Source organism: Mauremys reevesii, linkage group 19, assembly GCF_016161935.1.
Source record: "Mauremys reevesii isolate NIE-2019 linkage group 19, ASM1616193v1, whole genome shotgun sequence".
Classification (NCBI taxonomy): Eukaryota; Metazoa; Chordata; order Testudines; family Geoemydidae; genus Mauremys; species Mauremys reevesii.
In genome coordinates, this window is record NC_052641.1 from 3,538,873 (window position 1) to 3,823,996 (window position 285,124).

Below are 285,124 nucleotides of genomic sequence, written 5' to 3' on the forward strand. Positions count from 1 at the left end.
TAGCCTCATTTGGTTGACCTGTAGAACCTGTACATGCATCTGTTAGGGGATAATTGGATATGCAGGATACATATATCATTTTGTGGGGGCTACAAGATACATCTGTTGAGGATACATTTGTCATTATGAAGGGGACACAAGATACATCCGTTGACCCTTTGTACTAGATACTTTGGATGCATACATGTGAACGCAGCTGCATACACTTGGGGAGCCAACATATACTTGGGGAGCCAAACAAAACTGATAAGCGAAATAGCTGACTTAGGTAGATACACGGCCTTCAGTCTAATGAGTTCTGTAAGCTTTCCAACACAGTTTGGACAAGCATAACATAACTTTGTTTTACTCAGGCCTAATACGGAAAGGCTTCATTAGCACTATGATTTTTCCAACATATGGAAGGAGAAGTCGCTGGAGGGGCACCTGGGTCCAGCTGAGGGGGCTGCAGAAAGTCCCTCTGCTGTCTGCGCTGGCCCATTGTTGTAGGCATACATGTGCTAGTGTACCTGTAACCAGGGAGCCAGGGTTCTAGGACCATGCTTGGTCGACAAGAAACCTGGCCAAGGGCCTTTGCCACCGAACCAAGTTTGTGGTCTTTGTAGGTAGTGCTATCGAGGTTTTCTGGGCCAGCTACCTGTGCGGGGCTGGGACAGCACATGGAGAGAACACACATGCACCCAACTGCCACCACTGAGAACCCAGTGATGCATGACTGAGTCACAAAGATCTTCCTGATGTCACAGTACAAGGACAATAGAAAAGCAGATTCCAAAGGCAGATCTCTCTTCTGCTCAGCGGCTGGCGGGAGGAGAGGGCTAGAAGTGTCTCTGAGCAGCGACCCAAAGTCTGAGTGACTGTGACAGGATACTCTCCTTGTTCTGCCACCATGAAGTTCCAGAGGAAGAAGGATATCAAGCAGCAGATCCGGGAGCTGCGTGCCATAATCTCACTGCAAGGTGATGCTCTCTCTCTTGGCCGGGCTGTGACAGGCTGGAGTGAAAAGCCTTCCTGAGCTCCCTGAGCTGCCGGGACCCAGGAGCCAAGTGCAATCCTAGGCGGCAGGGCTGATGAGATTGTAGCTGGGTTTGCAGCAGGCTTCAGAGAGGGCTCAGATGAGATGGGGGAGAAGGAAACCCCACTGATACTGATGGGCTGGGAGAGGGGGGTGGGCATGGAGGTCTAATGACCAACAACCCTCAACAATGTTTCCCTAGGATTATCATATCCAGAAGGGGCGGGGGGTAAATGTGGAGCCAGATCCTCAGCTGGTCACCTCAGTGACGTGCCATGGGCACCAATGATGTGACGGTGAGTTCCACCCACTCGCAGCAGAGCGAGCAGTGCCAGGCCTGCCCTGTCAGAGCCTGGAGCATCGCGGGGAGGGACCTGGTTCTGCCCTTTGACTGAAATCCCCTGTTTACCTCTAGAACAAGGGAAGAAGCTTTTTGCACATTCGACAGAGGAGAAGCTCACTCAGAACAAAGGGCTCATCAGCTTCCTGCGCGGGAATGTGCACGACGAGATGTGCACCTTGGGCGTGGCTCAGAAGGTACCCGCGCCCCCGCTGGGGCACTGCTCTGCTAGCGCCTGGCTCTGCCCTCACACCAAGGGGCAAGTTTGCTAACCCTAACCTGGAGAGCCACCAGGGTGTGCGCAATCCCTGAGCCCCAGCACCCACAACCACGCCCAGCTGAGGCTCTCCAACGCTGGGCAGCTCTGAGGGGATTCACCTGCCGCTCCCAGGGCCAGCAGTACTGGTACAGCTGCCTGGATCCCCTTCCACCCCCTTGGTCCCTGTTCTCCTGCCCCACGGCCCAGCTTTTCTGCCCCTAGGGCCCCCTGCCCATCCCAGCCTGCCTCTCTGTTCTCCATCCCCCCCAACCCTGCTCCCCTGGACTCCCTCAGCTGCCTCTCTGCTCTCCATCCCCCCAACCCTGCTCCCCTGGACTCCCTCAGCTGCCTCGCTGCCCAGCCAGGGCTGCTATTAACCCCCATTCTGCCCAGGTCACTCACTTCCCCAGCTCCAGGCACTGCCCCCACTGGGCCCCCCAGCAGAGGCAGGCTGCTCCTTCCAGGGAGGCCCAGCCCAGCTCCCTCCTCGCCCCCTTTGGATCCTTCTCCCCATCACCCTTGTGCTGCCTTCCAGGCCCCCTGCCCCCAGGCTGACCTCCCCCAGCAGTGCTCCTTGTGTTCTCCCACTGGCTCTGCAGTGCAGTGTGAGCTCCGTGGGGCAGGGCTGTTTCCTCCTGGACCAGAGGCCCTGAGCGCTGAGAGCACCCACGCTAGTCAGCCCCGCTGCAAGGCAGGTTCTAGATGGCTCAGGAAGGGAAGCCAAAATTGGAGGCTGCCAAAATGTGTAGACACCTTCGCCTCACCCTGCCTTGCTTTCAGCCATCCGTAGCTGGGAGCGGGTCAGCCCTTGACTGGGAATAATGCACTAACAATTACTGTGTGCAGATGCACTCACAGATTAGTAGTAGTAGAACTTCGATCCCAAGTTTCTCTCTGCTCCTCTCCTGCCCACAGTACGACCAGGTGACGATTTCCCAGGCATGCTGGGATCAAAAGCACTTGAAGATGCATTTAGCCAGGAGCACCGTGGAGGTAATTGGCAAAGCAGACACCCAATCTCTGGCATTTACTGCCCAGCGACAGAGCAGAGAAAATGAGTGTGGGAGGGAGGGGGGCGGGGGCTGGAGGAGGCTCTAAAGGAAATTGCCTCTCTTGGTGATATGTCGGTGCTCCTCTGCTCCGGGGCTCTGTACTGTACTGTAGTGTGTGTGTGTGTCCCACCACCCTGTGCTGGATGGAATCAGAACTGCTCAGCTGTGTGTCATAGATCCTATACTGCTAATAGTTACTGGAGAGTCTCCTCTAGCTCAGCTGGCAGGGCCTTTGTTTCTGGAGTAGGAGGGTCTGTGCTGTTGTTACAGAGAAGATCTGAACAGTGGCAGTGTGCAGCAGAGACCTCAGAGAAGGTTCATGTGGCTCCCTTCCTGCCAGTCACACCAGCTACTAGCAGTTCAGAGTCTCCTCACTGGGAAGTGCTGCCCAGTCCTGTCCTCACCCTAGCCAGGGACCTTCCCTTCCTGCTGGATTCAGGACATGCCAGAGGTTAGCATGGGAGCAGCAGGGGCTACAGCATCAGCTCAGCTGGCCCCTCGGCCCTGTTGTCCTTTGGCAGGAGCAGCACCAGGGAAAGGAGGGGGGCTCTGTGGGCACAGGGATGTGCTACTGATGTCCAGGCTTTCGTGGGATTAGAGCAGCAGACTCTTTTATTGACTTTATGCGGGAGGGATAGCTCACTGGTTTGAGTGTTGGCTTGCTAAACCTGGGGTCATGAGTTCAAGCCTTGAGGGGGCCTGTAGCGGGGTGACTACCCGCTCCTGCCCTGAGGGGTTTAAAAGCGGCCTGGCAGGGCTTGAGCACGGCTGCTCTCAAGGCTAGGCTGATTGGGGAAATGGCTGCAGCTGGGGGCCACGCCCCAAACTGAGCCCAGGGCCTTATAAAAGGCCAGGGAAGCCAGAAGCCCAGACAGTCTCTCTCTGCTTTCAGAGGGAGAAGGGCCTGGCTGCAGGGAACTGAGCCAAGGTGCCTAGGGTGAAGCAGGGCTGGGGAAAGGCTGAGGAGCTGGGGAAGCTCCAGCCTAGAAAGCCCCAGGCTACGGCCTAGCACAGGGCAAAAGGTACTGGGGGTTGCAGGGGGCAGCCCAGGGGTAGGCCAAGGCAGCAGGTCCAAACCCCTTTGCCTGTGATGAGTGGCTGACACTGCAGTCTGCCCCAGAGTGTGGGGCTAGACAATGACTGGCAGTAGCCAATACTGAGGCAAGGTGGGGATAGAGGGTGGGGGTTCCCTGAGGAGGGGAGACCCTGAGAGAAAGGGGTTACTGCCAGGGGGCAGCACCCCATGTAAAAGGGCACCAGGTCCAGGGAGGGACATGGGGGCCAGAGGACAGGCGGATCACCAGCCTGCAGAGGGCGCTCCAGTGCTGGAAAAGAGCTAATTCCCCAGAGCAACCAGTAGGAGGCGCCGCAGGGGTGAGTCGACCCGTTTACAGGGCCACTTAGGGATGTGGGGCAAAAAAAAAAAGGTTGGGGGTTGGTCCTTCTTTGAGCAGGGGGTTGGACTAGAGACGTCCTGAGGTCCCTTCCAACCCTGATATTCTATGACTTTCAGACCCAGATCTGCATTCTGCAAAGAGCCCCTGTATGGTGTGTCAGCACAGCTTGCATGGACTCCAGTGACAGGTCCCACTCTTTACACCGGGCCGAGCCCCGATCTCCCAGCCTGCACCCCACAGGACTCCAGCTCAAGGCTCTGTCTGACGTCTATCTTAGGGCTTATCCTGCTGCCTGTCACTGTGGTATCCATGCACCATCAGCTGCTATCCTGGCCATCGTCTCTGCCTTTGGGCTGGCTGAGCGTGAGGTGGTTCAGAAACTCACTTGGGGCAGAACCCTCTGCAGGCTGCTTGTGGGTGAGCCCACCCAGTACCACTGTGTCTCTTTCAGGCCGCCCGAGAGAAGCTGCAAAACTTCATCTTTAACAGGATGAACGTGTACAATGTGCTGCTGTACGAGGTGAAGAGGCGGGGCGGGATGCTGGAGGGGCTGCAGAGGAAGCTGCAACACCTGGCAGACATGGAAGGAGCAGACCGACAGGGCCAGATACAGCTGCAGGTGACAAGGGCTCAGCTCCAGCAGAAGACTGTGCATGCCAGAAATCCGTGGCCATAGTCCTGGGAAGGGCTGAGAACTTGCTGGTCCAACTGACTTCAGCTGGACCTGCAGGGGCCTGGGCATCTCTGGAACCAGCCCAAGATGTGGCTTGTTTTGGATGAGGGTTAGCTCTGGACTGTCCCCATGTCCTCCCCAGTTTGCATGGGCACTCACGCCCATGCATGTGCATACTTGGCCCGTACATGCACCTGTGTGCTCACTTGCACTTCTGCCCCCTGAAGGCCCAGATCACAGGGACCTTGTTCCAGCTGCAGAGGCCTGGATGAGGAACCCCCTGAGGAGTCCATCTTCAATTCTAGTTCAGCCAGAGAGGTGGCCACAGAGTGATCCCAGACCTTCCCTGCCGGCAGAGACTGACCCCACTCCTTCCACTGCCCCCCTAGTACCCAAACATCTGCAGCGGAAGAGAACCTGGGCCCAGTACAAACCAAACTACTAAAGCTACTGGGCAGGAGCAGCAAAGAGAGCAGATGAGAGGCAGGTCTGAAACCCCATTTCCTGGGCTCATGGACCCAGGAGTTCCCAGGTTGGCTGCCCTGCTCTGTGCACCAGCAGCACATGGCCTTCCCGCCACCCCCCCCAGCTGGAATCCATTAGCAGCATCCCTCCCGTCCCCTGTACCCGCCAGAAGAAAGGAGCTCACGCAGTCAGTGGCCTATCATGGGGAGGATGCTGGGCTTCAAATCCGTGGCTAAGGGCAATATAACTTGGAAGAATCCTGTCCTATCCAAGGAGAGTCCTGCCTGTGTCACAAAGAGATTTTAAATGAATATAAGGCCACTGGAGCACCAAACCAATTCACCCTCCCCATTCCCGAGGGCTCTGGAGCTCTAGCCAGCCAGCCCCGGGGCTCTGAGTCAGCCCGTCCGGTCCCCAGGAGCATTCTCATGTCTCAGGCAGCCCAGTGAAGTGACACAAGATCCTTCTCTGTTGCAGGTGATTCGTCAGCTGGAGAATAACATAGAGAAAATGCTGATGAAAATCAGGACTGGTGAAAAGATTTATTATCTGTATCTGAAGATGGTGGATTTCCTGAAGGATGTGAGTCTCCTCCCCCCAACAGGGGTATAATGCCAGTTTAGGGCCCCACCCTTTCCCACTGGTGTGGGCAGGACCAGGCTCTAATTCATTAATTTAGAGCAAAAGAGTTGTGGGATGGGACTAGACCCCAACTCACAGCCCATGGAGTAGACAAAGGAGCAGCTCCAGGCATTGGCCAGAGGGGATGACTCAAGGCGACCCCTTGTCCATCTGGAAATGGGGTGCTAGGTGCATTGTTAACAAGCCGATGGCACGAATGAGCGTGTTGTGCTGGGTCTGCTTTGGGGCTAGAGATAAACCAGTCACAGTGTTCAGCTGTAAATTGCAACTTCCCCACAGCTCCTGGGGGTTTGGATCCAGAGTCATGGCTCAAGCCAGTCTCTGCCTGGAATCGTCTCACTGAGCAGGGCCGGCTCCAGGGTTTTTGCCGCCCCAAGCAGCAAAAAAAAACCCCCCCTGCAATCGCGATCTGCAGCTCTGCCGCCGCTGCTTCAGTCTTCGGTGGCAATTCAGCGGCTGGTCCTTCCCTCCGAGAGGGACCGAGGGATCCGCCGCCGAAGACCTGGATGTGCCGCCCCTCACCGTTGGCCACCCCAAGCAGCTGCTTGCTGGGCTGGTGCCTGGAGCCAGCCCTGGCACTGAGAGCAGCTCTGTCTCCTGGACACAGCCTTATCCCTGGGAGCTGGCTCTGGGAGATATGTGAGATGGCTTCCCTTCCCAAGCCCCACCCTGGCCCTCTTTGGAGGGTTGCCACCTTTCTAATGGCTGGTAACCAGAGACACAACCAGACCACGCCTGCACGGCTCCACTAATGAGGTGGGTGGCCCTTCATTCTGTCATGTGCTGCCGTCCAGGCGCACACCTTGCAGGGAACCCCACCTGAATGGAGCTCGTCCACGGACCACAGTCTGAGAACCTCTGCTGTAGTGTATGTTATTGCAAAGCCTGGGCTGGGCAATGCTGCAGTGAGAAAGCCAGGGGCTGTTGAGGGTGTGATTTGCAGTCGGGCATTGAGAAGCCAGAAGCAGATGGTGTACAGCATGGCGGGGGGTAACGCTTCAAGGGGAAGACAACAGAGCATGCTGTATGGAGCTGTTTGGAAAACACAGCTGTATGCTGAAGCTCCAGAGTCTCAGCTCCAGTTCTGCACCATCTGCAGGGGTAGAGACAGCTTATTTATTTGCAGGGAGAAGGGAAGAGGGGGAGAATGAAAAAATAATCAAATAACAGCTGCAGATTCTCATTCTGCCATGATGTAATTATTGTAGTAGGCGCAGTCCACTGATAACTGTCTCTTCTCTTGAGTCCAGGGGGGACTCTGAGGGTTGCTTCATGTCCCTTGGTATTAGCTGGCTCTTGGTCATCAGGGATGGGGAAGGTCTCTCCTGTCCCAGGCTCTGGCTCCTTTCTTCCCTGGCTGGGAAATGGCTCAGCAAGCAGGGCCTCTTCTTCTTGTGAGGGGAAATTCTGAGTGCCTGGGTGAGACCCCCATCTGTGCTTCTCCCCCTCTTCCTGCAGCTCTCTTCTCTCTTCTTCGGCGCACAAGGACTTGGGAATCCAGATGCTTTCTCATGAAGGAGACCTGAGACAGGTCCATCCAGTGGCCATTCCCCTGGGGCTGGCTCCCAGAGCCACCTGACTGGCTCTTCTCTTTTTCCTGCCCTGTGCTGAGTTGCATGTGCTCTTTTCACAAAGGGATAGGGGAGGCCAGGCCAGACGTCTGAGTGCTAGGATCCTTCGCCTGTCCTTGTGCAGCCTCTGGCCCAGTGCCATCATGCCCGGGGGGCAAAGGGCGCCAGCTGCCCTTTTCTTGTCAGAGTTGCTGGCTGAGGAGGCACCCAAGGACCACGTAAAGAGAACAGAAAAGTGGCTTCGCAGCGTAAGACAGCCCCCAACTAAGGGCAGAGGAGTGGGGGAGCAGTATTGGGCCAAGAAGGCCTTGCCCCCCACAGCTGTTGGGCATGGAGCCCTGGCAGTCTGGCGGGCGGGAGGGAGCGGGGGGGGGAACGTGCATGGAGGAAAGACTGGCTGCACGATGGCAGACAGAGCAATGGATCGGGGAAGGTTGGGGACTGGGAGTCAAACTCACCTGGAATCCCCTTCCTGTGACTAAGGGGGGACACCTGGACTTTGTGGGTGAGTGGGAAGCACCCCCCCCCACACCTCAACTGAAGCTAAGGTGACCAGATGTCCCGATTTTATAGGGACAGTCCTGATATTTGGGGCTTTTTTTTATATGGGCTCCTATTACCCCCCACCCCCGTCCTGATTTTTCACAATTGCTGATTGGTCACCCTAACTGAAGCCCTCAACTGTTTAGACCTAAGGCTGGAGCCATGCCCCAAACTGAAGGGAAACAGGGAAGGTAGGAAGTGGCCCAGGGAAGACTGAGCTGCCGTGGCAGCCAGAAGGGACTGTCACCCCCTTGCCTTTCTCTCCTTGGGCTTGGGGCCGGACCTGGGGAACAGGGAGGGGCTGGGTCCTCCTATGCTTCCATCTCTCTTCCCCTGGCCTCCTGGGTGGCAGGTGACAAACTGTGGGTTGGCTGCTGGGCCCCCCAAGTGCCTGGAAGAGCTGCCTCCAGGCTCGGAGAGGCTGCCTGAAGACTGACCACTGAGTGAAGCCCGCTACATGTAAGCGGGGGAATGGTCCCACTAGTGTGGGGAACTTTCCTGGCTTATACACGACCCCGGTGAAATGGACTAGTGAAAGGATCGGAGTCCTCGCTCCCACTCCCTTTACCCAGAGGCTGCCTGACATTGAGGGCTCCCCTTCCACGTTTCTGTGTGGCAGAGTCCTAGGCTGGGCCTAGGATTTCTGGGAAGCTCGACCCCCCACCTTGTCATGGTCACTTAGGGGAGGGGTTAGGGTGTCCCCACTCTGGGATGCTCTCTCTGCTCTGGATGCTTCAGTGACGCACTGATCATCCCATACAGTTCAAACAAATACAATTTATTAAACAGCAACTAAGTAAAAAAATCAGGAAAAAATGGGGAAGGTGAAAGGAAAACCCGTCACCCTGCTCTGTGGCCCGGGGACATCACAATCAGCATCTCTGGAACATCAGGGCAGTTCACAGTCTGTCCCTCACATGGCCAAAGCCCCTGCCAAGGCCCTGGCTGTGCTGCAGGGACGCTGTGGGTCTGACACTTGCTCTGGTGGTGGCTGCACATCCTCAGGCTGTAGGTAGCAGGACCCCTCTTGCCAGCATCACCCCCCTCGTGGGGGTTACAATCTCCCTCAGCTGGCCTGCAAAGCCTCTTGGTGGGGGTGTCTCCCTGCACTGGGCCCCCTGCCCAGGGTCCCCCATCACTCTTCCCATCTGCTCACCGCACCTGGCTCCAGCTCCAGCCCAGCTCCACTGTGCCACAGCACGGCGGCTCCTCTGCCTCCAGTGCAGCTTCCTGGGCTGCTCCTCTGTCCCCTCTGGCTCTGGTTGCTGCAGCTCTGCTCCCAGCACAGGTCTGCTCTCGGGGCTGCTTCTGTGGCTCTGCTCCCAGCACTGACCTGCTCCCTGGGGTGCTCCTTACCTGAGGGGGTTGTGAAGGCTAGGACTATAACAACGTTTAAAAGAGAACTGGATAAATTCATGGTGGTCAAGTCCATTAATGGCTATTAGCCAGGATGGGTAAGAATGGTGTCCCTAGCCTCTGCTTGTCAGAGGATGGAGATGGATGGCAGGAGAGAGATCACTTGATCATTGCCTGTTAGGTTCACTCCCTCTGGGGCACCTGGTATTGGCCACTGTTGGTAGACAGATACTGGGCTAGATGGACCTTTGGTCTGACCCGGTACGGCCGTTCTTATGTGCTTCTCTGGTTCTCTCTGGCTGGCCCAGCCCTGCTCCCCAGCTCAGCTCAGCCCCCTGCTCTCTCCTTAGCTCAGCCCCACTGTCTGACCCAGGCAATTCCAGCTCACCCAGAAAACAGGACCCCCCCTGGTCTCCTGACTCCCTCATTAGCCTGCCCTCCCTGTCAATCAGGCTGACCTGGAGCATTGGCCTCTCCCCTTTGCTCCTAGGGACTGTCAGTCTCAGGGTCCTGATTTCCCATCGACCTGTCCCTTTTCCTTTTGGTACTGGGAGCTAGCCAACCAAAAAAACCCAGGAGTTTTGGTAAGGGACCAACAGTCCCCTTATATGCAGTAACCAACAGCTCAGTTGTAGGCTGTTCCCTTTCTTCCTTCTGCCTCCTTCTAGACGGATCTCTAAAGTACACAGTGACTCTGAAACCAAGAGGCCAGCTAAATGTTTCAATTTATCCGGAGAGATTGTGTGTGTGTGTGTTTCAATTCTGCAATCCTTTGTCATTCTCACTAAGTGAGCAGTGACTGCATGAAATACAGAAACAAAGTGGATATTTTCAAGGCTGAAATGAAATAATTTAAAACAGGAGGAAACAACGCTTCCAACCAAAGAGTGGATCAGTCCCTGCTGGTTATAAAACTAAGCTGTCTCTATCGTCTGTAACAGAAACCAAATGTCCGTTAGCATTTCTGAGACACCTTGTCAGCCATGACATAAGTCTTTCCCTGCAGATCCCTTTGGGGAAAAAGGCTGTTCTCTCTGTTCATCCTGGTTTCATGGCTTTCAGTGGCTCAGTGGTTGATGTTCTTCAAAAGACCCCTGAGAATGTCGGGATCATGCTAAGTTCTCAGTACTCTCAGAAGAAAGAATAAACCAGGAAGATTCTAATGGAAATACTCAGTCATACATAATATCTTGCCAGACAGGGACTTGCACTGGAAGACCATTATACTGAACAAGCTGAAAATGGGCCTTACCTGGAGAATTCAGTTGCAGTTGTATTCAGCTGCTTTGCTTGCAGACTGAATTTCAAAGGGGCTGAAAAAGAGTCAAGACAAATTCCCAAGCCAAGTTATTCAAAATGAGATAATGGACATTGTGGCTCTTAAAGTGGGGAGGGAGATTTCTGAGAGGGTTTCTGGGCAGTGGTATACAGTGGTGATGGATGAAACAACAGATTTCTCCAACAGAGAGCAAGTGGTTTTTATGCCTACAATATGTGGGTGATGAGCCGACTGTGCATGAAGAGTTCATTGGATTGTACAATGTGGCCTCCACATTGACAGAGGTAATGGTATCACTTATTAAAGGTATTAGTGTGCCTAAATCTGAGGATCAACAAATGTCATGGACAATGCTGTGATGGTGCCATTAATATGGCAGATTATATCAGGTGCAGCAACCAGATTGCAACAGGAGGAATCACGAGCATGTCTGGATGCTATTAAAAATAATACTTGTTGCAATTTCAGGAGTAACTGCACCTATATTCCCCCTTGAGGGCATGCACTTAAAGTTTCAGGCTTCCAGCCATCATCTGTCTCTGGGCAGGGGCCTTTGTCCCACTCCCTTCTGCTGGGGGGTGGGGGTTTAATGCTGCACAGCTCCCTGCCTTACACTGTGATATCCCCAGCAAGCCAGTCTGCCTGCAGGCCAGTGCCTGTGCTTTGCTTTGTCTCTGAAGGTGATGACCAGTGTATTGCCAACACTTACAAGCTATAACCCAGTTCTTGCTAGGCAAGCACCTTTATTCTTGAGGTAAAAGCATCACAGAGAAAACGTATAAAAACAATAAACAGATGTAAACACGCACTAAACATACCAGGAGTCACCCTCAGTCTTATGGGGCCAAGGTCAAGGCCCTCCCAACCCTTCAGCAGGATTGGGGCCCCTTGGACAAAAATTCACATCCATTTGCTGGATTGGAGAGAAGGCCCTGGATCAGTTCAAGCTCATCCTTTTACACCGAAAGCCATTTCTTTGTTTTCTAATCTGTGGGAAACCCAGCTTGAGCCAGTATGTGCAAATCACCCCGGGGTGGTGCTTCTCTGGGGTTGTTTCCAATCCCCAGGAGTAACCACCTCCGCTGTTTTTAGTTCCTGGAGGCGCTTTGGTAACCCTCCCTGGGAAATAACACAATCGTATAGAAACCATTCATACGTTTAATACAATGGTCCCCAAAGCTACTGCATGGGGTTGCAATGTCTGTCACAATTCTATCCTGCAAGATACTCTTGAAACCATTTAGGAAATTACAGAATGAAGTAAAAAACTCACCCAAACAAGATGCTGTACTTCAGGACATAAAATATGAAGTGTTCAGTACACCACCAAACATCGATGTCCTCTGTCCAGCAATGGACTCTCTGTGCAGAAGCATTTGAGAGCTACCTTTCACCATGGGCAACTTGAGAGGTTGCAAAGGATGCAATGAAAGATCCTGAAATTAGAGCTCAGAATTTAAATGGAAAAGTTAAACTTCCTCTTGGTATCTGTGATGTTCTGTACCTCGGGGGAACACCCAGCACCCCCATGTTCATCCTTGTAAAATAATTGTGTGGTATCCAATGCAAAGTTTGTCATGTCGAGTGTCTTCGGAAGGCTCATGATGCACTGAGCATTGTTGGTATAGTCATTGTTACAGTAATGTTATAGGCTGTAATTTCATGTATATAGTTATGAGGCTGAAAATGTGTCTTCAAGTCTTAAAATAAGCCCAGGCAAAAACTCTCCAAGAGCAGAGAGGCAGTTCACACCTCATCAGGGCAGGTATGGGACAAACCCAGCCCAGCCTCACTGGAACAAAGGACACTGGCCTAGGCAGCAACAAAAGAATCTTTTGGACTTCGAGTGAGTCACCCCCTTCCTTTGGCCAGTTTGGGATGGCGATGAGGTGATGCTCACCTGACTCTCAAGGGGAGGAGACAAAGCAAAGAAGGAAGAAAGACCATGACAAAAGGGAGAGACATTTGCCATGCTTGCTCTATCTTCCACCTACATCTACAGACACTACACCAAGCGACTGAAGCGCTGATCAAAGGGGAGAGCCTGGCTGAAGGGCAACCAGTCAGTCTGTGCTGAGAAGCATCTAAGTTTGTAAGGGCATCGAAAGTGTTAAGATCAGTTTAGAATGCGTTTTGCTTTTATTTAATTTGAGCAAATCTGACTTGTTTTGCTTTGACTTATAGTCACGTAAAATCTATCTTTATAGTTAATTAATCTGTTTGTTTATTCTACCTGAAGCAGCGCATTTGGTTTGAAGTGTGTCAGAGATACTTGGGATAAGAAGCCTGGGGCATATCAATTTCTTTGTTAAACTGACGAACTCTATAAGCTTGCAGCATCCAGCGGGCATAACTGGACCCTGCAAGACAGAGGTTCCTAGGGTTGTGTCTGGGACTGGAGATATTGGCTAGTGTCATTCAGTTGCAAGTAGCTGGGAGCAGCTTACATGCTAGAGCAGGGGTAGGCAACCTATGGCACGTGTGCCAAAGGCAGCACACAAGCTGATTTTCAGTAGCACTCACACCGCCAGGGTCCTGGCCACCAGTCCGAGGGGCTCTGCATTTTAATTTAATTTTAAATGAAGCATCTTAAACATTTTAAAAACCTTATTTGCTTTACATACAACAATAGTTTAGTTATATATTATAGACTTATAGAAAGAGACCTTCTAAAAACGTTAAAATGTACGACCGGCAGGCGAAACCTTAAATTAGAGTGAATAAATGAAGACTCGGCACAGCACTTCTGAAAGGTTGCCGACCCCTGGGCTAGAGGCTGTGCATGAACAGCCCAGGAGTGGGGGTTCTTACAGCAGAGCAGGGTAAGGCTGGCTCCCAGAGTCAAGGATTGGAGTGACCTAGCACATCACCAGTCCGGATAACACCAGAGAAACGTCACAGTATTGAACTAGGTTGAGAAGTCCTAAAAACAGTAGACAACGTGTCATATTCTGCAAGGGTCAGACCTTTCAGCCATAGAAGGTCAATCTCTTATGAAAATGACACTGAATTCACTTCATTCCGTCCAATCGGATGAAAACTACAACTTACTCTGGGAACAAATCTGCCAGAGAAGTTTGAAATTGAAGATAGAAGGCATGAGCTTCCAAGAAAGAGAAAAGTTCCTAAGGAAATGCAAATAGGAACAGGTGAACTCAGCTACCCAAATACAGCATAGGAATTTGGTAAGTACATCTACTTCAAAGTAATTTATTTTACAATGTCTAGTGTTCAATCAAGATTTGAACAGAGAGGCTACAAATTATTAAAAATAATACACTCATAACACAAAATGTAACAGGAATGCGATTTCAAGATGTGCTACAGGTGTATGGTTTCGATTTCAACCATGATCAACTGGTTACTCTGCCTCATCTATTTCAAGCCAGCTGTCAGCTTACAGAAAGATCAGTGAAAGCTGTTCATAAATATCTCAGCTTGCTCTGCCAAACCAAACAGTGGCTGTTTTCCAAAGTGGTGAAGTTGATATACCTGATTTTGATGGAACAGCAACCAATAGTGAAGTGAAGGCTGTTTCTGCACTCTTCAGTGTATTAAACCATGGCTTTGATCCACAATGGGACAATCATAGCTCAGCTGGTGTGTGATTTTTCACATGTACACAAAGACAAAGCTGATAACTTACAGATGTTGCAGAAGAATTCATTGCAAGCAACGCAGGGCAAAGATCATTGTTTGCAACTTTTTCACATTTGTAAATTGTTCTTTTTATTCCTGTTTTATGTTTTCGTGAGCAGTTTTGTGCCATGACTAAATTTGTAAAAGCAGCAAAGAATCCTGTGGCACCTTATAGACTAACAGACGTTTTGCAGCATGAGCTTTCGTGGGTGAATACCCACTTCTTCGGATGCAAGTGCATGGGTATTCACCCATGAAAGCTCATGCTGCAAAACGTCTGTTAGTCTATAAGGTGCCACAGGATTCTTTGCTGCTTTTACAGATCCAGACTAACACGGCTGCCCCTCTGATACATGACTAAATTTGTGAGCTAAACGAGCATGGTTCCAAACTCGGTGCCTCCTTGATTTATTAATGTAAGCCCTAAATTCTGGGGAGCTAAAAGCACCCCAAGCCCCTATTCTCTACACCCATGACATGAGTGGTACTAGGTGGAGTATGATCTGGCCAGTTGGGAATTTCTTTGGAGCCGGCTCTGCCCCACCAACATAAGGGCTGTGTCAGGAGAGAGAGGAGATGTAATGGGAGTGGGGGGAGGCAGAATTGGATGGGGTAAACTTTGCTCCCCTACAGTTGTTCTTAGTTGGCCTATGGTCCCTTAGCATCCAATGCCCCCTCCCCGTACCCGTATTGTGCAGGAGATAATCTGGCCCAGGATCTTTGCCGTTGAGTTCCTTGTTGATTCCAGAGGTGGTTCCCCCATTCTCCATTATGCTGAATCTCACTGGGGAGGGTGGGGCACAGAGTTGTATTGCACCAGCATGCATGTCCTATAGGTGTGAGAATTGCTGTCTGTGTCTCTGTGCCCTAGGAATTAGCCCAGCTCCCTTTGCAGCTGAACGTCCTTCAGCACATGGTAGAAGTCTACCAGGTGGAGCTGAAGGGCATGAGACTGATGGCTGTGGATGCCACCGAAGCAACAGAAGCAGCCAAGGTGAGAACTCTGCTTGGGAATCAGGTACTGGGTATGTTGGGAGAGGCCCTGGTTCAAGGGCTGCAGCGTCTGTTGCATGCAGTGACCTTTCCAGGGATGACTTAGGCTCCTTCTCTGGTTAATTTTCTTGCCATAAAGAGCAGAACTGCAGATCCCAGTGCCCACCAGGCTCCTCCTGCCCCTAGAGCCATCCCACACCTGGGTGCTGGGGACAGCTTGCTGAAAGCACTAGGTATGAAATACCCAGACAGGTTCAAACCCTGGCTGCTCCAGCATCCCAGGCAGTTTATTTTGTGGAGAGTCTTTTGGAAAAGACCTTAAAAGCTGAGGCCCTGCCTGCTCTGCACAGGCACTAAAGATCCCAGGGAACATTTCATATGATGTAGGGGCTTGCCGAGGCATCCTTGGCCAAAATTACCCCCCAACCCCGCACCCCGCTGTGCAGTGTGCTATGGGCCAGTTGTCTGCCACCCTCTGCCCCAGAGGTGGCTGCATTGCAGCAGTGCTGTGGGGATGCAGTTTGTGCAGTACTTTGGCATGGAAGGGGCTTTATTGATTTCATGATTGTTATTCCCTTCCCTGGCTGTGCCATGCTCCAGACGGACATGACCAATATGGAAACTGAGTTCATTGCAGAGAGAAGGTTCAGGGAGAATTCCCTAAACTTCCAAAAGAAGCAGATTGACAGGATCCGGGTGAAGGAGGCGAGCGAGCGGCACAGGAGAGTGGTGAGTCCACATGAGCTCTGGGCGCAGAAGGGCGAGTGAGCTCACCCTGTGGGCCTGGCTTGGGGATGATGACTGGGAAGTTCGCCCCAGCAGGGGAATGTTGACAGCCTTCTCGACCCTGACAGCCGCTAGCACGGGATGCTTTGGGGGTGAGCTGCAGCTGCCCAGTGATCATCAGCTCCTGTGGCTTGACTTATGGAATCCAATGTGAAGTGCAGCCCTGGGCTGGGGTCTCCTTGGCTCCCAGAAGCTAAGCACAGCCAGTGCTTGGGTGGGAGAGGGATCTCCATGAGCAGCAGTGTGGGTGATGGAGCCCTTGCCCTGACTCCAGCTGCTGCAGATGGACCTGTCCTAGGCGATTCTCTCCTTTAAGTCAGCAGGGCCACTGCTGGAAATGGCTCTTTGGATGAGCCAGAAACCCAAGGCCTGGCTCTTGGTTACAATCGTCCTTTGCCCCCATCACTCCTTCCAGCCATGGGTCTTCAAACAGAAAGAATGAAGTCTCTCAACCTCCCGTGAGGTAGATCAGTACCATTATCCCCACTTTACAGGTGTGGAAACTGAGGCACAGAGTGGGGCAGTGACTTCTGCCAGGTCACAAAATGAGCCTGTGGCAGAGCTGGGACTAGGACCCAGGAGTCCTAGCGCTGTACTATAACTGCAGAACCATCCTCTTCCTCAGACAAGAAAAGAGTTGTTATCCCCAGTGCCAGCCAGGCCCCAGCTTGGGTAATGACATCCACCTACTTAAGGCTCCCCCTTCAGGGTCACTTGGAGAAATTGTCCTTCTTTCCCTAGCCAGAGAGCAGTAGGAGGTCGCTGGTGCAGGATGGGTGCTATATCCCACCCCAGAGGTGGCCACATGGCAGCATTGGCTCAATGAGTGATGACCACGTGTGCTGGGCCTGATCCCTGTGACCCTACACTTGTGTCATGGCTGACACCTTGGCAGAGTGGGTGTGAAACACAACTGTGGTGTTTTACAGTTTCTCCTCCCTGGAGTCTGCGACAATGCAAGGTACACAGCCCGGGGCCTCAGGCCGGGAGGCGTCAGTGGACTTACTCTGGAGTTACACTGGTGGACACGAGATCAGAGGAGAGGGATTGTCCAGTGGTTCAGGTGCTGACCTAGGACTTGTAAGACCTGCATTCACCTGCCTGCTCCTCCACAGATGCCCTGGGTGACCGTAGGCAAGTCCCTGGGCCTCAGCTCCCCATCTGTACAATGGGGCTAATACCACTGCACTGCTGTACAGGATAAAGACATTAGAGATTGGGAGGCAGCCAGACCTGGTGGTGATGGGGGCCAGATAAACACCTAATCTAGCCAGAACCTGGCCCCTGTGTATAAAGTGCTTTGGGATCCCCTGGTTGAGAGAAGCTCCATCTCCGGATCATTACCAGGGACCCGACCTCTTGGGTTGACTCTGCCCTGAGGCCAGTTTGGCTTGGTGTGGTCCAGGTGCCTCATTTCCTCCCATGCTTTTTTATGACTCATTGGGTTGCTTCTAATTCCCTTGCAGCAGGCCAGGCGAGACCTCAATGTGGATTTCCCAGTGCTGATATCACGTGAGTCGCTGAAAGGTGAGGGTGCATTTCGGCCAGGCCCGCTACTGGAAGCTTCCTGTGCTGTGCACATGCTGATGGAGAGGAGGGACTGGAGCCCAGTACCCTGAGGGGTTAGAGTTTGTAACTCCAGGAGCTGCTCCAGGGTGTAGCGTTTGTAACACCTGGAGCTGCTCCAGGGTGTAGCGTTTGTAACACCTGGAGCTGCTCCAGGGTGTAGCGTTTGTAACACCTGGAGCTGCTCCAGGGTGTAGCGTTCGTAACACTGGGAGCTGCTCCACGATGCAGCGTTCGTAACGCCGGGAGCTGCTCCAGGGTGTAGCGTTCGTAACACTGGGAGCTGCTCCACGATGCAGCGTTCGTAACGCCGGGAGCTGTTCCAGGGTGTAGCGTTCATAACCCCAGGAGCTGCCCGGGAGCTGCTCCAGGGTGTAGCGTTCATAACGCCAGGAGCTGCCCGGGAGCTGCTCCAGGGTGCAGCGTTCATAACGCCGGGAGCTGCTCCAGGGTGTAGCCTGGTGAAGGCTCAGGCAGCATCCCAAGTCCACTGAAAATAGGTGTTGGCCACGGCCTGAGGCAGGGTATCAGGCGGTGGGGTATGAATATCCAGTCTGGAGATGGACAATCCTGGTTTCTGGGAGTGGCTGTTTCTCTTCTGCCTGGGGTCTTTTCCCAGAGAACACACTCAATGGGTATTCATCACTGGCAGCTCCGGGTGGGAGACATCTGGTCCCATGCGACCTCATCCTGCTCTTGTTGAGGTCAATGGGGACAGCACTGACCCCAAGCCTGGGTAAAATTCAGCCCAACCCAAGGCTCCCTGCACCACTTAAGCCTCTTAGTGGGGCACCACTGTGTGGGCAGTGTTATGTTCATGGAACACAAGTTAGATAAAAAACATAAATATTCTTGCTAGAAGTTGTAACATCAAACAACTTTATTTCTTAGATTCCAGAACAATAACACACAAGAACCAAAACCAGAGAGAGACAAAGCAGGCTGCTTCCTACAGCAGAGAGACGCAACTTACTCCACCTCACTCTAGGCTGGCTGGCTGCAGACTGGCCACTCAAGGGCCAGATTGCACACTTCCCTTGCACAGAGCCTCCTTACCTAGCTAGCCTGCAAGCAGAACCAGGAAACCCTGTACAAATTTAATAGTGATACTCGGTCCTTTTGACACGGTTGTCAATACAACTCGGGGAGCTGCCTCTGGGCCCCTGCATACCAGGAAGGGTTTTTCTTCTTTGGCCCTGCATGGGAACGGACAGAGGGACCTGGCTTAAGGGTGGCATTAATGTGGGAGACAGACCTTGCTAGGAGCAGGGCATGATTAGCTAATGAGAGCCTGGCTTTTATTCGAATGCTTAACCTAGTGTTTCATTGGTCAAGTGGGTTGTCCCTGGCCATGTTGCTGTAGATTTGCGTGTGGGAGTTCGGGGAGGTTTTAGGGAATGTCTCTCTAGCTCTTATCTGAACTCAGTTGTTATTTTATGCCTTGCCCATAGACTCTTCATTCCTGCTGCTCCAACCCCTGACCGTCATTCAGATGTCATTCCGTGACCCCCCTGCACGCCTGCCCTGTTCCACCCCCTCCTCTGGCCACCAAGCCTGCCCCAGACTGGGGGATATAACTGGTCTTCTCTCTGCTACTTCCTCCCCACGCCTAGGTGCAAAGCTGGAGGCCTCCAAAGCCCAGATTGAGTATCAGGCCCAAGTGACGTCTGAGGTAGACAAGATAAAGTGTGCAGTGCAGTGCTCACACCTCTGGGTAAGGCACTCAGGGCTACGTGGCTTGGGCGCTTTGCTTCAAGGGTGGTAATGCCAGATTGTCAGCCCTGGAGGCTGAAAGCTCCTGTCCTGTGTGGACATAGGTGCTGGAACTAGGGGTGCAGGGTTTGCTGCTGCACCCCCTGGCTTGAAGTGGTTTCCATCATATACAGCGTTTACCATTTGGTTCAATGGGTCTCAGCACCTCCACTCTACAAATTGTTCCAGCACCCTGGGGTGTGGATAGCTTCCCCCATGCCATGCCCATGTCCTTGGCCTGGCCTGGCCGCCAGGCCAGGGATCAGCTAAGAGCATGGATGTGCCTTTGCTAAGGAGATGTAATATTCATACCAGGGTGACTATGCTTATGCCCTTGTTGACCCTCTGAAGTGTCTAGGGAGTGGTATCCCCAGAAGCCTGAGCAGACTCGCCCAGAGCTGAGTGCTTGTCTCTCTCAACAGCCCTGACTGCTGAGAGCATCCTGGCGACTCTCTCAGGGCATCCTGTGTGCTGGGAGCTGCTGTCTGAGCCTGCTTCTGCCTTGGCACAGAGTGGCTGGACAGTGTGCTGCTCCTTTCCTTCCCCGTTTGCTCCAGCTTACCAGAGCAGATTGATTTGCAGAGCTAAGGAAGCAGCAGACACTGTGTCGTGAGGGGACGAGATCCTTGGGACATGCGCCAAGAGAAAAGAGGCATCAGAGAGTCAGATCCAAGCTCCTGACTCAGCTCTGAATTGGAACTGTTGCCTGATTAAGGACTGAGGAGTGAGTCCAGTGCTCAGGATCTGGCCCACTGATGCCAGGCCCCAGTAGGCCAGGATGGCCTTAGACAAGGGCTAAGAAGCCACCTGCAACATCTAAGGGGCTTTGCTGGGGTCTAATGTGGGACCCCAAGGCCACAGCCTGTTGCTGCGCTGCTGCTACTGAGAAGTCCCTCCAATGAGCCCCCAAAATAGCGATAATATACCTGTAACTGGGCAGTGCTGAATGCTGATCTCACATACTCCAGGGTGTGGCCTGCATGGCTGGCTGTGGCTGGTGTAAGCTCCCCGCACTCCGAAAGTGGAGCTGGGATCTCATAGGTCCTGTATTCTTCCTGGTCTGATGCATTTTATTTTGATGCCTACTGCTCCTCCTCCCTCCTGGCCAGGACATTGCAGGGAGGTTCCTGGCCCAGCAGAAGACTGGGGAGAACCTGCAACAGCAGATAGTGGAATGTGAGCAGAAGCGTGAGGAGCTGGAGGCCAAGCTGAAGGAGCTGGAACTGGAACGTGCTGAGCTGAAATTCCACCAGACCCCAAGCTCCATAAGGTACGTATTTACCCCTGCACGTTGGGTCTTCACCCCTGCTCCTGGGTCTTCACCCTGATGACTTAGCTTCTGACAGGACACATGTTGTAATTCAGGCTCATAGAGTGCATTTTCTACCATGGTTGGTGCCAGCCCCATATTTACTGGTGCTCTGGGTGTGAGGATGGGATCTAATGTCCTCTAAATACTCACAGCCTGCTCCCTTCCCCCCACCAACGCACTTGGTCCTCTGCATTTCTGCAGGGCCCATCTTTAATTCCCCTGGAATCCTATGCACTGTTTGCAGCAGTGCTTCAAAAAAGATGACATGGCATCTGGGGCAAAGGATTCTGGTATGTGTCCGAGACCCACAAGTGCTACTGCACATAGCTGTGCAGAACCAAGGTCCCTCTTGGAGGGAGCAGGGCATTCTCAGCAGCAGGCCTTCACTTCCAGAATTTGCCCCCCCTGGAAACACATGAAAGCCAGGCCTTGTAAGATGCACTTCACAGCCCAGGCTGCCACCAGCTGTAGGCTCCAGAATCCCAGGCAAGGGGCCCACTGGTTAGATTTCCTCCATGCCTGCCCTTTAACGTTGCTGTGGTGCAGGATTTGTGGCGTGTGTGCTCCTGTACAGTGTCTGATAGCGCTTATCTAAGCCATGTAAAGAGCATCCAGATGCTGTGTGGATGGGGCTCCATAAGTATAATCCGAATGAATAACAGCCTCCCTTGGCCCTGTGTGTGTGTGTGTGTGTATGTGTGTATATGTGTGTGTGTGTGTGTGTGTATACGTGTGTGTATGTGTGTGGGTGTGCCTGTGTGTGTGTGGGTGTGTGTGTGTGTGCGCCTATGTGTGTGCACCCTCTAGCTCTAGGAAACTGGCGGAAGAACTGAAGAAGAATTTGGAGGCAGAAGAGGTCCGGCTACACCAAGTGCACACCCAAATGCTGAAGAATCAGGAGCTTCTGCTCAGCTTTGAAAATGGCATTGACAACCTCCTAATTCGCCTGTACGGGATCACTGTGCCTGGCCATGTATGTGCCCTAAATCCCCCCCCTCCTGCCCTTCCTGTCACTGTGCAGAGCTGGGCTGGGCCGGAGAGGGCTCTCTGCTCCTACCTCTTCAGCATCATGTCATTTGCTTTGGGAGCTTGTAACTAGGCTCACCCCCAAACCCACTACATCATCATCGCCACCTTGTCATTCCCACAGAGAAGCGGTTCTCTCCCTCACTCGTGGGCAGTGTATTGCATGCTCGCTCTCCGTGCTGCTACAGCAGCCTTCACAAAGCTGTTGCCACTGCTGGTACAGCTCTCAGCATCAGCCTGGTGTGCCCGCCCCTGTGTGTCCCCGCTTTTCTGGGCTACCAGTGTTCCTCCACTGGGAATGTGCCCTGCACCTGCCTCGTCCAGCATTGCTCTGCTCTCAGACCCGGTTCAGTGTGGGGCCTGTAGACCCCATCACACGCTCAGACACAGCGGATTGCATGCTCTTTCCATTTCCAAAGGCCAAACCTATAGCAGGGTTCAAAAAAGAATTAGCTAAGTTCAGGGGGAGAGGTCCATCAGTGGCTAATAGCCAGGATGGGCAGGGATTCAACCCCATGCTCTGGGTGCAGGGGTGACAGATTCTTCCTAAAAGTGTGTGTGTGGCAGGGAGGGGCATAGCTGTCCATGCAGCTCTTACTCCAACCTGACTCCGGCTTCAGGCCTGGCCTGAGGGTGGGGCCCTGGGGGCCAAAGAGCTGCAGCTGGGTCATAGTAAGAGCCGTCTGTGCTGCTGTGGGGAGCTGCAGGCCTCCATCTGCCTGGCGTGGGGGGCCTGGGACACAGGCTGGAAGCTGCACTCGGGCCTCCCCACCCCGGGTAGATGGATGGTCCGCAGCTCCCCACAGCTGCCCAAGCCGGGTTTCAGCTGGCTGGGGGACGGGGCCTCGTGGAGAAGAGAAGGTGTAGGGGACCAGGGCCATGGCGAAAAGTGGACGGACCATGGCCTCTTGGCCTCCCCTGTTCCGGCACCCCAATCTGGGTGTTCCTAGCCTCTGACAGCTTGGATTGGACGGCAGGGGATGGATCACTTGATGATTGCCTGTGCAGTTCATTCCCTCTGAAGCACCTGGCATTGACTTAGCCACTGCTACGTAGCTATTTGTACGTGAACTAGCTCGATGAGAGAATGGGTTTGCAAGCAATGCAGACGTCACCTGAAAGGGCTCTCGTCCTCGCCACTCAAATAGAAAGTCCCTTCCTAAAGATTAATGGGGCAGTTCACTCCACTCAGAGCACCTGCTTCATGCTGGCTGGCTGCAGACTCAGGCAGACCTCCCTGCATCAGTTTATGTCTGGGTCATATTTTGAAGGGTTTTGTTAGACCTGCAATAAAGGTCTGCCTACGGGATGGGGAGCAGGCAGATACTGGACGCAGCGTCGGTATATAATACTCTAAATGCTCTTTATTGATTATAAAACAAACCTTACTCACTCCACATTCACACCCCAAACATACTATACTAGAGTCCAAAGGTCAGAATGGTCCCGATGGCCAGTCGAGATTCCTTCTGATCATAAGATGCGGGGAGCCAGCGAAAACCACATCTATATCCACACAGGACTCTGGATCAATAAACGACCCTGATTTGCAGAAATCATAGGCACCATTTATAGTCCGTTACGTCGTGTCCTTGGTTGTTTGCCTTTGTTTACTAGGCCTTCTACCCACACAATTCCAAAGATACTGTATATGCTCGTTCATAAGCTGAATTTTTTTAGTAGAAAAGGGAAGCACCAGAGAAGGGGGTCGGCTCATGAACGGGTATAGAGAGGGAGAGGTGGGACACAGCCCCTCCCCCCAACAGAGGGAGCAAGGAGAGGCAGCACAGCCAGCAGAGCCAGAAGGGAAGAGGCAGGGCCAGAGTCTCGCCGCTTCTGGCCCCGCTGCTCCCCCTCCAGTCTCCGAAGCAGCTGCAGCTCCAGGGCTGGCAGGCTGCAGCCGTGCCGCTCGGCCCCGCCCCCCAGAGCAGGCTGTGGCCACACCGCCGGAGCACTCTGCACCGTGCCACCTGGCCCAGCCCACTGGAACGTGCTGTCCAGCCTGCCGGAGCAGCTCCAGCCAGGCCAGAGACATCCTCCCCTGGCCCTCCCCAGATAAAGTGGGAAGGGATGGGATGGGGAGAGCGTGGGGGTCCTGGGCTAGGGGTGGGGTCATGTGGGGGGTGGTCACAGGGGTTACTCCCCTAACCCCCAGCTTCCCCCCCCCCCGCCAAATTTCCCCACCAGTTGCTGTCCCGGCCCATCAGGGTAAGCCGCTGGCGCGCTGGGACACTTTGTCTACTTAGGTTTACCTCCAGGCCTGCGGACGCTCGAGGTAAAGAAACCATCTCGGCCCACCAGCAGCTTATCCTGATGGCCTGGGAGACAAAGTTTCCCAACCCCTGAATTATACGGTCGGCTTATGAATGGGTCATACAAAATTTCCATTTTTACTTATCCATCTTGAGGGGGTCAGCTTATAAACGAACGGCTTATGATCGAGTATATACGGTATATTTATATCTATATCATCTATATATCTATCTATATCTTCGCAATCGTTTGGGTAGAAGGCCTAGTGTGTGTGTGTGTATATATATATATATATATATATATATATATATATATTAGCGCTGTCAAGTGATTAAAAAAATCACGATTAATCATGAGATTAATCGCACTGTTAAACAATAATAGAATACCATTTATTTAAATATTTTTGGGTGTTTTCTACATTTTCAAACAGATTGATTTGAATTACAACACAGAATACAAAGTGTACAGTGCTCACTTTATTTTTGACAAGTATTTGCTCTGTATAAAAACAAAATAAATAGTATTTTTCAATTCACCTCATACAAGTACTGTAGGGCAATCTCTTTATCGTGAAAGTTGAACTTACAAATGTAGAATTACGTAAAAAAAAACTGCATTAAAAATAAAACAATGTAAAATTTTAGAGCCTGCTGGTCCAGTCAGTTCTACTTCTTGTTCAGCCAATTGCTCAGACCAACAAGTTTGTTTGCATTTGCAGGTGATAATGCTGCCTGCTTCTTGTTTACAATGTCACCTGAAAGTGAGAACAGACATTCTCATGGCACTGTTGTAGCAGGCATCACAAGATATTTACGTGCCAGATGCACTAAAGATTCACGTGTTCCTTCATCAGAGACTGCTATAACATGAAATATATGGCAGAATGCAGGTAAAACAGAGTAGGGGACATAATTCTCCCCCAAGGAGTTCAGTCACAAATGTAATTAATGCATTATTTTTTTAAAAAGTGTCAGCAGCATGGAAGCATGTCCTCTGGAATGGTGGCCAAAACATGAAAGGGCATATGAATGTTTAGCATATCTGGCACGTAAATACCTTGCAATGCCAGCTACAAAAGTCCCATGCAAGCGCCTATTCTCACTTTTTGGTGACATTGTAAATAAGAAGAGGGCACCATTATCTCCTATAAAAGTAAACAAAGTTGTGTGATAAACTCAGGACAGACAGTTGCAAGAGGGGGGGAGGAGTCAGTCCCAGAGGGTTAAAAGGCCCTCCTCCTTATCAACTGAGAGGCAACTACAGGTCAACCAGGTTCAGCTGAGAAAGGGTTACCAAGGTAGCAAATTAGAATCAGCTGAGGGGAGCTACCTGAGGGTAATTAGGACCAGCTGATTCCAACTTGGAGCTGCCTGAGACCTTTTTAAACCCCTTCCTGGGAGGGAGGAAGGAAGGGGGGAAAAAAAGCAGAGAGAGAAGGAGTCCGGCTGCCAGGAGTGTTGAAGCAGCAAGCCTCCCCAGGAGGAGCGGCAGGATGCTCTCCTACAAGGCAGGGTAAAAAATACTTTAACTAAGACTGATGGGAAGACAGGGGACAGACTTCCCCTGATTTCTAAGGGGGACTGCATTACCCAAGCCGGTCTCCCCAGAGCTAAAAACAGCAGAGGCTGGGGAGACTGAGATGGGACTTTGCCACACTTGTTAGTATTAGCGATTGGCTGAACAAGAAGTAGGACTGAGTGGACTTGTAGGCTCTGAAGTTTTACATCGTTTTATTTTTGAGTGCAGTTATGTAACAAAAAAACCCTACATTTGTAAGTTGCACTCTCAGGACAAAGAGATTGCACAACAGTACTTGTATGAGGAGAATTGAAAAATACTATGTCTTTTGTTTATCATTTTTACAGTGCAAATATTTGTAGTAAAAAATAATATACACTTTGATTTCAATTACAGCACAGAATACAGTATATATGAAAATTTAGAAAAACATCCCAAATACACCTCTACCCCGATAAAACGCGACCCGATAGGACGCGGGTTCGCATACAAGATGGTAAAGCTCTGACACGCTGCTCTGAGCAGCGTGTTAAGGGTGTCGGGCCAGGCCGGGGCTGAGGGGTTTGATAAGGGGCAGAGGGTCTCGAGGGAGGTCAGGGGCTCCCCCCCAGGATGAGGGGGGCAGGAGCTGTGGGAGGGCACTTTTGGGGGCCCCGCAGTCCCAGAGTGGCCTGGGGGATTAGCGGGGGGCTGGGAGCAGCCCGCTCTGCTTCCCTCACCCCGGCCCCAGCCATGCCACTCAGGGAGTGGGTTTGGGGGAAGGGATCCCCCCCGCACTCACCAGCAGCGGCGGAAGCGGAGCAGCCCGGCCCCAACCCCTCCACTCCGCCAGCTCCCAGCCGCAGCGCTCTGCTTCCCACCACAGGTGAGTGCGGAGGGGGACGGGGGGGCATCCTTTCCCCAACCTCCCTGCACTCACTGACGGCGGGAAGCAGAGCGCCGCGGCTGGGAGCTGGCGGAGTGGAGCGGACTGGGGCCTGGCTGCTCCACTTCCCGCCGCTGCCGGTGAGTGCATGTCGGAGGGTGGGGGTGGATAGGGGTCGGAGCAGTCAGGGGACGGGGGTCAGGTAGGGGGTGGGGTCCTGGTGGTGATTAGGGATGGGGGTCTCTGGAGGGGGCGGTCAGGGAACAAGGAACAGGGGTGCAAAGCAAGTTTGATAGAATGTGGTCTCACCTATAACGCGGTAAGATTTTTTTGTCTCCCGAGGACTGCGTTATATCGGGGTAGAGGTGTATTTAATATATTTCAATTGGTATTCTATTGTTTGTGTGACTAAAACTGCAATTAATCGCGATTAATTTTTTTGAGTTAATCGTGTGAGTTAACTGCGATTAATCAACAGCCCCAATATATATATCTTTGGAATTGTGCGGGTAGAAGGCCTAGTAAACAAAGGCAAAGAACCGATAGATATACCTATCCCAACGGTTGCTCTGCAGCAGGAGGGCTCCAGGCCTCCTTTGCTTTCTCTGAGGCTGGGGTTCTGGAGTTCAGTAATGTGGCAGTTGCAGACAGAGAAGGCACTGCAGCCTGTGCATGGCCATGGACTCTCACTGTGTGCAACCATGGCAGAACAAGCTTTCATTTCCCCTCGGAATGAACCGGAGAGGCCAAAGGTCATGGGAGGCTCAGGATCTCAGCAGAGCCTAGTGCTGAAGCTGGGTGGCCGAGCTCAGTGTGTGGCTGGAGCTGGGTGGCGAATGCCCCATTCTCATTGTTTGTGCACAAATCCAACATGCTTTTCGGATGCTAAACACATCCCAGTCGGTCGGGCTGCAGTCAGGTGGGGAAAGGCACTTTATAAATGTCCCTCTGCCCAGCACTCAGCCTGGACAGGCAATTCCCCAATTGCTGAGGCCTCTCATCCCGTCCTGAACCTCCTGGGTGTTTGTTCCCACTTGCTGGCTCCCTCTGCACTCCAGACAGTGCCCCTGGAAGGAATCTCTGGAGGCGGCATCATCTATATCACTTTGTCTCCTTGCCTCTAGGGTGACATTCACGTGGACACCAGTGACACTTACGACAAGCTGCAGTTCTGTGAGACAAAGCTGCTGCACTTGACAAAGGTCATGACCCACCTTCCATCCTACAACTTCAGCAGGGAGGAGAACAATGAGGTGTGCTACTCCTCCCTGACAGGCTCGGGGGCCTTCCCCGAGAGGCTGGGCCCAGGCAGCAGATACAGCTGCACTGCTACTGGAGTCCCCAGGCAGCAGGTCTCCTCTCTCTAAAGCCTGGAGGAGGTCCCAGAACACAGTCGTGCTGATGGGCTGGAGATACCCAAACTTTGCCCAGCCAAAGGGGCTGCACTGGTAATTTGCCAGGAACTCCCAGGCACATTGCAGCTGCCCTCGTCTTTCACTTGTTTCATGTGTGTATAAGCCCCTGCCAAGCAGCATCTGAGCACTGTGCAGTAAAAATAGTGCAAATCAGGAACTCAAGAAGCAATATCTAGCAACCAGAGACTCTGTGTCCCAGCCAGGGGCGGCTCTAGAGCCCAGCGGGGCAAGCACCCCGCTAGGCGGCCTTTTTCCAGGGGGGCAGGCGCGGGGCGGGGGGTCGATCGTCATGCCCCTGGAGAGGTCCGGAGCCCACCGGACGACGGACCCGCCCCGCAGGCCCTCACTGCGGGGCCGCTGGTCCCGTCGCTGGCTGGACCTCCGCAGCGGCAGGCGCGCGCAGCAAGCGACCCGCGCGCCGCCAGCGAACTGTCCACAGCCGCGGAGAGGTCCAGCTGAGCGCGCGCAGCCGCGGACCCCAGCGCAGTCATGCCCCAGGTCCCGCCGCCCCTCCTGCTCGGGCGCGCCTCCCGGCATGATTGGGGTGGGCAAATTTGGCCCGCCCTGGTCCCAGCCATGGATTGCACCATCATGATCCCAGCAGCCTCCAGAGTTTAGTGGTGCTTTACACCCAGGTTAGCTGACCCATCCTGGCCTATAGGCTAAAGCTAGCCAGCCTGAGTACATGCCTCATGCCTTGGATGGGCTTGTACTCCAGTGGCTAGCCTGACCCACTGCTCGCACCTCTGCGGCTATGCTCCATGTTTAGCATGCTAGCTTGATCAGAGCTAACATGGGTATGTCTCCTTGAGCTGGAAATTACCTCTTCTGCTGGAAATGTAGACATACCGTGTCCATTGCCCCCCTCTTCTCCCCCTCCCCACCTATACAATATTTAACCTGAAGTGTTTTTTTACAGACCTATGTGAAAGTTAGGAATTTCCTGGAGGAAAGTACAAGGAATGAGCGTCAGAACCTGAAGATTTCTTTTGAGGATGAAGAAGATGCTGTTAGAGGTATGAAGATCTTGGAATGGGAGAGCACTGAGGACCTGTAGTTAGAATGGAGATCTCAGCCAGCTGCTGGGGACATAAGAACATAAGAAAGGCCGTACCGGGTCAGACCAAAGGTCCATCTAGCCCAGTATCTGTCTACCGACAGTGGCCAATGCCAGGTGCCCCAGAGGGAGTGAATCTAACAGGCAATGATCAAGTGATCTCTCTCCTGCCATCCATCTCCATCCTCTGACAAACAGAGGCTAGGGACACCATTCTTACCCATCCTGGCTAATAGCCATTTATGGACTTAGCCACCATGAATTTATCCAGTCCCCTTTTAAACATTGTTATAGTCCTAGCCTTCACAACCTCCTCAGGTAAGGAGTTCCACAAGTTGACTGTGCGCTGCGTGAAGAAGAACTTCCTTTTATTTGTTTTAAACCTGCTGCCTATTAATTTCATTTGGTGACCCCTAGTTCTTGTATTATGGGAAAGAGTAATAACTTTTCCTTATCCACTTTCTCAACATCACTCATGGATTTTATATACCTCTATCATGTCCCCCCTTAGTCTTCTCTTTTCCAAGCTGAAGAGTCCTAGCCTCTTTAATCTTTCCTCATATGGGACCCTCTCTAAACCCTAATCATTTTAGTTGCCCTTTTCTGAACCTTTCTAGTGTCTGATACTAGTGCTAGAATATCTTTTTGAGGTGAGGAGACCACATCTGTACACAGTATTCAAGATGTGGGCGTACCATGGATTTATATAAGGGCAATAATATATTCTCAGTCTTATTCTCTATCCCCTTTTTAATGATTCCTAACATCCTGTTTGCTTTTTTGACCGCCTCTGCATACTGCGTGGACATCTTCAGAGAACTATCCACGATGACGCCAAGATCTTTTTCCTGATTCGTTGTAGCTAAATTAACCCCCATCATGTTGTATGTATAGTTGGGGTTATTTTTTCCAATGTGCATTACTTTACATTTATCCACATTAAATTTCATTTGCCATTTTGTTGCCCAATCACTTAGTTTTGTGAGATCTTTTTGAAGTTCTTCACAATCTGCTTTGGTCTTAACTATCTTGAGAAGTTTAGTATCATCTGCAAACTTGGCCACCTCACTGTTTACCCCTTTCTCCAGATCATTTATGAATAAATTGAATAGGATTGGTCCGAGGACTGACCCTTGGGGAACACCACTAGTTACCCCTCTCCATTCTGAGAATTTACCATTAATTCCTACCCTTTGTTCCCTGTCTTTTAACCAGTTCTCAATCCATGAAAGGACCTTCCCTTTTACCCATGACAGCTTAATTTACATAAGAGCCTTTGGTGAGGGACCTTGTCAAAGGCTTTCTGGAAATCCAAGTACACTATGTCCACCGGATCCCCCTTGTCCACATGTTTGTTGACCCCTTCAAAGAATTCTAATAGATTAGTAAGACGCGATTTCTTTACAGAAACCATGTTGACTATTGCTCAAGAGTTTGTGTTTTTCTATGTGTCTGACAATTTTATTCTTTACTATTGTTTCAACTAATTTGCCCGGTACCGACGTTAGACTTACCGGTCTGTAATTGCCGGGATCACCCCTAGAGCCCTTTTTAAATATTGGCGTTACATTAGCTAACTTCCAGTCATTTAGTTTCTCCGCAATGACTTTATCGTCTTTAAGCGCTCCTTTTGTATTTTGATCATCAAGGGGCCCCACTGGTTGTTTAGCAGGCTTCCTGTTTCCGATGTACTTAAAAAACATTTTGTTATTACCTTTGGAGTTTTTGGCTAGCTGTTCTTCAAACTCCTCTTTGGCTTTTCTTATTACACTCTTGCACTTAAGTTGGCAGTGTTTGTGCTCCTTTCTATTTGCCTCACTAGGATTTGACTTCCACTTTTTAAAGGAAGTCTTTTTATCTCTCACTGCTTCTTTTACATGGTTGTTAAGCCACAGTGGCTCTTTTTTAGTTCTTTTACTGTGTTTCTTAATTTGGGGTATACATTGAAGTTGGGCCTCTATTATGGTGTCTTTAAAAAGGGCCCATGCAACTTGCAGGGATTTCACTTTAGTCACTGTACCTTTTAACTTTTGTCTAACTAACCCCCTCATTTTTGTATAGTTCCCCCTTTTGAAATTAAATGCCACAGTGTTGGGCAGTTGTGTTCTTCCCACCACAGGGATGTTGAATGCTATTGTATTATGGTCACTATTTCCAAGCGGTCCTGCTATAGTTACCTCTTGGACCAGCTCCTGCACTCCACTCAGGATTAAATCTAGAGTTGCCTCTGCCCTTGTGGGTTCCCATACCAGCTGCTCCATGAAGCAGTCATTTAAAGTATCGAGAAATTTTATCTCTGCATTTCGTCCTGAAGTGACATGTTCCCTGTCAATATGGGGATAATTGAAATCCCCCACTATTATTGGGTTCTTAATTTTGATAGCCTCTCTAATTTCCCTTAGCATTTCATCATCACTATTACTGTCCTGGTCAGGTGGTCGATAATAGATCCCTAATGTTATATTTTTACTAGAGCATGAAATTTCTATCCATAGAGACTCTATGGAACATGTGGATTCGCTTATGATTTTTACTTCATTTGAATCTACACTTTCTTTCACATATAGTGCCACTCCTCCCCCTGCACGACCTGTTCTGTCCTTCCGATATATTTTGTACCCCGGAATGATTGTGTCCCATTGATTGCTCTCAGTCCACCGGGTTTCTGTGATGCCTATTATATCTATATCCTCCTTTATCACAAGGCACTCTAGTTCACCCATCTTATTATTTAGACTTCTGGCATTTGTGTACAAGCACTTTAAAAACTTGTCCCTGTTTATTAGCCTGCCTTTTTCTGATGTGCCAGATTCTTTTTTATGTGACTGTTTATCATCTGATCCGGCCCTTACATTATACTTTTCATTCCTCTGCTCCTGTCTATAACCTGGAGATTCTCTATCATCAGACTCTCCCCTAAGAGAAGTCTGTGTCCGATCCACACGCTCCTCTGCAGCAGTCGGCAACATTCGCAACAGCCTCTCCATCCTCTGTAACTTCAGGGTCCCATCAGCTGCATTCCACTGCATTCCACTGCATTCAGACATGGACCCCCATTGGCTAACATAAAACTGGTGCTGGTCTAGAAATCTGTAGTTGCCAGTTACTCCTGTGGCTCACAGAGTTTGTGTGTGAGGAGCCACGTCCCTTCTTTTAAGGCCAAGGGTTCTCACTACAGTCTAGGGGATTTCAGGATGGTAGGAGAGTAAGAAATGGACAAATCCTATGGGCTACTCCTCTGAACCCTCCATCAGCAACCTCCAGTCAAGTGTAAATATCTCTCACCTTCTATCTATGTACATCCTTGCCATTCTCCTGCCTAGTTATAGCATTGCTAACCCCATCAAAAACGAGGAGTCAGGCCTCCAAAGGCATCAGATTGGCTTAAACCTCATGCAATTTTAAAGACTAATTCATGTTGAGCTCTGTTTATTCACCTTCTGCTGTTGGAACCCCAAGTTTTTGAGCTTTATTCTGCAACCACTACAGCTAGAAACTTATGTGTGAATCTCAGCTTTCATTTAAAAGAAACCTAATCACATGGCTCCAGGAGCTGGAGCATTATAGAAAACATCATATGGAGTGAGAAATAGCAACACTGCAATTATTTTAGTGAGCTGAGTCCTGACAACTCAGAGTCTGAGGAACTGGGAATGGGAATGTAGCTTGCAAGGAATGTACTGGTAACTGCACTCTGCTGGATAGCACCAGATTTCTTTAAGCAGATGTGATTGTGTTGCCCACTGCCGGCTTGAGGCCTACAAAGACGCCATCAGCCCTGATACTAGTGACCTCTGCTGGGGATTTAGCCCCCAGGTGTTGCAGTTGAAAAGCAGCAGCAGCTCCAGTGCCATGTGCTTTCCCAGCCTTTGTCTTTTGCAGATACCTTTGATTTTGCTGACATTGACCACAGCTACGTGCCCAACCGGGACGAGATCAAAAAGCAGGGTGTGCGCCTGATTGAAACCATGACCAAGGCTGCCAAGAAGAAGCAGCGAGGAGGCCGGAAAGGCACCTAAGGCCCAGTACCACCATCTCACACCAAAAGCAACTTTATTTCAGACTCAATAAAGCACTTCACTTTCCTCGGCTGGTGTCGTGCTGCCCAGGCCCACTCAGTGCCATAAGAAGCTGTCGTAGGGTGCCAGGGCCAGGCTGGTGAGGGCCCAATCCTGTCAGGTGCTCACCTTTGAAATGCAGGGGAAAAAAAGCCCTCGCCACAAGGCAAGCCTACTGCAACCCCAACTCCCAATCACAAGGGAATTCCACAACCCTGCTCCCTTCAACAGCCAGTTACAGTATCTAGACCAGGGGTCGGCAGCCTTTCAGAAGGGGTGCGCCGAGGCTTCATTTATTCACTCTAATTTAAGGTTTTGCGTGTCGGTAATACATTGTAACGTTTTTAGAAGGTCTCTTTCTATAAGTCCATAATATATAACTAAACTATTGTTGTATGTAAAGTAAATAAGGCTTTAAAATGTTTAAGAAGCTTCATTTAAAATTAAATTAAAATGCAGAGACCCCTAGACCGGTGGCCAGGACCCGGGCAGTGTGAGTGCCACTGAAAATCAGCTCCCGTGCCGCCTTCGGCACCCGTGCCATAGGGTGCCTACCCCTGATCTAGACAGATGCCACATAGAGAGACTGATAACAAGCCCTCTCTCACACACCCACGCAGGGCACTCGCGTCTTGCTGGGCAGGCAGCTGCTGTGTTTTCATCTGTTGTCACTGAACCTGTGGCAGTGGGAACACGGCAGCACCGATCGCTGGACACAGACACTTTGACCAGGCGCAAGCCCAATGTACTGTGATAATATTGCAAATCTTTAGACCCACGTTAAAAAAACCCAGTAGAGTCACTTATTTTTCTGACAGCTGGAAAATCCCTTAAAAAACCGGCCAGGCCAGTTGCAGGTAACCCCAGTGCTGGGCGCCCCTGCCCCGCTGCAGCCTGCCTTCGCGCGGGGGATGGGCGGAGCCATGCGGCGGGGCGGGGCGGAGTGGGCGGGGTGGGAGCAGGTGTGAGTGAGTTTCACTCTCTTGTCCCGCGCGCGGTTCCGTAGCTGCGCTTTCTGCGTGCGTCCCTCTCGCCTTAAAGCGACAGGACCAAGATGGCGGCGGCGCGGCGGGCTGAGCGGTGTCTCTTAGCTCGGCGGTCGGCGGCACCTGCGAGGGCCTGGCGGGGCTGAGCCCGACCCACAGGAGCCTGGGCAGCGTCGAGACCCGGATCCGCCGCTCTCTGCCCCGGGACCGGGCGATGCCGCGTTAACCTCCCCGCGCCGGGACCAGCCCCGGAGCTGCAGCCGCGGCGGGGGACAGGCCCTGGGAGAGCAGCCGCGGTGCTGGGGCTTGGGCGCATTCCTCCGCCGGGGCACAGCGGCGCGTCTGCTCGGGCTCGTCAGCGCCCCCGATGGCCACGTAAACCGCCCCCCCCCCCGCCCCTGCGCCGCCCTGCACGGGGCTGCTGCCGAGCGCCGGCGGGAGGCGCCTTCCCACGCGCTCTTAGAGCTTCGTGCCCGGGAAGGCGGGGGCGAGGAAGATGTTCTCGGCCCTGAAGAAACTCGTGGGCTCGGACCAGGCTCCCGTCCGCGACAAGAACATCCCCGCAGGGCTGCAGTCTATGAACCAGGCTCTGCAGAGGAGGTTTGCCAAGGGAGTCCAGTATAACAGTGAGTAGGAGCGTGAAAGTTTCGGGGTGCAGAAATACAGGGGTGGGGCATAATCTCTCGGGTTGCAAACGTCCATGCCCTGAGAGCTCGATCATTCCTGCTGTTGTGTGCAGAGGAATGAAACTGTAACCATATGATACTAGCCCTTTGTTTTGTGTGCTGTTACTCTCACAAACTGTCCCCGGAACAGTTTGTGGCATTAAATAGTTCCACTATCCGTGGGAGATGGAGTGATAGGAAAGGGAGAGAGACCTAGTTGAAAGACAGAAAACTCAAATCTTTAATGCTTGTTTCGAATACTTCCTGTTTTAGGGGCTGGGTGGTTCTGAATGCCTACGTCCCCCCACACCTCTACTGATTTCGTTGGCAGTTATAGGAGCACACCATTTCTCAAGATTATTCCATTAAGATGCTAGGAAAATTACCCCCCTCCCTGATATTTGGATGGACTTTGCTACATCCCAGGAAAATGGTACTTTCTCATCAGGTGTTAATGGCTGTTTGTTGTTAAGTGACTATTGTGGAATTTTGCCATGGTAAAGGTTAGTGAAAGGTAAAGGCGGCACCATATCTAGTTTTATTAGGTCCATTAGTCTCATATTGGGTATCAGTTTATGCAGGTACATTTTTTAGAATTCTTTTTCAATAGGCATTTTAAGAAATGTTTTCTCATGGATAATTGCAGCATCTCTTATTCCTAGTAGGAAAATATTCCTTGAGACTCAGAGGGACACTGTAAGTAGGTGAAATACATGAACAAGTAATAATCGTGACACACAGGGCAGTGGTTCCAAAACGTTTTACTTAAGCAATTCAGCAACTGCATTTTCTCTCTTTTTGCGACCCACTCAGGGGCCCAAAACCATAAGTCAGCTGTGTCCCCTGCTGCTGTTGCCTTCTCCTTGCCCCTCTGAGGCTGTGACACTGACCACCTACAGCAGTACCCTCTGCCTTAGCACTACAGCCCTAATTCCGGTGCAGAGGAGAGGTCCTGCCGGGGCATTGGAGACCGAGCCTGCTCCACTCTCACCCCCACAGCAGCAGTCCCTGTCCTATGGGCTGGACCAGGCCTCCCTCCACAGCTGGGCCAAACCTGAGTGGTGCTGCAATGTTGTGCAGCAGATCACAATGCCTGGAGCCGAGAGCCAGGTCCAGCCCCATGGGACAGGGACTGCTGCTGTGGCGGTGAGAGTGGAGCAGGCTCGGTCTCCAATGCCCAGAATAGGGAGCTGGGCCCAGCCTTGTGGGCTCCCTCTCCAGTCTCTTCCTCTCCACATCTGGCCTGTAGCCCACCTAAACCCAGTGGTGGGTTGAGACACAGTTTTGGTAAATGCTGACATAAGGTGATAGCTCTGAAAATAGACACACACCATCACAGTGAGTATTAGCTCATCTGTGTGGATCTGTGTAGGTAGTGAAGTCAGAGTGCAGAAGGGTTAAGAGGAGATCAGCAGTGTGGAATAATGTCTGATTTGTAAATGTTGGACTTGAATAATTTTCTATGCATGTGAGTGCAGCTGGGGAGGTGTGAGGGGGCTAGGAACCATAGTTGAGGGGAAGGGAAAGGCTAGCGTTAGAAATGTAGAGAGGATGGTCAGCAGTGCTTGTGAGGGGGTGTATGTGTGTTTCTTTGTTATACCAGAGGAAGCATTTGGTTCACATCCATTAGGTACACTAAGAATAGTGTGTAATTTAGAAAGTGTAGCAATTGTGTGGAGCGATATCCATTTTTAAGATTAATACAGCTGGGTCAAAAATGCAAACACTAAAGCCACCAAGCATAGTCCCATTGATTCCTTAGCAAGTACATCCATTTTTAACTTTGTCACATTGCTAAAAGCCTGTGGAAGGGTTTTGTTTGGTGCCTTGACTTGACAGTACTTGTGTTCTGATAGCTTCAGTTCTATCATAAATTGTTAAAAACAGTATTCTGTCATTGCCTTGGGGAAAGCTTTCCAATTGCCATAGTAACTCTTCTCTCAGTGTTGCTGTTATATAATAATTACAGAAGATGCAGGCCAGCTTGTGAAAGGGTTTTGGAGGTAGTCTACTAAGACATGCATGGTGTATTTATTTTTGAATGCCATGCATGTGTGACCCTTCGAGGTTGGACAGGTCTTGGCATGAGGAGTTATAACTAAGGTGACTTCCAGACATTCTGTGCTTCAGCCTCAGGGGCTGCGGACTCCGGAGCTGGCAGCTAGTGGGGCCCTGGAAGGGTTCCAGTGACAGGGGGTCCCCTGCAGGGTTCCGGTGACAGACGTCCGAGGGGGCCCTCAGGATTCCGGCAACAGCCTTGCGTGGGGTGGGAGGCAGGGGGATGCCTTGGGTAAGCGGTTGGGGGTGTCCCGTTTTCTCTTTAGGCAATATGGTCACCCTGCAGCTCCCAGCCACCATGGGCGGAGGGGAGCTTCCAGCTGTGGTGGGCAGAGGGGGAACCCCACACCCTGGTGGCGGGGGAAACCATGGAGCTGCAGCAGTAAAAGTCACAGACAGGTGACGGCTTCTATGAATTTTTGTTTATTGCCCATGACCTGTCCGTGACTTTTACTAAAAATAAGCATGATACAATCTTAGCCTTAGTTATAACATGAGTGGGATATGGGATAGTAAGGGATGTCAGGCAGAAAGGGCGTCACTGTGGGGAAGACAAGGCTGTAGCTCTTACTTTATTTCACCAATGCGCCTTTGTAAATTAAAAAAAAAAAGAAATTCAAGGGGAAAGATGAAAATGCTTTTCATAGCCATTGTATACAAATAAGTGTCATGCCTTTAACTCCCTTTTTTTCCCTACATTTGCACAAATCCAAATTTAGGGTTCGCTGTCATGACTGTTACAAAAATGGTCACTCACTTTTTTGATGATCCATTCAAAACATGAAACTGAAATCTGTTTCCTTACCACACATTTATTTAGCTCAGACACTGACTTGTTGAAGGATTGCTCATAAGAGCTATAGCTAATGGGTTGGCAGCCAGGAATTTCTACATTCTAAATCTGGCTCTGATACTGATTTGTGTGGTTTTGGGTGCCACCTCTTTGTGCCAGTTTCCGTGTCTGTGTAGTATAGTTAAGAAAAGAAGAAGTGGAAGAAAACCCTCAGGTAGGTAGATTAACTATATTAAGTGCTGAGTGTTATGCTTATGAATTCTGGACAGCTGGCATGAGTTATAGGAAAAAATGCATTGAAGCACTTTGTTGAGGGAACCCCATCCACTCCCTGCTAGATAATATAGACCTTTCAAACAGAAGAGAAGAGGTTGGCTTGTTTGTAGGGTATGATTTCAGAAGAGGGCAAGGCCTAATTAGCAGCAGCCACTAGTATTCAATGGAGAATCATATTTCAAAATAAATTTTCATACTTGTATCTTAACACATGTGTTTTTTCATGTACTCCTCATCCTCACTGTGCCTTGTGGGCTTACCACCATACTTGGCTTTTTAGTAGCAGAGAAGAAAATAAGCTATAAGCACTGCCAAACTACAAACTGAAAGTTTACATAAGGTGGTGATAGGCTGGGAGAGGAAGAAATGAATGAATGTGGCTGAAGGCCTTTCTGGGATTGTATGTCTGAGGATTCCCTTGAAACTACCCATGGATGGTAACTGATCAGAGCAAAAGATGTTAGGCGGTTTGAAAGACCCAGCTGTCATATTCTCTTTCTTGCCTGGAGATGGGAGCCCACTGTGCTACCTTCCTCAAACTGTTTGACAGGGCAGGCATGTCACAAAACAGAAGGAAGTCTGTGTGTTCCTTTCAGATGGCTTTGGACATAATCAGTATAATACCGACAAACACATGTGTAGACACTGCCTAAAAATCAACCACTAGTAGGAAATACTGAGGCCAGTGGTTCTGGGAAATCAAATATTCTACCAGTCTTCTGCTTTTCTCCCCTTGAAAGTAGAAAAATGTTCTCATGGATATATTGTATCCTTTTATGAAGTTTTTAAAACCTGATCTTCTGTATTGTTATAGATTATTATTTGTAGTTTTGTAGCAACTATAAACACACCTCAGTTTAACATTCTGGAGGAGCAAGGACAGAGTTGGGGGTCAGGAGCTCCTGATGTCTAATTGAGTCTGTGGCTAACTGCAATCTGTGGCCTTGGACCTTTGCCTCTTCCTCAGTTTCTCTATCTGTAATAATGAGTGGAATCTCTCTACCTTTTGTAGAGGATTTTAATGATGTGGATGAAAAGTGTACTATATACTAAATGACTTGTTACTTTCTTTCCTCACATTTTTCTGTCCCCCACAAATAACTTCTGATGCTTGTTATGCAAACCTGTGGGTGTTGCTTTAATTTAAATCACTATTTACTATCAAATTAAAGCTGCAAGCCTATCGTTATCATAAATGGTAATACCTATGTGTACCTTACTGATGCTCCTCATTTCAAACTTAGGAGTATCTAAAGGGCTGTTGACCAGGGACAGTCAGGTAATCATGAGTGGGCTTGTAGTGAGTGTTGAGTTATTGATTATGCTGTATGTCATTTTTTAATGATATCCGGGACCTTATCGGAGTTACGTACATGCAGCAGTGGTAAGAGTGTTTGGCATATGATAAATGAAGTAAGAGAGCAGCCTTGGCATATTAAATTTAAAAAACCTACCCTATAAGGAGGAGGAGGAGGGATAGCTCAGTGGTTTGAGCATTGGCCTGCTAAACCCAGGGTTGTGAGTTCAATCCTTGAGGAGGCCACTTAGGGATCTGGGGCAAAAATTGGTCCTGCTAGTGAAGGCAGGGGGCTGGACTCGATGACCTTTCAAGGTCCCTTCCAGTTCTAGGAGATTGGTATATCTCCAATTATTACCTTTTTATTACCTTTAAGGGTGTGACTGTAATTAAAAAACAAACAAAGGCAGTGTTAAATTCACCCTATTGTTACTTGAGTGGTTATTTTGAGTGTCTTGACACAGGTTGCACAGCATAAGAATGACCATACTGGGTCAAACCAACGGTCCATCTAGCCCAATATCCTGTCTTCTGACGGTAGCCAAGGCCAGGTACTTGAGAGGGAATGAATAGAACAGGGCAGTTTTTCAGTGATCCCTCCCCTACTGTTACAAGCAGTAGGCACCACAAGAGAGATAGGAATTGAGCTCTTAACCAGCAAATGAAAGGTATTTTAAGTTAACAAAAAGGTGTCCTTCTCAACTTAGTGGAGGTTTCAAATGTAGGTTTTTGTGTGTTTAAAGTGGTTAAGCAGACCTGACTTCTAAGCCTTTGGAACTAAACTTTTTCTGTTTTAACACACAGTTAACAAACCCAGCAGCATAGTTCAAGAGAAGCAGAAATTGATACAAATTATAAGCAATTAAACTGATCAGTGTAATTACCTTTTTCAAACTGAGGAATACGTGAACAGCATAAATGGTGAAAGATGCATCTGACTTCCAAGTCTCTCTTCCTTTTAATAAACTAAGCTGTAATTTAATAATGGACATAGATTTTTTTTAAAGGACTCTCCAGGGGAGGCAGTCTGATCCTTTGGGTAGGGCGTAGCTCTGAGGCAGCAGACCTGGGCTCCTGTTCCAGCCCTACTGCTGACTTGCTGCATGCTTTAAGGAAAATAGGCTCTTTTTTTTTTTTTAAAGTAAGCAGTCACCTTTCAGTATGTATTTCTCCATCTGAAAATGGAGATAATGCTTACCTACCTCTTTAAGGATTCTGTCACATCTATAGGTACAAAACACTGTAAGTACTACATATTATTTTAACCTTATTTTTGGTCTCTTAAAGTTATGTATTATAGAAACATGAATACCACTCAGCAAATAGTCCAAAAAGAAAAGCAATTATCGACAACTATAATTTTAACTAACATTTTTAATGGCTGCTTATATATTGTACATTACTTAAAATATTTACTGTATATACTTGTTCATAAGCCAAATATTTTTGGTAAAAAGATGACGCATCAAAGAGCGGGGGTGGCTTATAAAGGGTCAACACCAAAATTCGATGATTTTAAACTCTATGGAATCATTGAATTGAATATCTAATACATTGTTGTTCTGTTTACCTGGAGTGTCTGCAGGCATGGTGCCCCTCAGCCCCATGTAGCCACAGGTCGCTGTACCTGGCCACAGGGAGCTGAGGGGCTCCATGCCTGCAGATGCGCCAGGTAAATAAAACGTCCCGCCAGCGGCTTACCCTGACAGGCCAGGAGCCAACGTTTGCCGACCCGTTTATTGATGTCAATACTGCAGCCTTTTAAAGTTGCAAAGTTGTTTAGTGGACTAAATTGGCTTGAAATGGACCTCATAAGTCTCAAGCCAATATGAAAATATAACGTGCAGAATCGATGGAATCTCTAATAAAATTGAAATAGCCTGTTATCCCTACAGACATGCCAATCTACAGGGCTGCTTTGAAATAAACAAAGAACAATAATTTGACAGTGATAAAACACAGGTGACTTTCCTATATAAAATCCTACAAAATCTATAATTACAATAATCTATTTTATACTAGTATTTAAAATGAACAACGGTCAAATCAAAAGAAAAAGATCTTATCATGCAGCGTTCAAACTTAAAGTTGTTGCATATGCAGAAGACAAAAAAGCTGCCTAGAAATCTGGAAGAAAAAATAGAATCTTTCCAAAGGTTTATTATAAAATATCGAAAGGAATATGCATTTGAACTGTCACAAATAGGAAATATGGATGAAACACCAATGACATTCAATCTCCCGAGCAACAGAATGGTAACCACTGTTGGTGAAAAAACAATTTGAATTAAAACCACTGGCCATGAAAAAATCCATTTTATGGTGGTTTTATCATGTTTGGCAAATGGATCAAAGCTCCCTCCTGTTATTTTTAAAAGAAAAAGCTTGCCTAAAAACATGAAATTTCCCGCTGGTTTCATCGTACGTGCACACGAAAAGGGATGGATGGATGGATGAAAGTGGGACTATTGAATTGCTGGAAAAAGCGTGGAATAAGAGACCAGGAGCACTTATCAAGAAATCTGCTGTTCTCATTTGGGACGTGTTCAGGGCACAAAAGGCGGATGAAAAATGTGGCCAAAAATATGAAAACTACTTTGGCTGTAATACCTGGAGGCTTAACTTCAGGCAGACATCAAGCGGTTGTAGAACTGAACAAACCCTTTAAAGACAGGCTACGCAAAATGTGGTCTGAGTGGATGTGCTCAGGCACGGCGAAGTTGACAAAAGGCAGGACTCTTATGAAGCCCGAAATCAATCTGGTTGCCCAGTGGATCAAGGGTGTCCATTCAGTCAGAAATGGTAGAAAAATCATTTAGGAAATGCTGTATCAGCAATGCACTCAACGGGTCAGAAGATGATGGCATATTTGATGATGACACATCAGAGGCTGATGATGAGAAGGAATCTGACTCTGAAGACGACACTGCTGACATCTACAATGACAATGCAGGTGTAGCTGTGACTGAAGCCGAGTTTAATGAACTGTTTGGTGAATCAGAGACTGATTCAGACTTTGAAGGATTTTAAGACTTTTTAAAGTATTCTATTGTTCTAAGTTACTTGTTTTAAATATCCATTTACTGATTTTAAATATTGACTGTAATTTTGAAGGTGAATACATATTTGTTCAGTTATTAAAACAGGTTTTTTGTTAGATTACATTAAAATAATTCTAGCAAAAGTTTTGAGTGTTTCTTGTGATGCCAGCTTTTAAAATATAGCAGGGAATGGCAAACTGCGGACACTGGGAGCCGAGGGGCTCCGTGCCAGCAGATGCTCCAAGTAAACAAAATGTCCCAACCCGCCAGCGGCTTACCCTGACGGGCTGGGAGCCAATGTTTGCCAACCCCTGAAATATAGGGTCGGCTTATGAAAGGGTCATACAGTTTTTGCTATTTTTACCTAACCGTCTTGGGAGGTCGGCTTATAAACAAACGGGCTAATGAACAAGTATATACGGTAAGTGCATGGTACAAACATCTTGAAACCAAGCAATAGCAGTCCTCCACTTGTATCTCTGTTTTAGCTACATCATGAACATCGGACGAAGGGCTGCCTTTTGTTATTAGGCTACTTTGGCAAAGTGATGCAGAATTTAATGCTAATCATTTGTTCGAGTTTCAAGGGTGAGAAATCACTTTAGGGCAGTCCATTTCCTAAGGAAGAACAAATTCCGTGTCTCAAAATGATGTGTGAAATCCTGGCCCCATTGCAGTCAGTGGCAAAACTCCCATTGACTTCAGTGGAGCCAGGATTTCACCTAATGATTTCTGATCTAATCTGACAAGATGGCCAAACTTGGAAAATTTGGCCAATGTCTAAAAGAAGAAGACCCTGATGCTGAATCGTAGAAGATTGGGGTTGGAAGAGACCTCAGGAGGTCATCTAGTCCAACCCCCTGCTCAAAGCAGGACCAATCCAAACTAAATCATCCCAGCCAGGGCTTGTCAAGCTGGGCCATAAAAACCTTTAAGGAAGGAGATTCCAACACCTCCCTAGGTAACCCATTCCAGTGCTTCACCACTCTCCTAGTGAAAGTTTTTCCTACTATCCAACCTAGACCTCCCCCACTGCAACTTGAGACCACTGCTCCTTGTTCTGTTATCTGCCACCACTGAGAACAGCCTAGCTCCATCCTCTTTGGAACCCTTCAGGTAATTGAAGGCTGCTATGAAATCACCCCTTTCTTCTCTTTTTCAGACTAAATAAGCCAAGTTCCCTCAGCCTCTCCTCATAAGTGATGTGCCCCAGCCCACTGATCATTTTTGTTGCCCTCCGCTGAACTCTCCAATTTGTCCACAGCCTTTCTGTAGTGGGGGGCCCAAAACTGGACACATCTCTTCAGATGAGACCTCACCAGTGCCGAATAGAGGGGAACAATCACTTCCCTCGATCTGCTGGCAGTGCACCTACAAATGCAGCCCAATATGCCATTAGCCTTCTTGGCAACAAGGACATACTGACCCATATCCAGTTTCTCATCCACTGTAATCCCCAGGTCCTTTTCTGCAGTACTGCCACTTAGCCAGTCGGTCCCCATTCTGTAGCAGTGTTTGGTATTCTTCTGTCCTTGGATTTCTTTTGGCTCAATCTTCCAGTTTGTCTAGGTCACTATGGACCCTATCCCTACCCTCCAGTGTATCTAGCTCTCCCTCCAGCTTAGTATCATCCACGAACTTGCTGAGGGTGCAATCCATCCCATCATCCAGATCGTTAATGAAGATGTTGAACAAAACCGGCCCCAGGACCGATCCTTGGGACACTCCGCTTGATACCAGCTGCCAACTAGACATTGAGTTGTTGATCACTACCCGTTGAGCCTGACGATTTAGCCAGTTTTCTATCCACCTTATAGTCCATTCATCCAATCAGTACTTTTTTAACTTGCTGGCAAGAATACTGTGGGAGACCATATCAAAAGCTTTGCTGAAGTCAGGGTATATCACGTCCACTGCTTTCCCCATATCCACAGAGCCAGTTATCTCATCATAGAAGGCAATCAGGTTGGTCAGGCATGACTTGCCCTTGGTGAATCTATGTTGACTGTTCCTGATCACCTTCCTCTCCTCCAAGTGCTTCAAAATGGATTCCTTGAGGAACTGCTCCGTGATTTTTCCAGGGACTGAGGTGAGGTTGACTGGACTATAGTTCCCCGGATTCTCCTTCTTCCCCCTTTTAAAAGATGGGCACTGTTTGCCTTTTCCCAGTTCTCCAGGACCTCCCCCAATCACCATGAGTTTTCAAAGATCATGGCCAATGGCTCTGCAATCATATCAGCCAACTTCCTCAGCACCCTCGGGTGCAGTTCATCTCGCCCCATGGACTAGTTCATGTCCAGCTTTTCTAAATAGTCCTTAACCTGTTCTTTCACCACTGAGGGTTGCTCACAACCTCCCCATACTGTGCTGCCCAGTGCAGCAGTGTGGGAGCTGACCTTGTCTGTGAAGACTGAGGCAAAAAAAGCATTGAGTACTTCAGCTTTTTCCACATCTGTCACTAGGTTGCCTCTCCCATTCAGTAAGGGTCCCACACTTTCCTTGACCACGTTCTTGTTGCTAATATACCTGTAGAAACCCTTCTTGTTACCCTTCACATCCCTTGCTAGCTGCAACTCCAATTGGGCTTTGGCCTTCCTGATTACACCCCTGCATGCTCGAGCAATATTTTTATACTCCTCCCTAGTCATCTGTCCAAGTTTCCACTATGAGCTTCCTTTTTGTGTTTAAGCTCACTGAAGATTTCTCTGTTAAGCCAAGCTGGTTGCCTGCCTTATTTGCTGCTATTTCTGCACATTCTGAAGTTGAGAGCAAGCTTCTAGAAATAACACAGAATACATTGCTTATCTTTGAGTTGTTAAGGTCATGTGCCGGATGAAACTGTGGCGAATCCCATTTATATTAGCGTTTCAGCATGATATTTTGGACACTTCTTATCCTTTGAATATGTGTGTTTTTTCTTCACACACAGTTAGGTTCCTTGATTGGGGGGGGGGGGGGGGGAGAAGAGAGATGGCGTGTGTAGTCTCTCAGTCTGCACTAGAGGAGCCTGGTGTCCTGTGCCATTGGTTACCAGTCATTACAAATGCATTTGATTATATTAGGATTGTCTGATTTTTGCCTCAGGCACATATACCTTCCACAGTGAGTCCAGACTGTCACAACTAGCTGCCAGTTTTTCTGTATTACTTTGCTGAGCATCACTGCTGTGTTCTGCTTCCAGTAAGAGTATAATAGAAAATGTGATCCCTGCTGCAAGGCACTTGCACTCTAAGGCCCTGTCTACAATGGCAAGTTTCTGCGTGGTGAAGCAGCTCTCTGCGCTGTAACTCCCAAGGCGTACGCACTGCCAAGCCACTTAGTGCACAGAAATTGCGCAATTGTAGCGCTGTAAAAAAACCACCCCAATGAGAGGTGTACAGCTTTCTGCATCGGGGCTGCTTCTCTATGGTGCCAGTGTAGACACCGTGGCGATTACAGTGCAGCCATTGGCCTCAGTGAGGTGTCCCATAATGCCCGTTCTCACCTCTCTGGCCATCGGTTTGAACTCTGTTGCACTGCCTTCAAGTGACCAACCCGTCATCCCCACCCCGTAAATTCCTTTGGAAATTTGAAAGTCCCATTCCTCTTTGCTTGGTGATGGGTGAAGTGGTCTCAGGGCATCTTTCCAGGTGGCCATGCCTGCTCCACGCACCATTGCTCCCTCTTGGAGCAATGCTGAGCTGCTGGACCTCATCAGCATTTGAGGAGGGAAGGCTGTCCCATCCCAACTGTGCTCCAGCATAAGAATTATGATACTTACGGACAGACTTCACAATGCGTGACAGAAAGGGGCCATGACCGGGACACATTGCAATGTAGGGTCAAAGTGAAGGAGCTGCGGAACGCCTCCCACAAGGTGTAGGAAGCAAACTGCTGCTCCAGTGCTGCTCCCACAAGCTGCCAGTTCAACAAAGAGCTGGACACGATACTCTGCGGCGACCGCACCTCCACTGCAAAGGCCACTGTGGATACTTCGTTGGGTCGTGTACCAGTCAAGAGTGGACGAAGCCAGGAGGAGGAAATCTTGGATGAGGATGTGAGGCAGAGGATGACTTGGAGGCCAGGAGCTCTTTTCTACCCCAGAGGAGGCTAGCCAGACACAGCTGTCGGAGACTGGTGAAGTGCAAACAGGAGAGGAGGCCCCGGTAAGTGGATGTGATTTTTGGGAATCACAGAAACGAGTTGTTGGGGGTAGGAGGGCAGGAGGGTTGTCTCTCACTGCATGCCTAGTCTGAGTGGCAGAACAGGCTGTTGATTTGACTCCCTCACTTCATGGGACTGTCCCTCAGAGGTCTCCAGGAAACTCTCTTGGAGATACTGGGCAATCCGCTGCTGCAGGTTCTTCGACAGAGCTGCTTTGTTTCTTGCCCCATTAACGGCAACTGTGCCATCACAAGGGGGACCATTGCTGCACACAGGCGAGCCACATAGGGACCAGGGCAGAAGCTGCAGTCTTGGAGAAGACCCTCCCTTGATTCCCTGCTCACCCTCAGCAGCGAGACATCTTCCATAATCGCATCCTCTGGAAAGTGTGGGGACAGGAATGATTATCAGCCTTCCCATTCCCCTCCACCCCCCAGTGCTGGCTGTCCGCAAGAGCCACATGCCCAGTGTACAACAGGGTCCAGGAAGAGTAATTTACCCTGCCCTGCAGCTGTTCACCATTTTGGTGACTCATGTTTGCTTACCTGCAGTTAGCCGGTTAGTGACAGGTGTGAGAGTACTGGCTGTGTTTTAAAGCACTGAATCGGTGTTGTCTATGTTGCAAACAATACTGCTTCTGTAAAATGTTGTGTTTAAACTTCACAGAGATGACCTTGGGGTCCCAGCCTCCCTCTTTGTTACTGGCGGCTGAACGGCTGTGCAGAATTAGAAAGTGGCCAAGAAGAACTAAGGACTTTTTGCGTGATGTTATGGTGCACTCTGCCGCCGAGAAACAGGAGTTGAAGGAGTGGCAGGACAGACATGCTTCAGGCGGTACTAGCTCTTCAAACTGAGCAGCTCTGCGCCCGCCCTCCCCTGCAGCCGCTGTCACAAAACTCTTTCCCATGTGCCCCCCAGACACCGCCAACACGCTTTTATCAATCTCCTGGCTCCAGTCTCTACCCGCAGCATTCCACTCCTCCCTCCTCACAGTTCAGCACTGTGGACTCCCACTAGCCACTGCACTCAACGCCCATTCCTCTGCAGTATGGCCCTGCTGAAGCACCTGCTGCATTGTACTCCAAAGGAGAAGGTTGGATACGATCCCTGGACATACACAAATCGCTAGCCATCCCGGGACACCTCCTCCTGGGACCTTCCCTTCCCGCATCCCCCTCCCTCCTGATATATTTTTCCTCCCTCTCTCTCCTCAGGTGGTTCTTTTTAAATAAAAGAATTGTGTTGGTTTGAAAGCAATCTTTATTCTATTAATTGAAAGCAAAAAGAGCCCTGCAAACCAACATACAATTATGGTAAACCCACATATTGCATTGTTTACACCAATCACCTCCTAGCATTGCAAGCACTGCACTCCTGAGCATAGCAACAAATATTAGTGGCTTTCAGCTTCAAATTGCTGCCTCATGGCATTCCTGATCCTTATAGCCCTACGCTGCACCCTTCTAATAGCCCTGGTCTTTGGCTGTTCAAACTCAGCCTCCAGGTGCTGAGCCTCTGCAGTCCAGCCCTGAGTGAAGCTTTCACCCGTCCTTTCACAAATTTTATGGAGCGTACCACACACGGCTATAAGCATAGGAATATTTTCATCGGCCAGGTCTGGTTTCCTATAGAGGCAGCACCAGCGGGCTTTTAAACGGCCAAAAGCACACTCAACAGTCATTCTGCACTTGCTCAGCCTGTTGTCGAACCACTCCTTGTTGCTGTCAAGTTGCCCCATGTATGGCTTTATAAGGCATGGCGTTAAGGGGTAGGCAGGGTCTCCTAGGATCACAGTGGGCATTTCGACTTCCCCTATGGTGATCTTCTGGTCCAGGAAGAAAGGCCCGGCTTGCAGCTTCCTGAACAGGTCAGTGTTCCGAAAGATGCGTGTGTCATGCACCTTTCTGGACCAGCCTGTATTAATGTCCGTGAAACGCCCCCAATGATCCACAAGCGGCTGGAGAACCATTGAGAAATACCCCTTGTGATTAATGTACTCGGTGGCTAGGTAGTCTGGTGCCAGAATTGGAATGTGCATGCCATCCGCAATTAGGGAAGCCCGTTTGTGCAAAGCCATCCACAATGTCACGCATGTTGCCCAGAGTCACGGTCTTTCAGAGCAGGATGTGATTCATGGCCCTGCAGACGAAAGTCAACACAAGTCCAGTGGTCCAATTTCCCACTCCAAACTGGTTAGTAACCGATCGGTAGCAGTCTGGAGTAGCTAGCTTCCACATTGCAATCGCTATGTGCTTCTCCAATGGCAGGGCAGCTCATTCTCGTGTCCTTGTGCCACAGGGCTGGTGTGAGCTCATCACACAGTCCCATGAATGTGACTTTCCTCATCCGAAAAGTACTGCAGCCACTGCTTGTCATCCCAGACATGCATCACAATATGATCCCACCACTCAGTGCTTACTTCCCGAGCCCAAAAGCAGTTGTCCACTGTGGCACTCTAATGTCATCACTATTATGCGTAGTGAGATCAATGTCTCACTCCTCTTGCCTTTGTAGTTTAAAGAATAACTCCACTGCCACACGTGACTTGTTGGTCAGAGTGAGTAGCATTCTGGTCAACAGATCAGGAGCCATTCCTGCAGCTTGAAGAGGCTGGGCGTGCAGTACTCAAACGGTTGAAAGATGGCACCAAATGCGGATGGATGCACAGGGATTGCTGGAATGCCCCATCATGCCCCACACCTTCCCACAAGTCTTAGCAGCAGAAGAGAAAGAGGTGCTCCGTGGGATAGCTGCCCTGAGTGCACTGCTCCAAATACCACTGCAAGTGTGAACATGCTATTGTGCAGGCAGCTGACAGTGCGAACACACAACAGCGGTTTCCCTTCAGCGCGCTCTGAGCGGCACTGTAACTTTTCCTGTGTAGACATGCCCTAAATGAGAGAGGGCTCCACTACAGAAATAAGATGCGTTGTTTTAATTTAAATTGGTGTTTACAGGGATATAGTTAAACCAGTGCAAATCCCTGTGGGCCCGTGCTTGTTTTTAGCTTAAACCTGCCCCTAAACAACTTAAGTTAAATTAAAATAGGCAATGCTTAAACCAAAGAGTGTCCACACAGCCATTTGCAGTTTAAATGTAATTGTCAGTTTAAATTTACATCTTTTAATTTAAACTGGCGCAAACTTCTCAAGTAGGCAAGCCCTCAGGCAGGGCAATTCGGGTATTCAAGCTGACCAGCCAGTTTCCAAGTGGTGCAGAGAGCTTCAGGAGATCATTATTTTCTTGAGGATAAGAAAATTATTTAAGGAAAACTTGAACGCTACAGGAGGGCATTTGGCATGTGGGTAGGAGGAGGGGGATGCAAGCTCAAAGATAGGTGTGGAAGAACTTGTTGAAATGTGAGCAGGGGGTTAAGGTTACCCAGGGTGGTGAGGAGGGAAGGCACCAGGATGGGAACTAGGCAGAAATGAGAGCAAAGATCTAATTACATCAGAATAACACTTTCAAAATATTAACACTTTTCCAAGCATTCCCAAGATTTGTTTTAATCAACTTTATTTTTGTGCTTGCTCTTCTCCCCCCAGTGAAAATTGTAATCCGAGGGGACAGGAACACAGGGAAAACCACACTTTGGCACCGACTCCAGGGGAAGAAGTTTGTTGAGGAATATATTCCTACTCAGGAGATCCAAGTCACCAGCATCCACTGGAACTATAAAAGTAAGAAGGGAGAGGGAATGAAGGGTGCCTGGGGGAAGGAACAGTCTGTGCCATGGAGGCAGGAATTCCTCTGTAGCCTCAGCTGTCTCTTTCAGCTTTATCCAGTTTAGATTTAAAATAGGTACTCATCACTCGTACTTGATTATTCAAATAATCCTGTTTTTTAATCCTTTCACTCAGTAATTACATTACCAACCATTTAAACAGATGTCCTCAGTAGTTAAAATCACAGGAAGAAATTTAACAAAATATGAATTGAAATGCTCATTGTATTTTCTTGTTTCAATGAAAACAGATTTTATTAGTGAAATGTGTCCCTGGAGGACTGGATCTGAAGTACAGCAGTCCTGTGTTAGTACATTTAATACCAGCAAGTGGCATGGAGCAGTCTAGTCTCACTTTTCACCATGTCCAGTATGGATTTACTCTCCAATTGCAGAGTGAATTAGATTTTTAAAATGCTTGTAGTTGTAATAATCTTAGGTGGAGATATTAATACAAGTACAAGGTATTGAAAAACAGAATTACTGTATCTTGTCAATGATGCTCTAAGACTCTTGCTTAAGTTGCAGAGCTGGGGTGGAAGTCTTCTTCTTGCTATGGCAACATAAAACTCTCAGGGCCAGTTCCTTTACAGCATGGACAGAATGCTGCTGATGTAGAAACTGCATAAGACAAAAGCCGATTATTTTAGGAGACCCTCTTCATAAGATCAATCATAGGAGGCCGGAGGGGGTAGGCTGAGGGAGCAGGGTCATGGTGCATGCCTGTAATGGGGTTAGCACTCGCCTCATGTGTGCCCCCTTTTCTCTGGCCAGTTGTGCCTGCAAACGGTCTTTTCACAGGCGCCCTTTCTCTCGGTTAGGTGTGAGCCTGCTTTGGTTTTACATGAGGGTGGCGCCTGCCTCTTGCAAGCACCCCCCAGCTGCTGGTTCTCTCAGCTGGTCTTCGGCAGCTCAGCCCTCTGGACCAGCCACACATGCTGTCCCCCCTTTGGGGTGCATAGTCCAAGTTCTTTCTCTGCCCTTGTATGGGGCCGTAGCTCTAAGGCGGGTCAGCAACCTATGGCACACCGGAGCAGCGTGCCATTAAAAATCCTGCCTGGCCCGCTCTTCTGTGCCCTCCACACACCCCCTGCAGGGGCAGGGAGCAGAAGCATAGACGTGTGCCGGGTGTGCCCAGGCACACCCTAATGCAGGGCTGGGCAAATGGCCCCACTCTCCCGGCGCGGCAAGCCGCGGGGTCCGCGCTCCCGGGCTGCAGCACCCGGCCGAGCGCAGCAAGCCACCGGCCCCTCCCCCGCCTTACCCATTCCCCTGGAACCATGCTGCTGCACGCGCAGCGCTCTGGGGGCTGAGGCTACCCGCTCCCGTGGGACAGCCTGTCTGGCTCTGCGCGGAGCAGAACATGCTGCTAGGAGCCTCTTGGTAAGGGGTCCGGGGCTGAGAGGGTTGGATAAGGGGGGAGCAGTCGGGACAGGGAGCAGAGTGGGTTGGATAGGGGGTGGGATCCTGGGCGGGGGGGGTGTCTCTGGAGGGGGCAGTCAGGGAGCAGGGTGGGTTGGATGGGGCCTGGGAGTCCCGGGGTCTGCAGAGAAGAAGTAGGGGATGGGCCTTGGGGAAGGGGTGGGTGGGTGGAATAGGAGCATCCCCCTCCAACCCTGACCCCCCACACACTCAGCCCTCTGCTTGACTCCTTCACCCATGCCACGACCCGAGCCCTGACTCTTGCACCCCCTCCACATCCTGACTCTTGCACCCCCACCCTGAGCACCAAACGGAAGCTCCTGCAAACCCCTCCCCCCCCCATTCCCACCTGCACCCCTCGCACCAAATGGGAGCTGCCCAGGTAAGTACCCCACACCCAAACCTCCTGCCCCAACCCTGAGCCCCCTCCCTCATTCTAGCTCCTGGCCAGACCCCTCACCCCCAGCCCTGTGCTCAGTGCACTCCCACCCTCAGCTCAGTGCAGAGAGAGGAAGAGAATGGCCAGAACCAGGGAGAAGGTAGGTACCCACTGTATGTGGGCAGGGCCGGGACCCCAGACTGGCAGCGGGCTGAGCAGGTCTGGCAGCTGGGATCCCGGCTGGCAGGAGCTGGCGGATGGAACCCCTGAGCGGCAGTGGGCTGAGCTTGCCAGCTGGAGTCCTGGCCGCAGGCCCCGCTCAGCCCGCTGCCGGCCTAGGTGAACAGAACCCCAGACCAGCAGCAGGCTGAGCCGGCTGGCAGTGTAAGATCAACATTTTAATTTAATTTTAAATGGAGCTTCTTAAACATTTTGAAAACCTTGTTTATTTTACGATGCAACACTAGTTTAGTTATATAATATATAGACTTATAGAGAGAGACCTTCTAAAAACATTAAAATGTACGACCGGCAGGCGAAACCTTAAATTAAAGGGAATAAATGAAGACTCGGCCCAGCACTTCTGAAAGGTGGCCGACCCCTGCTCTAAGGCTTCTTCCCCGAGGCCCTACCTTCTTCAGCTACCCAGCTGGGGCCCATCTAAGTACCCTCAGCTGGTGTCCTTTTCAGCAGCCCTCCCTTGGCTCAGTCTGCAACCAGACCAGCAGTGCCCTTCTCTGACTAGATCAAACTAGCTAGAGACATAAAGGGTAATAAGAAAATATTCTACAAATACTTTTGAAGCAAGAGGAAGACCAAGGACAGGGTAGACCTGTTACTCTGTGTGTGTGTGTGTGGGGGGGGATAATAACAGAAAATGTGAAAATGGCAGAGGTGCTTAATGACTTTGGTTTTGGTTTTCACTAAAAAGGTTGGTGGTGATTGGCCGTCTAACATAGTGAGTGTTAGTGAAAATGAGGTAGGATTAGAGGCTAAAATAGGAAAAGAAGAAGTTAAAAATTACTTCCACGGAGCCCGGAGCCGAATTGACAACAAAACTGACCAGCGCTGCAGACCAGCGCTGCAACTTGCAAGTGTAGCCAAGCCCTTAGACAAGTTAGATGTCTTCAAGTCACCAGGGCATGATGAAATACATTGTAGAATACTTAAGGAGCTGACTGAGGAGATATCTGAGCCATTAGCGATTATCTTTGAATAATCATGGAAGACTGGAGAGATTCCAGATGACTGGAAAATGGCACCTATAAAAAGGGAAATAAGGACAACTGGGGAATTACAAACCTGTCAGCTTATCTTCTGTACCCAGAAAGATAATGGAGCAAATAATTAAGCAATCAGTTTGCAAACATCTAGAAGATAATAAGGTGATAAGTAAAGTGAGCATGGATTTGTCAAGAACAAATTGTATCAAACCAACCTGATAGCTTTCTTTGACAGGGTAACAAGCCTTGTGGATGGGGGAGGGGAAGTGGTAGACGGGATATATCTTGACTTTAGTAAAGCTTTGGATACTGTCTTGAATGACCTCATAAACAAACTAGGGAAATGTAACCTAGATGGAACTAGGGTGCATAACTGGTTGCAAAACAGTTCCCAGAGAGTAATCAGTGATTCACAGTCATGCTGGAAGGGCATAATGAGTGGGGTCCTGCAGGGATCAGTTCTGGGTCTGGTTCTGTTCAATATCTTCAATGATTTAGTTAATGGCATAGTACACTCAGGGGCGGCTCTACCTTTTTGGCCGCCCCAAGCAGTCATGCGCGGGAGGCGCCCCGGAGCCGCGGGAGCAGCGGACCTCCCGCGGGCATGACTGCGGAGGGTCCGCTGGTCGCGCGGCTCGGCTGGACCTCCCGCAGCTGCGGACGGTTCGCAGGTCCGGCGGCTCCGCTTGAGCTTCCGCAGTCATGCCTGCGGGAGGTCCAGCTGAGCTGCGGGACGAGCGCCCCCTCCGCAGTCATGCCTCCGGCAGGTCCACTCATCCCGGGGCTCCAGTGGACCTCCCGCAGGCATGACTGCGGCAGGTTCGCCGGCCCAGCCTGCCGCCCCCCCGGGAAAGGGCCTCCCCACGCGTGTGCTTGCCGCGCTGGGGTCTGGAGCCGGCCCTGAGTACACTTATAAAGTTTGCAGATGATACCAAGTGGAAGGGGTTGCAAGTGCTTTGGAGGATGGGATTAAAATTCAAAATGATCTGGACAAACTGGACAAATGGTCTGAAGTAAATAGGATGAAATTCAGTAAGGACAAATGCAGTCCATTTAGGAAGGAACAATCAGTTCGCATACAAAATGGGAAATGACTGCCTAGGAAGGAGTACTGTGGAAAGGGATCCGAGGGTCATAGTGGACCACAAGCTAAATATGAGTCAGTGGTGTGATGCTGTTGCAAAAGAAGCGAACATAATTGTGGGATGTATTAGCAGGAGTGTTGTAAGCAAGACACGAGAAGTAATTCTTGGCTCTACTCCACGCTGATTAGGCCTCAACTGGAGTATTGTGTCCAGTTCTGGGCACCATATTTCAGGAAAGATGTGGGACAAATTGGAGAAAGTCCAGAGAAGAGCAACAAAAATGATTAAAGGTCTAGAAAACATGACCTATGAGGGAAGATTGAAAAAATTGGGTTTAGTCTGGAGAAAAGAAGACCGAGAGGGGACATAACAGTTTTCAAGTACATAAAAGGTTCTTAAAAGGAGGAGGGAGAAAAATTGTTGCTCTTAACCTGTGAGGATATGACAAGCAGCAATGGGCTTAAATTGCAGCAAGGGACGTTTAGGTTGGACATTAGGAACAACTTCCTAACTGTCAGGGTGGTTAAGCACTGGAGTAAATTGCCTAGGGAGGTTGTGGGATCTCCATTGTTGGAGATTTTTAAGAGCAGGTTAGACAAACACCTGTCAGGAATGATCTAAATAATATAGTTCTGTCATAAGTGCAGGGGACTGGACTAGATGGCCTCTCGAGGTCCCTTCCAGTCCTATGATTCTATGATCTCTGTACCCTCGCCTGGTTTGGCCTGGTCCTGGGCTCAGTCCCCTGGGCTCAGCCTGCCTGCACTGATCTTTTTATGGTCCTGCTGCTACTCTAGCCAGCCAGGCATCCGGTCTTTGGCAGCCTTCACTGGGCTCAGTTCTGCCTGGTGAGCTTTCTGCAGTGAGCTGTCCATGGCCTGCGGCTCATCTAGCCAGCCAGGCACCCAATCCTCCCTCGTCAAGTTCCATGCAGCAGCTGAACTTCTCTGCTCTGCTACTTATCTTATGTAGGACTCTTCTGGCCCTGGATTGGCCCCTCCTCTGCAGCCACTCTAGGATGCCTGGAGGATTTCCCTCTGCTCTGTTCTGGGGCAGGGTGTTGCAGGGCCACAAAGTCTCCAGCAGGGGACCTCCGGACCTAGTGCACCCTGGCACACTGCAGCGCCCGCAGTTCTGGGTTGCATTGCGACTTGTACGCAGCTCAGCTTGGGCTGCAGTAACTTAGGCAGCCAACTTTTACTGAGGGCTGCTATGCACCCTCCCAATTCTAAGCTATTATGGGAGGTCAGAGGTGGTGTAAAGCCCCTTTAGCTGCACCCTCCCAATTCCAAGACTGGGTTTTCTGCTGTGCCTCCCAGAGTTGCACCCCAAAATCACACCCTTGGAGCTAAATAGCATATTAAATAATTGGGTCTGCGAGGGCATAAGTAGATTTTTTCCGGTTACTAAATAGATTCTGTGGCTGCCTTCTACCACTTCCTCTCTGCCAATGGCTTTGGCTGATCTACCCTGACTAGAATTTAAAAGGTTTGGTCTTCCCAGTGTTACTCCTGGGGGAATTCTGTACCACTGCGCAATGCAGAATTCTCACAGAATTAATGCTCTGCACAGAATTTCAGTTTTTCCTGCAAAATTGGTGCTGTAGAGCTGCTGGCTTCTGCTAGGGGCTGCTGAACCTGGCAGAGCCTGGTTCCCCAGCTCAGTGTGCCAGCACGAGTAGACTGCGCTTCCCGGTTTTGCCAGCCCCACTCGGTCACATTGTGCGGCTGGGCTGGTGAGCTGCGCGTGGGGAGAGCCAGGTGCAACAGCTGGGAGCTGCAGGGAGGGGCCACTGCTTTCCGGAAGGGGAGATTGAGGGTAAGGGGGAGGCCTGGGTGGGGTGGGGGTGTGTGTGACTTGAGCTGTTCTGGGGATGGCTAAACCTTTAAATTGTGCCTCCTCTTCTCCCCCCCCCCCCCCTTCCCATTATCAGCAGGTATGCGTCGTCTCTGCCCGGCGGGGGCAGTAAAGAAGCTGTGTGGAGCAGATCCAGTGGCAGGGCTCTGAGGGGAGGGGTCGGTGGAACCTGGGCAGTCTGCTGTTGGGGTCTGTGGGGGTGGGCTCCTTGTCCTGGACAGCGTGCCCTGAGGGGAGTCACGCTACCCTGAGTCCTGTCTGTCTTCATAAAGAGCAGTTCCAGAGCATCAGACCTGTGACTCTGTCACACCCGTGTGCACCTTTACTTTGGGAGCACCATCTTTCTGTTTATCCTGCATCAGCTGGCACAAGGCACTTACTCGGCTGCGCAACTTAGACAGGTCCTGCGGCCTCTGCAGTGCATGAAGGCTCTGCTGTTACTTCCTTGTGCCAGGCAGAGACCTATCACTCGGCTTTCTTCCCTTTCTGGCTTCTTGGAATGTCAGTCTTACTGTGGAGTACAAGAAACACTTTGAAAATTATTTGGGGGTATGTGCCACACTATTTTACTAGCAGAGCTATAAGAGATCAAAATAAGAAACAGGGAAATTCTTTTTTCCATGGTAGTGGGCAAACCTAAAGGCAATTAACATTCAAATGGTGGCTACATCTGTAGAAGCAGTATTTTTCCATGTTATAGGTAAACTGTGTGTGATTTTTTTTTCTTCAGCCTTTACTCTAAGCAAAAGGGATAATGCATGTACTATTCATAAATACAGCAATGGAAACTGAGATCTTATCTAAACACCCCCCCAATTTACAGCACCAATTACTTGCTTTGTTCATGCAGTGGCACTAATTAGGCAGTCATGCACAAAAATGTTTGAAAACTGTGCTCCGTAAGTAGAGGGAAGTCAGGCAGTTTATGCTGTTTCCAAACATTGGATTGCATCTGTACTTGTTGGATCTCAGGTTCCATTTTTTCCAGTATAGAGGCAGCCCATTTAGCAGGCTGGTTTTGCTGGTAATCCAGTAACCAAAGGCAATTTTTGCGTAAGGCCAAAGTTAATGTAATGCTCTGTCATAACAGAATTTGGTGTTTGGAAATGACAACCTTGTGTATTGCAAGGTGAAGGGCTTTCCTCAAGGTGAAATATGTGCAGGGGGAGGGGAGGGTCTGGAGTGATGGACACTTGAGAGATTACAGAGCTGACATTCTGTCTTTTGCTGTCAGTTTGTTTCACTTTAAAGAAAATAAGAGTTTTGTACTGTTAGAAATAATTAATGGGACAGAATTTCATTTGATCTTATTAAAAATTACTCAGTGCTATTAAAAAAAAACCCTCACCACTTTTAACAAACATCATAGATGTTTCCTGCTGTGAAAAACTTCCCATTGATGATAGACAAGACATGGGCATTTTGACAAGTCAGCCCAGACCTAATTACAGTCTTGCTGACTGACTACTTCTGTTAGGGGGAAGACTACAATTTATTTTGCCTGTGCCACATTCATGGTGTTTGAATAAAGATACTGAGGTAGACTGTGTCAGCCATTTCCCAAGACTAATTAAATTTCAATCAAATATTCTGGGATCCTTCGGTTGCTCAGTATTAAGATTTTAAATGAAGAGATGGAATATACAACTTGTCAGCTCTTTGTAATTATTCTGAAATCTCAGCGTGCTGGCAAAGAATTCATTTTATTAGAGGGATGTGGATTTTTTTCTTCTGAGAATGAACCAGCCTGTTTCTCTGATCCACTGGTCTCCTGTCTGTGGAATTTGGTAAGCTTTAGGCCCTGTCTGCACTGGTAAGTTTCTACGCAGTAAAGCAGCTTTCTGTGCTGTAACTCCCGAGGTGTACACACTGCTAAGCCACTTAGTGTGCAGAAACTTTGCCCTTGTAGCGCTGTTTTTTTAAAAAAAAAAAAAAAAAAAAAAATCAAAAAACCCCCCACCCCAACGAGAGGCATACAGCTTTCTGCGGTGGGGCTACTGTTCTGTGGTGCCAGGGTAGACACCATGGTCAATTACAGCGCTGTGATTGGCCTCCAGTAGGTGTCCCACAATGCCTGTTGTTGCCTCTCTGGTCATCGGGTTGAACTCTACTGCCCTGCCCTCAGGTGACCAACTGTCATCCCCACCCTGTAAATTCCTTTGGAATTTTGAAAGTCCCCTTCCTCTTTGCTCGGTGATGCGTGAAGTGGTCTCAGGGCATCTTTCCAGGTCGCCATGCCTGCTCCATGCATCAGGCAATTCCCCACTGAGAGCAGTGCCGAGCTGCTGGACCTCGTCAGCATTTGGGGAGAGGAGGCTGTCCAGTCCCAGCTGCGCTCCAGCTATAGGAATTATGATACCTACGGACAGATTTCACGATCCATGACAGAAAGGGGCCATGACCGGGACACACTGCAGTGCAGGGTCAAAGTGAAGGACCTGCGGAACACCTACCACAGGACACAGGAGGCAAACTGCTGCTCTGGTGCTGCGCTCATGAGCTGCTGGCTCTATAAAAAAGCTGGACATGATACTCTGCAGCGACCCCATCTCCACTGTGAAGACCACTGTGCATACTTCAGTGGCTCACATGCTAGTCAAAAGTGGATCAAGCCAGGAGGAGGAGATCTTGGACCAGGGTGGGGATCCAGAGGCAGAGGATGACTCAGAGGCCAGAGATGCATGCAGCCAGGAGCTCTTTTCTACCCCAAAGGAGGCTAGCCATGCACAGCTGTCAGATGTTGGCAAAGTGCAAACAGGAGAGGAGGCCCCTGGTAAGTGGATTTGATTTTGGGAATCGCTGAAGTGAGTTGTTGTGGGTAGGAGGGTTGCAGAAAGCAGCCTTGTATCCCACCGCATGCATAGTCTGAGACTCTCCCTCAGAATTTTCCAATGGCAGGCCGGCTCTCATTCTCGTGTCCTTGCGCCACAGAGCTGGTGTGAGCTCATCTCACAGTCCCATGAATGTGGCTTTCCTCATCCGAAAGTTTTGCAGCCACTGCTCATCGTCCCAGAGGTGCATCACAATGTGATCCCACCACTCAGTGCTTGTTTCCCAAGCCCAAAAGCGGCGTTCATAGAATATCAGGGTTGGAAGGGACCTCAGGAGGTCATCTGGTCCAACCCTCAATCCCCAACTAAATCATCCCCGCCAGGGCTTTGTCAAGCCTGACCTTAAAAACCTCTAAGGAAGGAGATTCCACCACCTCCCTAGGTAACCCATTCCAGTGCTTCGCCACCTTCCTAGTGAAAAAGTTTTTCCTAATACCCAACCTAAACCTCCCCCACTGCAACTTGAGACCATTACTCCTTGTTCTGTCATCTGCTACCACTGAGAACAGTCTAGATCCATCCTCTTTGGAACCCCCTTTCAGGTAGTTGAAAGCAGCTATCAAACCCCCCCCACCATTCTTCTCTTCCGCAGACTAAACAATCCCAGTTCCCTCAGCCTATCCTCATAAGTCATGTGCTCCAGCCCCCTAATCATTTTTGTTGCCCTCCCTGGACTCTTTCCGATTTTTCCACATCCTTCTTGTAGTTTGGGGCCCAAAACTGGACACAGTACTCCAGATGAGGCCTCACCAATATCGAATAGAGGGGAATGATCACGTCCCTCGATCTGCTGGCAATGCCCCTACTTATACAGCCCAAAATGCCAGTAGCCTTCTTGGCAACAAGGGCACACTGTCGACTCATATCCAGCTTTTTGTCCACTGTAACCCCTAGGTCCTTTTCTGCAGAACTGCTGCCTGGCCACTTGGTCCCTAGTGTGTAGCAGTGCATGGTGGTATTCCGTCCTAAGTGCAAGACTCTGCACTTGTCCTTGTTGAACTTTCTTTTGGCCCAATCCTCTAATTTGTCTAGGTCCCTCTGTATCCTGTATCTACCACTCCTCCCAGTTTAGTGTCACTCAGATTAGTGTTCCACTGTGGTCAGCTCCTCTGTATTCCACAGGCCATCTTGTGTCATAGCTACTATGCGTGGCGAGATCAATGTCTCATTCCTCTTGCTTTTGTAGTTTAAGGAATAACTTTGCTGCCACTCGTGACGTGTTGATCAGAGTGAGCAGCATACTGGTCAGCAGATTGGGATCCATTCCTGCAGCCCGAAGAGGTAGGGCTCACAGTACACAAACCGTTGAAAAATGGCGCCAAATGCGGACAGAAGCACAGGGGTTGTTGAGATGAGAAGTAATGTATCCCGGGGCTCTGGCACAGGACCCAGGATGCCCTGCGACCCCTTATGCCTTCACACAAGTGTTAGCAGCAGAAGAGAAAGAAGTGCTCTGTGCTGCCCTGAGTGCACTGCTCCAAATACTGCTGCAAGTGTGAACACGCTATTGTGCAGGCAGCTAACTTTGCGAACACACAACGGCTGTTTCCCTTCAGCGCTGTCTGAGCGGCACAGTAACTCTGCCAGTGTAGACTGCCCTTAGTCAGGAGTGTGATGGGTTGGATCGCAGAAACCCCCTTGGGAGCTGCCACTGGATGTGCCCAGACTACTTCTACGCCTGCCTTCCCTGCCAGCTCCGGACTCCAGCACCCTGTCTTGCTGAGCCGGACGCTTCTGTCTGCTCCAACACAGACCCAGGGTCTGAATTACTTTCCCCAAAGCTGCAGGTTTACCTGAAAGCAGCTCACAGAAGTGTGCTTGTCTTTAGCACTCAGATGCCCAACTCCCAATGGGGTCTAAATCCAAATAAATCCATTTTACCTGGTATAAAGGTTATACAGGGTTAACCCATATATTGTTTGCCTTCCATAACACTGATAGAGAGATTCACAGTTGTTTGCTCCCCCAGGTATTAATACATACTGAGTTAATAAGTAAAAAGTGATTTTATTAAATACAGAAAGTAGGATTTAAGTGGTTCCAAGTAGTAACAGACAGAACAAAGTAAGTCACCAAGCAAAGCAAAATAAAATGCACAAATCTATGTCTAATCAAACTGAATACAGAGAATCTCACCCTCAGAGATGCTTCAGTACGTTTTTTCCTCAGACTGGACCCCTTTCAAGCCTGGGCACAATTTTTTCCCCTGGTACAGCTCTTGTTCCAGCTCAGGTGGTAGCTAGGGGATTCTTCATGATGGCTCTCTCCTTAGCCAGCTGAGGACCAAAATGGAGGGGTCTCCCAAGGGTTTAAATAGACTTTCTCTTGTGGGTGGAGACTCACTCCTATGCAAAGTCCAGCTCCAAGATGGACTTTAGGAGTCACCTGCGCAAGTTACATGTCCATGCATGACTCAGTTTTTACAGGTAGCATCCATTGTTTACATGCTACCTTGAAAGTCCTCAAGTAGACTTCTTAATGTGGATTGGAGCATGCCAAGATCCATTGTCCTTTAAGTGTTTCTTGATTAGGTGCTTAATTTCAACGTTCCTTTCTCCAGAAACTGACTAAATGCTCAACTAAGGTTATTTAGAAATCAAGCCAGCACGCAGCCAACAATCATAACTTTTAATATAAAAATGATACATGCATACAAATATGATCTACTGAATGTATTAATCCTAACCTTTACGGAGATATGTTACCATCACAATGAGTTTCTGGTTTTTTGTTTGGTTTGCTTTGGGTTTTTTTAAGGAAGTTAAGAGTTTAAGCAATTGACTTTCTGGAGTCCAATGTACAATTATGATTACATGATCCTCATCAGTTTCATTCTGCTCTGGACAGTGCCACAAGAAAGCCTAAATGTAATACTAGTAAACATTGCATGATCTTTGTTTGACAAACTTGATTATTCATACATGCATAGGGTAACAGCCACTGTGCTTTCTATGTTTGACAGTCCTAAGCATGTGAAGTAGTTTGCCTAGGGGTATAGGAGTGAGTCTGTCTGTCTCGTAGACTGGGAGTCCATGATGAAATCAACCAGCAAATGGGTTATTCTTTGCTTACTGACTTTTCCACTACCCTTTCTTTGGGAGTAAACAATGCCTTTAGTGTGGAAATGGCTGCAGAATGCTATGCTAAGTAATTTCTTGAACAGAGATATTTGTGTAGGTTTGAGCCATGCTATGGGTAGGCTTGAAATACGGGGCTATTAGTTTCAAATCTGTGATTTGGGTTAACCTGTGATCTGACACTATTCAGATATTTGCTTTCAGAAGCAATTTAGGTGGAATGCTGCCCATAATGTCTTCTGTGTCATAAAGCTAACCCAGTGGCACTAAAAGCTAATCATCTGCTTGTATGTTCATGATATAGTCAGGAATGCAATGACTGATTTAAAAACTAGACTTTGTTGGATGTAACAATTGGTATAACTACTCTTCACTTTTAGCATAGGAAAAGAACATTTAACCCAATAAGTACTTATGAAAATCATTTTCCCTTGGATCATTTGGATCGCAAATACTTACCCATTTCCCACTTGCTTCTATATGCCATGCTATTCTCTCTCCTGCTTCTAAGGCCCTGTCAAAAATAATTTAATGTTTCTCTCCTTTCTAGGCCAGTCGGCTTGCTCTTAAGCTAACTGGAAGGGTTACTGTTAACTTTGAGTAAGGCTTGAGCAATTATTGATACATCTTCTAGGTGACTTAACCTCATAAGAACATAAGAATGGCCATACTGGGTCAGACCAAAGGTCCATTAAGCCCAGTATCCTGTCCTCTGACAGTGGCCAATGGCAGGTGCCCCAAAGGGATTGAACAGGCAGGTTATCATCAAGTGATCCATGCCGTGTCCTTAGCAGCAGATATGTACATGATAAGAGTAAGGCTCCTTGGGGCAGGGCAGGGTCTTGGTGAGAAGTCCAGCCCCACTGATACTCTAGCTAATGAGAAGCAGGAGGGAGGACACTGGGAATTGTACCTGGATCCTGCTGGGGCTGGGGGGCTCTCTTGTATTTAGTCTCTGGCTAGTAGTTGTCTTTATAAATGTGAAGCTCAGTTCCCCTTAGCTGCTGGAAGGGAAGAGGAGCTTCCTCTCTCTTCCCTCCCCTCTCTCCTCTTCCCTCCCAGAGCCTCTTGCCTGTTGAGAGGGTGGAGGGTCTCACTAACTTTACCTCTCTAACAAAGTATCTTGGCTGCTGCATGGGGCAGAGGGTGTCTCTATTACTGTGCCTCTCCTCTCAGCCTTCTGGCTGCTGTAAGTGTGTTTGGAGACAGATTTGTGCTGTGTTCCTCCTAACTGTGTGCAAGTCTGATGTGTTGTCTTTCTCTGAGGGTATGGCTACACTTGCCGATGTAGAGTGCTGTGAGTTAAACCTGCCTTCGGAGAGCGCAGTAGGGAAAGCACTGCAGTCTGTCTACACTGACAGCTGCTTGCGCACTGGCATGGCTGCATTTGCATCACTTGCAGCAGCATCGGGAGCGATGCATTATGGGCAGCTATCCCACAGAGCACCTCTTCCCATTCTGATGCTGTGGTTTGTGGGAAGGGTGTGGAGGCTGCGGGGCATTCTGGGTCCTGTCCCAATGCCCCGTGATGCATTGGTTCACATCCCAGCATTCCCTGTGCTTCTGTCCACATTTGGCGCCATCTTTCAACATTTTTTGTACTTCGCGCTTCTGTCTTCCCTTTTGGTCTGCGGGAATGGAGCCCAAACTGCTGAGGAGTATGCTGATGAGTCTTGCCAGCACGTCACGTTTGGCAGTCGAGTTATTCCTTAGGATCCAAAATGACCGTGAGGGCTCAGACGATATTGACTTAAGTAACGCATACGACACGAGTTTGCTTGTGGCATTCACGGACACGTTCACCACCGTGGAATGCCGCTTTTGGGCTCGAGGAAACGAGCACTGAGTGGTGGGATCACATCGTCCTGCAAGTCTGGGATGACGAGCAGTGGCTGCAGCACTTTTGGATGAGAAAAGCCACTTTCATGGGACTGTGTGAGGAGCTTGCCCCCACCCTGCGGCTCAAGGACACGAGATTGAAAGGTGGAGAAGCAGGTGGCTATTGCAATCTGGAAACTGGCAACTCCAGACAGCTACCGATTGGTTGCTAACCAGTTTGGAGTGGGAAAGTCAACCGTTGGAATCGCAGGGCCATTAATCACATCCTGCTCAGAAGAAACGTGACTCTGGGTAACGTGCAGGACATTGTGGCTGGCTTTGCACAAATGAGTTTCCCTAACTGCGGAGGGGCGATAGATGGCACACACATTCCAATTCTGGCACCAGCCCACCTAGCCTCCAAGTACATTAATCGGAAGGGGTATTTCTCTAGGGTTCTCCAAGCACTTGTGGATCACCGTGGGCATTTCATTGACATTGATGCAGGCTGGCCCGGAAAGGTGCATGACACATGCATCTTTTGGAACACTGGCCTGTTCAGGAAGCTGCAAGCCGGGACTTTTTTCCCAGACTAAAAGATCATCCTAGGGGAAGTTGAAATGCCCGTTGTGATCCTTGGAGACCCTGCTTATTCAGGGGGCCTGGGGCAAAGCAATTTCGGGGACCCCTTCCATAAAAAAAAAAATTGCAATACTATGCAATACTATATTCTCATGGGGGCCCCTGCAGGGCCCGGCGCAAATTGCCCCACTTGCTCCCCCCCCATGGGCGGTCCTGGGAAAAATAAACCACCTGCATCTCGGCACAAACCCAGTTTTGAGAGAACTTCTTTACAAGGTATCACTGGTTCTCAGCATCAGCTAGTGCTAAAAGGCACTAAAGCTCATTAAAAGGGTTGGACAAATATTTTCTGTCAACTTTTTCTGGATTGAAAACTAGGGGTTTTTAAAAAGCAGAAAAAAATCACGAACAATGTCTGCTTTCCTTCAAAATTTGTGTGTTTTTTTTTTTTTTTAATTGAAAAGCTGAAATTAGTCTGCCAAAACCTGAATATGGTTTGGGGTTTCAGAAGTGTGTGGCCAAATATTTGCTGCTTGCTGTGTTTGATTGTTTAAAGAAACAATAAAAAAAAAATTCTGCTTTTTAAAAAAAAAAAAAAAAAAATCCAAAACTTTTGAACCATCTCAGCCTGAGCCCATCCAGTCAGAGATTTTTCCAGGTTTCTGATACTCTGCTGGCTTCCTTGACTCATATCTGTCTCCATAACTTTGAGTTCATTTAGGTTAGAACATAAGAACAGCCATACTGGGTCAAACCAAAGGTCCATCCAGCCCAGTATCCTGTGTACCGACAATGGCCAATGCCAAGTGCCCCAGAGGCAACAGGTAATGGTCAAGTGATCTGTCTCCTGCCATCCATCTCCACCCTCTGACAAACAGGCCAGGGACACCATTCCTTACCCATCCTGGCTAATAGCCATTAATGCACTTAACCTCCATGCATTTATCTGTTTCCTAGAGACTGGCTCCATGGGGTCCCTCACAAACTGGAGACAGTTACTGTGGGTTTGTCTTTAGTATAGCTTATGTACATACTCCACAAACTGAGCATTTGAGCTTGTTCCAGAATCTGGGATGAACCTATGTTGTGAAAACTGACATGCTCAAAATAGCACATGCATGTGAATGGACACAGGGTGCTAAAATTAAATTAATCCAGGGGTTCTCAAACTGGGCGGTCGGGACCCCTCAGGGGGTCACGAGGTTATTACTGGGGGTCGTGAGCTGTCAGCCTCCACCTCAAACCCTGCTTTGCCTCCAGCATTTATAATAGTGTTAAATATATAAAAAAGTGTTTTTAATTTATAAGGCGGTGGGGTCGCACTCAGAGGTTTGCTATGTGAAAGGGGTAACCAGTATAAAAGTTTTGAGAACCACTGAATTAACCCTTCTGGAGCCTCAGGGAATGTGTGTGTGGGGGGGGTCTCCCTTGGTAGCATTGGGAAGGATATTGCTCTTCTCATGTGATCCCTCCCCCAGTGGCTAATTTTAAATGAAGCTACCCTCCCCTGACATGAATCTCCCTATGGCACTGAAATTAAATATAGACTATAATTTGGCATTTGAGAAGTGAAAGGGACGGTAGCCCTAATGGAAAAGCTAACAGCTTGGCTCTTCTGCAAGCTTCAAACTGCTGAATAAGCTTTAAGGTAGGGAAGGCTGTGCCTCCCAGACAGCCTGGCCCTGCCCCCTATCTGACCCCCACCCACTTCCTGCCCCCCAACTGCCCGCGCCCCTCAGAATCCCCGACCCATCCTGCTCCTTGTCCCCTCACCATCCCCCAGAGACCCCACCCCTGTCCCCTGACTGCCCCAACCCCTATTCAACCCCCTGCTGAGTCCTGACAGACCCCCGGAAGGCCACAATCCACCCCCCCTCTGTTGCCTGTCCCCTGACTGACCCCCCGACCCCCCCCCCAACCTCTGCCCTCTCCCTATCCCCTGACTTTCCCGGGACTTCCTGCCCCTTAGCCAACCTCCCTGGCCCCTTACCCCCCGTCTCCCCTCTCACCCGGAGCCTCAGCCCATCCAGCAGCTTTCCTCGACAGCTGCAGCATGGCTCCGGCGGGGCCTGGGCTCCGTCCCGCTCAGAGCCGTCTGGTAAGGGGGTGGGGCTGGGAGCTCCAGGCTGAGCTCGGCTCCCTCTGTTCCCTCCCAACTGCTTGGGAAACAAAAAGGGCAAGGGGGTGGCATGGGAATGGTACAATCACAGATTTGCATGTGTCCTGTCTGGAGCGCTGTGCAATGACTGCTGCACTTCAGGATGGCTATACTGCATGGTGATAGGGGTTGAGTGCAGTGGGTAAGGGTTGTAGTTTTCAGGCCTAGGTGGTGAAGCTACAGAGGGCAGCTGGTGGCAGTAAGAACCCGGATGTTGGGGAAAGTGGGTTGGAGGTGAAATGGGGGCACAAGGGAAAGAGTTTTGGGACGAGGGCGGGTGCGGTAGTGCTCTGCCTGCATGGCTACAGGTGCCTGGATAGAGTCTGCCTGGTGCTCCATTATGCTTATCAGCCGCTCCGTGCTTTTTTGCCAGAGCACCGCACATTTATGCCGGCACTCCTCATTCTGCTAGCGGCTCCTCCTTTCACTCTCCCGCCACTCGTGCACTTTTTGATTTTCATTACTTCAGTGCCGCATTACTTCATGCAAATGTCTTTCTTGCTTCTACGTGGCCTCTTTCTGATTCTTTGGAGTCTTTCGGACGGTGGTAACACGGATGGCTGAGATCTCAAGGTTACATCTGTAAAGGCAAAATGCAACACTTAACAGAGGCAGCATTGGTCACACCAGACAGCGCAATGATTCCCCCATACTTAAGGGCAAGCACAGTCTACACAATAGCATAATTTGCCCATCCCAAAGCGAGCGCACAGAAACCCACGGGAGCCCCAAAATGGTGAGTAAGCACAGGGTCAAGCGTGACTGATTGTTTCACGGCTGTACTGTCCTCTAGGTTTCTGTGCCATGGGGAGAGCCAACAGCGGCAGGGAGCCCCTATACTGAACACCTTCCTGTGGAAAATGTGGGGAGTTCATCCTGGAAGATACCTCGCTGCTGAGGGTGACCTGGGAAGCAAGGCAGGGTCTTCTATTGCACTGCAGCTTCCGCCCTGGCCCATACGCAGCTTGCCTGTGTGCAGTAATGGTCCCCTAGCCCCTCACAGCACAGTGGTATGGACAAATTAGCCTTACTGGGACATAGACCAAAGTGGCTCTCCCGAGAAACCTGCACAAGTGCATTGTCCAAGTTCTGGATGAGACCTTTGCAGAGATCACTAAGGCCAATTACTGCGATATGTGAGAGCACATCAGCGCCCTATCTAGGCATGCATGCAGCCCTAATCCTCCTCACCCCAAGAGCCCGCACTGAATAACTTCCTTCCCAAAATAAAAGCTGCTTACCGGGAACCTCCTCTGGTGTTTGTCCTTCCCCCAAGCACTGGCCGCTGCAACTGGCTACCTTCCTCCCAGCTTGAGAACAGCTCCTGGCTGCATGCCTCTAGGGATTCTGGGGTGCCTTCCTCCACCTCAGCACACACTCCCCCTTGCTGCTGGTCCTCCTCCTGCCTTGTTGAACTGAGCTCTGAAGTGTCCATGGTAGTACTTGGAGTGGAGGTGGGGTCACCCCCAAGTATCGTGTCCAGCTCTTTGTAGAAATGGCAGGTTGCGGGGGTAGCACCGGAGCGGTGTTTGCCTCGTGGGCTTTGTGTTCGGCATTCCACAGCTCCTTCACTTTAATCCTGCACTACAGTGTGTCCCGGTCCTGGCCCCTTTCCATCGTGGCCCTTGATATCTGCCCGACGGTATCGTAATTCCTGCGGCTTGGGCGCAGTTGGGACTGGACAGCCTCCTCCCCCCAAACACTGATGAGGTCCAGCACCTCGCCATTGCTCCATACTGGGAATTGCGTGGCGCATGGAGGCATGGCCACCTGGAAAGATTCGCTGAGAGCACTCCATGCCTGGCTGAGCAAACAGGAAGGGGATTTTCAAAACTCCCAGAGAATTTAAAGGGCGGGTCTGATGGTTGGTCACCTGAGGGAAGGGCAGTAGAGGTCAAAGTGATGACCAGAGTGGCTAGAACAGGCATTGTGGGACACTTCTGGAGGCCGATCAGAACCAATCTGGAGGCCTGTCATTAACAGGACAGGTCGTCCACACTGGCGCCGCGGCACTCCAGCGGGGGCACAGCAAACGTTATTCCACTTGCCGAGGCAGTGTACCAGGAGCGCTCTACCTGTGGAGTCAGAGCGCTCTACGTGCCTTGCCAGTGTGGACTGGGAGTGAGCTAGTGCGCATGGGGCTCCTTTATTGCGCACTAACTCGCAAGTGGAGCCAAGTCCTGAATCACTCCACTGTCTCCACAACCTTCTGCAGGAGTATGAAATTGACACAATTGTATTCAGACCCAGGGTTCTGGTACTAAAACTGGTCAGTCTCATTAATTTCACTCTCATGCTGCTTAGCTAGATCAGGAACAGAGGCACTAGCTCTGTCTGCAGGCTCAAGAAGACAGTACTGTATGTACAATCTACATTTGTTTTGTGTCTACAAGGTTATTTCCCTGCAAGGACTCCAGCAATAGGGAAAAGCTCTGGTGTGGGGAACCTTTCCCCACTGTTTTCCCCCCCCCCTTCCAAAACCTTTCATTGACATGTGTAGCTACACACTGCAATATGGACATAGCTTGTTTTTCTTGGCAGCATATAGCTGAATACCTTACAAGCTGCCGGAAGTGGTATGTAGTGTAGATGTAGCCACAGTGAGTAGTACCCTGAAAGTAGCCCTGTTGATTTTAGTGGAACTACTTGTAGAGTAAGATACTACTCAGTATGAGCAAGGGTGGCAAAATCTGGCCTTATGAATGGATGACTTTAGAAATGTACTGCGATGGAGACAAAGGACTGTGTCGTCTAGTTGGCTGAAGCAAAAGGCTCAGAACTCAGACTGTGGTTTTTAGTCCAGCGAGGCCTGTGGCACTTTCTTTTTGGGCAAGTCACTTGATCACCTTGTGCCTCAATCAGTCAAGCTGGAAAATTGGATGCAGAGCAGGAATTGCTTTTCAGAACCAGACTTAGCCAAAGATCAGGTGCAATCATGCATAAGTTCGAAGAAACCTCTTCTATTTGTACTGGTTACTCTTTTTTTACAGGATTTTCAGACTTGTTAGCTAAACCAACAGTGCATGGTTTCCTGGATTGAAAGTAATAGTTGGTTAATTTCAATCGCAGTGTCATAGGGGAATATTTTTTTTACTTGGGCCATTGTGCTCAATTGCTCAATCTTTGCTCAGTCACTGTTTGCTTGTAGGTGTTGCCAATACAAATTGTTTTTCAGTCCCTAGTGTGGCACTTCTCTGAAAAGTTAATGACAGGCCTCTCTAACAAAGGCATTGTGGGGGTCTCTGTTACTTATGATATCAGATCACTTACTCAGATTGAGTAAAAATATGGCTTTCTAACTGCAACTGCTTTCCCTGCACTATGAAGCTGAGCCGTTTCTGGCTCATGCATCATCAGTAATAAAGTTCCAACTAAGTTGGAACTTGGTTAATAAATCTGAGTCAGACAAATCCAGGTTACTCTCCTATAGCTGGTGGCTCTGTCATGCTTTCAGGAGTAAAAATCTTATTTTTTGTCAGAGTAAGCTAATGTGACTTGGAGTTCGCACAGGAACAGACCTTGCGTGTGTGACTTGTTTGATGTATGTTTCAATTCCTGCTTGGTGCATTTGTGTGAGGGTTTTAAAAATATTAGTAAAGTTGATCTCCCTTAGAATACCTCTACTCTGAAGTTTTCTGTCACAAAGATCTTTGTTCTCGGCTTTTAATTAACTTCTAGTATGATACCAAAAAAAATTCAAATGAGGTTTTGAAGAGCTCATGATGTAATGTGTTCCAAATTTGCAACTTAATTAAAAATTTGTCCATAAATCTCGCTTTTTATTAACAGGAATTTTCAAGGGGTTCTTTAAAGAGAGCAGCATTTGAAATACATCAGAGAGGGAATGCTCTGGGTTTTTTAAGTCTTTTTTTATTTGCACTTAAATATTCTGTTTTTCTTTGTTTTGTAACATTTGCCTTCCCCTCCTTTCTAGCCACTGATGATATCGTAAAGGTTGAAGTCTGGGACGTAGTTGACAAAGGTAAAGACTTACTGTTTCCTTTCTAATGCTACTTAAGTCCTTTTTTAAAACTTAAATTAGAAGTATTTATGTGAAATTTAGAAACTATTTGCTTTCCTTCCTTTGGTAGAAATGTTTGTGTTAATTTCCGGAGGTAACCTGACAGGGCTGGGAGTTCTCCCTCATTACCAGAGAGGCTCAGATGGCTCAGATTTGCCATCTTAACTCCAGTGTGAACAAATAATTTAGAATCAGTTGCAAGAAGCCTGAACTTCTCACCAAGTTGGCTTCATTCATTCAAAAATAGACCAAATGATTTGATTCCTACTGTGTTTGGTGAACTTCATTTCCTCTCCCTTTTTTAGGCCACTAGTTCATTCTGTTTATAGTAGTATCCATCGAACTGTCTTTTTGAAGGAATAATCTTGTTAAAAGGATAGTTTTGCTGTGCAAAATAGTGGGGTTTTTTTTAAAGTGAATTACTTAGATCCACTTAAATTATTCCATTTTCTGTGTGCTAATCTAAAACCTTTTTGTAACATGCTTACTGGGAAAACAATCAGCATGTGTTTAAAAATACACCTCTACCCCGATATAATGCGACCCAATATAACACGAATTCGGATATAACGCGGTAAAGCAGCCCTCCAGGGGGGCAGGGCTGCGCACTTCGGCAGATCAAAGCAAGTTCGATATAATGCGGTTTCACCTATAACGCGGTAAGATTTTTTTTTTGGCTCCCGAGGACAGCGTTCTATCGGGGTAGAGGTGTATATACATTCTGAACAAAGTCTTTGGGAGCGGAGTATTTGCATGTGATGACACAATGTAGCTTTTAAAACATGAGAGCATATCAGAAAGAGAACTGTATATTTCTAGTTCTTAGGAAGCCAAAAGCTCTACCAAACACACAGGTGGAAGCTGTTGGTAGAAATGAATGGAATTCATATGTAACTAACAGCAGGGCCGGCTCTAACATTTTTGCTGCCCCAAGCAAAAAAAAAAAAAAAAAAGCGCCGCCCTGCCCCCGCGAGTGCTGCCCGACCTTTCCCTCAGCGCCGCATCGCGCCGCCCAAGTCCTCGCCCCCCCCAGTGCCGCATCGCGCCAAGTTTCTCTCCCCTCCCCACCTCCCCCAGCGCCACCTGGCCAAACCAAAAACAACAAAAACAAACCCCGATCGCCGCCCCCTCCCAAGGTGCCGCCCCAAGCACGTGCTTGGTAGGCTGGTGCCTGGAGCCGGCCCTGATGAACAGCACACTCTTTTTTGCATGAACTGAAGTTAATTTGATTTGGGAAAATGAATTGGACATATATCCTTTTAAAAGTGCTGTAATGGTTAGAAAAGTGACTTCGTAAATATAGCACTCTGCAGATCTGCCCCTTTATGTAATCCTATAGGTGATCTGGGTCAGACCTGCTGACTAGTGAGGAAAATTTACATTTTTATCATCATACTCCTGTTTCCATTCCTGCAGAATCTTTAGAGCTTGGGAGACTCAGCTGGAATCTGTTCTGGCTTTCGTACCCTCAACAGAACTATGAATTAAATTCCAGGAGCACTGTCTTTTATCTCAAAGTATACAGAAGTGTGCCACTCGTGCACTCTAACCTACTCTTTTATTAGAGCTCAGTTGGATCAGGGTTACTGGTGAAGTGCGAGCCAGATCCCAGCTTGACTTTCAAAACTTACCCTAAGCATGCAGGGCTGGCATCCAGGAGTTCCATCTTTTTTACTTACCGATAGACAAATCTAGTATGAAGTAATTGAGACCGTGAACATGTGACCCTGTGATGCCCGTATTTTATTTTAGAGTTGCTTCTCAGAGCAGAGCTGCACTTTAAACTCCAAAGATTTGTCATCCTGGTGGCAAAACAGGCTAAGACAAACCTGGCATTTGCAGAAGTTAATAACAGTTCAGTCACACTGACTTCCGGGGGTGGAGTGTGCCTGGAATTTAAAGGGTCTGTCCTCTTCCACCCCATTCCCAGAGAGGGAAAATGTCATTCTGTTAGAATCCCTGTTTATGGAATAAACAAACTCAAGTTTTTTATGTAGTTACAGGTTCATGGGCTTAGTTAGTGTAGTTTAATGCAATCCAACTCTGACAGTAGTGCAATTCTGTGATGATACGCACCTCAAGAAAAATGCAAACTAGCCGTTAAGGAATTGTTCATACCTCGCTGTTTCATCCTTTAATATGATCTCATTTAATTTTACTTCCTGTGCACTCAGGCCAAAAAATCCTTCTGCATGATGCTTTGGGTGAGAGTGACACTAGTCTAGACCGTAGCCATTTATTAGCAAAGCCTCCAGTGCTGTTGCAGTTGAATGCTGGTGGGATCTGATCCTTGCTTTACCCTCTCCTAGAGGATCCTATGTAATGTGCATACATAGAGTTGTGCAGTGTGTGGTTGTGAGAACTTGCTGCAGCTTCATTTCACTAGGCAGTGTTTTGCCTACCACTGTAGCAGTACAATCCATGCAGTCCTGACTCCTCTCTCAGCTTTGGGTGAGTTGTAGAACTGATGCAAATCAGAAAGCTTTTACAGAATCTGAATGCAAGGCAGCTACTTGAGTCCAGATGTTTCAAGAGCTATAGTCACCTATTTGTAACTCCTGCCATTCATTACTAGTTCCTAAGTCATCCCTTTTATGGTAATGGTAGAGTCAGGTCACAACTTGTTTCAAAACAGTATTAATCTATGCATCCCAGAGTAATGTAAACCAATGGCTCTCAACCTTCCCAGACTACTGTATCCCTTTCAAGAGTCTATTGTCTTGCGTTCCCCCAAGCTACCTCACTTAAAAACTACTTGCTTACAAAATCAGACATAAAAATACAGAAGTGTCACAGCACACTATTGCTAGAAAAAACTGCTTACTTTCTCATTGTTACCATATAATTATAAAAATAAATAAATTGGAATATAAATATTTTACTTGCATTATAGTATACAGAGCTGTCTAAACAAGCCATTGTATGACATTTTAGTTTGTACTGACTTAACTAGTGATTTTTTATATAGCCTGTTGTAAAATTAGGCAGATATCTAGATGAGTTGATGTACCTCAGGGGTACGTGTACACTGGTTGAGAACTACTGATGTAAACCACTGTCCCCGAAAATGGAGAATTTCTGTCTCCAACACGGAGCAGCCCAGGAACAGCATGTGCAGTAGAGCTCCCCTAAGTCTATACTATTTGGATATGCATAAGGGTGTCAAGTAGCTGACCGAAACCCAGCTCTACAGGGTCCAGGAAGAGGAAGCAGCATAGTAAATATTGGGACTCTGAAAAGGGGCATGTAGCAGATAAAATGTTCCAATGTTGATAGCTACTCCATGTGAAGAATATGTGTTAACATTCTAGTTGAAAAAAACTGGGAAAATTCCCACATAAAAGTCCTTGGTGTTCGATTGAAAGTTGGCAGATGGTATGGCCCACCACTGTAAACCGTAAAACGAAAGGGAATAAGCAGGTGGGTCATTCACCTGGCCTTCACTCATCATTTGCCTTCTGAGCCTGAACAACATCACTGCTACACACACATCTTTGTTGTTATCTTAAACAACCAACCTGCAGCATTAATTCCAGCAGTATTCACAATATGTTCATGTGTACATACATGCACATTTCAGTGTTGACATCTTGACAAATTAGCACACTTAGAACTAGAGCTAACCTAAATCTCTCACATTGCACAAAGCCACATACAGAATTGTGCACAGTGAAATCTGTGAAAGCCACACCAGTCATATATCCATCATGAAAACATGACCACGTAACTGTAAACGTGGTCAAGTTAAAGCTACACACGGACTGTCCAGGGTGAGAATGGAAATGTGTGAGTAGGACAGGTGGGTGTTTGAACTTTCTTGGTTTTTATACTTTAACATTAGAGATTCAGTTCTTGTGTATACAATCTGCCAGAAAAAGAGAGTGGAGAAGAGGTGGGATTATGACACTGGAGAAATCACACAAGGGAAACCTGATTGTGAATTTGACTGAGAGTCACTTCCATGTCTCAAATCTTCTTTAACACAGTAGTGGTGGGTGGGGGGTGCCTTCACAGCTTCAGCTGAGTTGTGAGAGCTTCCAGTCCACACCCAAGTCATCTGGGAAGACCTCCAGCAAAGCTGGGTGAAGAGCAGAATTGACATTCCTGACATTTTCAAAGTTTAAAAACCAGAGAAAGACCTGGAGACACGAGTATCTTGGAGGAGAGTGGAAGACGTTTCATTAAATGGAGTTGAAATAGCATCTACCCAAACACTCTGTTGAAGAGTATCGGGCTTGGAAGCCACTGCAGCTCCCTTTGACCCTGGCATAGCTGAGGTCTGATACTGTGAGGTGTGAATGTCATGCAACACCAATTAAATTGTTCAGAAAGTGCCCCAAACGTTTTTTTAAAGCTAACATTAGTTTCTTGATAGCTACCAGCTGGGAAGCTGCTGCCTATGGTTTGGGGCAGCATTGAAGCCATAGGAATCAAACTGAAGTTTTCCAATGAATAACCATACCTCCATTGCTGTTTTGGGTTAACCCTTTTGTAACCAGTCAATAGCAACAGAAATTATTTCAGTAGTCCAATACTGGAATTCCATAAGGACTGCTCATCATGGGAGTGCCATTTTGAGTGTGAACACTTATGGATTAATATTTTCTAGTAAACCCGCTGAGCAGTTTTTGATGGGCCAGACTGTTTCATGGAAGAATTCCTGAACTGCAGACTTCCTTTGCTCTGATTTCACAGGAGAAGCACTATCATGTTGTTAAATCCTCTGAGGAGAGCATTTATTGGGTAACTGCTCTGTTTTGTCCTCTACCACAACAAAGAAAAGATTAAACACATTTCCTGTTGCCCTGATTGGTTTTACATCCACATCTGCCAAAAAAGCGTGTTTTACAAGCATTCATTCTGTGTTTTTCAGATGGATTAAATACTGAAAATAAAATGGTTATAAAAGCATTTCATTTCTTGGCTGTTGGGCTGGCATTGGAGGCTTTTTCAATCAACAGAAATGAGTAGCAGGAGCATTGAAACTGTCAGAATAGGTTCTGTTGAGGATAGATTGATCTATAGATTGCAGTAAGGAATTTCAATGTTAGATTCTGCAGTTCTTCTACAATTCCATTAACCCTTTTTGGTCATGAACATCTGGAACAAAAAGAACAGGAGTACTCGTGGCACCTTAGAGACTAACAAATTTATTTGAGCATAAGCTTTCGTGGGCTACAGCTCACTTCATCGGATGCATAGAATGGAACATATAATAAGGCGATATATGTACATACAGAACATGAAAAGGTGGAAGTAGCCATATCAATTCTAAGAAGCTAATTAATTAAGATGAGCAATTATAAGCAGGAGGAAAAAAACTTTTGTAGTGATCATCAAGATGGCCCATTTCAGACAGTTGACAAGAGGTGTGAGGATACTTAACATGAGGAAATAGATTCAATCTATGTAATGACTCAGTATTCCCAGTCTCTATTCAAGCCTAAATTAATGGTATCTAGTTTGCATATTAATTAAAGCTCAATAGTTTCTCGTTGGAGTCTGTTTCTGAAGCTTTTCTGTTGCAAAATTGCCACCTTTAAGTCTGTTACTGAGTGACCAGAGAGGTTGAAGTGTTCTCCTACTGGTTTTTGAATGTTATGATTCCTGATGTCAGATTTGTGTCCATTTATTCTTTTGCGTAGAGACTGTCCAGTTTGGCCAATGTACATGGCAGAGGGGCATTGCTGGCACATGATGGCATATATCACATTGGTAGATGTGCAGGTGAACGAGCTCCTGATGGTATGGCTGATGTGATTAGGTCCTATGATGGTGTCACTTGAATAGATCTGTGGACAGAGTTGACATTGGGCTTTGTTGCAAGGATATATCTGTGAGAGAGATCTCAGGAGACAGACCAGTCCTGACAGACAGCCCCCCAACCTGAAGCAAATACACTCACCAGCAACCACACAACAAAAACACTAAGCCAGGAACCTATCCTTGCATCCATAGAATCATAGAATCATAGAATTCAAGATCAGAAGGGACCATTATGATCATCTAGTCTGACCTCCTGCAAGATGCAGGCCACATAAGCCGATCCACCCACTCCTTAAGCAAGCGACCCCTGCCCCATGCTTCGGAGGAAGGTGAAAAACCTCCAGGGCCACTGCCAATCTACCCTGGAGGAAAATTCCTTCCCGACCCCAAATATGGCGGTCAGCTGAACCCCGAGCATGTGGGCAAGACTCTCCAGCCATACCCTCTGGAAAAAGGCTAATAATATCCTATCATTGACCCATTGTACTAATTACCAGTGTGGCACTTAATTGACCTATTGACTAAGCCCGTTATCCTATCATACTATCTCCTCCATAAACTTATCTAGCTTAATCTTAAAGTCATGGAGGTCCTTCACCCCCACTGTTTCCTTCGGAAGGCTGTTCCAGAATTGCACTCCTCTGATGGTTAGAAACCTTCGTCTAATTTCAAGCCTAAATTTCCTGACTGACAATTTATATCGGTTTGTCCTCGTGTCCACATTAGCACTGAGCTGAAATAATTCCTCTCCTTCCCTGGTATTTATCCCTCTGATATATTTAAAGAGTGCAATCATATCTCCTCTTATCCTTCTTTTGGTTAAGGAAAACAAACCAAGCTCCTCAAGTCTCCTTTCATACGACAGGCTTTCCATTCCTCGGATCATTCTAGTGGCCCTTCTTTGTACCCGTTCCAGTTTGAATTCATCCTTCTTAAACATGGGAGACCAAAACTGCACACAATACTCCAAATGAGGTCTTACCAACGCCTTATATAACGGGACTAGCACCTCCTTATCCCTACTAGAAATACCTCGCCTAATGCATCCCAAGACTGCATTAGCTTTTTTAACGGCCACATCACATTGCCTACTCATAGTCATCCTACGATCAACCAGGACTCCTAGGTCCTTCTCCTCCTCCGTTACTTCCAACTGGTGCGTCCCCAGCTTATAACTGAAATTCTTGTTAGTCATCCCTAAATGCATAACCTTACACTTCTCACTATTGAATTTCATCCTGTTACTAATACTCCAGTTTACAAGGTCATCCAAATCTCCCTGGAGGATATCCCGATCCTTTTCCGAATTTGCAATACCTCCCAACTTGGTGTCATCCACAAACTTTATCAGCCCACTCCTACTCTTGGTTCCCAGGTCAGCGATAAATAGATTGAATAAAATCGGACCCAAAACCGAACCTTGAGGAACTCCACTGGTAACCCCCCTCCAACCCGACAGTTCCCCCTTCAATACGACCCTCTGCAGTCTCCCCTTTAACCAGCTCCTTATCCACCTCTGGATTTTCATTTCGATCCCCATCTTTTCCAATTTAACCAGTAATTCCTCATGCGGTACCGTATCAAACATCTTACTGAAATCAAGATATATTAGATCCACTGCATTTCCCTTGTCTAAAAAATCTGTTACTTTCTCAAAGAAGGAGATCAGGTTGGTTTGGCACGATCTACCTTTTGTAAATCCATGCTGTAATTTGTCCCAGTTGCCATCGGCCTCATGCTCTGTAACCACTCTCTCCTTTAAAATTTTTTCCATGACTTTGCATACTACAGATGTTAAACTAACAGGCCTGTAGTTACCCGGGTCACTTTTTTTCCCCTTCTTGAATATAGGAACTATATTAGCTAATCTCCAGTCAAACGGTACAACCCCCAAGTTTAGAGATTTATTGAAAATCATCGCTAACGGGCTTGCAATTTCACTCGCCAATTCCCTTAATATTCTAGGATGTAGATTATCCGGGCCCCCCGATTTACTTCCGTTTAGCTGTTCAAGTTTGGCTTCTACCTCAGATACCGTAATGTCTACCCCCATATCTTCATTCCCATCAGTCCCTCTATCACTATTCCTTAGCCCTTCATTAGCCTCATTAAAGACCGAGGCAAAATATTCGTTCAGATATTGTGCCATTCCAAGATTATCCCTAATCTCCGCTCCGTCTAAAGTTTTAAGCGGTCCCACTTCTTCCTTCTTGGTTTTCTTCCTATTTATATGGCTAAAAGCATTTATAATGGTGTTAAATATATTAAAAAGTGTTTTTAATTTATAAGGGGGGTCGCACTCAAAGGCTTGTTATGTGAAAGGGATCACCAGTACAAAAGTTTGAGAACTACTGTCCTATTGGGATCCAGGTACAGGAGAGTGATAGAAGATGTTGGGAGGAGGCCATGGGGAAGTAGCCCAGGGAGTTGTAGCTGTCACACAGCTGTTACAGAAGACACTAAAGACAGCTGCAATCCACAGGACCCTGGGCTGGAACCCAGTAGAGGTCGTCCCCCCCCCCCGCCCCAACTCCCTATTTGAAATGAGAGGAGTTCATCTGGACTGTGGGTCCCACCAGAGGGGAAGGTCTCTGGCCTGTCCCCCGACCCATTAGGTGGGCCAGCAGAGACTGCGGGGATTGTTCTCCTCCTTTTCCCCATGCTGGCCAGTGATGAGGTTAGCCAAGTGAACCGCAGGTTTGTGCCACTAACAAAAGGAGCCAAACTGAGGACTGCTGAAAACCTCTGAGGCGACAAATCTGCCAGGAAGCGCAGAACCCACCAAGGCAGAGGAGGAACTTTGTCACATGAGGTAATGCTGGTTTAACCCTTAGGCAGTGGGAGCTAGGAACATCACAGGTACCATCTCTCTCCCTAGCAAAAAATGCCCTTCTCTCAGTACACCGCACAATGCCAAATGATTCCTTTTAAATACAGTCCTATGGGACCCTTAACATGGCCTGCGTAGCAGCTTTGATATGGGAGCTAATTGCTTTTGTGTCACATAAACCTGCCTCTTAGTTTTGAGCTGCACAATTGCAAATAGACACTAACAATGCATTGGAGGATTCCATGCCATTTGATTCCTGCAATTGAGGCATATGTTCCCCACACTCAAGAGAACAATACAGCAAGGTGCTGTCATCCCTATGGGGCAGAGTTACAGTGTATGAAGCAGTTTCTTTTCACTAAGCATTTCCTGGTTTCTGAGAGTTCCTATAAGGGCTTTTCTACATGGGGAAATACCTAGAATAGCTAGATTAAGCTCAACCACGCAAAAGCAGTCTTGGTGCAGAATAAGAGTATCCAGGCTAGGAGCCAGTATAGAATCTCTTTTGTGTTTTAAATTCACACTGGCTAATTTTGCAATAGTGTCCATGTGTAGACAAGCCCTAATGTTTACATTCCTCTCAGGATATGTGCAACAGTTTTAACAGCTTTTTTAAAAGTGAATATTGAGTGAGTGTAAAAGGATGAATTCCTATAAGGATGTTTGTATATTATCCAAGACACACAGAGGCTGAGGTTTTTTGGGGGGGGTTTGGTATACAAAAATTGTATTTTGGCAGTACTCTCTAACTTCTGTGACTTTCCTCAATAAGAAGACTGTTTGGCCAAAGGCTAATCTAGATGAGTCAATGTACTGAAGGACTGGTTTTTGGTACAGATGCTCCCCGACTTGCGCTCCGGAACACCTTGCGTAACTCAAAATTTGCATAAGTCAGAAACGTATACCCGACTATTACAGCAAAAACAAAAAAACCTATTTCTAGCTTACGGAATTTTTTCCATAAGTGCGGATTTGCGTAAGTCAGGTTTGCGTAAGCCAGGGGGCGTCTGTAGTACACTTTCTAGTTTTTTGTCCAGTCGAATTCTGAAATGTCGAGTGCTGTGTCTTCCCTTCTCTTGTGAGATGATTCCACAGCCCAATAGATCTTAGGCTTTGTCTACACTACAGAATTATATCGACGCAAGTTAGGTTGACTTATAGCCACCACAGTAATTACTGTGGTTTTTGATGTCTGCACTACCCTCCTTCCGCAGGTGATGGGCGGAGCCGGCTTTATGACCCGCCGGGCCCGATTGGAATACCCGGCTGCCGTCTGGGGCTTCGGCGGCACTTCAGCGGCAGGGGGTCCACTCCAGGTCTTCTGTGGCACCGAAGGACCCCCCCGCCGCCAAAATGCCGCCGAAGACCCCTGGAGCGGGGCCCCCATAGGTGCAGGCGCGGGGCCCTCTTCAGCATGGGGCCCAATTCTGGGGAATTGGGGGAATTGGCCTAAAGCTGGCCCTGGTGATGCGTGTCCTCACCAGGAATGGTTGCAGTAACTTAAGTGGGGCAGTGTGGGGGCTGTCAGCCCCGCCGCAGGGCTCACCACTGCAGGCCCTTTTTCCCCCCGTGAGGATCACCACTGCAACCCCCCACCCCTACCCGCTGCCACGGGGCTTACTGCTGGAGCCACCCTCCCACCCCACAGCCACCATGAGCTGTCCCTGTGTCAACTTAACTCTGTAGTGTAGACCAGGCCTTATTGTTAAGCTTTTCCTGCCCTATCACTTACATTTATTAGGCATAAAATGGCATATGGATGGGGTTCTTCATCTGTTCTGCATTTTAATTTAATTTTAAATGAAGTTTCTTAAACATTTTAAAACCCTTATTTACTTTACATACAACAATAATTTAGTTATATATTATAGACTTATAGAAAGAGATCGCCTAAAAACATTAAAATGTATGACTGGCACGCGAAACCTTAAATCAGAGTGTGAATAAATGAAGACTCAGCACAGCAGTTCTGAAAAGTTGCTGACCCCTGTTCTAGAGTGTGTTCAGACCTTTAGATTGGTGCATCTTATAAATTGCCATAAGATTCCCTTTGCGCAGTCTCTTCCCAGCCTTCCCTTCGCATATTTCATATTTCTCCTTCCCCCTCTCCCCACCACAATCATCCTTTAGGGTTTAAGCAAGTTGCATGGTTTTAGCTTTTTTGTCTTTCCTCAGGAGTCTGTCTCATTTGCCCCTAATTATTTTGGTTGTTAAATTCACTTACAGCAGTTCAAACCAAAGCACCTAATGGATTCTCTAAAACCACATTTAAAGCATTCATAATACTGTTTGCTTCAGGTTTGTGCAACAGCACTGAGCTCTCATAGTCTTTCCTGGGAAGGTTGCATGCTGAAATCTTTGCCTTTTTGCAGTTGGCTATATTGTGCGATTCAGTTGTCAGGTATTGTTGCACTGTGCTTCTCCAGTGCAAGCAAGAACAAAAGGTGGAACAGTCAGAGCCTCTTCTCTTTCTTTACAGAGAGCAGGCCCCAGGCTTTGTTCTTTCACTCATTTTTGGTTGTTTGCCAGGAGGGCTGCAGTAGGCTTTCCTTCTATTGATAGTATTTCCCCTCAAGGCTGGCTGACTCCCCCTCTACCAAGCTTATAAAAAGAAGTGGGTCTGCTTTAAATGTAGGATGCAAAACACTGTATCCTGTCCAAGGACAAACCTGCCACTGGGAAATCACCATCAAACACGCGTAGTCTACTGAGTCTGTGTCTTCACTAGAAATGCTCCGGCTGTGCAGCTTAGTGCCTCAGTGTAGACACTCAGTTCAGCGATGGGAAGGGTTTTCCTGTCACCTTCCCAAGAGGTGGTAGCTAGGTCAACAGAAGAATTCTCCCCTTGACTTAGTGCTGTCTACACCGGGGGTTAGGTTGGCTTAACTATATTACTTTATCTCTCCTTTCTAAGGAAAATGCAAAAAACGTGGAGATGGTTTGAAACTGGAGAACGACCCTCAGGAGGTGAGCCACCTTTGAGATACAAGTATGTCTCCCTGTTGTTCTTGTTAAGTGATTGCATGTTGTCAGCTGTCAATCTCTTGTGTAAAAGTTCGGATGTAGTTTGCACTCATATCTGCAGTCAGGGTGATCAGCTGACACATCGGCCTCAACTTGCGCCCAGTCTGAGACACTAGGCTGCACCAGCTTTTTTTTTTTTTTTTTATTCCAGTGCATTGCACTGAGAGTCTGACTCACTGCAGCGATTCTGGCAGTTTCCACCTTTCCTTTGGGGTGAAATTCCTCCATTGTTCACTGTGTGGCATTGTATCTGTTGGGTTATGATGACAAGAGGGAGATAGAACCAGCACAGGAAGACCAAGGTTCCTTTCCAGGGCTCGTCATTGACTCACTGTGTGATCTGAGGCAAATCACTTAATGTGATGCCTTTAGCTGATCATCTGTACAATAGGGAAAATGATCTCACACCTTTTTAAAGCATTTTGAAATCTGCGGGTGGAAAGGGAAGTATCACTGCCAAATATTGTAATGGGAGCACACTGAAGGGAGCGTATGCCCTCTTCACAGCAGCATTGCTGTTGTGCACGACATGTATAAACATGAAGACAGAACATGTGATGCCTGCCTCCCCAGACAGCATTTTGATCCCAGATGCACTTACAGAGCTTCTTTCACAAAAATCCCATTGTGTTCCCCTTTCAGGAAAGGCTGGTTTGAAGTCTGCTCACTTAGTCTCTTGTAATTCTTTAAATGCTTCGTTGCTCTTGGTCATGTGATGGTGCCCTGCAGGGCCCAGTGAATTAGAAGTATCCCACTTTATGCTTTTCAACCATTCTGTTGAAATCAGTGGGCCAATATGGGTGGTGTATAGAAGGGGTTAATTTATTCCCAATCTAGTGACTTCCCTGCTAGCACATAGAGAAAGAGACTTCCTCTGATTCAGGTGTTCCCCCCATGAAATGCTCAGTCATAAATTTTAAGCCCACATTCCAAGTGTGAAGCTATGTATGAAAGCAAATCATACAGCTGCTGTGCCATTAGAGTGGAGGGTAATTTCACATTAAAATGTAGCCATGCTGTAGGTACAAGACTGTAATGAGACCCTGCAAATTTGCAATTAGGATGGCAAATACTGAATTTTGAAAACAATCTTAATGCGGTAAAATGTACTATTGATAAAAATCAATACTGATGCTAGAAAATGCCAGCCTCACTACAGAGGGGAGGGAGGTGCAGCAGAAGACACTCTCTGGCTATACAGATCAGCAGTGCACAGCAAACATTCAGGTTTGGAAAGGAGCAAGAAAGGGAGTTGCTTTACTCTAGATATGTTTTGCCTTTTGTATCCTGTAGCTGTCTATGGAATCAGCTTGTCAAGAGGGGATCTGGGGTGATGGGCTGGAGAGGAGAATGAGATTGCAAGTGCTAAAATACTCCTGCTCTCTTTAATCAAATACGTGGCTTTTCACAGAACACTGGCAGCTCTCAGATCCTGCCTACTCAGGCGGTGTGATCAGTGAACTATTGGAGAAGCCTTGTTCTAGTGATGTTGTAAAATCCAGTGGTGCTCTTTTGTGTGGGAATACTTCCATTGGAAACTTTGGGACTCTTCATTAGACCAGTTGTTTTTTCGTACAAGTCTGAAGCTGTAAGAACTGGAGTATTTACAGTTTGTGTCTTTCTGTTTCCAGGCAGAGTCGGAGATGGCTCTGGATGCGGAGTTTCTTGATGTGTATAAAAACTGCAATGGAGTAGTGATGATGTTCGACATCACCAAGCAGTGGTAAGAGAGGAGCAGTGATATAGGCAGCTTGAGTCTTGCTTGTTTAATCAAAACAAATGATTTTTAGATCCTGTGATTTCTAGACACACAACGGTCCAATGAGCTGAAACAGGTTCCTGGCACCTAAAATAATTTTGCTTTATTTTCTGGCCTGTTTTTAATCTATTCCCCTGTAAAACACAATTCTGATCTGTTCTAAACTAGCTGTCTCCCTCCATGTCCACTGATCTGTAATCCCCACTGTGCAGCAGACTGAGGGAAACAATTAGAAAATGCCTTTTGCAAACGTTATTCATCCAGCACCTCCAAAGGTAGATGACAAAGTGCCTGCTCCAAGGAGCTTCCAGTCTCAAGTGTAGGCATAATATCTAATGGGAGAGGTGAAAGCTGGGAACATGGAAGAGAGCCCAAGGGCAATAGGGAAATGTGGGTTTGTAGGTGCTCTGTGGACACAGCTTGGGACTTCATTTGTTGGGCTCTTTTTATCCCCTCTGCTAAGGGAGAGGAAACATGGAAGCGGGGATGGGAAGGGAAGGTGAAAGTGAGGAGTGCAGGGGTGGCAGGAACTGGGGAAGGGGAAAACAGAGTAGTCCTGGTATGTCAGGGGCATTGATTGGCCCAAACTACTACCACTGGCGCCTTCAGCTTACAGGGGAGAATTGCACCTTTTCAGCCAAAGGACAGCCATGAACCCTACAGGCAGTAATACGTGAAGCCCTAATGGGAGAGGGTTACCCATTGCTGGAACTCTCTTCCGTAGGCCTCACCTCCAGATGCAGTGTGCTTTGGTATGCTCTTTAATTTCATTAGAGCTCTTGGCAGACTTCTGCACTCCAGCACTTCGAAGTAAATGAAGAACAGGCACTAAAGCCATCTTGCTCATCAGTATAATAGATCAGCCTGTCTAGACACTGGGATATAGATCATGCAACTTTAGACTCTCTGTATTGGTACAGTGTGTACTGGCTTGTATGTCTGCAAGACAGGGATACTTAAACACAATTTACTTAGTAGGACAAGACAAGGAGGGCCCTCAGTTAAAATGATAAACCTGAAGTGGATCAAAGGAAATATTTCTGTATGTAGCATATAACCTGTGGAACTCACTACCACAGAGAATTGTCAAGGCAAATAGCTTAGCACACTTGCTGATTCTATGTATAAGAATTGCACTTCCTATTCCTGAGGGTATTCTGCACCAAAAAATTAAAAATTCTGAGTACAATATTTTAAAATTCTGCAAATTTATTTGTCAATAAATAAACGTGGAGGCTCCAGCCTAGCAGTGAGGTGCACAGGCCACTGGTTGCACTGAGGTGGGAGATCATCCTGCAGCCCCCCCACCCCCAAACAAGGACTCGGCGGTGAAGCTACACCTGACTATAACACAGTGCAAGAGCCAAGCCTGTCTCAGAAACAACCTGGGCTCTGCACCGGGCACACCAGGTGTGGGTGGGAGGCAGGCTCAGCCTAGCAGGATCCAAGTGTAGAGGGGCTTAGTGTGGGGAAGAGGGTTCTATGGGAGGGAGTCTGGGTGTGGATGGCTCAGTGTGGGGACCTGAATACACAGGTGTTTGTTGGGGGGTCCCAGGTGCAGGGGCAATGGGACTTTGCAGGCGGTCCAGGTGAACGGGGTTGGGACTCAGCAGGGGGTGGTCTGGATGTGAGGGAGGTGGGGCTCAGTGGGGTGGGTGTCTGGGGGGCTCATCAGGGTGGTCCAGGGGCTGTGTGTACACTATTGGGTGGTGGTTCAATGTACCTACTTAATGGGGGAGCCCCAACTGCAGCTGCTGCTGAGGGGATGCTGCATATTGGGCTCCTGCTTCCCCATCCTCTTCCCCCTTCCCTACTGCCCCCTACCCCACCCTCTCCCCTCTCTTATCCCTCTTCCTTTCCCACTGCCTCTTTCCTCCAGCCTCACCATGCCCCCCCTTGACCTTCCCCACCATGGGCACTCGCTATTGTACAGAAAACAGGATGGATCCCAGCACTCAGAAGGCGAGCACAACCGGCACTAGGACTCAGGAGACAGCATCCAGGCAGCTCTGCGCTCGCAGAAATTAAGGCGGGTGGGTGGGCAGTAGCACATGACTCCGTGTGCCCCCCACACACTTTGCCTCTGTTTCGGGGGCAGTGCCCCTCCAAGCTACACCCATGGGCATTCCCAGCCCCACCCCCTCCCCAGCCCCAGTGCAGCTTCCCTGTCACTTTCTGCAGGGAAGCAAAGAAATCTGCAGTGGGGACATGTTTTCCTCCTGTGCACAGTGGTGCAGAATTCCCCCTGGAGTAACTTGTACTAGCTTTGATGAAAATAAGGGCATAATCCCAATCACCAACAGGGTGAGGAGAATATTCTCCCTATCCTCACACAACAGTGCAGAGTGTAGCCTTCTCCTAGAATGTTTTATGTGGGTCCCTGCTCAAGGTACAGGCCTGAGGTAATTGGACTGTTTGCTTCTGAATGAATCTCTGTGGAAATAACAGTATTACCTCAGAATGTGTCTCAGTGTTGTCTGTAGGTGGGCCTCAGAGGAAACTCACATGTGGGATTTGTATTTTGGATTTTTCTGTTTGCTTTGCAACTTTTCTGACTATGTGCTAGCTTCCATTGTGTGCATGTAAGCTGTAAATGCAGTAATATTGCTTAGAGAACACCTAACCCATCAAGTGTGCTCACACTAATTATTTGTTTCACCTTTTATTTGGTAAAGGACATTTAACTACATATTGAGGGAGCTTCCTAAAGTGCCCAACCATGTTCCAGTTTGTGTGCTTGGGAATTACCGTGATATGGGAGAGCACAGGGTCATCCTGCCAGATGACATGCGGGCGTTCATTGATAATCTGAACAGGTAAACAGGGCTGGCACCATACTGGCTTCCTGGGAGAGCAGCACTCCACCCCTTCTTTTCCATGCAATCCAGCCCCAGTTAACAGCATTGCTGTTCTCTTCCAGACGTGTGTGCCATTAAATTGCTCCCTTCCCTGGTCATCCAAACCCCTGCTCATCCGGTTGGGTTTGATATCCTGTATATTGTCGCTTTATACTGGGCTTTCTGTTCACTCTGTGGTGTTCTTACCGAACCTAAAAGGCCTGCACTGGGGGGCGGGGAATTCTCAGTTCCTAGAGCCAGTGAATAGCAGGGAGTCCCTGTGGTGCAGGCCTTCAAGAACAGCTCTGTCCAAATGGAATTGTACTTCAGCCCTTCCTTTTGGGTGTCATTTTTTTTTTTTCTTGCTGAAAGATTTTGTATGTTACTTCCCCCTCCCTCCCCCCAACTGTTCCATGAACACCCATGCTCCGAAACCAGCATAGTGCCGCTAGCTTTTTCTCCCTCTCTCCCACACCCTAGAGATTGAGCATCCCCACTGCAAGACTACATACAGATCCTGATCACTTCCAGGCTGTGTTCTCCCAACTGCCTGCCAAGCCTGGCATTTCTTTGAATCTGTCCCCGAGCTCTCTCTTTAATTATAGCTCTTGCCCTTGTTGGGCAGGAATTGATCAGTCGACCTCATCCTGCCTTTCTCCTTCTGAGAGTGGTTTTTACAAAAGCTTTTTTGTGTAACAGGTTTTCTTGCAAAGTCTCTCACTCACTCATGCGTACATCAGACATGTAGAAATGGAATCCATCACAAAGAATGGCTTCGTACCAGTTCTTTTACAACCACGTTTATTCATGTTATACACACCATTATCCAAGGTGAACTAATGTAAGTTTAATGCCCAGTGCTGAGGTTTTTAATAGCTTCATTTAGGTCTGTTTATAGTATTAGAAATAAAAACATGCTGTAAGAAACGCACTTGTACAGCTGTGAAATACTCGATTCAGTAAAACATTGGCCTAGTGTCCCAGCAGTGCAGTTCATATTGTCAGTTGCATGACACGGTAGCACAACAACAGCTGCACGCAAGGCTTTCCCTATCAGCCTTCTAAAGGGGGAAAGAGTTAATTTGGCTCCTTATGAGCTGTAAGCAAAATAATGAGCCCCCAGCAGGATGAACTGTCAGCCTAAGTCTTGCGGTTGAAGATTTTGCCTGGGAGATGAGGATTGCTCATGGGATAGAAGTCAGCACGTGCCTCTGCTGTGTGTGTGTAGTCAGTTGGTCTCTGTGTAATTTTCTTTTCTCTGCTCATCTGATTGGGAACAGACCTCCTGGCTCGTCTTATTTTCGCTATGCTGAATCTTCCATGAAGAACAGTTTTGGCCTCAAGTACCTGCACAAATTCTTCAACATCCCATTCTTGCAACTGCAGGTAAGAGTCCGGGATTTACATGGTGGGGAGATCTACCCTTTCCAAGGAACTCATGTGGGGATCCTTTTCCTGTGATGTTCTGCTTTTCAGTTGTCAAAGGAGCCTGGACAGATTGTCGCTTTCAGGAGAGCATGGTTAACAAAAGTGACTGGGCATTTTGTTTCCCGTGATTGCAACGTTTCACTGCTGGTGAAGTGCGTGCTCTTCCTTATTTACCTGAGCATACTCTTATCAATGGTTCCAAGGGTCAGTACCGTGCAATGAACAGGATGCGCAGGAATAAATATGTACATTGCAGTGTTAATAGGCCACCAAGTCAAAATGGAATCTAAACTGTTACACACACATGTATTTTTGCTAATATACAAAACTTTTCTTATGTGGCCAATTAATTAAAACTCAATTAAGAAAATGTCCACCGGTGAACTGAGTGGCTTATGGGATGTATGAAGAGTTGTTTGTGTCCTGATTACCAACTGAAATTAAGCCCACTTTGGTGGTAGCCACTGATCTTGACTCTGAGATGGTGGTTCAGTGGTCTGTCTGATTCCTTTGGACAGGTACCTGCATCTTGGAAATCTCTTCCCCCTTGTTGGCAGCCTCATCAGAGAGGCAAGGACTGAATGGGCCATGGTGGGTGAAATATCTTGTATCCCACAGGGACTGTGGTCCTGATGGCATAGTGAGGGGAAGTGTGTGGTCTGGTGGCACTGCTACTGCTGTACTCTCTCCATGGTCAGAGGACTTCAGATCATACTCTAGCATCTTTCATCAGCACTACATACACTTTAAAGAACACATTTTGTGTACATATATGTGTATCTAGAAGAACAAACATAGCTCAAATGCTAGTCTAGACTGACTAAAGCTCAATTAATGTCTGTCATCAATTCAGTGGTCTGTAAAGCAAACACAGCAAAGAAAGAGACCTTGATATAAAAACACAGTGAAATCCAGCTAGATAGTAAATTCTCCCAGGAGAAGCTGTATAAATCTGACACTTGCACTCATCTCTGCACTCAGTAGAGAATGTCCAAATCCCTAAAGCTGCAGTCTGGTGGTACAGATATTTGGGGTTCGTAGCCTCCGTTTCTACAATAAAGTGCCATCCTGTCAAAACCCACGCAGAATAACCTGTTCCCACGTTACTGCTGGAGATGCAGTCTTACGGGTCTCCCCTTTCTCCTCAGGTAGATCTGGAGCACCAGCACGGGCTTTCTGCCAGCCTCACTGGGCTTCTGATCACAGTTCATAATGATACTCTTCCCTGTCAATATGTGGAATGATTGTCTTAAATGGAGGCATTACCAGAAAGTGCTCAAGTTTTTCATAGCTTTGTCTGTGCTTAACAGCTGCTTTAGTGAGAGGGGATCTTAAGGGACCTTTCATTTACATATGCTGAGAAAAAACTTAATGTACGTGATTTATGTAACTGAGAATTAAAGCAAATAAGGTTGCTTAATAACAATCTTTAAACAATCCAGTGTAATAAAATAACTGAACCGAACCAAGAGGCAATTAATGTCTGTTTACATGGAAGCTCACAGAATGTGATTTAGTCAGTGTCCCTGTGGGGCTAAGATTGAGTAGCCATTGCTCAGATGGGTGATGTGCTTGAGACGACCTACTTGCATTCCGAGTCTCCTCTGTTCACTAGAGATGTCATCCAGTACAGCTCACTGAGTGTGGTGCTGGGTGCAGTTGGCTGCAGCAATACCTGAAACACAAATCCAGAGTTAATGTATGAAGAGGTGAAACAAGTTAATGTTTTACCAGCTACTCTAGACTCTTTGCCTCAGCTATTAGCTCCACGCTGAGGGTGGGAGAAGATTCAAGCAGGATCCTGCTCTGTCACGAGGGCTGGAGCAGTGTTTCTCAAACTGGGGCCACTGCTTGTGTAGGGAAAGCCCCTGGCGGGTTGGGCCGGTTTGTTTACTTGCCCTGTCTGCAGGTCTGGTCGATCGCGGCCAGTAAGTCCCTCGGCCCGTGCTGCTTCCAGCAGTCCCCATTGGCCTGGAGCAGCGAACCGCGGCCAGTGGGAGCCGCGATCGCCCGGACCTGCGGACACGGCAGGTAAACAAACCGGCCCGGCCCGCCAGGGGCTTTGCCTACACAAGCGGCGACCCCAGTTTGAGAAACACGGGGCTAGAGGCAGGACTTTAATTGGCATACACACTTGCATCATTGTTAGGTAAAAATGCATGCAGATATCTTTGGATCCTGCACTAAAAGCCTGCAGCTGATCAACTTTGACCTCTCCCTGTCATTAAAAGGCTAAGATGGACAGACTCCAGTTGATGCCACGTTACGAAGGTACTTGGAATTTCACTTTCCTCAGCCCTGAATTTGTTTCTCAGTGCCTGTCAGAGTCTGTCAGGCCACTGACGTGCTCTCCAGCTACCTCTCACAAACATATGCAGGGTTTTGAATGCAGCACTTCCTGTCCCAAAGCTCAGAGACCACACAGTGAGTGTTTCCTTTGTCACCTATATTTGTAAACTGGTCTCTTGGGAAAGGTTGGAACCGTTCCAAAACAAACCACTAAATTATGTGGCTCAGTCAGTCCAAGTCTCTGCCTTCTCCTGCTGCACTAATGGGAATTTAGCTTTTGGATTCAGTGGGAGCAGGAGTGGGCCCTTTTGGGTCACTATAGAGAGGAAGTGTAACACGTTGGAGAACAGCGTGTGATGAATGTGCACTAGACCTAGCCCATGGTGATGCTGTCCTTGCTTTCATAGAGACTCAAAGTCTCCAAAAAAAAAAACTAACTGCCCTTTCTCTGCCTTACAAAGTAAGGGTAAAGGAGAGGAAATCTCTCAGGTGCAAAAGGCAAATACAGTTTAGTCAGCCATTCTGCCTGATAGTGACTAATTTTGTCATGTACCTAAACATAACATCCCACAGCTCTTGGTGGATTAGTTAATTGTATCTCATATCCCAGGTTGCCCTCTCTCTCTCTCTCACAGGACCAGTGTTCTTCCAGTCTGGTATGTGGTGGTGTGGCTTACTCTTAAATTACTCTTCCCTGTCTTCATCTTACTCATGAATTTTGTATCAAGAGAGCGGAGGATGAAACTCATACTCTGAATATAAAGCAAGTCCTCTCCAACAGCCCAGTCTCCTCACTTATTTATCAGCTGCCTGCCATGAGCTGGACTGATTAACTCCAGAAAGCAGTTCAGTCCCCCAGGCTCCCTGCCTGCCCTGCCCCCGCGCTGCTCCTGGGGGAGGAGAGGTGCAGGGGCGTGTGTTGCTGTTGCTTCAGGCACTGCCCCCAGCAGCTCCCATTGGCCACGGTTCCCCATTCCTGGCCAATGGGAGATGCTGGGGGCGGTACCTGAAGTAACAGCAACACGCCCCTGTGCCTTTGCTCCCCCATGTTCCAGCCACTACCCAGAGCAGCACGGGGGGCAGGCAGTCAGGGAGCCTGCCCTGCCCTGAGTGTGCACCGGGCCGGAGCCCACCCCCCGAGCCCCTCCTGTAGTTGAACCCCCTGCCCTGAGCCCCTTGCCACATCCTGCACCCCGACCCCCTGCCACACCCCTCCTGCACCAACCCATTGCCCTGAGCCCCCTGCTGCACCCCTCATCCCTCCTGCACCCTGACCCCCTTCCCTGACCCCCTGCCACACCCCTCCTGCATCCCCTGGGAGCAGGGAGGGGGTGGAGTTGGGGTGGGGATTTCAGGGAAAGGGTTGGAATGGGGGCAGGGAAAGGGTGGGAAGAGGGGGTAGGGGGTAGGGCCTCATGAAAGGGGTGGAGTGGGGGTGGGGCCGAGGGCGGCAGGGGGAAGGTGTCAGTAATGCGGCCCTCGGGCCAATGTACTAGTCCTCATGTGGCCCTTGTGGTCATTTGAGTTTGAGACCCCTGGTTTAGTGTGTGTCTGTGTGCAACAACAGCATGTGTGCTGGCTGACCAAATTTCACTGTTCACAAAATGTTTGCCTTCTCACTAGGTTTTTGGTCTGTAGACTACACTCGCTTGCATTTTAGGCTATATTAGATTGTCCTGCACTGAATGATGCAACATTCCCCACCCTGTTCTAATATGTGAAGTAAAAATAGCCCATGGATTATTAAAAATAAACCTCAAGTTGGTTCTCATAGCAGACAACTTGAAGGCATGTTGAAAGTTAGGGAATTATTAAAACAAGACTTCACAGTTCAGGGTAAAACTTGGGACATCTTTCTCCCTCCCCCCTTCTTCTCATGCTTCAAATTGACTGTAAGCTCGTTGGGGTAGGAATTGTACATCTATAGTCCCTGGCACAAGTGGGCCCTCATCAAAAGGGGCACTGCCATGGTACAAGTAATAATCAGGACATGTTTGTGCTCAGGCACAGATGGCCACTTCCTGCACCTCTTGGTCCCTAGCCTATGTGAGATGTGGATGGTGCCACTCCAGACACTGAATTTCCTGGCTCTTACTATGTCGTCATAAATCTGTGTAGTTTGTTGCATGAGCCTCCCCAAGAGGCCTGACTACATCAGAAAGCTATTCATAGATTCTAGGACTGGAAGGGACCTCGAGGTCATCAAGTCCAGTCCCCTGCCCTCATGGCAGGACCAAATACTGTCTAGACCATCCCGGATAGACATTTATCTAACCTACTCTTAAATATCTCCAGAGATGGAGATTCCACAACCTCCCTAGGCAATTTATTCCAGTGTTTAACCACCCTGACAGTTAGAAACTTTTCCTAATGTCCAACCTAAACCTCCCTTGCTGCAGTTTAAGCCCATTGCTTCTTGCTCTATCCTTAGAGGCTAAGGTGAACAAGTTTTCTCCCTCCTCCTCATGACACCCTTTTAGATACCTGAAAACTGCGATCATGTCCCCTCTCAGTCTTCTCTTTTCCAAACTAAACAAACCCAGTTCTTTCAGCCTTCCTTCATAGGTCATGTTCTCTAGACCTTTAATCATTCTTGTTGCTCTTCTCTGGACCCTCTCCAATTTCTCCACCTCTTTCTTGAAATGCGGTGCCCAGAACTGAACACAATACTCCAGTTGAGGCCTAACCAGCGCAGAGTAGAGCGGAAGAATGACTTCTCGTGTCTTGCTCACAACACACCTGTTAATGCATCCCATAATCACGTTTGCTTTTTTTGCAACAGCATCACACTGTTGACTCATATTTAGCTTGTGGTCCACTATAACCCCTAGATCCCTTTTTGCTGTACTCCTGCCTAGACCGTCTCTTCCTGTTCTGTATGTGTGAAACTGATTGTTCCTTCCTAAGTGGAGCACTTTGTATTTGTCTTTGTTAAACTTCATCCTGTTTACCTCAGACCATTTCTCCAATGTGTCCAGATCATTTTGAATTATGACCCTGTCCTCCAAAGCAGTTGCAATGCCTCCCAGTTTGGTATCCTCTGCCAATATCTAAGTCGTTGATGAAGATATTGAACAGAGCCGGTCCCAAAACAGACCCCTGCAGAACCCCACTTGTTATACCTTTCCAGCAGGATTGGGAACTATTAATAACTACTCTCTGAGTACGGTTATCCAGCCAGTTATGCACCCACCTTATAGTAGCCCCATCTAAGTTGTATTTGCCTAGTATATTGATAAGAATATCATGCGAGACCGTATCAAATGCCTTACTAAAGTCTAGGTATACCACATCCACTGTTTCTCCCTTATCCACAAGACTCGTTATCCTATCAAAGAAAGCTATCAGATTGGTTTGACACGATTTGTTCTTTAGAAATCCATGCTGGCTATTCCCTATCACCTTACCACCTTCCAAGTATTTGCGGATGATTCCCTTAATTACTTGCTCCATTATCTTCCCTGGCACAGAAGTTAAACTAACTGGTCTGTAGTTTCCTGGGTTGTTTTTATTTCCCTTTTTATAGGTGGGCACTATATTTGCCCTTTTCCAGTCTTCTGGAATCTCTCCTGTCTCCCATGATTTTCCAAAGATAATAGCTAGAGGCTCAGATACTTCCTCTGTTAGCTCCTTGAGTGTTCTAGGATGCATTTCATCAGGCCCTGGTGGCTTGCAGGCATCTAACTTTTCTAAGTGATTTTTAATTTTTTTTATTTTATTTTATCTTCTAAACCTACCCCCATCCCATTAGCATTCACTATGTTAGGCATTCCTTCAGACTTCTCGGTGAAGACCGAAACAAAGGAGTCATTAAGCATCTCTGCCATTTCCAAGTTTCCTGTTACTGTTTCTCCCTCCTCACTGAGCAGTGGGCCTACCCTGTCCTTGGTTTTCCTCTTGCTTCTAATGTATTGATAAAAAGTCGTCTTGTTTCCCTTTATTCCTGTCGCTAGTTTGAGCTCTTTTTGTGCCTTTGCCTTTCTAATCTTGCCCCTGCATTCCTGTGTTGTTTGCCTATATTCATCCTTTGTAATCTGAACAAGTTTCCATTTTTTATATGGCTCCTTTTTATTTTTTAGATCATGCAAGATCTCCTAGTTAAGCCAAGCTGGTCTTTTGCCGTATTTTCTCTCTCTCCTACCCAGCGCAATAGCTTGCTTTTGGGCCCTTAATAGTGTCCCTTTGAAAAACTGCCAACTCTCCTCAGTTGTTTTCCCCCCCCAGTCTTGATTCCCATGGGACCTTACCTATCAGCTCTCTGAGCTTACCAAAATCCGCCTTCCTGAAATCCATTGTCTCTATTTTGCTGTACTCCCTTCTACCCTTCCTTAGAATAGTGAACTCTGATTTCAGGATACTTTCCCCCAAGCTGCCTTCTACTTGCAAATCCTCAACAAGTTCCTCCCTATTTGTTAAAATCAAGTCTAGAACAGCTTCCCACCTAGTAGCTTTTTCAACCTTCTGAAATAAAAAGTTGTCTGCAATGCAGTCCAAGAACTTATTGGATAGTCTATGCCCCGCTGTGTTATTTTCCCAACATATATCTGGATAGTTGAAGTCCCCCATCACCACCAAATCTTGGGCTTTGGATGATTTTGTTAGTTGTTTAAAAAAAGCCTCATCCACCTCTTCCACCTGGTTAGGTGGCCTGTAGTAGACTTCTAGCATGACATCACCCTTGTTTTTACTCCTTTTAGCCTAACCCAGAGACTCTCTCAACACTTCCGTCTCCTATGTCCATCTCCACCTCAGTCCAAGTGTGTACATTTTTACTATATAAGGCAACGCCTCCTCCCTTTTTCCCCATCTGTCCTTCCTGAGCAAGCTGTACCCATCCACACCAACATTCCAATCGTGTGTATTATGGATGAAGCCCATGTTTGAACAGTCACTATCAAAACCTAGCCCAGTGTGGGGTGCTTTTGGTTGATTTTGTTTGTGAGGGAAGGCAAGCAGGCTGCTGGTGGTGAATTTTCCCATATGGTATGGAGTCAGAAGCTGAAGGTTTTAGCATCTGGGTATGGGACAGTTGAGACTTTAACCCCTGCAGTGGCAGTCTGGGATTGTTCACCAAGCACATTAGCAAGATGTTTCTTCTAAGAAGTCAGCAGTGAAATAGTTAATATGACATTTTAAAGTGTTATCTTTCTGTTTCAGAGCTAAGAAACCACTGGGTTAAGTAGGGCTATTCACCCCTCCAAGCCATTGTTTCAGGCCATATCTATGCTAAACCCAGGGTTGAGTTCAATCCTTGAGGGGGCCATTTAGGGATTTGGGGCAAAAATCTGTCTGGGGATTGGCCCTGCTTTGAGCAGGGGGTTGGACTAGATGATCTCCTGAGGTCCCTTCCAACCCTGAAATTCTATGATTCTATACCACTGTTGTTGGCGTAACTTATGTCGCTCAGGGGTGTGAAAAAACACCCCCCTGAGCAACATAAGTTTTGCTGGCATAAGTGGTAGTGTGCACAGGCTGTATCTCTGGGAGATCTGCTACCGCCGATCGTGGAGGTGGTTTTATTCTGTCGACGGGAGAGCTCTCTCCTGCTGGCACAGAGCGGCTTCATGAGCGATCTCACGGCAGCGCAGCTGCATCCATTCAGCTGTAAGCTTGCTAGTTTAGACACGGCCTCAGGCTGTCCACATTCAGGAAGACAACACTGCATTGGTTTATCTCATATTGCCACCCCCAAATGTTGGAAACACATGAACCAGGTGTTGAAATTCATGACTGACTTAAAAATCGTAAAAGCAGCAAAGAGTCTTGTGGCACCTTATAGACTAACAGACGTTTGGGAGCTTTCGTGGGTGAATACCCACTTCGTCGGATGCATGAGAAATACAAATAAATACATAAATGTTGGGTTCTTTTTTCTTTGCCCTCTGGTTCTTGAGGTCATAGTTTCAATCTCTCCTCTGCAACCCTGAGGGCTAGACACTCTTTATTTTTTTATTTTTTTAATGAAAGCTAAAATTCTTAAATAATTTGATTCTGGGAGGGGGAGGGGGGCGTGACTGTAAATAAAATATCAAATATTTGACTCTCCTAAGTAAAATTTCAGCGTTGGCCTCACTGGTTTACATTCAGTTTGTGTTTACAGGGTTATTTTCATAACCATGTTGACTAGAAACATAGCTTTCTAAAATCCAAGGTTTGATTCCAAATCACAGTTCTGTGGCAAATTGCTTGGCTGCAGATTAAATAGGGCCCTGACTATAAAGAAGAAAGGCCAGGTAGATAGGTGCTGGGATGGCTTAGAAATGAGTCTTCTCTTAAGCAGCCAATATGTCTGCTGTAAAGGCAAATGAATTCCTTGGTGTCAGTATCTTCAGAGCATCTGTACACTAATAGGAGCATCGTTCTTTTATAGTCATCCAGCTGGATGACTGACTTAAGTCCCATTAGAAAGCAAATGTGTGACTCACTGCACCAGCTGAACACTGCCTAATGGTGATAATGGAGCGTTCTTGTATCCAGAGAATCTGCAGACAGTGTTGGTGCAAAGTACTGATATCACTGAGGTGCATAATTTTGTGTATACTTTCACAAAGAGACGTATAAGCAATTCTTTATTTGAAATTGTTCTATTATTGCTCTGTAGCCTATTCTAGTGCTGCTTTGTGAACAGCACTTTCCTACGCACAGCGCAGTTTGTGACACACACTCATCCTTGCAACAGAGGATGCTGACTTTCAGGATGAACACCTTGTTTCTGCCCCTCTGCTTTCCATTGTATTCCTTTGCTGGGAGCCCTGGCTGCTGTTTAATTCATTATGATGGGTAGAGTGGTGACATTAGTGCTGATACAAGATCTCTCTGTACCGGCAAGCTCCCAGATGTCTTGTACAGTGACCTTTCCTGCTCAGACTTCTGTTTTCTTTTCCTTTCTTCAGAGGGAGACATTGCTACGGCAGCTGGAGACGAATCAGCTAGATATTGACGCGACGTTGGAAGAGCTCTCAGTGCAGCAGGAGACAGAGGACCAAAACTACGAAATGTATGTCATTGAGCCCTCCTTTCTAACCTTTTTGCTGGAATCTATGTAGCTCTTGTCTGTTGGGCAGCACTACACTTCACATCAACCATGGGCGGTCCAATGGATATCATTTAGTATTTGTTTGGATATTTCATTTCTCATGTAAAATGCACCTCTACCCCGATATAACACGGATTCGGATAGAACGTGGTAAAGCAGCACTCCGGCGGGGGGCGGGGTTGCGCACTCCGACAGATCAAAGCAAGTTCGATATAACGCGGTTTCACCTATAATGCAGTAAGATTTTTTTAGCTCCCGAGGACAGCGTTATATTGGGGTAGAGGTGTAGGAGATTCTCCAATGCAAAGCTTGTTCTTTGGATTCCCTTCAGACATGTGACCTATGGGAGGGGAGAGAAATGGAGGTGGAGCTGGGTAAGATGAAATGGCAGAGCAGTAATGAGGCACATGCTACAAGGATTATAGAGGAGTATGTCACGGCCTCTAATGGTGGAAGGGAATGCTCACAGTGCACTCTAGTGCTTCAGCAGCTAAACAATCACATTATTTTGGCAGTAGGCTTGTTGTACATGTCTTCTGGCTAATCACTTTTGCTCTCATTTAGTCTTTGAGATACTAGGATATTTTTTGTTGATCTCTTCAGTAGTTCTAGAAGCTTATTAAAATGTGGTCATATTTCAGAGTGTGCATCCTGTGTGTTCAGTGTCATATCCACTTAATTCCCTGCTTGGAGTGAGTTTCTACTGTTAGCCTTGTAGAGCCAGTACAGCTCTGGAGAATGAGTTGGATTCTGTTCAAACTTGGGCGTATCCATAGTTGTGTTCAATAACTTCCAATTGCAGAGTATTTATTGTGGTAATGTGCAAGCCAGACAGAACACAGCTTGGCTTTCAGGTTCTGGAATGAATTTGAAGCACTGGTAGTCAGAAAAAATCTCTTGTAAAACAAGCAGATTTATTTGGTAATCATGGAAACCATAACTGCCCTCCACCATGCCATTTTACAGTTGCTTTTCAAAATAGAATCAAGCTTTAAGTTACATAACCTTGGTCAGTGTTTTTTGTTTTTGTTCGTAAAGCACCTTCAGTCACTCAACTAAAAGGCAACCATATACGTGTAAAACAGTATTTCCCAAATACTGCATTCCTATCATACAATCATAGGGGTTGGAAGGGACCTCAGGAGATCTAGTCCAACCCCCTGCTCAAAGCAGGACAAATAGCTATAGGGAAAACCAGTGATGCTGAATGAGACCCACGTAGCCACTACAGATATTGTTTTCTTCTGGGCAGAAGATACAGTATTGTCCATGCTCGAAGGACTCATTTAGCAAAGCTTTTGATACAGTTTCCCACAGTATTCTTGCCAGCAAGTTAAAGAAGTATGGGCTGGATGAATGGACGGTAAGGTGGATAGAAAACTGGCTAGATGGTCGGGCTCAACGGGTAGTGATCAATGGTTCCATGTCTAGTTGGCAGCCGGTATCAAGTGGAGTGCCCCAAGGGTCGGTGCTGGGGCCGGTTTTATTCAATATCTTCATTAACGATCTGGAGGATGGTGTGGACTGCACCCTTAGCAAGTTTGCAGATGACACTAAACTGGGAGGAGTGGTTGATGCACTGGAGGGTAGGGATAGGATACAGAGGGACCTAGACAAATTAGAGGATTGGGCCAAAATAAATATGATGAGGTTCAACAAGGGCAAGTGCAGAGTCCTGCACTTAGGACGGAAGAATCCCATGCACTGCTGCAGACTAGGGACTGAATGGCTGGGTAGCAGTTCTGCAGAAAAGGACCTAGGGGTTACGGTGGACGAAAAGCTGGATATGAGTCAACAGTGTGCCCTTGTTGCCAAGAAGGCTAATGGCATTTTGGGTTGTATAAGTAGGGGCATTTCCAGCAGATCGAGGGATGTGATCATTCCCCTCTATTCAGCACTGGTGAGGCCTCATCTGGAGTACTGTGTCTAGTTTTGGGCCCCACACTACAAGAAGGATGTGGATAAATTGGAGAGAGTCCAGCGGAGGGCAACAAAAATGATTAGGGGGCTGGAACACATGACTTATGAGGAGAGGCTGAGGGAACTGGGATTGTTTAGCCTGCAGAAGAGAAGAATGAGGGGGGATTTGATAGCTGCTTTCAACTACCTGAAAGGGGGTTCCAAAGAGGATGGATCTAGGCTGTTCTCAGTGGTAGAAGATGACAGAACAAGGAGTAATGGTCTCAAGTTGCAGAGGGGGAGGTTTAGGTTGGATATTAGGAAAAACTTTTTCACTAGGAGGGTAGTGAAGAACTGGAATGGGTTACCTAGGGAGGTGGTGGAATCTCCTTCCTTAGTGGTTTTTAAGGCCCGGCTTGACAAAGGCCTGGCTGGGATGATTTAAGTTGGGGTTGGTTCTGCTTTGAGCAGGGGATGGGACTAGATGACCTCCTGAGGTCTGTTCCAGCCCTGATACTATGAAATGGAGCGCTTTTGCTCCAGCAAAAGCTGGATTCCTAGCAGGTTGTAACTTAACATGAGCGTTGCCTCCTTGTGAGGCAAGCCTGTTCTTTGGCTGTTCACGAAGGCTCCACAGTTACTGATTATAAAGCACATGATCGCCCTCCTGACCCCATGAAATCCTCTCTTCAAAGGGGCCTTGAGGTGTTTTAGATCAAGCTGCTATTTCACAACTGGGAATATCTCTGCTGGAGAAGGTGGGCAGGTTTTGGTCTCCCAAAGGATGTTGTGGTGATCTATATCAGGTAGTGTTCACTGTTTTGGTATATTCACTGTCTGTTTTTGCTGCACAAAGTTATTGCTGAGGCTGCTGATGTTCTAAGGGATGCATTTAAATTCAGAGCTTCTGCACATGAGACCTAGTTAAGCTCAGTGAAATATAAGCAGTGTCCATATCATCTGTTGGAACTTGTAGGTGAAAGTTCTCATTTAGGGATCATCCTTGCATCTTTCAGCTTTACTTCATATGGCTGCTCTACCTTGTTCTGTGACCATTTCATAGTTTAGCAGAAGCTATTGCCATTTAAAATCTTTCTGTTAACATAAGAACATATAAGAACATAAATATGGCCACACTGGGTCAGACAAAAGGTCCATCTAGCCCAGTATCCTGTCTTCTGACAGTGGCCAATGCCGGTGCCCCAGAGGGAATGAACAAAACAGGTAATCATCAACTGATCCATCCCTGTTGCCAATTTCCCAACATAGAATCATAGAATATTAGGGTTGGAAGAGACCTCAGAAGGTCATCTAGTCCAACCCCCTACTCAAAGCAGGACCAACACCAACTAAATCATCCCAGCCAGGGCTTTGTCAAGCCGGGCCTTAAAAACTAGATTCCCCCACTCCCTAGGTAACCCATTCCAGTGCTTCACCACCCTCTTAGTGAAATAGTGTTTCCTACTATCCAACCTAGACCTGCCCCCACAGCAACTTGAGACTGCTGCTTCTTGTTTTGTCATCTGCTACCACTGAGAACAGCGAGCTCTGTCCTCTTTGGAACCCCCCTTCAGGTAGTTGAAGGCTGCTATCAAATCTCCACCCAGTCTTCTCTTCTGCAGACTAAACAAGCCCAGTTCCCTCAGCCTCTCCTCATAAGTCATGTGCCCCAGCCCTCTAATCATTTTCGTTGCCCTCCACTGGACTCTCTCCAATTTGTCCATATCCCTTCTGTAGTGGGGGCCACAAAACTGGACACAATACTCCAGATGTGGCCTCACCAGTGCCGAATAGAGGGGAATAATCACTTCCCTCAATCTGCTGGCAATGCTCCTAATACAGCCCAATATGTTATTGTCCATCTTGGCGACAAGGGCACACTGCTGACTCTCATCCAGCTTCTCGTCCACTGTAATCCCCAGGTCCTTTTCTGCAGAACTGCCAGTCGGTCCCCAGTCTGTAGCAGTGCATGGGATTCTTCCGTCCAAAGTGCAGGATTCTGCACTTGTCCTTGTTGAACCTCATCAGATTTCTTTTGGCCCAATCCTCCAATTTCTCTAGATCACTCTGGACCCTATCCCTACTGTCCAGTATATCTACCTCTCCCCCTCAGCTTAGTGTCATCTGCGAACTTGCTGAGGGTGCAATTCATCCCATCATCCTGATCATCAATAAAGATGTTGAACAAAACCAGCCCCAGGACCGACCCTTGGGGCACTCCGCTTGATACCGGCTGCCAACTGGACATGGAGCCGTTGATCACTACACGTTGAGCCCGATGATCTAGCCGGCTTTCTATCCACCTTATAGTCCATTCATCCAGCCCATACTTTAACTTGCTGGCAAGAATACTGTAGGAAACCATATCAGAAGCTTTGCTAAAGTCAAGATATATCACATCCACCGCTTTCCCCATATCCACAGAGATAGTTATCTCATCATAGAAGGCAATCAGGTTGGTCAGGCATGACTTGCCCTTGGTGAATCTATGTTGACTGTTATTCATCACCTTCCTCTTCTTCTTCTTCAGGAGAAGCAGACGTGAGGTTGGGGGAGCTGAACTGGGGGCTAAGGGGCTATTTGTGAGGTGGGGAGCTGGGGAGGCAGAACTGGGGGTGGGGCAGAATTAGGGTGAGATGAGGGCTGGACTGGGGAAGGGTGAGTACAGAAATGATGGGGGCTGGAGAACTGATTTTGATACTAGAGGCACAGGATTGATTTGGAAGTTGGGGGGCAGAATTCATTGCTGGGCAGGGGATGGGTAGATGTGGGGGTGAGAACTCCTGCAGCAGGGGCCAAAATCCTTGTACCCAATATATTTGGGAACATGGGCAGCACTAACACTCTTTGGGGAAGGGCAGGAGCAGTTCACCAATTGTTAGACTGAAAAAACAATATCTCTTTGGCCCCCAAAATATGTGGTTATTTACAATCTCCAAATGTGTAGGGGTCTGACTCATTTATTTTTTGATCTCTTGAGTTTGGCGATACTATGAGTGGGACTTAATTATATTGCATTTAAAAACACCAAAAAAGTTACACACCCTTGGGAAGACTATTTTGGGACTGAGAAGAAATGATTGATTAATTGGGATGTGCCTCAAATCATTAAAGGTATCAAGGTGTGCTGCAGCAGAGAAAAGGTTGGGAACCATGGTCTGAGAGTGACGTTACTGTTGAGTTGCTGTACAGGACTTCCTCCCGGAAACTTGTGCCAGAGAACTTACTGCACAAACATGGAGTGATGACCTGTAGATACTAACCCTTTGCGTATCTTGGTGCCTTCCATCCAAGGAGCTCATTGCACTTTCTCAAACACTGATTAACCGTCAGTCCCCATTGTGTGCTAGGTTTGCATTTGGGGTGAGCTAGGCACGGAGAGGTGAAGTGACTTGTCTAAGGTTGCCCAGGAAGTCATTGGCAGCACTGGGCCTGGAACCCTGCTCTCCTGGCTCCTAGTCCTGGGCTGCAGCTAGAGAAACTGTGTTGTTAATGAGAGGCTTCATGGAGTGTGCTGGGCCAAGCCTTATGTCTGCAATCCATTCTTTCCTGCAGCTTCCTTGAAATGATGGAAGCCCGAAATCGAGGACACGCATCCCCAATGGCGACTAATGGACAGAGCCCTTCCTCTGGCTCCCAGTCACCCATAGTACCTCCCAGCTGCACATCAACAGACAGTTCCAGTCCTGGTACCCCCCAGCCACCACCACCTCAGCAGCCGCCTGCCAATGCAACGTCCCCTGAGCCTCCATCCTCCTTGTCACCAGTGCCTCCACTAGAGGCTCAGCTACCACACACATCGTCCCCAGCTACAGCCTCTCCAGCAACGCCTGTTGTAGTCCCACTGCAAAAGCGCAGCATTATCTCCCGCCTCTTCGGAACTTCTCCGGCACCAGAGATGTCTCCTCCCCTGCCAGGTAGGTGCTGATGCAGAGAGAATCTGGATTTTGCTGTCTGGTAGCGGGTGCATGGGCATACTTACAATATTGCACTTCCCCGCTGTCCCAGTTTCTTTGCTGTACCCCTCCTGTTCCCTGTGGGAGGCAGAGCAGGCAGCCCTTGTGTCTTAGCAGTGCCAGGCTTATATTTGTTCAGTATAAATCCAAAGAGTAGTGCATTGCTTCATTCTTTTCTTTCAGCTGCCTTGCTTGATTTGCCTTGTGCCTCCAGCAGCGCTCACGCTCGCCTCTGGCAGGGACCCCCCCCTCCAGCAGCGCTCACGCTCGCCTCTGGCAGGGACCCCCCCCTCCAGCAGCGCTCACGCTCGCCTCTGGCAGGGACCCCCCCTCCAGCAGCGCTCACGCTCGCCTCTGGCAGGGACCCCCCTCCAGCAGCAGGATGATTGCTCTGATGTTGAACTTCAAGGCTGGGAGGGGTTAGATGTAGAGGGCTCCTGGGGAAAGTAATAAACTGTCAGTTTCTGAGTAGGAGTGTCCCCTTCCCCACTGCTGGGCCTGTGCCACTCGCATAAAAATCCAAATGGTAATAGAAAGCCGTGCAGCCGCTGCCTGTTTGTAACCATGGCAGCTGCAAAGCACACTTGCATGTTAACAAAGAGCAGTCTGCTGTTTGTATTTAAGGAACATAATCATTCAGCCAGAAATGTGAAGTGGTTACACAACTGCAGCACTGTGCTAGCTCTGCAGTAGATTCCCCTCTGGGGAAATATGCCCCAGCAGAGCTGGCACGAGGGGGAGAGTGGCCCATGGTAAACAGTGGAGCAAAGTAATGTAAAGGTCATGGAGAACTAGTATCAGACAGACAGAGTCCCAGTGCAGAGGCATCCAGGGCTGTTCATTGCTTTAATTTCTGCTGAGCTAGACCTTAATTTGCCCATCACATTCACTTTACTTACAAAGCTGATTGGAGCTGCCTCTGCCTAGCGATTAGCATGACAGGGGTTTGAGTTACCCTTTGCTAAATAACCTCGTCCTTCAAACTGCCACTCTCCGGAGTTCAGAAAGCTATCAAGACACCCACAGAAAGGGGAGGCGCTCAAAATGCACACTCAAGTTCAGTTTTAATTCTCCATCGGGGTGGGCAAACTTTTTGGCCCGAGGGCCGCACTGGGGTTGCAAAACTGTATGGAGGGCCGGGTAGGGAAGGCTGTGCCCTGCAAACAGCCTGGCCCCTGCCCCCATCCGCCCCTTCCCACCCCTTGCTCCCTGACTACCCCCTCAGAACTCCTGACCCATCCAACCCCGCTGCTCCTTGTCCCCTGCCCGCCCCCTCCCAGGATCCCTGCCCTTAACTGCCCCCCCCGGGACCCCACTCCCCCTGTCCCCTAACTGCCCTGACCCTTATCCACACTCCCGCCTCCTGACAGGCCCCCTGGGACTCCCATGCCTATCCAATCCCCCCTTACCATTTCCCCCCGAACCTCTGCCCCATCCAACCGCCCCCTGCTCCCTGTCCCCTAACTGCCCCTCGCAACCCCCCACTCCCTTACCATGCCGCTCAGGCTCACAGCCCCGCTGCCTGGGCGGAGCCAGCCATGCTGCCCATGCAGCAGGGGAGAGGCCGGGGGCTAGCCTCTCCGGACAGAAGCTCAGGGGCTGGGCAGGATGGTCCCGCGGGCTGTAGGTTGCCCACCTCTTCTCTACATAATGCCCTATCTCCTGGATCTATGATCAGTTGTGACAAAACCCACCAATTGCAGTTTCATAAGTCTTCTTACCTGGGCCAGTTCCCTGGAAGCAGGACATAGGGAGAAGAGAGGAAAGTTGGAAACTTCTGATCTGCAGGTCTCTTTATGCTTTGTCCAAAGAAACAAAAAAGTGAAAATGCAAATGGACAGCAAGATGTGGCCAGTCTGTTTCACAATTTACACTGGAAACAATATCACATAGACCTGAATGCAGAGAAGCAATGGCTTCACTGAGAAAAATGGACACAGTCCAACCCCAGTGCTATAACCTTTCTATCCATTGCTTTGTCAGAGTAACTTTCAGAAAGCCAGTATGTTTTTATAAGATCTGCAAAAGAAAGTTTGAGCTATACGTACAAATTCTGCAGCAGTAATTTAAAAAAAAAAAGTTATTCCCTGATGTCGATGATGCTGTTACCCAAGCAAGGAAGTGAACAAAAAGCCATGTTAGGTGCTGCTCTGTTGGGAAAACTTGCACTAGGGCAATCAGGGAAAAGTCATTGTTCATCTTAAAGGATGCTGCAAACAAAAGTGCAGATAGTCACACTTTTCATGTGTCTGTTTGAGAACAGCTTTTCTTTGTGTTTCTTAAGAATCTGGGATGCAGATTAACCTAGGAGAAGAGTAAAGATTGCTCTACAAATAAGACCCATTAAAGCAACTTTTATTTTACGTAACACCTAGGGGCATTGACCTGTTGGAGGCCTCTTGCTAGGTACTTACAACGCTAGAGTAAGTGGCAGTCCTTGCCCCAAAAGGGTTACAGTTTAAATGACAAGCTCACCGATGTGTGAAAAAGCCAGGTGAAAGACAAGGGAATAGTAACAGGAAGTTTTAATGTGAACTAGCTTTGTGCATGGTTCATAGGTGTAAAAAGCCAGTCCTGGCTGTAATCACAACCCCCGTTATTAGCTGGCAGCACTCTGTACGTTATAGTGGCATACGTGAGTTTTACAGAGGAAAAGATAAGTTGAGCTTGGTACATGCTAAACCTGCAGTAGGAAAAGGCAGCTCATGGCTACCTTCTTGCGAAGCAGTGGTTTGATCTGAATGGCCTGTTGCATTCCTTCTGCTACACAGCAAATGTCCAAGACTGTTGTGGCTGTTAGCTACATGTCTGCACACACAAGTGACCGTCCGCATGCTAGAGAAGCATTGGGTTTGAGATGCTTAGGGGAGTAAATTCTCTGCCACGCCAGCTGGGCATCATTTATGCCAAACTGATCACTGTTCCATCTACAGATGCTGCTACTGTTCTCCCCAGTGAAGTCCCTGCAAAAGTGCAGAGTGTGGAGGACTTTATTCCCGATGACAGCCTGGACCACAGCTTTCTGGAAGATACGATCCCTCAGAGAGACAAGGGGATAACTAAGACTAAGGACCACAATGAAAGTGACAGGTAATGAGGAAAGGAACTGCGGGTGGGGGAAGAGGAGTGGGATAGAAATAGTATTTGGAAGTGCAGTCTGGGTGACTGAGGGAACTTGTGTGACTCCAGCATTTTCCTTTAGCTCTTAATACACACAGTATGCTACACAGTGCAAACCCCCAAAGGGTGTGTATGTGTCCCAGTAATGGTAGCCTCACCTCAGAGACTTTCTCTTCCTTTCCTGAACACCCAAGAAGTCAGACGGCTTGAGGCGTGCCCTGCTAGCAACACCTATCCCTGCTAACTCGAGCAGGTCTGCTTGCCGTAATTATAGTATCACTCACAGGAAGAGAGGGTGGGTTTCTCTCCCATTAGCCAGGTCCCAAAGCCACTTAGAACCACTACCTTGAACTCCACACAGGAATTTACTGTCATCCAGAGCAGATGATAGAAGCAGCGGCTGAGAGTGAATTATATAATTTCCAAATCCCCTCCCCCCCACTTCTCCCTGATTGCTTTCTAGCCTCTCCTACTATTGTCCTCTGTTAGCTCTGGCTGCTGCTCTTCTGTAAATTGCCCTGGCAGCAGATGCTTGAAGAATCCCATTTACTGCATTAGCAGGATGAGTTTGTCATTGCCAAAGCATTGTTCTTCCTGATACCCTTTGAATGCCAGAAAGCTGTGGTGCCACCAGTTTAGCCTAATTTTTTTTTTCTGGCTTTGATTGTGCTTCCAAAACTGAAAGGCTACATCACTATATGACTTCAACTGAGATTCTTGCTTGAAAGTGTGTATTGCAAATAGGGCTGTTGATTAATCGCAGTTAATTCACACAATTAACTAAAAAAAAGTAATAGTGATTAATCACAGCTTTAATGGTACTGTTAAACAATAGAATACCAACTGACATTTATTACATATTTTTGGATATTTTTCTACATTTTCAAATATATTGATTTTAATTACAACATAGAATAGAAAGTGTACAGTGCTCATTATATTTTTTATTATAAATATTTGCACTGTAGAATGATAAAAGAACTAGTATTTTTCGGTTCACCTCGTGCAGGTGCTGTAGTGCAGCTCTTCGTCGTGAAAGCGCAACTTATAGATGTCAATTATTTTTGTAACATAACTGCACTCCAAAACAATGTAAAGCTTTAGAGCTGACAAGTCCACTCAGTCCTACTTCTTGTTTGTCTTAGCAATTTGCTGAACAAGTTTGTTTACATTTCCAGGAGATAATGCTGCCTGCTTATTTACAATGTCACCTGAAAGTAAGAACAGACATTCACATGGCACTTCTGTAGCTGGCACTGCAAGGTACTTATGTGCCAGACATGCTAAACATTCGTATGCCCCTTTGTGCTTCGGCCACCATTCCAGAGGACATGCTTCCATGTCTACTCTAGAGACCTTACAGTGGCACAGCTGTACCGATGCAGTTGCATTGCTGTAAGATCTCCCATGTAACCACTTTATACTGACAAGAGAGAGCTCTCCCATTGACATAATTAAACCATGCCCAACAAGCAGCGGTAGCTATGTTGGCGGGAGAGCATCTCCCACTGACATAGCGCTGTCCACACCAGTCCTTCTGTTGGTGTAACTTACGTTGATCAGGAGGGCGTTTTTTTCACATAAGTTCAAGTGCTTGTTTATATCAATTCCAAGTAGGCGTGTGCGCGCCACTTGCACAGTCTTCAGAAGGTTTTTCCCCTAGTGGTACCCATCGGATCGGCCTGGGTGCACCCTGGAGTCATGCCTTCAAGTCGCTGAATATAGGTCCTTGCTGACCCACTGCCGCCTCAGTTCCATCTTACCACTTGTTGGAGCTGAGTGTCTCTTGCTTCAGCAAGCGTTTCCTCTAGTGATTTCTGTATCTTCAACCTGTAAATATTTAAATAGTTAGTATAAATTGCAGGTAGCTAGTTAGCGTTTGGGGGTTCCCCAAACCCAGTTCGTTCCCCTCTTGGTGTTCAAGGCCTCGATCCCAAAGGTGCCAAAGGGCGATCCCCATGACTCCTGCCTAAAGTACCTGGGGGAAGCACGTCAAACAGATTGTTGCAGGATCTGCAAAGGGTTTTGCCCTAGAACTAAAAAGGGAAGGGACTTCAGGCTCAAACAGCTCCTTATGGAGGCAGTTCTCCATCCCCAACTGGCTCTGGGCAAGCAGGACATGGCACCCAGCACCTCCGTGCGGAGCACGCCGGCCTCCGTTAGAGAAGCTATGGCACCGAGGAAGGACTCTATACTTAGAGAGCCTCAGCATCATCATTTCCCGGTGCCAAAGTCCGTGGCAGCAACTCGGCACTGCTCGCACTCACCGCTGCCTCACAAGAGGCACAAGAAGAACAATAGAGGGCGCTCGCCCACGGTGAGAGCAGCCGGGACGGACAGTGCTTGGCGTCACAATCATCGGACTCAGAGGCAGAGTCCTATTACTCAAGACACAGCCGGTACCGGTTGGAACAGCGCTGCTGTAGACAGGAGACTGAGGGTCCTGTGTCGCCCCCTTCCTCCGGGCTGACACAGTGTCAGGAGCCCATGTCATGGGCATACCATCAGGCCCAGGGTACCTATTCCACAGGCCCACAGTCAGTAATTTCAGAAGAGCATGCCCCTCCACCATCCCTGAACCATCTCCCACCATGAGGCACCGAGACAGCTTCAGACCCTGGTGCAGAGCCCTTTCTAGATACCAACACCATGGCTGGCACCGGGACCAGCCTGGCACCAAACAATAAGGCACTGGGCAGAGGCCTTACCGCAGGAGGGTCCAGTACCGCCTAGGGTGTCATTGTCGTCTTCTCCCGATAAGGCAGTGGCAGGATGGTTATCTTCTGCTCCACCCCCCCCATTGACAGTACAGCCCATCAGGAGCTGTTGCGCAGGGTGGCTCAAAACCTGGGGCTCCAGGTCGAGGAGGTGGTCAAGTCAGTAGACCCCATGGTGGACATCTTAGCCCCTGAGGGGCTCTCAAGGGTAGCATTACCCCTCATAAAAACCATTCAGACCACCACGAAGACCTTGTGGCAGACTCCTGCCTCTATCCCCCCTACAGCTAAGGGGATAGAAAGGAAATATTTTGTACCTTCAAAAGGGTAAGAATACCTGTTTACTCATCTGTAGCTGGGGTTGCTGGTGGTAGCGGCTATGAATGAGAGAGGAAGGCAGTGGCAGCAGGGCCCAACCCCAAAATCCAAGGACTCAAAGAAGCTGGACCTCTTCGGCAGGAATGTGTCCTCCACTGGGGGGCTCCGGCTTCGGATTGCTAACCAGCAAGCAATTTTGAGCAAATATAACTTCAATTGGTGGAATACCCGGATGAAGTTTAAGGAGCTAATTCCTGCAGACTCTAGATCAAAGTTTGCAGCTGTGGTGGAGGATAGCAAGGCAGTGGCACGGACCTCTTTGCAGGCCTCAATGGACACGGTGGACTTGGCCACACGAACCGTGTCCTCCGCCATATACATGAGGAGAAGTTCATGGCTCCAAGTGACAGGCCTCCCCCCAGAGGTCCAGCAGACAATACAGGACCTGCCTTTGGTGGGTTGGGGTTGTTTTTAGAGCAGACAGACTCCAAACTCCATAGCATAAAGGGTTCAAGGGCAACACTGAACTCTTTGGCCTGCATACTCACACTACTCAGATGAAGCATTTTAAGCCCCAACCTCCTTCGTGTTTCTACCCTCCCCAGCCTACACAGGATTTCTTCAGGAAGTGGGGCAGGAATAACAGGTGCAAACCTCCCCATCTGCCACCCAGTCAATGCCAGGGCTCAGCAAAGCAGTCCTCTGTCTCCAAGCACGCCTTTTGAGGGTGCACCCGGGGACGATGCACCAGTCCAGTAACCGGATCCTTCCCCTTGTTTTCTGAATCTCCTGTCGTGCATTGGCCCAGATAACCTCAGACTGCTGGGTTCTCCACATAGTAGGCATGGGATATTCTCTTCATTTCTGCTCCACTCAGCCCTCTTCAGGGACTCGTCTCACGAGCAACATCTCATGCAGGCGGTGCAAATGCTCCTAGCCGCAGGAACAGTAGAGAAGGTCCCTCAGGAGCTAAGGGGAAAGGGTTTTTACTCCTGATGCTTCCTAATCCCCAACGCCAAAGGAGGTCTCAGAGCCATATTCAAGTTCCACGTGATCTCTTTGGCTGCCATCATCCACTCCCAGGATCTGGGGGACTAGTATGCCGCCCTCAGCTTGAAGGATGCGTACTTCCACGTATCGATAGTCCCGTCCCACGGACGTTTTCTCAGGTTCGTAGTGAACCACAACCATTACCAGTTTACGGTCCTTCCCTTCGGCCTGTCAGTGGCCCCTCAGGTGTTCACCAAGTGCAAGTCGGTTGTGGCCGCCTTTCTAAGGAGACGGCAGATGCCGGTGTTCCCGTATCTTGATGACTGGCTTGTCAAGGGCTGCTCCAGGGCACAGATAGAAGCACACGTACATCTGATACGATCAATCTTCGACAGTCCGGGTCCATTGCTTAATGTGCCCAAGTCTGCCTTACCCCCACCCAGAGGATAGAGTTCATCGCAGTACTAGGCTCCACCCAAGCCAGGGCATTCTGCCAGAGGTGTGCTTTCAAACCGTGTGCTCCATCATAGAGGACTTTCAGCTTTTCCCCACCACGACGGCACGGAGCTGCCCGAAACCGCTTGGTCACATGGCCACTTGCACATCTGTAATCAGCACTTCAGGTCTGACTGACTTCAGTATACCATACAAGCAGACACAGCTTGGACAAGGTAGTTTCGTTTCGTCCTCGGATTGTCGAACCCTCCAGCAGTTTGCACAAAAGTGCCCTTCTCCAGATTGCAACCATCGATGTCACTAGTCACGGAAGCTTCAGCACTGGGGTGGGGTGTGCATCGAGGGGCCCTCGGGACCACTGTTCCCTCTAATGTTTTACACCTATGTGCAGAATGAATTTTGTTATGTGCATCAATATGAAGGTGTGATGTGTGGTGGGGGTGGGACCAAGGGGTTCAGGTTGTGGGAGGGGGCTCAGGGCTGGGGCAGTGGGGGTGAGGGCTCTGGTTGGGGGTGTGGGTCTGGGATGGGGATGAGGGATTTGGGGTGCAGGCTGCCCCAGGGCTGCAGCGGGGAGAGAGGTCTCCCCCAGCCCTCTCACCGCAGCAGCCCTGGCCCTACTGTGGTGGGGAGAGACACCTCTCCCCCGGTAGCCTCTGCTCAGGAGGAAGACTTGGGTTCTTCTGGGATTAATATCAAGCAGAAAATGTCACAGCTGAATAACAGACTATGGGCCAAATTCAGCATTCAGTTACACCATGGATATTAATGGAGTTACACTGGATTTGGACAGCAAGATTTCACTCCCTAGGTAAGAAAGCTGTTAAAATGTTCATCAGCTATAAGAAGTGTCAGTGCCCATAATACCATTTTGACACTAGTAAATAACATGAGACCTCAAAGCTGATGTGCTAGGGGAGGAAATTCACAGCAAAGGCCAAACTGCACACGACTCACCTGGACCTAAATTTTGTTACAAACCTCAAGCTCAGGCCAGCTTCGCTGAAAGGGTTTGTTGTGACCCTTTTGTGTGAACCTGGGGCTGCTTGCTGGGTTCTGTGAGGAAACTGTCCGTTCAAAACTCAGTGAAACGGGAACAATAGGAACTCTGGCTGCAGCTGAGCTTTGCTTTGAGTTGCTAGAGAGAATGAAGGGCTGGAATGCAAAATACAAACCCGCCTCAAAGCCACAGCAGCGGGGAGAGGCACCTCTCCTGCGGCCCCAGCTCGGAGTCGCTGCGGCAGGTTGGGGCTGTGGGGGAGGCGCCTCTCCCCGCCACGGCCCTGAGAGCCTGCACAGCCCTTGAAAGACTGCCGCGCGGCTTAGCGGGAACTTAGCTCAGGACGCGAGGCTTCTGGTCCCAAACAGAACTCTCGCTCCATATCAACGTCGGAGAGTTGAAGGCGGTTCGTTTAGCCTGTCAAACCTTGCACACCTGCCCTCCAAGTAGGATTGGATCAGTCATGACGGACAATACAACAGCGATATTTTATATAAAACAGACCAGGTGGAGCATGCTCCTCTCCCCTATTCCAGGAAGCCCTCAAGCTGTGGGGTTTCTGCATAGCTCACTCAATACATCTAGGGGCGGTCTTATCTTCCGGGATCCCAGAACAAGTTGGCGGACCATCTCAGCAGATCATTCCATGGCCACGAGTGGTCCATCTGCCCGGACATCATGAACAGCATCTTCCAACGGTGGGGCGTTCCCCAGGTGGACGTGTTCACGATGAAAATGAACAGGAAATATCAGCAGTTTTGCTCCTTCCTGAATCACAGCCCGGGCTTGACCACGAACGTGTTTGTCCTCCTTGGGAAGGACTGTCTGTTCTCTGTGTTCCCATCTTTTCCACTCATTCATAAGGCCCTGCTCAAGATCAGAAGGTACAGGGCATCCGTCAATCTAATAGCACCTGCCTGGCCCCGCCAACACTGGTACACATCGCTCCTGGAACTGTCAGACACTCCGATTACCCAAGACCATGGTCACCTCCAGCACCTCAACCTTGAGTGTCTCCACCTCACAGCATGGAAGCTTCATGACTAAATCCCATGGAGTTCGCATGCTCTGAACCTGTCAGAGAGGACCTCCTCGGCAGCCAAAAGCCATCCACTAGAGCTACTTACTTAGCTAAGTGGAAGAGATTTTCGATCTGGGCGACGCAAAGGGCCATGTCTCCAACTCAAGCATCAATACCCTTCATCTTAGACTATCTGCTGCACTTGAAGCAGTCAGATCTGACAGTGTCATCTGTAAAGGTTCACCTAGCAGCCATCTTGGCATTATACCCAGGCGTGGATGGTCGATTTGGTCTTCGCTAGCCCAGTGGTAGGTTGTTTTCTCAAGGGCTTGGACAGGTTATGCCCTCCAGTCAGCCATCTGATACCAGCATGGGATCTTAACCTGGAGAGCACCAGGTTAATGGGACCTCCTTTCAAGCCCGTAGCAACATACTCGCTCCTCTACCTCTTGTGGACAGTAGCATTTCAGGTGGCAGTAACTTCAGCCAGGATGGTGTCTGGGATCAAAGCCTTGACATCTGAACCTCCATACCCAGTCTTCTATAAGGACAAGGTCCAGTCGCAGCCTCATCCAGCCTTCCTGCCGAAGGTGGTATCTCAATTTCACACAAGTCAGGACATCTTCCTCCCAGTGTTTTGCCCTAAGCCACATGCCAACAGCAGGGAACAAAGACTCCATTCCCTGGACGTGAGGCAGGCTCTGGCCTTCTATATTGAAAGGACAAAACCATTCTGGAAGTCTAACTAGCTATTCATTATAGCAAACAGGATGAAGGGCCTCCCAGTATCGTCCCAAAGAATTTCGTTGTGGATCATGTCCTGCATTCGGACTTCTTATGACCTGGCGAAAGTGCCAGCTCTGACGCTAGCAGCACATTCTACAAGGGTGCATGCCTCCTTGGCCACATTCCTGGCACAAGTCCCTATACAGGAGATTTTCAGGGCAGTGACCTGGTTGTCGATCCACATGTTCACTTCACATTATGCCATCATCCAGCATGCCAGGGACGACGCAGTTTTGGGCAGAGCAGTGCTTCAGTCAGTGAACCCTGACCCCTGAGCTCTGACCCCTCTTCCAATGGACTGCTTGGGAGTCATCCGAAGAAGTGAGCTTTAGCTCACGAAAGCTCATGCTGAAATAAATTTGTTAGTCTCTAAGGTGCCACAAGTACTCCTGTTTTTTTTGCAGATACAGACTAACACGGCTGCTACTCTGAAACCTACTTGGGATTGACATGATCAAGCACTAGAAGAAGCAAAAACGGTTACCTAGCTTCTCATAACTATTGTTCTTCAAGATGTGTTGCTCATGTCCATTCCAAGACCCATCCACCTTCCCCTCAAACGGAGCCTCCAGCAAGAAGGAACTGAAGAGGCAGTGGGTTGGCAGGGCCCTATATGCGGCACCTTGAAGACGCAACTCCAGGGGGCACTCAGGCCAACCTGATGGGTACCGCTAGGTGACTGCGCACACAGCGTGCATACACCTATTTGGAATGGACATGAGCAACACATCTCAAAGAGCAACAGTTACGAGAAGGTAGGTAACCATTTTTTACTGACAAAAGTGGTAGTGTAGACATAGCCTTAGATGCCCATCCTGAGTACAGGGGAGCAGGATCTGTTCTAATTGTGCTCTTCATGAGAATTACTAGTGTGGTGACTTCATTCAGAAGAACACTCTTGCTTTGCCTTAACCTGTTTTCTTTCTGCGCTATAGCAGCGACATCAAGCTGGCATTAGGATGTTACATGGTTTTTGCTATCAGGGATTCTCAAATGATTTCAGTGTTGTCCATATCTTGATTATGCTTTGTGGACCTCTTCCACCCTCTTGTGATCCCATAATATCCCTTTGGCCCCTGCACCAATTACTGACATGGAAAGTAATGGTGAGCAATATATTTGTGTACTTTATCGGTCTTGAAATGTGGCCTAGCTGCTAGAAGTGAGCCAGCACCATGGGAGAAAAGTGGGTTGTTCAGAGACCACAGGCTGAGAACGGCTGAGCTATGTAATTCCTATTTAAAGTCAATTGGCATCACATGGCTAACAACCAGCACAGGTCTTTGAACATTTATGGGGTTGTGTGTCCCAAGCTCCATTTTTGTTGATGTTGGTTTTTTAAGGTCTGTTTCTGTCCTGTAGCGTACAAGGAGAACTCTTAATAAATAGGTATCTCCCCAATTATTATTATTTATTTATCTCCTAGAACTGGAAGGGACCCTGAAAGGTCATTGAGTCCAGCCCCCTGCCTTCACTAGCAGGACCAAGTACTGATTTTTGCCCCAGATCCCCAAGTGGCCCCCTCAAGGATTGAACTCACAACTCTGGGTTTAGCAGGCTAATGCTCAAACCACTGAGCTATCCCTCCCCCCCTTGAAATATATGTTCCTTGAGCAGCTCATTGAGACAGTTATATTGCCTATTTCCCGGCCACAGGGCTTGCCTGGCTTACCCTTAGTCTGATGCACTGTGCTAAGGTGTATTTGAAGGGTATTAAGAAGCTTATCAGACTCAAAATAGGTGTCCCATTTCTTCTGTTCCTGGCCTTGCCAGAAGTAGCTAGGTTATGCCTATGGATAGGGTACAGGATTAGAATGGTGAGTTCTGTGTGAGCCTGTGGATCTGTTTTCACCACCTCACTAGACTTTTATCTTTACTAACCATCCAGTTATCTTTCCATATGCTTAAATCTGCATAACTCTGAACTTGTCTGTCATCTCCTCCCCCGTTTTCCCCCCCACACACACACACATTTCATGGATAGCTGCTTCAGTAGTGTCACCCAGCTGTGCTGAGTGAGGGGAATTGAGGACTGGGTTTCCTTCACATTCTGGGGCTCCCCTGGCGCCTGCTCACACCACCCCTCTCCCACAGCACAAGTTCCCTCCAGCTTCCTTGCTGAACTGGATTTTAGTTCCTTCCCCTCTATTTCTTTAGCTCCTAAATTACAGTGGCAGGAGGAGTGTGTTCACTCGCTCTGTAGGGGAAGGTACATTAGGGAAAGAGCTACGGCTGAGCTGTTTCTTCTGAACTGAAAGCAGTACACTCAGGATTTGAAATGGAGTTTGCCCCTAGGGACCTCGATAGCATGTTCTTTGGTGTAACGTCAGCAGGATTTACCTTAAATCACATACCTCTTTGGTGCTAGGTGCCCATACTGGGGACCACATTGGCTCAGGATTAATGCAGGTTGAGCGGACTGTTGAGACTGGTGCAGTGTGCTTATTTTTGCATTCTTTGCAAGTTCCTTCCAACTGCAGAGTCAGTGCCACAAGGTGATACTAATTTTGCATTGTCAAACCTTGTTTGTATTGCAGGAGTGTGTTTCCTGATGTATTTTCACTTCATTGTTTTGCTGTTAAGCTGCAGCTAGGTGATTTGTGTAGAAGCTAGGGATGGAGGCAGTCAGTGTCTTTACATATACGCTGCATGTGGAGATGAGCCACTGTGTTCCTCTGTGTGTACATCCACATTCTATCCAGACTGAGGACATTTTAAAGATCCGTGCCTAAGTCTAGTGTGTGTGCTGATTGGTGGGAGGATAATTGCACTAACACAGGTGATAGCTATAGTTGCATTAATTAAGCTACTGCTGTTTATTCAAGACAATACTGTAATCTAGAGAGTGAGGTTTCTAGAGCATGTCACACCACCGATGGCATTTTAAAATAAAGCCACCCGCAGCATTGTTTCTAGGACGTTTCCATTTTCTTTTTGATGCATTTCAAGGGGAAGTCCGCTCACATTCTTTTTAATAACCAGAAACCTCTTTTTAAAATCCCCCCTTCCCCTCCCAACCCCAGTGCCATGTTTTAGCTAGTTTTTGTAAGGCTAGCCTGGGGTGAGGCTGTGCCCTGTTATGTGGGAGATCAGGGTTTAGGAGCCAATTCCAGTCTCTCGTTCATGAGCCTGGTGTGGGCGGTGAGGGCTGCAGGGGCAGCCCACTCAGCCTGGGCAGATAGCATGTCCCTAATGCTCAGCAGCCAACATCTTTTTGGTTCATTGTGGCAGCAGCAGTGTTGAGCTCTAAAGGGAGTCCTGGGCAGGCTGCCTCAGCTGGAGCATTGGGGGCTGCAGTGTTTTGAAAGCAGAGGGTCTCTTTAGCACTCCACAAGGGAGGCAGAGGAATCCCCAAGGGGATTGCATGTAAAACCTGAACGTGGCATGATGATCTAGGCAAATGTTCAGTTGAAATCAACACTTACTGCAGTGTCAAATTTGAAATGAGCTCTCTCATCAAACACACTCGGTTGGTAAAGGTACAAATTTCTTAGAACATCCACTTGGGAACGATAGGCTGTCAAAAATGGCTGGGTGAGTTGACATGGAATCAACTAAAGACCTTTGAACATCCTGTTCCTTTAGCAAGCATGTGTGGCAGCTTCCACCATCCACAGCTGGTCAGCGTCATGCTGGGCATTGGCCTGCGAGAATCAGAGTGATGATAGACACCTACTAGAAAACCAGGTCTGAAGCTTGAGGGACGATTAGTCAGTCCCAGCTCCTTCCTTTAACCCTCTAAAGTGTTAACCATCACATGCCATGAATGTCATTTTTTGTATTCAGAAGTAAATGAAATGAGTTTATGTAATCCTTAACAGGTCATTAAAAGGAAGGCGAATGCTCTGTGTGTGTTGGACACCAGCATAATATATCCATTTATCAAGAAGCAAAGGATCTTCTCTGAATAAAAAGTACTTAATAGAGAAAGCAGGCAGGATAAGGAAAGGTGCTATAAAGCCTCCTGAGTCTGAATCGTGAAAAGAATCTCTATTCATGACGTGAGCAAATCTCGAGGAAAGCGTTAATATGGCAGGTCCTTGGGAAATCAAGCCAAGAATTCCCAGTTTATAATTCTGCAGTGAAACTCCCTGTCAAGATGTCTCAGAAGGCATAATCCTGTTCAGCTGAGGAAGCCTTAAGGGCTCTTGCATTCTAAACTGTGTCCTTAGGTTAACTTAATTTGGGGATTGTTCAGCATTGTTATGGTGTCTGGGTAGCTGCCTACTTCAGGACACACTATAGAAAAGAAATAACATAGAGGAGCCCAAGCGCTGAAGGTATCTTCCTGCCACTGTATCACTATGGGATATTTTTGAATCCCAGGGCATGGGGATTAAAGCATGCAATTCCTATTGGTTTTTAATGGACTAATACTATGCACAGTGTACTGGAAATGTTCCCATAAAGACCTCACTGAGTCAGAAACATGCTCTGCAGCTGTGAGGCCTCGCCTCAGATCTTGGTTGTACTAACCACTACTTGATGTCCTCCCCCCACCCCGGGGTTATAATCCATTGTGGAACTTGGGCTGTGCCAGGCCTTTGGCTCTGGTGATCAGGCACTGCCAGCTCCATGGCAGGTCAGGGAGTGCACAGTCAAATAGAACACTGGTAACTTCAGCTGACCCGGATTAACCACAGATGGCCCTCATTAAGGTAGGGAAGAGATCCTAGAACTCAAGTTGCATTAGTCTGGAACACCAGTGCTGCATTTGCATTCTAGAAGTAGGAGTGTACGCCTCTCAATGCGCCCTGAGGGGCTGTGTTTAACACTTCTGTATCTTACAGTGATGGAGAGGCTCTTGGAGGGAATCCTATGGTAGCTGGTTTCCAAGATGATCTGGATCTAGATGACAAAGTGCCCAGCAAACCCTCATTGGCAGCAGAACTTGTACCAAGCAAAAATATTACTTTGTCAAGTGAGGAGGAGGCGGAAATGGAGGATGCTATGGTCACCAGCGTGGCTGATGAAGACATTGACATGGACTACGAGACACAATGGTATGAAGGAGTATAGTCTACTAGCTAAAGTATGGAACTGGGAGTTGGGAGATGTAGGTCTTTTTTCAGTCCTGCCACTGACTCACTGTGACCTTAAGCAGCTCACTTAATCTCACTGAGCCTGTTTTCCTAGCTGTAAAATGGGGTTATCTGTGCCTCACCAACTTTGCAAGTGTTCACAAACTACAGATTCTCTGATGGAAGATGCTATGGAAGTGAATAGTAGTATTACTAATCACCATCCGCATTTTTCAGTTTGGATGAAATTGTAACACACAAATGCAGCCAAAGGGCTAACTTGATTTGTCATATCCAGCAATCCTTCCCCTCTTGATGAGGGAGCGGCCCAGCCTTCTTCCAAAATTTGAAGAAGAGGAGTTGTAAGTAAGCCGTCGGGCACTTTTTCATAGTGGGTGTGGGTGGGTCTCAAGCCTCACTGCGTAGGGCACGGAGGGGGCTTGTGATGCCCTCTCTGTGCACCAAAACAAGCCGCACTTGGCACGGGGGAATGGCAGTGCTGCTCTCGCTGGAGAATGGAGCCCACAGAACATGGTGTTTTGCATGGAATGTGATGTGAGCAGTCATAAATAATGCAACAGGGCTTGGGCCACACGCAAATGTATTGATCTCAGGTCTGTGTCCCCTCGGGGATGTCTGGGCTGGCGTTCAGCATTTGGCTTACTGCCAGGCTCTGAGTGCTATGTATAAACCCTACAGAGCCTCATCACTGCTTAGGTGTAGGTTAGAGAAACCCCCTAGAATAGGTTCACCTACCTGGTTAGTTACCGTTAGTCACTTTGCTTCACTTGTGCAATGTGGGAGCTGAGGAGAGTAGACATGGAAGAGTATAGAAAAGAGGTGGAACCTCTTGGTTTTCCTTGAACACTGTCACTATCTGAGTGTCATAAGAAAGATACCGCATGTGTTAAGATACCGCCAGTCTCGCAAGGGCTCCCAGTTAGTCCTGGTGAAAGAGCATGCAGGAGAAGTGGTTTGGAATGAGCTCCTAGGACCAAAGCCATGGGTTCCAACTTGCTAAGACTGTGACTGTATAAATCCTCAGCTTTTAATCCACGTTCCTCTCTCCTGTCCAGTACTGCCTCTTTAGAGGATCTGAACGAGGAGATATTCGTCTAGATAAACGCCGTTTCTAACACGATCAACTAGTTTTGCTTCCTCCTTTCTGGAGGCCTCAATTGTAATGGAGAAAAATGTTAGTCAGACATTAACATTCCAGTGCCCCTGCTGGAGTCTGGCAGATTCCATCTTCCTTACTCCAGTGGTCCAACCCTCTGAAACAGCCCATTGGGGCAGCTTAATTGTGTGGTGAGACCCCTCCTGATGGATCCAAGGCAGACAGTTCCCTCTTTGTTTCCCCCACACCCAGCTCCTTGTGACTGAGTGGGCCCACAGCCCCTGCACACCTGGGATGTGATGGGAGGGCTCCAAGCTCACCCTTTCATGATTGTTAGAGTTGTAGCTGACAACTTGTTTCCTTTTTTAAAGGTCTTCCAAAAATTCAATGAAACCACAAAAGAGAGCCTCTTCCACCAAAGCACCTGACCAGAAGCCTCCAGGCAGCTTGCCTCCGCATTCCGGGTTTGAGAAACACATCAGCACAAAGCTCCCCACAGATCTGCCAGCCACTGGAGCTGCTGCCCCTACAGCTACAGCATCAGTCCAGGCACAAACGACCACTTCCCAGAACAAGGGCTCAGCTTCCAAACCGAAGGGAAGCAAAGAAGAAATGGCTGAGGAGTCTGACAGTGATCAGGAGGGACCGATAGCCACCCAGATGCTCTCATTTGTGATGGATGACCCAGACTTTGAAAGCGAGGAGTCTGATAGCCAAAGGAAGAAAGTGGTAAATAACATGCATGTGTCCCTGCTTTCTAGCTCAGCCTAGAAGCAGCAATGGAGTGATGAGAGCTCTTATCTGATCTTCCAGTATCCCAAGAGCGGCAGCTGCAAGATGAGGGTTAAACAATCTGAAGAGCACTATTGTTCAAACACAGGCCACTAATGTTCTTCTCATTGCTGAAGCCGAATGATAGCATGTCTCAGTTGCATTTTTAAGTATACAGATTAGGGCTGTCAAGCAAGTAAAAAAATTAATCGCGATTAATCACACCATTAAACAATAATAGAACACCATTTATTTAAATATTTTTGGATGTTTTCTATATTTTCAAATATTTTGATTTCAGTTACAACAAAGAATACAAAGAGTACAGTGCTCACTTTATATTTTCGATTACAAATATTTGCACTGTAAAAAGCAAAAGAAATAATATATTTCAGTTCCTCATACAAGTACTGTAGTGCAATCACTTTATAATGAAAGTTGAATTTACAAATGTAGAATTGTGTACAAAAAATAACTGCATTCAAAAATAAAACAATGTAAACTTTATAATCTACAAGTCCACTCAGTCCTACTTCAGCCAATCTCTCAGATAAACAAGTTTGGTTACAATTTGCAGGAGATAATGCTGCCCACATCTTGTTTACAATGTCACCTGAAAGTGAGAATAGGCACTTGCATGGCACTGTTGTAGCAGGCATCGCAAGATATTTACATGCCAGATGCACAAAAGATTAATGTGTCCCTTCATGCTTCACCCACCATTCCAGAATATATGCGTCCATGCTGATGATGGGTTCTGCTCGATAACGATCCAAAGCAGAGCGGACCGACATATGTTCATTTTCATCATCTGAGTCAGATGCCACAAGCAGAAGGTTGATTTTTCTTTTTTGGTGGTTTGGGTTCTGTAGTTTCCGTATTGGAGTGTTGCTCTTTTAAGACATCTGAAAGCATGCTCCACACCTCGTCCCTCTCAGATTTTGGAAGGCAGTTTAGATTCTTAAACTTTGGGTTTAGTGCTGTATCTAGCCTTAGAAATCTCACATTAGTACCTTCTTTGCATTTTGTCAAATCTGCTGTGAAAGTGTTCTTAAAACAAACATGTGCTGGGTCATCATCCGAGACTGATATAATATGAAGTATATGGCGGGATGCGGGTCAAACAGAACAGGAGTCATACAATTCTCCCCCAAGGAGTTCAGTCACAAATTTAATTAATGCATTATTTTTTTTAACAAGCATCATCAGCATGGAAGCATGTCCTCTGGAATGGTGGCCGAAGCATGAAGGGGCATATGAATGTTTAGCACATCTGGCACATAAATACCTTGCAACGCCGACTACAAAAATGCCATGCAAATGCCTGTTCTCACTCTCAGGTGACATTGTAAATAAGAAGCAGTCCGCAGTATCTACTGTAAATGCAAACAAACTTGTTTGACCTAGCAATTGGATGAACAAGAAGTAGGACTGAGTGGACTTGTAGACTCTAAAGTTTTACATTGTTTTTGAGTGCAGTTATGTAACAAAAAAAAATCTACATTTGTAAGTTACACCTTCACGATAGAGATTGCACTACAGTTCTTTTATGAGGTGAATTGAAAAATACTGTGTTTATTATTTTTACGGTGCAAATATTTGTAATAAAAATTATAATATAAAGTGAGCAGTGTACAATAAATCAATAAATTTGAAAATGTAGAAAAACATCCAAAAATTTTAATAAATTTAAATTGGTATTCTATTGTTTAACAGTGTGATTAATTGTGATTAATTTTTTTAATTGCAGTTAATTTTTTGGGGTAAATCGTGAGAGTTAACTGTGATTAATCGACAGCCCTAATACAGATTATTCTCAGTAACTGCAGATAACCTCTGAGCTCAAGCAGCCGCATGGAACATATGAAACCCAAATGCTGAGGATTTTTCATCTGGAGCTTAGTGTTACTAAAGCTTGGCAGGGAGAGAATGGGGAAAGCGGAGGGAGGGAGGGAGAGTGAATGTGTATGCACAGTTCCCTGTTTTCAACCCAAGAATTGAAAAGCCATGGTGAAGTTGTGTTGAAACTTTCCTTTGCTTGTCAAAGCCTATTGAAGCCCCAAATGCCATTACAGAGGGGCAGTCCAACATACAGCTGAAGTTGGAGTATCCATAGCATATCCACAACATTGACAAGATAGGCTGCAGCTGCTCAGCTTTAGCATAGACACAACCTGCAAAAGGCTGCCTAGATCAGAGAGGACCTGGCATCTCCTCCAGGCCTTCCTCCATATTAAAGATGAGGGAATTCAGTGAATTCTTTGAGATCCTACAGTTCACTGTTGTGGCCTTTACCTGAGCAAATTCTGGATGTTCCTGCCTTAGTCCACAGTTAGAACCACTAGGCCCATCTGTACAGAAACAACTAGCCATGATTGACTGTGTAAAGAAGCCCCTATGCTTGCAGACAAAGCACTGTATACTGAGCCCGTAACTGTAGAGGGCTCCTGTAGAGTTGGTTTGGTGTGTTCACCTTGCGCCATGGTTGTATGGGGAGAGTCACTGTCCTAGTTTGTCCATGACCATGGCCATGTATCATACTGGCCTCATTCAGTAACACTCCGTTCTCTTAGCATGGCCAATGCTCGCCGTTCCAAGCATTTCACTGTAAAAACAGTGGCTTTCTGAGCAAGGTTAGGACTCCTTGTGCCTGATTAGACAGCAGGATTTGCTGGGAAGTGCTGCGTTGTAGCAGCGTCAGGGAGATATTCCTCCATAGAAAAACTCTTCTTCAGTGCACAATGTTTTGGCCAGGTTGAGCAGTGAAAGAAGCTGTGCCCCCTCCACTAACAGGGGGAGGGCTGCATACAGAGCCGCAAAGGCAGCTCAGCAAAAGAGGCAGATCACGTTTGGACTAGTGCTAAGAATATTGTACAGGAATAAAGTTAACTCCTTAAGTGTCAAGTGGCAAACATGGTGAGGAGTCTGTGCTCCAGGATTGGGGCACAGCTGTCTCCTTTTCCCCTCTTGCAGGGTGAGAGGAGCCTTCTGAGGCTTTACCTGGCCCCTGCAATTTCCCAGCTTTCAGCCTCTGTATCATGGGAGATGCAGCTCCCTCTTTCCTTGAACAGAGGGGTTTGCTCCAGCCCCATGAAATGATCCCCCTGGGTGCGTACTTCCTTTTGACCCCAGGATGGCATGTGACTCTGCCAGGGCACAATATAGGTTTGAGTTCATTGTATCTGAAGGTTTTCCAGGATGGCAGTGCCTGTTCGTGCAGTTGAGAAGCCTGATGCATCTGGGGCTCATGTTTAACCCCACAGCACCAAGAGGCTGGCCTTTGGAGTACAAATGTTAAGCACCACCGGGCATTTCACACCAGAGCTACAGTTCCAGTGCTGTCTAGGCACTTCCATTGTGGCATAAAATAGTATAAAATGTGACAGCTTCTTGAAAATAGCTCGGTTCTACCACCCCCCCAGCCCCCCTTTAGAGAGCAGAAATGTATCCTAAGTAGAGAGGAGATGGGGCTTTTGCTTGAGCGATCAGTTTAGACTCCTTGGTAGCTGAGATTGGGTCCATGATATGTCTACTTTCATTCTCTAGGGTGAATTCCCAGTCCGGGAAGACCCCTCTGACATCTCCGATGAAGACACCTCGTTAGCAAAGCCTCCACAGCCCATGAAGCCTACAATCCACTCCTTCAAGCTGAAAAATGACTCTGATCTCTTTGGCTTGGGTTTGGAAGAAACAGGCCCCAAAGAGAGCAGTGATGAAGGTAAAAGCAGGTCACTGAGCCACTCCTGACTGTGATTGTCCTGCTGGGTTTTTCACTGCACTGAATAGGTCCAATGTTAAGCAAATCAATTTTGCATTAAGTAAAACACCTCCAACTTCACCCAACGCCCAGTGTGAGCATTTAATGAGCTTTGCCAAAGCATAACTAACTTTCTTTCACTTTCTCCCATGCCTGCCCTGACTAACCTCAGCTGGGGGAGCACTTGCTGATGCCTTGGGAGAGACTACTGGGCTTTTTCCTGCCCTGCTAGAAGTAGGGGTGCTTCTTGAGAGCCTTTTCTTGAGATTTCCTGTCCAGTTTTGCATGCTTCAGAATCTGTGAATCCGAGTCTATTATTGTGGGTCCTCCCCATCCCAAGAGCCAACCATAGCTTATGCAGAGAGGGTTCTGTGGATGGATTGGCATGACCACGTGACTGATTCCTATTGATCTGCCTGGGAAGTAACCTGGAATTATGGGACGTTAAAGACTCTTCATGATTGGAAGGGTGGGGGAAGCTGTAAGCGGGTGGAGAAGGGATTTGACATTGATTAGTTCTAAAATTATGACTAAGATGTCAAACCCTATTCAAGCTCTATCAATAACTCACATGTAATTTTGCCTTGTTTTTAACTGTTTGATTTCCCGTAACCGACGCTGCCCTGTTATGTTGGGTCTGATAGATTACTGATAATGATGGAAGAGGCCATGCAGTTTGGTGGTGTGAATCAGGATCTCCCCTCCATTCAGCTCTAATGCACCGTATACAGTATCCTCCTTAGGAGCAGGGCTTTTTTGTGGAAAATGCATCATTAGCCATTTAATTTTTGTAGAGAAAACAACTTTTTGGGTTTTTTGTTTGAACAGATAAAGCAAAACATCCTTCCAAGGAGAAAAAGAAGAAGAAGAAGAGCAAAGAGGTACAGCGTCATTCCCCGGGGTAGACTCCATCAGCATGTTCTCTGCCAGTCAGCCAGAAGGGGGCTGGTGTGCTACAGGGAAGTGTGGCTGGCTCTGTTAGCGACTGGTTTCTCTTCCATATTCCAACCCCGGAGAGGCAAGGGGGTCTGCAGTCCCCAAGTCTCCAGGCTATTAGCCACTTTCCAACTTACAAGGAAACTTGTAAGACTTAAGTTTAAAAGTTAAAATCAGAGCTGTAATGCACAGGATTTGATTGTACAGAGCATGCCTATAGAACAGACAGCATATGTGCTATCTGGCAACAAAATTCTCTCTCAATTCAGCAGTGTCCAAGAAAGAATAAATCTTAAGAGCTAACCAGAGATCAGCAGCAGATTTGTTCTTCAGTGAGGTGCATCAGTTCTAAACTTTCCCAGCTCTGTGTAGCTCAAAAGCTTCTCTCCCCCCAATGGAAATTGGTCTAATAAAAGATATTGCCACACCCACCTTCTCTCTCTCAACTTGCTGGCATTCTGACTAGCCGTCCTTATCTGATAGGACGGCTAGTGTAAACCGAACATTGCTTCACATGCTCCCAGTATATAATAGCAGACGGTTCCGACATCACTAACCCTGTCCCTCCTAGACATTGGACTTTATTCCTTCCATATAAAATTCCCATGATAGATAGGCTTCCTCCCTAGGGTCCCACTTTCAGGATGATGCATGATGGGTTACTTGTGCCATTAGAAAAAACCTTTCTTAATTGCCTTCGCATCTTGCAGGAAGAAGAGAAGTCATCTATAAAGAAGAAAAGCAAACACAAGAAGTGCAGGGAGAAGGAGGAGAGCAAAGATGAGAAGAAGAAAAAGAAAAAAAGAAGCAAGGAGAAAAACAATGAGATAGATGAACTGGAGGCCTTTCTGGGAGGAGGAGCCAGCGCCAGCAAGCAGCAAGGGGGCGGGGACTATGAGGAGCTCTAGGCCTGCAGTGGGTACAATCAGCGGACTCAATTGGTTGGTGGCTGCCACCAACTCTCCATACGAGCCACGCCAGGACGGGTACAGATGTGTAAAGCTTTGGCTGTCTGCCATAAGTACTGTCGAAACAGAGATGGTGGAACAAAAAAGCTTTACATCTGTGTATGCTGTTCTGGTGCAGTCGTGTGGAAGGAAAACACAGCCGTGGGATACTTGAGGAAGGTTTGAAGGTTAAAGATCATGGTATGGTATCGTGGCAATGAGTTATCATTTCCCCCTACCAATGTCTAGCCCTCTTTCCTTTCTTCAGAGAGTTCCAATCCGGTAGCTGGCATGGTGTGGGGAGGGGAAGGTGAGTGGACCTGCTCCCATCCCCACCATATTCCACTGCTGCACCCCTGAAATTCCTGTTTTAATAAATAAATGAATGCAGCAAAACATGCCACCTGAATGCATCGTGCTGTCACCTTGTGAATAATCAAGTCTTTAACTTTTTATCCTTCCTATTTTTTTTAATGAGAGGTGTTATTGGCCTTTGCCCCATAAGGCAATCGACAAGCTTTAAATTAGCAAAATATCGTCTTGTATGGCTCTTAATGAAGCAGCTGCAGGGCCTGAAATAAGAGTATAATTTGGGGATATTTCTGCACAGCCGCATAATTAACCCTGTGGTGCTGCTTTTGGAATCCATGTAGCCTCATTGATTCCCATGGCCCCCTTGTCTCTGGCACTACATGTAAGCCGCTCTGCAGTTGGGAAGACAATGCAAAGTTATCTTTGAGAAAAGAAACTAAATTGACACATTCCTTAAACACTCCCTGGCACCCTGGCCTTGAATTTGAATACACTAGCAATTCAGCCCTCCAGCACCTCTCAGGGACATGACTGCTGGATGGAAATGGAGATACCAGAATTTCAGGAGGGTTTACAGAAATGCATTAGCATGGCGAGGCCTTCGCTTCTCAGGGCATGCTGTAAAACAAAGGCTGCCTCTGCACCACTCGGGCTGGGGAGAGTGTCCCTCAAGGTCTGCAGACACTGAAAGCCGGGTTTGCTAGGTCGCCTAGCACTTAGTGCGGGGCACGTCCTGCCCCAGAGTAGAGTGCAGAACCTCCTCTCGTCACAGGAGCTTTGGAAGCCTTTTAATTTGGGCTCTGATATCAAAGAACCTTGTATCAGTGCATGTTCAGCGGCATAGGTCATGGATGGTTGTTGACACCTTTGCCCTGCCATTCATGCCTTCCACTGTCTTGGTGAGTGCCCCCCCATCTTTAAAGGGTCTGTTAATACTCAAAAACGAGGAGTCCGGTGGCACCTTAAAGACTAACAGATTTATTTGGGCATAAGCTTTCGAGGGTAAAAAACCCACTTGTTCAGTTGCATTTGACGAAGTGGGTTTTTTACCCACGAAAGCTTATGCCCAAATAAATCTGTTAGTCTTTAAGGTGCCACCGGACTCCTCGTTGTTTTTGTGGATACAGACTAACACGGCCACCCCCCGATACTTGTTAATACTCAGAACCCTATTGTGCTGTATTCCCTCTGAGGCTCAGCCCTGGGAAGCCCATTCACATTTTTGTGCATTTATTAAATAGCCCATATTCGTGTGGGTTGTTTTTATCTTTTTAGTTGTGAAAGGTGGACTGCCTGAAGGAAACTAGATGAAATCCAAACTCGGGTTTCCTTCCACTTCCCCAGTCAGTGGGATACTGCTTTGGATCCATCCTCACTTCAGAGTTGCCTTGAACTATAGACTGTTGCTCCATTTTTTCCTGAGAAATGCACTTGTAACTTTCTATATACAACAAACTGGGGTCTTGCTGCATGAGCGGAGTATCATTTCAGGTACGTTTTCCATTAGCAGTTGCCTGGTCAAAGTATTTTGTTTCATGTGACCCTTTAGAGAATTTGCATGGAACATTTCAAACTTCACACACTAGGGAGGAATACCAGATTGCAAACCAGTTTGCAGCCTCTGCTCCAAAAAGGAAACAAGACATTTGTGCTACAGCTGGCCAGGTGTTTTTGAAAGTGCTTCTGCTCTGTAAAGATTTTGGATCATGTTCCATTTTGCATTGGAAACCCTAGTGCACTCCATTCTGACTATAAAGCTCTCTATTGTACACAACTGCCTCTGCACCTTTCTTATGTACACAGCTTAACCATTGCAAACACTTGCTTGAACTCAGGAGACTGCATCGCCTTCCAGGATAGTTTCACAAGAGGCGAGTGCTCTCAAACCTTCCTGATGACTTAGCAGCTGTTTCCTTAAAGGGATCCTGTCAGGGACAAAACTGTAGCTTAAAAAAAAATTCCTTGTGTGTTTAGTAAACACCGGAAGAAGATTGTTCAAGTTGAAAACTTGAAATAATCTGAATTCTTCTCCCCTTCTGTGGTTTGTTCAAGTATTACATTTGTGTCACCTGGGCTGCCAGTAATAGTCATTGTTTTTGTTCCTGTTTATAGTTGGTTTCACTTTCCAGCTAGAACAAAGCTGCACCATCTCTGTAAATCTCATCAAAACTTTCTACTGGGATCCGTCAAATTTTATTTTATTTTAATTTTTGGGGGGGGGGGGCAGCATTTTTGAGATTTTCCCAAACCCAAACATTGGCCGAAATTTGACTGACGTGGTCCCTTGTATGTTCCTGAGGGCTTGGATTTCTCAGCCCAAAACAGTCAGCACTGGAATAGCTGGAACAAAGAACAATAATGGTAGTCATTGCTTTCCTAAACATTCCTCTAAAGAGAAACGGGCCTATAGAGACACCCCCTGCTGCCACACACACACACACGCACACACACGCTCTCTCTCTCTCTCATGCACACACACACACCTTTGAAGCAGCTTTGAGGAAAGCTGGCCTTGTGGTTAATGGACTGGACTGGGATCCAAGATTGGGGTTCAGTTCTTGTCTCTGCTGCATTAATTGGAGTCTCGGTTCTCCCCCTGTAGGGAGTGGATGCTCGTTCTCTCTCACGGGGAAGATGAGGATCAATGCTGAGCACCTTCTAAGCATTCATGATACTATGGCGAATTCAGCCTCAGGAGTAGCCCTTCATCTCTGAAGTCTAGTGTGCCAGGAGCTTGTGTTGGGAGGCCAGCTGGGGAACCCCCACCGAGAAGCTGTATTGCCGACAGGATTGTTCCACTCTAACAAGGTGCAGTGGCCCATGTTGATCCACAAGACACTCGCTAGCCTGTGACTGAATTAAATCCCTCTTCCCCCAGTTCTCTGAGTATGCACCTAGGAAATGCCCCAGCTACCAGTGCAGAACATACAGGATTATGCCTGTCAGAAGCAGTTAATCTGTGGACTTGGCTTTCTCTTTGAAAATTTGTTTCTGAAGGTTTATAGCTAGCACCTCCAGTATGCAGCCTTTGGATTAAACGAAGCATGGCGTAGCTGTTTGTGTTAGTACGGAAGCTTCTGCAGAAGCACATTTACTCTAGCTTTGGTTTTGTATTTCAGGAGGTGGCAATCCACTTGATTTTTGGATGGCTGGTAAACACAATCAGCCAACTCATGGCTGGTAGAAGCAGCTATTTCTTGGAGCCAAAGCCACCCCAGGCTGCATGTGGATTATGTCTTTTGTAAATTGCTGTAGATCCATTTGTTGTTAAGCTACATGGTAGCACTATATTTTTATAGTGTGTCAATTTAAAAGGCAAATTTTCCAAGCAGAACAGCGGCCACTCTGGAGCCATTATCCACTTGTTACTTGCTGCTGATAGACTCGCACATCGTAAAACCTCACTCAACACTTCCCCCGCCCTCCATGTTACCATTTGGAAACAACGTGGAGTTTGACACACTACGATCAGACCTTGGTCTCCACTGCGTAACTTGCATTACTGCATAGACATACCATCAAATAGTGCAGAATAGATAGTATGGCATCTGAGCCTAAAGTCCTACATAAGCAAGAGCTGAGGTGCTTTGTTCCCACCTACCATAGCTTCCTAATCAAAAAATGGGTCAAGATCCACTAGAACCATTTGTTCTTTTGGCTACATCAGTGTCTTCTGAGAAGATTGCTGCATTTCACAGAAGATTGAGGTTGGAAGAGACCTCAGGAGGTCATCTAGTCCAACCCCATGCTCAAAACAGGACCGACCTGTGATGGAGTAGGGAGTGGGGCAGATTGACCTGGGAATGTTGCATGGGAGTTTTATTGAGGCTTTCTGCATTAGTGATGGGATAACAGGGTGAGGATACCTGAGCATGTAACCTGAGCCCAGGAGAGGGGTTGGGGCCTGGTGACACCTTTTGCCCAGGAAACTGGACAAAGTCTGAGGAGCAGCAAGCCCCCTGCTGCGGTGAGTGAGAGGGGACCCAGGACTGCATGGAACTTTGATAAGTGCATTGTGTCCCAGCATAAGGAAGGAGAGGACATAGACGAATTCCTGATTGCCTTTGAGAAGGCCTGTGAGTTGGACAGGGTTGACCCTGCAGACAGGCTCTGATTTCTCACCCCCTTACTGGACCCCAAAGCCGTGGGGCTAGACAGCCGAATGGAAGGGGTGGAGGCAGGAGACTGAACTGTTCAAAAAGGCCCTGCTATATGAGTTTGGGAAGAAGCCCGAGGCATACCGGAAAAAGTTCCAGAGCCTGCGTAAAGTCCCTGAGGTCACATATCTGGAACTGATCTTCTGCATGCAGGGATACGTTCACAAGTGGGCGGATGGGGCCTAGACTAAGGAGGACATGGTTAAACTGATTGTACTGGAGCAACTGTATGAACACTGCCCAACGGACCTGATGATGTGGTTGGGGGACAACAGGCCAGAGAACCTGCAGTGTGCAGGGCAGCTGGCTGATGACTTTGTGGACCGGGGACAGGAGTCCCAAAGGAATAGGGCCACCGTGATGCAGAGAGAGTGTCACCCTGGGATTCCCCAAAGGGGGAATGTGAAGAATACCCTCCAATGGGGAACATCCAGCGTCAGGACCAACCGACCCGCTCGAGGAGACCAACGGAACATGAGCTGCTATTACCTTCACCAAAGAGGCCACATACGGGCCCAGTGCCCAAGCTCAAGGACAGACTGAGCAGACCCAACCCACACAGGGTTAACTGGGTAGGGAGGAGGGGCACACTTCCCAGGCAAGGGGGGCTGACAGCTTTCCAATGGCTCAGGAGGGAGGAGTTTCCCAGACCAGCTCCTCCCTCCTGGATGCTCTGGACTCAAGGTTCTCGGTTTACAGGGTGGGGGCAGGGCGGTCCCTGCAGAGCAAGTGCCTTGTTCCCCTGGAGGTGGATGGGAGGAAGGTCAATGGATACTGGGATATGGGTGCGGAGGTGACGCTGGCCCGGCCCGAGGTGCTGCCCAACACCTACCTGTCCCTGATGGGGGTGGGCGGGGACCCCATTCAAGGTGCCTGTGGTGAGGGTACATCTGAAATGGGAGGGGCAAGGAGGGCCCCAAGGATGTGGGGGTGCACCACCATTTGTCCACTGAAGTGTTGATGGAGGGGGACCTAGAGGACTGGCCAAGCAACCCCCAGAACAGCCTGGTCGGGACCCGTAGCCAGAGCTGGCGAGGGGCACTGCACCCTAACCCCGGGAAGGGTACCTTACCAGAGGCTCAGGACCCTACCCCAGTGGGGAGAGAGTGCCCAAGAACAAGACTCAGGGAGGCTGCGGCTTCAGACCCAGCAGGTGAGAGAGAGGGTGGGGAAGGCCTGGGACAAGGGGAAAGCGGCTTTGAGACCTTTTCCCATCATAGAGGAGCCTTTCCAGAAGGTGGCTATGGACATAGTGGGACCTCTCAGCAAGATGACGCAGTCGGGGAAGAAATACATTTGGGTGGTGGTAGATTTCACTACCTGCTAAGCCAAGGTAGTGCCCTTATCGTCCATTGAAGCAGACACCATGGCAGATGCGCTGCTGACTATTTTCAGCCGAGGGGGGTTCCCCAAACAAGTCTTAACGGACCAAGGATCCAACTTCATGTCGGTCCTGCTCCAGTGCCTGTGGGAGAAATGTGGAGTCCGGCACAGCTGGGCCTCAGTGTACCACCCCCAATCCAGTGGGCTGGTGGAGAAGTTCAACGGAACGCGAAAGATGATGCTGAAAACCTTTATGAACCAGCACTCGCAGGACTAGGACAAGTATTTACCTCACCTGTTGTTCGCATACAAGGAAGTACCCCAGGCGTCTACTGGGCTTTTGCCTTTCAAACTGCTATATGGAAGGAGGGTAAGGGGGCCCCTGGACCTGATGAGAGATGAATGGGAGGGGAAGGCCACTCCCAATGGAGAATCAGTGGTGGAGTATGTCCTGACCTTCTGAGAAAGACTTGCTGAGCTCAGGGGCCTGGCCAAGGGGAATCGGGCCAGGGCTCAGAAGAAGCAGAAGGTCTGGTATGACCGCACAGCACAGGCCTGCACCTTCGCCACCGGAGACCAGGTGATGGTTCTCATCCCCGTGAGAGAGAACAACCTCCAGGCTGCCTGGGAAGGTCCTTTTAAGGTTGTCAAGCAACTACATAAAGTAAACTACGTAGTGGAGCTGTCTAACCGGGCGCACTACCACCGGGTGTACCATGTGAATAGGATGAAGCCATATTATGACAGGGGGAATGTGGTGTTAGCCATGTGTGGACATTGGGAGGGGCAGGGAGAAGACCGTTTAGTAGATCTGTTCCCTGAGACAAGATCTGGTTCCCCCTGGAACCAATTCCCTTCTCTGATCAGCTGACCCCTACCCAGCAAGCGGAGAAGTGCAAGGTGGGGATGGTGGACGTATCTTACCTGGGCCACCGGGTGGGGAACAGCTGCCTAAAGCCAGAACCAGCCAAGGGGGAGGTGATCCGAGACTGGCCTTCTCCCCAAACCAAAAAGCGTTCCAGGCCTTTATTGGGATGGCGGGGTACTATCGAAGATTTGTGTCCCACTTTAGCTCCATAGCCGCCCCCATCACTGAGCTATGCAAGAAGGGGAAGCCAGACAAGGTGGTCTGGACCGAGCAGTGCCACAGGGTTCTCTGGGCGCTGAAGGAGGCGCTTATCAGTGGCCCAGTTCTGAGAAACCCAGACTTTGACAAGGCCTTTGTGTGTTCACCGATGCCTCAGACACGGGGCAGAGGGCAGTGTTAATGCAGGATGATGAAAATGGGGAGAGACTCCCCATCATGTACTTGAGCAAGAAGTTGCAAAACTACATGGCCATCGAGAAGGAATGCCTGGCCATGGTATGGCTCTAGTTTCTTAAGGACCCACATCTCTTTGGGCGACACTTCACTGTGTACACCGACCACTCTTCCCTGACCTGTCTACACCAGAAGAAGGGAGCCAATGCCAACCTCCTGAGGTGGAGCCTGCTCCTGCAGGATTATGACCATGGACGTGGTCCATGGGAAGGGAAGTGCCAATATGATAGTGGATGCGTTGTCCCGGAGAGGGGACCCTGAACTTCCCCGGGTCACTGGTCAGAGTGACCCTGCTCAGTTCAGTCTCAAAGGGGGGAGACGTGTGATGGAATAGGGAGTGGGGTGGATTGACCTGGGAATGTTGTGTGGGAGTTTTATTGAGACTGTCTGCATTGGTGATGGGATACCAGGATGAGGATACCCGAGCATGTAACCTGAGCCCAGGAGGGGGGTTGGGGCCAGGTGACACCTTTTGCCTGGGAAGCTGGACAAAGGTTGGGGGAGGAGCCGGGAGCGATGGCTGGAGGAGATTGCTGGAGGGGTTTTAATTTTGAGCTGGCTGGGGAAACGGAGGGAACCCCAAAGCTGAGGGATAATTTTCGTACCCCCCTGGGGACTTGAGTGAGGGGTCTTGGTTGTACCAACAAGCTCTGTTTGGGACTGTGTTCCTGTCATCTAACAAACCTTCTGCTTTACTGGCTGACTGAGAGTCACAGTGAATTGTAGGAATTGGGGTTGCAGGGCCCTGACTCACCCACACACTGTGACACAACCCCAACTAAATCATCTCAGCCAGGGCTTTGTCAAGCCAGGCCTTGATAATCTCTAAGGAATGGGGGAGGGATAGCTTAGTGGTTTGAGCATTAGCCTGCGAAACCCAGGGTTGAGAGTTTAATCCTTGAGGGGGCCATTTAGGGAAGTGGGGTAAAAATCTGGGGGTTGGTCCTGCTTTGAGCAGGGGGTTGGACTAGATACCTCCTGAGGTCTCTTCCAACCCTGATAGTCTATGAACCCATTCCACTGCTTCACCACCCTCCTAGTGAATTAGTGTTTCCTAATATCCAGCCTGGACCTACCCCACTGCAACTTGAGACCCTTGTTCTGTTATCTGCCACCACTGAGAACAGCCAAGCTCCATTCTCTTTGGAACTCCCCTGCAGATATTTGAAGGCTGCTTCCAAATCCTTCCCCCCCTTTTTTTTCCATAGGAGAGGAAGTGATCCCTGTGGAACTTATAAAGCACTCTGGAATGAACGGTGATAGGTGAAATAGAGCAAACGTGCACTCTAAAAGCATGGTCAGACATGGAATCCTATTAGCAGCTGAAGGTTGGACTGTACCACAGGGATGCAAATTTTCTTGAACGTGCAATAAGGTTTCATCTTAAGTTGTTTTCACGAGGTCTCCATTCAAGTGGTTTGTTGTTTGTATTACACTAGCCCCCAAAAGCCCCAGTCGGGATTGAGGGCCCATTGTGCTGCTGGCCTTACAAACACACACACTAAGAAGAGGTTAGACATGGAGCTCAGTTTGGATCATGTTAGTTGAAGTTGATGGCAAGTTACCCAATGTCGTATATCAGAGAGACATGCCAACATGCAGGGGTAGATGCAGGGAGATGGGTCAGAAGTAGAGAGGTAGATCGATGAGTCTTCAGCACAGGGTCATGGTTAAAGCTATGTGAGTAGACGCAGCCCTTAAGAGTTTAAGGTAAAAGGGGAGGGGGAGGGTGCCAGGAAAACATTTTTAGTGACGTGCTTTAATTTTCTTTGTTTACCAAGATAAATCCAGTTTTCCTGTACCTTGTATCCTCCTCCACCTGAACTGAATCTCTACCCCAGAGGGCCTGGGCTCCCCAGGTCATTGTAATGATGATTATGATTGTAAAACTCAAAGCTGAGAAAAACAGAAAATGTTCTCAAAGACTGAACTCTTGCCTGCACTGTACATACAGGACCCAATTTTTCCCACTTACCTGTGTGCACCTCACATCAAAACCAAACTGGAATAGTGCAGCCAAAGTGCAGATTCTGGCTCTGGGTAGGTTAAGGTGTAAATTTCTCAGCATAACTACTAAATCAGAATACTCCCTATGTCTAGCCTGGGGGGAGCCAAGGTTACCATGGAAACCTTAATTTCAGTGCCTGGTTTCTGACTTGATGTGATCATGTTGACAAGATTTTTGCATTTAAATCTGTTGAGAGGTGATTAAAACCTTAATCTCTGATTTCACAGGGTCTTTCCACACACACGGCCATCACTGCATTGTTCCACAGTCCCAGGGAGAGCATCCTAACTGAGTCAGGCTGACGACAGGCCAAATCCTTTTGTCAGTTGTATAGAGCAGTCTCTAGTTCTGTCCATACTCACATTCCTACACCCCCTTTGAGCCCTCAAGATGTCTTTGTTTAAGGTGGCAATTTTAGCTGCAGTGACATCTGCCCCGACAGATGTAAGAATTGGGCTCACTTTATCTCCCAAGCCCCAATTCCGTCTTCAGCTCTTCCCTGAGACGACATCCCATCTCTCATCAGCAATAATCCGGAAGGTGAACACCCAATTCCGTATCCGCCATCCTGTCCCAAACCCTGTTTCTCCATGGGCTGGGGTGATTGCCTCTGAGCACTAAGGGTGCTGGGGTTCGGCGTACCTTCTCAGGAAGGTTTGGTAATCATCTGCTGTTGCAAGAAAGTACATCACTCTGCTTCCTTGCTTATGGGTGAGTCAAGAACCACAGGACAAGTGTCTCTGTGCTGAGATTCCTGGAAGCAGGGGATCTGGTTTCCATTCCTGAGGAGCAGAAAGCAACAATCATGGTGCTCTCCACACTTGCTCATAAAGTTCTGGATCTTTTCTCATCCAAGAGACCCTCCTTCCCTACTAGGGTTGCTGCTAGGTAAAGCTGCTTCCTCCATCTGCTGATAGGTGGGAGAAAGTGAGAGGCAAGCCCCTCTGTCAAGGCTGAATCCCCACTCTGTCACTCTGAGTGCAGAAGTGGGGCCCACAAGGATTCTAAAAATTACCGTAATACTGGCCACTCCAGGCTTGTATTAAACTCCCAAGGTTACAGCTTCTCTCTGACCTTGGCTTGGTAAACGCTGCCACCACCCAAATGCAAAAAAACAAACCAACAAACAAACAAAAACTTTAGAACCAGGAAGGAGCATGTGGGAATTCCTCCCTGTGGGGTACCCTGAAGCCCTTTCACCCCCCCTCCTGGGAAGAGCTGCAAAAGAAAACAAAGGAAATTAGCTGTGGCTACCAGCTAATCAAACAACACGCACAGCCCTCTTAGGACACCAAAAATCCAATTCTGTCCTTAAAGGTAAATTTTATTAAAAACAAAAAGGGGAAAAATACATCTGGAATTTAGGCTTTTGCTAGATTTTAAAAGCAATTCCAAAAATCAAGCACCCAAAACAGCTTTCTTGGGGGTTCAGCTTAAAGGTTACAAGCAAACAAAAGCATCTGGGGTTAGCACAGAGGAGTCCACAAGCCTTAAAAAAAACAAAAAAACAAAACAAAAAAAAAAAAACAAATACCCCTGATCGTGTCTAGCTAAACAGTCTGATCTACTTACACGGGTGGAGTTCAGATACGTAGTTCTAGGCACGATCGGACGATTTATGATCAGACCTGGCTTAGCTGCGTGTAGCATGGCTGCTCTGTCCCGCCAGCCCAGAGAACAACCGACAAAGGGAAAGTTTCTTTCCCGTTTTAAAAAGTTCTACCTTCCCATTGGCTCTTTTGGTCAGGTGCCACTTTTTTTTCTTTACCTGGGGGGCTTTTTAACCCTTTACAGGTAAAGCAAGCAGAGAACAGCTACCAAGAGGGATTTTACAGCTACCTGGCTGGCTGGGTGCCCATCAAAGGGAGCTACCCCCCACCCTCCCTAGTAATTCTCTTCTCCCATCCTGCCCTCCTCCCCCGGAAGGAGAGGTGCTGCCATCCAGCCTGGCACTTCCTTCCCCCATTTCAATGCTCTTTGCCGTCTTCTCTGGCGGCAGAGAAGGGGTGGACTGGGCCATGGTTCCTTTTTCCCTCTTGTTCCCTGGTAGAGGGGAGCTGTAATACTGCATGTCCTTAGCTGTCCCTGGTGGTAGGATGAAAGACTAGAGGGTTGTGCCAAAACCCGTGAGTAATGCTTAGTTATCATGCAATGCTAGTTACCAAGCAACTGCACTAGTAGTGGGGGAGCTCCTGAAATGGACATGGCACTGTACAGAACATGGTGAGGTCTTGCTGAAGAACTCAGCACGGGCAGGACAAGTCAAGCAGAGGAGGGTGTGGAGAGATCAATGTGAACACTCATGTAGAAAAGGTTCGTGGCAGAAGGGGTTCACAGGAAGGATCTGAGGAAGCAGAGGGTAGATCCATGCAGACTCTCTGAAAAATAATGTTTTGTTGGGTGCAGTTTCTAATGGACACACCTCCCACCAAAGCCACCAAGGATCCCAGGCTGGGGGAGACGATGCCGTGGTAGCCTGTTATAATGGGCTCCTTCCTCTTGCCACCCAAAGCTCTTCGAGTGCTCCACTTTAGGTGTCGGTGCGTCCTGGTGCCGTCGATTGGAGATTTACGGTAGCAGTGTCTGCACGGGTCACGTGTGCACAGTAGGTGTCTTGCAGTGTGATTGGTGCCACTTCTAGTGTGCACACAACCCGGGCCCTCAAGTTCCTTCTCGGCTGAAGACGGAGCTCTGAGGCAGTGTTGGCACTCTTCCCTAAAACAGTTAGAAAAATATTTTAAATAGCTTGTAGGTTCGAAAGTTCTTCTTCGAGTGATTGCTCATATCCATTCCAGTTAGGTGTGTGCGCGCCGCGTGCACTTTCGTCGGAAGACTTTTACCCTAGCAACCCCAGTGGGTCAGCTGAGCGCCCCCTGGAGTGGTGCCATAACGGCACCGCATATATACCTCAGCCGACCCACCCGACCCTCAGTTCCTTCTTACCGCCCGTGTCGGTCGTTGGAACAGCGGAGCGCAGCTTGTCTGACCTCCGCTTCCCTAGCTTCCTCATAGTTTTCTCTGTAAAAAATTGTACATAGTTCTTATTTTAGCTTAGGTTTTCTTATTTTTGATAGTTTAAAATCAGTTTAGTGTAGATAGTTAGTGGGTTCGGGGGTTAGCCCCTCCCGCACCCGGGACCGGAGCGTATGCCCGGCTCCCCGGGTTTCAAGCCGTGCTCGGCCTGCCGCAGGCCTATGCGTACAGGAGATCCTCATAGCTCCTGTTTAAAGTGCTTAGGAGAGTCGCACTTATCTACTAAGTGCCCAATTTGCAAGGCTTTTAAGCCTCGCACTAAGAGGGAGAGAGACATTAGGCTGAAACAGCTCCTAATGGAGGCAGCCTTAACCCCTCCGGCTGCGGCACCGCCCGCTGCCCCGAAGAACTCTCGCAGCACCGCCACGGCACCGGGCCACTCTGCGGTGCCACCGAAAACGCCATCGGCACCGAAACCGGCCCAAAGACGCTCTCTCTCGCCGAGGGTGAAGAAAGGAAAGGCCGCTGCCTGCACGGCACCGCCGGCTCCGAAGCCACAGAGTGCGCCCTGTCCGGACCGCCCGGCACTAAAACCTGCCGCGGCACTAGTTCCTCTGCCGCAGACGCTTCTGCCGGCACCGGCGACTCCGGTCCCTGAGAGGCCGTCGAGCCCGGCACCTGTACCCTCCCCGGCTCCGGCCGCGGTTGAGATGCCACTGCCATCGACTCCTGAGACCTTCGAGGCGGCACGGGACCTCATTGCGCTGACAGAACCAGTTGTGCCACCGCCCCCAGCGCACCGGCGGGCGCCCCGCTCCATGGGCAAGCCGTCCATGTTTAGGCCACCTGCTGGCACCGACTCTGACCGGCACCGAACCCGTTCTCGTTCTCTACGCCGATCCCGCTCTCGGCGCCGATCCCGATCCGGCTGTCAATCACACCGCCGCTCACAGTCCCGGCACCGCTCAACCACGCGGCACCGGTCGGACTCGCGGCACCGGTCGTTCTCTCGATCTCCGACCCGTCACTGATCAAGCTCTCGGTACTCGCGGAGTCGCTCCCGGCACCGATCGTGGAGATCCCGCTCGACCTCCGGCACCGCACCGGTCACAGGTCCCATTCTCGCTCCTGCTCTCGGTACCGAGAAGCCTCCCGGCACCGTTCACCACAAAGGCGGGAAATGAGATCTGTGGGCACTTCGGCGCAAGGCTTATCTGCTCCTCCTTGGCCCTCTCGACACGCTTCGGCCTCCTCACACGCCGACAGCTACTATGTCGATGACCACGACTCTCAGGTCCCTTCGGGAGTTTTCCGGCAATCCCATCCTGCGGACCAGGACCCAAATCAGTGGGGTTATTGGACTCCTTGGGCCTACCACCAAAGCCAAGGCCCTCCTGTGCCTCCTATGCGCAGTGTATCGCATGAGCCACGCGTCCCAGAGGCTACCGTAAGCCTCCCCCAAGTTGACACTGAGGTACCATCCGGTACAGACGAAGGGGCTCAGCCTGCCCAGGAACCTGGGGGGCGGGAACCTTTACAGGGGCCGGATGCTGACCAAGACGCCATTCTGCCCGGCACTTCTTCCTCCTCCTCTCCCCCAGATGAGGCGGTGGCAGGCTCATCATCAGCGGGTCCCCCGCCAATTGACTTACAGGCGCACCAAGAGCTTCTTCGCAGGGTGGCACTGCGAATGGATCTCCAGGCTGAGGAGGTATCGGAAGTCAGTGACCCAATAGTGACCATTTTGTCCGCGGACGCTCCAACCCGCATAGCTCTTCCCTTCATAAGGACTATCCAGGTGAACGCTGATGCCTTGTGGCAGACTCCGTCGTCTATTGCGCCCACAGCCCGAGGGGTGGAACGCAGATACATGGTCCCTTCCAGGGTATACGAACATTTGTATGTGCACCCTGCCCCCTCGTCCTTAGTAGTGCAGTCGGTCAACGACAAAGAGCGCAACGGCCAGCAGGGCCCGGCTCCTAAGTCAAAGGAGGCCAAGCGCATGGACTTGCTTGGTCGCAAGGTCTACTCTGCCGGTGCCCTACAGATCCGTGTGGCTAACCAGCAGGCCTTGCTCAGCCGCTACGGCCATGACACTTGGGCTGAGGTAGAAAAATATAAAGAGCTCCTGCCTCAGGATTCCCGACAGGAGTTTGCGGCCTTTGTAGAAGAAGGCAAAAAGGTAGCACGCACCTCCTTACAGGCCTCCTTAGACGCGGCCGACTCGGCGGCACGTACTGTAGCCTCAGGCGTTACCATGCGCCGGATCTCTTGGCTTCAGAGCTCGACGCTTCCCCCGGAGGTTCAATATACCATTCAGGACCTTCCTTTTGATTCGAAGGAGCTCTTTTCAGAAAAGACGGACTCCAAGCTTCAAAATCTAAAGGACAACAGGATTATCATCCGCACTTTGGGGATGCATACCCCGGCTACCCAGAGGCATCCGTTCCGTCCCCAATTTAACCGGCCTTACTATATGCCTCGCTACAGGCAAGACTCTGGTCGACGGCGGGGTCGTGGCGGCCGTGGGCGACGGCTTGGCAACCAACCGTCCCAAGGGCGGGCCCCCTCTAAACCACCAGGGCCTAAACCATCTTTTTGAAAATGCGCCCGGGGACGACATACCAGTTCTTCCTCCCAATTCCTCCCTGCTTTTTTCCAACCGCCTTTCCTATTTCCTCCCGGCGTGGGCCCGGCTGACCACCGATGCCTGGGTCCTGCGCACAGTGGAACGTGGTTACCAACTCCAATTCGTTTCACCTCCACCTTCCCACCCTCCTTCCCGGTCCCTCTTCAGGGACCCCTCTCACGAGCAACTCCTCTTACAAGAGGTGCACTCGCTCCTAGCCATCGGAGCGGTCGAGAGGGTTCCGGACGCGGAACGGGGCAAGGGGTTTTATTCCCGTTATTTTTTGATCCCCAAGTCCAAAGGAGGCCTCCGACCCATTCTCGACCTGCGAGGACTCAACGCATACATGCTGAAGTTGAAGTTTTGCATGGTATCCCTCGGGGTCATTATCCCTACTTTGGATTCAGGAGACTGGTATGCCGCCCTCGATATGAAGGACGCTTATTTTCATATCGCCATCTTCCCACCGCACAGACGCTTCCTCCGTTTCACAATCGCTCACCTACACTTCCAGTTTGCGGTACTCCCCTTCGGCCTCTCCACGGCCCCAAGGGTGTTCACAAAGTGCATGGCCGTTGTCGCCGCCCACCTCCGTCGACGCGCCATCTCCGTTTTTCCCTACCTGGACGACTGGCTCATCAGGGGGGACTCGCAGGCCACGGTCCAGCAACATGTCACAGAGATCAAGGACTTATTCACGCGCCTAGGCCTACTTCTCAACATAGAGAAGTCCACCTTAGTTCCAACTCAGAGGTTGGATTTTATTGGCGCGACCCTGGACTCCTCTCTAGCCAGAGCCTTCCTTCCGCAGCTCCGGTTCCAGGCCCTTACGCAGCTGATCCGCGACCTTCAGGCCTCTCGCATGACCTCGGCCCGTGCTTGCCTCCGCCTCCTCGGTCATATGGCGGCTTGCACGCACGTCACCCCGTTTGCCAGGCTCCGCCTCCGCCCACTTCAGCTGTGGCTCCATTCCAGGTACCGCCCACACAGGGACCCCCTGGATACCATACTCACCATCCCAGCGGGTGTCCTTCAATCCCTGGATTGGTGGCTGACCCCGTCCAACGTATGTGCGGGCGTCCCATTCCAGGCTCCTCAACCTTCCCTGTCTCTGACAACGGACGCCTCGTCCCTTGGATGGGGAGCCCATCTCGGCGATCTTCAGACTCAAGGTCTTTGGTCGCTGCTGGAATTAAACATGCACATCAACGTCAGGGAGCTCCGGGCAGTACGCCTGGCCTGCCAAGCGTTCCAGACTCGCCTCCACAGCCGTTGTGTCTCAGTCTTTACGGACAGCACAATGGCCATGTACTATATCAACAAGCAAGGCGGGACCCGCTCATCCCCCCTCTGCGACGAGGCGATGCTACTGTGGGAATTCTGCATAGCCCACTCGATACATCTAGTAGCGTCATTCCTTCCTGGCATCAAGAACACTATCGCGGATCACCTGAGCAGGTCCTTTCTCTGCCACGAGTGGTCGCTGAGAGCAGACATCGCTCATGCCATTTTCCGACAGTGGGGATTTCCCCACGTAGACTTGTTTGCGTCCCGATTGAACCGCAAATGCCAGAAGTTTTGCTCCTTTCAAGGTCTGGCACCGGGCTCTCTGTCGGACGCGTTTCTCCTTCCATGGACTCGTCACCTGTTCTACGCCTTTCCTCCGTTTCCCCCTCATACACAAGGTCCTGCTGAAGCTCCGACGGGACAAGGCACGTCTCATCTTAATTGCGCCAGCGTGGCCCAGGCAACACTGGTTCACCACACTGCTCCGTCTGTCGGTAGCCAGCCCAATTCCTCTGCCGCTTCACCCAGATCTGATAACACAAGATCACGGCACTCTCCGTCACCCGGACCTGCCGGCCCTCCACCTCACGGCGTGGCTCCTCAGTGGCTAGACAAGACGGAGTTGCGCTGCTCTGCCCCCGTGCAGCACGTTTTATTGAGCAGCAGAAAGCCTTCCACTCGATCTACCTACCTGGCCAAGTGGAAGCGCTTCGCTTGCTGGGCTCAAGCGCGTGACGCTATTCCTTCGGAACTCCCGCTTCCGATGGTCCTGGACTATCTCTGGTCGCTAAAACAACAAGGTCTTGCGCTGTCCTCCATCAAAGTGCACTTAGCGGCCATCTCCGCTTTCCACCCTGGTGAAGGGGGATATACGCTGTTCTCTCACCCGCTGACTACTCGCTTCAGAAAGGGCCTTGATCGTCTCTACCCCCAGGTTTGTCACCCGACTCCCACCTGGGACCTCAATCTGGTCCTCAACAGGCTCATGTGTCCACTCTTCGAGCCGCTGGCCACCTGCTCCTTGCTGTACCTCTCATGGAAGACGGTTTTCCTCGTGGCTATCACATCCACCAGACGAGTTTCTGAGCTCAAGGCGCTCATGGCGGACCCGCCATACACCGTTTTCCATAAGGACAAGGTACAGCTACGCCCACATCCGGCGTTTCTCCCGAAGGTAGTGTTCGCCTTCCACATTAACCAGGATATCTTCCTGCCAGTTTTCTTTCCAAAGCCTCACGCATCTCCGAGAGAACAACGACTTCACTCCCTCGATGTTCGCAGGGCGTTGGCTTTCTATGTTGATCGGACAAGACCGTTCCGCAAATCCCCACAACTGTTTGTGGCAATTGCTGACCGGATGAAAGGTCTTCCTGTCTCATCGCAGCGAATCTCCTCGTGGCTCACAGAGTGCATTCGCACCTGCTATAACTTGGCTAATGTCCCCTTGGGCCATCTCACCGCCCACTCTACCAGGGCCCAGGCGTCCTCCGCCGCCTTTCTGGCGCAAGTACCCATACAAGAGATATGCAGAGCGGCGACCTGGTCATCCGTCCATACTTTTGCCTCACACTACGCCCTGGTCCAACAGTCGAGAGGTGACGCGGCCTTTGGCTCTGCGGTCCTGCATACTGCCACGTCTCACTCCGACCCCACCGCCTAGGTAAGGCTTGGGATTCACCTAACTGGAATGGATATGAGCAATCACTCAAAGAAGAAAAAATGGTTACTTACCTTTGTAACTGTTGTTCTTCGAGATGTGTTGCTCATATCCATTCCACACCCACCCTCCTTCCCCACTGTCGGAGTAGCCGGCAAGAAGGAACTGAGGGTCGGGTGGGTCGGCTGAGGTATATATGCGGTGCCGTTATGGCGCCACTCCAGGGGGCGCTCAGCCAACCCACTGGGGTTGCTAGGGTAAAAGTCTTCCGACGAAAGTGCACACGGCGCGCACGCACCTAACTGGAATGGATATGAGCAACACATCTCGAAGAACAACAGTTACAAAGGTAAGTAACCGTTTTTTATAGTTAGTGTTAGTTTTACTGAAAAAAAATGGTTTAGTTTCTTTAGCTATCTCCCCATGGGGGGCGGTTAGCTGTTAAGATGCCTGGCTCCCTAGGCTTCAAATGCTGCTGCTCCTGCCGCAAAGCTCTGCCCGTTTCATTGCGTTACACTGTCTGGGAGAGGTGCATATCCCCCCAAAATGTGCCTATTGTAGCAATTTGAAAGCCAGAGCCTGACGTGACTAGGTTCTCAGGCTAAAAATGATTTTAATGGAAAAATCCCTGCAACTCGACTTGGGCAAGCAGACTGCCTGTCTGGGCACTCCCCCCAACTGAAAAGGAGACGTACCTTCTAAAAGACCAAAGAGGGCTTAGAGTTCTCCTCAGAGAGCACTGCAAAAACATCAGTCTCCTGCTAAGTCACTACCCCCGATGCCAACATATGCTTGGGTGAGCAGCTACGATGCTCCAGGGCGCCAGCATCACCAAGGCCTGAGCAAAGGAGACGGAGTTGAGGCACAGACAAAGACATGCCTCCTCCATGGCACCTAATTCACCCATAAGGGACTTGCCACCGAGTTTCTCCTCCGGCATCATGCCTGTGCCCCTGGCACTGACAGCGCAGTCGGCACCAGTGGAGAAAACCAAGACCACACCGACCAAACATTCACAGCATCAATCGGCGCCGGCAAGAGCAGACCCCACGGCACTGACGGTCCAGGCATTGACACCAACACAGTCACTGCTGCAACAGAGAGACTTGATGATATCGTCGGCACCACACTCCCTGCTACTCAGTACCGAGGGCTCCCTTACAGGCTATGGAGGAGATCCCAACAGCTGTCATGATATGGCACATTTTTCTAGCAAAGACAGTGATGAGATGCAGGAACAAAGCACCTTCTCACCACACCATTCCTCACTGAAAGCACACTGACCACCTTGGAGCCATATGGGGCCAAGATACCACCAGATAGCTCAACCATGGTGTGGACCCCCATGGATGTACCCTCCAGTGGCCTTCCCCATACAATGGGCACACTGGGAACCCTGGGCAACTTACTGGGGTCCACACTTCAGGCCACCCACAGCTCATAGAGGCAAACTACGGTCCCACGCAGCGTCTCCCACCCCTCAGCCCACAGAGGCTCAGGAAGTTGGGGATGACATGGAAATGGGCACAGACAAGGAGGCTATGTCTCCTGCACACAATTCTTCCTCTTCCCCAGAGGAGGTGATTATGCCACCACTGTCTACTTCGGTGGACGATTTCAAACAGTTCCAGGAACTGTTTGAATGGGTTGCCCAAAGCCAGGATATCCCACTGAAGGAAGTTCAGATGAACCAGCACACGTTGGTACAAATATTACAATCGTCATCTACCTCCAAGATAACTCTTCCCGTCATTGATGCCCTCTTAGAACCAGCGGAAACAGCCTGGCAGACATCGGCCTCAATTCCCCCAATGTGCAAAAGGGCAGGTAGAAAGTATTATGTTCCTGCAAAAAGGGCAGGCTTCCTCTTTGCCCATCTGCCTCCCAACTCCTTGGTAGTCGATGCCGCTAACCAATGCAGCAAGCAAACCCAATATAGATTGACACCACAGGATAAAGAACACAAGAGGTTCGATCTGTTCAGGCATGAAGTTTATTCTTCAGGCACATTACAGTTCAGAGTTGCCAACTATTCCACCTTGTTGGCAAATTATGATTACGATAACTATTATGGATTACGGAAACTTAGTTCATTCACAGCAGAGCCCCCTGAGGAGAAAATGAGGGTCAACTCATAGCCAGAACAGCCCTCCAAGTGTCCCCATTGCAGACATGGCAGCCAGAACCACAGCCGTAGGGATGCACTGGGCATCCTGGTTGCAGGCCTCAGGCATCCCTAGGGAACTACAAATGAAAGTAGAAGACCTACCTTTTGATTAAAAAAAAAAGTTGTTTTTGAATAAAACTGATGAGGTGCTCCACTTAATGAAGGACTCTTGGGCCACTCTGTGCATTTTGGGGATTTATATCCCCACCTACAAAGAGAAGAAGGTACCAACCTTATCAGAGACCCAGAGACTCCTCCAACAATCGACAGCAACAATGGTCTTACGATAACCAACTGCAACACTCACAGCGTCAGAGAGCACCCCAATCCCAAGCGCCAACTTCCCAATCGGCTTCTCCTAAACCACAATTTTGAAGATTTGGTTGAGGGTCTGAATGACCTCATAAGAACAGCTATACTGGGTCAGACCAAAGGTCCATCTAGCCCACTATCCTTTCTTCTGACAGTGGCCAATGCCAAGCGCCCCAGAGTGAATGAACAGGTAATCATCAAGTGATCCATTCCTTGTCGCTCATTCCCAGCTTCTGGCAAACAGAGGCTAGGGACACCATCCCTGACCATCCTGGATAATAGCCGTTGATGGACCTATCCTCCATGAATTTATCTAGTTCATTTTTGAACCCTGTTATAGTCTCTTGGCCTTCACAACATCCTCTGGCAATGAGTTCCACAGGTTGACTGTGCATTGTGTGAAGAAATACTTCCTGTTGTTTATTTTAAACCTGCTTCCTATTAATTTCATTTTGTGACTCCCTCTAGTTCTTGTGTTATGAGGAGGATGAAATAGCACCTTCTTATTTACTTTCTCCACACCAGTCATGATTTTATAGCCCTCTATCATATCCCCCTTAGTCGTCTCTTTTCCAAGCTGAAAAGTCCCAGTCTTATTAATCTCTCCTCATATGGAAGTTGTTCCATCCCCCTAATCATTTTTGTTGCCCTTTTCTGAACCTTTTCCAATTCCAATATATCTTTTTTGAGATGGTGCGACCACATCTGTATGCATTATTCATGATGTACCATGGATTTATGTCAAGTATCAGAGGGGTAGCCGTGTTAGTCTGGTTCTGTAGAAGCAGCAAAGAATTCTGTGGCACCTTATAGACTAACAGACGTTTTGCAGCATGAGCTTTCGTGGGTGAATACCCACTTCTTCGGATGCAAGTGGTGAAAATTTCCAGGAGCAGGTGTATATATAAGCAAGCAAGAAGCAAACTAGAGATAACGAGGTTAGATCAATCAGGGAGGATGAGGCCCTGTTCTAGCAGTTGAGGTGTGAAAACCAAGGGAGGAAAAACTGGTTCTGTAATTGGCAAGCCATTCACAGTCTTTGTTTAATCCTGAGCTGATGGTGTCAAATTTGCAGATGAACTGGAGCTCAGTAGTTTCTCTTTGAAGTCTGGTCCTAAAGTTTTTTTGCTGTAGGATGGCCACCTTAAGATCTGCTATTGTGTGGCCAGGGAGGTTGAAGTGTTCTCCTACAGGTTTTTGTATATTGCCATTCCTAATGTCTGATTTGTGTCCATTTATCCTTTTCCTTAGAGACTGTCCAGTTTGGCCGATGTACATAGCAGAGGGGCATTGCTGGCATATGATGGCATATATTACATTGGTGGACGTGCAGGTGAATGAACCGGTGATGGTGTGGCTGATCTGGTTAGGTCCTGTGATGGTGTCGCTGGTGTAGATATGTGGGCAGAGTTGGCATCGAGGTTTGTTGCATGGATTGGTTCCTGAGCTAGAGTTACTATGGTGCGGTGTGCAGTTGCTGGTGAGAATATGCTTCAGGTTGGCAGGTTGTCTGTGGGCAAGGACTGGCCTGCCACCCAAGGCCTGTGAAAGTGTGGGATCATTGTCCAGGATGAGTTGTAGATCCCTGATGATGCGTTGGAGGGGTTTTAGCTGGGGACTGTATGTGATGGCCAGTGGAGTCCTGTTGGTTTCTTTCTTGGGTTTGTCTTGCAGTAGGAGGCTTCTGGGTACACATCTGGCTCTGCTGATCTGTTTCCTTATTTCCTCGTGTGGGTTCTGTAGTCTTGAGAATGCTTGGTGGAGATTTTCTAGGTGTTGGTCTCTGTCTGCGGGGTTAGAGCAGATGCGGTTGTACCTCAGTGCTTGGCTGTAGACAATGGATCTTGTGGTGTGTCCGGGATGGAAGCTGGAGGCATGATGGTAGGCATAGCGGTCGGTAGGTTTTCGGTATAGGGTTTACATAGGCAATATAAATTGCCTCCCTCACCAAGCAGCGCCTATGGTCAATCCATTCCCATGTTTTGGTCGTCGCCTTCACCCATTCTATCACATCTGGGCCTCAAATTACATTGGACCAATGGGTTTTAGAAATAATCCATTTGGGCTATACCATCCCCTTCACCTCCTGACCACCTACCCTACCCTCCTCCCTGTCCCTTTATAAGGGGCCCTTTTTGTGAGCTCCTGTTATGACAAGAAATTGATCATCTACAACTAGGTGCCATGGAACAAGTGCCTTCACAATACAGGAGGAAGGGATTTTAGTCCCATTATTTCTTGACCCAGAAGAATGGGGGATGGAGACCTACCTTGGACACCTACCTTGGACCTCAGGAAGCTCAGCAAGTTTGTACGCTCCCAAAAGTTCAAAATGGTCACACTGGGCACATCACTGGGGGCACAACAACCCTCCCCGATGTGGCACAGTCCCCGTTCCAAAGACCGCTCACCGCCTCGCTCGACATGGTCTTCCCGCAGCTTGCACCAGCCCTCTACCCCGCTTAGGCTGACTGGCTCACCGCCTGCGAGGGAGCCTCTGGGCTCCTCTATGGCCTGCGACCGGGGACACAGGCACCAGGATAAGCGGCGCCGATGCTCCTCACATTGAAGCTACCGAAGCTGATCCCACCACCACTGATGTAGACACTCCGACTCCAGCTTCCGCTCTACCAGACATCGCGCATGGGACTCATCTCGTGATTCACCGGCACCGAAGCGTCGTAGCTCCAGCCACTAGGGCGAGTACAGGAGCAGCACCTCGGACGGGTACCAATCTTTGTTCTCAAGGTCCCGGTCACATGGACGGCACCGTCGCGGGCACCGTCACTCATGTCGCTCCTACGGTACTGTGCAGTCGGCAGCGACCTCCGCATTGGCACCCAGCCGCCCATCTCCAAGTCATATGGCTCTGCGAGAGCGAACTGCACCGCCCGGCACCCAAATCGATCAGTGGCACGGAACACCATGGCAAGGGCAGTGATGTCAATAGGCTCCGTGGCCGCAGATCCCCGCCCAGGCAAGACCCTGCTCGGTGGCCGGAGCGTCTCAGGCTCCTTCAGCCTCCCCTCCACGACAGAGGGAGAAATCAACAGGTCCTGAGCCGACGGCACCGCGCCCGGACTCTGACCGGGGATTGACCCACAGATACCGTCCAACGCCCTAGGTTCTGTGCCGGTCCCCTCACTGCCACCAGAGGATGCCATAGCGGCACCATTGCCCATCCCACAAGAGGACTTCAAGGCTCACCAAGAGCTCCTCAAGCGGGTGACGTCCAATCTCCAGCTCCAGGCTGAGGAGATGGAGGAGCCGTCTGAATCTCTTTAATGTACTGTCATCCTCTGCACCAGGCCGTGTGGCCCTACCTCTCCACCGGGGGGTAGCCAATCTCTTGACTACCCTGTGGCAAACCCCAGCTTCATTGGCCCCCATCTCTAAGAAAGTGGAGAGGAAATACTTTGTGCCGGCTAAGGGCCATGAATACCTGTACTCCCACCCGGCACCTAACTCCCTGGTGGGAGAGTCAGTTAACCACCGGGAACGTCACGGTCAGCCCGTGCCCACCCCTAAGGACAAAGATGCCAGGAGACTGGACACAGTTGGCAGGAAGGTTTATTTCTCGGCGAGTTTCCAGCTCAGGATGGCCACTCACCAAGCCCTTCTAAGTCGCTATGACTTCAGTTTATGGGGGTCCCTACCAAAGTTCGAACCTCTCCTCCCGGAGTGGGACAAAAAGGAGTTCAGGGCTCTGGTAGAGGAAGGAGCATCAGCGGCGAAAGCAGCCCTCCAGGCGGCGGCAGATGCAGCAGACACAGCAGCCCATTCCATGGCCTCCACCATATCCATGAGCAGGGCGTCGTGGCTTCTCCTGTCCGGACTGTCCGCAGAATCCCAGTCCTTGATGCAGGACCTTCCCTTCGACGGGAAAGCGTTGTTTGCAGACCAAACTGCCGTCCTCCTGCATGGGATGAAAGACTCCAGTACAACCCTCCAAACCTTGGGCCTGTACATCCCTCCGGTGAAGGACGAACCTAGGCTGCAAACTTCGGCTCCTCCTGCTAGGGGCAGATACGAGCCTCCGCCTAAGAGACCGAGGGAACAGAGACACAGGTCCCAGCATCAGTCCCGCTCGGCCCCATGGCCTGGCCCCTCGATGGGCAAAAGGCAGGGAAAGAGTCGGTTTTGACTCTGTGGGAGGCCACCAGGCCTGTTGCCAGGGAGACCCCCCCCGCTTAATAAAGTTTGTGTTCTGCAACCGTTTATTTGCCTTCTGAGTGGAGTGTTCCCGGATAACGTTGACCAGTGGGTCTTCAACACTATTTCCAAGGGCTACACATTGTAGTTCACTTCATCCCCACCCCAGTGGCGAGCTCCAGACGGTTTGCACTGGTTCGCAGGAACCGGTTGTTAAATTTAGAAGCCTTTTTAGAACCGGTTGTTCCAGGACAACCGGTTCTAAAAAAGCTTTTAAATTTAACAAAGGCTCAGGTAGCTGTCCACCCGGCCCCAGTTCACCTCCCCCTCTCCCCTGAACGTTCCGCCCTCCTTCTCCTCCCCCTCCCCTGCTTCCCGCGAATCAAATGTTCATGGGAAGCCTGAAACAAGGAGCAGGCAGGTAAGCCGGGCGGGGCGGGGGAGGCGGATGCGTGGAGGGCTCTAGGGAGGCACAGCACGTGTGGCTCAGTCTGGCTTCCCCTGCCCCTGGCCAAGCGCCCCCGGCTCGGGCTGGTCCTGGCTGAGCGGCTTCGGCCCGGCTTGGGGAGTCTGGGCCCCGTGGCGCCGGTCCCAGTGCCGGCCGCGCGGCTCCGGCCCGGCCATGCTCAAGGAGTCTGGGCCCCTCGGCGCCAGTTCCGGTGCCGTCCGAGCAGCTCCGGCCCGGCCGGGCTCGGGGAGTCTGGGCCCCACGGCGCCGGTGCCGGCCGGACTCGGGGAGTCTGGGCCCCATGGCGCTGGTCCCGGTGCCGGCCGAGCGGCCCGGCCCGGCTTGGAGTCTGGGCACCTCGGCGCCGGTCCCGGTGCCGGCCGAGCGGCTCTGGCCTGGCTTGGGGAGTCTGGGCACCTCGGCGCCAGTCCCGGTGCCGCCGAGTGGCTCCGGCCCGGCTCGGGGAGTCTGGGCCCCACGGCGCCGGTTCCGGTGCCGGCCGAGCAGCTCCGGCCAGGCCGGGCTCGGGAGTCTGGGCCACGGCGCCGGTGCCGGCCGGGCTCGGGGAGTCTGGGCCCCACGGCGCTGGTCCCGGTGCCGGCCGAGCGGCTCCGGCCCGGCCCGGCTTGGGGAGTCTGGGCCCCGTGGCGCCGGTCCCGGTGCCGGCCGAGCGGCTCCAGCCTGGCCCAGCCTGGCTCAGGGAGTCTGGGCCCCACGGCGCCGGTTCCGGCTGGGCTCGGGGAGTCTGGGCCCCACGGTGCTGGTCCCAGTGCCAGCCGAGCAGCTCCAGCTGGGCTCGGGAGTCTGGGCCCCACGACACCGGTGCCGGCCGGGCTCGGGAGTCTGGGCCCCACGGCGCTGGTCCCGGTGCCGGCCGAGCGGCCCGGCCCGGCCCGGCTTGGGGAGTCTGGGCCCCTTGGCTCCGGTCCCGGTGCCGGCCCAGCGGCTCTGGCCTGGCCCGGCCTGGGGAGTCAGGCCCCGCAGCGCCGGTTGCGGTCCCGGCGGAGCGAACCCGGTCTGGGCCCCAGGCAGTGCGGTAAGGGAGCAGGGAATGGGTTGTGGCGGGGTGGATAGGGGTTGGGGCGGTCAGAGGGCAGGGAACAGGGGATTGAAGGGGGGCAAGGGTCCCGGGGGCAGTCAGGAAGGAGTAGGGGTTGGATGAGGTGGGGGCAGTCAGGGATAGAGAGAAGGGGTGGTTGGATGGGGATGGGGATGGGGAAGGGGTCCTGGGGGGCCATCAGCAATAATAGGAGGGGTTGGATGGGGCGGCAGGGGGCAGTTAGGGGACAGGGAAGGGGGGTGGATGGGGCAGGGGTCCTGGGGGTGGCGTGTCAAGGAACGTGGGGGGCTTGGATAGGGCACGACCCCCTCGGGGCACGACCCCCTCGTGGGGTGAGGAGGAGGGAACCAGTTGTTAATATTTTGGCAGCTCATCACGCCCCACCCCACCCTGGGTGAGCCTCGGGGACCCAGAGCATGCCTGCCTCCTGGAACAGAAGGTGATGCCCCTCCTCCACCTGGGGGCGGTGGAAAAGGGACCGGTAGAATTCCAGAACAAGGGCTTCTATTCTCGGTATTTCCTGATCCCGAAGGCGAAAGGGAGCTCAGGCCCATCTTAGACCTCTGGGATCTCAACAGTTTCATGGTCCGCCACAGGCTCCGTATGGCATCCCTGGCCTCTATCATCCTCTCCCTGGACCCGGGAGATTGGACCTCCAGGACGTGTACTTCCATATCCATATTTTTGAGGGACACAGGCGTTTCCTCTGATTCCTGATGGTGGGGGGGGGGACCATTACCAGTTCACGGTCCTCCCGTTTGGCCTTTCTGCGGCCCCCAGAGTTTTCACCAAATGCATGGCGGTGGTAGCAGCCTATCTCCGGAGGAAAGGGGTACAAATTTTCCCTTACCTGGACGATTGGCTTCTCAAGGGCAATTCTCGGTCCCAGGTACAGGCCCAGGTGGGACTTCTGTCCACATGCGCAGATCTTGGCCTACTGGTAAATGAGGCCAAGTCTACGTTAGTCCCGATTCAACGCATACAGTTCATGGGAGCTCTACTGGACTCAGAGGCCACAGCCTCTCTTCCCCGGGACAGGTTTGAGACCCTAAAAGGTCTCATCGCCTCAGTCATGGCCTTCCCAGTGACGACGGCGAGGGTGTGCCTTCAGATCCTTGGTAACATGGCGGCATGCACGTCCGTGGTGCCCCATGCCAGGCTCAGAATGAGGCCCCTCCAGCTCTGGCTGGCCTCCCAGTATTCCCAGGCCTGGGACGGGCTGGACAAGGTTGTCACGATACCGTCCCAGGTAGTTGCTGCCCTACAGTGGTGGTCCCTCCCGCTCAACATGCTGCAAGAGAAATCTCTTTCCCCTTCTGAGAAATCTCCCCCTCACTAGACCTGATGTCTTTGGACCTGGGCTGGGGAGCTCATATAGAGAACATTCAAACCCAAGGGAGATGGTCGGCCTCAGAGTTATCCCTACACAGAAACGTCAGGGAGCTCAAGGCGATACGGCTGGCATGGGTGGCCTTCAGCGGGCACCTTCATGGGAAGGTGATCAGCATCCTCACGGACAATACAGCTGTGATGTATTACATCAACAGACAGGGAGGAATGCACTCCTTGGCCCTATGCCTGGAAGCCCTGAGTCTATGGGAGTTCTGTATAGCCCACGATATCTCCCTGCGAGCCTTCCACCTTCCCGGCATTCGCAATATGCGAGCCGATCACCTCAGCAGGGTTTTTTCCCACCAGTACAAGTGGTCACTACACTGGGAGGTCACCCTACAGCTCTTCCGAGAGTGGGGAGTTCCCCGGGTTGACCTCTTTGCAACCCCCCCAGAACTGACACTGCCCCCAGTTCTGCTCCAGGGGAGGGGCAGGAAGGGGGGCGATCTCGGACGCCTTCCTCCTTCGGTGTTTGGGCCAACTTTTCTATGCCTTCCCACCTTTCCCCCTGATAGGCAAAGTCCTGCAAAAAGTAAAAGCAGACAGGACGCGGGTAATCCTCATAGCCCTGGATTGGGCTCATAAACACTGGTATGGGACCCTCCTGCAACTCTTAGTGGCTCCCCCACGGAGGCTGCCGCTCTGCCTGGATCTCCTCTCCCAGGAAAGGGAATGCCTCCTCCACCCCAACCTGGCCGCGCTTCACCTGACAGTGTGGTTGCTCCGTGGTTAGATGAGGAGGGGAGGTGTTCGGAGAACGTCAAACGAGTTCTGTTGGAAAGCAGAAAGCTGTCCACATGACGGACGTACCTATCCAAATGGTTCAGGTTCTCTAGGTGGGCGGGGGAGCAGGGAACTTCCCCATCATCCGCATCACTCCAATTCATTCTCGATTAGCTCCTATCCCTTAGGACCCAAGGGCTAGTGCCCGCCTCCGTCAGGGTGCATTTGGCGTCCATATCGGCCTTCCACCCACTGGTACAGGGCCACTTGGTCTTTTCCCACTTTCTAAAGGGCTTGGATCATTCATTCCCGTATGCTAGGCCCCCCCCGTGCCACAATGGGATCTAAACCTAGGGTTATCCCACCTCACGGGTCTCCCTTTGAACCCTTGGCCATGTGTTCCTGGTCCCACCTGTCATGGAAGGTAGCATTCCTTGTTGCTATCCCATCAGCCCTACTTGTCTTGGAGCTTAGGGCCTTGACCTCGGAACCCCTGTATACCATCTTCCACAAGGATAAGGTCCAGCTTTGCCCACACCCTGCTTTTCTCCTGAAGGTGGTCTCTGCCTTCCTATGGATCAGGACATTTTCCTACCGGTACTCTGTCCTAAGCCCCATTCTTCCAATGAGGAGCACCGCCTACCCATGCTAGATATGCATAGGACACTGGCTTTTTACCTGGACCAAACCAGGCCATTCCTGAAATCCTTGCAGCTGTTCGTTGCATTGGCCAAACGGATGAGGGAACAAGCGATTTCCACCCAGCGCCTTTCCCACTGGATCACCGCATGCATACGCATGTGTTATGGCCTGGCAGGGGTTTCCCCGCTGCCTATCATTAAGGTGCATTCTACGAGAGCTCAGGCCTCATCGGCCACCTATGTAGCTCACATCCCTATCCAGGACATATGCAGAGTTGCCACCTGGTCCTCTGTCCACACCTTTTCTTCGCATTATGCGATCATCTCCCAAGCTCGGGATGATGCCGGGTTTGGTATGGCGGTACTGTGACCCGGAAACCCAGAAACTCCTACCCACCTCCATCAGACATAGCTTGGAGTCACCTACTGTGGAATACACATGAGCAATCACTCGAAGAAGAAAGGACAGTTACCTGTTCCGTAAATGGCGTTCTTCGACATCTGTTGCTCAGGTATATTCTACACCCCACCCTCCTTCCCCTCTGTTGAAGTTCTCTGGCAAGAAGGAACCGAGGGTGGGGGGGAGTGCGCAGCTCCCCTTATAGCGTGATATAGAGGCCCCACTCCAGGGATCGCACTGGTGCTCCCCCCCCCCACACACACACACAGGTATTGCTAAGGGAAAAACTTCTGGGCACCGGTGCACGTGGCGAGCACGCACACCTACCGTGGAATACACCTGAGCAACACATCTCGAAGAACGCCAGTTACAGAACAGATAACTGTCCTTTCCAGTGCTGCAACAGGGGGACTGGTTTTCAGCCCTTGACATCCAAGATGCTTATTTCCATATCACTATTCATCCCGCTCACAGAAAACACCTGCAATTCACAGTAGGACATGAACACTTTCAGTGCCGAGTTCTACCATTCGGCCTACCTACTGCTCCAAGAGTTTTCTCCAAAATCCTAGCAGTAGGTGCAGCACATTTACACAAACAGGGAATAATGATCTTCCCTTACCTGGACAATTGCCTTCTCAAAGGACCAACTCAACAAGAAACAATGGACACAGTCCAAACCACTATCACTTTAATCCCAGTCCAACGGCTGGTCTTCATTGGGGCACATCTCAACCAGATTCGCAACTCTGACAAATCTTATCTCAGAGGTCTGAGTCATCCCTCAAATACTGGCTCGTACTGTTAGGCACATGGCAGCCACAATGTTCGTGGTGTGACACGCAAGAATACATATGTGCTACCAACAGGGCTGATTAAGCACGGGTACACATACCCAGCAAGCACAGCCTACACACATGACTCAGAGTACCACCCAGTGTCCTGGGCTCTACACTGGTCAACAAGACCTGAAAATGTTTGTATGGGCATCCCATTCCCACAGGCAGCTCCATCAAGTGTGATCACCACAGATGCCTCACTGATAGGATGGGGCACCCATATGCATCAACACAGTTCAAGTCAAATGGTCTCCTGTGGAGACTCAGTTACACATCAATCTACTAGAGCTATGTGCAGTCCGCAATGCCTGCAGGCATTTCCTATCTCATATGAAGAACAAATCCATTTGCATTGTGACCGACACCCTTGCATGCATGTTTTACATCAGCCGCCAAGGAGACGCTTGTTCACACTCGCTATGTACCAAAGCCATGAAGCTATGGAACTGGTGCATGTGAGGGGATCCCCAGGGTGCAGCCCGGGACTGTGGGACTCTTGTGCCCCCTGAGCTCTCCCCAGCCTGGGCTGTCTCTCACAATGCCTTGCTAGTGACCAGCAGCAAACCCCTCCAGGTGCTGTTATCCCTCAGCACAACTGCAGGTGGAGCTCCACACCCACCTAGATTGCATGAATGTTCCCCGAGCCACTTACGAATCATACAGAGAAAAGCACCAGCCAAATCCCCCCAGCTCCCAGCACTGTACCCCAGGAATATACCACCTTGCACTGCTCGAGATGAGCAGTTCACCACTTCAGCAATGGAAAGTGGACGTACACCAGCCTTTGCAAACCTGAGCAGATTACCTGTGAGTTTGCCTGAAGTGTTTGGTAAAGATAAACAGTTAAACACATGTATTGACTACAAAAGAGATTTCAAGGGATTAAGCGGTAGTGGTGGCTGCGACCAGGAACCCCGGGCCCTTTTATATCACCTGGGAGGGCCACAGGGCTCCTAGGCATGCACGGGGTCTGTGCCAAGTTTCTAATCTGCTGGGGGATGCTCCCCCACCCCGGCTTTGCCCAGGCCCCATTCCCACTCCACCCCTTCCCCAAGGCCCTGCCCCGCCTCTTCCCTCCCCTTCTCTGCCCAGCTCTACCCCCTCCCCCAAGCACACTGCGTCCTGGCTCCTCCCCCACTCCCTGCCAGTGCCTCCAGATGTCATGAAACAGCTGATCTATTGCAGGTGGGAGGGAGGGGGAGACACTGATCGGCAGGGCCAGCCAGTGGGCAGGAGGCGCTGGGGGGAGGGGGAGGTTCTGGTAGGGAGGCTGCCGATGGGTGCTCAGCACCCACTATTTTTTTCCCCTGAGCGCTCCAGCCCCAGAGCACCCATGGAGTTAACGCCTATGCGGGGTGGTACAGGTGCAGCACCACCCGAATGTCAGGGCTTGTGTGCATGCGTTCACCAGCTGCCACACGTGGTCCAGCTCCAGGCTGCCCTGCATGACTCAGACCTCAGCCATCCCTTTCTAGGGGGCCCATTGACTGTTCTGCCCGGGGGAACTGACTGTGCTGCCCGGGCCTGCTTCTCAGTATCCTTGTTGCTTGCAGCACAGGTGGGGGCAGGAGAAAGGCCAAGCATGTGACCACTGTGTCTGTTTTATACCCTCAGACCTTGCGCTTGGGGAGCACAAGTCCAGGCATGCCTGGGGGCATTGCTGAGTCTCCAGGCAAGGTTGAGCAGTTCCCCTGGTGTGGCCTCATGCAGGTGAGTCATTGCATTGTAGCTCCCTTGCTGGACAATGGCTGGAGATGGTTGTTTCACACCCCATCCGGGTGTTGGTTACTTTCCTTGCTGTTGCCTCTGGGGAGCTAATATCTGGCTGATTCCCCAACTTACAGCATGTTTTAGTGACAACCACACAACACAATTCTCATAACTTCACATGCATTAATGATACACATCTATGATAGAGAAATGACTTTCAGCAGATCATAACCTTTCCCCTGATGCCTCACATGGCCTGCTTTATATGCAAGATCACAATTATATATAAATGAGGAATATGGGGGTTACAGGGTGCTCCCCCAAGGTACAGAATATCACAATGCATACAACACACCATATACATTTTGGCCTCCATATATGCCCTGCTGTCAGAAGGCGATGGTGGACACGCTCAGTGGGTACTTCTCCCGAGACCATGAATGGGAGATGAAGGGGGGAGTTTTGAGATCCATTTTACACCGGTGGGGCACTCCCCTCATTGACTTGTTCGTATCACCAACAACCCGCAAATGTGCAATGTTCTGCTCGAGAGTGGCAATGGGACCCCGATCACTGGGGGACACCTTTCTCATCAAATGGGATGCACAACTCATGTATGCATTCCCACTGATTCCACTGATAGCACATGTGATACACAAGATACAAACAGACATGGCCAAGGTTATCCCCATAGTCCCGACATGGCCCAGACAAGCATGGTACCCTTACCTGATGCGCATGGCGACATGCGCCCCTCAAGCTCTCCCTCATTGTACGGACCTACTGTCGCAGCACAACAGTCGCACCCTTCACCCAAATCTGGAGATACCCCACCTACAAACGTGGCTCCTACATGGTTCCATTATGATGAACTAGCCTGCTTGGAACAAGTTAAATGTGTTACTAAACAGCATAAAGGTGACCACACATAATACTTACCTCCAAAAATGGAGAAGTTCTCCTCCTGGTGTCCAGAAAAACACTCGACAGCCCCTACAACACCACGACCATTAGTGCTGGAATTGAAACGGTTGGGTTTAGCAACGAGCTCAATCAAAGTCCATCCGGTGGCCATTACTGCCTTCCATCATGAAATCGATGGAACCTCGATCTTTGCACACCCAATCACTAAACACTTCCTCATCGGTCTCCAGTTCGCCAACCTACCCCTGCCTGGGACCTCAATCTGGTGTGGTATTTCTATTCAAACCCTTAGCTACCTGCTCCCTTTATCCATGAAAGTGACCTTTCTGGTCACTATTACTCTTGCCAGACAGGTGAGTGAGATAGAATCATAGAATATCAGGGTTGGAAGGGACCTCAGGAGGTCATCTAGTCCAACCCCCTGCTCAAAGCAAAAGCAAAATCAATCCCCAAATGGCCCTCTCAAGGATTGAACTCACAACCCTGGGTTTAGTAGACCAATGCTCAAACCACTGAGCTATCCCTCCCTACACGATAGTCCTTAAAGACAAGGTCATGCTACATCCATACCCAAAATTCCTAATGAAGGTAACATCAGCCTTTCACGTGAACCAAACAATCCATCTTCCTACCTTCTATCCTAAGCCTCACAGTACTCCAACAAAAGCTGTCCTGCACATGGACATTAGGCATGTGCTAGTGTTTTACCTTGAAAGGACCAAACCTTTCCGGAAATCCCCTAGACTTTTTGTCTTTACAACCGAGCGTTCGAAAGGAGACGCAATATCCACTCAGAGATTGTCTAAATGGTTCTCCACATGCATTCAGAATTGCTCTCGCATTTGGAGTACAGACCCTCCTGCGCACATCCATCAGAGCGCATTCTACTCAATCTGTTTCAACCTCAATAGTGTTCCTACATAATGTTCCAATACTAGAGATTTGTAAGGCAGCCACTTGGGCCTCTGTCCACACATTCACTAAGCACTATGCAGTCGCTCACAACTCCAGGGCCAATGCCATAGTGGGCCTAACCGGACTCACCTCAATGACTCAAACGAATCCAAAGTCCCTCCTGCCTTCTGAGGTCACCTAAAGAGCACCCACAGGGACAGCACTTGAAGAAGAAGAGAAGGTTACTCGCTTTGTGCAGTAACTGAGGTTCTTCAAGATGGGTGTCCCTGTGGGTGCTCCACTCCCCATCCTTCTCCCCTCTACTTTGGAGTTCGCAGTGGGGACTCTGCAGTAGAGAAGGAACTGGTGGGCTCAGGTTGTGCGCACGTTAGAAGCGGCACCAATGGAACCATGAGACACTTGCTGCACATTTGCGACCCGTGCAGACACTGCTACCATACCCGCAGACACCTAACGTGCAGCACCCACAAGGGCACATCTCAAAGAGTCTCAGTTACTCCACAAGGTGAGTAACCGTCTCTTACTGTACTGTGATGCCAGCATGCCCATTGGAACCTGAAACTGACCACTCACTGGGACCATGGAAAAATTCTGCAGTAGCCAAGCCTTTGTCAGCTGGCAGCAGCATTTCAGAAGTGACTTCTCTGATCTGATGCCAGCTCATCTGTTACTTGAGGAAGCCACAGCCAGTTGTTTGACAATCTTAGCTGGATTTGCCTCGAAAATAATCCCTTGAGCATCTCCAGCTGAGTTGCAAGCTATGGAAGCTCTAGTATGTGTAAGCCCCTTCATTTTCAGTTTAAACTGATTTTTATCTAAAAATCCCCAGATGTTACAGAAGGTGTTATTCCTTGTTTTCCGATGTTCACCCTACTTTTGTATCATTCAAATATATAAAAAATAACTTGTTTATTAGGAAAATACACTATATTGCATGAGAGAGATGTATTACAATAATACATTAGTGAGTCTGTGGATATGCAAAGCTGTAAGACTCTGTGTTAGTCTAGAAGATACATACACTAAACCACCAGGCACGCACACAAGCTCTGAAGTGTGTGCACATCTGAACGTACTGATGACTCTCACGCCCACCACGGACAGATTTCAAACTGTTAGCAGATAATGGTTTAATGATGATACACTAAGGTGGGAAGAAAACGAAAACCTGTATCAGAACATTTCAGAACAAAAGTTTTTAAAAACAAAAAACATGAGAAAAGGATGAAGTTGAGTGTATGTGTTGCAAATGGTGGGGCCCAGTTATTAAATGTAACTATTTATGGGCTAAGAATTCTAAGTGTACAGCAGTAACTGTTCGCTCAAATGAAAAGTTTTACTTGGGGATTAGCGATGTGTTGCTTTCTTAAACTCAGAGGTGGCCTTGTGTTTTGAGTTCTGTTTTGGTTCCTCAGCAAATCTGATTGAAACAGAATTCAAAGCATGAAGCTCCTGAATACTTCCCCCGCCCCCATCTTTCTCTCCACCAAAATAAACTACAATATTTACCCAGAAAAATTATTCATATTTTTGCTGTGATTTTTACCTGTTTTTGTTGTTGTGGTAAGAAACATTGATAAATTCCTGGGAACAGTTAAATAAAATAAAAATTGAAAATGAAGGGCCCTAAATATGTGACACAGTAGATGCTTAATCTATGTTTAATGCATCCATTTCAACCAGCCTCCATGGAGGCTCTTGAGCAAAGAGGAATAACCCCTTCTTACAGCTGAACTGCTAATGCCTTTAAACAGTCATAGCAACTCCATCACTTCAGGGGCCAGACCAGTGCTTCTCAACCTGGTTGTCATCATGAGCTGCAGATGTAGCTTTCTGTGTTACATGGGCCTTATCCACACACTATCTATACTTCCTGCATGGCTTGAGGATGTCGCATGGGCTGCAGCTCTGTGCTGATTGGCCCCAAATGGCCCACAGACCAAGAGCCACTAATCCAGACTGATGTCAAATGACAGGAAAGATCAAATGCGCTTGGCTGCCATGTCAAACGATTCATCTTTCAAGTAAGAGATCTGGTGTGTGGGGGGGTTAATTTCAGGTGCTTCACTCCCTGTGCGGTTGTTTAAAGCTTAGGCTTCTGGCGCTGCCTGGGCTCCGGGGGGAGCTGCCAAGCGCTGAGCAGTGCTGGGCATTCGTTGATTTTTCAGTCTGGCAGCAGTTTAAAAAAAAATTTGGTGTGGGAATTTTCTGTGAATTAAAGAAGTCCCTTTTGTGTCTATTGTAGAGCCGGGCAGCAGGGGTGGGTCTCCCACGTGCTGCATGAAAGCCCTGACCGCTGGGCTGAAGTTATACAAGGGGCAGCAACCCCTTCTCCATCACCCCCCGGTTTGGGAAGGGCCAGTACTACTTGTGTCCCATTAGGGAATAGTTTCAGGTTGATCAAAACTGCATTTTTCACTGAATAAACTATTGGTCTGAAAAACTTTCCCCAGCTCCAGCTACAAGCAGGGCTCTGGGGTCTTGGCTAACCTGGGAACGTGGCATCACGGCTCTACTTTCACTTCGATGCAGCGTGCTTGGTGCCGTATGGGAGCTGGCCTTGCCCAAAGCAGTCACAATTGGTCACCCGCATGAAACTTGGCTGACACTCCCCAGGGTACAGTCTGGATGGTTGGACACCTGTGTCCTCTCAACCCTCCAACCTGGGGGGCCTTTTGCACTTCCTGGCTGTGAGAACAGCCACTCCTGCCCTGTTCTCAGACAGCCTCTAGTGTGCAAAATCACTCCCAGCTGCATGTTAGATACGAGTACCCTAGCCAGCCACTCCTGGATTGTATTGCAGAGTGATAGCAGCAAATTCCCAGGTCCAGACCTGGCCCTAGAAATGTGCATCTTGTATTGCCCAGCTCTTTCCTTCTGGACAATACAAGCTCATCAAAAGTCCATCATTTCATTAATAGAAAATGACATGCACAAACCCTGTTATCCCAAATGAAGTTTTCCAAACATACACTGGGTCTAGATAAAACAATAAAAGAACTTTATTAACTACAGAAAGATAGATTTTAAGTGATTACAAGTAATGAGGCATAAAAGTCAGACTTGGTTACGCAGAAATAAAAGGTAAAATGCAAATTAATACCTAACTTAACAAGCTAAGTGAATTCAAAGCAAAGATTTCTCTCGCCATGCTCTCAGCAGTCTGGCTGGGTCTTTCAGCCAGGACCCCTCTCCCAGTTCAGTTATACTGTCTTTGTCTTTCAAACGTTGTTGATGCCATGAGTAGAGATTGTGAGGGAGAGAGGTGATTTGTGACCTCTGTTCTCCGTTCTTGTAGCATTTTTCTTCTTTGAGAATCATCTGGGGTTAGACAACAGCAAGTCTGTTTGCCAAGATGTACATTTCTCATCCACACCCCTCTTCCTGCCCCAAAAAAAGCCACTTACCTAGGTGGCTGTCCAGTTGATTTTGTGACACCTGGCTGAGGTGTCTGTTTGCCATTTGTCTCTGAGGAACTGGTTTGGGATACGTTCCCAGATTTGGAATGTGCCTCAGTAACATCATACAGTAGAATCTTATAACTTTACAGACAGTGTTGCCACACATATTTTACCAGGACAATAACGATCAGTGAATTATGAGTTTTCAAATGATATCTCAGAAGGCATACGTTGTACAAATCTATCATAGTTTTGTAAAAGTGATGAACATACAGGTATAGTCTGTCACACTGACTTTGTCTTATAGTCTGCTTATAGCAGCTGCAATCCACAGTTTATTGACTGAAATATCAAAGAGTAGGCAGCATGGTGTACGTTACAGAACCATTGTGTGAAAAACAAACCATTCTGGCACAAGGCTAGTTCGCAGAGACAGCAAGAGCCTCTGTTTCATTCTGTGGAGATGCAGGGAAGGCTATTCCAGATGGCAGGAGCAGCGCATTAAAGGCCAGAAAAGCATTTATATCACGGTGGCTCTCCCGGGCTCTTCAGATTTGCCTCATGTCGATTATATGAGTCTATGCCTGGCACAGAAATGGAGCCTAGAGATGATTAGAGGGCTCTATTCACACATCTGCTGCAATGTGAAATTTCTCTAAGCCACCAGAGGGAGCCTGCTGGTTACAATGCTCTACAGCGAAAACGCTTCTGAAATAAATGTAGTCAAACTTTACTAATTCTGAGTCACTGAGAACGAAAATGATGCTTAAAATTGTTGATTGGCTCTAGTTTTCAAGTTATGCTATTGGGTCAGTATATACGACCCTTGATTTGGGAATAGCGGAGGATAAGTGAGTTATAAAGAGAAGGGATCTCAATTTAAACCAGAAATGACTAAAATACATCTTTGACTGGATCTATGAATAAATCTATGACTGGGTTTGGACAGTACTTGCTTTTTAGGCAAAACAATGAATGATGCAATCTGAAGCTGGTATTGCGTCATACGTGATATGAATTGCATCATGTTATTCCTAGAAGTCATGGATGATGCAATCATAACGAAGCTTACATCACTCTGCTGAACAAATTGCCCTATATCAGCTCTAGAAATCATACAGTGTCGTGCTCTCTTATTTGTCAGTGTTTGATTTTGCAAAGGGACACATTTCTGTTTAGCCAAAGTGAGCAGAGATGCCTCGTACTTGTGTGAACAGTGCAGATAACATCTGCTATGTTTGTGGTGAAGTGACTTTTGCATCACAAAAGTTCAGTATAACCACTATGGTTAAGAAAGCCTATCACCTTTATTTTGGCTGCAAAATTGGAGATCAGGACAAGAGGTGGGCCCCACACATATGCTGCAACACTTGTGCAACAAATCTTCGCCAGTGGTTGAACAGGAAAAGGAAATCTATGCCTTTTGCAGTGCCAATGATTTGGAGAGAGCCAACAGATCATACCAGCAATTGTTACTTCTGCATGGTGCCTCCAGTTGGGAAAGGTGTGTCAAAGAAGAAAAAGTGGACTGTGCATTATCCAAACATTCCATCAGCTATACGCCCAGTACCCCACGGAGAAGGACTGCCGGTTCCTGATGCACCAGAATCATTCTCACTTGAGTCAGATGAGGAAGAGGATGAAACTTCTGGTCCTGAACCATCAATGTCACAGGACCCACATTTTCTCCCATCCTCCTCCTCTGAACCACACCTCATAACACAAGGTGAACTGAATGACCTTGCCAGGGATTTGGAACTACCCAAGAGTATGGCAGAGCTGTTGGGCTCCAGACTACATCAGTGGAATCTCCTGGCAGGTGATGTTAGAGTTTCCATGTTCCTTGACCGTCAAAAGGATCTTGTCCCATTCTTCTTCATGGAAGGTGATCTTGTAGCCTGCAACAACATTGATGGTGTGATGGCAGCCCTCAACATCGTTCACGATCCAGATGAGTGGAGACTGTTCATTGATTCATCGAAGACGAGTCTTAAAGCTGTTTTACTGCATAATGGCAATGTTTTGCCATCAATTCCAGTTGGTCATGCAGTCCATATGAAGGAAACCTATGACAACAACATGAAACAACTTTTGAGGTGCATAAACTATGACCAACATCAGTGGCAGCTTTGTGGCGATTTGAAGGTTGTTGCTCTCTTGCTTGGTCTGCAGACTGGATACACAAAGTACTGCTGTTTTCTCTGCGAATGGGATAGTCGTGCAAGAGATTCCCACTACATCAAGAAAGATTGGCCACTCCGACAGTCATTGGAGCCTGGGAGGAAAAGTGTTCAACATCCACCACTTGTTGAATCAAAGAAGATTTTGTTACCACCCTTACACATCAAGCTGGGTCTGATGAAGAACTTTGTCAAGGCCATTGACAAAACACAAGCAGCTTTCAAGTAACTCCGTGGAAAATGTCCAAGGTTAAGTGAAGCTAAGATAAAGGAAGGTGTCTTTGTTGGTCCTCAGATTCGTGAACTTCTTCAAGATGATGCATTTGACCATGCACTGCGTGGCAAGGAAAAGACGGCATGGAAAGCCTTCCAGTTAGTGGCAATAAATTTTCTCGGAAACAACAAGGCAGACAGCTACAGGTTGTTGGTGGAAAACCTCCTCAAGGCATACAAAAGCCTTGGTTGCAACATGTCACTAAAGATACATTTTTTGCACTCTCATCTAGATTTTTTTCCACCGAACTGTGGAGCAGTGAGCGACGAGCATGGCGAGCAATTTCACCAGGACATTGCAACAATGGAGAAACGCTATCAGGGCAAATGGAGCCCATCAATGCTTGCAGACTATTGCTGGACAGTGACAAGAGATGCTCCATTTAATGAATACAAGAGACAAGCCAAGAAGCGCCGAGTAGACACTGAATAGGACTAAACTATGTACATAATAGTTTTTTGCCTTTTGTTTCATAATAAATTTTAGTTATATAACCCTTTTGCTGATTTTTAAAGTGCTACATAAACAGAACAGGTGAAATATTATCATGTAAAGCAACCATAAACACATGAAAAGACCTAGGTTTACAATTTAGGATTAAAACTCTACTATCTACACAATATACATAGACATAAAATGTAAAAACTTGAATAACTTAGAAACAGTAGCCAATCAGTTGTTTTAATTGTCATATTTGAATTCAGCACATCAAAATACATAATAAATAGCACATTTTATCTCTGAAGCAGACGACTTCTCAAAAATTGTAGACCAGTGTTATTAAAAGGAATTTACCCTCCAGCCTCAGGAACTGTTCACCACAGGACATTGATTTCCATGTAACTCAACCTGGACCGTAGTTGTGTGGTTTGATCTCTGTCAGGGTGTGAGAGTTTTGGGAGTGGAGGGGAGGTTGGGAGGTCTCACACTCCAGCAGCTCTAGCCCAATAGGGCAGAGAACTGCTTGAGATGGAATAAGATCCCGCTGAACCTTTGCCCAAAGCTGTAACTCTGTGAGGCTGGATGTTGTTCGGACCCTTCACATCTCTCAGCCCCACCCTGTCTCTGAGCCTCCTGGGTCTGACCACACAGCAGCAGTGTCAAAGTCTTGGCTATAGTTTCCAAGGCCCTAGCTCCTGGCTGCTCACCTCTATCTTCCACTGACAAGCAGCTCTCACTAACTGACCTGTGTGTGTTCTGGCAGATACAAGAGTACAGGCAGGGTGCTATGCCTAACATCTGGGCCAGAGCTCACCACTGGGTGCAAACAATGGACTCTGGCTTTCCTAGGCAGTGCCTGGAAGCGCAGGGGGGAGTTAGGGGCTGGCAGGGTGCAAGGAAACCGTAGCAAATGCGAACGCTTCCATGGGAGTGCGCGCAACGGGAGCAGAGCGCAGGCTGGGTGTGGGGCTCAGGGCGTTTTGTCTTTTCCTGATGTACCGTAGAGGCTGAAGTGAGGGCGCTGCTTCGCATGAAGCTTCTCTGCCTCCCTCTGGCTCCAAGCATCCTACAAAGGCAGGTCACTTTCATTATCCCATGTTACAGGTGGCGAACAAGCCTCGGTGAGGGGAGGGGATTTGCCTGTGGCCACCCAGCCAGGCAGTAGCTAAGCTAGGAAGACAGATGAGATCTCTGGCTCTCCAGTCTGGTTCCCTGTCCACCAGCCCATACTGGTGACTTCTGCCCCAGTACAGTGTCATTCAAATCAGCCAAGACTCCCATTTCCATGGATTTTGGAGCCCCCTTCCATGGAAATGGGAGTCTTGGCTGATTGGAATGACACTGTGCTGACTTGCATTGGCCGTGTTCTTTGTCATTCCCTGCTGCGCATGGAGCTGTGGAGCCGTGGCTGCACAGTACCTGGGCCTGCAGAAGGACGAACAAAGGGTCCCAGCCAAAGCCCCCAGACTGGGAAAGAGCTTGTCCATGTGGGAGCCAGTGCCACTTCCATGCCACTTCTGGTGTCTGGGACAGCTCCTGTCATCCTCCCGTCTGATTCTGCAGCACTCTCAGTGAGTGTCCTGCAGACTCATGGCAGGGGGCCTGGGCAGATCCATCCTACGTTCTCCCCTGCAGACGTCTGAGGGGGGAAGTGAGGTGGGGCAGGGTGGTGAGGTCACACCCAAGGGCAGGACACGTACAGTGGTACGGTGTTTAGGAAGGCCTGGATAGCAACTACCCTCCCCCAATGGCCTCAGCAGCAGGGAGGGAGGTGGAAGGTCTGATTTCTTTACTGTGCTTGGCCTCGAAAGTCCTGTGAGACCCGGGGGAGGCCTGTCCCCTCTCTGCACTTCAGTTTTCCCACCTGTACAATGAGGATGATACCGACCCATCCCCATGTTGCACCTTGAAATCACTGGCTGAAAAGTGCCGTTGAGCGGCAGGAGTTACTGTTACCAGCTGGTACAGCAGGAACCGCTGGTAGGTGTGAACACGCAGGGCCCAGGGAAGAGGAGGAGCGAGTCTGTTCCAAATGTGTCTAGCTCAGCTCTGCAAACTTAGCGCAAGCTCCTCAGGGCCTGACCCTCAACCCCGCCACCTCTGCGAGGACCCTCCCGCCCACGCGCCCAGAGATGTGGAAGTGGCTGTTAGTGTCAGTGAATGGTGCCATTGGCCCCACTGCCTGTTCCCAGGAGCCTGGCCCCATCCAGCGAGGAGAGCTGTACAGATGGCTGCCATCAGCCCCTCAGAGCAATAGCTTGCACCCTGGGTGACTCCCTGGCTGTCAGTGTGTGGGAGGAGCAGGGGAAGCCATGGCAGGCCAGCAGTGGCAGAGAGGTGAGGGACTGGGGGGTGGAAGCAGGCTGAGCAGCCAGCTGTGCACTCCCCACCGCGCTGCTCCATGTGGCTGGCTCCCCCACTCCCCCCGTTACCTTGGAAAGAGATGGATTTCTGGGCGGGCACTTGGTGGCCTGCGTTGCTGGAGAGGGCAGGAACGCTGGGGGCTTGGGCCAGGCCTGGCCACGATGGGGCTCCCCAAACCCAACGCCCTGGCTGGGGGATGGAGCTGGGTCTGTCCAGCCCCCCACCTACCTGTGGCTCCTCCCCAGCCCGTTAACCTCCTTTCACCTGCCAGCCCCACACCAGCCCTGCTCCCTTCTCAGGGGAGCCGGACCTTGGCCGGCCCTGGTGCCACAGCCACATGGTGCTGGGCCCTTCGACCCCAGCTCTGCATTGTGGCAGCAGCCTGACACTGGCTCTCCCCCAGGCCTAAGCCCGAATGTCTACACAGCAGTGACACAGTCCCGGAGCCCATGAGCCAGAGACGGAGCCGGAGCCGCCGCTGGCTGTGGGGCCCTGGCCTTTCAGGGCCGTGCTGGGCCCAGGCCCTAGCGGGCAGGGAGTGTCCCAGGTGCAAGTGCTGAGAAGAGGAGAGAACAAGGCAGCGTGTGAACTCTTTGGAGGGGGATGTGGGCCCCCAGGCTTGTCTCCTCCCCAGCATGCACTGGGGGAGCCTGGAGCTGCCTGTGCTGGTTCTGGCAGGGAGACGCTGGGACTGGGCAGCAGGGGTGCCCTGGGCTCATGCACCTGCCACCCCCACATGGTGCTGGGGCCTGGCCTACACACACAGGGAATGGGATGTGGGGGGGGAGTCAGCCCCCCGACCTGCTGCCCCTGAGCAACTAGCCAAAGCTGGGATCTGCTCTTGCACAGCCTGGCCTGAGTCATTAGAACTAGGGTGGCCAAGTGTCTAATCACACAAACCCAAACACCCTTTCACCGTCCACTGCCCTGCCCCTTCTCTGAGGCCCTGCCCTGCTCGTTCCATCCCCACTCCCGCAGTCACTTTCTTTCACCAGGCTGGGGCAGGGCCTTGGGGTGCAGGACGGGCCCCAGGCTGAGCCTAGGGTAGGGAGTTGGGGTGCAGAGGGGGTATGGGGTGAAACCTCTGGGAGGGAGTTTGGGTGCAGGAGGGGGCTCAGGTCTGGGGTTGGGGTGTGGGAGGGGATTTGGGGTGCTGACTCCAGGAGGGAGGTCAGGGCTTGGGCAGGGGGTTGGGGTGTGGGAGGGGGGAGGGGTGCTGACTCAGGGAGGGAGGTCACGGCTGGGGCAGCGGGTTGGAGGGGGGGAGGGGTGCTGACTCCGGGAGGGAGGTCAGGGCTGGGTTAGGGGGTTGGGGCGTGGGAGGGGATTTGGGGTGCTGACTCTGGGAGGGAGGTCAGGGCTGGGGCAGGGGGTTGGGCTGCGGGAGGGGTGAGGGGTGCACTTACCTCGGGTGGCGGCGCAGTGGGGCTAAGGCAGGCTCCCTGCATGCCCTGACTCAGTTGCCCCTGCCACTTCCCCCGTAGCTCCCATTGTGGTGGGTAGGACCCTCTCCTGGGGTGCCACTTGATGTGCTGGGGTCCCACTGAGCCTGACCTTTCCACCAGCCTGGGTTTCTGCAACCTGTTCTTGCTGTGCCAGGCTCTCAACCCTTCTCCAGCACACAAAGGAACATAAGAACGGCCAGACTGGGTCAGACCAAGGGTCCATCTAACCCAGTATCCTGTCTGCCGACAGTGGCCAATGCCAGGTGCCCCAGAGGGAGTGAACCTAACAGGCAATGATCAAGTGATCTCTCTCCAGCCATCCATCTCCACCCTCTGACAAACAGAGGCTAGGGACACCATTCCTTACCCATCCTGGCTAATAGCCATTTATGGACTTAACCACCATGAATTTATCTAATTCTCTTTTAAACCCTGTTATAGTCCTAGCCTTCAAAACCTCCTCAGGCAAGGAGTTCCACAGGTTGACTGTGAACTGCATGAAGAAGAACTTCCTTTTATTTGTTTTAAACCTGCTGCCCATTCATTTCATTTGGCGGCCCCTAGTTCTTATGGGAACAAGTAAATAACTTTTCCTTATTCACTTTCTCCACACCACTCATGATTTTATATACCTCTATCATATCCCCCCTTAGTCTCCTCTTTTCCAAGCTGAAAGGTCCTCGCCTCTTTAATCTCTGCTCATATGGGACCTGTTCCAAACCCCTCATCATTTTTGTTGCCCTTCTCTGAACCTTTTCTAATGCCAGTATAGCTTTTTTGAGATGAGACCACACCTGTAAGCAGTACTCAAGATGTGGGTGTACCATGGATTTATATAAGGGCAATAAGATATTCTCCGTCTTATTCTCTATCCCTTTTTGAATGATTCCTAACATCCTGTTTGCTTTTTTGACTGCAGCTGCACACTGCGTGGACGTCTTCAGAGAACTATCCACAATGATTCCAAGATCTCTTTCCTGATTAGTTGTAGCTAAATTAGCCCCCATCATATTGTATGTACAGTTGGGGTTATTTTCCCAATGTGCATTACTTTACATTTATCCACATTAAATTTCATTTGCCATTTTGTTGCCCAATCACTTAGTTTTGTGAGATCTTTCTGAAGTTCTTTCTGAAGTTTTAACTGTCTTGAGCAGTTTAGTATCATCTGCAAACTTTGCCACCTCACTGTTTACCCCTTTCTCCAGATCATTTATGAATACTGGTAAGTTGAATAGGATTGGTCCTAGGACTGACCCTTGGGGAACACCACTAGTTACCCCTCTCCATTCTGAAAATTTACCATTTATTCCTATCCTTTGTTCCCTGTCTTTTAACCAGTTCTCCGTCCATGAAAGGCTCTTCCCTCTTAGCCCATGACAACTTAATTTATGTAAGAGCCTTTGGTGAGGGACCTTGTCAACAGGGGAAGCTCCAGGCCCCAGCACGCCAAGCGCGTGCTTGGGGCGGCACACCGCAGGGGGCGCTCTGCTGGTCGCCGGGAGGGTGGCAGGCGGCTCTGGTGGACCTCCCACAGATGTGCCTGCAGAGGGTCCACTGGTGCCGCGGCTTCGGTGGAGCATCCGCAGGCACGCCTGCGGGAGGTCCACCAGAGCCGCGGGACCGGCGACCGGCAGAGCGCCCCCCGTGGTATAACGCCGTGCTTGGGGCGGCAAAATGGCTAGAGACGCCCCTGCTTGTCAAAGGCTTTCTGGAAATCTAAATACACTATGTCTGCTGGATCCCTGTTGTCCACATGTTTGTTGACCCCTTCAAGGAACTCTAATAGATTAGTAAGACACAATTTCCCTTTACAGAAACCATGTTGACTATTGCCCAACAGTTTATGTTCTTCTGTGTGTCTGACAATTTTATTCTTTACCATTGTTTCAACTAATTTGCCCAGTACTGACGTTAGACTTACCGGTCTGTAATTGCCGGGATCACCTCTAGAGCCCTTTTTAAATATTGGCGTTACATTAGCTATCTTCCAGTCACCGAGTACAGAAGCTGATTTAAAGGACAGGTTACAAACCACAATTAGTAGTTCTTCAATTTCACATTTGAGTTCTTTCAGAACTCTTGGGTGAATGCCATCTGGTCCTGGTGACTTGTTAATGTTGAGTTTATCAATTAATTCCAAAACCACCTCTAGTGACACTTCAATCTGTGACAATTCCTCAGATTTGTCACCTACAAAAGCCAGCTCAGGTTTGGGAATCTCCCTAACATCCTCAGCCATGAAGACTGAAGCAAAGAATTCATTTAGTTTCTCCGCAATGACTTTATTGTCTTTAAGCGCTCCTTTTGCATCTCGATCGTCCAAGGGCCCCACTGGTTGCTTAGCAGGCTTCCTGCTTCTGATGTACTTAAAAAACATTTTGTTATTACCTTTGGAGTTTCTGGCTAGCTGTTCTTCAAACGCCTCTTTGGCTTTTCTTATTACATTTTTACACTTAATTTGGCAGTGTTTATGCTCCTTTCTATTTATCTCACTACGATTTGATTTCCACTTTTTAAAAGATGTCTTTTTATCTCTGTCATAAACAGTTAGTTAAGGGTTAAGGTTTGTTTTTCTACCTGTAAAGGGTTAACAAGCAGTACCTGTGAACACCTGACCAGAGGACCAATCAGGGACAAGAAATCTTCAAATCTCTGTGGAGGGAAGGTTTTTTTTCTGTTCTTTGTGTTAGAGAGTCTCTCTTGGGAGTTAAGGGAGTACAGACATCTTAATCAAGTCCTCCCAGGTTTCTGCAATAAATTCTTCTATTCAAGCTAGTGAGTATTAGCAAGGAACTAGTATTCTTATACTTTTATTTCTGTATTTGCAATTCTGTGTTTTGCTATAAAATTTCTTTAATTCTATACTGTTATTGCTTTTACTGAGAAAGAAGGGAGGGGGAATTCTCTCCAGAGATTGATAAGTTTAGACCCTGTGTATTGTTCCATCTTGGTATTACAGAGCTAGGTTTTTTTTTTATTCTTTAATAAATCTTTTCTGTTAAGGACTTGGTTGATTTTTCCTTGGGTGGATTCTCAGGGAAAGGGGAGGAGGGAGGAGGGAGGCATCCCTCTGTAGTTGGATCCCGGTATCTCTCCTAGGAAAAGGGAGGGGGGAGGAAGCAGGGGGGAATGGTTTATTTCTCCTGGGTGTAAGAACTCCATGGATTTGGGGCTCTTGGGATCCCCAAGGATTTTGGGGAAGGACTGTGTCCCAATACACGTACATTATTGGGTGGTGGCAGCTTTTACCAGATCTAAACTAGGATTTTAGTTTAGGGGAGTCCATGCAGGTCCCCATATTGGAACCCAACAGCTCTAAGTGGGGGTGAGACCTATGACAATCTCCCACTGCTTCTTTTACATGGTTGTTAAGCTGCAGTGGCTCTTTTTTAGTTCTTTTACTGTGTTTTTTAATTTGAGGTATACATTTAAGTTGGGCCTCTATTATGGTGTCTTTGAAAAGTGTCCACGCAACTTGCAGGGATTTCACTCTAATCACTGTACCTTTTAATTTCTGTTTAACTAACCCCCTCATTTTTGCATAGTTCCGCTTTCTGAAGTTAAATGCCACAGTGTTGGGTGTTGAGGTGTTCTTCCCACCACAGGGATGTTGAATGCTATTGTATTATGGTCACTATTTCCAAGCGGTCCTGTTATAGTTACCTCTTGAACCAGATCCTGAGCTCCACTCAGGACTAAATCAAGAATTGCCTCTCCCCTTGTGGGTTCCTGTACCAGCTGCTCCAAGCAGCAGTCATTTAAAGTATCAAGAAATTTTGTCTCTGCATTTCGTCCTGAGGTGACATGTACCCAGTCAATATGGAGATAATTGAAATCCCCAACTATTATTGAGTTCTTTATTTTGATAGCCTCTCTAATCTCCCTTAGCATTTCATCACTATCACTGTCCTGGTCAGGTGGGCGATAATAGATCCCTACTGTTATATTCTTATTAGAGCCTGGAATTAATATCCATAGAGATTCTATGGAACATGTGGATTCATTTAAGATTTTTACTTCATTTGATTCTACATTTTCTTTCACATATAGTGCCACTCCCCTCCTCTCCCCCCTCGCACGACCTGTTCTGTCCTTCCGATATATTTTGTACCCTGGAAAGATTGTGTCCCATTGATTGTCCTCACTCCACCAGGTTTCTGTGATGCCAATTATATCAATATCCCCCTTTAACACAAGGCACTCTAGTTCACCCATCTTATTATTTAGACTTCTAGCATTTGTGTACAAGCACTTTAAAAATTCGTCACTGTTTATTTGTCTGCCCTTTTCTGATGTGTCCGATTCTTTTTTATATGAATGTTTCTCATCTGATCTGGCCCATACTTTATCCTCGTCCATCCTCTGCTCCTGATGAAAACCTAGAGAATCTCTATCAATAGACTCTCCTCTAAGAGAAGTCTCTGTCCAATCCATGTGCTCTGCTGCAGCAATTGGCTTTCCCCCATCTCTTAGTTTAAAAACTGCTCTGCAACCTTTTTAATGTCAAGTGCCAGCAGTCTGGTTCCACTTTGGTTTAGGTGGAGCGCATCCTTCCTGTATAGGCTCCCCTATCCCCAAAGTCTCCCCCGTTCCTAATAAATCTAACCCCCTTCTCCCTACACCATCGTCTCATCCACACATTGAGACTCTGAAGCTCTGCCTGCCTACCTGGCCCTGCGCATGGGACTGGAAGCATTTCTGAGAATGCCACCATAGAGGTCTCTTTCCTAGCAGCCTAAATTTGGCCTCCAGGATGTCTCTCCTACCCTTCCCTATGTCATTGGTACGTACGTGTACCACGACCACCAGCTCCTCCCCAGCAGTACACATAAGTCTATCTAGATGCCTCGAGAGATCCGCAACCTTCGCACTAGGCAGGCAAGTCAGCATACGGTTCTCCCGGTCATCACAAACCCGGCTATCTACGTTTCTAATGAGCGAATCTCCCGTTACTAACACCTGCCTTTTCCTAGTGACTGGAGTTTCCTCCCCCGGAGAGGTAACCTCGGTGCGAGAGGCAACCCCAGCACCATCTGGAAGGAGGGTCCCAACAATGGGAAGATTTCCCTCTGCTCCCGTTGACTGCTCTCTTTCCCTGAGCCTTTTATTCTCCTTAACACACACAGGTAAGGCCACACCCAGCTGCAGACACAGACTGAAATCAGCTCTGTGTGGGAAGATTCAGCTCGGGAATTTACTCAGCACACATATGCACACCTCCTTTGGAGTGTAAACGCAAATACTGTCTTGATACTGTCTTGAGCAGTATAGAAAGATCTGCACAGCACAAGCTCCTAAAAATCACCCTCTCCCTCAATGAGAAGAGAGATATACACAGCTTCCCCCCATCCTCTCCCACCCACTGCACAAACTGGGTTTTGAAATAACTAAGAAATAAGTTTATTAACTACAAAAGGTAAATTTTAAGTGATTCTAATGGGTAGCAAACAGAACAAAGCAGATTACTAAGCAAATAAAACAAAACATGCAAACTAAGCTTAATACACTCAAGAAACAGGTTACATAATGTAATTTCTCACCCTAAATGTTGCTTTAGGCAGGTTGCAAAGTTTCCGTAGCTTAGAGTTCCAGTTATTTCTCTCTACAGACTGTGCCCCTGTCTCAGCCTGGACTCAGCCCCTGCCTTTCCCTTCAGGGGGTTTTAGAAATCTTCCTTCTTGGGCAGGGAGGCAATGGAGAGAGTCCTGATTGACTTACTGCCCAGCCTTACATAGCATTTATATAAGGCAGGAATCTTTTGTTTCCCAGTCTGACCCTCCACCCCCTCTTAATGGAAAAACACTGAAATTCCAAGATGGGGGTCTAGTACCAGTCAATCACCTGAGCCTGCAGTGTAAAAGCAGCAACCCCAGGAGCTTCTCAGGAAGGCAGGAGATTAGTACCTTCCAAAGCTTATTGTTCTTCCTAATGGCCCATTGCGGCTGATTGCCTACTGTCTGGTGGGCGTTCCCCCAAATACACACACAGACGTAATTGTTACATAGTCAATATTCCTAACTTCAGATACAGAAATGATACAAGCATACAAATTGGATAAACACATTCAATAGATCATAACCTTTTCGGTGATACCTTACGTGACCCATCTTGCATAAAACATATCGTAGCTATGCCCTATTCATATCACAACAATATTTCTCTGAAGAATATGGGGTGTAACATCACCCATTGGCCACAGTTCCTGGCCAATGGGAGCTACAGAGTCGGCACTAGGGGTTGAGGCAATGCAGGGAGACCCCTTGGGCTCCCCACCCAGGGGCCACAGGGACGTGCTGACTGCTTCCAGGAGTGGCGCAGAGCCAGGGCAGGTAGGGAGCCTGCCTTAGCCCTGCTGTGCCACTGGACTTTTAGCAGCCTAAAATCATAGAATCAGAGACTATCGAGTTGGGCGGGACCTCAGGAGGTATCTAGTCCAACCCCCTGCTCAAGCAGGACCAATCCCCAGACAGATTTTTGCCCCAGATCCCTAAATGGCCGCCTTTGGCTTCAGTCACCTCCCGCAGATAAAGCCCGATTCCGGGCGACTCCAGGTGAAACCAGGAAGGTTGGCAACCGGGAAGGAAAAACTTTTTCACTAGTAGGGTGGTGAAGCACTGAGATGGGTTCCCTAGGGAGGTGGTGGCATCTCCTTCCTTAGAGGTTTTTAAGGTCAGGCTTGACAAAGCCCTGGCTGGGATGATTTAGTTGGGTTTGGTCCTGCTCTGAGCAGGGGGTTGGACTAGATACCTCCTGAGGTCCCTTCCAACCCTGAGATTCTATGATTCTATGATTCTAACCCTAATCAGAACAAGGGGCCCCCCTTGGTTGGGGGGGGCGCTCTGGGCTGGGCCCGTCTCTTGCCGTACAGCTCCCAGGTCCCAGTGCTTCGGGGGCGGGGAGGGGGGTACCGAGCATGGGCTCATGTGCCCAGGCTAAGGGGGTCTGGCTGGCTTGGGGGACAGACCCTGCAGGATCAGTGCTGGATGGGGGAGACCCAGGGGCAGAGATTGGGGGGATGTAGGGGGTTGCCCCCCAAACTGCATCTTTCCACTCCCCCCACCCCGACCCTGGCCCTTCAGCAGAGCCCCTGGGCACCCAGCCCCTCCACTTGCCCTGTCTGCCAGAGCCTGCATGGGGGTGGGGGGTTGGGGTCTGGCCGAGAGGGATTTGAGGTGGGAAGCTGGGGCTGGGGAGCAGCAGCACAACTGGAAGGTTTCCTCCTCCCTTCCAGGTGCTATTTTGCAGAAGGAAGTATCAGGGACCCCCCACCATGCACTGAGCTGTTCCCTCATCTTGGTTGCTGTGGCAGGGTGGGGGGGGGTGGGCTGTTTGGCAGTGGCGGGTCAGGTCCCACCCTCAAGGCCACTGACTGTCCCCCTCCTGTCTGTGCTAGGAGCCCCGTCCCTCTGGTGCAGGCTGGGCGTGGTGCCCTCCCCATCCATCCAGCCCTTGCCAGGATGGGGCATGAGGCTGCCAGGGGAGCATCCTCAGCCTGGCCCCGGCAGCTGGGCTTGGGCAGCTGTTTTGCCGACTGGGGCTTCCCCTGTCAAACCCAGGGTTCCCCTGCCCCATTCCCCCCCCAACTTGGGGCTTTTCCACCTTGCACCCCCAAAACATGGCTGCTCCACCCCTTCTGAAACACCCTTAACTCCTCATATGCCACTGTCCACCCCATCGCCCCATGAGCCATCTGTCACCAGTGTCCGCCATCTTGGACCAAACTGGTCTCGGTGTTGCCCCCCCAAACCCTTCTGCCGCAGGGCCAGGCTGGGCTCTCAGGGACTGAACCCCGGCTTTGATATGGGTAACGGGCTCTAGCTCCTTTCTCTGCCCCCCATCTCTCCCCAGCTGGAGGGGGGGGGGCTCTCCTGACTACTGCAGGAGAACCGGGCCTTGGGGCAGCCCCGGGCTTGGCAATGGGCAATACCAAGGCACCTCAGACACCCCCACCACTGCCCCTGGAGACAGAAGCTGGGGGCCCTGACTTATGGTGAGGGGTGGCATGAAGCTTTGGCTCGATCTGGGGGGCAAGGTCAGGGCTTTTGTCCTGGCTCTGGAAGGGCAGGGGGCTGGGCACCAATGGGGTGCACAGCCTTTCTGGGCGGGGGAGGGGTGGCACCTGTCCTCAGGCTGCAGCACGGAAGGGCCAGGGTCAGGCGGGGAGGGGAGGGGAAAGATGCACTTGTGAATACTGGCCCCCCTGCCTCCCCAATAGAGAAGTCAAACTACACCCCGGGGAGACGTCCCTGCCATCAGGGCACCTGCGTGGGGAGGGGGAGCTCAGGTCAGTAACTCGAGCTGAGGGGCTGACGGTGCTGTTCCCGCTTCGGCTCCCATCCTGCCCGAGCGCTGGAGGCTGCCGGGGCAGAGCGCACCCCCCGGGAGCAAGGCAGCAAAGAGAGAGACACACACACACACACACACACACACACACACACACACACACACACACACACACACACACACACACACACACACACACACACACACACACACACACACACACACACACCCCGCACCTCCTCTCCTGCTGTGGGCATTACCTGGGACGTGGGAGGGTTCCCAGTCCAGCACGTCTCTTCAGCGGCTGCAGGGGGGTCTGGGCCTGCAGACGTGGTGCCCATCGAGCCAGCGGGCTCCTGCCCAGGGAGCCCCCAGCTCTCTCATGCCCCATGAGACGCCCGGGGCCACCCTCAGGCCCTTGCTCACGGGGCCGCCCCAGTGAAGCGCTTTTTCTCTGGGCTGGGCCGCAGGTTCCCCCCCCAGTGGCCATGGCTGTCTTTGCCTGGCAGCCTCCCTTGAAGAACCTGCCTGACCCAGTCTGGCCTGGGAGGGGGACGGTCCCAGAAGGAACTGACTTTGAGCCCAATGTCTCCCAGCAGCTGAAGCCCCGTTTCAAAGGGAAGCGACTCCCTGCAGTGCTGCACTGGCCCAGGGGCTGGGATCCTCCCCAGTGGCCACTTCCCACTGTCGTTCATTAGCCCAATGTTCTGCCTGCTGTGACTGGGGCGGTGCTGGCTAGACGAGGCAGCCCCTGGCAGAAGAGGTGGCGAAAGCCCTGCTGGGCTGCAGAGCAGCTGCTGTTGCATTGCAACGGTGTCGGTGCCAGAGTCCTGTGGCTTTGCTGCCAGGCCCAACGTTGTGACTGATCGTGCAGGGGCTGTGCCAGGGGAGGCACCTGGCACTTCAGGAAACAGAGCGAATTGGCCAGTGCCTCCAATTCCTTTCTCAGCCCCTAGGTTCTGCCGCTCTCTCAGTGCTTGTGACCCACAGAGCCAGCTGGCAGCGCCCTGCACAGGAGCCACCAGCCCCTCACCTCTGTGCCATCTCTGCCCAGGATGACAGCACAGCCACCCAGCCTCGGGGGCTGCATTTCTCTCAGCTCAGGTATTTGTAGTCAGTTTCCCTCTGGGATGCCAGGCCCCTCTTTGCAGAGATCCAGCTGGGCTGGAGGAACCAAGTGAAATAACCACTGCAGTCCACCCTGGTCATTTTAGCCCAAGTCTTGCCATATTTGGAGGGGTTCAAGCCCCAGTTCCTGGAGTCATGGGATCAGGTGGGAATCTCTGCTTCCATTTTCCAAAGGTGGGGGTGTTGACAAACTGGACAATGTGACCCCCAAAGGCTCAGAAGACAAATAAACAGACCCCCCCAGGAGCTTTTAAAAACCTTGTGATTTTTAAGTTGATCTCATGAATTGTTGGGGCCAGACTCAAGACTTTGAACCCCTGGAGCAGGTGACACCAAATTACTGTTTTCATTAGAATTATTATTTTTTAAAGTTATGCAACTGGTTCTCTGGCGTTTGGGATTCCTAGATCCTGATTCTCCTCTCACCCCAAATTTATACCGGTTCAACTCCTGGGACACCAGTGGAGCCACTCCTGATTTACACCGATATCAGAGGACACTCAGGCTCCTAGTTATTACAAAACCTTCCCTTTGGGAATTGAAATCGACCTGACAGTGTCCTTGTTGCCTTTGGGCACTTTGCCACCAACCGTGCCTATGTAAATCCCCTATAAACTGAGCTGCCGAGGCTTGGCTGCTGGTGGAAGTTCTCACAGTCAAGGAGGGGACTCAGTTTGGCTTTTGCTGCTGTTTGTTGATTCGATCCTCAAGTGATCCAGGAATCACCAGACCAGATGATTGGCCTTAAACCTCTGTCTTTCCAGGGGTGATAGACTATACTGCTTGAGCCCTCAGCTGTTAGTTAACATGCAGCCCCACACTGTGCAGAGGAAGCCGTTGCAGGGTTAACCCTGCCTGATACAGAAGGGTTTTTAAAGAGACACCAGGAAAATTGCAAACAGAACATAAGAACAGCCAGACTGGGTCAGACCAATGGTCCATCTAGCCCAGTATCCTGTCTTCTGACAGTGGCCAATGCTGGATGAACAAAACAGGGTAATTATCAAGTGATCCAACCCCTGTCGTCCAGTCCCAGCAGCTGGTAATCAGAGCCTGGGACACTCAGGCATGGGGTTGCATCCCTGCCCATCCTGGCTAATAGCCACTGATGGACCTGTCCTCCATTAACTTACCTAGGTCTTTTTTGAACCCAGTTATACTTTTGGCCTTCACAACATCCCCTGGCAATGAGTTCCACAGGTTGACTGAGCCTTGTGTGAAGAAATACTTCCTTTTCTTTGTTTTAAACCTGCTGCCTATATCATTGGGTGACCCCTGGTTCTCATGTTCTCCAGTCCCCCGCGAGGCTGGGGGGAGGCAGGGACCAGATGTAAGCTCGTGTCACCAACACAACAGGAAACATTAACCAGACAAACAAGGGCTCCCCTCGGTGTGTTGGGAGTTTTGTAACCTATGAGCCTTAGGGGCCGGAATCTCAGAACTCCGCACCAGCTTGGTGCCAGAGCTCACACCCAGCACGTGGTGCCGAGGTCATACCCCTGCCTTCCGCAGTGCTGTGAATAGCATTATCCCCATTGTCACTGCTGGGGAACTGAGGAACAGAGCACAACACGACTTGGCTGGGTCAGTATGAAAGGAGTGAGAGCCCAGACAGTGCGCCACCCGGGGTCTTGTTCCCCCCCCCCACACACACACACACGCTGTTTTCTCGCCAAACACTGCAGGTGAGTTCTCCAAGTGCCTAGATGTAACCCTACCCTAGCGCCCCCTGCTGGGACTCTATTCCAGCACCCCGGGTCACCCCAAGTCCCTGGCAGAGTCTGCGGATCCTGTGCTTTAACTACTAGGTCCTGCTCCCTGACACACAATCAGCTCAGACGGGACTCCTACAGTGAACGAGCCAAGCCTGCACCCTGAGCCCTGTGTAGGGCCCCTGGCCCTGGGGCTGAGGGGGCTCATAGCTCCGTCCTGCAGCATCTTGGCCCCTCTCTTCTGCAGGGGGAAGCAAGTGCCTTGGCGATTCGCTGCAAAATCCCCCTGCTGGCTGCTGACCTGCTCCTGCAGGACCCCAGCCGCCCCGCACTGGGCCGCCCCAGCAGATCGCCGCCTGGCGACACCTCACTCTCTCTAGAGCTGCCCCTTCTCCAGGGCTCTCTCCTGAGTCCCCAGGCCCGAGCCCAGCCTGACTCAGGAACACGTAGAACCCAGCTGGTTTGGAGACAAGAGTGGGACGAAGGGAGCCAGTGCCCAGGGTCAGCGCGGGCGAATGCACCATGTGACTGTGCCCAGCGGCGGGGGTGGCTGTGACTGCAGCACAGCAGAGGTACCTTGGCGCTAGCGGGATGAAAGCTGTCACCCCCTGCACACACACCAGCCCGCCTGCTGCTCAGGGAGGGGGCACAGTGGAGAGGGCCAGGCAGAGTGGCAGCACGGGCATCAGCAGAGCCCTGCGATTAGAAGGGGCTGTGGCTCACGGCAAGGCAGCCGGGCCAGTGGCAAGAGCACTGCCCTGCAGAGATGCCCTGCACCAGATCTCCAGCAGGGCCCCAGTGTCGCTGCCTTGGGGCTGCCTGAGCCTTGCTCCCTTTAGTGCTCCCTTCCTCCCCTCTCCCCTGGGTGACAGGCGCTGCTTGCACCGCCCTCTGCCCCAGGAGCGTTCCCGGCTCTGCCTCCTGCCTGGGGCCAGCCTTGGAACAAGGCGTCCCTATCCCAGTGCAGGAGCTCACCCAGGTGGCCTATTGGAACCCCCTGTCCTGCTGAGAGGCTCCGGGCCCTCCGGGGATGCTGCACCCAGCGAGCGGCTGCAGCCCTGGCTCTCTGCCCATGTCTGCCCTTGCTCAGCTGGGGCATGGCCTGGGGGTCCCCCCATCCATGGCCCAGGCCAATGTGGGGCAGTGAGAGCCCATTGGGGTGCCCGTGCGCCACAGCCCCAGCGTTATCACTGCAGCCCCCGAGTGCTCACCATGGCAACCAGGCTGAGTCATCGCCCAGGAAAAGAGACATGTGCTGTTTGGTTGGAGATCAAAGCAGATGAGGCTGGTGGGAGCGGCTCTGCCCCACGGCCTCCCCCGCCCTCACACGACGTCCTGTGGGGAGATGGCACAGCCTGTGTGAGGAGGCCTTGGTGCAACTGAAACCCCTGCCAGGAGTCCTGTGGAGTCTGAGCTGGAGAGGGGGATAACACGGCATGGGAGAGAGATTCATTTCTGAGCCTTCTGTGGCAAAACAACTCCCAGCTCCCCACACTCCCAGCTCTGCTGGTGCTCCTCAGTCCCGACCCGCAGCCCCCACTATCCCAGCCCTGGGCTCCCCACACTCCCAGCTCTGCTGGTGCCCCTCAGTCCCGACCCGCAGCCCCACTATCCCAGCCCTGGGCTCCCCACACTCACAGCTCTGCTGGTGCCCCTCAGTCCCGACCCGCAGGCTCCCCACCCCATACCACCCTGTTGCCCCACACACCCAGGCAACTCTGCTGCTGCGCCTTAATCCCAACCCACATTTTTTTCAGCCCTGGAGTTTCTCCTAAAACCAACTTGCCAAGCTGTGCTGCTCCTGTGGTGCCTGTCCCTGAGGTATCTGAGTGCCTGTGATGTAGCTACACTGAGACCTTCAAAGGGCCCCCCTCCCCTTTGGGCCAGCTGGCCTCTGGACTCCAGCAGTCACTGTCTCTCCAGCCCCTTCCCCTGCTCCCCCTCAGCCCAGCCAAATCCATGTCCAGCACCTCCTCTCCCATCTCTCCCCTATGCTCAGGTCACTCCTCGGCCCCCCTCCCATCCAGCCCCAGAGGCCCTGGCCAACCTGCTGGTGATGGTCTGAAGGGAGCTGCTCCTTTACCACCTCCCGCTGCCCTTGTGGAGCTGTTGGCCTTAGGCTGCTCCTGGCACCAACCAACAGGCTTCAGGGAATAACATTCCTGCCGCAGACCCAGAGTCATCCGCCCACACAGCCCCCCCATTGCCTTGCCCCACAGTGCCCTGAGCCAGCCCAGCCCTAGGGTCACCCTCTGCTGTGCCCCATCGTGCCTTGGCCAGCATCTCGCAGCAGCGGGTGAGATCCCAGCCAAAGAGGCTGGTGCTCGCCGTGGGGTCCAGCAATGGGGCTGGGAGATCAAATGGCAGAGAGGACCCCAAAGGCGAGGCCACTGGGGCCCAACATCTGGGGCCCTGACACTCTCGTGAGTTCCCTTTAACAGGCTGTGATGGGTGGTTTGAACCCTGCACTGGCTCACCAGGGTTAGGAGGCACCTGAGCGCACCTGGCCCAGTGGGTGGCACCTGGCAGGGTGTCAGGCGCAGCTGGCTATCAAAGCCAGCTGGGGAGGGGCAGAGACAGGAGACCCAGTGAGCAGGTGCTGGGAGGTCCCGCTCTAGAGCTAACAGCTGAGAAAACCTGGGCGGCCTGGAGCCAGCCCCAGGGGATCCTGAGCCAGGAGGCAGGTGGAGAGACTGGGGCAGCATGCCCAAAAGGCAGGGCTGGGAAAGCCGGGTGGGGGGGGTGACTGCGGAGGGTGGACAAGGCTCCTGGGGGAGCCCTAGGGAGGGGGGGCAGCACTTTGAATTACAGACAGAAACACCCTCTGTGGTCATGAGGCTGAGCCCCAGCAGGGGGCCCTGAGGAAGGAGGCCTGGGACATTCAGGGTGTGGGGGGGACGGTGCTTGAGGCAGGGAAATCCCTGGTAAAAGGGGAAGGCTGCAGGAGCTGCTGTGTCACACTGCAGTGCACCCGAAAGAGGGTCCAGTCAGCACCGAGAGCCAGGCAGAACCACGGCAGCTGGGACCAGGAGCCGCCCCACACAGGTGGGAAAGGGCTGGGAGGTGAGCAGGGCTAGCAGTGATGGGCTCCCGTTGAGTGGGCTGTGGTGAAGTGTGGGGACTGAGGGACCCCAAGAGGAAGAGCTGAAGAGACTGGAACTTGGGGGGTGGTTGATGTGGCCATGGTAGTGGTTTAGCTCCTCCTGAAAAACCCCAAGCTCCTCTGCAAACGCCCAGCCAGATGGTTCCTCTTCGCTGTAACCAGTTAGACACATTCAAAAATGGCCACGGTTCTGCCAGAAATGTCCAGCGAAATGCTGACAAGTCTTTGGTTCTTTGGCCAGGTGCAGGTTGGGTACAAAACCCTCTGGAATGCGCCTGGGGCCGCTGCTCAGTGCTGCCCTGCACTAGAACTCAAACAGTGATTGGCTCATGCAAATGAATGTGCAACAGGTTGTAAATCAGGGAATATTGTGAAAAGTGGTTTGGAGTAAATATTTTCTGTTCTGGATTCCATCCATACTGATTCCTTCCCACGCTGCTGGGATACGGCAGCTGTTCAAAGAGCTCAGCAGTGCCACACAATCATTTCCGACAGGACGTAAATCTCATCTATTCAAAACCCCAGGGGAAGACAGAGGCAGAATGGGCCTGAGGCCATCATTTACCCACGGCCAAGGGAGGCAGAGTGGAGGTAAGTGCCCCCAAATGGCATGGGCACGTTCTACACCTGCTGTATGTGCTGATCTGGGCAGACCCGGAGCCGGCAGAGTCCCACAGCACTGCCTTTGAGTCAGGGCCAGAGGTGAAAGTAAGCCAGTGCGCTGTGCCGAACTGAACCGGCTTCCCCGGGCTGGCGATTTAAAGGGCTTGGGGCTCCCTGCAGCGGCCGGAGCCCAGGGCCCTTTAAAGCGCCGCCCGAGCCTGGCTGCCGGGGCCCTGGGGTAGTGGTGGCAGGGCGCCGTTGGAGATTTAAAGGGCCCGGAGCTCTGCTGCGGTAGCAGCAGCCAGAGCCCCGGGCCCTTTAAATCTCTCCAGAGTCCCGGGACTCCCAGCTGCCTCTGCAGGTGGCAGCTCCAGGGGTGATTTAAAGGCCCTGGGGCTCCCAGCCACAGCTGGAGGCCCTGCCCCTGCCCAGGACTCCGGTGTTCAGGTCACCCCGGTCAGGGCTGTGGCTTTGGCCCAATGGAATAGCTAGCAGTGAGCAGCTGAACTGAGCCCAGGGGTTAGAGCAAACGCCGCTCCCCAGATTCCTCCGGGGCATCCCCGGGTGCTGAGCGCTGGCAGGAAGAGCCTCAGGGGTTAGAGCGATATGGTGCTGGGGCTTCCCACCGTGACTCCTTGGAGCAGGATTTGCCCAGGAAACCTTCTGCCAGGTGTAGTCGGCAGCAACCAGGGCCAGGTTCAATATCTACAATTCAACACAGAACCGGCTCGAGCCCCCACCCAGCCACCTGGGACAAACACCCCACCCCTGGGTGCCTCTGAGAGGCGACACTTCCCCACTCGCAAGCAGAGTCTGAGTGTAGGAAACTTCACGAGAGGAGGGAAGTCACCTGACATTAATTAGGGGAAATATCACAAGCCTGATTCAGAACCATAAAGCTGTGAGCACCCAGCTCAGAGTGCTCGGGGCCGTGTCTCCTGCCTCACGGGCTTGAGTTCTACACCAGCACCGGGCCGCTCTCTGCTCCCCCACCCCACCCCACCCCACGCACAGAGTTTGGCCTTGATCAGTGCAGATCCAGGGCTCAGAGGTGCATCTCTGTGAGTTCATCTCCATGGGCATTGGTAGGGGAGGCTGCGCCCAGGCGTGGCCCCCTCCATTCCACCCCCAGGGCCCCGCTTCGGTGGTGCTGCTGGGCTTCAGGGGCTGGGGCCAGACTGCCCACCTTCGCGGGGCTGGGAGGCCACAGCAGCACCGTGCACGCTCCCTCCTGGTGCTCCAGGGCTGGGGTGGGGGCTGCACGCTCTGCCTCCCTGCACTCTGGGGCTGGAAGGGCTGCAGGCACTAGCCAGCCGGGGGTGGGGGCTGATGGCCATGGCTGGGGGGCTCTGGGTTCCAGGGCATGTGGAAGGGGCGGAAGGGGAAGGGCTGAGGGCTAGCCTGCCCCAGCCAGCCGTTCACGCGCCGCCTGGGGAAGAAGGCGCTTTGTCTATGATCCAAGAAGCAGAAAGTCACATCCTCACATTCCACTGAAATTATATCAAAGCAATGTAATAGCAGGCTGTGAAGAAGGCACTCTGGTCCTGAGATACATAAAGTGGGGGGTAGCTCTCTTTGGTGGGCACCCAGCCAGTTAGCTGTAAGATCCCTCTTGGTAGCTGTTCTCTGCTTGCTTTACCTGTAAAGGGTTAAAAAGCCCCCCAGGTAAAGAAAAAAAAGTGGCACCTGACTAAAAGAGCCAATGGGAAGGTAGAACTTTTTAAAATGGGAAAGAAACTTTCCCTTTGTCGGTTGTTCTCTGGGCTGGCGGGACAGAGCAGCCATGCTACACGCAGCTAAGCCAGGTCTGATCATAAATCGTCCGATCGTGCCTAGAACTACGTATCTGAACTCCACCCGTGTAAGTAGATCAGACTGTTTAGCTAGACACGATCAGGGGTATTTCTGTTTCTTTTTTTAAGGCTTGTGGACTCCTCTGTGCTAACCCCAGATGCTTTTGTTTGCTTGTAACCTTTAAGCTGAACCCCCAAGAAAGCTGTTTTGGGTGCTTGATTTTTGTAATTGTTTCTTTTAAGATCTAGCAAAAGCCTAAGTTCCAGATGTATTTTTCCCCTTTTTGTTTGTAATAAAATTTACCTTTTCAAGAACAGAATTGGATTTTTGGTGTCCTAAGAGGGCTGTGCGTGTTGTTTGATTAGCTGGTAGCCACAGCTAATTGCCTTTGTTTTCTTTTGCAGCTCTTCCAGGAGGGGGGTGAAAGGGCTTCAGGGTACCCCACAGGGAGGAATTCCCACGTGCTCCTTCCTGAGTTCAGAGGGTTGGGGGTTTTTGCATTTGGGTGGTGGCAGTGTTTACCAAGCCAAGGTCAGAGAGAAACTGTAACCTTGGGAGTTCAATACAAGCGCGGAGTGGCCAGTATTAATTTTTAAAATCCTTGTGGGACCCATTTCTGCAAGATTTAAATCAACTAAGGGGGTGGGGTGTGATTGGTTAAAGAATGATTTCACAATATGTTAGGATTGGTCAAAGAATTATTTTTCATTATTTTAGTAAAATGACTGGTTACGGTAGAGCTAAGCAGGACTTAAGTTTCACTATTAAACTGAGGTCCAAGAAGGAGACCAGCTGGGAAAGAAAGGAAAAGGAGAAGAAGAGTAAGAAAGAAAATGGAGGAGAAAGGAAAAAAAGACCTGGAAGAAGAACTCACCTCTAAGACACAGCTCGAGAGCAGAGCTGCTAGAATCTTCCGCACAACCGTGACATGCAGCAACCAGAACGTAGATGAGACTGACCTTGCCTGGCCAACAGGGAAAGTCCTCCTGCATGATCAGGATTGGTGAGCAGAGCATTGTATGCTTGGTGATTGTTAATAAATAGAAGTTAAAATACTACTGTGTGAGGCAAAAGGTCCTGCAAACCCACAGAAGCATATGCCCTGAGCCCTGGGTAAGGGTGGGTACGTAAATGAACTGGGTTACGTCTTGAGCCCTAGGAACTGAATAAAGGTGGGTGCCCTAAAGTGTGCGGGTAACAATGTTGGCTGGTGTTGGGTTACAAATCACTTTAGCATGGAATGCAGGGTAATGAAATGTTCTTTTCCTTATTGTAGAAGTAAAGGGCAGCAGAACTGTGCTTAGATAGTCCTGATCGAGGGGGTCACCCTCAGCTGAACTGAACTCACAAATCAGGGGGCTCAGATGCCAGACTCCTATGAAAAGTACGGGGGGTGGGGACACATGTCTCTGCAGGGAGGTGTGGACTCTGCCTAAGAGTCCTAGGCATTGTTTAACCCGTCCTTACCCACTGTTCAAAGATAGAGCTAATATAGGCTAATTGAAAACCACTGACAGTTGGGTGGAACGTCAAGAGACTGACTGGCAAAGGGGCAGGTGGCTGGCAAAGCGGCTGACTGCCAGACAGAGTGGAGCAGTGACTGTTGGACACAGCAGAGTGGTGGTCCCGGGCCGGCCGGCAGGGCAGCTAATGTCAGAGCAAGCACCTGGATGGCGGAGAGAGCAAGATACCTTCTTCCCCAACACCTTGCTATGGTGGGAGGTGAACTCATGCAGATGTACTTCTGAATTCTGGGTCTTCACTGACCAATGACGACAACTGTGAGAAAGAAGGGAGGAGCACATTGAAGGAACATTGGTTGTAGGATTCAAGAACCTGAGGCAAAAGGACACTTCCTAAAGTTGTCTGGGGTGGGTCTTTTGCTCATGGTTTAATGTTTGTGAATCCTGCCTGTGGCAAGTGGGGAGCATTTAAAGTAGCCTTTGTTGGTGCATCAGTGGCTATCGGATAATAAATGTCATTCTCTTGAAGGTAATCTGTAAGCTTAGAAACAGGATATGGGGCTAGTGCATTTTCCAAAGTGCTTTTGATTTATGTTCGCCACAGGATACACTTTTAGCAGATTCGGAATGTCTGAAAATAGTCCTATCAGTTTTTGCTGTGAACATCACTCGAAGTAGCAGTGCTTAACAGCATGAAATGTTTTGGTGAGTTCTGCTGCAGTACCGCTATCGTCAATGGCAGTACATGAACTTCTGAAAAAACGGTGCCTATTTGAACTTTTTGTAACATCCATTGTGTTTGGCTGTTTCAACATGCTGTATTGCATTACCTTTACCATGAGTCGAAACATCAGTATCACAGAGCTGCAAAATGCATAGCTATCGCCTTTCCTACTTCTTCACATGAATTTCAGTTCTTCTTCCCAGGCAGCTGAGAAAGTATGTTACCTTTTCACCATGGTGACTCCTGTGATAATTACAATTTTTACATTTAACAATCCTTCCTGGTGCTTGTTGCGAAAGCAAGATTCATGGCAGGATGGGATCACTAGAAATACCAGCAGGAGCCAGCGGGGGGCGGGGGGGGGCTTGTGAGCAGTGTTGCCACACCCTGAAGTACAAAGATGTCATACGACTGGCTGTGGCCCCAAGTGTTTTTCTGTGGAACCCTCTTGGAGTTCTCAGCTCCTGCAGGAAATGCAGGTCTGACGCCTCCCACTAGCTCTGGCCAGCAATCAGAGAGCTCCACAGGGACTGGGGCCAATGAACGAGGCCCCTGGATGGGGTGACTGTTCCACTCGCACCTGCAGCATAGAAGAGGCCCCAGGTGCCCTTAAGAGAAGAACCCAGGAGCTCCGGGAGAGAAGGGGCTGTGGCCACCTTCGGGGACAGGCTGCAAATACTTTTACTTTGTACGTTTTTATTACAAACCCAGATGGGTCAGGGAAGGAGAGCGAAGGTCCAAGAAGAGGTCAGAGGACCAAGATGCCAGCAGAAGGACAGTCCTGAAGGGTTCAACGTGGAGCCCCTGGCCACCCTTCCCCCTGCCAAGGAAGTTGATCTATCTGAAAATCCTGCTCCTCTGACTTTTGAGTTGATCCAGATCTCCCTGGGGCCAGCTGCTCCCTTAACTCTGCTGTGGAGTGACTGGATCCAGGGCTCTGGCAGGCCCAGCTGGTCCCTGGACTCATTTAGTTGGTACCAGAAATATTTTAATGGCGCTGCCCAGGGTGACGCCAGTTGTTCCTGTCAGGAGGAGAACTGGCTGGCATGAGTTGGGGCTTTCATTGGTGCAGGGCTGTTCAGTTACAAAGAACGTACAAAGTCCTGGGTCCTGAGCACAGTGGAAACAAACAGCAGCAGCAGCTTCCTTTTTCTCAGATCCCCAAGCCTGCCTGTCCAGCGTGTTCTGTTCCCAAAGAGCGTTGTCTCTCAGCTCTGTCTCATGCACACTCACCGCTGCTTTGCTCCCTGTCTCCTGGTGTTCTGCCTCATTCATACGTGCAACTTGATACAAGGTGTAGTGCTAAGCAGGCCTTGCCATGTAGCCGAGTGCCTTGGGTGGTGGTTTCTATTGTTTCCAGCTATCACTGCATCAAGGGACCTTAACTGCTGAATGAAGGGTGCTTAGCACACTCACCAGCTTTACCTAGGCCTGCCATTGTCTAGAGATCAGAGACCCACGTGATGGCAGCCATTCACACCTTCCAGCAGAGCAGTACTGAACCTGCACATTCCCAGTGGCCCTGCAGCAGCCAGGCCCTGCTGTCTGTGCCAGGTAAGCCCCTCCATTCTTGTTCAAACTCAGCTGGACACACCAGCTGGTCTGTGTATTTCTCAGTTCACAGCTCTGTGATCTCTAAAACCTCCCCCACGGGTCCAAGGAGCAATAGGGGAGGGGCTCAGCACTGAGCCCAGGGCAGCGTTTTGAACCCACTGCCCAAGCCAGCAGCTGAGGGATGTATAAATATCACAAAGGATATTTATATATACGAGTGAATGGAAAGATCCCCTGAGCTGTAACAATGTTCAGGAGCCACAGCTGCCTTTCGATCAGGAACCAGAGAAATGGGGCAGCTCAGAGACACTTTGAAATGGCTTCAGTGCTGTGGGGCATACAGGGGTGAGCAGTGCAAGGCAGGACAGTGGGATGGAGACATGACAGACCCACCATGAGTCTGAACTTAGGCTCTTCAGTGCTGGCAGCCAGCACCATAGTTAAGGTGTCAGCTCTCTGCTATTAGGCTTTTATCCACTCTGTGAAGTTGCCACTAGGGGGCGCACACACATCTTGCTAGCATGTCACAGACACATACTGGGTGAGCCCTAGCTTGCGGCCCCCGAGCCGTACAGCCTTGAGCCAGGGTCTCACCCTTTCCTCCCCTCGTGCCTCCCTTCAGTAATCGGGGATGGCCGGGGTTGCTGTGTAGTGTGCGTTCTAGGTAGCATGAGCTCTGGGTTCTACTCCTACCAGTGACTCATGGTGTCACCCTGGACAAGCCACTTCCCCACTCTGTGCCTTAGTTTCCCCATCTGCCTAAGGGGTAACAAACAAGGATTGCAGTACAGGCCACGTGGGAGAGGCCAGTGGGTTCTCGTCAGTCGCTGGACACAGCCTGATGACTTTGGCCTGGTCTACACTACGAGTTTATCTCGAATTTAGCAGCGTTAAACCGAATTAACCCTGCACCCGTCCACACAACGAAGCCCTTTATTTCAATATAAAGGGCTCTTAATATCAATATCTGTACTCCTCCCCGACGAGGGGAGTAGCGCTGAAATCGGTATTGCCATTTCGAATTAGGTTAGTGTGGCTGCAATTTGACGGTATTGACCTCTGGGAGCTATCCCACAGTGCACCATTGTGACCACTCTGGACAGCAATCTGAACTCGGATGCACTGGCCAGGTAGATGGGAAAAGCCCCGCGAACTTCTGAATTTCATTTCCTGTTTGCCCAGCGTGGAGCGCTGATCAGCACAGATGACCATGCAGTCCCAGAATCAAAAAAGAGCTCCAGCATGGACCGTACGGGAGATGCTGAATCTGATCTCTGTATGGGGAGATGAATTTGTTCTATCAGAACTCCGTTCCAATAGACGAAATGCCAAAACATTTGAAAAAATCTCCACGGCTATGATGGACAGAGGCCACAACAGGGTCTCGACACAGTGCTGCGTGAAACTTAAGGAGCTGAGACAAGCGTACCAGAAAGCCAAAGAATGAAATGGACGCTCATGGAGGGAGGGGTGATTGATGACTGTAGCTATCCCACAGTTCCCGCACTCTCTGAAAACCATTTGAATTCTTGGCTGAGCTCCCAAAGCCTGAAGGGTGGTTCAGGGTATATGTCGTCAGCGCCCCCACCCCACCCCCCGTGAAAGCAAAGGGAAAAAAATCCTTTCTCACCTTTTTTCAATGTCACCGTATGTCTACTAGATGCTGCTGGCAGACATGGTGCTGCAGCGCTACACAGCAGCATCCCCTTCCCTTCTCTTCCCTTGCAGACGGCACATGGTACAGTAGGACTGATAGCTGTCATCGTCGTCCTGTGAGTGCTCCTGGCTGGCCTCAGTGAGGTTGGCCGGGGACGCCTGGGCAAAAATGGGAATGACTCCCAGGTCATTCTCTTCTTTAAGCTTTGTCTAATGGAGATTCACTCCTGCCTGGAATATCATAGCAGCTGGAGGCTCCCCTCCCCTCCCCCCTTTGATCTCTGCTTGCCGAGGCAATAAAGTCAGTGTTGTTTCTTATTCATACATTCTTTATTACTTCATCACACAAATGGGGGGATAACTGCCACGGTAGCCCAGGAGGGGTTGGGGAGGAGGGAAGCAACGGGTGGGGTTGTTGCAGGGGCATCCCCTAGAATGGCATGCAGCTCATCATTTCTGCAGGATGTCTGGGGCTCTGACCCAGGGCGGCCGTTTGCCTCTCTGGTTCTTTAGTAGGCTTGCCTGATATTCTAGGCAGGACTGACTCTCCATTAGACAAAACTTAAAGAAGAGAATGACCTGGGGCGTCATTCCCATTTTTGTCCATGCGCCCCCGACCGACCTTACCGAGGCCGGCCAGGCGCACCCATGACAGCAGCAGACGGGACAGTGTGACTGGTAACCGTCATTGTCAACTTGCAAAAGGCAAGGGGATGCTGCTGTGTAGCGCTGCAGCACCGCGTCTGTTAGCAACATCCAGTAGACATACGGTGACAGTGAAAAAAGGCTGAATGGGCTCCATGGTTGCCGTGCTATGGCGTCTGCCAGGGTAATCCAGGGAAAAGGGCGTGAAATGTCTGCCATTGCTTTCACGGAGGGAGGATTGACTGACGACATCTACCCATAACCACCCGCGACAAATTTTTGGCCCCATCAGGCATTGGGATCTCAGCCCAGAATTCCAAGGGGCGGGGGAGGCTGCGGGAACTATGGGATAGCTATGGGATAGCTACCCACAGTGCAACGCTCTGGAAGTCGACTCTAGCCTCGGTACATGGACGCACACCGCCGAATTCATGTGCTTAGTGTGGCCGCTTGCACTTGACTTTATACAATCTGTTTCCAAATATCGGTTTCTGTAAAACTGAAATAATCCCAAGTGTAGACATACCCTTTGCTTTTCTCTCTCTAAGGAATTTCAATGATGGAAATCTCTGATGGAGCCTGTCGATGCTCCTCCTGCGCATGCGCGCACACACACACACCCTGGGCAGCCCCCCTGCACAGCAGTGACACCCCCATTCCTCAGGCTGGCTGGAACGTTCCTCCCAGCAGACACAGTGTGGCCCAGCAGCAGGGAGCATCCTCGGAGCCCAGGGATTGTGTGTGGAGCAGGGGCTTCCCCATGCCCATCCCGGCTGTGCAGACAGCACGCCAGGGCTCATCTTGCTGCTAGCATTAGTCACGTCCTCCCTTGTTCACATTCATCCAGCCCAGTGCGTAGCCCAGCTGGGGCTGCATCACAGGCCAGCTGGAGGAGCTGGGGGTCTCCAGTGGGTGTGAGTGGGACAAGACAGACCTAACACCAACACCAGGGCCTCATCCCCAGCTCTGCTGAGCCATCTCAGGGCAGTATCTGAGTAGGAGCAGGGAGAAAGGCCCTAGCCTAGAAACCTCCTTGGAGGGAAAATAGAGTTAGCTGAGTTAAGGTCAGGCATTGTGGGGGAAATAATCAGATGATGTAGGTTTGTGCTTTTGTCTGTTGTTTATAAAGGGAAGAAGTTCAAGGAGCAGGTTACAGCCTGCGGATGCTACCCTGCAGTGCAGAGCCAGGGCTAGCATGGTATCACAGTGCAGCCAGCTGACTTGGGAACCCCAGGCTGTGCTGAGGACTGGCGGGGAGAAGGGGGGGCCTTGGTGTTTCGTCTGCAGCAGCTGTGGCCGTTTACCCCCCAGAGCGCACACAGTCCAAGCAGAGCATGTGGGATTTCAGGGGCTCACAGCCACACAGGAACAATGGAACTGCCCAGTTGGATCAGCCCCCAGGTCCATCGAGCCCAGGAACCTGTCTCTGGTAGTGGCCAGAACCAGCTGCTTCAAAAGAAGGTGGATGAACCCTCAAGCAGGCAAACGTGGGATAAACAGCCCCTCATATTTGGACTCACCTGGTCTCAGATAGGAGAGCTAGCCCTGAAGTCCTTAAGCCGAGTGTTAAATATTGAGTCCAAAATGGTTGGTATAGTTCTTGAGCATCATTCTGGTTGATATTCTTACCCACAGAGATGTCCAGTCCCTTTCTGAATTGTGTTAAGTCCTTGGGCTCACCAATTTCTTGTGGCAGCGAGTTCCATGGGCTAACTATATTCTGAGTGCAAAAGTATTTCATTTTATCAATTTGGAATTTCCCAACTTTCAATTCTATTGGAAGTCCCCTTGTTCTTGTGCTGAGAGAGAGGAGAGAGGGAAGACATCCCTCATCTCCCTTCTCTAGGCCATTCATTATTTTATACACCTCTGTCATGTCCCCTCCTGTTCCTCTCCTTTCTAAGGTAGCCATCACACCTTAGTTCTGCAATACCCTTATAAAGAACATAAGACATAAGAATGGCCATACTGGGTCAGACCAAAGGTCCATCTAGCCCAGTATCCTGTCTTCCAACAGTGGTCAAGGCCAGGTGCCCCAGAGGGAATGAACAGAACAGGGAATCATCAAGTGATCCATCCCCTGTCGCCCATTCCCAGCTTATTATAGAATCATAGAATCTCAGGGTTGGAAGGGACCTCAGGAGATCATAGAATCATAGAATCTCAGGGTTGGAAGGGACCTCAGGAGGTCATCTAGTCCAACCCCCTGCTCAAAGCAGGACCAAACCCAACTAAATCATCCCAGCCAGGGCTTGTGCCTGACCTGACTAAAAAAAAACTAGGGAGGGAGATCACTACCTACCTCCCTAACCCATTTCAGTTCTTCACCACCCTACTAAAAAAAAGTTTTCCTATTTCCTAAACCTAACCCTCCCCTCTGCCTCTGCAACTGATTACTCCTTGTTGTGTTTTTCTTCCACCACTGAGAACAGTCATCCATCCTCCATCCTCTTTGGAACCCCCTTTCAGGTAGTTGAAAGCAGCTATCAAATCCCCAAGAGATCATCTAGTCCCACCCCCTAGAGATCATCTAGAGATCATCTAGTCCCACCCCCTGCTCAAAGCAGGACCAATCCCCAACTGGCAAACAGAGGCTAGGGACACCATCCCTGCCCATACTGGCTAATAGCCATTGATGGACCTGTCCTCCATGAATTTAGCTAGTTCTTTTTTGAACCCTGTTATAGTCTTGGCCTTCACAACATCCTCTGGCAAAGAGTTTCACAGGTTTACTGTGTGTTGTATGAAGAAATACTTCCTTTTGTTTTAAACCTGCTGCCTATTGATTTCATTTCGTGACTCCCAGTTCTTGTGTTATGAAAAGGAGTAAAACAACACTTCCTTATTTACTTTCTCCACACCAGTCATGATTTTATAGACCTCAATCATATCCCCCCTTAGTCACCTCTTTTTCAAGCTGAAAAGTCCCAGTCTTATTAATCTCTCCTCATACGGAAGCCGTTCCATACCCCTAATCATTTTTGTTGCCCTTTTCTGAACCTTTTCCAATTCCAATAGATATTTTTTGAGATGGGGTGACCACAGCTGCACGCAGTATTCAAGATGTGGGCGTACCATGGATTTATATAGAGGCAATATGATATTTTCTGTCTTATTATCTATCCCTTTCTTAATTATTCCCAACATTCTGCTAGCTTTTTAAACTACCGCTGCACATTGAGTGGATGTTTTCAGAGAACTATCCACAATGACTCCAAGATCTCTTTCCTGAGTGGTAACAGCTAATTTAGACCCCATCATTTTATATGTATAGTTGGGATTAGGTTTTCCAGTGTGCATCACTTTGCATTTATCAACACTGACTTTCATCTGCAGTTCATGTGTTCTATGAACTGCAATATCCACTGTGGTGAGAAAAACTGCTTAATCTAGATGTTGCCCAGTCTAATAGGGTTGAGAGTTTAGACTGTGTGCTTATATTTTATTTCTTTTGGTAACTAACTCTCTGACTTTTTGCTTATCACTTAATATCACTTAAAATCTATCTATTGTAGTCAATAAATTTGTTTAACTGTTTATCTTTACCAGTGAGTTTGCCTGAAGTATTTGGTAAATCTGCTCAGGTTTACAAAGGCTGGTGTAAATCCACTCTCCATTGATGAAGTGGTGAACCAGTTAATAAATTTGCACTGCTCGTCGGGGCCCCCCCAAATGTCCCATCCTGGCTATGCCACTGGGCAGCACAGAGCATAGCATTCACCCACAGAATCCTGCCACCAGCTGGGATGCCTGTAAACTGCCCAAGTTGTGATATTGTGCACAGGACACCCAGAACTGTGAGCTACAGGGTGACCACTCTGCCTTAGCAAAAGTGAGAGTTTGCTGCTGCAAAGCTGAGAGTCAGCTCCCCAACACAGCAGCCTGTCTGCCCTGTCAAGCCTGACCTTAAAAACCTCTAAGGAAGGAGATTCCACCACCTCCCTAGGTAACCCATTCCAGTGCTTCACCATCCTCCTAGTGAAAAAGTTTTTCCTAATATCCAACTGAAACCTGCCCCACTGCAACTTGAGACCATTACTCCTTGTTCTGTCATCTGCTACCACTGAGAACAGTCTAGATCCATCCTCTTTGGAACCCCCTTTCAGGTAGTTGAAAGCAGCTATCAAATCCCCCCCATTCTTCTCTTCTGCAGACTAAATAATCCCAGTTCCCTCAGCCTCTCCTCATAAATCAGGTGCTCCAACCCCCTAATCATTTTTGTTGCCCTCCGCTGGACTTTTTCCAATTTCTCCACATCCTTCTTGTAGTGTGGGGCCCAAAACTGGACACAGTGCTCCAGATGAGGCCTCACCAATATCGAATAGAGGGGAATAATCACGTCCCTTGATCTGCACGCAATGCCCCTGCTTATACAGCCCAAAATGCCGTTAACCTTCTTGGCAACAAGGGCACACTGTCGACTCCTATCCAGCTTCTCGTCCACTGTAACCCCTTTTCTGCAGAACGGCTTCCTAGCCATTCGGTCCCTAGTCCATAGCAGTGCATGGGATTCTTCCGTCCTAAGTGCAGGACTCTGCACTTGTCCTTGTTGAATTCATCAGGTTTCTTTTGGCCCAATCCTCTAATTTGTCTCTCCTTTCTGTCCTGCTGTCTGTTATAATTTTAATTTAAAGTCTCTCTCCATGCCCTGCATTTTTGTTTTTTGGCCTCTGAGGACTGGATCATCTCTTGAAACATGTCCTCCTTGCTTCTGCTCAGTCACTTCCTTATCTGGCGGAGGTGCTCTGCTGGTATGTAGGGGGTTCCCCTGAAGGCCACATGTGCAGAAGCACAAGAAACAATAAAGAGAAGCATGATTGTTAGTGCACTCACAGCATCGAATCATTATAGTAAAATACTCCTCTTTTTAAATACAAATCAGTTTCTCACTGTTCCTTGGCAAGCACACTGTTGGCAAACCCCCTAAACATGGTAGGTTTGGGCCAGGGGGCAGTGGTGGCACTCAAGATGGGGCAAAGGGGCCAGGTGTTTTTTTAAGTGGATCACTGCAGGTGACTAGGGACAATATTGTAAATTCTGCCACCATTTTGCACAGGAGGAGGTCATTGAAGTTGATATCACACTCCTGAGGGTAAGCAAGGATGGATCTCCTATATGCATACAGCTTCAGGCCTGGTCCCTATGCCGCTCACCTGTGTGCTGCTTTGGTCCCTGCACAGGTGACTGCCACAAGTGACAGGGTGACTGGGCAACAAAATGGCAGCTGAAATTCAATGTTGATAGATGCAAAGTGATGCACATTGGGAAAACAATCCCAACTCTACATATAAAATGGTGGGGTCTAAATTAGCAGTTACCACTCAAGAAAGAGATCTTGGAGTCATTGTGGATAGTTCTCTGAAAACATCCACTCAAGGTGCAGTGGGAGTCAAAAAAGCTAACAGAATGTTGGGAATCATTAAGAAAGGGATAGATAATAAGACAGAAAATATCTGTACAAAAGCATCCTCCCCCGCACTTTGAAACAACGTCTGTGATTTGTCACTAGTATGTAATGGTCCAAAATCCTGTTTTTACAGAGCCTGATAAAAACGCGAGATTAATGGTGTTAAAGCTAAATGGGTCCATGGCCCACCCAGCCCCACCTGTGGCTTGGCCCCTGCTCTTTCAGACATTTTTAATCTGCCTAACTCAAGGTCAGTTTTTTAGCAATAATGAAGTGACACACTGAGTCTGGCAGTCAAAAACGCAAAAAAATGAAGGCGAGGCAAGAAGACAAAGCTAAGCAAAAAGACAGTTTGTCATCTTATTTTAAAAAGCTTGAAGTATTGAATAGTGGAAATTCATCAAAAGTATGGGCAAGGAAACATCTGAACTATCTGATCACTTGCCAAGTTGTGGGGATACCACAACGACTGCAAAAGTTGAACAAGTGAACTCTGAAGTGACAATGGAACTACAAAAATATTGGTAATTTTATCAAAGTAAGGGAAGAAACCTACCCTGAAGACATTGCATTATGGCCAAAATCTGCTGCATTGGATATGATAGTCTATTTCTTAGTAAATAAACGGAAAAAACATAGGTAATATGGAAAATTTGAGAAAAGAGTGTGTGTGGTTTCAGGACAAAAGCAATGTAGAGGTCTTCATGAGTCCCATTTTCTGAGGATGAAGAAAAATGGAACAACAAATCAGAATTTGGTTGATTTTTTTCAGAAACCACTGAGGCAGGCTACTGTTATGTTTGCAAATTATTCCCTGACCATAGTGAAGGAAAACAAACATATCTCGACAGGCACTCTAATTGGAGAAATGTTGCAAGACATATTGCCGATCATGAAACTTCCAAAGCTCATATTAATGCTATGTGTAAGTTCGTTCAAAGGTGTAAATTATCTGGAAGAATTGATTCTGTGTTATCGGCTCAGTTTGAAAAGAAGTGTTCTTGTTGGAGGAAAGTGCTGAGATGTGTTGTTGCCACGGTCAAACTGCTGTCTTCTTTGGGATTACCTCTAAGAGGACACGATGAGTCATCACTGTCAAGTCAAAAAGGTAATTTTTTAACCTGCCTTGAATATGTTAGTGAATTTGACGATTTCTCAAAGAACATTTGAAAAATGTCTCATCACGGGCATAAACTCCGTCAATTTTCAGAAGGGCAGTGTGCTCCCTCTGGTTTCGGAGGCCACGCTTATAGCCAGCAAAAATGGCTTTGGACCACAGTCTCCCAGACATGGTGTCGTCCTGAAGTCCTGCTCCAAGAAGGCCCCCGTGCCTCCGACCCAAGATGATCAGTATTGTGGCTCAGGGAAGACCAACCTTTTAATGCACCAAACCTACGATGAATTCATCAGTGTAATGGCAGACCGGCTCAGAAACCAATTCACTGATGAAGTAAAGGATGCCAAGTACTATTCCATAATAGTCGATTCAGCACCAGATGTGAGTCATGTACCCCAATTAACATTAATGTTAGATATATGACCGGCAATGGTGAAGTTGTAGAGTGGATTTTTTTGTTTTGTCCCACTAAAATCCCACACTTCTGAATGTCTAGAAACAACTGTTTTGGAGGTAATTGCAAATTTAGGTTGGTACATCAAAAATTGTCCTGAGCAGAGCTTTGATAACGCCACAAATATGGCAGGAAAATATTGAGGTCTACAGGCAAGACTGAACGATGCAAGCCCCTCTGCTTTATTCATACCATGTTCCAGTCATTCTTTAAATGTAATGTGCAAAGCTGAAGCCGAATCTTGAGGGAGCTACACATTTTTTTGACTTTGTTCAAAACATGTATGCCTTTTTTCCGGTTTCCACGCATAGATGGAGGATGCTACAATCACGCTTGGAGCAGGCAAATGAAAAACATTTGACAGTCAAAAGAATTTGTGACACCAAGTGGTCTGCTCATGCAGATGCTGTTTTGGCTTTGAAAATGAGCTATGATGATGTAAAGAAAACCTTATTTGACATAGCCATATCAAATGCTGAAAAACCACGTGCGAAAACTGAAGCAAAATCCCTAGCAGAGAAGTTTGAAAAGTACAATATTGCTGTTCTTACTCTTCTGTGGAGTAAAAAAAAAAAAAAGAGGACTTTTACTTCAAAGAATTACCATTTACTTCAAAGAATTACAGGTCTGTCGCATCTTACGCGCATTTAACATGCGCGAATTCAGCTTTACGCGGTTGGCAAAAAACAAAAACAAAAAAAAAGAAAAACAACAATTTAAATACTGCTCCTGTAGTGCGGGCGATTCTGCCCTCCATTACACTCAATATAAATTTTGACTATACGTGGTTTTCGCTTTACCTGCTGACTGCAGAACGTAACCCCAGCGTAAGATGAGACAGACCTGTAATGCCATCAGCAAGTCACTGCAAAAGGTTGATACAAATTTATTGAATGCTGCACAATTGTTAGCCTCAGTTAGAAGTTTGATCATGAAAGTTTGAAATGACTATAGCTCAATGGAAGCAGAGGCACTAACATTAACAGAAAATATAGGTTTCTCTGATATCAGATGAGAAGCGTAAAAAAAGCAGGAAGTTATTGTTCGATTAAACTAGAGACAAATCAATTTAAAAGGGAAAGAGAAGATCATCCTTGAGACCATCAATGTTATCTGTGACATGCTAATAGTGTAATTGCAGAGTAGAGGTGAATCGCTAAAGAAAACTGTTTATTTATTGTGTGTGTTTTTTGACAGAAGTATCGACGAAAATGCTAAAAGCCACGACAGTACGAAATGAAGTGAATTCTACCGAGAGGACGTAGACACAAATCTTTTTGAAGATGAAATGAACATTTCATTCATTTTATCGAAAATGATGAGGTCTGTGTTTCGAGATCACCAGTTGATTTGTATGTGATGGTTTGCAGGCAACCTTTCCAAATATAGAAACTATTCTGAAAACATTTTTAACAATACCTGTCACAAGTGCTTCTGGTGAACATTCTTTTTCTGTATTGAAACAAGTAAAAAATTATTTGCAAAATATGATGAGTCAGGAACATTTCACAAGGTCAGCAATATTGACAATTGAAAGTGCCTCTCTACAAAATATTACTTACAATGACTTAATTGAGGATTTTGTAAAGAAAAAGTATAGAAAAAAAAACCTATCTGAATAAATTTTTTTTTCCAAATTGAATAAGTTTCTTCAGAGGAAGTTAACTTTTATTTTTCCATTCATGCATCATTTATACTTTTTATTTTTACACATTAGCATAATGCAAATACAAGCTTTCATCTAGACCAGAAGTCCTCAAACTGTGGCCTGAGAACTCCACTCAGGTGGACCGAGGAAAGGTTATTAAGTTTTTTTTCATAAAGCGCTCTTATCCAAAGCACTTTACAATAGTTAGCTAACGGTACAAACAACATTTGGAAAGATCATTAAGTGGTCCGGCAAGTCCCTCAGCAATTTTCAAGTGGCCTGTGAAAAAAAAGTTAGACTACAAAAGCAATCAAGGTACCTCACTTGATTTTCATTTATTTCCTATTACTTATAATAGGAGGAGGATGAAGACAAAAAGAATGAAAAACGGGGGGTGGGGGGGGAGAGAAGAGCGAATGCTCTTTTTCTTGGCTGGGTCCCGAGGGGGGGGGAGGGTGGCAAAAAATGAAGCTGCGCACAGGGCCCCTCTAACTCTAAATTCACCAGAGGCTGCCGGAAGCATTCCCAGGTGAAGACAAGCTTTTTCCATGGTCCATTTTCTTTTTTGATGGGCCATTAGCACTGTCTAGCTTCTTTAGTGTTGTACCTGAAAGGCTAGTTGTGGGTGTTTCCAAGTTCACATTCAGTAACACATACACAGCAAAACTTTATAACTTCACATACAATGGAGATATCAATGTTCACCAGCTCAATGATGCCTCGGAAGGCACACTTTGTACAAAACAGAATTATATGACTGGTAAATATGGGGGTGCTCAGCTGCCACAAAAGCAGCTGCCACAGAACCTTCAGCAAAGGATTGGTGAGTACCTCCAGGAAAGTTTTCTAGAGATTTCTCTGGAGGATTCCCATGAAATCTCAGTGTGCATTAACACACTGTTCTGCTGCACCGCTTAGCTGCTACAGGGCAGTGGTGTAGCCAGGATAGGACATTTGGGTGGGCAGGCAATGATGGGGGGGAGGAGGAGGGATCAGGACCCTATCCCATTTAGCTGGCCTTGGTGGAGGCGATGGACGCTCTGGCCTGGGGCCCCCTGGGGCCCCAGGAGGAGACTCCGCTCTCCAGAGGCAATGGCTCCCATCCACGTCCCACATCACACGCTGGGCATGGCCCTGCAAGTGGCAGACCTACCTTTTTTGAGGATTCCTCTGCCTCAACTGGGTCACCTGAATCTTGCCCTCCTCCTAGTGGTGGATTAGCCACTGGGCCAAAGGGGCATGCCCAGGGGCCCCAAACAATTGGGAGGCCCCAGAAAAATGGGTGCCCCCACCAGGGAGCAAAAGTGGGGTGCGGGGGCTTTCGCTGAGCCCGCTCCCCGGCTGGATCACTGGGCAGGTGGTGTGGGGTGAGCCCCAGACCCGCTCCCCAGCTACAGTGCCAGACAGAGTGGGGCAAGCTCCCGTGCCCCAACCCCACTCCCAGGCTGGAGCACCGGGCCAGTGGATGGAGCTGAGCAAATGCCCAACCCTGCTCCCCAGCTGGTGCTCTGGGGGGGCAGGTGGAGCTGAGCAAGCGCCTGACCCCACTCCCTGGCTTGAGCGCTGGGCAGAGTGGGGCAAACACCCTGCTGCTTGCAGGAGCACCAGGCAGGTGGGGTGGGGAAGCCCCCGTGCTCTGACCCAGCTCTGTGGCTGGAGTGCCCGGCAGGCGGGCAGAGTGGGGCAAGCTGGGGCTGGAGCAGAGCTGGGAATGGGGGATGGGCCAGGATGCTAAGTGGGTTGGCCATGGCCCTCCCAGACCCACCCGTGGCTACGCCCCTGCTACAGGGGAACATGACGCACACACAAACACAGCTAGGTTTGCACATTTCTATTCCTTCACCCACTTCTAGAACATAACAAAGCAACGGACAGCTCTACCTCATAACAAAGCAGCATCAACTCCAAAAATCACTTCCTAAAGCTCCCCTCTCCTGCACCCTGCGTGCCAGAGACGGAGTGCGGGGACTGGCTCAAACCCTACTGGACCTAGGTTGTGACTCACCACGATACTGGACGACCCTGTCGCCTGTCCCAGGTCATCCTCCAACTCGATCTCCTCATCCACAACTTCATCTAGACAGTATTTGGTCCTGCCATGAGGGCAGGGGACTGGACTCGATGACCTCTCGAGGTCCCTTCCAGTCCTAGAGTCTATGAATCCTTGAGGTTGATTACACTGTCTGCTGCCTCCAGCCCTGCCGAAGTATCCAAAGGGCTCTTGGTGGTGGAAGTCGGGTCGCTGCCAAGGATGGTATCCACCTCCTTATAGAAGGGGCAGGCCTTTGGCACAGCACCAGAATGATGGTTCAACTCCCTGCCTTCTGGTATGCCTGCCTCAGCTCCTTTATCTTCGCACGGCCCTGATGTGTGTCCCTGTTATAGCCCTTCTCCAACATGCCACAAGAAATCTGACCATAGGTATTGAAGTTCCTATGGCTGGAGCAGAGCTGGGACTGCATAGCCTCCTCTCCCCACAGACCCAGCAGATCCAACAGCTCACGTATGGTCCAAGCAGGAGAGCATTTGCTGCATGGAGCCGCCATGGTCAGCTGGGAAGATACGATGTGAGCTGTCCATGCTGAGCAAACAGGAAGTGTACCTGAGTGCAGGACAGCAGAATTTGAACTGCTGACCAGAGTGGTCAGGATGGCCACTGTGGGACACCTCCTTGAGGCCATTTACAGTGACATAACCAAGCGCAGTGTCTACACTGACACTTTGTCGGTATAACTTTGCCACGAAAAAGCTCTACACCTCTCAGCGCTTATTTTGTCGGCAAAGCAGGGAGAGTTTTGTTGGCGGAAGGAGCATTGTGGTGTGTGCACTTCCGTTGTTTTGTCCATGAAAGCTGACTTTGGTCAACAAAACTGTGTAGTGCAGACAAGGCCTGAGACTGGTGTGCGCTATTAAATCTCTTCTGGCTCTTGTAGGGGCTCCAGTGCAGTGATTGATTTGTATTTTTGACAGACAGCAAAAGTCCATCAGCCCCACCCAACCCCTGGGTGGGGCAGCACCCCTCTGTCACCCCTCTTCCTATTCAGAACCTCTCTCTGTTGAGATCCTCACAGGATCTTACTACACGCTCCAGAGCAAATGTCAACTCCTTTACTGCTACTTTCTGCTGCAGCCTCTGAGCAGCAACAGAATATGTCAGAGATGCTCCAATGCACCTGGGACATAAGGCAGCCTTGGGATGCAGGTTCCCTCCGTACAGCACCTGGCGCACGAGGCTGGAACCAGCCCATTCTGCTGTGAATTTCCATTAGCAGACACAGGGCCCTTCTCCATGGTGTTCCAGCAGCACCCGAGACCACCGGGACAGCACAACCTGCTCACTCCGAGGACAGCTTGACCCATGCCCCCTTGGCACTCAGATCCTGGACACTGTGCTGGGAGCAGCAGCAGGCAGGACAGATGGATCAGAGCAGCATGGGCGACAGGAACAGGAAGCAGTGAGAAGGCTGAGCAGCAGGGATGACCTTGCTGGCAGTGGGACCAGTGCTTCCAAGGGGAAAGCATAATGAGAGCCAGGAGTCTGGCTGGAGGCTCCTTGGCTCTCTGAATATTGCCCACACTGTACAATCTTCACAAAGGCCTCACAGCCTGTGAGATGGGGCAGGATCGTTGTCCCTGTGCAGTGCCCCAGGGCAGTAGGGAAACCCTCGGCCCCTTTGCTTTGGAAAAGAAGCTTGTTTGTAGATTTTGTACCAAGGAAAATAACTGACAGCAGAGCTCCCTCCCTGTCCCTGGCTTGTACTGCAGGTTACCAGCTGGCGAGGTGGGCCCAATGCCCTCACCTTTCTCTGCTAGGGCCCTGGGTATTTCTCTTAGGATACAATTGAAATGAGTTGAAGGATCTCCATCCAGTCCCCAGTGGATATCTGTCCACGTCAGGAAACTGCCACGCACATCAGTACACTTAGCGTGTGTCTACAATGCAATGTATACCCAGGGTGCGAACTCGGGTTCAAGCCTAACCCCACTTATGTATACACACAAATCGCACTAACCCAGGGCTCAGATGCAGGGTCCCAGGACCCCACAGTGGTGGAGGTCTGAGCCTGAGTCAAGCCAGGACCCAGGGTTCAAGCCCTGTTGCTTTGCAGTGTAGACACAACTCCACTGGACCCATGCTCTGGGAGTCCACTAAAAGCAGAATGCCTGCCCACAGTGAGAGAGCACAGTGAGGGCAACCAGCTTCAGCAGTGTTACTGAGCATGCTCAGTCCATGTGAGCATGCTCAGTACAAGCTGAGCAGAAAATCTGGGGGGCATGTGACCCCGCATGCCCCCCCAGGTGTCCCCTCCAGCTAAAAGTATCCCATAATCCCATGGGCTGACTTTCTTTGTCCTCAGGACAGTCAGGTTTGGTGGACAGTCAAGTTTTTCCACACTGAACCACGAACAAAGGGCTAGAGTGGCCATATTTTGGAAGGGCGCTAGGAAGTCTGGGGTACGGGCGGCTGGGCCTGCACCTACATAATGCAGTGTAGATGCTGGAATCCCAGGGTGGGACCCAGGGTTCAACAATTCCTAACCTGGGGTTACAAATGAGTGTAGAAGCTCAAGTCCTAGGTTAACAAACCCAGGGTCTGATAACTCGAGTTCTGCTAACCATGGGCTTACATTGCAGTGTAGCCAGATCCACAGTCATCTCTAGAGTGATCTAGGACAGGGCATCAGCAGAGTTATGCATGGGGAGCCCAGGACTGGAATAGCAGGGGGTGGTGCAGGTGAGGACTGAAATGCATTGAGAGAGCTGGATTGGGGCTCAGAACAAGATTACCAGGGTGCACTGATACAGTCACGTGGGATTGGAATAGCAGGGGCTTCAACAGATTAGGAGTGAGATGCATCGACGGAGAGGTGTAGTGGAAGTACACACTATGCTTGGCTCTAGCTGAGCAATTAGTCTAACACACATGGAATGAAGTATCAGAGGGGTAGCCGTGTTTGCTGCTTTTACAGATCCAGACTAAGAGTCTTGTGGGACCTTATAGACTAACAGACGTTTTGGAGCATGAGCTTTCGTGGGCATCCGACGAAGTGGGTATTCACCCACAAAAGCTCATGCTGCAAAACGTCTGTTAGTCCCAGCAACAGAACTCTCTGTGCGTTCCAATGGATTAATATCGGGCAGTATGAATCTGCTGCACTGTTCATGTCCTGAGACCACTCCGTCCCGCAGGATTCTCTGCACCAGTACAGCTTTTTCCTTACCAAGGGAACCAGCAGTTGTGAAAGCAAACACTGCCCTGGAGAGCTGCTCAGGGAGTTTCTCTCTCTGTTAACAAAGTTGAACATCATTGCATTTTCTCGGAGGGCTCTCAATCTCACACAACAGAGCCCACCATACAGACTTAGCTACTTTAAAGCAACAAGCTCATTTGAAAGATGGTGTTAATTTAACCAAATAAAGTCCTGTTGAAGCTTGTTAGTACCTTGCCTGCCTGATACAACACCATGATTGGACTATTGGGGGATTTAGTAACAGCCCAGGGACCACGTGTCCCTGAGGAAGGCAAGCCTCCAAGCTATTCCAAGGTGACCCAGCAAGGCATTCTGGTGGCTACCAGCTCCTGTTTGCCTTCAGCGATGTATGTTACTTGGGAGCTGGCCAACAGGATTTGTCATGAGCACCTCATACCCCAGTCTAACCCCTCTCGGAGAATCACAAGGCTGAGGCAGCCCATCTGATGGCATTACACACTCCACTGGCATCTAATGGAGCCAGGGATTGTTTGCCATTAAGAAGGTGACTGAAGCTGGTTATTTATTTCCAGCTCCCAGTTCTTTAATCAGGACCTTGTTCAGAAACAGAGGCTAGAGGCTTACCCCAAAGCCAAGATGTGATATTGTTACAGGACCACTGTCAATTTACACTGAAATTATATGCAGACCATAATGGAGATTTTCAAAGACCCATCTGGGATTTGCACACTTAATTCCAATTAATTGTGATGCAAATTGGGCATATAAATTCCTCTGGGGAGCTTTAAAAGTCTGCAGCCCAAACTTTTATGAAATTAACATTTCCATTTTAGTATTATTTTCATGTTATTCCAGTGGAAAACATTGTTTTTAAGCAGCCATTCCTCTGCTCTGTGTGCTATAAATGCAGAGAGGCAGTTAAAAGGTATTATTGGTATCATATCAGGCAGTAAAGACATGTTTGTTTACAACAGATGATTTTTTAAATTGACATGTTCCTCTTAAGCATGCACCATGCAAAGAGGAATGGAAGGAGACAGTTCATCACACTTTGTTAATAGTCACCTCCCCCAGCTCACTCAAGACATTTTACAGATTAGTCTCAGAGCTGTATCCCTGCCAACATGGAGCGTGATCCAAAGCCCATGGAAGCCAGACTCTCATTGATTTCAGTGGGCTTTGGATCAGGCCCGAGAACACAGTATAAATATCCTACGCCACTGTAGGGTGATCAGTGTTTTAAAATGAATCATTTGAATTCTAGAATAAGAGAAGCCAACTTCAGCCTCTTAATAAGAGAAGTTGGATCCCTGGAATACATTATAATTTCAGCTTTGGGTACTGAGGTGCACAAAAATGACAGTGTTTCTAGCATGAACTGAGCTCTCCAAAAGAAGCACTGATGTGAGATCGGCCTGCTAGGCTGCAGCATGGGCAAGAAATCTTTTTTGCACGTGTCTCTCTCAATCTGTCAGGAGCTTAGGGGAGCCAAGACGGCACAGCCTGGTGCTGGGAGGTCACATTCCGAAAACCTCTGAATAAATACAATATTAATAATTAATAACATTTCTGACCCCATTCCAACCACTCAGGGAGCAGCGCAGACAATGGTGGAGCAACTGTCAGGTTGCCTTAAGACCAACATTTTAACAACAAGGTTCTACCCAATCAAAGAGCACGAGAATTATTTCTGTGATTTTTTTCCCTCTTCCAGTCCATTAAAAACAGCCTTTGTTCCTCGGCATTGTCTGCAACCCAAACGTCCTGGAGTGAGCCCGGAAGTGAAACTGGCTACCAACAAAAGTGAAACTGGCTAGTTAGGTTTCACTGAAACTCAATGGCCTGTAATAATCAAACACACAGGAATAGTTATGGACAGGAAAGGGTTGATTTTTTCATTGTTAATAACTGAAGGCATTATTAAAACACAAAGATATTTTTTATAACATATCATTGTTAACCTAATGGTGTCTCTTTAAAATAGAACTATGGAAAAGAATCCTCTGCACCTAGGAATCCTACAGCACCGTTTGTCAATGGACTGAAATGTTCTTCACGAGCGCTAGTGAACCGAATGTCACCACCGGTGACGATCACTAGCTCTGTTTCACAAAGGGGGGAACTATAAGGCACAAAGGTCCTCCAGATTCTCACAGTTATTTGGGCTCTTCTCTTCCAGTGAAATCAATGGGAGCGAGGTGTCTAAATGCCTTTGAGGATCTGGGCCAGAGAGGGTAAGGCCAACATCTCCCAAGCTGGGGCCATCTAAATAAAAGCAGCCTGCTCACTGGAGGTGCTCTGCCAGTGCTCTGCAGCTCAGAAGTCAGGTCCTGTTTAGCAGGGAACTTCCAGGTGCATTTAGGTGCCTGACTGGAGATAGCCAGTAGCGTGACGGGTTGTCACCCCTGGGGTGCAGACTGGGAGCTCAGGGAACTGCTGTGCCTCTCTAAAGGCATGGCTACACTTGCCGATGTAGAGCGCTGTGAGTTAAACCCGCCTTCGGAGAGCGCAGCAGGGAAAGTGCTGCAATCTGTCCACACTGACAGCTGCTTGCGCACTGGCATGGCCACATTTGCAGCGGCATTGGGAGCGGTGCATTATGGGAAGCTATCCCAGTATGCAAGTGACTGCAACATGCTTTTCAAATGGCGGGGGGGGGGGGGGGTTTGAATGTGACAGGGAGTGTGTTGTGTGTATGTGGGGGGAGACAGAGTGGATTTTTGGGGGGCTGAGAGTGTGTCAGCCTGCTGTCTTGTGAGTTCAGACAGCAGCAGACCCCCCCGCCCTCTCTCACACAGCATTCCACACTTATCTGTCTCGGAGCAGATAAGCAGCCGGCTGTCAGAAACAGAGCACAGAGCTTTCAAACAGCATATCCACATTCCTACAGCCAGTTCAAAACAATGGAGGAGGGGTCACTTGACTTAAGGGGATTATGGGACATTTCCAGAGGCTGATCAGAGCACAGTAATGCAGCATCTCATCCACACTGGCACCACAGCACTCCAGCGGGGGTGCAGAAAATGTTATTCCACTCATCGAGGTGGAGTACCAGCAGTGCAGTAGCCGCCGAGTCAGAGTGCTCTATGTGCCTTGCCAGTGTTGGCTAGTGCGCTCGGGGCTGCTTTAATGCACTGTAATTCACAAGTGTAGCCAAGCCCTCAGACACACAACTGTGCTGGGGACACAGCCAGCCTCACTCAGGCCCTATTATCATGACAGCAGGTGGTGCCACTCACCCAAACTGGGCTACCTGAGTGCCAACATCAGACACCAGCCAATTTCCCAGCTCCCCAGGCACATACCTCCTCCCACCCCCACTGGAGAATAAACCCAAAATTATATCATCTTGCACTGCACAGTGGGCCAGAGAGGGTAAGGCCAACATCTCCCAAGCTGTGGCCATCTAAATAAAAGCAGCCTGCTCACTGAAGGTGAGCACTGCATAGTGATCTGTACAGTGTACACTTACTAATATGTTCACCCCTCCCTCAATGTGGAGAGAAATATGCACACTTATGGTAAACAAGCTGAGATTTTTCCCCAGACACTTCACTTAAAGGCACACTGGTTAAGGTTAAAATATAAAAACAAGTTTATTAGCTACAAAAAAGGTAAATTTTAAGTTATTATAAATGATAGCAAACAGATCAAGCAGATTACCTAATAAATAAACAAAACCAAAAACTAAGCCTGAGATACTAGAAAAATAAGATATGAATTAGCAAATTCTCACCCTGGCTGATGATACAAGCAGACTGCAGATTCTTAAGGGACAAACTGCATTTTCTGTGCAGCTTCAGATCCCCAGGTTTCCATACTCAGGCTAGAAATCCATTTCACCTGGGTCCAACACTTTCCCCAGTTCAGTTTTTCTTCCTAGGGTGTTTCCAGGAGTTCTCTTGAGTGGGGAGGGAAGCACAACAGATGATGTCACTCCCTGCCTTATATAGCTTTAGCATATGGCAGGAACCTCTGGTTCAAAAACCCTTCCCCAAAATGGAGTCCTGAGTCAGGTGGGCTGGTCACATGCCCTTGCAGAGTCATAGCAGCCATTACTTAGGGGCTGTCTGAAATGTCCACAGGAAGCTCACTGGGTGGGGGCTAAGCTTTCCCCAAGGCCTCTTGTTTTCCCTAATGGTCCATTACCCTGAATGGGCCCTTCACAACTAGCTCTCTAGAAGGGAAGCGTCTTGCCTCGTGGGTGTCACTCACATGTGAAATACAGATACCTAGACAATAGTCATAACTCCAGATACAAAAATGATACATGACTACAAATAGGATACTCATAGTCAGCAAACCGTGACTTTTCCAATGACACCTCACATGCCCCATCTCGTACAAAATGCATCAGACTTAGGCCATAATCATATCATGATAATATCACTGGGGAGAATATGGGGTGCAATGTCACAGCCAGATTTGAACATTGGGCCCATCCCGTTTTCCCAAGGCCACCAGGAGATCTGGTGCCCAGCCAGAGCTAAATCCCAGACACTTCCCTGATGCGAACAAGGGCGGCGTTGCATCCAGAGAGAAGGGGGGGGGGGGGACTGGGGTCATGTTCCAAGCATTCTAGGGGATTTAGACACATTGATTCTATTGCAATGGACAGAAGGGTCCCAGTCCCCAAAGTCTCAGCCATACTGTAGCTCTCCCCCGCTTTCCGGCCTCCGGAAAAGGGGAGTGGGGGGGATGGGCTGTAAAAGGCCCGCCCCGAGGAAGCTGCTCTGAGTACGGCACCGGGGGGGAGCAGGCGAAAACCAGCCTCTGCAACACCCTGCGAAAAGCCGGCGGCTCGTCACAAAATCCTGCCGGGGAAAACTGCGGGGGCTGGTGCGTGAAGGGGCGGGGGCGGGGATCCCACGGGCCGGGGGCACCGCCACTGGCAGAGCGGCGGAACTGGAGGTCAGCCAGGGCCAGGCGCCACCTGCGAGGCGCGTTGCTCAGCCCCGGACAGACGCGGGCGCCGCGCCAGGGGAGAAGCCGGGGACTCGGGCGCGGCCCCTTTAAGGCTGCGCCTGCCCGCTGGGGGCGATGAGGAGCTGGAAGCGGCCGAGGAGCCAGGCGCAGCCTGACAGGTAGGCGGGGAGCCGGGCACGATCCCTGCCAGGCCGGCGCTGGATGGAGCCGGCTGCAGCGTCGCCACCCCGGCCTCGGGCTGGGGCTGGAGCGGGCGCAGCGGCAGGAGGCGGAGGTACGGGGAGCCCCTGCCCTGGCTCTGCGCCGGGCGCATCTGCGTGCGGGGAGGAGGCTCCGGCCACCTGCGGGCATGCCCGGCGGAGGGCACCAGGGGTCCGGGCTGGGGGCTGCAGGAACCGGGCTGGGGGCTGCGGGAACCGGGAGGGGTCCGGGCTGGGGGCTACGGGAACCGGGCTGGGGGCTGCGGGAACCGGGAGGGGTCCGGGCTGGGGGCTGCAGCCTGCAGGAACCGGGCTGGGGGCTGCAGGAACCGGGCTGGGGGCTGCAGGAACCGTGGGGGGAGGGGTCCGGGCTGGGGGCTGCGGGAACCGGGGGGGGAGGGGGCCGGGCTGGGGGCTGCGGGAACCGTGGGGGGGGGGGTCCGGGGGGGGGGCTGCGGGAACCGGGAGGGTCCGGGCTGGGGCTGCAGCCTGCAGGAACCGGGCTGGGGGCTGCAGGGACCGGGGGTGTCCGGGCTGGGGGCTGCGGGAACCGGGAGGACACTGCTCAGGGCGGAGTTGACCCTGCAGCCGGGGGGGGGGGGGGGCACGGCCCGGAGACGGGCCCCCGGGTGCGCGCTGGGGGGCCCCCGCCCGGCCTCCCTTCAGGCATCCGGGCCATGTTTGTGCCATCGCCGGGAAGCCAGGCTCCCGCAGACGGTTAAGCTTTGCAGGAGGACCGGGCCGTGATTCCGGCGGCTGGGGGGAGACGATGGCAAATATTAGGGGATCCAAAAATGTGTGTGTGTGTGAGAGAGAGAGAGAGATGCGGCTCATGCCTGTCCCCTGAGTGCCGAGCCCCCTGGACCTGGGGGGCAGGTGGGGGCCCCTTCCCAGAGGATGCTGCCAATAAATTAACGGGGCTTCTCCCCCGTCTGCTTGGCAGCTTCCTGCCAGGGCTGCCCTGCCCCCAGCCTGCCCAGCCCGAGAGGAGCCTGCCCCATTCACTGGCCATTTCCAGGGATGATGATGATGATAATGATTTATTATGTGGCCTGCAGCATGTCAGCTTAAATCCCAAGCTAAGGCTGGGCTGAGCTGTATGGCCCAATCCTGCAGTGGGATCCACGCAGCTGGACCCTTGACCCTCGCGGATGGCGCCAAAGGCCGGGGGCCTATACTGTGACATGGACTCTCCCTGTTGCACAAACAGCTCAGCTTTCCTGGCCCATGCGGGGCCAGGGGTCTCTGGGCTGGCCCAGCTGTGCCGGTGGAGGCTGTGTTTTTGGCTCAGGGGGCAGCTGGTGCCAGGGTGTGTGGTTTTGTGTCTCTGAGGCACGACGCCCTGGCATGGCTCAGCAGGTGGCTGGCACTGTGGTGGCAGGAACGAAGGGCCAGTGGCCTTTCATGCTATCCCAGATTCACTCCACCCCACATGACAAGCTGCAGCAGGCCCGGGCCCCGGAGCTGCAGGGGCGGGTGGTATCTGTGCTAAGGGGACGGACTTTCCCTCGTTACAAGCCGCCTCTGCTGCTACTTCTCTGGGGTCCCCTGGCCTGGGGTCTTTGAGTCTTGCTGGGCTGAGGGACAGATGGACTGGAGCTTACAGGGTGTAGGGGCAAGTGACACCCACAGCTCTTTGGGCAGGGAGGGGTCTGCGTGCCCAGTGCCATGGTAGGCTATGGGGTGATGGAGATGACTGGGGTGATAACCAGCTACAGAAATGAATGGATTGAATTGCATGGAGGGGTCTAACGGGAGCTGTTCACAACCCTCCTGCTCCCTCTCACCACCTCCACCATTCTGTGCAGATGGGCTTTCATCCCCTTCCTCTGCATCTTGGTGGAGCTCTGCCCCCCACCCCTGGAGGGAGCTGTGCGCCCCCCCTCCCTTGGAAGGAGCTGTTTGCCTCCCATCTCTTGGATCTACACAGCCACCCCTCCTGGGAGAAGTCAGTTCTCTAGTCACCCTCCCCCCAGGCTCTGGGCAGGACCTGCCACCCCACAGCCCCATGCACTTCCAGGTTAACACAGACTTCGCTGCCCCATTCGTCAGACCCCAAGCTACCAGGCTGAGGGGGCTCGGAGGTGAGTGTCCCACCCCTTCTGCTCCCCCTGCTGAAGGCCTGCCACGAGCTGCTGAGTCAGCACGGGGAGGGGCAGAACCATGGCCCAGGCCTATGGCCTCTGTCCTCTGAGTACCCATGTGCCTTGTGACAACGCTGACCCAAATGTGCTCTTTGGCTCTGGGCACCCCTTCCCCTGCCAGCTCCTGGAGTTGCCTCACGTTCCTGAAGCAGGAAAGTGCCAGAAATTCAATTAGGGGAGAACTCCCCTGAGCTCTGATCAGTTTCATTGTGTCTCCCCCTAATTGTGTGCAGGGAATGATGAGCTCCCCCAGGGCCAGGGCAGCATTAAACGGGGAGAGACGGGGTGAGCAGGGAAACCGAGTCATCTGGGGTATTATCTGCTGAACAGAACAAAATTCACCCGGTGTTGCTGTGAGTGTGATGGTGACTTCTGGAGTCTGTGGTGAGGTGTGCATGGAGGGAGGGAAGGGCTGGGCATGTGCTGGATGCCTGCCTACCTGTAGGGAGTGTGTGTGTGTCTGACCGAGATCTGGTGTGTGCGTGTCTATGGGTGTGGGGGGGGGGGGGGAATGCACAGAGTGCGTGTGTGTCCCAGCATAGGGCATGTGTATGAGAGAACTGGTGTGGGGGAGTGAGCGCATAGGGTGGGGGTGAGTGCATGCGGGTGTCTGTGGGGGTGACTGTGTAGGGGGTGGGGGTGTAGGAAGTAGGGGTGAGTGTATTGGGGGATGTAGGGAATGTGAGGGGGATTAAGCGTGTGGAGGTGGGGGGCTCAATGCATGGGGGTGGGGGTGAGTGCAGGGAGGGGAGCTATGGCGGGGTGAATGCATGGGGGCTGGGCATGTAGTCCATTGGCAGTGCTGGGTGCTACGTCCCTCTGTCTCCATTGCACTAGGCCCATTTGGACTGTGGGGTTCTCTGCTCTCCGAGGGCAGGTCCCCAGAAGTATTGGGGTCCATGCCAGGCTCACATAGAGAGAGGGCTCCCTGGCGTCAGGGTAACAGGGTTGGTGCTGGGTCAGATGGAGAGGGGGCTCCCTGGGGTGGGATACAGGGTCAGTGCTAGGTCAGATGGGCAGGGGGCTCCCTGAGGCCAGGTAGCAGGGTCGGTGCTGGGTCAAATGGGCATGAGGCCTCCGGGGGTGGGACCCGGGGTCGGCGCCGGCTCAGACGGGGAGGGGGCTCTCCGGGGGTGGGAGTTGGCGCCGGCTCAGACGGGGAGGGGGCTCTCCGGGGGTGGGAGTCGGCGCCCGGCTCAGGCGGGAGGGCTCTCCGGGGTGGGAGTCGGCGCCCGGCTCAGGCGGGAGGGCTCTCCGGGGGTGGGAGTCGGCGCCGGCTCAGACGGGGAGGGGGCTCTCCGGGGGTGGGAGTCGGCGCCGGCTCAGACGGGGAGGGGGCTCTCCGGGGGTGGGAGTCGGCGCCGGCTCAGACGGGGAGGGGGCTCTCCGGGGGTGAGAGCCGGGGTCGGCGCCGGCTCAGACAGGGAGGGGGCTCTCTCGTGAGAGTGTCCTGATTGCGGCAGGGGCCTGGCACTAGGGTTTGGTGGAGGGCTGAGGGCAGGAAGTGGTGGGCCAGCTCTGGGCAGCTGCAGAGACAGGGAAAGGCGACTAGCCTGGCTGTGAGGAAGGAGCCTGCTGCGAAGGGACCCTAGCACTGAGCTCTCGTTACCCAGGCCAGAGAGGCAGGCCCTGTTTGGGGCCAAGCCCTGCAGGGGTGCTGCCAGCCTGGGTCTTTGGGCTCCCAGCTCGCTGAGCCCTGCCCAGCACTCAGGAGCATTCCAAGCCGGGCCTGTTCCCCAGATGGTCCACGATGTTCTGGGGCTCAGCTGTGCCCGGAAGTGCCCTTTGCTTGAATGACCATGGCTGGAGTGTCTAGGTACAAAGCCCTCTCCAGTGAGGCCAGTGCTCCATTCCCCCATCCCCTTTGTGCTGCTCCAGTGGGGTGAAGGGGCAGAAATGCTCCTGGGAACCATCCCTCTTATGTCAGAGAGCTGCCAGGCTGGTGGTGTGCCCCGGTGCAGGGACTGGGCTGCAGGTGGGGAAGGGGCATGGCTAGAGCCTGCTGCATGCCTGCTTTTCTCAGCTATAGAGCAGCCCCTTGGCTGCTCTAACTTGTGCCAGAGGCTGAACGGGAGGCACAAAGGTGGCCTCTCTACCCAGCCCACCCTGTCCCTGTGCCAAGCCCAGCTCAGCCGGCTCTGCTGCATCTTCCCTTTATGGATGGGCTGTCTCTTGGGGGAGGTAGGTGCTAGTTGCTGCCTGGCCTCAGTGCTCCCTGCAGACAGGTGGGGAGAGCAAGGCTCGGAGGTTGCAGTGTTTGGTTTAGGAGGAGTCCAGCAGAGGCTAGCATGGCTGGGAGCAGGGGGCTTGTCAGTGCCAGCCTGGGTTCTGCAAAGGGTTGAGGACATAAAGGTTGTTGGTGACCTCTGAGTGGTCCCAGGCCCTGCCCCTGTCCTGCCCAGTAGTGTCAGCCCCTCCTACTGTGCCACTGCTCCCTCTGTGGCACCCACTGGTGGCACCCCCTCCATGGCAGTGTGCCTCTGCCCTGTGGTGCCCCCTCTCTGTGGAGCAGCCAGTCATTGATGGAAGCCTAGATCTGATGCCCCTGAACTTGAAGGGGGACAGGGGAGAGGATGAAACTGGGCTCAGAAGTTTGCAGCTTTGAGCCCCATAGCTAGTTTGGGCCCTTTGCAGGGGCTGTGTCTCAAAGTGGTGGAAAAGGGCCTAAGTCTGTCTGTCCGTCTGAGCCCCCAGGAGGCAGGACACAGCATGAGAGACCAGAATCCCTGTTGGATCCTTGCTCCTCATATCTCCCTGCCCACACACAGGAGGCGGAAGGCCCAGCTCTGAGTTCTGAGGAATTCCCCACCCATCACTGTTCCTTCTTGTGTGCCTGGAGTTGGGCTGTGCGAGTAGGGGGCAGGGGAGGGTCTGTGTGTTCAGCTGTGTGCGTATGGAATTGGCAGCGAGGAGGAGGCCCGTGTGTCAGAGTACAGGTGCTAGTAGAGGCAAGTTCATGGACAATAGGTCAATCAATGGCTATTAGCCAGGATGGGCAGGAATGGTGTCCCTAGCCTCTGTTTGCCAGAAGCTGGGAATGGGTGACAGGGGATGGATCACTTGGTGATTCCCTGCTCTGTTCATTGCCTCTGGGGCACCTGGGCCACTGTCGGAAGACAGGATACTGGGCTAGATGGACCTTTGGTCTGACCCAGTATGGCTGTTCTTATGTTCTTATATGTGTGTGTGTGTATTTGTGTCTGGGAGGGGAGTACGTGTTTGGGGGTGGGGGAGTGGAGGGGGCATATTCTTGTGTGTACATTTACACTAGGGAGGGAGAGATTGGTGTGAACTCTTATGCCTCTGGTCCAGTTTTGCCCCAGCCCCCCGAGGAGCAGGCTGAGACTGAAGCTGGTAACCTGGGGAGAAGTGGCAGTTAGTGAGTTAGTGCCCATTATGCCTCTGGCATTTAGGGCAGCGATAAAACTTCTCCACTCCTGTCTGTTTCTGGCAAGTCTTTCAATGGTTCCCCAGCTGTGCCCCAGGTTTTTCAGCTCAGCTTCCACAGCTTGTCACCATGTTGCTTTTGGGCAGCCTTGTTTTCGCTTGCCTTCAGGTGTCCATCTTATTGCTATTCTGGTGATGGAATCAGTTTCCATCCAAAGAACATGGCCAATCCATCTCCAACACCTCCTAGTAATGGTGGTGCTCCTATCCTCTTGGCTGCACTGTGTGAGTAGGTCTTGGTTTGAGATTGTTCTGGGCCAAAAGATACGGAGGAATTTTCTGAGGCAGGTGGTATGGAATGAAGACAGTTTGGTCGTGTCGTACTTTCTCATTCCCCGGCGTTCTGCTCTATAAAGTAGCATTGAAAGTACACAGCTCTGATCAATCTTGAGTTTGGTTGTGGTGCTGTATTTTGATGATTTCAAGACTGTATTTAAATCAGCTGCAATAAGACAGATATCATGACCCTTAATATTGCCTCACCATCAGCAATATGGACAGAGGATCATGTTCTCACCAGTGTAGAAACAGTCACATACTTGGGAAGAACCATCAGCCAGGAGGGTGGAACAAGCCAGGACATCCGGAACAGAATCAATAGAGCCAGGAACACCTTCAAAGTGACAGGGCCTGTAACAAATCAGCTGCCGGAGAACCTGGGACAAGCCCCGAATTCCTGATGAGGGGGAGGGATCGCTCAGTGGTTTGAGCATTGGCCTGCTAAACCCAGGGTTGTGAGTTCAATCCTTGAGGGGGCCACTTAGGGAACTAGGGCAAAAATTGGTCCTGCTAGTGAAGGCAGGGGGCTGGACTTGATGACCTTTCAAGGTCCCTTCCAGTTCTAGGAGATTGGTATATCTCCAATTATTCCCTTTTATGATCAATGGAGATTTCCCCTGAAACTCTTGTCCCAGCCTTGAAGCTGGCCTCAGAGGGACACAGTGCTGCTGTCGGAACAGCTGCCTTGCGAGGAGGGGATGGTACCTAGTGGCAGCGGGCAGGGGACATGGGGGGCTGGATCCAAGTGGAATCATGCTTAGCAAGCAGGCCGGGGAGCCAGCCTGCACTGCCGTGGGGCCAGGCCTGTGGTTATATTGGGCTGTCTGGATCTGCCCTGCCAAGGTGAGAGGAATCTCATGTGTCTTTTTGCAGTGGATAGGGGTGGGGAGCACGGGGGCAACAAGGTTGTGCCTCTGGAAGACCGGAGGTGTGAGATGTGTGTGCATTAGTGAGCAAGAGGAGCACTGGAGGAATGTGGGTGGTGAGCTGTGCCCTGGGGATGTCACAATGCCTGTGAGTGGGGGGGAGCAGTGAGGGGGTGTGGGGAGCATTGTGGGGGCAGGGGAGCAGTGAGAGGGGTGTGGGGCAGGGGAGAAGTGAAGGGGTGTGGGGAGCATTGTGGGGGCAGGGGAGCAGTGAGAGGGGTGTGGGGCAGGGGAGCAGTGAGAAGGGTGTGGGGGAGCATTGTAGGGGGAGCAGTGAGAGGGGTGTGGGGGAACAGGGAGGGGGCTGTGGGCAGGGGGCAGTGTGGGAACATGTGAAGCAGTGAGGAGGTGTGGGGGCAGGGGGAGCAGTGGGAGTATTGGGGGCAGTGAGGGGGGTGAGGACAGAGGGTAGCAAGGGGGTGTGGGCAGAGCAGTGAGGGGGCAGGGGTGGAAGGGCAGTGAGGGGCTGGGAGCAATGGGAGGGTGTGGGAGCAGTGATGGGGTAGGGGTGGGGTGGCAGTGATAAGGTGTGGAGGGAGCTGTGTGAGGGAAGTGAAGGGGTGGTATGGGATCAGCGAGGAGTGTGGAGAGAGTAGTGAGGGGAGTGGGAGCAATGAAGGGCGAGGTAGGGGCAGTGAGGGTGGGTGTCAGTGAGGGAGTGTGGAGGAACAGTGAGTGGGTGGGGGCAATGGAGCATGTGGAGGGAGCAGTGAGAGTGTGGAGGCAGGGGCAGTGAGGGGTTGGGGGCAGCGAGGGGGTGTGGAGAGAATAGTGAGGGGAGTGGAGCAATGAGGGGCAGGGCAGTGAGGGGTGGGGGCGATAGGGGTGTGTGGAGGGAGCAGTGAGGAGAGTGGAGGCAGTGAGGGGTGGGAGCAGTGGGGGGTATGGGGGAGCAGTGAAGGGAGTGTGGGGGGCAGCAAGGGGGGAGGGGGCAGTAAGGGGTGGGTGTCAGTGAGGGAGTGTGGAGGGAACAGTGGGGGGGGTGGAGGGCAGTGGGGGGGGGCAGTGTACCCCAGGTGAATGGGAGCCCCTTAAATCAAGGTCTTGAGGCTTGCCAGGACTGGGCTCCATAGGAGAGCTGGCCTGGGGTCTCTGCTGGGCTCTGGGATGGCATTCGTGTGTGGGTCAGCTCAGGAGGGGATGGAGGGAGGGCGGTGGGCGAGGGACTGTGCCTAGGGCCCTGCTGGGGAGCTCTACCCTGCAGGGGGTCTCCCCTGGAGCAGCAGGTGCCACTCTCCCCCCCAAGAGAGCAGACAGGGGAGTCGCAGGCAGCTTTGCTGTGAGGTCTGGCCCTGCCGGTGACCCTGGGCACTCGCTGTCCACACACAACCCCTGGTGCTGGCTCTTCCCAGCAGGTCCTGCCTCAGGGCCCAGGGACACGTCGCATTGTGGGGGGAGTCAGGTTGGCCTTGCTCCCTCGGCTCCTGCCCAGGGAGCCTCGTTCTCTCTGTCCGGGAGGTTCTGCCCGCTGTGCCCTCGAACCCGCTCCTCTAGTCCTTGCTGCAGGGCATAGGTTCTGGAACTAGAGGTGGGGGGGCTGCTGCAGCACCCCCTGGCTTGAAGTGGTTTCCATCATATGCAGGGTTTACAGTTTGGTTCAGTGGCTCTCAGGACCTCCACTCTACAAATTGTTCAGCACCACTCGCAACTGGAGGACGGGTGAAGAGGAGTGGATGGGGGTGGGGCCTCGGGGAAGAGCGGGGGCAGGGGAGGTTTCAGCACTGTATGACAGGTTTTTAAATACAGTAACTCCTCACTTAACGTTGTAGTTCTGTTCCTGAAAAATGCTACTTTAAGCAAAACGATATTAAGCAAATCCAATTTCCTCATAAGAATTGATGTAAATGGGCGGGGTTAGGTTCCAGGGAATTTTTTTTCGCCAAAGGCCATTATATACATATACAGTATAAGGTTTAAATAATTTTAAACAAACAATTTAATACTGTACTCATCAATGATGATTGTGAAGCTTGGTTGAGGTAGGAAGGAGTGAAGCAGTGTAACGATGCTGGTTCTGACGGGACCCAACTGAGAGTGCCAATTCGGGACAAATTGCTTAAAGCAGGGCAGTTACAGCCCAAGGCTGGGGGTTTTCCACCTCTAAGGCAAACCAAACCAGCCAGACAAAGAGGACTTTGGTCTCACCCCACTGGCTAACCACAAGTCACACAAGCAATTCCCTTAGACACTCCAGTTCCCCAGTATTACCACCAGTGCCACTCATCATGGGGACGAATGGTTATGAAAACCAGTACCCCAGTAAAAGAAAAAAGGTTCTCTCGATCCCAAAGGACCAAGCCCCAGACCCAGGTCAATATACAAATCAGATCTTACATTTTGCCGGCAGGGCGGCAGCCGGCTCCGGCGGACCTTCCGCAGGCATGCCTGCCAGAGGTCCCCCGGAGCCGCGGAACCGGCGACTGCCAGAGTGCGCCCCGCGGCGCGCCGCCCTGCTTGGGGCGGCAGGATTCCTAGAGCCGCCCCTGGATCTTACCCACAAATCATGCTGTTGCCAATCCTTTAGAATCTAAAATCTAAAGGTTTATTCATAAAAGGAAAAAGATAGAGATGAGAGCTAGAATTGGTTAAATGGAATCAATTACATACAGTAATGGCAAAGTCTTGGTTCAGGCTTGTAGCAGTGATAGAATAAACTGCAGGTTCAAATCAAGTCTCTGGAGTACATCCACAGCTGGGATGGGTCCTCAGTCCTTTGTTCGGAGCTTCAGTTTGTAGCAAAGTCCCTCCAGAGGTAAGAAGCAGGATTGAAGACAAGATGGAGATGAGGCATCAGCCCTTTATAGTCTTTTCCAGGTGTAAGAACCTCTTTGTTCTTACAGTGGAAAATTACAGCAAAATGGAGTCTGGAGTCACATGGGCAAATCCCTGCATACTTTGCTGAGTTGCAAGGCGTATCTGCCTTCTCTCCATGGGTCAGTTGTATAGCTAATGGTCCTTAATGGGCCATCAAGCAGGCTAGGCAGAGCTAACACCAACTTGTCTGGGATGTTATCCAGAAGCACAGCATAAGTTTGAAATACAGACAGTATAGAGCCAATATTCATAACTTCAACTACAAAAATGACACATGCATACAGACAGCATAATCATAACCAGCAATATATAACCTGGTTTTAGACACCTTATATGACCCCTTTTACATAAGATTTGGTGCCACTACAGGACTTTGGTTGCGACCATGTTCTATATAGCCCCAGTTCAAATCAATAACATGACAAGCGGGGTCGGAGCATGGGGGATTGCCCTGCTCCGCCCACTCAGTGTTCCAGCCAGTGTTCCAGCCTTACCCCACTCCGCCCACCCGGGAAGTGGGCAAGCCCCAGACCCCGCTCCCTGGCAGGAGTGCCAGGCAGGTGGAATGGGGCAAGCCAGACAACCTTATAACGGAACATTGCACGACTTTAAACAGATATGTTCTCGAATAGATCAGCAACCTAATAATGAAACAATGTTAACCGGGACGACTTTAAGTGAGGAGTTACTGTATTATCAAGTTATTTGTACCAAATATTAACAAGTTATTACCTGCCCTAGGCTTGGCAGGTCACTAAATTGACTGGTCAAATAATGTCACTTGACAGCTTATTATTTGTCCATGGTCAGACATTGTCCAGTGTCCCAGGATGAATGCAATGGAATGGCCTGATGCTGCAGGCGGCAGCCTCCAGCTCTGATCACACTGGGCGGGGTTCTTTGGGCCCTGCAGCTTCCTTAGTCTTGTTTTGCGTTGTTCTGAATTACCGTCACTCCAGAAGTCACTTGTTCCTTTGTAAGGAGGCGGAAGGACCTAACTACGGCTGAGCCTGCAGGAGCCCAGAGTGTCCTGCTCTTTCTGGTTACTGTTCTAAGAAATTAGCACTTTAAAATCTGTGACTGTTTATGACGTGATTTGACAGGTCAAGTGACCAATTATTTTTGGATTGGTCAAATGCCCAGCCCTAATCTGCCCCTCAAACTGCCAGCCCACCCCTGCATTCCCATAACACTAGCCCTAGCCTGCCCCTGCCCAGCCATCCTACCTCCCCCACCCCAATAAAACTAGCCCCTGCTCTGCCCCTGTCCTACCAACCTCCTCATAACACAAGCCCCCGGCCTGCCCACCCCTCCCCCACCCCAGAACACTAGTCCCGGGCCCGGCCTGCCAACCCCCCCCCCCGCCCCTCAATAATAGTAGCCCTGGCCTGCCCCTGCCCTGCCAAGCCTTCCCTGCCCCATAACACTAGTCACGGGCCTGGCCTGCCCCTGCCCTGCCAAGCCTTCCCTGCCCCATAACACTAGTCCCGGGCCTGGCCTGCCCCTGCCCAGCCATCCTACCCCTGCCCGCCCCCCGCCCATAAAACTAGCCCCTGCTCTGCCCCTGCCCTACCAACCTCCTTGTAACACAAGCCCCCGGCCTGCCCCTGCCCTGCCAAGCCTTCCCTGCCCCATAACACTAGTCCCTGTCCTGGCCTGCCCCTGCCCTACCAACCTCCTCATAGCACTAGCCCTGCCAACCCCTCCCTCACCCCGTAACACTAGCCCCTGGCCTGCCCACCCCCTGCATCCCATAACGTGAGCCGGAAGGTGAGCGGGCTGTGGTGGTTGTCAGCAGCGGGCACAGTGGCCGTGCTGGTGGGCTGGGCCGCTCTGCCCTCCCCGGGGGTGAGATGCGTTGAAGTGCTGCAGGACGGGACCCCTGTAATTCAAGCCCTGCTCCCAGGGCCCACCAGCCTTTGCTTTCCTGCTGGAGCAGGTGGAATGGGCAGGCCCATTGCCCATGGGAAGATGGGCCAACTTGAGTCAGGGCAGGTTGGAGCTCATGCTATGGGGAGTGCTGGGGGCTGGCAGGCAGGGCCATCCTTATCCATATGCAAAGTACGCAGCAGCGTAGGGGACCAGGAAACTTGGGGCACCACATTTCCTGGTGCCCTTCGCAGCTGCGAAGTGCTCCAGCCCCTGCCCCACCTCTTCCCCATGGCCCCGTCCCTGCCCCACCTCTTCCCACCCCTGCTCTGCCGGAGCCCCACCCCCACTCCACCCCTTCCCCAAACTCCTGCCTGCTTCGCCCCAGCCCCGCCCCTGAGGACTGCAGCAGGGCCAGGCCTGCACTCCCCGGTGGCAGGAAGTGCGGGGACCCCACCCCAGCCGTGCCACCAGTGAGTGCTGGGGGGTACTTCCCCCCTGCCCCCCAAGCCAGTGCCTCCCCCCCACGGGGGAGCTGCGTAGGGCCCCAGAAAATAGCTAGAGACGGCCCTGTTGGCAGGTTGTGCTGTGGGGTTCTGGGGGCAGGGTGACCAGATAGCAGGTGTGAAAAATTGGGATGGGGTGGGGGGCAATATGCACCTATAAGACAAAGTCCCGAATATCAGGATTGTCCCTATAAAATCGGGACCTCTGGTCACCCTAGATGGGGAGTTGGCAGGTCGGAGGCAGTTTCGGAGTTGGCAGGTCAGGGCAGTGCTATGGGGTGCAGGGGAGTTGGCAGGTCAGGAATTGTTCTGGGGGATGGGCAGGTTGGGGTTGTGCTGGGGTTGGCAGGTTGGGGTTGTGCTGGGGTTGGCAGTTTCAGGGGCAGGTTAGGGGTTCTGCTGTGAGGTGCTGGGGGATGGGCAGGTTGGGGTTGTGCTGGGGGTGCTGGGGTTGTGCTGGGGGTGCTGGGGGTTGGCAGTTTCAGGGCAGGTTAGGGGTTCTGCTGTGAGGTGCTGGGGCTGGCAGATTGGGGTTGTGCTGGGGTGCTGGGGTTGGCAGGTTGGGGTTGTGCTGGGGCTGGCAGAGTGGGGGTTGTGCTGGGGGGTGCTGGGGGGTTGGCAGATTGGGGGTTGTGCTGGGGGGTGCTGGGGGGTTGGCAGGTTGGGGGTTGTGCTGGGGGGTGCTGGGGGGTACTGGGGGGCTGGCAGATTGGGGGTTGTGCTGGCCTTGAAGGGAGGAGGGAGCTAGTGGGAGCCCTTTGGGGTACTGAGGGCCATTTCAGGTGCCAGGGGAGACCTTTGGGCTGCTGGAGGAGGCTCTGACCCAGGTGCCAGTGTTTTGTACTGGGCGGCTTTGAGCACATCGCTCCCCTCCCCATGTGTAGAATAGAGTTAGTGACACACCAGCCCCTTTGTGACAGGCCTCGGGGGCGGGTTCAGAGAGCCCCAGCTGGCATCTGTGCTTCCCTATGCCCGCACCCCACTCAACCCGGGATGTGTAAAGCTGTGGCCATGCCCATAGCAATCACAGCAAATCCTTTGCCAGCCAGACTCAGGATCACTTGAACCCATGGCCACGGCAGGGAAAGTTCCCCGATGGTCCCTGTATGGTGAGGGCATAATGAGCTCCGTCCCTCCCAGGGATGTGGCCCTCTTCTCTCACGTGGGCACCCAGGCTGATTGGGCCTGGCATCACAGCTGGGTGTCCTCGGGCCTGGCATCACAGCTGGGTGTCCTCTCTGAGCAGCTTAGTTATCGATCATTCCCATGGGGCCTGGCAAGCTTGGGGGTGAGCCACAGAGCCTGCCCCCGCCAGTGCCCACTGCCCGGGCAGGCTGGTGAGAGAAATTCTGTTCAGTGCCTTGGTGCCCGAGTCAGCAGATCCCAGCCCAGCACTTGGGCATCTGCCCAATCTAAGCCCCAAACCACGGGAGGTTTAGCACAGCTCCCGTCCTGCCCCCGGAGCAGTGGCATGGCCGCTGCTTGTGTGGGGGGCACACCTGTGGCCCTGCCCATGCCATCCCCATTGCTCAGTGAACGCTTAGCCTCCTCCCCAGGCCGGATTAATGCAGGAGCTTTAGGGGCTGCAGCCCAGGGTCCCAGGCTAAGGGGGGCCCTGGTGCAGCAGGCCTCAGGCAGGCTGCCTGCATGCCATGGCCCCACACTGCTCCCGGAAGCAGCGGCTGCTGGCACTTCTCTGTGGCCCCTGGCGGGAGCGGAGGGAGGCAGCTCCATGCGCTGCCTCCGCCCCCAGTACCATCCCTGCAGCTCCCATTGGCCGGGAACTGGCCAATGGGAGCTGCGGGGGTGGCGCTTGCAGGCATGGGCAGCGCACGGAGACACACTGTCCCCCTCCCCCCAGGGGCACGCAGCAGCCGGCTGGTTCTGGGAGCAGTGTGGGGCCACGGCATGCAGGCAGGCAGCCTGAGCTCTGCTGCGCTGCCAGCCGAAGCCTGCACCTCACACCCTCTCCTGCACCCCAACCCTCTGCCCCAGGTCAGAATCCCCTCCTGCAGCAAACCCCATCCCAGAGCCTGCACCCCACACCCAGTCCTGCACCCCAACCTCTGCCCCAGGTCAGAATCCTCCTGCAGCAAACTCCATCCCAGAGCCTGCACCTCACCTCTCCTGCACCCCACCGCTCTGCCCCAGGTCAGAATCCCCTCCTGCAGCAAACCCCATCCCAGAGCCTGCACCCCTCACCCCCTCCTGCACCCCAACCCTCTGCCCCAGGTCAGAATCCCCTCCTGCACCAAACTCCTTCCCAGAGCCTGCTCCCCTCACCCTATCCTGCACCCCAACCCTGGGCCCCAGGTAAGAATCCCCTCCTGCAGCTAACTGCATCCCAGAGCCTGCACCGCTCACCCTCTCCTGCACCCCAACCCTCTGCCCCAGGTCAGAATCCTCCTGCAGCAAACTCCATCCCAGAGCCTGCACCACTCACCCGCTCGTTCACCCCTACCCTCTGCCCCAGGTCAGAATCCCCTCCTGCAGCAAACTCCATCCCAGAGCCTGCACCCCTCACCCTCTCCTGCACCCCAACCCTCTGCCCCAGGTCAGAATCCCCTCCTGCAGCAAACTCCATCCCAGAGCCTGCACCCCTCACCCTCTCCTGCACCCCAACCCTCTGCCCCAGGTCAGAATCCCCTCCTGCAGCAAACTCCCTCCCAGAAAGAAACTAATATAACAGCTGTTCTAAGGTAAGAAGGAGGCTATTGTGAATGAATTAACTATATTCTACATGTTTTAAGAGTGAAATGTAACCACAGAACGTGTGTGTTAATGAAAAGGCAAGTTCAGCACAGCGCTAATTGCCTCGATGCCAGAATTGTGATAATTTTGTTTTAAATTAGGAAAAAGACTTGTATACAGGGCCCCACAAAATCTAATAGCCACGGGCCCACAGGAGGGTTAATCTGACCTTGCCTCCCCCCACAGCAGTGCCGCACTTGTGAGCAATGTTAACCTCTGCTTGCAACACCCAGGCCCTCCTCCTGTGCCTCCCCCGCACACACTGCTCCTCCACAGAGAGAAATAGCACAGCGAAACCATGGCAACTGTGCGCTCCAGCGGGGATGCCAGCACCATGAGCTCAGCACCTGCTCCCAAGGACCCCAGGACCCGGCTGGGCTGGGTGCCACTCACTGGCCTTTGCCAGGCAGCTGGGTTTCAGTCTCGCTCTGCTCAGCCCCTGGGCAGGGGAGCTCAGGGCCTCGGGGGCTTCAGTGCATCACAGCAGAGGTGCTGCTGGGGGGAGGGGGGGTCCTCTTCACTCCATCCAAGCCCCGGGGCTGAGCACGCGGGGTGATCTGTAGGGGCCACTGGCACACGTATCTGGAGGGCAGGGGGCTGAGTCATAGGCACTCGCTGGCCTTGGGTGCTGAGGGGCTGTGCCCCATGCTCTGACTCCACCACTCATCAGCCCTTGCTCAGGTGTGTTGTATGAGGGCTCACACGCTGCAGTGCTAGTCTCTACAACTAGCCACCGACTAGCAGAGTCACCCTTGTTAGCACTTGGCTGGGAGACTTCCAGGGACAGCTAACATGAGATGATGGCATTCTCCTCGTGCTGTCTTTCACGAGATCAAGGACTGGTCACCAGAAAACTCCTCCTGGCACTTCTCCCAGCAATCTTCCAAATTCCAGCTCACTTAGCTTCCCTCTTCATAAAGTTCCCCTGCACTTCCAGTTGGACAGCTGCTTAGAATGCACCATAGCACGGCTGGGAAACAGTTCTGGTGTTCTGCTCCAGAGGTGGCTGCCTGCTAGTGCTGGCTGACGTGACAGCTGATGGTGTATAGTTTGCAAAGCGCTCTGGGAGGTGCAGGAAGGAAAGATTTTGTCAATGGGAACTATTTTCCCCAGCAGCGTCACCACCAGTGTTTAATTTGTGCCGAGGCCTGGCAGTTCAGAGCCCTGACCCCTCCGGGCTGGTTCCTCTTTCATTACAAATGAAGCACTAGTCACCACGGAGAGATCCAGCATAGATGTTGCAGGAAGGGCAAAGGGGTGCAAGCAGCAGATCTCTTGAAGCCAGTCACAGCCCAGAGATGGGGGGAGAGGGCCAGTATCTTAATTCACTGCCTGGAAAAGGAAAAAGGGGGTGTCTAGTCTCAGCTCTGACCCCCCCCCCCCCCCCCGGGAGGCCATGCTGTAGTGATTTGCACCCATCAGGAAAGGTCTTTGATAACCCACCATGAGACACCTGGGTTTTCCAACACCAAAGGCACAAGCCGCTGCCCCTTCAGAGGCTGGGGAAACTCCTCTTGCTGTGACCAAGTAGTAGGCTGATATCCTCTATGCTGGCTGTGGCCCCTAGAGGGAGACATGCTCTCTCCACTTTCCCAGGACTCTGGAGCAGAGGCTCTTACTCCTGGCAGGATCGTGGCCATGTCACTTTAAGCTGCTTGGTCCTCTCTCCGCCCAGGGGTGTAAAGTGCCACAAGATCTCAGTGTCCGTACGGAGCTCCCCAGGGAGATGCAGTGTGGACCTGCACAGAGGAGGGACCCCAGGGCTGAACGGGGCTGGTGCATGGAAGGCCCAGCTCCTGCCCTCAGGAGACTGAGCAGTAACTTCCTGGATTCATTTGATGTGTTTTATTTTCCAGCCCCAGAATGGATCCCAGCATGGAGCTGACACAGCAACCTGTGCCAGCTTTGCCCATCCAAATACACACCACTGCCATCAGACCAGGTAGGAACAAAAATGCTGTCCCAAACTCACTTCCTGCTCCAGAAACCTTCCCAGCCTCAGGCATCTGAGGCGAGTTTTGATTTCTTTAGTCCCCCTGGTCCCAGACTATCCTGCTCCCCAACACAGTAATAATGGGGAGAGCAGGACTGAACGTATGATTCAAACCTTTATCAGGGCTTCAGACCAAATACGTTCTCTGGAGTCTAACACAAGCTGGCTCCCTGCCCCTCACACTGGTCTGGCGTTACAAACCACGGCCATCTGCCCACAGCACCACCATCTGCGATGGGGTCAGCTTCCAAAGCACCGGCCTCTGACCCGTGAGCTGAGCGAGAACTAGCTGTAAGGAGCAGGCTGTGGGCAGTAGTTGCAGGGGCCAGCACTAGAGCAAGACATATGCCCACAGCATACCAGTGTATGGTGCATATGACCCTGCTCCCCGGAGGGAGCAGAGCTCCCAGCTGCATTGGGTCCCCTGCTGTTTCCCTAGAAGCCCCACTACATCCTCAGGGACCAGATTTTAGACACAAATGCCTGTGCTTAAAATGCAAAGTACCACTGCCACCCTTGAGCCATGCTGTGTGCACAGGCCCAGAGGGTGTCTGCACATGCAGAAATGCTGCCATTCATGCAAAACACGTGGACGCAGGCATATAACTAGGTGTGCAAACTGCACAGCTGGGTGTGCAAAGCAGGTGACCGCCTGAGCAAAATCTGCAGTGCGGCGCCCCTATTTTGCACACATAACCACATCTTTGCACATGGGTTCCCCATTCAGGCACCTGGGTCTGAAAATCTGGCCCCAGGGATACGTGGAGAGAGATTCCCTGTGGCGGGGGAGAACTCTAGCCAGGAGAACGTCTGCGTCCAGTGGTATCCCTGCCAAAAACAACCCTGCAGAAATAGAACTCTTGTGAGTGTGTGGCAAGCTCTCATCCTGCCTGGTTCAGGGACCTGCACTGTAATGGAAGGTTTCTGTGCACATGGTGTCCGGGACAGTGGTTCTCAATCAGGGATATGTGTGCCCCCGAAGGTACTCAGAGGTCTTCCGGGGGTACATGTAGAGATTTGCCTAGTTTTACAACAGGCTACATAAAAGGACTAGCGAAGTCAGTAAAATTTAAATTTCATGCAATGACTTGTTTATACTGCTCTATATACTATACACTGACATGTAAGTGCAACATGTATATTCCAGTTGATATTTTAGAATTATATGGTAAAATGAGAAAGTCGGCAATTTTTCAGTAACAGTGTGCTGGGGCCCTTTTTATGTCTGATTTGTAAGCAAGTAGTTTTTAAGTGAGGTGCACAAAACAAATCTGGGACATCCCTCGACGGGGCTGTGTACAGACCACCCTGCCGAGCTCTTCTTGTCAGCCCTGGGGGTGATTCTTGGGAGAGGTAGGACAGGGCTGCAAGTGTAACGCTGACAGACCCCGGTCGCTAGGGGGTGGGATTGAACCGGGGACCTCTGGAGTTTAGTGTGTGAGCCGCTACCGCATGAGCTAAAAGCCACCTGGCTCTTAGCTAAGGCGGCAGAGCAGACTCGTTTAACTCTCTCTCGCTACGTGGTCTCAGTGCCACTAGATGGGACAGAACCCCACCCCCAGAAGCGGGTTACACAAGGACCATAAAGGTGATTCTTGATTGAGGCTGCTGGACACAGATGGTCCCTGTGGTTCTCTCTGGCTCTTTAGCTTCCAGACGAACACAGTCTGTGCTGCCTAGTGCCACCAGACAGATCTCTAAGCCCAGACCAAGGGGGAGGGACTTCTGACTACACCACCAGCCCTGTATCCCAAGCAGCATAACGTTGCTTTGACAGGCCCTAGACAGAGAGCTTAGACCTTAGGGGGATCTGGGGGGTCCCCCAGAGCTGAGCCCTCTGACACTGCTTCATTGCAAGCATCCTATGTTTGCATAATCATATGCCAGGCAGGTAATTAGCCATGCCCATCCCCGATACAGCCGTGGTTGTTTATCCCATGCATGCAGGTGCTGGGTTACACATGGCAGTGTGGGTCTGTGTAGAGCTGGTCAGATTACTGGTTGCAGAGACGGGATGTGTGGAATTTGGCCAGCTGATTTAACAAATCCCTGCCCTCTGCTCAGCTGGCTGGGGTTGTCTGCATACTCGCCACTGTTTATCTGTGATGTACCACTGGTTGCGTAAGTCACATGGTGCTGCGTTTGCTTCCTCAGTGGGCGACTGAAACTTACAAAAAGGAGAATAAGGAATTGCTGCACTTGTACAAGAAGGGCTTGGTGCTGTATAGGGCACAAGATCCACTCCCTGCCCCAGAGCCCATGGGCGCAATCAGATCAGCACAAGGCTGGTCCAGCTGGGACTCAGACAGGTGTAAATCAGCAGTAATTCCACTGTGGTCCATGCCATTCTGCGGTTCAAACAAGAGGAGGATTGGGCTCAAAGCAGGCTGGCCGGAAGCCAGAGAGGGAGCAACTAGGACAGGGCCTCTCTGTTTCCATGATTCTCTTTGCTCTGGGTGTTCTGTTATCAACTCCCTCTTGGTGGGTTGGCAGCGGGGAATGAACGGGCACTGATAAATTCACCTGGCTGGGAATTTTCTTTCTTTCTTATGAAAACTGCACTTCCTGAAATATTGACATTTTCCACAAGAAAATCTCAATTTTGCTGAAACTTTCCAATTTGCTTTCAGAAAAATCAGAATAAAGTAATTCCTTTTGGATCAGTTTGATGTTAACCTGTGTCCACTGGAGCTGTTGTGGTGTCTCATGCCCCCCCACTTCTTCTCTATGAGTTAAGCTCTTTGGCGGGAGTACATCACCCATGATGCGTCACAGCCTCCCTCTGATTGAACTGCTGTGTGCATCGTAGGAGTCACATAACCATGGTGCATCATGGGAGGTGTAGTCCAGTCAAGGAGCTCAACCAGTAGGGGAGGATGGAAGCATGCGTCACTGTGACACCTCAGATAGGCACAGATTAAGGTCAAACTAAGCTGAAACAAAATGTGGTAACATTTCTGAATCAAAACTTCCTATTTGGCAAAAAATGTTGATACATCAACTTTGCTGTGGCCTGATTCAGAATTAAACAAATGTGGGAATAGTGAAGTTTCTTGCAGAATGAAAATTCAGATTTTCGATCCTCTCTGTAAATGCTGGGCCATGCATGCTCGTGGTGTCTCTGGTATGGCCTGGCCTCTGGCACTGTAGTATCTGAGCATGGGATGCCCTTGGTCGCAAGCAGACTGGGCACTCCTAAAGCAACAGCCCCCCCCTCCCCCCCCGCAACCAGGCGTGTGAATAAACCTTGTTCTCGCCAATTCTGAACCAGGCCGTGGCTGTAGGGAATTCCCCATCACTGTCTCTGCACCATTCGGCCAGCTCCAGTTCTTACCCCAGCGTGGACACTTTTGCACATGTGCCTACTAGACTCACCAGCATTGCCAACTCCAAGCATTGCGGGATCATGAGTCAAGCCCCCAAAATCATGAGATTGGCTAAAAATCAGGAGCTTTCAAAAATAACCTGTTTAGAGCAGCCTCTGCAGAATGAGACTCAAGGTCCCTTCTCTCTCCTGTTGCAGGGCTGGCTGGCTTCCCCTGAGATGATCTGAAGAGGAGCTGGAGAAGGAAGAGCTTGTTTAAGATGACACGAACCGACCCACCTGACATACTGGTGTCTACAGTGTATCAAGACCTAGAGGTGAAGTGCCCAGCACCCAGGGATCCCATCGTCTGCCAGCCACTGACACAATGTGACGCCTTAATGTCGGCGTCTCTGCCACGCGACCCGCAGCCCTTCAACAAGCGCCACTGTAGGAGCTTTGACTTTCTTGAGTTGCTCGACGACCAGCTGGCCCCTGCTCCTGCTATGGAGCGCCACTGCCGGCACCCGGGCACCCCCGAGCCTTCCTCAGGCTCCGGAGGCAGGAAGGCTCCTCCCAGGCCGGACGTGCAGAACACCAGGCCACCCCCTCATGGCAGGGAAGGCCCCAAGGAGCCATTGGCTCGGGCGGAGCCAAAGAGGCGAGCGAGGTCCAAGAGCACCCCTCGGGTGAAATCCACCTTCACTCCCATTCCCATCCAGATGTCGCCCTCGTCTCCCCCCATGCCGGCCAGGCGGGGACGGGAGGCTCTGCGCCTCTCCAGGGAGCCTGCGAGGACGGAGACGTCCCCGCGCAGGGGGAGCGGATACGCACCAATGAAGGCCCCAATGAACGAGGTGCACCCCATCAAGCTGCAGCCCCAGCGGAGCAGCACCAGCCGCATCTCCCCACTATGTGTCAGCAGCAACTGCCCGGAGGAGACCCCAGGTGGGAGGCCGGCCACAAGCCTGCATGTCAAGTGCCGGATGGACATGAAGCCAGACGAGGCGGTGCTGGTGCACGCGGCACACAGCCTGAAGGCCCAGAGCAGGATGGAGGTGCCATCCTGGCCGAGGCCGCCTGGCGCTATCCGGAGCCTGACCATCCCAAGCAGCAGGCAGGTGTCCGTGTCCCGCACTCCCACACCCAGCGACTCCTACAGCGGGGAACACAGGCTGCCCTACCCCAACGAGTACTACGAAGGTGACCCCCGAGGCCAGGTTTACCAGGCCGTGCCCTCCCCGCAGGACTATCCCGAGAGGGGCTGTGTGACCTTCTCCGCTCCTAATGTGCCCACCAAGTTCTTCTACACGGAGGAGCCAGCCGGGTGCCCTGGCCTCGGCATTCCACTGAAAAGCTCTGGCTACGAGGCGTGTCCTCGCCCATACCCAGGGCGCCATCTCCCTGCACAGCCCTTCTACCCGGAGGACCCAGCCAAAGGTAATATCCACACCATCCCACCCAGGACTTTCTACGTGGAAGAAGCTCGGACCTACCCCATCCAGGAAGCCCCTGCCCACACCTTCTACAGAGAAGACCCTCGATTCTACACCTCCAGGGGCATGCCCACAAAACCCCTCTATGCAGAGGACCCCAGGATGTACCCTGCTCTGAACACCTCCTCCCGGTTGTTCTACACTGAGGATTATGGCAAATACCATGAGAGGGAATCCATTTCGCGGACGTACCCTCACGCCCGTAGCACCCAGCCTTTGCAGTTCAGCGACTGGTACTGCCCGGACCGGGGTGCACTGCCCTACCAGACCTTGCAGATGTCCCGCTTTGCACCTCATCCCTCTGGGCAGGAGGCCTTGCTTTCCTCTTGGCATGCCAGCTACAGCGCCAACCAGCCCCGCCTAGGCACAGACACCCGGCATTACTCCAAATCCTGGGACAATATCCTGGCGCCCAGTGTCCGCAGGGAGGACCCCATGTTCCGCGGGCGCAGCTATGAGAACCTGCTCGCCCGGGAGCAGCACCGTGCCTTATCCCCTGACGACCGGCGGCAGCCCGTGGTGATCAATCTGTCCAGTTCCCCCAAGCGCTATGCCGCGCTCTCCCTCTCGGAGAACTCCATCATGGAGAAGATGCACGCAGACGGTGGGCGGTGCCCCCTGGGCCGCTCCTGGTTTGTCACCCCAGAAATCACCATCACCGACAATGACATCAAAGCCAATGGGCTGAGCAAGAGCGAGAAGCGCTCGGCCAGCTGGGATATGCTGGATGCCGGGCGGGATGGGCATCGCTCCCGCGCCGCACACTGCTACTTGGATCCTACTGCCAAAGAGACCATCCAAAGCAGCTCCGCCCGCCAGCGCAGCCTGGAGCAGCTGGACGAGCTGATCACAGACCTGGTGATCGACTCCAAGCCCCCGCCCAGCCGCCGCCCCAGCAACGGGGACAGCCTGACAGACCAGCTCAAGAGGCTGATCGACAGTGACACGCCCGGGCCTGCCAGGAAGCTGGAGGCCAGGAAGCCGCTGCCTTTATTGGTGGGGGGGCCCAGGCCCACCAAGGAGCAGCCGGGCCCGAGTTCCTTCCACAGAGACGTACGCAAGGAGCAGGGTGGCCGCTCGCTTGCCATGTCTGTCTCCAGCAGCAGCTTTGAGAAGCAGCAGGATGGCTGCTCCCCGGAGCTGAGCGCGGACGAGGATGACATGATGATGTGTTCGAATGCCAAGTGCAAGCGCACGGAGACCATGTTCAATGCCTGCCTCTACTTCAAGTCCTGCCACAGCTGCTATACATACTACTGCTCCCGGAGCTGCCGCCGCGAGGACTGGGACACTCACAAGGAGAGCTGCGTCTATGGGCGTATCGGGAGCATCTGCCGGCACGTGCTGCAGTTCTGCCGGGAGAACGCCGAGGTGCACAAGGCCTTCTCGCGCATTGCCAAGGTGGGGTACCTTTCCCGGGGGCGAGGGGTGCTGTTCCTGGGCTTCCCCAGCTCAGGCTCAGCCGAGAACTTCCTCCAGTTTGGCTTGGAGAGCCTGCTGATGTCTCCCACCTACCTGTCCCTGCGGGAGCTGGAGGGCTACGCGGAGAGCCTGGGGGATTATGCCCGGGAGTTGGGGGTGTCTGGCAGCCAGTACGACCCTGAGGAATGTTTCCTCTTGAATGTAACTGTGGCCGTTGGACAAAAAGTGCCTGTGAGGCCATCCCCCAAGGTCCAGGTGCCGACAGTCAGGAAATACGCCAAGATGGCCTTAGCCTCCTCCAGCCCCGAGAAGCAGATCCTGAAGAAGGAACGGGACATGGAGACCTTGATTCTGACCCCCCCGCCTGGCACGGCGGACCTCGACAAGGAGGGGGAGGAAGGGCGGAAGGCCCGGGAGGTCTGCTTCATCAACATCCAGCGGGAGCTGCGGATCCGAGGCGTCTTCCTGCGCCATGAGTTCCCCAAAATCTACGAGCAGCTGTGTGACTTTGTGGAGAGCAACAAGAGGTTCACGCCCACCACCATCTACCCCATTGACAGGCGGACCGGAAAGCAGTTCCTGTGTATGATCATGGCCGCCTCTGAGCCACGGACCCTGGACTGGGTCGCCAGCCCCAACCTCCTGGACGACCTCATGTGACCAGCGCTGCCGCACCACACAGGCCTCCTGTTTAGTCCCCTTTGTAGACAGGTATTTTATTATTGACGCACTAAACTGGTCAGTCAGAATCTTCCTACCATTTCTAGCAGATAACTGTTGGTGCGTGTGGGTCCCGGGGAGGCCTGGGAAAGATGCTGTCCTGATGGGGCACAGATCTGGCACAGATCCATGGACTCCATGGGACTCAGGCCACCTGCCTCTGTGGCCACTGGCTAGTCAGGGCAGGATCTGCTGAGCTCTCTAGATCCTGGTTGGCTTTGGTGGGGATAGAGGGGTGGGGTGATGTGCCATGAGGAGAGGGCTGCTCTGTGGAGGGTAACTCCAGTGCCACAGGCCTGTCTCCCAGTGAGGTTCTTTCACTGCCTTCTCTTTGTTTAACCTGATTCCCAGGTGGGCTTGGCCAAGGCACAGGGCAACAAGTGACTGGCCTGCAGGTGTTCTAGTAACAGCTCAGCCTAGAACCTGCGGCCCTGCCTGGTCCTACTCCCTAAATCTAACCACTCGACAACATGGCTACCTCTAAGCAAGTGTGGCCAGAGCAATCATTTTAAGCTCCCTGCCATGCCCACTCCATCCCACTGCCTAGACACCAAACTCCCACGCGGACAGTTCCTCTCCCCCATCCCCTCGCCGCCTTGTTTAATTCTGATGACAGCCAGGAAGGGGCATGTTTTCAACCTGGCCTCTGCAAGTAGCCCCAGTGTCTTAGCCCAGCGGTTCCCATTTGTCTGCAGGGCTGCATAACTGTACCTGGAAGGGGGCTCGGGGCCATGCCTCGGCACGCGGGGTGAGTGCAGAGGGGGCTTGGGAGCATGCCAGGGGCTTTGGATTATGCAGACACGTTTGTGTCTCTCATTTGAAAATCTGGCCCTATGCGTCTGAGTCTCTATATAGCACGTTATATGGGACGAGTCTCTATACAGTGTGCCGCCCACGTTGGCTCTATATGGGACGAGTCTCTATACAGTGTGCCCCCCACGTGGGCTCTATATGGGACGAGTCTCTATACAGTGCGCCCCCCACGTTGGCTCTATATGGGACGAGTCTCTATACAGTGCGCCCCCCACGTGGGCTCTATATGGGACGAGTCTCTATACAGTGCGCCCCCCACGTGGGCTCTATATGGGACGAGTCTCTATACAGTGTGCCCCCCACGTGGGCTCTATATGGGACGAGTCTCAGACCAGCGTGAACACTAGATGGTCTCTATGCAGCATGAGGCTCTATACCGCAGTGGCGTAGCCAGGATGGGACATTTGGGTGGGTTCCAACTTTGGGTGGGTGGGCAATGACGGGGAGGGAGGACCTTACCGGGGGTGATGGATGCTCTGGCCAGGGGCCCCCTGGGGCCCTAGGCGCACACCCAGCTCCGGGAGGAGACTCTGCTCTCCAGTGGCAATGGCTCCTGTCACCGCCCCACGCCGGGCCTGGCCCCCCAAGTGGCAGACCTACTTTTTTTGAGGACTCCTTTGCCTCCGCTGGGTCGCCTGAAGCTTGCCCTCCTCCTAGTGGTGGATTTAGCCACTGGGCCAAAGGGGCATGCCTGGAGGGCCCCAGAAAAATGGGCACTACCACCAGGGAGCGGGATTGGGGTGGGGGGGTGGTGCTCCAGCTGGGGAGTGGGGCGCTGGGGCTGCAGCGTCGGACGGAGCAGAGCAAGCCCCCGTGCCCTGACCCCGCTCCCTGGCTGGGGCACTGGGCAGAGTGGGGTAAACCCCCAACCCCGCTCTCCAGCCGGGCAAAGGGGAAAGCCCCCCACTGCCCACAGGAGCACCAGGCAGGTGGAGCAGAGCCAGCCCCTGCGCCCCAACCCTGCTCCGCGGCTGGAGTGCTGGGCGGGCAGGCAAAGTGAGGCAAGCTGGGGCCGGAGCAGAGCTGGGGCTGGGGGCTGGGCTGGGATGCTATGTGGGTGGGCCACGGCCCTCCAGGCTCACTCCTGGCTACAGCCCTGCTGTCCAGTGTGGGCTCGATACGCTCTGAGTCTCTATACAATGTGTGCTCAGTACGGGCGCTATCCAATAGGCTCAGTCCAGTGCACGCTAGACAGTGTCTCTACAGTACGAGTCTCTGCGGTGTGCCACAGAGCTGGTCTTTATGCGGCATGCGGCTCTGCACAGGTCGCTCTGGAGCTCTCGATACAGTATGAGGCTCTAGGTGGTCTCTATGCAGTAGCATTCCCTCCCCTCAGGCCTGTGCACAGCTGCCCACCTGTCCCTACATGCTGCTTCCTCTTGCCAAAATCCCCCGGTCCCTCTCCAGCCCCTCCCAAGTGCTGAGTCAGCCTCAGCTGCCAACACAAGGGCCCCATCCTGTGAGGTGCTCAGGCCCTGCAGCGCCGTGTAGACTGGGGCAGGACGCTCTTGCTGTGCCAGGCCAGCATAGGAATCTGCCAGTGCCGGACTTAGGGTGGAGGCCGTGAGGGGTAAAAGTTCCAGGACACTTGATGCACTTTATCTGTAACTGACAATAACCCACTTCCAGGGCAAAGCCAGCAGCGGCCGCCCCCAGTCCTCCCCCCAGTAGTAAGGCCCAAGCCCACCTCGCTCTTCTCCATTGCAGCAGGGCATTCCCACCCCTCCCAGCGTAACTGGGCAGGGAGCCTGGTACCCACCTGGCCCTATGTGCAAAGCCAAGGAACAGCTCTGAGAGGGCTGCGCTCCCTGGGTTGTGTGGGGCCAGCTCCTCTGGGAATGGAGGGGTCTGGTGCTGGCTGCCCATAGTGCAGGAATCCTGGGGGAGCGGGGGCCCTGGAAGCCATGGGGCCTAGGGCTTTCCAGTGAATCCTGGGCCAGCCCATGTTGCAGCAGGATCTAGAGCGAGGTTGGTCTCTGCATTCTCATCCAGCGGGAGAACTCCTGCCCCCGGGCTGCCCTTGCTTACGGCTCAGCACCCCGTGCCGGAGGAGCACTGCAGAAGGGTGGCCTGTTTCTGGTAGCGTCTCCGCCGCTGCTCCTCTCCGAGCATTGCAATGCCACCTGGGTCCCCCAGGGGCTCAAGCCCATCTGGAGTTTTGCCCAATTTGGTGTCCCTAGTGGAATTCAAAGCCACGCTGCCGCTCCCCGCTCCTGAACTTCACTGATGGTATTAACGAGCGCTGAGCCTAGTTCAGGGTTCCCCAGCCATGTGGCTGAGGTGGGGCCTGAGCCACGAACTTTGCACAGCCCAGTAATTCTTTCTGTGATGGCCCAAGGCGGAAGTGAGCCCCAGGCCCGGCCCGGTGGAGGCAGCTGTGGTGGTGGAAGAGGGCGGCCGCAGGCCAGCTAATGTCAGTGGGGGAGGGGTAAGCAGTGCCACGTGCGGGGGCTCTGCCCCGGAGACAGCCACCGCCAGGCATCCATGCGCCTCTCTGCAGGGGGCAGGAAGCAGGGCCTCAGCCCGCCCCGCCCAGACATTGCCGCCCTCTGCCCAGCTCCTCGGTAAAGGAGCCAGCGGGTCCCGAGCCAGGATTTATCCTGCTGCACGCCAGCCCCGGCTCTCCGGGGGCCACCTTCCTGGAGCAGCCTCTTTCTTATGGCCTTGCTCTGGCTTCGGGACTTACCGCGCCAGCAGCCCTTGGGTTTATTTGGGGAGGCTCCTTCGTGGGGCCGTGCAGAGAGCGAGCAGAGGCTCCCCGTTCTAGCCGGCACCTTACCCACCAGCCTGCTGCAGGGAGCGCTCCGCTCACTCTGGCTTGGGCGGGGGGAGCAGGTGTCTCCCTGCCCAGCAAAGGGAGGCTGTGATCTTTGCCAGGGAGCTGCTGCCCTAGGCCGGGCCCCACTCCTGCGTGACGGGAACTGCAGGGCCCCAGCACCTGAACAAGCGGGATCACCAAAGAGCAATCCTGGAGGCAGGTCGGAGTGCTGGACTGGCCCTTTCCGGTGCTGCAAACAGCCCAGCAAGTCCAGGGTTAAATTAACCCCACCACGTGCCTGGCATCGGACGGCCACAGTGCCAGCCGGGGGCTGTTTTTCCACCTCTCCCGTTATTGCCATCTCTGAGTGTGCCACAGGCCTGGGCTAGCGGGACAGCCGCGCTCTGCAGCAGCCACCCCATGGTTCAAAGGGGTTAAAGCTGTTGTGAAGGGAGGGGTCTGTTTGGGGGGGTGCAGACACTTGTGGGGGGGTGGTGCACGTGCTTTCAGGGAAAGTGCCAAATGTTTTCTGGTTACACTTCTAGGTGAAGTCCAGCGCAGCTGCTGAGTGGGGAGGGGAGTGAACGCTGGCGTGCAGGGGGCATGGCATGGCATGGACGTGCATGGGGCAGGGATCGTGCGAGGTACAGGCATGGATTACGTGTGCTCGTGGGATTGGTGTTTATGCCAGCACACACCTGCTGAGGGAACCTGGCTCTGAGGGGTGGGGGTAGGGGTGGCCTGTGTTTTAAAGCAGGGGGGCTGAGGGGGGTTTCCCAGGGGCTGCCCAGCTGGGTCAGTCCTTACGGCAGAGGCTGGGTTTAGGCTGCAGTTTCTCTGGAGGGGCTGCTGTGCTTGTGTGCAGGGCTGGAAATCAGCTGGGCCTAGTGTAAATACAGCCCCACTGACTGCCCCCTGCCCACAGGCCCGAGCCAGGCGTCCTGTGGGAGCTCCCCTCGCCCTGCCATGCAGAGGGCATCCCCAGAGCTCCCTGCTGGTGGGCTGGGAGCAGCAATGAGCCTCTCCCAGAGGGTGCAGGCGCAGGGCACGGAAGACGGGGGATGAGCACCTCTCACTCTGGCTTCCCTGCCATTGGGCTGGTGCTGGAGTCGCTGCCAGGTCCAGGCAGCAGGTGACTGCCCCATGAGGACGCTCACAGCTGCTGCCATCCTTGTTTCTCCTCTGTCCCAGCAAAGGAGCTTGGACGATTGCCAGCTTGGGCTCTGCCAAATCCTGCCTGGGAGCATCTCCTGCCCTTAGCAGGATCCCTGCACATGCTGCAGGGCTGTGTGCCGGAGGAGCTCTTCCCTCCCTCAGGCACAGACACGCACCCTCTCCTCAGGGTGCTCCCTGGTGTAAAACGGGGGTCATGGAGGGAAGGCTGAGGGATGGAGGGCCATGGAAGGCCCCTCCCTGCAGCCAGGGTGGGTATCTCCGGATTGGGTCCCTTGCCAGCCTTAGGACTAATGAATTCCTTGCAGCCTAGCAGCTCTAACCCTCAGCCGCTACCCCGCTGTGGCACTGCCCAGCCAACTTGCTGTTTGAAGCCAGCTGCCTGCGGTGTGTTCCCCCTCCCCCGCCCCCCACTGCCATCTTGAGAGCCCAAGGCGCTCGGCTAGCTCCCCTCCTGTTCTCTGCAGCAGCAGCAGGTGCTGCCTAACCTTCCCAAGGTGTGTCCGGCCTGCCTGGGCCACGGGATTTCCCGCAGGGGCCCTCGTGTGCTAGCGTGTCCATGACACCAGCCTCGGGGTCCCAGTGAAGCACCCCAGGCTGTGGCAGTGCCCTGCACTCGGGGACGGGCCGAGACGGGGGCCACACAAGAGTCTTAGTCTCTTTGGAGTCCAGGGAGCTTCTGCTCAGCCCAGCTACTTTCTTCAGACTCCAGCACTGCCCCCAATGCAGCAAACCCGCTCCCGTGGCTGGAGCTCCCCGTGGTGTCGGCCTGCCCATCCTACCCCCAAACGCCCAAGCTCCAGAGCCAGGGGCTGGCAGACTACCAGCCGGCTGAGCGTTGCATTGGAGCAGGAGGGGTGGAGCTGCCCAGAGCTACCTGAGCATGGGCGAGGGGGAGAATTGGGGGGCCTGGTTAAGGTATGCTGGAGCTGGGGCTGCTGGCTTGAAGTGGTTTCCATCATCTAGGTTTACAGTTTGGTTCAGTGGCTCTCAGCACCCCCAATGCCCCTGGGTGCAGCAAGCCCCTGGCATGCAGTCAGCCAAGCCCAGAATGGGGCAGTGGGGAGCCGTGGCTCTGCCTATGCGCCAGCCTTTCTGGGCCCAGTTGTTCCTGGGCAGGGAGCTCCTCCTCTGTGCTCCGTCCCAAAGGACAAGGGACGAGCCGTCACCTCGCCCCGTTCCCTGTTGCTCCGTCCCGAAGGACAAGGGACGAGCCGTCACCTCGCCCCGTTCCCTGTTGCTCTGTCCCAAAGGACAAGGGACGAGCCGTCACCTCGCCCCGTTCCCTGTTGCTCTGTCCCAAAGGACAAGGGACGAGCTGTCACCTCGCCCCGTTCCCTGTTGCTCCGTCCCGAAGGACAAGGGACGAGCCGTCACCTCGCCCCGTTCCCTGTTGCTCCGTCCCGAAGGACAAGGGACGAGCCGTCACCTCGCCCCGTTCCCTGTTGCTCCGTCCCGAAGGACAAGGGACGAGCTGTCACCTCGCCCCGTTCCCTGTTGCTCTGTCCCAAAGGACAAGGGACGAGCTGTCACCTCGCCCCGTTCCCTGTTGCTCCGTCCCAAAGGACAAGGGACAAGCTGTCACCTCACCCTGTTCCTTGTTGCTCAGCTGAGCTCCGTCATCATCCCAGGGCTGCAGCATGTGCCCCTCCCCACACCCCACCTCGACCAGAGTGCCCACCCTGACCTGCGGGGATACAGCCACTCGCTCCTGAGCCGAGGGGCCCACCAGTGCCAAGTGAAATGGTGGATTTGCTGTCTCTGGGCCCCTCCCCTGGCTGGACGCATCTGAGAGCCTTCTGCACCCCTGCTTTTGGTGGGATCCTGGCACTAGTCGTGTTTTAGATGGGGTCTCTGCTGGGTTTGCGGCTCGCCCTCACGCCAGAGCCCAAGACGGGTGCAGCTCCACATATGGATTCGGGGAGGGGGGTGATCCCATTAGACAAGGTGAATGACTTTTATGAGTGTTGGCGTCTCTCGGGTGCACTCAGACTGTCAGATGCCAGCCGCCCAGCGAGCGTGGCCAGGACAATGTACCTTAGCAACAGCCCCCTGCTGCAGCGCCTGTCTGGGGGCATTCGAGGTGGAGCCAGCGGGAGGTGGCCTGGATTCCAAACATCTCAGCTGTGCAATCACCCAGCAAAGCCACAGGTGCCAGGCCAGCAGCTTTCCCTCTCCCTGGCATCTTTTCTGTGGAGATCTCAGCTTCTCCAGGCGGATGGGAACGTAATGGCAGAAGCAGGCCGGGGGGTCGTCTCTTTCATGCAGTGTGACTCCAACAACCCGGACGTGATGCCAAGGCCAGCGTTTGGCTACAGTGTAACATTAGCTGGGCTTAAAACCAAAGCACCAAGTGATACCTCTGCTGGCACGGGCTGAGGCTGAGGGTTGACTAGCTCACAGAGGTTGAATTGCCCTCCCCACCCTGGGGGGGAGGGGGCCCCTGTGAACAGCACCCACCTGCAGGTTGGGGGTGCAGCCTCCAGGGCTGTCAATCTTGGAGCGCTGTGTGCCCTGGTTGCTCAGTCATTGGCCCGTGTTCTGTGGCTCCACCCCCTTGGCTGAGGTTTGGGTAGGCTGGGATGCCCCCTCACCCCCCCGTTTGTTTGTTCTGGGGCCCTGACCTCACCAGCGGGGGGGGGGGCTTTCTGTTGCTGTCACCCCCTGGGATTTCAGGTGGCTGCAGGCCCTGGCTCTTCATTCTTTGCCCAGTGACAAGGCTGGCTGGCTCCGGGGGCCCCCTCACTGAGCGGGCAGGGCTTATAGTCCCAGTCACCAAAGGTGATGTTGCCCGTCCCAGCACACAGTGACCCTGCATCCAGCGCCCAGCTCCTGCGTGGCAAAGCCAAGCCACTGGGCCACGGTGCGCAGCCACCAGTTCATGCTGCTGAAAGCGCAGCTTGATAGTCCTGGTGAATGCAGCCACCCTTCACGGGCCAGGCCAGGCCCTGCCCATGCAGACTCCCTCCGCCCCGCCCCGCCATGGGCTGTGAGCAGGACCTTTAGATTCAACCCACAAGCCTTGCCCACTTGAGCTGGAGGAGTAACTCCACTATCGATAGCAGCAGGAGGCTGTTGTCCTCTAGTGGAAGCAGCAAAGAGTCCTGTGGCACCTTATAGACTAACAGACGTATTGCAGCATGAGCTTTCGTGGGTGAATGCCCACCTCATCGGATGCATGGCACAGGGAGCACAGGGAAGCCAGCCTGGTGTAAATCCAGACTGACCGCACTGGCAGCAGGGTTCCCAGACCTGCGACTCTCCTCAGAGCCCTCCCTTCTGGGTGCATGCTGGAGCTGGTGCTTCCTAGGGAAGCAAAAGGGAGCTGCCGACAGGTCCCCTGGCAGATCCACTCACCCCTTGTGCCCAGGCATAGTGTGCACCCTGTGAACAGAACAGCTCCTGTTCTGCTCCCACCTGACCCGGGTGGGAGAGCACAAGGATCGGCACCCAGTGAGCATGCAAAGCCAGGGGCAGGAGACCGGTTATGCAGCATTAGTACTGCCACATGCTGGTTGCGTACTCAGGGGCCAGCCTGAACCCTGCTGGCGGCAGATGCAGTTCCATTGCCTTCAGCGCTCGGTGGGGCTGGGTGTGAACTGGCCCACGCCTCTGAGTGAGGTGGAACGAGAGAGTTGAGCAGGTTCCAGTGCATGGGAACTGCTGCCCCTTTGCTGCTGGGAGCCCCTGCCGCCTCCGCAAGGCTGCTGCTCTAGGGCGAGCTGCTGGCCCAGATACAGGGTAGCAGCGTGTCTGCTCTCTAGCCCTGCTCTTCCCTCTGCAGATGGGCCCCAGGGCTGCCCCTAGTCAAGCTGCTGACTGGGGTCAAGTGAGCCGCGGGAAAGTGCAGCTGAGACAGAGTCAGGCGCTCTGGAGTTCTAAGTCCTGAGCTGAAACTGATGCAGTGCGTGACCTTGGACAAATCACTTCACCACTTTGTGCCTCAGTTTCCCCCATAAGTTGGGGGTAGAATCACCTACCTATCCCCGAGGGGTGGGGGAGGCTGCAAAGATGTTTGTGTTTGCTTAGCGATAGGTATTAGCAATATTCTTGTCCCTAGGGCTTGAGTTCTGAGCCAGGGCAGGAGGGCAGCCCCACCTTTTGGGGCTGCCTCAGCCAACAAGAGAAGGGGGCACAAGTTCTGCCTCATTTACAATGCAAAAGCGAAGTGAGCAGCAAGAGGGGAGCAGTGCAGAGACGCCGATCAGCTGCCAAACACTGAACACAAGGAGCTGAGACCGAATTCCTGCATTCCCAGCCCATACCCTCAGCTGCCCTGGTCAGCATCCATGTCAAGTGAGTGACGCTGACTTACACCAGACGAGGATCGGCCCCAGGGAACACCATGTGCCCATTACTGTGTTACAGGTGCACTGGGGAGGTTCACCTAGGCAGTGGTTCCCAAACGTTAGCAAACCAAGGGCCCCCCAAGCCACTCACTCAGCCCCAGGCCCCGCCTCCACTCCATCCCTTCCCCCAAGGCCCCACCCCACCCCTTCGCTTCCCTGCCTCTTTCCACCCTCTCCCCCAAGCGTGCCTGTCCTCGCTCCTCCCCGTCCCTCCCAGGCCCTCCTGCAGGCCATGGAACAGGAGGCACTGAGGGACGGGGAGGAGTTGATCAGCAGGGCGGGGGGACCCACAGGAGTGCCCTCGCAGACCCCTTTGAGAAACGCTGACCTAGAGGGAATCCTAAAGCTTTCCCTCTCCATGCTGTTGCCTTCCCTTCAGCACAGGCCGTGCAACCCGCGGGTCAGTGTCAGTTTCCATGCTCTAGCTGAGGGCTGTTGTGTTTGGGTTGCCAAGGAAGTGTGCCAGCCTTTAGAGACCAGTCCGTTTTGTTGTCATTCCTGGGACCGCCCAGTCCTCTGCCATCTCATCAATGCTCATTTCTTACCAGCCCTTCTTTTGCGGCCAAGTTTGACTCTGACCCTTTCAACTCCCTGGGGTTCATGCTGGGGCTGTCAGGGTTTGACCCCCGAATCTTGGAGCCACAGGCGGCCTTGGATCTGTGCCTGGAGCTTCCCAGGAGGTGAATGGGGGGGTGTTGTTGTAGACTGGGGGGTATAAGCCCCATTTGCTGATGTGTTACTGGCCATGTGAAATGGAGAAGGGAGTTTGAGAACTGACCTTTCCCCCTGGACAATTCTCTTACCCACTCGAGGCACTTCCATGGGCTCAAGATGTAACACCGGCACCCCCACCCTTGCCCAGTTCCCAATGCTCTGGGCAAAAGGCAGGGGCGGCTCTAGCTTTTCTGCTGTCCCAAGCACGGCAGGCAGGCTGCCTTCGGCGGCTTGCCTGCGGGAGGTCCCCAGTCCCGCGGATTCGGCAGCGTGCGTGTGGGAGGTCCCTGGACCCGTGGATTCGGCGGCGTGCCTGCAGGAGGTTCCCGGTCACATGGATTCGGCGGCTTGCCTGCGGGAGGTCCCCGGTCCCGCAGATTCGGCGGCTTGCCTGCGGGAGGTTCCTGGTCACGTGGATTCGTGGCTTGCCTGCGGGAGGTCCCCGGTCCCGCGGAGTGCCTGCGGGAGGTCCCCTGTCGCGTGGATTCAGCAGCTTGCCTGCGGGAGGTCCCCAGTCCCACGGATTTGGCGTACCCACTGCCGAATTGCTGCCGAATCCGTGGGACCAGTGGAATTCCCACAGGAGCGCCGCCAAAGGCTGCCTGACTGCCGCATTCGCAGGGACCGGCAGGGCACCCCCCACAGCTTGCTGCCCCAGGCACGCGCTTGGAGCACTGGTGCCTGGAGCCGCCGCTGGCGAAAGGCACCTACCCTTACCCCGTGACTAATGCTCTGGGCAAAAGGCACCCACCCTTACCCAGTTCCTAGGGCTCAGGACAATCTTCTGTGGGTCTGCAGGGTCTTTTACCAGTGAAGGAGCCTTACACAATAATAGTCTCTATTTATTAACAGCTACCAAAACAGAACACACTCGCTAAGCAGGCACTGCTCACCACTCCCAATAAGGCAAACAAACTTTTCCTGGTGGCCAGGCAGGATCAGGTCATTTGGGGTTCCAGCTTCTGCACAGTCTGATTGGCAGGTGTTGAGGTCTGGCAGCTCTGATCTCGGCTTGTGTCCTGGAGTTAGGTGCTAACGAACTTCCTTTTGGACCCCAGTTTATATAGTGAAACTTGAGTCCTGCTTTGCTCTACCGTCACCAACCATTGTAAACTGAAGTGCTGCAAGACAGTATTTTTCACCCATCCTAGCCCATTACGAAACCATTCTTTACCCAGTCAGAGCCCAGCACCTGAGTTGGTTTAAATCTTGCAAAACTAGTTATGCCACAGACAGAAACGATCAAAGAACCAGACAGAGACCCTACAGATAAACAGTAGAGAACTGGGCATCATAAAGACAAAACAATAGAAGTAGAGATTTCACAACACAACTGTTGAGAAGTGACTCCGTGCGAGGCAGAATGCTGTCAACGTTTCCTTTAAACATTTTAAGCTCTGTTTCTTTATCTGGTGGTGGTGGCACTGTTAGGACAGAAGCACATTCTTCACAGCCCCATATTACATTGTTTGGATGTAATTTAGAGGCAATGCGAGGATGTGACTCTCTGCTTCTTCGCTCATGGCTGCAACTGTCCTACTGTGGCTGCAGAAAAGGCCTCTGACCTTACAATATGGGGAGCAGAGGGAGAAAATGACCTTGCTATGGAGGGTGACGGGAATGTTCTGACCTTGACCACAGGGAACCACCGAGTGTTGCTGCCATCTAGAGAGATGGACCAGAACTACATCCCTGGATCCAAACATCCTATCTCCCAAGCCCCTGATTCAAAGGTGGAGGTTCCACATGCAGAGCCAAATGGAAACCTCCCCAGGTGGCAGGGTGCTCAGGTGGTGCCCATTATAAAGAGACATCCAGCTGTGCATGCTGATCCCTGGTTTTGGTTCATGCCCTTCCCCATTCTGAGCGCATCAGTCTAGGATTTCACCTGTTGGCCAGGGAACTTCTGACCATGCACTAATGTGAATGCACCAGAGCCACGAGCAGTGATTTTGGGCCTGCCCAGCATCAAGGGATCAAGTCAAAAACACTTGAAGTTATTAACTAGCATTGGAATGGAAACCATCAGTTCCTGTGCGAGGCTGCTGGGTCAGCCAGGGGTGTCCATGCCACCGCTGGGAGGCGGCACCCTCAGCGACAGCACTGTTGTGGGGAGCTACCACCCCACTGCACCAGCTAGATAGTGCCCATTAGCTGAGTAGATGCGAGTTTGTCTTCTGTAAAAGCTGAATAGTTGGGGCAAAAGTCAGGGACTCCTGCCTCTCAGCCAGCTGAGTTCCTCCCCAGCAGCGCTGCGGTCAGTGGGACTTCCTGCCTTTCATCATAAGGCCAGGTGGGCTTTTCTCCTCCACACCATCCCAGTCATCGTAAGTTCCCTCCCCCATTTCACCTGCAGAGCTGTGACTTCCTCCTCTTGTGGCAGCAGGGGAAACTGGGAGCATCTTTGTCCTGGTTTTGCACTGTCTGGGATCCTATCCAGGCTTTAACTATGTTTCATGGCCAAGATCCAAACAGCTCCTCCAACTACACAGCTTCAAGGTCATGGTGGATCCTGATAGCTGCAGCCTCCTAATCTAACAAACAATAAATAAAAAGACTGAAACTGCATCTTCTCAGCTGGGCTCCCTGGAGGGTTTTACCTAAACGGGACAGAATTCTTTGATAAATGCATGTTCTATTTATTTCCTTTTTTAAAATTATGCATCATATTGAAGAGTCGGATCACGACTCCTCTTGTGCAGAGCAGAACTAGGTCTGTATTTTCTCACATTTCGTTGTATCATTCCTGCTGGTGTCCCACGGCAAAGTTTCTGAGGTAAACTTATTATGAGAGACCTATTTACTTTGAATATCCATAAAGTATAACTTGAATGTACAGCCGTTGTCTGCCTTTACTGACTTGACTGGGCAGCAATAGATTTGTGAGGAAGGTGCTGATCTTGTGAGGGAGGCAGGGGAAACCTTTCCTGCTAACATGAAGACAGAGTCCGCCTGGGGCCAAAAAACACTTAACTGGAATGAGATACAAAGAAAAGGAACTGTTAGAAGCTCTGGGACATTAGAGGAGTGATGGGTGAGTGACCATTTGTAAGTGTGACAAAGTGACGTGCTGCAGACATAAGCGACACATGCCTGGGGAGCGGGGATCAGAGCCTGGTCCATCCACCCCAAACATCTACGCCTCTGCTACTTGTGTGGGAGGCAACTTCAAAAGCTGGCAGAAGTGGTAGCCAGCCACGAGAGGGCAGCATCCCCCATACAGACTCCAAAAGCCAGTACACTACAGCACCATCCTGATCCATATATAGGTGATGCCAGTGACTAGAGCACAAACTTGTCAAGAAAATGCCCAGGTACAGAGGACCATCGTCAGTTCTATTCTGAAGGCTTAAGCAATGCACAAACCATGCGTTGGCCATTGCAGAGGAGGGATGTTCATCCTCAGTGAGTGAATCGGTTTGTGCTACCCAGATGAGCAGAGGTGCAGACCCTCTGTTCTGGGGAACAAGGAGGAGCCAGGCTGTCCCAGGCCTCCCATATTATCATAGTGCTTCAGACCAGGAGGGACCACCAGATCATCCAGTTTCACCTGTAGATCACAGGCCACAGACACACGCAGCACCTGCACACTAAACCCAGCTACCAAAGGCATGGGGGGGGGCACAGAATTTCTCCTGCCTGGGGCCTCGAAGATCAAGTTCCTGCCAGGGCTGGGGCTGGGTGGAGGGAGAGAAGATCGATCTCCTGCCGGGACCTGGTAGGGAGGGGGGAAAGCAAACTCTTCCCCGGGCCAGGGGAGGAGGGGGGCAGCGAGCTCCTCCCGGGGTCGGGGGGGGGCAGTGAGCTTCCATGCCCCCTCAAAAGGGGTCAGATTTAAATTCCTGTGCATGCCCCTGCCAACTACCAAAATTAGACCAAAGTAACAGCCCCAGGGCCCAAAACCAGTCTATGCCACAGGGAGTGACTGGGAGGCAGCAAGGGGCACCAGTGTCGAGACCCCCACCATGGGGGCACAGAAATGATAAGAGCTAATCCTGGCGTGATGCACCCACCCGCTGCTCCCTCGTGCTCATCCTGGGACCGTTAATTCTTTGAACGGCAGCAGCAGGAGGCTCAGGCAGAAGCAGGTTGCGTTACACTGGCTGCACTTGCTTTATAGGCCCCAGTTATTAATGCAAAAACATAAAGGAGCACGACACTGGCGTACGGGGAGAACTGGATTTAAGTTCTCAGGGGCTTAATCGACGGGGCACATGGGGCTCTTTCTGCCGGTGCCACACCCCAGCCTTTCCCCAGGGTAGGCAGCCACTGGGCTTGCTGGAAAACGTGACCAGCAGGTCCCAGGCGGCAGGGCAGGGTGTCAGGCATCACAACAGGGCTGCATGTCAGGGAGAGGGGTTGGGTGTCAGGCAGGGCCCAGTGTGTGGCAGGCAGGGAGTGGGGCTGGGTGGCAGGCAGGGAGTGGGGTGGGGTGGGTGTCTGGCAGGGCTGGGTGACAGGCAGGGAGTGGGCTGGGTGATAGGCAGGGCTGGGTGTCAGTATGGGTGCGGGGTAGGTGACAGGCAGGGAGCGGGGTGGGGTGGGTGTTAGGCAGGGAGTGGGGGTTTCTGGCAGGGAGTGGGGGGTGTCTGGCAGGGCTGGGTGACAGGCGGGGAGCGGGGGGGGGTGTCAGGCCGGGCCTCAGGGCCTTTGCCCGGCTGTGGGTGTTCGTACAACGCCTGGTGTCTCGGGCCTGCAGCGCCCAGCAGGCCCCGCCCCCGGGACCGGGACCGGGACCCCTCCCGCTGCTCCCCGAGGAGGCCCGGCCGGCCCGGAGCTCCCCGCGCTCTCCCTGCCTCCCCGCCCCGCCCCGCCCCTTCCAATGGGCCCAGCGACCGGCATTGTCTGTCGGCAAAATCGCACGCGCCCGCCCTCACCTTTAAGGATTACACTGTTCACGTCCCCTTTAAGAGCCCTTTGCTCTAATTGGGCGAGAGCTTCACGGCTGTGCAGCGTGATTGGCCGCGGCGCTGTGCAGTCCCCGCCCCCTTGTCGTCATTGGGCGGAGGCAGGGCGACGCCGCTAGCGGGGCGCGGGGCCGGCAAGATGGCGGCGGAGCAGCTGGGCGGCATCCGCAGCGTGGACATCGACCCCGACGGCGTCTTCAAGTACGTGCTGATCCGCGTGCGGCCGGCGGGGGGCCCTGGGCCCGCCAGGGACATCGTGCGGGGCCACGCCTGGGCCGAGTACCACGGTGAGGGGCGGGGTTAGCTGGACCGCGGGGCGGGGCGGGGCTGAGGGCGGGGTTACCTGGGCCGCGTACCGGGGTTAGGGGCGGGGCCGGGGCGGGGGCCGCGTACCGGGGTGTGGGGCGGGGTAGGTCCCCTGCTGGGGGCGGGGTTACCGGGGCCGCGTACCGGGGTGAGGGGCGGGGTTACCGGGGCTGCGTACCGTGGTGAGGGGCGGGGTTAGCTGGGCCGCGTACCGCGGGGCGGGGCGGGGTTACCGGGCCCGCGTACCGGGGTGAGGGGCGGGGTTACCGGGCCCGCGTACCGGGGTGAGGGGCGGGGCTGTCAGTGAGCTGGTGGCCCCTGCTCGGGGGCTGCTCCCGCTGCCCGCTCTCCTCAGGGCGAGCACAGCCTGGCTGTGACTGGCAGTTGCCCGTCCCCAGTGCTGGGGCGCCAGGCAGGCTGGGCTTGTGGGCACTCAGCACAGCGCAGACAGGTGGCACCGCTAGCCAGGACTCCTGGGTTCCACGCCTGGCTCCGCCTCAAACTCACCAGGGACCTGTTCCCTCCACCCCCGTGCCCGAGGGCCCCTGTTTGCAATGTGGGGAGCGTGACTGGCTCCTGGCAGGCTGCGGGCAGTGGTGCGTGCGAAGCTCTGGGGATGAGCAAAGTGTTCTGCTCCGGGGGGACAGTGGCCACCTCAGGGCCCCACAGAGCTGAGGTGCACACGGGATGTGGCTCAATGCTGAGGCTGCCGGCAGGGTTCCCAAAGGGCCTCACTTAGATCTGAGTGCACCAAACTGATCGCGATTTGCCTTGTAATGGTACCTGCCTTTCAGGAGACTGCTAGTGTATGGAGGGATCCCCCATCACTGTGCAGCTGAATACAAATAGTTGCAAATGGTGCTGTTGATAACTGAGCAGAAAGTTGATCTCAAGTTCGATGGGCTGGGATTCTTCCCAGCTATTGTAAAGCCTAGGAACAGTCTGTTCAGATCTGATCCATGGTAACTGGGTCTGAAGATGAGAACTGTGAAATGGGACCCATAGTGCTGAGCCATCAGATTGTGGTTCCTACCAATCCTGTATCCCTTTAACTGTGGGTAGAGTTGAAGCATGTCTTTAACCTGCAATTGTATGTGTGGGGTAGGTAGCACATGTGTGAATTCTGTGTTCCATATATTCCATATGGACCAAGAATATCCCAAGGGAAGGAACTTTAATAGACTTTTGTTTACGTTCATCCTACAATGTCTCCCACCCTAGCTGATATTTATGACAAGACTGCGGCAGAAATGGAGAAGCAAGGCTACGACTGCGAGTGCTTGGGCGGGGGCAGGATCTCTCACCAGAGCAAGGAGAAGAAGATCCACGTTTATGGATATTCTGTGGTAAGCAAGGAGCCATGGGAGGGTGCTCTTGGTTTGACTGAGAAACTTGTAACCAGCCTTGAAGGGAGTGGGTGGAGAGGGGTTCTTTTCACCTATGCTGCTATCTTTGCTATCTGAGCAACAGCACCAGCCTGGAACCCCCCCACTCACAGTCCGTGCAGGTTTGACATGGAAGCTGGCATCTTACCACTGTCTAATGGGTATAAGGTAATGAAGCTTTAAAGGTATTGACTTATTAGTTAGGCTGGTAACCAATAGCCCTTCCTGAAGGCTGGGGCTGTAAGACCGAAAAAACATCCAAAGTATGGGGTTGCTTCTGTGACTATCATGGCCAACAGCCATTGATGGACCGATCCTCCATGAACTGGCCTCCTTTTGGGAGCCCACGTATACTTCACTACACACAGCCCATGGCAAGGAGTTCCACAGGTTCTGTGCCTTGTGTGAAGAAGTATTTCCTTATGTGCTTTTTTTAAAACCTGCTGCCTGTTAACCTGCTGTAGTCTAATGCCTGGTCTAAACACAGTTTTTGTACCAGTATAACTGTGTTAGTTAGGGGTGTAACTTTCTACTGATCTAGTTATTCTTATACACCCTTTATTGCTTTTAACTACATTAGTATAGTTAAAGCAGTACAATCCCCCTGATATGAATGCAGAAATGTTTGTATAAAGGTGCCTTATACTTGTATAGCGTATACGCCTTCCCTATGGAATAGCTATCCCAGTACAAGCACATCTATGCTGGTGTGACTGTGTTCCTCCTGGGGGATTGTGTTCCTTTAACTGTACCCACCTAATTAAGGCGTGTGCTTGTGGCTGCTTCCATTTTGAGAGCAAAAGCCAAATGGGCAAAGAAAGAAGCCGAATTGAAATAAATTCTTGGACTGCTGCTCATCACACTGGGCACAGAGCAGCAGATGTTGCCAAGGAGCAGTTCAAAGGGCTAACAGTGACCACGTGGCACTGTTCGTTCTTGGAGCAGAGAGAACTTTATGGGTCCCACCCAGCTCTGGGAAATAGTGCAGAATAAGTTGCAGGAGGGAGATTAAACTTTCTCCCTTCACTGCCTCTGCCAGAAACACTCTAGATCCCCAGACCTGCCCTAGATAAACCCAGTAAGAGAGAGGTACCTTGTGTGGCCCAAGGATGCTGCCACTCTTCAGAGTCTTCCCAACCCTAATCTCCTCTAGGAGCAGGGACATGGTTGGGCCAGGACTGCCCTGCCTTGATGCTCCAGTTCTGGGCACCTTGTGCCGAGCTGCAGTGCGTTCAGTGTGGATTGTTGCCAGGTGTAGATGGGAGTCATTTGGGAGTTTTAGGCAAAGTGCTGGTGGCCTCTTCCATACCCAGATCATCCTCTCGGATTCTCTTAGTGCTCAGGGCTCTGTCCCCAGGACTCTTCCTGAACCCTTCGCAGTTCACAGCGCTGCCTTTTTCCTCTTCCAGGGCTTTGGTCGAGCAAAACACTCTGTGTCCACAAAGATCCTGAAAGACGAGTTTCCAGACTATGTGGTCACCTGGGCTGATGAAGGCTATTGACCTGGCTCTACTCCGACAGCAGCGGACATCGCTCCCTCTTCCTAGGACTGAGAAGCCAGGTCGTTGGCTGGGCTTGTGGGAGCAGAGCCTGCACTGGCCAGTGCTCTGAAGCTGCCTGGGCTCCACTGAGTTTCCTTGTGTCTGAAGCTTCATGGAGGAAGCGAGTTCATTCTGCCGGGAAGCTTCTGACAGGAGAGGGACGAGCCTAGAGCATGGGGAATTCACCAGCCTCCACACCCTTCGGATCCATGAACTGTCTCAGCGCTGTAGTCTTGAGCTGCATCTGGCGAAGGGGCAGCAAAGCCTGTGGTGGAAATCCTGGCCCCAGTGAAACCGGGGGGGCGGGGGTGCCATTGATCTCAGTGGAGCCAGGACTTTTCCCTGAATGTTTACAGTGAAAATTAAACAGTATCTTTAAATTTACAATAGTCTAAATAGTCTAATTACAATTTTCAATAGTCTAAAGCATCTTCAATAGGCATTCCATTGAATACATTTCAAGCTTTACCAGTTAATTTTGCAATCAGGGTAGGAACTCTCTTATCAGGGATTTCATGTATTATACACAGCCTTTCAAAGGTAGTCAGCTGTGCAGCAATATCATCGTCCTCACTGTATGCAGGACATAAGTGTTCCCACTTGTGGATTTTTGGAGTGATGGGAGTCATTGGGGTTGTGGGGGGGGTTCTGGTTCTGCTTCTCTAGCAGGTCCAGTTGGTGTTTTCACGCACTCTCTCTTTCTCTCTCTTTTTCTTTTATCTCCAGTTCTTTCTGTTGCAATAATCTCTGATGCTCCCTCACCTTTTCTGCAACCTGCAGCCTAAAAAGCTCCAACTTTGCAATCGCTTCACTGCTTTCAGTCATTTTCCTGTTCCTACTTCCCTTTCCCAAAATAATCCAACAGAAAATAACAAAATTGTGACCTCCTTCTGACTGTTCGTAGAATCATAGAATCTCAGGGTTGGAAGGGACCTCGGGAGGTCATCTAGTCCAACCCCCTGCTCAAAGCAGGACCAAACCCAACTAAATCATCCCAGCCAGGGCTTTGTCAAGCCTGACCTTAAAAACCTCTAAGGAAGGAGATTCCACCACCTCCCTAGGTAACCCATTCCAGTGCTTCACCACCCTCCTAGTGAAAACATTTTTCCTAATGTCCAACCTAAACCTCCCCCTCTGCAACTTGAGACCATCACTCCTCTTAGCCACTACACTTAAGACTCACTTAAAATCACAAATATCAGTGCTTAAAGTGTGAACTTCACTTGGAGTAACAAGCTGCACATACACCCTGCTCGCTGAACCACTGTGACATTATGGTGTTATCTGGACTGGTGATGTGCTAGGTCACTCCAATCCTTGACTCTGGGAGCCAGCCTTACCCTGCTGTGCTGTGAGAACCCTCGCTCCCGGGCTGTTCATGCACAGCCTCTAGCATGTAAGCTGCTCCTTGGATTGTGCAACCAAATGATGCTAGCCAATATCTCCGGTCCAAGACACAACCCTAAGAACCTCTGTCTTACAGGGGCCAGTTATGCCCGCTGGATGCTGCAAGCTTATATGAGTTCGTCAATTTAACAATTCCCAAGGGGAGTCTCTGAGGCTTCCAACCAAACACACTGCTTCAGGTAGAATAAACAAACATTTATTAACTATAAAGACAGATTTTAAGTGATTATAAGTCAAAGCACAAGAAGTCAGATTTGGTCAATGAAATAAAAGCAAAATGCATTCTAAGTTGATCTAAGACTTTCAGTGCCCTTATAAACTTAGATGCTTCTCACTATAGGCTGGCTGGTTGCTCTTCAGCCAGGCTCTCCCTTGTGATCAGCGCTTGAGTCGCTTGGAGTGGTGGTTGTAGATGTAGGTGGAAGACAGAGGAAGAGAATGGCAAACATCTCTCCCTTTTATCACGTTCTTTCTTCCCTCTTGGCTTTGCAGCCCCCCACCCCTCCCCTTCAGGCTCAGGTGAGCATCACCTCCTCACAGTCCAAAGCTGACCAAACCAAGGGGGGTGACTCGTTCAGAGTCTAACAGATCCTTTTGTTGCTGCCTAGGCCAGTGTCCTTTGTTCCTGTGAGGCTGGGCTGGGTTTGTCCCATACCTGCCATGAGGTGTGAACTGCCTCTCTGCTCTTGGAGAGTTCTCGTCTGGGCTTATTTTAAGCCATGAGGATCAGTGTCAACTATATACATGACATTTTAATCTATAACATTACTGTAACAATTACTATAACAGTGCTTGGTGCATCAGGAGCCTTCCGAAGACACCCAACAAGACAAACTTTGCATTGGATACCACACAATTACTTTACAAGGATGAACATGGGGTGCTGGGTGTTCCCCTGAGGTACAAAGTGTCACATCCCCGTACCTGAGCCTCTGCCCCTTGTCTGATTGGGAGAACCTGAAAAAAGACAGACTGTAACTTGGCCTCCAGATTGCCTGATAAGGCCACCCCAGAACTTTGGGGACTGGGCTGCATCTGCAGCCTGCCCACTAGGCCTGCTGGCCCCTACATGAGCCCCACTACACTCTACAAACATCTGAACTTGCTTGGTGCCTGTGTTGTTTCAAGGTTGGAGTTCCCACATACCCAAACTCTGCCTCTAGGCCTGTGCCCTGCTGCTTCCCTCCAGGCATCCACCCACCCGCCTACCACCTCCATCCCAGAGCAATTCACAAAGCATGGGTGGAGCCTGACCCCGAAGACATGCTCAGAGGTTGGCCCCTACTGGCTTGGATCCAGTTCAAAATCTGGTTGAGGAACTGCTGCTGCCCTTATCATTTCTAGCCCAGAGGTTTGAGCACTCTGTGGAGGTGTGGGAGACCTCAGCTCAATTCCCCAGTCTGCCTGATGGGGGCAGAGGGTATGAAGAGGGGTCTCCCGCCTCGCACCACTGGGGTGAGTCTGACATGGCGCTGTCAGTCTGCTGTTCTACTGGGGATAACTGATGATTAAGTCACGGAATCTGTGACTTCTAGCAACCTCCGTGACTTCAGTGGTGGGGAGCTGTGGGATACGCTGCCGCCCGTGGTGGGGCACCCTACAGCTCACAACTGCCGGCAGCGGGGGAACCCCTCAAGTTCAGCAGGGGAGCCCCCGAGCTCTTGGGCAGTGGGGGGGGGGGGCAAACCCCAAGCCCCTGGCAAGCTCGCACTGATCACTGATAAGCTGATGGTGGGGGCATCCCACAGCTCCTGGCCCCCACGGGCAGTGGGGGACCCCGGAGCTACAGGTGGCAGGGGTACCCCACAGCTCCCAGCTGCTGCAGTGGCTCCTAGGCCCTGCACAGCTGCCCCCTTTCAGGCAATGTGGGGATCCACAGAGCCCCATTTAGTCAGGGATATTTTTAGTAAAAGTCACCGACAGGTCACGGCTTCTGTGAATTTTTCTGTTTTGCCGGTGACCTGTCGGTGACTTTTACTAAAAATATCCAGGACAAAATCTTAGCCTTACTGCTGATTGACAGGAGCAGGGGACTGGGCACAGGGTCTCCCGCTTTGTGGGCGTGCCCTCAACACTCAGCTCCAGAGTCACTCATTATCTATCCACAGTGGAAGGAGAGGTGAAACCAGGGAGCCATCCCTCATTGCTCAGTGGTTAGAGCATGCACAGGCACCGACTTTCCAAAGTGCCGGGGGGTGCTCAACCCCCAGCTCTGTCCCAGGCCGTGCCCCCCACTGCACCCCTTCCCCCACGGCCCCACTCCTCGAGTGCGCCGCTCCTCCCCCGTCTCCCCAGAGCCTCCTGCCTGCATGCCATAAAACAGCTGATTGTGGCCCGTGGGAGGTGCTGATCCATGGGGCCTGGGAGGAAGCTGATGGGGAGCTGCCAGTGGGTGCTCAGCACCCACCATTTTTTCCCCATGTGGGTACTCCAGCCCTGGAGCCCCCGTGGAGTCTGCGCCTAGGAGAGCATGCTCCTGAGCAGTCCCTCTTCAAATCCTTCCTCCCCACAGGCAGAACCTGGGTCTCCCACAGCCCCGCTGAGTGCGCTAGACGTTACAACATGGCATCCCCTCCTCTGCCACGGCCTTTTGTGTGGTGTGAGTGAGGCCGGCCCCTGTCTCATTCCTGCAACAAATGTCTGTGGCTCAGAAGCCACAGCAGCAATAGGCCCAGACGTAGGCTTCTAGCTAGGGGTGGGGGAGTGGGAGGACTCAGGCTGCTCTCCGGTCATTGGCTAGTTTAGGATGCTCTGCACCTAGCTTGCTGGCTTTGTGGATCCCACTTAAGGCGCCTGCCTCCCTGCACTGGCTGCTTAACTCAGACTTTGGAGATCGCCGTGGTGTGCCTGTGAGTTTTCTAGACACCCAAGAGTTGGTGGCGTGATGCTCAGCATGGCAAGGCCTGAGTCCCTTTGTAGATCTGGGCCTGAGTGCTTGGGAAGCTCCCTAACCCCTTTAACTGTGCTTGTTCCTAAGCCAGACGCAACAATTTCAAACAAACTGCAACTGGCCAAGCAAAGCTGGGCACTGCAAATGGCCCTGGTAGCCTCCCCTGTAAAACGAGGTCATTATTAGCCACGGGGGCAGCGGCACTGATTTTGAATGGTCAGGTAGAGCACTGAATGTGCTGCACGTACTGCCCTGTTATACAGGCTCGGAGGCAGGAAATTGCTGCTTAACATTTCATCAAGACTCCCTCTGTCTTGCCCTGGGCACAGATTATTCCTGGATATTGCAGGTTTGTACATGTCCTGGCAGGAGTTTTAGAGGTCACCTTGGAATTCAGAGGCAGTGATCCCCTGCAGAACACAGGAGCACGTGGCCTACACTGAAGGGGAAGAAGTGAGAACAGTTATGGGTTTTTTAACAATTGACTACAGGGAGTTCTGAGGCAAAGCAAAGAGTTAGGTACTGCACAACATTTTAATTAAAAAATTAGAATGATATAAAATGAATTAAATTGATGAAAAATTGGCTAACTGGTAGGTTTCCAAATATAACTGTAAAGGGGGAATTGTCACTGAGCAGGTGTGTTTCCAGTGGGGTCCTATGGAAATCTATTGCTGGACCTACACTATTCAACATTTTTATCAATGACGTAAGAAAACATAAAACCATCACGATTAAGTATGCAGATGATGCATCAACTGCGGGAGTGGTAAATAACGAAGAGCCAGCAGGTGTCTGATCCAGTGTGATCTCGATTGCTTGGTAAACTGAGCGCAATCAAACGCTATGCGTTTTAATATGGCTAAGTGTAAATGTAGACACTGAGGAACAAAGAGTGCAGCCATAGTCATAGAACGAGGGACACTGCCCTGGGAAGCAGGGACTCTGAAAAAGATTTGGTTGTTGTGGGGAAGCATCAGCTGAACTCGAGCTTCCAGTGTGACACAGGCCAAAAGACCGAATGTTAGGCTGGGATCAGAACCTCGAGGCAGAGCAGGCAGGTTATTTTACCTCTGTGTTCAGCACTGGTGCGACTGCTGTGGCACTGAGTCCAATTCTGGTGTCCACAATTCAAGAAGGATGTTGATAAATTGGAGAGGATTCAGAGAAGAGGCACAATAGTGATTAAAAGATTAGAAAACCTGCCTTCTAGTTATAAAGAGCTCACTCTATTTATCTTAACAGAGAGAAGGTTAAGAAGTGACTTGATCCCAGTCTGTAATTTGTTATATGGGGAACAAGTATTTCATAACGGGCTCTTCAGTCTAACACGAGCCAAAGGCTGGAAGCTGAAACTAGACAAATTCAAACTGGAAATAAGGCATAAATTCTTAACGGGGAGAGTAATTCATTACTGGAGCAATTTACCAAAGTGGTGGATTTTCCATCATTGACAATACTGAAATCAAGACTGGAGGTTTTTCTAAAAGATCTTCCCCAGGAGTTACTTTGGGGGCCGTTGCTGGACAGGAGATCAGACAAGATGATGGTTCCTTCTGGCCCTGGAATCTGTAAGTCCTGTTTCAACCCAAAGGGCCAAAGGGGGACTAACTTAAGTGGGGCCTAAGTCTTGTCCCTGTAAGTTGTGCCTAGACTTTGTATTGGCGCCTCTGCACTGCAGTGAATTTCAGGCAAGACAAACTCCTTAGCCCCACTAAGCATCACCAGAAATTTCCCCACCAGAGGTACCATCAGGTCAGATTTGAGCCCCCAGTGAGGTGATGTAAAACAATGACCCTTTCACAATACAAATGGTCTAATGATTTAAACTCCTATAGAAACTATTTGAAAAGAGAACTCAACTCTCCCCCTTGCAATCTCTGCAGCCCTGGACTTGTGCATGGAAACCTAGACATCAAATGAAACTGTCTCGATTCATCACTGGAGCTGAGTGGATACAGAGTAACCAAACAGTGTCAAAAGTGACACGGGGGTTAGGTTTTAAACCTTCCCCTTTGAATCCTCTCAGTGGGGCTCCTGTTTTGCTTTTCAAAGTAAGAGTTTTAACCTGGCAGTTTGTCTTTTAAAGCATTGATAAAGGCCTGACAAAAGCATCCTGCCAACGTGGTTGATTAGAATTTGGGCTGATACATATCATGCCATTTCAAAAATTCCCACATAAGAAACATTGGCAGCTGAGAGCTAAGTGCATTCCCAGTTAACGCAATCCATAACACTCCATGAGATCACCAGTTAAGGCCATATGAACATCCATCCTGACCTAAGCTTGTGTGTCTTCCCTACCATGCATCAGATATCCGCACGTGCTCACCGACTCCACAGCAAACTCCCGTTCCAATGCACAGCCACCCATGACATACACATCCTGTTACAAGCATCCTTCTGCCTTATCTCCGACTAAAGACCTTTAGATATATGAACAAAACATCAACTTTACCATTACACATGTGTCTGCAGGGAATATTCAGGGTCTTAACCTTGCTGAGAGCAGACTAAACAAACAGCATAGATAAGACAAATCCCTCTGCGGTATGTCAAGCCAATCAGTCAGTGCTAACTGCTACTAATGAGAGATGTTTATATGCTGGCTTCTGATCCTGGGAAAATAACATTCAGATAGTCTCTGCTGTGGTGTGTATAGGCCACGGAGGGTAATGAACAGTGGCTGGGGGATAACTGCTAGTCAAGCGAGGAGGGCAAAGCCAGGAGACTTGCCTTTTCCATGAACTTGTACTCCCACATGGGGATGGGGGGTGGTTGTTGCCCAACCAGCATTTCCAGGCTCGTGAAGGCCAGTGTCCCCTCTGATAGCTCAGGAATGCCCCTGCCCTTGCAGGCTGGATTCTGCTCTCCCGTACGCAGCTCTGCAGCAGCACTATCCTGTTGATGTTGCACCAACACAGGTGGGAGCAGAATCAAACCCTTTGTTTATGACTTGATTGCACCAGGCTAACCCTAGTCTAGTGTCCAAGGACATCTCCTAGGAAGCAGAAAGTATGTGCTGCTCTGTGCAATAGGACTTGGGCAACAGAACCCTGAGAGCAGGGTGCTGTGTGGGGGATGGGGGCATACTGCTCCATGCCAGTCAAGGGAATCCAAGGCCTTGGGGGCATGAGCTGGGGATGGTACTGCTGTGAGAGGTGTTGGGCTCTCGCAAAGCCGCCTTCTTGGCCACCTGCTCAGAATCCGTCCCGGAGGCCAGGGAATTTATTATTATTATTAATTAATAATAGGCACCTGTCTGGGTCACCACTTCTAGGAAGCAAGACAGGCACTGGTCCCACCATGGTGAATCACCGGCAGGCCAGTCGTGAGTGTATTGGACACTTACAGCAACGTGCCCATGGCTGGAGTCCAAGGCCGTGGAGTACTGGCAAACCATCACCAGCCGGGGGTCAGAGATGGGGTCTCTGAGCCTGCGCTAGGTGCATAAGGCTCTGTGTGCTGGAAACCATTCACCTGGAGTGAACCTTGCGTCTGCAAATAGCTTTGCATCCCTCCCCGTCATGTCACAGCTACGCAGAGGCCTTAAACCAAGAGAACGCTCCATGTGCAAGCCTCGTCAACTGCAGCCCACACACGTGGTAATTATAATATACTTAGGTCTTATCTAGCACTTTTCATCTGCTGCTCTCATAGCACTTCACAAGGGACATTGGTATCATTGCCCCCCTTTTACAGATGGGGGGACTGAGGCACAGAGACAGGAAGCAACTTGCCCAAGGTTACCCAGCAGGCCAGTGGCACAGCCAAGAATAGAATCCAAGTCATCATCTAGTGCTCTGTCCACTAGGTGGCACTGCTTCCCACTACTCCTTTTGGCTCAAGTGGTTAGCCAATATACAGGGTCATAGAATCATAGACTATCAGGGTTGGAAGGGACCTCAGGAGGTATCTAGTCCAACCCCCTGCTCAAAGCAAGACCAATTCCCAACTAAATCATCCCAGCCAGGGCTTTGTCAAGCCTGACCTTAAAAACCTCCAAGGAAGGAGATTCCACCACCTCCCTAGGTAACCCATTCCAGTGCTTCGCCACCCTCCTAGTGAAAAAGTTTTTCCTAATATCCAACCTAAACCTTCCCCACTGCAACTTGAGACCATTACTCCTTGTTCTGTCATCTGCTACCACTGAGAACAGTCTAGATCCATCCTCTTTGGAACCCCCTTTCAGGTAGTTGAAAGCAGCTATCAAATCCCTCCTCATTCTTCTCTTCTGCAGACTAAACAATCTCAGTTCCCTCAGCCTCTCCTCATAAGTCATGTGCTCCAGCCCCCTAATCATTTTTGTTGCCCTCCGCTGGACTCTTTCCAGTTTCTCCACATCATTCTTGTAGTGTGGGGCCCAAAACTGGACACAATACTCCAGATGAGTCTCACCAATGTCGAATAGAGGGGAATGATCACGTCCCTCGATCTGCTGGCAATGCCCCTACTTATACAGCCCAAAATGCCGTTAGCCTTCTTGGCAACAAGGGCACACTGTCAACTCATATCCAGCTTCTTGTCCACTGTAACCCCTAGGTCCTTTTCTGCAGAACTGCTTCCTAGCCAGTCGGTCCCTAGTCTGTAGCAGTGCATGGGATTCTTCCGTCCTAAGTGCCGGACTCTGCACTTGTCCTTGTTGAACCTCATCAGGTTTCTTTTGGCCCAATCCTCTAATTTGTCTAGGTCCCTCTGTATCCTATTCCTACCCTCCAGCGTATCTACCACTCCTCCCAGTTTAGTGTCATCTGCAAACTTACTGAGGGTGAAGTCCAAAATCTTCCAAGTGGTATGTTCACAATGAGGAGTTCTTTTGCCTGGGTTAAATAAAGCAAGATGTTTTTGGAAGGTAGAAAGATTTGTTAGAATCACTTTCCACACCCAACAACTCAGGATCCCAGAGTAAGCCCAGCACCAATCAAGCAACTAAACCTCAGCCAACCCCATCCGCCACACCCCATTCCTGGATCAGTCAAGCAACCAAGCCTGCTCCTGCGATATCCTCCCCGATGGACAGGGTATTTTTAGGAGGAAAAATTGGCACCACAAGTCGGGGATTTCTTTGGTGCAGTCTTGTTTATTTACAAAGAATGCACACAAAGCCTGGTTTCTCCAAACACAGTAGAAACAAACAGCAGCAGGCAGTTTCCTTGCTCACAATTTCCAAGCCTGCCTCTCCAGCAGTCCCATGCCCCCAGGAGCTCTGTCTCTCTGCTCCCTCCCACGGCCATGCTCACGACTGCTTCTCTTTTTGCCTGCTGGTTTTCTGCCTCTCAGTCACCCACACAGACATACACAGCTTCAACCAATCAATCCCCCAGCCACTGCATTTGCAATCAGTCCAAGGGAAGCTGTTCAAACCACAGAGCTTAGCTTTCTTTGGCATTGCCATGTGGCTCAGTGCCTTGGATGGTAGCTTATTGTTTTCCAGATATTACCACAGAACGGACATTTAATTGCTCCCTCCATGTAGCCTGAAAGGAAGGTGCTTAGAAGAATACCTATCGCCTTTAACCAGATCTGTGATTGTCAATAGCTCAGCGACCTGCCAGATGGCAGCCATAACACCAGCTCCCATCTCAGCTCTGCCCATCATCCCTCTCTTTGCTCGGCCAAAACTTTGGTAGCCCCAAAATGTCCAGCAGCTTTTAATCTTGACATAACCTCAGCGCCTCCTTTTTCAATGTATAACCAGCTGATACCTGTACTTGTTACCCACTGATTTCTCCCATGTTCTATACCATAATTAATCTTTAAGCTCCAAGCTTTCCCATCCTGACCAGCATAGTGAGGGGATACTAGACGCTCCAGGGTGGCTGCGTTTGCCATTTGCTTTCCCAGTCACACACTATTCTGATTTCAGGGTCGTCTCTTTGGGAAGCTTTTCACTGCTCTGGAGTTCATTCCTGCACCCTACATCCACCGTCCCAGGGATGAGCCAGGAGCATTTGCACTTTGTGGAGCATAGAGAGCGAGGCGAGGGTCTCTCACTGAGCACCCTGTTTCCCTTGAATGGCCAGTTCCTTGCTCTCCTGCTAAGGGCAGTGTTTGCAACTAGCCCCTCAAGAAGGCCAGCTGGACAAGGCATCAGCATTCCCATGCTTGTGTCCAGGCCTGTGTGTGATTGTGAAATCACGACATTGATGGTTCTCCAGCCACCTGGAAAGCGGCCCCTCAAGACCCCTAAATCTAAAGAGCCATTGCAAGTGTAAGCAGAGTCAGGATGAGATCTACCCTGACATCTGGTGGTACATTGTGAGGAGTGGGCAAAGGAATTTTAGGAATGTGCATTTGCATTGGAAAACCCACTCCACTTAGCATAACACACAGCAGCATGGGATGGTTATTTTCACACTGTGGAATCCCCAATTTCTTTGTTATTGGGGCAGGAAGGAAAAAAAGGGGCTGTTACCTTAATTATGTGAATGAGGAACTATGAGACTGCTTTATGACAAAAATGACTCAACCTACATTAAATAGTACTTGCTAGCCAAGGGACATGGGTTCCAAAACCCAGTGAAGGGAGAGAGGGTGGGGACTGGTGTGTGTACCTGATGGTATGGGCCCCTTTTGAGGGCCTGGAACACCAATTGCACTTCCTCCTCTCTCCACTGTTAAAGAGCAGAGCTAATTTTGAATCCTTTAGGAGTCTATCTAGAGGTTGCTGACCTGGATTCACATTGGGCCATGTGGCACTGGGGCTCTCCTACTACAAGTTGAAATCACTAAGAGCTGAAGTCACTAAAAGAACTAAGCTTACTGAGCGGAAATCACTGAGTGCTGTGTTAAGTAGTAGGAGAGCCTGAAGATCTATCACCAAGCAGCTGGCAGAGCGGAGCAGTCTGCAGCACGTTGGAGCAGCCCATGGAACAGTGAGCAGTGTGGAGCGGTTTGTGGGGGACGGCTGACGTGGTTCACGGGTCTGCTGGAGGAGCGGCACAGCTGGTGGAGTGGAGCCAGTCGTGGTGAAGGCTGCAGCAGAACTCCACGGAGAAGCGGGGCAGTCGGCCCTGGCCCACGTAAGGTGTCCCTTAGCACCCTGTGTGTGCGACCCCTCCCCCCATTTCCACCCAGGCTGGGGGGGGTAAAACTCTGCAGATAAACTTTTGAACTCTGGGGTGGCACTGACCAGAGACTGAGACTTTTGGGTTGTTGGACTTTGGGGTGATTGGACTTAAGACCCTAAGGACAGTGCCAAATGTACTTGGAGGGGGGTTTTGCTTCTGGTTTGTTCCTCCTTTATTAAAAGGATTTTGCTACACTCAGACTTCGTGCTTGTGAGTGGGGAAGTATTGCCTCCTGGAGGCGCCCGGGGGGGTGGTAGGTAATTGTCCCAGGTCACTGGGTGGGGGCTCGAGCCGGTTTTGCATTGCGTTATTGAAACGGAACCCCTGGATACTGAACCCGCCCTTGTTGCTGCCAACTCAGAGGGGCAGAAGGGTTACATTTTTGGGGCTCGTCCGGGATCCCTGGGTCAGTACCTCGCAAGCACCTGTTGAGTGTTCCACTGTATTGGGAAACAATTGTCTTTATATTTTGAGGGAATTACTGTTTGTATAATGGCTAATATGTCGGGTTTGTTGGGCCCCAGTCCTGCAGCTTCTAGCTCAGGGACGGCAGCTTCAGCCAATGATTGGGCACAAGCACTGGGGCATATATTGGAAAAGATTGTGTTGGCCTATGCTACGTCAAACTCTTGTCGTAAGTTAAGGTTATTTGCTGGGGAAGAGGAGTTTGAACCCTGGTTGGAGCATACCACTGAAATGCTGCGGAGTGGGCCGACCTGATGTAGAAAAGCGAAGGTGTCTAATAGAGAGCCTTAGTGGCCCAGCATTAGATGTACTTGCACCTGAAGCTCATTGACCCTGAGGTCAGTGTGAAGGACTGCCTAGAGGCCCTTGATAATACCTTTGGGAGCGTAGAGAGCCCTGAAGACAGTTACTGTAAATTCCTTGATTCCCGACAGGAAAGGGGTGAGAAAATTTCAGCCTATATACAGAGGCTGGAGAGACTACTTCAGAGAGCTGTTATGAGGGGAGCAGTGACTGCTGAGCAGATGGATCAGACCAGACTGGCTCAAGTTGTAAGAGGGACTCAGTATCAGAACCCGATCCTACTTCATCTCCGACTAAGAGAACGGCAGGATCATCCCCCCAGTTACTCCCAGCTGATAAAGGAGGTCAGGGAAGAGGAAGAAAGGCAGGCTGCCAGCGAGTGTTGGGAAGCCCAAACATTGGAACCAGCCAGCACAACACCACTGCAAATGGCCAGTGTACTGATGGTAAGCACCACAGAGGAACTTGCCCAACAAATGCAGGTCCTGACGGAACGGATAGCTGAGCTGCAAAGCACCATTGACCGAGCTAAGATTTCCAGGAATAAGGAGCCTCAGACTGTGACAATGGAGAAGTCAATATCTAGAGCCACTATCGCACCCCGGCGAAGGGGGAAAGGACAATTCTTTTGCTACCGGTGTGGTCAGGATGGGCACAGTGCTGCTAACTGCCATAAGGAAGAGAACCCCTCCTTAGTATATGAAAAGCTGAGGATCAGTTGGGAGAGACCCAGTAGCTGTCAGAAGGTCTGGGAACGGAGACCACCTAGGCCTACAGGATTTGAAGATTCCCCCAGAAGAGACCGTCCAGCTGGGATCCCTGCAGGACTGATAGGGCCTCGAGCAGAGGTCATGGTGAGGATTGAAGGGGCGGAGTGTAAAGCCGTGCTTGACACTGGATCTCAAGTGACTATTATATTTCAGTCATTCTACCAACAGATGCTTAGGCACCTGCCTATACAGCCACTGACTGGCATTGGTCTGTGTGGCCTCAGCATGGATGAATACCCCTATCAAGGGTATGTCATAGTGCACCTTGAATTCCCAGAGGAGGTTGCTGGGGTAAGGGAAGAGGTAGACACAGCTGCCTTAATATGCCCTGACCCTAAAGGGACCTCTGATGTGTCTGTGCTGATAGGGACCAACTCCAGTCTCTTCAAAGTGCTCATGGATTACTGCAGACGACGGGCTGGGGACCAGTACCTGAGTACCCTGATGATCCATACGCTTTGTGCTGAAGCCTATAGGAAGATTGAGAGTGCTAAAAGGAGACATCTGAGCTACCAATTGGGGCACTGAAGTACATGGGCACAACCCCCTTAGTAGTACCTGCAAGGACAGAGCAAGAGGTGCTTGTCATGAGTACCAGGCTGAAAGGCAGTAAAGGGGCATTAGCAATGATAGAGCAGCCAGTTGAAGGAGAGCTCCCGGAAGGAGTGCTGGTCCCCAGTGGAGTCATAACCCTACCTGCTGAAGCCCAGGAAAAGGTGACTATACTGATTGCTAATGAAACAAGTCGAGATGTTGTTGTGAAGCAAGGACAAAAGATAGCAGACCTCTTCGAGCCTGAATCAATTGTGAAACCCCAGTGCGAGACTCAAGTTCCAACAATAGACCCAGCAAAGTTTGACTTTGGAGATTCACCATTGTCGGAGGAGTGGAAAGATCGCCTGAGGAGGAAACTTTGTGAAAGGCCCAAGGTGTTCTCACTGCATGAGTGGGATGTGGGATGTGCAAAAGGAGTAGAGCACAACATCAGACTACATGACTCCTGACCTTTCAGAGAGAGATCTAGGAGGCTTGCTCTCTCCGAGATGGAAGATGTGCGACAACATCTTCAAGAGCTGGCTGCAAATGGCATCATTACAGAGTCCCGCAGCTCATACGCCTCACCCATTGTGGTGGTCCGTAAAAGAATGGGAAAATCCGGATGTGTATTGACTACCGCACCCTAAACCGCCGTACTGTGGTTGACCAGTACACAATGCCTCGAGTCCAAGATGCTTTAGACTGTTTGCTGGGAAGCCAGTGGTTCTCTGTGTTGGATCTTCGGAGTGGATACTACCAGATCCCTCTGGGTGAAGAAGATAAGGAAAAGACAGCCTTCATCTGCCCATTAGGGTTTTATCAGTTCGAACGCATGCCCCAGGATTTCTGGAGCACCTGCCACATTTCAGCGTCTTATGGAGAAAGTTGTGGGAGACATGAATTTACTGCAAGTGTTAGTTTATTTGGATGACTTGATTGTGTTTGGAAGAACTTTGGAAGAGCATGAAGAAAGACTTCTTAAAGTGCTTGATAGGTTGGAGGATTATGGTTTAAAGCTTTCAATTGACAAATGCCAGTTCTGCAGGACCTCGGTGAAGTATGTGGGCCACATCGTGTCCCAAGAGGGTGTGAGTACTGATCCTGATAAAATAGAAGCACTCACTACATGGCCACGTCCAAGCAACTACAGAGAACTCAAGACTTTCCTTGGGTTTAGTGGCTACTACCGTAGATTTGTGAAAACTATGCTACAATTGTAAAACCCTCAATGATCTTACCAGGGATATCAGTCCAGCAAGAACAAATCTAAGACCAAGAATAAAGGGCCTTCTGTGCACAGACGCTATGGCCCCTTCGAACCCTTTGGACCACGGTGGAATGAGAGATGTGAAAGGGCTTTTCGAGAAATCATTACTTGCCTAACTCATGCCCCTGTCCTAGTCTTTGCTGACCCAAGCAAGCCATTCATCCTGCATACTGATGCCAGTTTGGAGGGTCTGGGAGCAGTACTGTACCAGGAGGTGGAAGGCACGCGTAAACCTGTAGCATTTGCCAGCCGAGGACTGTCTGATAGTGAAACACGCTATCCCACTCACAAGCTGGAGTTCTTGGCCTTGAAATGGGCCATCACTGAGAAATTTCGAGACTACTTGTATGGTGCTCAGTTCCAGGTGTGGACAGACAACAACCCACTGACTTATGTATTAACAAGTGCTAAACTGGATGCTACAGGGCAAAGATGGGTGGCCGCTTTGGCTAGCTATGACTTCAGCATTCAATACCGATCAGGGAGAAGCAATGTAGATGCAGATGCATTGTCCAGGCGTCCACAAGCACCAGGAGTTGCTGTGATACCCACGGATGGAGTGAGAGCTATTTGCAGCGTGAGTCGCAGAGCCGGAGGCCCACGAGAGCCTTCATGGATGCGTTGCTGAAGCTCTGGGCCTGCCCCTGAATGCGTGCCTTCTGCTTCGTGAACTATATTGCTTTGGACCAATCTCCTTGCCCGTGCTCAATGCGGCTGACTGGCAGGAAGCCCAGCTGCAAGATATTGACATTCGTGATACACTACTTGCCAAAAGGGAGGGGCGAGGCCCAGCTACGGTTGTCCCACCTACCCCAGAGGGCAAACTACTATTGAGAGAATGGACCAAGCTAAAACTGATTCAGGGAGTGCTACACCGCGTGATCACAGATCCTCTACAAAGGCAACGGAACCAACTAGTGCTGCCGAAAGAGTACAGAGGCCTGGCCATGAGGGCCCTGCATGATGACTTTGGACATTTAGGGATGGAGAGGACCCTGGAACTTACCCGCAGTAGGTTCTATTGGCCCCGGATGGCTGAAGATGTTCGCAGAAAATGTGAGACCTGCGCTCGATGTGTTCAAAGGAAAACTCTGCCCACGAGGGCTGCATATCTGAAGAACATCACCAGCAATAAACCTCTGGAGCTGGTATGCATTGATTTCTTGTCTTTAGAAGTGGACAAAAGGAATATTGGGAACATTCTAGTAGTGACCGACCATTACACGCGATATGCACAGGCATATCCCACACGTGATCAGAAGGCCACCACTGTCGCTCGAGTACTATGGGAAAAATATTTCTCAGTTTATGGATTCCCAGCCCGGATACACTCGGATCAGGGACGAGACTTTGAGAGTCACCTTCTGAAGGAGGTGCTGAGGATAGCAGGAATTAACAAGTCGAGGACAATGCCTTATCACCCGCAGGGTGACCTCAGCCAGAGAGGTTCAACCGAACCCTGTTAGATATGTTAGGGACTTTGCGGCCAGAGCAGAAGGCAACCTGGAGCCAACATGTTGCATTTCTGGTGCACGCCACAACGCCACCAAGAACGATGCTACGGAGTCACCCCATATCTCTTGATGTTTGGGCGAGAACCAAGATTACCCATAGACCTGTGCTTTGGTGTATCAGAGGATGGCGATAGCTATGAAACCCATCAGCAATATGTATCCCGACTACGAGAAAAGCTGCGGGATGCTTACCACTTAGCTACATCTGCAGCTCGGAAGAATGCAGACCGCAACAAACATCGATATGATTCTAGAGTACGCCTGCAAGAGCTCCAGCCAGGGACAGAGTCCTGCTGCGAAATTTGGGTATTGCTGGCAAACACAAGATAGCTGACAGATGGAAAGCAATACCTTACTTGGTGATGGAAAAGCTAGAGACCTGCCGGTCTACAAGATCAAACCTGAAGAGGGTCCAGGGCAGACAAAGACCGTGCATAGAAACCTTTTGCTCCCGGTGGGGGAATTGGTAGGCAGCCCTTATGAGATGGACCACAACAGGGCAATTGGGCAGAACGAAGGTGCTGTACCAAAGCCACCTCCCAACGTGGACAGCCGGCCTCCTGCAGCTAACCTACCCCTACTCAGCACATCTGAGAGTGAGTCTGAGGAGGAAGACACAACCATGGTGTATCCTAGGATGAAGACAAGATTGCAGTCTCGATCAGCTGAATCAAAAGAGACTACCTCCTCTTCCGCCCTAAACCCCATGGCAGAAGTATTTAGGCCCATTCCTGACACTCCTGAGCCACTGGTGGAACCCCCGTGTAATGACTTACACAGATTATTGTACAGTGGCGACATACAGATGGAAGATGTCCCAAGCACCTTCGATCCTCCACGGTTAGAACTAGAAATGCAGGGGCCTATGCCAGTATCCGAGGGGAACTCACAGGAAACCTCCCCATCCGTCACTCAAGAGGATGTCCCCCCTACCACAGCAACAGAGATTCTCCATAGGCGAGACAGAGTAATAAGACCAGTGAAACGGCTAACTTACGATGCACCTGGGGTGATTAGTGAGGAGCCAATACATTTAGCACACAGGTTTGTGAAAGCTAAAGTGGGCTATCTGAGGCCCTTTGGAGGGGACCAGTAAGTTGGTATAGTAGGGAATGTGATTTGTCGGGACGACAAATTCTTGGCTGGGGGGAGGATGTAAGCAGAGTCAGGATGAGATCTACCCTGACATCTGGTGGTACATTGTGAACCTCATCAGGTTTCTTTTGGCCCAATCCTCTAATTTGTCTAGGTCCCTCTGTATCCTATTCCTACCCTCCAGCGTATCTACCACTCCTCCCAGTTTAGTGTCATCTGCAAACTTACTGAGGGTGAAGTCCAAAATCTTCCAAGTGGTATGTTCACAATGAGGAGTTCTTTTGCCTGGGTTAAATAAAGCAAGATGTTTTTGGAAGGTAGAAAGATTTGTTAGAATCACTTTCCACACCCAACAACTCAGGATCCCAGAGTAAGCCCGGCACCAATCAAGCAACTAAACCTCAGCCAGCCCCATCCGCCACACCCCATTCCTGGATCAGTCAAGCAACCAAGCCTGCTCCTGCGATATCCTCCCCGATGGACGGGGTATTTTTAGGAGGAAAAATTGGCACCACAAGTCGGGGATTTCTTTGGTGCAGTCTTGTTTATTTACAAAGAATGCACACAAAGCCTGGTTTCTCCAAACACAGTAGAAACAAACAGCAGCAGGCAGTTTCCTTGCTCACAATTTCCAAGCCTGCCTCTCCAGCAGTCCCATGCCCCCAGGAGCTCTGTCTCTCTGCTCCCTCCCACGGCCATGCTCATGCCTGCTTCTCTTTTTGCCTGCTGGTTTTCTGCCTCTCAGTCACCCACACAGACATACACAGCTTCAACCAATCAATCCCCCAGCCACTGCATTTGCAATCAGTCCAAGGGAAGCTGTTCAAACCACAGAGCTTAGCTTTCTTTGGCGTTGCCATGTGGCTCAGTGCCTTGGATGGTAGCTTATTGTTTTCCAGATATTACCACACAACGGATATTTAATTGCTCCCTCCATGTAGCCTGAAAGGAAGGTGCTTAGAAGAATACCTATCGCCTTTAACCAGATCTGTGATTGTCAATAGCTCAGTGACCTGCCAGATGGCAGCCATAACACCAGCTCCCATCTCAGCTCTGCCCATCATCCCTCTCTTTGCTCGGCCAAAACTTTGGTAGCCCCAAAATGTCCAGCAGCTTTTAATCTTGACATAACCTCAGCGCCTCCTTTTTCAATGTATAACCAGCTGATACCTGTACTTGTTACCCACTGATTTCTCCCATGTTCTATACCATAATTAATCTTTAAGCTCCAAGCTTTCCCATCCTGACCAGCATAGTGAGGGGATACTAGACGCTCCAGGGTGGCTGCGTTTGCCATTTGCTTTCCCAGTCACACACTATTCTGATTTCAGGGTCGTCTCTTTGGGAAGCTTTTCACTGCTCTGGAGTTCATTCCTGCACCCTACATCCACCGTCCCAGGGATGAGCCAGGAGCATTTGCACTTTGTGGAGCATAGAGAGCGAGGCGAGGGTCTCTCACTGAGCACCCTGTTTCCCTTGAATGGCCAGTTCCTTGCTCTCCTGCTAAGGGCAGTGTTTGCAACTAGCCCCTCAAGAAGGCCAGCTGGACAAGGCATCAGCATTCCCATGCTTGTGTCCAGGCCTGTGTGTGATTGTGAAATCACGACATTGATGGTTCTCCAGCCACCTGGAAAGCGGCCCCTCAAGACCCCTAAATCTAAAGAGCCATTGCAAGGATGCCTGGTCTGGCCTGACCACAGGTGTTAAGTTCTGCTAGACAGCTAGTGGTGGAAACGTTCTATAATTGTAACTGTTGCCAGGCAGTCCTTCAATTGGTGCAATCATTTCTTCCAAGAGAATTTAGTCTTTTGCTGTGATAAGCCACCACCCTCTCCTGTCTTTTGTGTTCTGGTGTCAATACCACCCCCAACTCAAAAGTCTAGCATCTGTGTCCAACCTGAAAGAGGTTTTGAAACATGGCTAAGCGAAGACAGGAGCAGTCACAAGAGCCCTTTTTGGCTCTGCAGATGCCAGATCACACTGTGCTGGCCGCTGGAATGGTTTCCCTTTCTCACCCCACCTATGCAGCAGCTTTACTATACTGGCAAACTCACAAATAAATCTTCTGTAATAGGAGCAGAGTCCTGTCAAACTCAGCACATCTGGGAGTGGCTGAGGCGCTGGTTGTTCCGTACAGCCTTGGTTTTCTTTTTGTCTGTGGAAATTCTCACCTCACCAGTTGGGTGCCTGCCGTAGGCTACCGGGGGCTCTATTTCAGATGCTCAGCTTCCAGCCCGTACAGACCATTTATAAATGTACCGGGTCCTGTTCACAGGTTTCAGCAGCACCAGGACGTCATGTAGCGTCTAGGTGTGGCAGGCAGGCGGGGAGGGGCCTGCCCTGTCACAGTCTCCATTAGCTTCTCAGATGTGTGTGCTGCTTTCCACAGACCAAAAGCTATCACTTTGTATTGCCACAGGCCCGCCCTGCTGTGCAGGCAGCTTGTTCCCTCTCTGTTGGATCCATTTCCACATGCCAGCACCCACTGCTAAGATCCAGCGTGGGAAAACCAGACCGAACCTGCTACAGTGGCCAGGGTATCACCTATTCGTGGTAATGGACAAGAATCCTTTAAAGTGACTTGATTGAATTTTCTATGGCTCACACAGCATCTGGTGCTGCCCCCCGCATTCTTACCCACCCCTCTGGTGAGCCCAAGGGCTGACTGAAGGCTCTATTATGCCTTCCGGAGACATTTTCTGGATGGCTTGTAATGCCTCTTCCCTCTTCCCAACTGGTGAGCTGGTTTCCTCCAGCATCACTCTTGTGCTGGACCAGTGCACTACAACCTATGTCTTTGGTGGATCAGGAGAACAACTCCTGATTCCTAACTGGAAAGTCCCTTAGGCCAAGGTGTGTCTGCCCTGCAGTTAGACACCGGCGGCTGGCCCGTGCCAGCAGGCTTGGGCTCAGAGGTTGTTCAATTGCGGTGTAGATGTTCTGGTTGCAGCCTGAGCTCTGGGACACATCCATCTTGCCAGGTCCTCGAGCCCAAGCTCCAGCCCAATTAAACAACTCCTTAGCCTGGGCCCCGTAGCCCAAGTGAGCTGGCATGGGCCAGCAGCCGCGGGTTTTAATTGCAGTGCAGACAGACCCTCAGACTGTTCTGCTGCTTCTCATTTAAATAGACAGCACTGCACTGAAACAATTCTAGTAGAAACTCTGGGAGCTTTGCCCGCTGCCTTGTACTTTTCCTCAGTGCCAGTGTTCACCAGACTTGCCCATTCACAGGTAGCTACTGTGGTTCCTTTTCGGCTATTTTCTGTTTGTCAGAAACACTTAGCAAACAAACAGGGATCAGTGCCAGCTTCAGAGCCACAAGAACTTAAACAACTAAGATTCCCCAGGACCCTGGATCTCAAAGCAGGACCCAACCACTCCCCACCTTTCCTTGCTGGGAAGTTACCACAGCATGTAGCCATGATAATGGGGGCAGGACAGCTCATTCACTGCAAACCAATTGCCTACAAACTTGTCTCACCCAGCCACATACATAAAGGGAATTTGCATGGATAGCATTTGTAAGACACCTACACAAGCCTTAGCCATCATGAAATCCAAATTAATTATTAGCTCATCCGCATCTCATCTACCCAGATGTCTTGCTTGAATTCCAGTCTTGAACTCCAATTTTCCCCATTGGGTGGGGATGCACATTCCCCAGTCATGGCTCCATTTGAGCCTGAGGAGGCAGCTGGTAAAGGGTCTGGAGTGTGAACCTGTGGCAGGGGTTGTCCAAAAGTCCAGCTGTCAATCACATGGACTACTGGAGCTCCTCGGTTAGAGGGGAGTACACAGGCTCTGACCCTGCCTGAGGCCAGCAGCCGCTACCCAGATGTGGGCACACACACTCAGCCAGTGCATGCCACAAGCACCGGGTGTGACTCAGCAGCAGTCCCCTGGCAGCTCAGCACTGATGTCCAGAGTCCCCTACCTGGGAAGACAGTGGATAGCAAGGGTGGGGGAGGAGGTAAAGTGAGGACAAGTAAGGGCTCCTTGGGGGCTGGCTGGGGATACCCAGGAGTCCTCTATTGTGGACCCTCTGAAAGACCCCCTCCCCCATCACACACTCCTCCCGGGAGTGAGATGGGTCCATGGTCACTGCTCCCCAGGATGTGTGGTACTGGCGTGGCCAAAAAGCTGTCATTCTGCTCCACCCCTGAATGTCCCTGGCTACAGTGTCAGTTCCATAGGGAAATGCCCTGCTGATAAAACCTGCTCCCCTGGGACTGATTGCACTGGGATCAAGAGCTCTGCAGTGCGGGTAAGCGCTGGGGCTGAAGTCCAGAGCTTGTCAAGTCCTTGGGAGCTGGTTGCAGCCTTCGCTCTGCAGCACAGCCCTTCCGGTGGCTGTGTCAGCTCCCAGGTGCACACCTGCCCCGGGGCACAGGCTCAGGAGATGCCTGCGCGGCTGTTCCTCTTGATTCTGATGCTCTCTGGTAAGTTCTCCTCACAATGCAGCACCTCCCAGCAGGACATTTCTGGGGGAGGGTGGGGGACAAGCCACCACTTGTTAGTTCAGATTCAACCTCCACCTGTGACTTCTCTGGGGAGGGACAGCTCAGTGGTTTGAGCATTGGCCTCCTAAACCCAGGGTTGTGAGTTCAATCCTTGAGGGGGCTATTTAGGGAACTGGGGTAAAAATCTGTTTGGGGATTGGTCCTGCTTTGAGCAGGGGGTTGGACTAGATACCTCTTGCAGTCCCTTCCCACCCTGAGATTCTATGATTCATGGTGTGGGGTTGTAACCTCCTGCCGTGCCAGGGCTTTAAGGAGACATTTTGCCCTTAAACAAGAAGCTGCAGCCAGATTGGCTTTGATCATGCCACATGTTAGACCGGATAGTTCCCTTGGACTGAGCTGCCACAGAGCAAAAGGTACGTTGAGCCTTGGATGACTCCACACTAAAGGAAGGAGTGTTCTCTAGTGGTTAGAGCATCAGACTGGCATTCAGTGAACCTAACTGCTATTCCCAGCTTTGCCATTGATTCCCTGGATGACCTTGGGCAAGTCACTGCCTCTCTCCATACCTCAGTTTCCCCTTTGTCATGTCTCTTTAGACTGGGCTCTTCAGCACAGGGTCTGGTTTCTCACTCGGTGTTTGTACAGCATCGAGCACAGTGGGAGCCTGAGCTCAGGTGGCACCTCCAGGCACCGCTGAAATACGAACACTGGAGCTGAGGGAACTTTTCTGAGGGAACAGGAACAGGAAATGCTGACTTGAGTAAATCAAAATGTTTCACAGGAACAGATTGATTTAATCAGAATGCTCCTGGGAGATTACTGAACTGGTTTATTTCAGCTGCATCGTGTGGACACGTTTAATACAATGGATCAATTCCTGTTCTGTTATTAGTTAGGTGCAGTCCCCTAGCGCCTAGGCACCTTCGTCCTGGACCAGGAACCCTTTGTGTTAGGTGTTGTGCAAACACAGACCGAAACGATTGTCCCCTCTCTAAAGAGCTTCGCACCGAATCCAGCAGAGAACAGGCAGCTGGATGATGAAGTCTAAAGGAAATTTGTTTATAAAATCAAAACAAAACCGGACTTCTGGCAACCCAAGGTGGAGGGTCCAGGGCTCCTCACAGCGGCCTGGGCTCCCTGGGCAGCTCTTACCATGGCCCTGCTGGCTCCAGCTTCTGGCTTGGCTGGGGATCGGGGCCTTGGGTGGGAAGGGGCGGAGCAGAAGCAGGGCACAGTGGTGATGGAGGTGTGGGGGGGCCCAAATGGTCTTTGTGCCCAGGGCCCCAATAAATCGTAATGTGCCTCCGTCAAGGGAGGAGGTTTTCAAACTTGAGCGTTAGGTCCATCCTCTCCAGGTTGGGATGTGAACACTGATTGGATGCCAGCGATGCCATTCAAACATCAGTAATACCAGCATTGCTCAGGCTCTGATTCTTCCTCGGGTGTACGTTCATTTTATGACAAGATTGATACAGGGGTTATTGCACACCTGAGTGATTACTAACTATTGGGCTGTGAAGAGGCCAGAAATGCCAGTTCACAAAGGATTTTGAAATATGGATTCATTCAGAATTGGAATGAAACTGCACAATATTGAAATTCTCCATGAAGGAAAATTCTTTAAAAAATTAAGTTTTGTTTCAATTTTGACTTTTTTCAAGTTTTGTAGTCTATTATTATGAATTACGGATGGTGTATTGGCCTATAGTATATAACAGAATAGAAAATCAAACTGAAACACAAAATTATTTCAAACTGAAAAATTGAAATGTTTCATTCTGACAATTTTGCCTAACTTTAATGGCCAGAAAGATAAAGGAACAAATTATTAAACAATCAGTTTGTAAGTTTTCTTATCGTTTATAAGGAATAGCCAGCATGGATTTGTCAAGAACAAATCATGCCAAACCAACTCAACTTCCTTCTTCGACAGGGTTACTGACCTAGTGGATGTGCGGGAGAGGAAGCAGTAGATGTGCTATAGCTTGATTTTAGTAAGGCTTTTGATACAGTCCTATATGACATTCTCATAAGCAAATCAGGGAAATGTGGTCTAGATGAAATTACTGTAATGTGGATGCAAGACTGGTTGAAAAAACATATTCAAAGAGTAGTTATCAATAGTTCACTGTCAAAATGGAATGAAGTATCTAGTGGGGTCAGTCCTGGGTCTGATACTATTCAATATATTAATTCATGGTTAGGATAATGGATTGGAAAGTGTGCTTATGAAATTTGTGGATGACACCAAGCTAGGAGGGGTTGCAAACACTCTGAAGGACAGGATTAGAACTCAGAACTGGAGAACTGGTCTGAAAGCAACAAGAGGGAATTCAATAAAGACAAGTGCAAAAGTACTTCACTTAGGAAGGAAAAATCAAATGCACAACTACAAAATGGGGAATAACTGTCAAAGTGGTAGTACTGCTGAAAAGGCTCGGGGGGTTATAGTGGATCGCAAATTGAATATGAGTCACCAGTGTGATGCAATTCTGAAAAAGACTAACATAATTCTGGGTGTATTAACAGAAATGTCATATGTAAAACAGGCGATAATTGTGACACTCTGCTTGGGCCTGGTGAGGCCTCATCTGGAGTCCTGAGTCTAATTCTGGGCACCACATTTCAAGAAATCTGTGGACAAATGGAGGGAGTCCAGAGGAGAGCAATAAAAAAGATAAAAGGTTTAGAAACCCTGACCTGTGAGGAAATGTTACAAAAACTGAGCCTGTTTAGTCTTGAGAACACTGAGGGCTTGTCTACACTTACCGGGGGAGCGACACGGCAATCGATGCATTGGCAGTCGATTTAGCGGGTCTAGCGAAGACTTGCTAAATTAACTGCAGCTCGTTCTCCCGTAGACTTCTGTACTCCACCGGATCGAGAAGAGTAAGGGGAGTTGACGGGAGAGCATCTCCATTGCCATTGCGTAGTGTGGACCCCGCGGGAAGTAGCGCTAAGCTATGTCGACTTGAGTTACGCTAGTCACATCACTCAAATTGCGTAGTTTAGATCGACTTTTCCCTTTAGTGTAGACAAGGCCTGAGAGGGGACCTGATAGCAGTCTTCAGATATGTTAAAGGCTTTTATAAAGAGGCCAGTGATCAATTGTTCTCCATGTGCACCAAGGCAGATTGTTGAACCCCCGTCATTGGAGGTTTATAAGAACAGGCTGGACAAACACCTGTCAGGGATGGTCTAGGTTTCCTTGGTTCTGTCTCAGTGCAGGGGGCTGGACTATATGGCCTCTCAAGATCCCTTCCAGCTGGACATGTCTATGATTCTATGACAATGTCAAAATGGGACATTTCAACAGTGTTAGGATTTTTTTTTTCTGGTTTTCTTCCAAGGTGAAATTCCAGAGCACTCAATGAGTGGAGTGTTCCACTGTTATCGGACTCCCATGCCCACGGAATATGGTTCTGTCAAAGCTCTTCTGCCCAGCTCTATTAGACGCTGCCAGCTGGCACTGAGACAGGCCTAGTGGAAGGGATTATGGGATAAAGCACATTCTGAAGCAGGCTTGAAAGAATTCAGAGAGGGGAAGTTGTTACGTTCCATTTCTGGCACATTTCCATAAACATGTTGGTTCAATTGCCTAGGATTTGGTTAAAATACAATAATATTGTGATGCTGGCAGACCAGGTGCCAGTCGATGTCAAAGCCCCAGGCCTCACTGCATGCTTACAAATGCATGGCTGGAAGCCAGGCCAATTCACTAGTGTATCAGTGTAGATCAAAGTGATTGTTAAATGTGTAAGAGAGTATTTAAACTTCATGAAAGTGAATGGGACATTAAATGCATTGTTTTCACTTATCTGTGTCCTGTTATAATATAGTAGCAAACATCTACATTGTGTACACCCTGTAACTAAAGAACCCCTCAAACGAGAAAGAGGCCTTGTGAAATGCAGATGAAGAACTCTAACAGAAAAGTGCTAATTTCAGATCAAGTTGTCATTGTGTGTGATGATCAGAGATCAAAGACTTAAAATGCATTCCTCACTCTCTGTCCGCAGAGAAGGAGCCCATGGGGGTAGTGACCCTGTCAGCTTGTTTTCTGTCAGAAAAAGCTGTAAGAATGGATTCATGGAAAGATCCTTCATGTCTGGACTGTTTGAACTCTTATAGGGAAGTGTACTGGATGCAAAGCAGAGATCCCCAGAGACAATCTGGGTTCCCTGAAAAGACTTTGGGGAAACTGGCAGTTTATTACATCACTGGCACCATTTGGAGTTACAAACTGTGACTCCCTGTGATGCACTCCCTGCATCTGATGAAGTGGGTTTTAGCCCACAAAAGCTTATGCCCAAATAAATTTGTTAGTCTCTAAGGCGCCACAAGGACTCCTCGTTGTTTTTGCTGATACAGACTAACACGTACCATTCTGAAACCTGTGACTCAGACGTTCATATATTTTACCTGCTTTAACCTCAATAACTCTCATTCCTCTTCTTAGCTAATAAACCTATAGTTAGTTTACTATAGAATTGGCTGCCAGCCTTGTCTTTGGTGTAAGATCTGGAGCACCAGTTGAACTGGGGTCAGTGACTGGTCTCTTGGGACTGGGAGCAACCTGATGTGGTGTGATTTTTGGTGTGACCATTTATTACAAAGGCCAGTTTGTCTGGGTAACAGGATAGACTGGTAGGGTTACCAATTTTCTGATTGCAGAAAACCGAACACCCTTGCCCCGCCTCCTACCCCACTCCTTCCACGAGGCCCCACCCCTTGCTCACTTGATCCCCCCTCCCTCCATCTCTTGCTCTCCCCCGCCCTCACTCAATATTTTCACCGGGCTGGGGCAGGGGGTTGGGGTGGGGGTGGGGGTGGGGGAGGGGGCAAGGGCTCCGGCTGTGGGTGTGGGCTCTGGGATGGGGCCGGGGAGGAGGGGTTTGGGATGCAAGAGGGGGCTATGGTCTGGGGTAGGGTTTGGGGTGCAGGAGGGGGTGAGGGCTCTGGCTGAGGGTACGGGCTCTGGGATGGAGCTGGGGATGAGGGGTTTGGGGTGCCGAAGGGGGCTCCGGGCTGGGGTCGAGGGGTTCAGAGTGTGGGAGGGGGTGCAGGGTGCAGGCTCTGGGAAGGTGTGGGAGGGGATTCCAACCTGGGGTTGGGGTGTGGGAGGAAGTGCAGGGTGCAGGCTCCAGCCAGGCGGTGCTTACCTCAGGCGGCCCCCAGAAGCGGTGATATGTCCCTCTGACTCCTAAGCATAGGGGTGGCCACAGGGGCTCCATGTGCTGCCCCCACCCGCAGGCGCCGCCCCCGCAGCTCCCATTGGCCACAGTTCCTGGCCAATGGGAGCTGTGGAGTTGGCGCTCGGGGTGGGACACAAGCCCCTGGCGACCCCTACGCCTATGTGCTGGACATGCCGGACACTTCCGGAAGCCGCACGGAGCCAGGGCATGTAGGGACTAGCCTGCCTTAGCCCCGTTGCACCACTGCCCGGACTGGTGCTGACTGGAGCTGCCAGGGTCCCTCTTTGACCGGGCGTTCCGGTGTAAACCAGACGCTTGGCAGCCCCATAGACTGGAGAGTCCAAGGGGACTGTCTGTGACTCCATGGTAAGACGGGTAGCGTGAGCCAGGAGTTCACATTTGTTCTGGGCTTGGGGAAGTCTAATTAGAGGCCACACCACCAGCTTTGGGTGTCTGCCGTTTTCTGACAGTCTGCCCTGCGGTCGGCACTCCTGGCCATGAGCCACTCCAGACAGCATGACAAATACTCAGTTAAATAGCATCACTGGTTTGTGATGCTCACAAAGGTTATGCCGGAGTGTGAGCGCCAACCTCAGCACTGGCTCAGGGCACCAACCCCAAACGTTGTGAGTTCTGTACTTAGATTTCACCAGCCAAATGCACCAAGGGAAAACGCCTCAGGCACCCAAACCATGCCCTCCCCCCCCCCCGCACTGCCCCTTCCATCAATGCCTGGCCCCTACCCCCGAGGCCCGCGCCCCCATGGCACCCCTTCTCCCTGAGGCCCTGCCCCTCCCCCAAGGCCCCGCCCCTGCGCCGCCTCTTTGCCTTAAGACCCCATCCCCCGCTCTCTCCTCTCCGCCTCCCCTCGCTCACCCTTACAGATGGTAAAAAGTGATGGGGCCGTGGCCCCCTGCCCCACCCCCCATTCTGGCGCCCCTGGTCACAGACAGTCCCCTTGGGTTCTCCAGTCTGTCTTGCCACACAGGTGACCAAGGGTCTGTGATCGATGGCCCCGTGTACCAAGAATCACAGCAATGTTCAGGTCATTTCTGATCCCAATGGACCAGTCACTTACCCCAGTCAGTTGTGCTTTAGGTCTCACCCCAAAGCCAAAGCTTGGAGCCAATCCTGTAGTAAACGATATGAAAACGTATTAAACAGGAAAAGGAAATTAGAGTGTTATTTGCAAGCCAGCAAATATAGACACACAAGTGACACAAATGAATTACAGTCTTAGGTTTCAAAAGAGAATATAGGCCTCTGTAATCAGCAAGCTCTGCACGTCCTTTAGGGCGAACCCAGGCTAAGCAGCTGAGGATCTCTTGGTTATGCCTAAAAAGAGCTTGTGCCCCCCTGCGCCTGAGTCCAAGCAGCCTAGAGACCTTAGTTCCTTTGTTTGAGGTTTTTATCCCCCTCCTGCCATGTGCTCTGAGCTGCAGACTCAGCAGAGGGGCAGCGTCCGCTCAGGTGACTCATCATCACGGGAAGGGAGCAGCGGAGCAATAGGAGTCCTTTTGTTGACAGTTTGTCAGTCCAGATGGGGGGAGTTCCCAGTTGTAAGAACTGACATTGCTGGGTCTCCTCTTTGGGGAGGGGCGGGGGCATAACAATTTCTGTAGAAGAGCAGCTCCCTCTCCTGTATGGCAATTCAGTCCCAGAGGCTCCCAATACGCACGCTCCAATATTACCTTCCAATCTGCAGCACAGATATTATAGGTAAGATGAATGCCGGCAGCAACTCACAAGCATTCACCAGAGTCTAGACACTAAAAACTTTCTTATCATTCTAATACCTATTTTATCGCTATTAACCCACACGTGTCCGGCTGAGACATGGAACCTTGGTGTGAGCTGGTGCCTGGTCTGCTGGCATTACATGTTAATCTCCAGATCTCAAGGCACTTTACAAGGCTGGCTCAGCACCATTATCTTCATTTTATGATGGGGAAACTGAGGCCTGGAGGGGGAAGTGACTTCCCAAGGTGTCACAGAGAGCTGGGAATAGATCTCAAGCCCCATTTCCTGCTGGAACCCGCTCTCTCCCAGAGCTGGCAATATACCCCCAGCATCCTGAGCTCTCACCATGCGACCAGGCTCCCGCCCACCCCCGGCATTGGAAGTATTTTATGGTGTATTTGAGACATGCCACTGTAAGGCAGGAGACTCCAAAGCTCAAATGTAGCCTGTGGGTCTTCAACTCCAGATCCCAACCTCCTAGCCCCAAATGCTGACTGGGCAGATGTCTTAGCTCTTTTTCATCACATGGTGACTTTCACTGGGATTTTGCCTCCATCCATGTTTAACTCTCCAGCCCATGAATTGTGGTAAATGGCCTCCCCAAAAGCCACCATCTTCCTCCTGCAGCACAGGCTGATGAGAACGAGAACCAGGCCAAGCTACAGCCCAGCTGGGAAGGGCAGCCCTGCAATCTCCCCCGCAGATCCCCAGCCTAGCTCTGCAGGTGCTGAGGCTGGAGGGTTCAAAGGGGCCTATGAACATCGCAGGTGCAGAGGGTCAGAGAACTCGGAGCAGCTGCTCCTCACCTGTCAGGCCTCCCAGCCTCGAGAGTCACAACCTGGTGTCAACCCCTGCAGAGATGGGAGCCAGTGGCCAGGGACAGGCCTCAGAGCTGCCTGGGGCTGGCCCCCTGACGCTGGCTTTTACCCTCTCTGGTAGCTTGGCCTCACCCTGGCGTCCAGTCCGTCGTCATCAACAGGTGCAGCAGCCCCGCCCCGAAGGTGTGCGACTTTGTTTGCGACTGCAGGGACTGCTCCGATGAGAACCAGTGCGGTGAGTCCCGGCTGCCTCTGGCTCTTCCTCGTTGGCTTTGGCTGCTCGTTCCTGGGATTAGCAACCTGCAGCCCAAGAGCCTCGGGTCCCCCAGGGGTCCTGGGCCCTGAACCTGCTCCAAGAGAAGAGGAGGGAACCAGGTGAGGTTGCCAACCCTCCAGGATTGGCAGGGGCGGCTCTAGCTTTTTTGCCACCCCAAGCATGGCAGTCAGGCAGCCTTCGGCAGCTTGCCTGTGGGAGGTCCCTGGTCCCGCGGCTTCGGCAGTGCACCTGTGGGAGGTTCTCAGCCCCGCGGATTCGGCGGCTTGCCTGTGGGAGGTCCCTGGTCCCGCGGCTTCGGCGGCTTGCCTGCGGGAGGTCCCCGGTCCCGTGGCTTCGACGGCTTGCCTGCGGGAGGTCCCTGGTCCCGCAGATTTGGCGGCTTGCCTGCGGGAGGCCCCCGGTCCCGCGGATTCGGCGGCTTGCCTGCGGGAGGCCCCCGGTCCCGTGGATTCGGCGGCTTGCCTGCGGGAGGCCCCCGGTCCCGTGGATTCGGCGGCTTGCCTGCGGGAGGTCCCTGGTCCCACGGATTCGGCGGCAGCCTGCGGGAGGTCCCTGGTCCCGCGGATTCGGCGGCTTGCCTGCGGGAGGTCCCCGGTCCCGCGGATTCGGCGGCTTGCCTGCGGGAGGTCCCCGGTCCCGCGGATTCGGCGGCTTGCCTGCGGGAGGTCCCTGGTCCCGCGGATTCGGCGGCTTGCCTGCGGGAGGTCCCCGGTCCCGCGGATTCGGTGGCTTGCCTGCGGGAGGTCCCTGGTCCCGCGGATTCGGCAGCGTGCCTGCGGGAGGTTCTTGGTCCCGCGGATTCGGCGGCTTGCCTGCGGGAGGTGCCCGGTCCCGCGGCTTCAGTGGCTTGCCTGCGGGAGGTCCCCGGTCCCGCGGATTCGGCGGCGCACCTGCGGGAGGTCCCCGGTCCCGCGGATTCGGCGGCGTGCCTGCGGGAGGTCCCTGGTCCCGCGGATTCGGCGGCTTGCCTGCGGGAGGTCCCTGGTCCCGCGGATTCGGCGGCTTGCCTGCGGGAGGTCCCTGGTCCCGCGGATTCAGCGGCTTGCCTGCGGGAGGTTCTTGGTGCCGCGGATTCGGCGGCTTGCCTGCGGGAGGTCTCTGGTCCCGCGGCTTCGGCGTACCCGCTGCCGAATTCCCACCGCATCCGCGGGACTGGCAGACCTCCCGCAGGCGCGCTGCTGAAGGCTACCTGACTGCAGGGACCTTGCAGGGACCGGCAGGGCACCCCCCATGGCTTGCTGCCCCACGTACACGCTTGGAGCACTGGTGCCTGGAGCCGCCGCTGAGGATTGGCCTGGAGTCTCCTGGGATCGGCATCCATCTCCCGGTGACTATGGAAAGCAACCCAGGAGATTTTACTGGGATATTTTAAGAAAATGAAATTACATCATGTCTGGGGAAAAAAATCTCCCGGAATAGCTTCAGTCAGAGTTGGCAACCCTAGAACCAGGGCCCACTGCGTCACACAAGGATGAGCCGAATGCACTGCAGGGCTGCGCAGCTCTGGCTTCCCGCTCGCTCTGCCTGGCCCCAGGCCCCACGAGAGCCACATGCCACTGACCCACCCACCTGAGTACCCCCTCACCTCACCAATTCCACTCCTCCCCCCCTCACAGGAATCCCCAAATGTCCGATGCTGCTGATTTCTCACCAGCAGGAACATGCACGAGTCCTGCCCAGCCCTCCCAAGCACTAATCACTCTCCTCTGCTTCCCAGCAGGTTACCACAAAGAATCAGTCATGCTGGGAACTCCCTTCACCTGCGATTTTGAAGAGGGCAACTGTGGCTGGAAGGACGTGAGCACTTCTGCCTACAGATGGGTCACAGACCGAGCCAGCGTCGCTATGTGGGGGACGGGACCCCGCGCCGATCACACCCGGGGCACCGATCTGGGTAACCGCACCACATTGTGCCACTCTCGTTACCGCTGCACTGGGGTGTCAGAGCTGAAAAAATCACCCTCCCTGCAGCAGCTGTAGCTGACGAGCGTCTAGGGGTAGGGTGCACCGTGGTGGTCAGAACAGATCCGCCTGTGATCGGCACATGGCGGCTCTTTGGGACTCCTTAGCCCTGTTGCTTGAAGGCTGGGATTATAAATGTACGAAAGCCAGGGTGTTACCTGCACGTACACTCTAGGGCTCCCACCTTTACCATTCTGTGGGCTCAAGGTGCAACCAAATTAATTTATCAGAGGGGAGCCGTGTTAGTCTGGATCGGTAAAAGCAGCAAAGAGTCCTGTGGCACCTTATAGACTAACAGACGTATTAGATGCATGTACATGCATCCGACGAGGTGGGTATTCACCCATGAAAGCTCATGCTCCAATACGTCTGTTAGTCTATAAGGTGCCACAGGAATGATTAATTTAGGCACCCCCACCACCAGTTCCTAATGCTCTGGGCAAAAGGCACCCACCCTTACCCAGTTCCTAGAGCTCAGGACATAATCTTCTGCGGGTCTGCAGGGTCTTTTACCAGTGAAGGAGCCTTACACAATAATAGTCTCTATTTATTAACAGCTACCAAAACAGAACACACTCGCTAAGCAGGCACTGC

The 285,124-nt window shown here is 51.0% G+C and overlaps 4 protein-coding genes and 1 long non-coding RNA gene across 11 annotated transcripts; all 5 read left to right on the plus strand.

Moving 5' to 3' along the window:
• Positions 1-765: 765 nt before the first annotated feature.
• Positions 766-32,897, plus strand: CCDC183 (coiled-coil domain containing 183). 2 transcript variants are annotated; one of them, XM_039505957.1, is made up of 14 exons: positions 766-959; positions 1,431-1,552; positions 2,530-2,607; positions 4,515-4,682; positions 5,679-5,783; positions 15,103-15,225; positions 15,825-15,953; positions 17,477-17,522; positions 19,190-19,290; positions 20,438-20,598; positions 21,448-21,613; positions 27,430-27,558; positions 28,640-28,736; positions 32,660-32,897. In XM_039505957.1, the coding sequence occupies exons 1-14, from the start codon at positions 890-892 to the stop codon at positions 32,794-32,796; spliced, it is 1,632 nt and encodes a 543-aa protein (XP_039361891.1). In that variant the 5' UTR covers positions 766-889; the 3' UTR covers positions 32,797-32,897. The 2 variants fall into 2 exon arrangements, with proteins under 2 accessions (XP_039361891.1, XP_039361890.1); XM_039505956.1 differs by having other exon boundaries at positions 769-959; positions 17,477-17,537.
• Positions 32,898-33,877: 980 nt separating this feature from the next.
• Positions 33,878-126,806, plus strand: RABL6 (RAB, member RAS oncogene family like 6). 2 transcript variants are annotated; one of them, XM_039506609.1, is made up of 15 exons: positions 33,878-34,447; positions 49,640-49,774; positions 70,185-70,232; positions 81,782-81,834; positions 83,523-83,614; positions 86,326-86,466; positions 87,768-87,873; positions 97,098-97,201; positions 102,695-103,056; positions 106,029-106,185; positions 118,294-118,506; positions 120,013-120,370; positions 123,959-124,130; positions 124,998-125,050; positions 125,816-126,806. In XM_039506609.1, the coding sequence occupies exons 1-15, from the start codon at positions 34,318-34,320 to the stop codon at positions 126,011-126,013; spliced, it is 2,322 nt and encodes a 773-aa protein (XP_039362543.1). In that variant the 5' UTR covers positions 33,878-34,317; the 3' UTR covers positions 126,014-126,806. The 2 variants fall into 2 exon arrangements, with proteins under 2 accessions (XP_039362543.1, XP_039362544.1); XM_039506610.1 differs by lacking the exon at positions 49,640-49,774.
• Positions 126,807-186,095: 59,289 nt separating this feature from the next.
• Positions 186,096-200,586, plus strand: LOC120386964. Its single transcript, XR_005589988.1, has 3 exons — positions 186,096-186,200; positions 186,851-187,136; positions 200,351-200,586. It is a non-coding gene; the product is annotated as an uncharacterized LOC120386964 (long non-coding RNA).
• Positions 200,587-210,887: 10,301 nt separating this feature from the next.
• AJM1 (apical junction component 1 homolog) lies at positions 210,888-238,781 on the plus strand. 5 transcript variants are annotated; one of them, XM_039507124.1, is made up of 4 exons: positions 210,888-211,098; positions 227,733-227,818; positions 228,597-228,731; positions 231,393-238,781. In XM_039507124.1, the coding sequence occupies exon 4, from the start codon at positions 231,455-231,457 to the stop codon at positions 234,749-234,751; it is 3,297 nt and encodes a 1,098-aa protein (XP_039363058.1). In that variant the 5' UTR covers positions 210,888-211,098; positions 227,733-227,818; positions 228,597-228,731; positions 231,393-231,454; the 3' UTR covers positions 234,752-238,781. The 5 variants fall into 5 exon arrangements, with proteins under 5 accessions (XP_039363058.1, XP_039363056.1, XP_039363060.1 ...); XM_039507125.1 differs by having other exon boundaries at positions 211,078-211,214; XM_039507122.1 differs by lacking the exon at positions 228,597-228,731.
• Positions 238,782-249,620: 10,839 nt separating this feature from the next.
• On the plus strand, positions 249,621-253,141 carry PHPT1 (phosphohistidine phosphatase 1). Its single transcript, XM_039505941.1, has 3 exons — positions 249,621-249,812; positions 251,053-251,177; positions 252,626-253,141. Exons 1-3 carry the CDS (start codon positions 249,665-249,667, stop codon positions 252,716-252,718), a joined length of 366 nt encoding a protein of 121 aa, XP_039361875.1. The 5' UTR covers positions 249,621-249,664; the 3' UTR covers positions 252,719-253,141.
• The last annotated feature ends 31,983 nt before the right edge of the window (positions 253,142-285,124 follow it).

What these genes read in the sequence shown, in the direction of transcription:
- RABL6 (XM_039506609.1), top strand. Translation starts at nt 34,318, where the DNA reads ATGTTCTCGGCCCTGAAGAAACTCGTGGGCTCGGACCAGGCTCCCGTC. An exon ending in ATGGACTACGAGACACAATG is followed by an intron (nt 118,507 to 120,012) that starts GTATGAAGGAGT and finishes CCTTTTTTAAAG; the next exon opens with GTCTTCCAAAAATTCAATGA. An exon ending in CAAAGAGAGCAGTGATGAAG is followed by an intron (nt 124,131 to 124,997) that starts GTAAAAGCAGGT and finishes TTGTTTGAACAG; the next exon opens with ATAAAGCAAAACATCCTTCC.
- AJM1 (XM_039507124.1), top strand. Translation starts at nt 231,455, where the DNA reads ATGACACGAACCGACCCACCTGACATACTGGTGTCTACAGTGTATCAA.
- PHPT1 (XM_039505941.1), top strand. Translation starts at nt 249,665, where the DNA reads ATGGCGGCGGAGCAGCTGGGCGGCATCCGCAGCGTGGACATCGACCCC. An exon ending in CGCCTGGGCCGAGTACCACG is followed by an intron (nt 249,813 to 251,052) that starts GTGAGGGGCGGG and finishes CTCCCACCCTAG; the next exon opens with CTGATATTTATGACAAGACT. An exon ending in ACGTTTATGGATATTCTGTG is followed by an intron (nt 251,178 to 252,625) that starts GTAAGCAAGGAG and finishes TTCCTCTTCCAG; the next exon opens with GGCTTTGGTCGAGCAAAACA.
- CCDC183 (XM_039505956.1), top strand. Translation starts at nt 890, where the DNA reads ATGAAGTTCCAGAGGAAGAAGGATATCAAGCAGCAGATCCGGGAGCTG. An exon ending in CCTTGGGCGTGGCTCAGAAG is followed by an intron (nt 1,553 to 2,529) that starts GTACCCGCGCCC and finishes TCCTGCCCACAG; the next exon opens with TACGACCAGGTGACGATTTC. An exon ending in AAGCAACAGAAGCAGCCAAG is followed by an intron (nt 15,226 to 15,824) that starts GTGAGAACTCTG and finishes GCCATGCTCCAG; the next exon opens with ACGGACATGACCAATATGGA.